Source organism: Hemiscyllium ocellatum, chromosome 9 (genome assembly GCF_020745735.1).
Source record: "Hemiscyllium ocellatum isolate sHemOce1 chromosome 9, sHemOce1.pat.X.cur, whole genome shotgun sequence".
Taxonomy (NCBI): Eukaryota; Metazoa; Chordata; class Chondrichthyes; order Orectolobiformes; family Hemiscylliidae; genus Hemiscyllium; species Hemiscyllium ocellatum.
This window is the reverse complement of record NC_083409.1, coordinates 38,881,607-39,128,830: the sequence shown is the minus strand read 5'-3', so window position 1 is coordinate 39,128,830 and position 247,224 is coordinate 38,881,607. Positions and strand designations below refer to the sequence as shown.

The window sequence follows — 247,224 nt, the reverse complement described above, 5'->3', positions numbered from 1 at the left end:
CATCACATCAGGAGCAACGCTGCAGTGAGTGAGTTGATGGATATGCAAGTAAATCTCTGCAAGATGTGGAATGGTCCTTTTGGGGGTGGGGAGGAAGGGGGAAGGTGTGGGTGCAGGTTTTGCATCTCCTGTGACAGCAGTGAAAGGTGCCAGGTGTAGAGGGGTATTTATGGGGCGTGTTGACCGAACAAGGGAGTCGCAGAGGGAGCAATCAAGGGAGCTCTTTGGAGGGAGTTTTTTGGCCCCTCATGGAGGATGCAAAGGTTGTAGGGATGTAGGTTTTGAATGGGAGAGCAGGAAGGAAAGGGTGTACTATTTTCTAGTGAGGTGTCTTTGGTGAGTAAAAGGACCCCTTCCCCAAAGATTACACACTCTACTGCAGTTATAAAACTTTCAGTTAAAACAGTGCCCACTCCTGCCCATGCCAGCCATTTTATGGAGTGGGTAGTATAATATTGACACTAACAGACCTTTTAAAAAGCTTTTAATTATTTACGGATGGTGGGTGACCTGCCAATTGTAGCACTCACTCACCCTTTTATGGCAGTGACCCTGGAGGTAAGTAGGAAGGTGTGGACTAACATCCCAACCTATTTTACATGCTTCTGCCAAAAACAAATCTCGTGAGGGTATGTAATATCCAGTCCAATGTCAGCTCTAACTAAAACATTTTCCATACAATTTACTTTATAAATTCACTTTCTTAAAAGGAATAAGAAAACAAAGGTGAATTTTTTATTGAGAAAGAAAAGTGTACAAGCATTGATGACATACCTTGCCCAATATCGACAGGAGCAATAACTTCATTTTTTTGCCATATCTGTTAATCTACAAGAAGGAATGCACAGTTCATTTTTAATCACTCATTCTGAACACACAAAAATTGTACAGATCCAAAGCCCTAAATCATAATTGGAATAACAGAACCAAGGACTGATTACAATTACATTGCATTCCCCTATGTACAATGAAGTCCCTAATGTAGAAGTAATAAGGTTCCTGAATAATATGTTACAAATCAAGTTCCCAAAGTGCTCACTGTAAACTCTTTCACAGACCTGGTGTTTTGCCAGACAAACCATAGCCAAAATTTACTTAGGTTGTCTAATCTAAAACATTAGACTTTCAAAGCCAAGTAAATGAATCATTGAATTCTTCTTCCAAGGTAGAATTGTATAAAGCTGCAAAACAGTACTTGGTTTGAAAAGGGTAAAGCTGAGTGCTGAGGATGCTAGCTGAAGAAGCATGTTAACTTTGTGAAACTTATGTTCTAGTTATAAAAATGTCTAGCTAGCTAAAATCTTCAAAAACTCGATTACGAAATGAAGAGCCCCACTTAAATAAACCATGAGTTCCTTTGATGGACCAATCCATCAATGACTAAAACTAGTCAATAACTACCACTTGATGGCTCTAAAATCCATCAACATGAAGTGCTTCAAGAGGTTTGTAATGGCACGTTTTGACTCCAGCCTCCCTGATTGCCTTGATCCACTACAATTTGCCAATCATTACAATAGGTCCACGTCAGACGACATCACCTTGGCCCTACACTCATCCCTAGAACATCTGGATAACATGGATACCTGCATCAGATTCTTATCTATTGAGTATAACTGCTCCCATCACAATTCCACTCTCATATAACTGGATCCTTGACTTCCTGATCCACAGATAGCAATAAGTAAGGATAGGCGACCGCATCTCCATCACAATAATCCTCAACACCAGTGCCCTGCAAGCCTGCGTACTCAGCCCCTTACTATACTCCTGAAACACATACAACTGTGACCAAATTCTGCTCTGTCTCCATTTATAAATTTGTTGATGACACCATCCTAGTGGGTTGGATCTCAAACAACGATGAGACAGACTACAGGGAATAGAGACACTTAATGGCATGATGTAAAGACAACAGTCTCTCCTTCAATGTCAGTAAAATGAAGGAACTGGTAATTGACTTCAGGAAGCGGAGTGGAGGACATGCCCCAGTCTGCATCAGTGCTGCAGAGGTGAAGATGGTTGAGATCTTCACATTCCTAGGAATAAATGTCACCAAACAATCTATCCTGGTCCATCCATGTTGACGTTACAGTCAAGAAAACGCACCAATGCCTCAAAGTCCTCAGAAGGCTAATTTTGCATGTCCACAATGCTTTTCACCAATTTTTATAGACCTATTGTTGAAAGCATCTATCCTGATGTATTGGTATGGTGATTGCACTGCTCAAGACCACAGGAAATAACTGTAGCAGAGCAGGCTGGAACTTTCTTTTTGCATCAAAACATGAGTAACCAAACAATAACTCAATCACACAACTTTAATGATTGCAGACATTTGGGGCATAAGAGGGTTGTCTTTATTTACTATACCTATATTTTTACTCAACCTGTTTAAAGATGTTATTACATATCTCTGGAGCAAGTGGGACTTCAACCTGAGTCTCCTGGCTCAGAGATGGGGACACAGCCATTGTACCACATGAGCCTTAAGTATATTCTTTCTTCAAAAATTTGCCTGTTTTGTGATATTTACTGATCAACTTGTTCAGAGATGTTATGACACATCTTTGAAGCAGGTGGGACTTGAATCAGGTCTTTTGGTTCAGCAGTAAGGACACTACCAATGTGACAGAACATCATCTAAACTCTATATTTTGGGTTACTTTCTAATCAACCTATTTAGAGGTGTTATTAGATACCTCCGGAGTATGTGGGGCCTGAAGCCAAGTCTCATGGCTCAGAGATAGGGACACTACCTCTGTACTACAACAACACTTAAGCTCTAAATATAATCTACTATCTTGAGCTTTCTCCAACTGTCTTTCAATCACTTAGCCAAACTCCAATCCACAAGGACATGGCTCCATGTCCAACTAACTGAGCCATGCAGACAAATTTCCTACAATTTAATTTGCTCAGAGAAGCTCTGCTAATAATGACTAAACTTTCAGCAGCAGCAGGAAATTATCCTTTTTCAGCTACATTATTGCAAGTTTTTAAATGAACATTTAAAAAGTTATCTTCCATGAGACATGCTCTGCACTTTGTATTTCTTTTAGTGTGCTTTATGGCACCTCTGAGTAATGGTAAGAACTCAAAAGTTCTCCTGAATTTCAGTCCACAAAAAGATTTTATCCCTGCATGAAAGATAGTTCATATTTAAAGCAGCAAAATACATGAGATGCGTTTCCTGCTTTACTTGTGCTCGAACTGCTTACAGTGATTTACACCCATTTTATATTCAGACAATAAGATTGCCTTGAAACGTGAGCATAATTGATGTGGGAAAGTGATAGGTTTGACTCCTGAGTCATGCTTGTAGTGAAATTCCAGGCCACAAAACAAAGGAAGACATGAGAATATGCCTATAGGAATGTAAAATATAGGAAGGCCATTCAGATTCCTGAACCAGTCATCAATGAGAATGTAGCTGATCTGTATCTTAACCTCATTCACTGAAATGGTTCCATTATAATTTAAACTCATCTAGCAAAAATCTTACCAATGTCAGTTTTATATTTATTAATTGCACAGCATATATTACTTTTTGTGAAGGGGGTTCCACACATTTACTACTTTTACACGCAGAAGTGTTCCCTGAGTTTGTCCTGAATGGCTGGACTTTGATTTTAAGGCCATTTTCTTTTGCCATAGATAACCCCACCAGTGGAAAAACAATATGCTTTTCCTATCCTATAATTACTTGAAAGTTAAAAGCCTTATCTAAAATATATAGAGAATAGTGCCAAGAAAACCACAGAATCCCTGGCTATCATGCAATTCAACTAGCAGAACAGCAACTTTGGCATAACATTTGTTGCTGCAGGCTCACATTGTGTGAACTCTCGTTCTTGAAGAAGCTCTCATTGCACTGGAGTGTATTCTGGAGATAAAAGTCATCAAGATAAAACAAAGCATCCTTCATTAGTTGTGCCAAAGTGTATGAGCTTGTAATTCGTTAGAAAGCTCACAACTGTAATTGAGGAATAATAATTCATGCAGCCTACAAAGATTCAATTCCTACGTTTTGCTAAGTTTGATCTCAGTGATGATGGCATTAGGGAAAATATAAACCTGGAAACCCATTCCCAAGCCTGTGGCAGAGAGCAAGAAATCAGTCGCTTGGACTGTGGGGCCGAAGTTAGTTTCATCTGAATTTGTTCCATTTCTTCACATTTATCATTTTGATAAACAGGCATAGTGACAAACAGTCACTTTATATTGACATCTCAATCTTCTCAAGACACCCATAACTCCCAGCAATTCCTGAATGCTCCCTTTGTTTAAATGGAGAGAGGCATAAGCCACTTTGGCCTTTAATGCTATAATGAGTATCTAACCTGAACTCTCAAAACAGTTCTTCTTTATTTGCCATTCAGTCATGCCTAGCGCTGTGGCTAGGGTTAATGCATGATGGTGGGTGTAATAGGATCAAATTTTACACACTGATCTCCTTTCATCCTCCTCCCTATAAAGCTGCGATAGAGGAACAACCCTTGTAATTCAAAGGATAAAAAGACAATAGGAGTTTTAAATGATTCCTTCCATGAAGGTAGTATCTGCGCTGTTGTTCAACATCTATTTTAAATGGAGAAGCTTACTTCTGGTAAGAAAAGGGTTAGAGGAGGGAGGTAGATAACTACACATCATGGTTTTGCTAGGACTTCCCAGTTTTGTATCAGATATCCTAACAGATTCCTAGAAATGGTTCAAATGTCCCAGTTTTCACATTTGACCAAAAAGGGAAAATGTAAGGTGGGACAGGATAGGGAGAAAATTTCTGAAATTTCATTCACGTTGAATTGCATTGGACCTTCATAACTCTCCCACCGCCCCCTTGACATCTCCAAAGAAGTTACCATTATCTTCTTGATGTCAACAGCTCCAATGCTGATGATGAATTTTAAGTGATCAATGGAATAAGGTTGCCAACACTGGCTGGACATATTCCAAGAAATGCCATTTGAAGCTAGGTTCACCCTCTCCTAGACTCTTGCCATTGGTCTTCCATCACATTGATCATCACAGAGTGCCACCTTCTCAATGCCTTTCAGGGAGTCCTTCCTTAGCCATTTGAAAATCTAGTCATCCCAACAACAGAGTTGTAGGTCACCAAAATGATACTTTAATTTGGATTAAATCATAAACAAAAACAGAAACTGCTGGAAAGTCTCAGCAGAGCTGACAGCCTCTGTGGAGAGAAAGCAGAATTAATGTTTCAAGTCCAGAGACCCTTCTTCGAAACTCTGAAGGGTCACTGCTATTTAAGAGCTGAGTAGGGAATTGTGCACATACAGACGGAGAGCTGCCAAGTCCCATTATTTGAGTTATTCTGAGCCCCATTCTCCCCCTTTCCTATTAGCAAAAGTCATTTGTGTCAGAAAAAGCTGTCTACTTTACAGAAGTTGCAAAGCAGCCAATTGCTGTTAAAGCCTCGAACTGCTTAGAAAGACGAATGGCAGTAGACAAAATAAAAGAGGGAAAAAAAGTATAATACAGTGTACGTTTACCATAAAATTGTCAAAAAGCTGGCAAGATATAGAGAATTGTTTTCCCTTTTTAATAAAAAACTACAATATCACTGAGCATAATGAAACCTCAAATCCCAGTGAACATCTGCTCCACAGGATTATAATTTTATTTCAATTACCACATGCACTATTCTTAAAATCAAAATAATCAACCCTATTTCCAAGAGTAGTAATTCTAAATAATTAGATGAGAAGCTGAACATTTCTTACTCCTCAGATTGTATTTACATAGTAGCAAAGGCAAAAAAGTCATAAAGCAATACAATTACATAATTGCAATGATTAACACATTGCCTCATTTTAATTTTGCTAAGGAAAATTTATTTGCCATTTTCTGCATGGTAAAAAGTGTATATTAGCTGAAAATGTGTTGCTGGAAAAGCGCAGCAGGTCAGGCAGCATCCAAGGAACAGGAGATTCGACGTTTTGGGCATAAGCCCTTCTTCAGGAATGAGGAAAGTGTGTCCAGCAGGCTAAGATAAAAGGTAGGGAGGAGGGACTTGGGGGAGGGGCGATGGAAATGCGATAGGTGGAAGGAGGTCAAGGTAAGGGTGATAGGCCGGAGTGGGGTGGGGGCGGAGAGGTCAGGAAGAAGATTGCAGATTAGGAAGGCGGTGCTGAGTTCGAGGGATTTGACTGAGACAAGGTGGGGGGAGGGGAAATGAGGAAACTGGAGAAATCGGAGTTCATTCCTTGTGGTTGGAGGGTTCCTAGGCGGAAGATGAGGCGCTCTTCCTCTAACCATCGTGTTGCTATGGTCTGGCGGTGGAAGAGTCCAAGGACCTGCATGTCCTTGGTGGAGTGGGAGGGGGAGTTAAAGTGTTGAGCCACGGGGTGGTTGGGTTGGTTGGTCCGGGTGTCCCAGAGGTGTTCTCTGAAGCGTTCCACAAGTAGGCGGCCTGTCTCCCCAATATAGAGGAGGCCACATCGGGTGCAGTGGATGCAATAGATGATGTGTGTGGAGGTGCAGGTGAATTTGTGGCGGATATGGAAGGATCCCTTGGGGCCTTGGAGATAAGTAAGGGAGGAGGTGTGGGTGCAAGTTTTGCATTTCTTGCAGTTGCAGAGGAAGGTGCCGGGAGTGAAGGTTGGGTTGGTGGGGGGTGTGGACCTGACGAGGGAGTCACGGAGAGAGTGGTCTTTTCGGAACGCTGATAGGGGAGGGGAGGGAAATATATCCCTGGTGGTGGGGTCCGTTTGGAGGTGGCGGAAATGACAGCGGATGATACGCTGTATATGGAGGTTGGTTGGGTGGTAGGTGAGAACTAGTGGGGTTCTGTCCTGGTGGCGGTTGGAGGGGCGGGGCTCAAGGGCACCAGGACAGAACCCCACTGGTTCTCACCTACCACCCCACCAACCTCCATATACAGCGTATCATCCGCTGTCATTTCCGCCACTTCCAAACGGACCCCACCACCAGGGATATATTTCCACCAGGGAGAACACCTCTGGGACACCCGGACCAACTAACCCAACCACCCCGTGGCTCAACACTTCAACTCCCCCTCCCACTCCACCAAGGGCATGCAGGTCCTTGGACTCCTCCACCGCCAGACCATAACAACACGACGGTTGGAGGAAGAGCGCCTCATCTTCTGCCTTGGAACCCTCCAACCACAAGGGATGACTCAGATTTCTCCAGTTTCCTCACTTCCCCTCCCCCCACCTTGTCTCAGTCAAATCCCTCGAACTCAGCACCGCCTTCCTAATCTGCAATCTTCTTCCTGACCTCTCCACCCCCACCCCACTCCGGCCTATCACCCTCACCTTGACCTCCTTCTACCTATCGTATCTCCAATGCCCCTCCCCCAAGTCCCTCCTCCCTACCTTTTATCATAGCTTGCTGGACACACTTTCCTCATTCCTGAAGAAGGGCTTATGCCCAAACCAACGAATCTCCTGTTCCTTGGATGCTGCCTGACCTGCTGCGCTTTTCCAGCAATACATTTTCAGCTCTGACCTCACTTTCTCCAAAAAGTGTATATTAGCCTATCTCATCCCACATCTCAGTCAATTTGACATCTGAAATAAACAGTCATTCAAATGGAAGTATTATCTTTGACATGAGGGATATTGACATTAAGTTGTGTATACATAGGATCATTGAATCATATAGCACTGAAGAATACCATTCATCCCTGCACCACCTCTTTGAAAGAGTGGGCTACCCAGTTGGTGTCTTGCCCCTGCTTTTGACCCATGGTCCTGAAATGTTTACCCTTTCAATTAAAAAGCCAACTGAAATTTGAAAGATGTTAATGATTCTGCTTCCAACACTTTTCTCAATGCATTCAAGATGTATTGATGCTATTACAGCTGCCACTGATTTCTGCATACGTAGAATAATAGTTCAGAGAATAATAGTACACTACAGAAGTGGCTTTTCAAGTCTGTACCACCAAAGATATACTACTAAACTACTCCCACTTTCCCACTCTAGGCTTGTAGCCTTGAAAGTTATAATACTTCAAGTGCTCATTCAAGATCTTTTTAAAAGGTTGTGAGGTTTCTTGCCTTAACTACCTTTCCAGGCAGTGTACTTTAGACTCCCACCATCCTCTGGGTGAAACATTTTTCCTCAAATCTCCTCTAAACCTCCTGCTTTTTGCTTTAAAATTATGTTGCCTTGTTATTGACCCTTCACCTAAGGGAACAGCTGCTTTCTAGTCACCCTGTCCTATTAACTACCCTATTAGCCTGTCCTGCTACCTTCATAGATCTGTGGACAAGACCTCTTGGTTCCTCTGAGCTTCTTCATGTGTTGCCATTCATTAAGTACTCCTTTGTCCTATTCCTCTTCCAATGCGCATTACCCGACACTTCTGCCACTGGTCTGCCCAATTTATTAACATCCTCCTGTAGCCTAATGCATTTCACCTCACTGTCAACCACCCAGTCAATCTTTCTGTCATCTGCAAACTTACTTATCCTTGCCATTCCCACTGCCTCCTCTCCATTCCCACTGTCCCCTGCCACACACCTACATCATCATTTAGGAATATCACAAATAGCTACCCAGCACTGATTCCTACACTGCACACCAGCCTCCAGTTACACAGACAGCCTTCTCCCATCACCCTCTGTCAATTTTGGATCCGACTTGCCAAGTCAACCTGGATCCCATGAGCCTCCAGACAGCCTCACAGACAGCTTCCTTCTTTCAGTTTCGTATTTGGGAGCTTGACAAAGCCCTTGCTCTAACCCATATAAACCATATCAACTGTCCTATCCTAACCAAACACTTTGTCATCTCCTCAAAAAGGACCCACCATATTTGTTAGGCATGATCTTCCTCTGACAAATCTATGCTGATTATCCCTGATTACACCTTCCTCTCAAACTGGACATGAATTTTATCCTTTTCTATTTTTTCCTGTAGTTACCCTACCCCAGATGTTAGACTCACGGGCCTGTAGTTCCATGATTTATTCTTTACCATTCTTCTTGTGAAGTGGAGTTACGTTAGCTGTCCACCAGTACTCTGGCACCTTTCATGGCTAGTCAATTTAAAAATTTGGGTCAGAGCCCCTTTAATTTCCTCCCTTGTCTCCCAGAGCAGACAGGAATAATTCATTCACACCTGGGATGTCCACTTTTAAATCCACCAAAAACTCCCATACCACCTCACTACTTTCATTCATCTGCTCAAAAACTTCACAGTCATAGTCATAGTCATAGAGTTATAGAAATGTACAGATCGGAAATAGACCCTTCAGTCCAACTCGTCCATGCCAACCAGATATCCTAACCTAATCTAGTCCCATGTGCCAGCACTTGGCCCATATCCCCCAAACCCTTCCTATTAATATTCCCATCCAGATGCCTTTTAAATGTTGCAATTGTACTAGCCTACACCATTTCCTCTGGCAACTCATTCCATATAAGCATCACCATCTGCGTGAAAAAAATGCCCCTTAGGTCTCTTTTATATCTTTCCACTCTCACCCTAAAGTTATGCCTTTAGTTCTGAACTCACCCAACGCAGGGAAAAGACCTTGTCTATTACCCTATCAATGCCCCTCATGATTTTATAGACCTCCATGAGGTCACCCCTCAGCCTCCGACTATCCAGGGAAAACATCCCCAGCCTATTCAGCTTCTCCCTATAGCTCAAATTCTTGTAAATCTTTTCTGAACCCTTTCAGGTTTCACAACAGCCAATAGGAAGGAGACCAGAATTGCACGCAATATTCCAAACGTGGCCTAACCAATGTCCTGTACAGCTGCAATATGATCTCCCAACATCTATACTCAACACTCTGACCAATAAAGGAAAGCATACCAAACACCTTCTTCACTATCCTATCTATCTGTGACTCCACTTTCAAGAAGCTATGAACACAGTCTACCTTCTGAAATCCTGTACTTGCATCCTCCTTCTCCCCAATAAAGACAAGGGTGAAGTATTCATCTAACACCCTACCAATGTCCACTTCTTCACGCAGAGATTACCCCCTTGGTCGCTCATTGGCTCTAGTCTTTCCTGAGTTTTCTCCTCCCCCTGAAATACTTGGGATTCTCCCTAATCTTGTCTGCCAATGTCTTCTCATGTCCCTTCCTTACCTTTAATTGCTTTCTTGAGTACACCCTGCAATTCCTATATTCCTCTAAAGCTTTTGTTTTGCTCCTTTGCACCTGTTGCACTTCTCTCTTTTTCTTTCTATCGAGTCCCGAATATTCCTAGATATCCACGATTCTCTGGGTTTATTGTTCCTGCATTTCACCCTAAGAGGTAACATGTTCGGTCTGTTCACCCTGGCAACCTTTTTGAAAGTCTCCCACATATAGATTTACCCTCAAGTAGCTGTTCTCATGCTATTTTGGCTTGATCCTGCCTTATTTTAATCAAATCTGTCTCAGGTCAATCCAAAAACCCTTTGTTTGCAGACCTTCTCTTTTTCTGTAAGGAACTTAAAACAGATGGTGTCATCACTGTCATTAAAATATCCCCCACCTCCCACTGTCATCTTGAACACTTGTCCAGTTTCATTCCCCAGAATTATGTCCAGTGCTGCATTTTCTCTTGTAGGACAATCTATATGTTGACATAAAAAGCTCTTCTGCATATATTTCAAGAAAACTTCCCTCTCCAAACCCTTTATAGTATAACTATCATCAATTAATATTGGGGTAGTTGAAACCCCCCAATATAAGTACTATTTTTTAGCAAACAACTCACCTTAGTGAATTGGCTACATATCTGCTCAATTTGGATGCCTATAACAGTATGACTGCCTCCATATTATTCTTAAGATCTACCCATAATGGCTCATTTGGTTACCCTTCACGGTCCCTCTTTAATATAGTAACTGACTCCCTAATTAATAATGCAATACCACTTTTGCACGCTCCTGTGCCCTACCTTAAGATCCTATACCCTCAATTGTTGTTATCAGTTTTGTCCCTTCCTTAACCATGTCTTTATGATGGTAACAGTTCCCATGTGTCAATCTACATCCTTAACTCACCCTCTTATACATCTGGCATTAGAGACCATCCAGCCTGACCTTACTCCCATGAAACATCACATGGCTGAACTCGCTTTGCTTTGGTTCCTTTTCTAAGTTATCCTGTGTTGCTCAACATCAGCTTTTAAAGTACCATAAATAGAATTGTAGACTCAAGAACTGCACTGCAATTTGCTTCACGTTAATGGAGATTGACCTCCAACTCTGCATTTGTCATGACATTTTGTAATCTTCATTCTATTGAGATAAATATGTATGCCTTCTGGCTGTACAACTCAGAACTAATGAGTGACCTTCTTCTCAGCCTTTGGGAAGAGAGTAGCTTTTCCTCATTCTCATCTATTCACCCAGACTGCTCATGCTTTATAAGTCACAAAAATGTTACAGCCTCAATAATATTATATAATTGACCTTGGGTGAAAGTAGCTGAGCTATCACCTGGAAGCAAAGATACAAATGGCACAGGCATTGAGTTGCAGGTGATTGAAGCAGTAGAGAACAGGGCAGATGAGCTGCATTTGACATTATCGTATTCGACTTCATCATTCTGTACTACTGTGCTACGAGATTTACAGGGGAATAAAAAAAGAGTCCAGATTCTAGCCTTTGCCTTTTTGACAATGAACAGACAGAAAATGGTGTGGAAAATCTTTTTATTTTGGTGACAATAGGACAAGAGAAGCAGGTTAAAAAATAAGACCTCAAAAGATAACAATCTCAGTGTCACGTGCTAGTCAGAATAAAAATATTAGGATATATTGGCTGAACTCAGGGTTTGAGAGATGGTGTACAGCAAAGGATTTCAGATTTTTGAGATGCTGAGACTGGCTTTTGGGGAGGCGGGGCCAAAGCAAGTGGATATGCTGTAGTTGGGATTTTGAAGGCTTGGCAGCGGGGTGACCTGGGATGAGATCTAAATATCCAGGGAATTCCAGAAATACCAAAAGAAACAGTAAATGATCCAAATTCTAATGGTACTGTCAGGGAAGGCATTAAAGAGGAAATCAGAGATGCAAGCAATAAAGCTGCAGCTGTAATTATGGACAATTTTAATCTGCATTTAGATTGGGCAAATGAAATCAATAACAAAGACATGGAGGAGAAATTCCTTTAGTGTGAAAGATGGTTTTCTGTTGAGGAAACCACTAGAGAACAGGCCAGCCAAGATTGGGTATTACATAGTCAGAAAGGAATAATGAGGGCCCCTTGAGGAAGACTGACCATAACACAACAGAATTCTTCATTAAGATGGAGAGTGATGGAATTAATTGAGACTAGGGTCTTGAATATAAATAAAGTAAACTACAATGGTTTAAGATGTGATAATTTGGGGAAAGCCAAAAGACTTGATAGTGGTAGGTTACAGCAAACATGGAGGAACTGCAACAATTGTTCATTCCTGTCTGGCACAGGAATAACCAGGAAAGACAGCTCAACCACGAGTAACACGGAAAATTAGAGATAATATTAGATCCAAGGAAGGGGCATCCAAATTGGCCAAAAGGAAAAAAGACCAGAGGATTGGGAGCAGTTGACAAATCAGCAAAGGAGGACAAAGGAATTGATTAAGAAAAAAAAGTGTAAGCTTTTGGGGAACATACAAACTGATTGTTAAAGCTTCAACAGGTATAAGAAAAGAAAAAGATTAGTGAAGACAAATGTTGGTGCCTCACAGTCAGGAATGTAGGAACTCACACTGGGGAAACAAAGATTGCAGACTGATTAAATATACATTCTTGTTCTGTCTTCACAAAGAAGAAGACACAACATTCCAAAATGTTGGGGAACATAGGGTCTAGTGAGAGGAGAGACTGAAGGAAATCAGCACCAGGAGGGAAAGGGTGTTGGGAAATTGTTGAGATTAAAGGCTAATAAATCCAAAGGTTTGATAATCCACAGAGTACTTAAGAAACTGGCTCTATAATGTAACCCCAATTCTTTTTTTAAAATGAGAGGTAGAGAGAAAACAGGTAATCATAGACCAGTTAGCATGACAGCTGTAGAGGGAAAATAGTACCCAATATAAGAGATTTATTAACAGAGCACTTGGAAAACAGCAGAGTCAGACAGAGTAAGCATTGATTTATGAAAGTGAATATTCAAATAAGCCTAACTCTTTAGGGCTCTGTGTGCAAATCATTTTCATAGGCTGAACAGCAGCGCACAGCTAATTACATGAAAATTATGGGCCTGTGTTTAAAATGCATGTGAATAGTAACAACAACACCTTGCTTTTATTGTAGTAAAGCATCTTAATGTGTTCAACAAAAGCAAAATCTGAGACCAAGCCACACAATATATTAGGGCAAAAGATTAGATATTAGGGCGGGTAACCTAAAGCTTTATAAAGAGGTGAGAAGGGTGAGAAAGGAAGTTTCGGTGTTGGACACTGAAGGCAAGGTCACCAATGTTAGAATAATTACCATTGGAAATGCTCAAGAAGACAGAGTTTTCTGAAGAGACAATTCTATAATGAGGCTAAGGAAGCTATAATTCGAGGAAAATTACATATATATTTGCCTAGACAAAAGATCACTGTCAAGCAGATGTCTTTGGCATTTGGAGTGGAGCTTAAATGCTCCCTCTGCAAATAATGCTGCCAAAGGAGCTGAATGTGCGTTTGTGGCAGTCAGTTGAAATCAACACATCATCTCAGTTAACTTTCAACCTTCATTTTGAAGGGGTTGGGAAGGATCAGCAAAGCTTATTAGCATATTAAATTCTGCTGTTCTTATCTTCAAAAAGATAATCCTCTAAGGGGACTGGGTGGTACCAGTTGCATACACTGCTTTGATCTCTGGCACTTGGGTATGAATCTAGTCTAATCTGACAGGGATAAAACCTCATTCATGTCCTGGCTGTAAGGTCTCTGGTGTAACACTACTCCAGTTGAGTTGTTGAGTTCCCAGTGCAAAACTGACCATAATTGGATCCTAATTGTCAGCTTTATTTCGAGAAGCCGCAAAGTTTCTTGGTGTGGGAACTAGAAATGTTGCAGTGATACAATGGGGAAGAGGGATAACATTCTGATGGTGGATGTTAAAACAGATTTCAGAATCTGCCACTTCAAGCATTTTCTCTCTATAGGAGAATTAATGTAAAGCCTATGAGACACATGTCCAAAATTGTAGAGTACTATTATTATTCCAATCTCTCAGAACCTGAAGAAGATAGGAGAAAGCTGGAAGAGAACCTTTTCAAAAAAAAACCTTTTACATATTTTAGCACTCATCCCTGTAATTCAATCTCATATCCCATCATACAATTTTGAAAAGAACAGTGGATCAACCCATAGTTCAGGCAAATTTTTTTCATGTTGTTAAAGGAAAAAATGAGTAATCAGGGCATGCTATATTACTGATTGTGTATAAGTTGGATTCTGCATTTTCCACATTATGACAGGAACTATATTTCAAAAACCTTACAATGACTAGTAAGCACTTGAGCATTTTCTGCAGTCGTGACATGTGACAGTTTTCTCCCTCTTCTTCAAATTCAAGATGACATGATGAGGAGAGGACAAAGACCCTCACCAACCTTCACCTGCCCCTTCCACTTGCTTGACTCATCCCTTCCCCATCCAGATCAGATATCCCAGCTCCAGGAGATCTCTGCAAGAGTTCCTCTAGGTAGTGGTCCAAGGCCCAATCATCTTGAGCTGACCTTCCCTCTATCATAAGGTCAGAAACGGGGATGTTCACTGATGTTTGCACATTATTCAGCATCATTTATAATAGTCTGATACCATAGCAATCTACATCCACATGCGGTATGGCCTGGACAAGGCTGACAAGTGGCAAACAATATTTGCACAAGTACAAATTATCTCACAAAAGATAATTTAACCATTACCCCTCAGCAATCAATGGCTCTACCAATGCTATCAACATCCTGGGGATTACCATTGATCAGAAACTGAACAGAACCACATAAACAATGGCGCCTAGGAAATCTCTGGTGAATAGTTCACTTTGTGTCTCCCTTGTGCCTGCCCACTATCAATCAGGCACAAGTCAGGAGTGTGGTGGAATACTGCTGAAAATGTGTTGCTGGAAAAGCACAGCGGGTCAGGCAGCATCCAAAGAGCAGGAGAATCGACGTTTCGGGCATGAGCCCTTCTTCAGGAAGGGATACTGCCTGACCCACTGCGCTTTTCCAGCAACACATTTTCAGCTCTGATCTCCAGCATCTGCAGTCCTCACTTTCTCCTGTGGTGGACTACTGTCTGTTTACCTGGATGAATGCAGCTCCAACAACACTGGATACCAGGATAAATTAAGCCATTTGATAGGCACGCAATCCATCATCTTCAACAGTCACTCCTTCCACCACCATCAACAATGGAAGTAATATGTACCATCTATAGGAAACTCTGCAGCCACTCAAGTTCCTTCAGCAACTCCTTATAACCTGTAACCTCCACCCTCTGAAAGGTCAAGATCAACAGATGGAGAACATCACCATCTCCAAGTCTCTCTCCCTGCCACGCCCCACCCTAAATTGAAACTTTAAAAAATTGTTGCTTCAATGTCGCTGGATCAAAGTATTGACTTCCCATTCTAGCAGCAGTGTGGGTGTAGCTCCACACCAAGGACTGTAACATTTTAAGAAAACAGCTCACCATCTCTTTTTGAAGGATAAATAGGGATGTACAATAAATGCTGGCAAACCTGCGACACCCACATCTAATGTAAGAAAAAAAGTCATCCTGTTATACAGGATACAATTTGAATAATGCACCTAAAGGCAATTGAATTTTTAAAAATACAATAAAACTAATTTATTCCAAATCCCCTTGCTTGCACTACTAGAGACTACCTAATTCTACAGAGCTGAAGGTGCCGGTGTTGGACTGGTGTGAACAAAGTTAAAAATCACACTACACTAGGTTATAGTCCACCAGGTTTATTTGGAGGCACTAGCTTTCGAAGCACTGCTCTTTCATCACCTGATGTACCACATGATGATCATAACCACCTGATGAAGGAGCAGTGCTTCGAAAGCTAGTGCCTCAAAATAAACCTGGTGGACTATAACCTAGTGTAGTGTGATTTTTTAAACTTTGTCCACCCCAGTGACACCTTCAAATCTGTGGAATTAGGTAGGTTTGCTCGCTGAGCTGGAAGGTTCAATTCCAGACACTTTGTCACCTACTAGGTAACATCTTCAGTGGGCTCCAGGCGAAGCACTGCTGATGATTTCTACTTTCTATGCATATGCTTGGGTTTCTTTAGGTCAGTGATGTCATTTTCTGTGGTGATGTCATTTCATGTTCTTTTTCCCAGGGGATGGTAGATGGGGTCTAACATGATGTGTTTGTTGATAGAGTTCTGGCTGGAATGCCATGCTTCTAGGAATTCTCGTGCATGTCTCTGTTTGGCTTGTCCTAGGATGGATGTGTTGCCCCATTCGAAGTGGTGTCCTTCCTTATCTGCATGTAAGGATACTAGTGAGAGAAGGTCAGGTCGTTTTGTGGCTAGTTGATGTTCATGTATCCTGGTGGCTAGTTTTCTGCCTGTTTGACCAATGTAGTGTTTGTTACAGTTCTTACATGGTATTTTGTAAATGACATTAGTTTTGCTTGTTGTTCACCACAGGAAATGACATCACTACAGGAAATGACATTACCAACTCAAAGACTCCCAAACATATAAATAGAAAGCAGAAATCGTCAGCAGTGCTTCGTCTGGAAGCTCACTGAAAATGTTACCTAGTATGGCGACGAAACATCTAGAAATGAACCTTCCAGCTCAACGAGCAAACCTACATCTAGAACCTCAACCTGGGCTACAAATCTTCTCAAAACTCATTAGGTAGTCTCTAGTAGTGCTGGCAAGGGGCTATAGGACTAAATTAGTTTTCTTTTAATTTAGTTGCCCTTAGGTACATTATTCAAATTGTAACCTGTATTCTATATAATTGCAAAGAATAACTAGTATGCTTAACTGAATGTTAGCTAACATTCCATACAAGTAATGACATGTTGAAGACCAGATGGAAAGGACCAATTGAGTGCATACAAAAGACTTTTTCTTTAAAGAGTTATTACACTGAGGATAACTACAGGAAAGCTGTTAATCCTTAAACTAATAAAGGCTGTAAACATGTTCAGACACAGCTTTGAAATGGGATATGCATACATGAATGGCAGCGAGTGGTCATTATTGATGATCAAGCAGCAGAGCAGCACCAAATCAAGGTATGATCTTTTGTTTTACATTTTGTAAAGGTGTTATTAGTGTTATGGAAATATGAATCTGGAGGACCCCTGAGTGATAATGACAATGACTGAAGTAATCAAAAAGGGGCAGTAAGACAATTACTGACCATATGATCAGAGAGGGGTTTTATCTAATGTGGCACTGACAAGTTGAGAACTGTATACAGTAAAACAAGGGTTTCTAAGATATTAAACATGCATCATTAAGAGAAGACAAAGAAATTAGTCAATTAAGAAACAAAGCACAGTTAATCAGAGGCTGATGACTGGTCCTCCACTTGGACTCAACTGCGATCCACTATCCTTTAAAAAGCATCATGATATTGGGCTAATTATGCAGAATGGAAAGACTGTCAAGTCATTGAAAGCACCTCCACATCCTTGTGGTTTTGTAGCTAGTCTCAGCTGGAAGTCCCTTTTAGGGACATTCTCCCATGTTTTAGCCTGTAATTGTGACTGACTGGTCTTACAATTGAATTGAAACAAATCAAAGATCTTACCGCCTGGATTGGGAGGCAAGGTGCTGAAGTGATCACTAAATCCCCAAATCTAAAGCAACATGAAACCTAGTCAATTTTATTACCCAGGCCTCAACGTCATGCATTTACTCAGTTGCTAACTTCCAGTGGGCAGAAGTACAATAAATCTGTATTCACGAAATCACAAATTCGCCCACGTGCACCAAACAAAAAAAAATTAAAATCTGCTGACAAAAATTGTACCTGCGATTTTTAATCAGTTCCAAACTTGTAAATTTTATTATTTGCAGGCATGGAATCTTAGGAATGGAATCTTTGTGGATATGAAGGAATGACTGTATAATGGCAGCTGGCAGCAGTTTGCTGGTCTACTCTGAAGGAATATTGGCCAGGCCTTGGAGGGAACCTTTGTAATGTCATGTATGTGGGAAGGTGATTATTTCTAGAGAAGACATGAGCGTTCCTTATGCAGCCCCTTGTTCCTTCTTGCGTCAGAAAGGGAAAAAAAATAACCATCTATGATTAGGTCACTGGAGTCTACAGGTGGCTGTATACAAGTTGAGTGGGTGAGCAAAAATTTAGCAGAGGAAATATCATGTGGGAAAATGTGAGATTATGTACTTTGGCAGGAAGAAGAGCTGAATATTAAATGGAGAAGCACTGCAGGAAGCTGCAGCATTGGAGGGATTTGGGCTCCTCATGCATGAATCACAAAAAGTTAGCATCCAAGTTGAGCAGGTAATAGAAAAGGCAAAGGGACTGTTGGTGTTTATTTCAAAGGGAATTGGATATACAACTAGGGAGGTTTCGTTAAAACTCTACAAACATTAGTCAGTCTACCGTCACGGTATTTGTGAATAATTTTGGTGCACTTATCTAAGGAAAGATATGACTAGAGAAATTGAGGTTTTGGTTAAGAATAAAGAGGAAGCATATGTCAGGTCTAGACAGCAGAGATCAAGTGAGTCCTTAGAAGAGTGTAAAGGCACTGGAAGTATAATTAAGAGGGAAATCAGAAGGGCATAAAGGAGACATGAGATAGCTTTAGCAAATAGGGTTAAAGGATTCTACAAATATATTAAGGACAAAGGGTAACTAGGGAGAGAATAGGGCCCCTTAAAGATCAGCAAGGCCACCTATGTGTGGAACTGTAGGAGATGGGGAGATACTAAATGAGTATTTTGCAATGGTGTTTACAATGGAGAAAGATATGGAAGATAGAGAACACGGGGAAATAAATAGCAAATTGAAAAATATCCATATTATGAAGGAGGTGGTCTTAAAATGCATAAAGGTGGATGAATCCACAAGATCTAATCAGGTGTAGCCTAGAATTCTGTGGGAATTACAAAAGTGACAGCTGGCCCCCTTGCTGAGATATTCATATTATCGAAAGCCACAGATGAAGTTAATGGAAGACTGGAGGTTGGCTAACCGGATGCCATTAAAGAAACGTGGTAAAGAAAAGCCAGGGTACTACAGCCTGGCGTCGGTGGTGGGTTGGTTGTTGGAGGGAATCCTGAACAACAGGATTTGTATGTATTTGGAAAGACAATGATTGGTTAGGGATAGTCAACATGGCTCTGTGCATCGGAAGTTGTGTCTCAAGAACATGATTGAGTTTTTTGAGGTAACAAAGAGGAATGATGAGGGCAGAGCAGCAGACGCGATTTAAATGGACTTCAGTAAGGCGTTCGACAAGGTTCCCCATGAGACACTGGTTAGCAAGGTTAGATCACACGGAATAGAGGGAGAACTAACTACTTGGACACAAAACTGGCTTGAAGGTAGAAGACAGAGGGTGTTGGCAGATGACACAGTAAGAACTGCAGATGCTGGAAGCCAGAGTCAATAGATGTGACGCTGGAAAAGCACAGCAGGTCAGACAGCATCCTAGGGGCAGGAAAGTCAACATTTTGGGCCGAAACTCTTCCTGCTTCTCAAATGCTGTCTGATCTGCTGTGCTTTCTCTTGAATTACATTTCCTTAGGTAAGTGAACCAAAACTGTTCGCAGTATTCCAGCTGTGGACTGACTTGTGCCTTGTATAGTTGCAGCAAAACTTCCCTATTTTTATATTTCATTCTCTTTGAAATGAAAGCCAACAGTCCATTTGCCTTCTCTGTTACCTGCTCAACTTGGATGCTAACTTTTTGTGATTCATGAATGAGGAACCCCAAATCCCTCCAATGCTGCAGCTTCCTGCAGTGTTTCTCCATTTAGTATTCAGCTCTCCTTCCTGCCAAAGTACATAATCTCACATTTTCCCACATAAAATTCCATCTGCTAAATCTTTGCCTGCCCACTTAACCTGTATACAGCCACCTGTAGATTCCAGTTACCTAATCACAATTATGTATTTATCTTAAAATTCACTTTATTTCTACCACAAGAAGGACCAAGAGGTTGCATAAGGAACACTCAGGTCTTCTCTAGAAATAATCACCTTCCCACATACAAGACCATACCAAAAGTTCTCTCCACGTGCTGGCCAATATTCCTTCAGTGTAGACCATCGAACTGCTGCTAATTGCCATTATACAGTCATTCCTTTGTATCCACAAGGATTCCAATCCTGAGAACACCTGGAAATAATGAAATTTGTAAGTGTGGAATTTGTTAAAAATCACAGATAAGATTTTTGGCAGTGAATTTTAATTGTCTTGTTTGGTGCTCATAGGCAAATGCGTGATTTTGTGATTACAGATTTATTGTACTTCTGCTCACTGGAAGTTAGCAACGGAGTAAATATTTGAAGTTGAGGCCTGGGAAATTAAATTGACTAGATTTTGTGGTGGAGGGTTGCTTTTCAGACTGAAGGCCTGTGACCAGCAGTGTGTCACAAGGATCACTGCTGGGTCCATTGATTGTCATCATTTATTTAAATGGTTTGGATGTGAACACAGAAGGTATGGTTAGTAAATTGGCACCAACATTGGAGGTGTAATGGATAGCAAAGAAGGTTACCTCAGAGTACAATGGTATCTTGATCAGAAGGGCCAAAAAGCTGAGAAGTGGCAGATGGAGTTTAATTTAGATAATTGTAAGGTGCTACATTTTGGAAAGGTAAATCAGAGCAGGACAGATACACTTAATGGTACGATCTTGGGGAGTGTTGGTGAACAAAGAGACCTTGGAGTACAGGTTCATAGTTCCTTGAAAGTGGAGTCACAGGTAAATAGGATAGTGAAGTAGGCATTTGGTATGCTTTCCTTTATTGGTAGAGCATTGTGTGTAGGATTTCAGAGTCATGTTGTGGTTGTACTGGACATTGGTTAGTCTATTTTTGGAGTATGGTCCGCAGTTCTGGTCTTCCTCCTATTGAAGGATGTTGTGAAACTTCAAGTGATTCAAAAAAGATTTACATGAATGTTGCCAGGGTTGGAGGTTTGAGCTATCGGGAAAGGCTGAATAGGCTGGGGCTGTTTTCCCTGGAGCGTCAGAGGCTGAGGAGTGGCCTTAGAGAGATTTATAAAATCATGAGGGGCATGGATAGGATAAATAGCCAAGGTCTTTTCCCTGGGGTGTGGAAGTCCAAAACTAGAGGCCTTATGTTTGAGGTTAGAGGGGAAACATTTAAAAGGGCCTAAGGGGCAACCTTTTCACATAGAGTGTGGTGTGTGTATGGAATGAGTTACCAGAGGAAGTCGTGGAGGCTGGTACAGTTACAACACTTAAGAGGAATCTGGATGGGTATATGAATAGGAAGGTTTGAGAGGGATATGGGCCAAATGCTAGCAGGTGGGACTAGATTAGGTTAGGATATCTGGTAGACATGCATGAGTTAGACCGAAGAGTCTGTTTCTGTGCTGTACACCTCTATGACTCTACTTTTGGACATTGGTACAGTTTAGAGAAGGTTCACTTGGCTGATCCTGGGTATGGAGGGATTTTGTTATTAAGAGAAGTTGAGTACATTGGACTTGTACTATTTGGAGTTTAGGATAATGAGAGGAGATCTCATTGAAACAGAAGATTATTAGATGGCTTGACAAGGTAGATGCAAAGATATTGCTTTTCTTTGTGGGAGAATCTAGGAACGAAAAGAGTGTAATCACACAGTAAGAAAGAGGTCGCCCATTTAAACAGATGAAGACAATGCTGTTTTTCTCTCTCAGAGGATAGTGAATCTGTGAAATCTTTACTACAGAGGCTTGTTGAGGTTAGGTCATTAAATATATTGAAGGCTAAGATGGACAGATTTTTAACTCTTAAGGGAATCAAGCATTATGAGGACAAAAAATGAGGTCTGCAGATGCTGGAGATCAGAGCTGAAAATGTGTTGCTGGTTAAAGCACAGCAGGTTAGGCAGCATCCAAGGAATAGGAAATTCGACATTTCAGGCATAAGCCCTTCATCAGGAATGAGGAGAGTGTGCCAAGCAGGCTAAGATAAAAGGTAGGGAGGAGGGACTTGGGGGAGGGGTGATGGAGATGTGATAGGTGGAAGGAGGTCAAGGTGAGGGTGATAGGCCGGAGTGGGGTAGGGGCGGAGAGGTCAGGAAGAAGATTGCAGGTTAGGAGGTCGGTGCTGAGTTGAGGGAACCGACTGAGACAAGGTGGGGGGAGGGGAAATGAGAAAACTGGAGAAATCTGAGTTCATTCCTTGTGGTTGGAGGGTTCCCAGGCGGAAGATGAGGCGCTCCTCCTCCAGCCGTCGTGTTGTTATGTTCTGCCGGTGGAGGAGTCCAAGGACCTGCATGTCCTCGGTGGAGTGGGAGGGAGAGTTAAAGCGTTGAGCCACGGGGTGGTTAGGTTGGTTGGTCCGGGCATCCCAGAGGTGTTCTCTGAAGCGTTCCGCAAGTAAGCGGCCCGTCTCCCCAATATAGAGGAGGCCACATCGGGTGCAGCGGATGCAATAGATGATGTGTGTGGAGGTACAGGTGAACTTGTGGCGGATATGGAAGGATCCCTTGGGGAACTTGTGGTGGATATGGAAGGATCCCTTGGGGATCCCCTTCCTAGACCTTTCCATTTCTATCTCGGGTGACCGACTCAACACAGACATCTAATATAAACTGACTGACTCCCACAGCTACCTGGACTACACCTCCTCCCACCCTGCCCCTATAAAAACTCCATCCCATATTCCCAATTCCTTCGTCTCTGCCGCATCTGCTCCCAGGAGGACCAGTTCCAACACCGCACAGCCCAGATGGCCTCCTTCTTCAAGGACCGCAGACGTGATCGACGATGCCCTCCACCGCATCTCCTCCACTTCTCGCTCCTCCGCCCTTGAGCCCCGCTCCTCCAACCGCCACCAAGACAGAACCCCACTGGTTCTCACCTACCACCTAACCAACCTCCGTAAACTACATATCATCCGCCGTCATTTCCGCCACCTCCAAACGGACCCCACCACCAGGGATATATTTCCCTCCCCTCCACTATCAGCGTTCCGCAAAGACCACTCCCTTCGTGACTCCCTCGTCAGGTCCACACCCCCCCACCAACCCAACCTCCACTCCCGGCACCTTCCCCTGCAACCGTAGGAAATGTAAAACTTGCGCCCACACCTCCTCCCTCACTTCCCTCCAAGGCCCCAAGGGATCCTTCCATATCCGCCACAAGTTCACCTGTACCTCCACACACATCATCTATTGTATCCGCTGCACCCGATGTGGCCTCCTCTATATTGGGGAGACGGACCGCTTACTTGCAGAACGCTTCAGAGAACACCTCTGGGACGCCCGGACCAACCAATCCAACCACCCCGTGGCTCAACACTTTAACTCTCCCTCTCACTCCACCGAGGACATGCAGGTCCTTGGACTCCTCCACCGGCAGAACATAACAACACGATGGCTGGAGGAGGAGCGCCTCATCTTCCACCTGGGAACCCTCCAACCACAAGGAATGAACTCAGATTTCTCCAGTTTTCTCATTTCCCCTCCCCCCACCTTGTCTCAGTCGGTTCCCTCAACTCAGCACCGCCCTCCTAACCTGCAATCTTCTTCCTGACCTCTCCGCCCCCACCCCACTCCGGCCTATCACCCTCACCTTGACCTCCTTCTCCATCTCCATCACATCTCCATCGCCCCTCCCCCAAGTCCCTCCTCCCTACCTTTTATCTTAGCCTGCTTGGCACACTCTCCTCATTCCTGATGAAGGGCTTATGTCCGAAACGTCGAATTTCCTATTCCTTGGATGCTGCCTAACATTATGAGGACAAGGCAGGAAAGTGACTTTGGGGATTATCAGATCAGCAATGAACTCAAATGGCAGGACAGACTTAATAGGTGAGATGTCAAAGAGTGTGGTACTGGAAAAGCACAGCCAGTCAGGCACAATTCAAGGAGAAAGAGAATCAATGGTTTGAGCCTAAGCTCTTCATCAGGAATGAGCAGATGTCCCAATGGAGTTGAGCTATAAATGGGAAATTGGGGGGGTGGGGGGTGGTTGGTAGCTGAGAATGCAATAGGTAGATGAAGTTAGGGGTGAAGGTGATAGGTCAGAGAGGAGGATGGGGTGGATAGATGGCAAGGAAGATGGACAGGTAGGACAGATCAAGAGAGCGGTGCCAAGTTGTAAGGTTGGATCTTGGATAAGATTGGGGAGGGGAATTGAGGAATCTCGTAAAATCCACATCGATCCCATGTGGTTGGAGGGTCCCAAGGCACAAGATGAAGTGTTGGGTGATTACGGTTTGGCAATGGATGCTGCCCAGGATCTGCATGTCCTTGGTGGAGTGCGAGGAGGAGTTAAAGTGTTCGGCCACAGGATGGTGGAGTTGTTTTGTGCGTGTCCCGGAGATATTCTCTGAAATGTTCCACAAGTCGGCACCCTGTCGCCCCCAATGTAGAGGAGACCACATCGAGAGCAACAGATACAGTAGATGACATGTGTGGAAGTGAAGTTGAATCTCTGATGGATGTGGAAGGCTCCTTTGGGACCTTGGATGGAGGTGAGGGGGGAGGTGTGGGCATAGGTTTTGCAATTCCTGCGGTGTCAGGGGAAGGTGCCCGGAGGGGAGTGTGGGTTGGTGGGGGAGTGTGGACCTAACAAGGGAGTCGCAGAGGGAGTGGTCTTTACAGAAAGTGGATAGAGATAGGGAGGGAAATAGATTCCTGGTGGTGGGGTCTGTTTGTAGGTGGCAGAAATGGCAGAGGATAATGTGTTGTATCCAGAGATTGATGGGGTGGAAGGTGAAGACCAGGAGAGTTCTGCCCCAACCCCCTCCCATTTATCTCTCAGGCCCCTTGGGACACCCCCTTATTCCTGATGAAGAGCTTATACTTGAAATGTTGACTCTCCTACTCCTCAGATGCTGCCTGACCAGCTGTGCTTTTGCAGGACCACACTCTTCCATTCTAATCTCCAGCATCTGCAGTCCTCACTTTTCCCCTTGATGGACCAGATGGCTTACTTTGGCTCTTATATCTTAGAATCATAAAATCATTGAATCCCTACAGTGTGGAAACAGGCAATTTGGCACAAATCTAGACCAACACTCCAAACAGTAACCCACCTAGACCTATTCCCCAACCCAATACTCTACTTTTACTCCCGATTAATGCACCTAACCTACACATCCCTGAACACTATAGGCAATTTAGTATGGCCAATTCATTTAACCTGCACACCTAAGACCCACATCTTATGGTCTTGTTGTGAAAGCCACAACAACTTAACTCAGTCCATAACTCACAACAGCATCTAGAACTGATGGAGTCTTCAGTTCCTGACCCGAACATCGAATTAAAAAGCCTGCTGGTTTCAGACAGATGGCCTTGCCTCTATTCAAATTAAAACAAAAGACAATAGCACCACGTTAGGTTGTAGGTAAACTTCCTGAATAAATTTAACTGCCCCCTCATCCACCCATTTGCTCAGTTTCCTCGATCTGCTGGAGTTAAAAGAACATCTATGGTTTCTGTTACAATCTGTTCTCCCAGAAACTTCAATGTAAAATTGTTCAGTTTTAAGGACAGCATTATATGTGAAATAATTCATGATCCTTCAATATTACAACTATCTACACAACAGATTAGGGAAAAATATGCACTTCAGTTCGACAAACAGAGTTTTGTTTCCAAAATACAAGATCACATGAGAATTGAAGTACGGTGTGTTAATTTAAACCACATTGTATTTGCTTTCAGCAGATGTATTCTAGGAGTGGGAGAAGGTCAATTTTATTTTGCATTAATACCAATACCCATACAATTGAAACTTGGAAGCACAACGCTGAGATCATAGTTTCAATTCCTTTCCCATTTGCTGTCATTGTTTTTTCAAAATTTGATTTGGAAAGTTATAGCCATTTAATAGAAAGAAGGCCTCCTGCATGTGTGAACTGACAGTGCTTTTTCATACACTGCATGTTATCAGTAATGGCTAGAATCCCTCAGGCCAAGAAAAATGGGTTTAAATTGCTGTGATTGGTTATAATCAGCACCTCTAATTGAAACAGCCTGTCTTACTGGGGAATTCTGGGATCTCTGGCAGGCTCCCAAGAATGTCCAGAATGTTAGCTTTTTTCTGCACATCTTACATCAGCTTAGTTCATGTGACAGAGAAAGTACGGAATTCTAAGAAACTTCAGACCAAAGACAGATCAGTGTAGTACATTCAGATAGACAATCAAACAAGATATTCTGGACACCCATGTTGAGGAGAGCGGTCTTTGTCTGAAAGGTAAGCTCTCTTTTTAAATCCTTTGTGACAGCTCTGTACTGGATGTCTAATCTTTTTGTCTAAACCGGGAATATCTGACTACATTTTAACAGAAGTGAAGATAAATCATGGCTAATTAAAACCCAACAAGACGAAGAGCAAACACATCTTTTGTAGCTCTCCTTTCAAGAATACATTAGTACTGGAAACTGTGGAAAAAAAAATAAAAAAGTTTTGTGGTCAAACTACAACATTTTTTTTGCTGTCTGCATGGCAGGCATAACCAGATGATCATCGAGAGCACCAGAGCTCCAGTGCTTGATGTGTGTCCAGATGCAGGTTTCACCGATTCTTAACTTTCAAGCATCATGAAGCTTTAGAATTATTGTCCACCACCAGATTATGGACATTGTATGTGCAACCCTCTCAGAGCATTGTTTGCATTTAGAATACTCTGCCTTAAAAAAAGTGGATGCAGAATCTATTTTTTTTAAGAACGGCAGCGATATATAGATTCTCGGATTACCACAGGGATGAAAGTTTATCAAAGGTATGCAGGAATGTAGAGTTGTGATTAAAATCAAATCAGCCGTGATCTTATTGAATGGTGGAGCAGGCTTGAAGGGCCAAGAGCCCTACTCTTGTTTCTTATTTGTATATTCATAACTTTTCCTAATCTATGTCTACTTTTTCTCCAATTGTATTATTGTGTTTACATGAATTGGCTGTATTTTCCTTATGCTTTATTAATACAGCTGTTTAATAAGGATACATAGACTCTGCATAATAGTGTTTCTGCTTCTGTAGAACTAGTTTTACAAGATTTATTTTAATTTCCAAGCACATTGTTGCTGAGTGTCTTTGTAACTTTGGACTGAAAATCTGTATTTGCAGGTCCAGAATTGTTCCAAAGCATAAATCCCCACAATGGTTGGAGTTGGCTCGTGAGGGTCTAGAAAACAACTCAAGCATATGACTTATTTTTCTGGTTAATGACCCCACAGATTCAGGCTGGGATTAGTGTTATATTAGTGTCAAATTAATGCCTTAATTTTTCAACAAATATGGAAGTCAAATGATTTTACCCTTTATCCAAGTCCAAAGTATCTGCATTACTAATCATAGAATCTTTACCTAACAACAAAAGGCCATTCAACCCATAATGTCTGTGTTTGCTTTCATAAGGGATAATTTAAGCACTGCCCCACCTCTGTCCTCTTCCCATATTTCTCGTCTTCAGATATTCAGATAACATTTATTTCCCAGGAGGCTATTCAGCCCCATTGTGTGCACCTACTGAAAAAATGAACACCCCAGCCTAATCCAATTTTTGAGCACTTGGACCCGATCCATAGAGATAATAACACTTGGGACATATACCCAGATACCTTTTAAATGAGTGGAAGGTTTCTGCTTCCACTATCCTTTCAGCCAATTAATAAGACTCCAATCATCAAAGAAAATAATTTTCTTCATTTACTCTGATCTTTTTACCAGTCACTTTTTAGATCTATCCTTCCAGCCATTGAGAACGCTGCTAAGGAATATAGCTTTTTCCATTCTTTTCTGACTCCTTTCAACTTTGTAATAATCAAACGTTTCCTCAGCTTCTTCTGTTTACTCCGATTAAAACAATACTGGAAATACACAACCAATCAGGAAGTGTCTGTGGAAGACAGAACAACTACCTTCTTAGGTTAAAAAATTATCAGTTTTGATTACAGTTTTTAGCTTTTCTATTATCTGCGGTCATGATGCATGAAGTGCAGTGAACTAAATTGGTGTATGAAAGGAAAAAGAAATGATCAAAGCAAGGGAAAAAGTCACTCTAAAGTAGCCAGGAATATGAAGCATATTAAACAAGATTTAGTAAAGACTCAAGGAGGAGAGTAGCTAAAGTAATCTGTGATCCCTTCAGGTAGAGAGAGGACAAATTATCGTGGAGAATGGGGAGATGACAGAATTTTTTTTAAATTTGTCTTCACAGGCAAAGACAAGTTAAATGCTAGAAAAATCAGGGACAAATGAGTGAAGAACTTAAGGTAGTGAGTTAAGTAATTTCAGTAGAATTAGAAAAGCTTAAAGCAATAAAAGCCAATAAAATCCTGGGCCCAATAGTCTATATTATAAGATTCTAAAAAGAGAACAATAGATACAGGGAAATCACAGATTTACAATTTTCCTTCCTAGGGCCTAGCCACTGCCTGTTTAGTTTGTAGTTAAGCAGGCCTTCCCTGGTAGAAACAGCACAAGCCTGTCACCAGCTCAACATAGAGTCAGAAAGATAAACAGACCCTTCGGTCCAACTCGTCCATGCCGACCAGATATCCTAACCTAATCTAGTCCCACTTGCCAGAACCTGGCCCATATCCCTCCAAACCCTTCCTATGCATACACCCATCCAGATGCCTTTTAAATACTGTAATTGTACCAGCCTTCACCACTTCCTCTGACAGCTCCATACACACACCACCCTCTGTGTGAATAATTTGTCCCTTACATCCCTTGTATATCTTTCCCCCCTCACCCTAATCAAATGCCCTCTCGTTCTGGACTCCCCCACCCCAAGGAAAATACCTTGTCTACTTATCCTATCCATGACCTTCACGATTTAATAAACCTCAGTGCCTCAAGACAATCTGGCCATAAACATTCTTTCTCTCCACACATGCTGCCAGGCATGCAGAGCTATTTCAAGAAATTTTTGTTTACGTTTCAGATTTCCAGCATGTGTAGTATTTTATCTCAGTTACAGAACCTCAATGGGCAGTAGAATGGGAAGTGGCCTTAAACCTTCCCATTCAGGTGGTCACTCTGCCCAATTAATTATCCTTCTCATCTCTGAGTTCATCACCTTGCAGAAGATTCTTCCCAACATTTTCATCGTGGTCATTGAGTTGAAATGTTTAATTCTGTTTCTCTATCCATGAACGCTACCTGACTTGTTCAATCTTTCCAGCTTTTGTTATTATTATTTAGCAAGGAGTATCATCTTGCCTACTCCTTAGCGCAAAATAGCAATCTATTCATTCTCTTGTCATGCACTGCTATGAATATTGGGTTTAAATGTTTTCTAATCAACTCATTTAGAGACATTACTACACACTTTGAGGAGTAGTACTTGTAGCTGGAACTCCTAACCCAGAGGAAGGGATGTTACCAATGCCATAGGTGCCCTTGATAAGTATTGCAGTAAAAATATACTCCACCTTCAATTTTTTTTCCAAAGGGGAAATTAATTGATTACATAATGAACCATTGAAATGTTTATATGGCAATAAACTGTAGTACTTTATCCAATAGTTACTCTCATCCCTTGTCAATCCCAGAGGCAAGGAATGATAAAGGACAATTTTATTCTACTCTGCCACTCAGGTAGCTGAGGAGATCAGATGCAATGATGATTGTGGATTAGTGGAGAGTCATATTATGTCATGGAGGTCTACAGCACAGAAAAAACGGCCTTCCAGACCATCAAGTCAGTGCCAGTCAAAACAAGCACCTAACTATTTAAATAGTATTGGTTGGTATGTAAAACTGGGATCCCACAGCCTTCATGCACAGTGATTTAAGTTAGAAGTACCTCATACCGAGTCAGTGACAAGGGAGCAGAATGCATTATGCATGTTTCCCTTCATCACTTGCAATTTTGAAATGGAGAATGTTGTTATCATTCATTGGCTTGATGTTAAACACAGTCTGCCAAGACTGAGTTCAAAGTAAAATAATATGTTTTGAGATTAGCAGTGCTGCAATGAAAGCAAAAACCAGGCTGGATGGAATCAAACAGGAGCTTCAGGAAAGATAAGCTGATAAAAAATATACTAATGGGAACAATGTCCATAGAGTAGGCCACATTGGGCTGAAAAATATGCAACTTGTCCACATTGTAAATAGCAACTATAATAATCTCTTTCCAAACTTTACCTGAGCTGTTACTAATTGTTCCCCTGGAAGAGGCCTACTGTCAGAACAGTTACCTTTCACAATTTTATAGTTTAAATGTGAGAATGTTATTCACTTGAAGATTTAAACCTGAACTTGCCTCTTGTTCATCAATTGCTCAAATAGTTATTTAGCTCTTACTGCATTTGGAAATTCATTCCAGATGTGTTCATTTTGAATTAGTATCGTGATTTGTGAAAAAAGAATTTCAAACTTTCAAATCAAATTATATGGATTAATCTTCACATGAAATCTATTTTTATCACTATTAGGTTTATAATTTCTGTCACTTTCATGACTGTTTGGACAGGATGCTTTTAGTTTACCTTTGTTTTTTAAATGCCATGGTCCAAAGCTATCAATCACAGCAATCAATTAGATTACCACAACTGCTGTACTGGAACAACTGGGATTTCCTGTTCCAGATATGAAGTGATTGTTCTGAGAACTGGCAATGTTTTTCTTGTTAAACCATATAGACAGAGCAACTAGAACAGGAAGTGCTGGTAGGTCCAAAAGTGATTAAATAATCTGATCAGTTTGCATTAACTGTGCTTGATATCATAATAGAAAACAAAGTTGAAAGCATGGTCTGATATTCCATTCAGGCCAATCACATGAATTGGACAGCACTGCCAGCTTGACTTGTTGGCAGCACTTTTGTCACTAAGTTTAAAAAATTGTCAGACTGCCATCTTTGGCTATGCTGTTGGAGATGCTGTGTTGAGACATTAAGCTATTCCAGGTCCAACCTTACAATTCAGCACTGCCCTCATGACCTGTCCTCCCTGCCCATCCTCCTTCCCACCTATCCTCTCCACCCTCCTCTCCAACTATCACCATTACCCTCACCATCTACCTAATTGCACTCTCAGTGACCTCCCTCCCAACCCCACACCCCTCCCATTTATCTCTCCCCTGCCTCAGCTGACAAGTCTCATTCCTGATTAAGGGCTTTTGCCCGAAACGCCGATTCTCCTGCTCCTCGGATGCTGCCTGACCTTTTCCAGCACCTGACTGTCGACTCTGATCTCCAGCAGCTGCTGTCCTCACTTTCTCCACATTAAGCTATCTGCCTTGTCTGGATGTAAAAGATTTGGTACCACTATTCAGAGAAAATGGGATCTCTCCCATAGAGCCAGCCAGTGTTTATCCTGCATACAACATCTAAAAAACAATCTTGCCAGTTATTTAATTACTGTTTGAGGTTTTGCTGTTTACAATTGGTAGCCATGTTGCCATCATTACAACAGTGACCTTGCTTCTAAAATACTGTTTTGGCTGTGAAGCGCTTTGAGATATTGTGGAGGAAATGATAGTTATTGGTTTTTAAATCTCACACCTAGTTAGCTTAAGTCAGCGTCAATTTTTTCCTGATTACTCTCCTGGGAAAGACATTGAGATATTTTAGTTTTGTAAAGGTACCTTATAAATACTAGTTTTGAAGCAGCAATATTCAATCAAGTTAATTTTGTTTTACCAGTGTAGGAATCTTATTTTCTGTCTCACTTGAAAACAGGCTGAAGTGATCTGAGCATAGCAACTTAAGAGTTTTATTTCCTCTTTCCCTTGTATGGAAAGATGCCCACTCCCCACCAAGATGTTCCCCACACTCTCCCATTGATTGGAAACTCAGCAGAATGAGGGATCAGTCTTTGGAACACCACATTAGGCAGTATAAAGCTAAAGTTCTCAATAACATTATAACTAAAAATTAATTTGTAGTTCTGAACATGTTATATTTTGAAGTTATTCTGAAACATTTTAAAGCTTGTTAAGAGACATCATTTCAGTGATTAGCCCAATTCAATTTGAACCACGACTGCCAACATAATTTCATTGCTATGAATTAAAACAGATAACCATTTAATTCATCCTACGAGCATAGTATTTTTTTACTTTATGTATAAAATGGTCAATTCCCAGTTAGAAAGAAACAACTTACATTTATAGAGCAGAGTACTAAAATTAGATCCTTCCAATATACTTCATAGTAAATAAAGTAACATTTGGTCTGCTGCAACTACTATTCAAGTAAAAACAGAATCCAATATGTACAACAAGATCCTGCAACTAGCAAAAGTCAAAGCTTGATATATGTACAAAGGTGATCCAGCCATTCAGCCAGAAAATAGAAGGTAAGAGCATACACTATTATGTAATTTGTAGATTTAAGCAAACAATGGATAATTGTTTTGTTAACAGAGGTTAGAGACATCGAGATGTACAGCATGGAAACAGAGCCTTTGGTCCAACCCGTCAATGCCGACCAGATATCCCAACCCAATCTAGTCCCACCTGCCAGCACCCGGCCCATATCCCTCCAAACCCTTCCTATTCATATACACATTCAAATGCCTCTTAAATGTTGCAGTTGTACCAGCCTCCACCACATCCTCTGGCAGCTCATTCTATACACGAACCACCCTCTGCGTGAAAAAGTTGCCCCTTGGGTCTCTTATATCTTTCCCCTCTCACCCTAAACCTATGCCCTCTAGTTTTGGGCTCCCCAACCCCAGGGAAAAGACTTTGTCTATTCATCCTATCCATGCCCCTCATAATTTTCTAAACCTCTATAAGGTCACCCCTCAGCCTCTGACGCTCCATGGAAAACAGCCCCAGTCTGTTCAGCCTCTCCCTGTAGCTCAGGTCCTCCAACCCTAGCAACATCCTTGTAAATTTTTTCTGAACCCGTTCAAGTTTCACAACATCTTTCCGATAGAAGGGAGACCAGAACTGTGCCCACACAATATTCCAACAGTGGCCTAACCAATGCCCTGTACAGCCGCAACATGACCTCCCAACTCCTGTACGCAATACTCTGACCAATAAAGGAAAGCATACCAAATACCTTCTTCACTATCCTATCCACCTGCGACTCCACTTTCAAGGAGCTGTGAACCTGTACTCCAAGGTCTCTTTGTTCAACAACACTCCCTAGGACCTTACCATTAAACGTATAAGTCCTGCTAAGATATGCTTTCCCGAAATGCAGCACCTTGCATTTATCTGAATTAAACTCCATCTGCCACTTCTCAGCCCATTGACCCATCAGGTCCAGATCCTGTTGTAATCTGAGGTAACCCTCTTCGCTGTCCACTACACCTCCAATTTTGGTGTCAAATGCAAACTTACTAACTGTACCTCTTATGCTTATGGTGAACAATTTGCTTACTTACAGCATAACTTTAGCAACAAAATAATGTTCTCCAGTTAATTGCTTCCTATTCACTGTTTCACTATAAATTCTGAAATTGACAAATAAAACCAAACCATTAGGTACTTACAATATCGCAGCAGCAAATGATATGGTAGTGTTACCTGACGAGCAATCTGGAGAGTTAGGAGATAGCGATCTGTGTCCAAATCCAACCTGGAAGACTGGGAATTTAAATTCAATCTAATCTGGAGATCTAAAAAAAAATCTGCTATCAGTAATGGTGACCAAGAATCTAGTGAGTTGCTGTAAAAAGCCAACTAGTTGAATCAGTAATTTAGGGACATTGTGAAGAGGATATAGGAGATTTAAAAAAAGACAAGGTATAGAGATATCAATAAAGTGAATGTGCAAAGATGAGACAAATGGAGCATTGAGGGGAAAACGTGAAATAATCTGTTTTGGCAGCAAGTATGAAAAGGAAGCATATTGACTAAAATAGTGAAGGCCAAAATACCATTGAGATGCAGAGGGATCTGGGTGACCTTATGAATGAATCCAGAAAAAGTTAGCATGCAGATAAAGCAAGTGATATGGAAAACTAGTAGAATGTTATAATTTATCACAAAGGGAAATGATTACAAAAGTAGGGAGATTATATTTGTGAACACTGGTGAGACCCCATCAAAAGTACTGTGTAAACTACTGGTCACCATATTTAAGAAAGGATGTAAATATGTTGAAGGCAGTTTGGAGGTTTACTAGCCTAGTAACTAGAATGGGCAGATTGTCTAATGAGGGAAGATCAGACAGGCTGGGCTTGTACCTGCCAGAGTTCAGTGTAATTGGCAATTTGATTGAAAAGGTATAAACTCCTGAGAAATCTTGACAGGGCAGTAATGAAGATGTTTCCTCGTAATTAAGTGGAAACATGGATTTGTGGTTACAATCAAATGAACCTAGTTCACCATTCAACAAGATCACAGCTCAAGGGCCTACTCCTGGATTTGCATGTAACTTTGTTGCCCTCACAAATCACAGAGGTGTGACTCTACACCTTCCAAGCTATGCAGCTGCATTGCAACTCCATTTTGGACATGATAGCTCTATGAAGTGGCTGCTCAACAAACTTAGAATCTGTGTACTTGTTACAGGTACAAAAACAAAACCCTTCCAGATCCTTAATAAGTGTTAGTCTCTGAAATGTCTTCTAAAAAGGCTTGGTAAACCAATTCTAGTTAATGACTAATTATAGCCACCTTGAGGCCAATCTGGGATAGGCATTGTTGGCCTCATCAGCAGTAAGACATTGGAAAAGAATTAGGCCGTTTGGCCTATCAAGTCTGCTTCACCATTCAGTCATGGCAGATAGGTTTATCAATTCCATTTTCCTGCCCTCTCTCTGAAACCCATGGTCCCCTTGACAATCTATCTTAAGTACATTCAAATGACTTGACCTCCAAAATCCTCTGCAGAGAGGAGTTCCACAGGTTAACCACCCTCTGACAGAAGAAATTCCTCTCCACCTCAGTTCAAAATAGTCATCCCTTCATTCTGAGGCTCGTCTCTCCTACTAATAGAAACATCTTCTCCATCTCCATTCTATCCAGGTATTCTGTAAGTTTCTATCAGATTCCCTCCTATGCCTCTTGTCTCCCTGTCATCTTTCTAAACTCCATCCTCTGTGCTGGACCCATGATTCTGGATTTCAATTTATCCTGTCTTTTTCAAAAACCTGACAAACCATGAACCAGAAAAGCACCTTCTCCCCTCTGTACCAAATTCACTAGAGCTACATCTCACTCTGGAAATGTTCTCTCTTTCTTGACTGTATGAAACTTACTGATCATGCACTTTCAAAACACTTCCTCTAAAAGAGAGCTCAGGTAATTGAGATGGCTCTGCTAATTAAGCTTCGCTAGCAGTTAACACCCATTAAAGTTCTATTCAGGCTTTAGGAGATAACTGTCTCTCAGTCAGCTACCTTTTTAACTTTTTAAAATTCAGTAGTCTATTTGATACTTTTAAAACAGAGAAAGAAAAGAATATCAGTTCTATTTCCATACAATCTCAGATTCCCTGCCCTTGTGAAGCTTACTGATATCCCTATCCTTTTAATGAACTTTTAAGAATCAACAGCTTCATTTCGAGTTAGGCAATGTTGTGGAACAGTCAGGATTTAAGGAATTTGTTTATTTGCAAAGACTTGGCTCATTCAAAACTAAAGCATGCAATTCATTTAAATTTACACAGGATTGAAGATGTCAAAATCCCAAAGTCCTGTCAAAATGTTGTTTTATTGTTCTGCATTCTTGGATGCCTCATGGGCTCAATTATGTTCGCAACTCATAGACTCTGACAAGATATGTCTGCCAATTTGAATGACAATGTAAAGACACACAATTATCAGCAATGCACAAAGTATTGCCTGTGTCATTGCAATGTAAAAACATAATATAAGAGACATAAAAATTCATCTCAGCTTCATTAATGTGACGCTCCAATCTTCCAACAGCTCATTTGATGAAATGGTATTGTTTAGTTTCCAATCTGTGGTTTTGAGAAGAAGCCAGAAAAAGAGAAAAATAAAATTGTTTCACTCAGTTGCTGGCATGTTTCCTATTGAACTAATTATTTGAAAATTTTATTTAGCATGTAAACTGTCCAGATCTCTTAAAAAACAAACTTTTCTACAGTTATGTTTAGTGTCCGATGAACTACTCATAATTTTGTTATTATGAATATCTTGTCAAAATTGTACTCTTGCTGCAGTGGGTAACTACATACACGATTTTGAAGCTTGCTTATACCATAATATTAAGATGTCCCTTTTCTCCTCCTTATTTTATTCTATTTGACTTGCTTTCATCGTTCCTCTATTCTTCCACTCAAAAAAATGGAGACTGTGCTTCTAATAATTTTCATCATCAATAAAGATGCAGTTGAGTTTTCTCTACTTATGCCTTTCTCACTATCCCTCGCATTTTCATATGTCAAAACTATGCTTCAACCAGCCAAATGAATTAAAAGTGCCCTGTATTTACCTATCATTCCTAACAAGACACTAATTATAAAATTTGCTGTCTGGAGATTGAGTGTGAACCTACATTCTAATAAGGTGTGGTATTGTGTCATACCAAGGGTTGATAACTTAGTGAAGTTTGTATTTACGTTTCTATATAAGGTAGCTCTTCAGATTTTAGATAAAATATTAGTGAGGAGTCAATGCTCTTTGACTGGATTCCTTACAGTGTGGAAACAGGCCTTTCAGCCCGACAAGTCCACATGACCCTCCGAAGAGTAACCCACCCAGACCCATTTCCCTCTAACTAATGCGCCTAGCTCTATTGTCAATTTAGCATGGCCAATTCACCTGACCTGCACATCTTTGGACTGTGGGAGGAAACCGGAGCACCCTGAGGAAACCCACACAGACATGGGAAGAATATGCAAACTTCACACAGACAATTGCCTGAGGCTGGAATCAAACCTGGGTCCCTGGTGCTCTGAGGCAGCAGTGTTAACCACTGAGCCACTGTGCCGCTCAAAACGTATTTTGAATACACCAACATTGATGATGATCTGGTCCATGGCGGTCTTTACTCCATTTGTTCCATGTTGCCTGTAACATAACTGTAATATCCACATTGGAACTGTACTGAACTTGTTTCATGATGGCCCACATTGTAACTGCCCCTGTGATTTTTTAAATGTGATCAGTTGCTGCAACATATGAACTCCTTGGCGAGCAGGAGTTAAAATGTTAACTTTTAATGTGCTATGCAAATATTTGATGAGCTGGTATGAAAGCATATGTTTTAATTATAATATAGACAATGTGCCATGATGCAAGGACCTTGTTTGTAAACATAAAATCTCCACATTTCTGAAATGGAATACTGCTGTACATTTGAATATCTTCACAATGAACTGAATCCGAAGTGCCTTTAGAAAGCAAGTTTATTTGGATATGAAATTTGATAACTCCCAAAAAGGACGTGGAGCATACAATGTGCAATTCAGCTGTGTCTAATGTTTCTGACATAGTCAGCATGGAAATGTGTTTGTTGTGCATTGACTGTAATGTGCACTCAACGTACTGTTGTGTGGCTGCATGCCTCAAAATACAATCATGAGTGGTTCACTTATGCTACTTAAATCTATTCTACTGTTCGTAAAAGGAAGATGTGTTTTGACTGTAGTAGATAGTGGAAGGTGTTCTAAAAATGATTCTTTGTTGGGAATGTCATGACAGTGCCATAGCGTGGCATAGGGTAACCTCAAAGGTCGTCAGTTGCTGCTATAGAACTATTGGGTGGAGGAGCTGGCGAGCAGGACATAGCTGCTGAGGTTGAGGAGACTCTCCTGACAAGCCTAGAGGAGATAACGGACCCAAGTTGATTAATTCCAGGAATCAAGACCCAAATGCCTGGACATAATGCTGCAAGACATTCATTTTTCCCACCTAAGTACTCCAGCCTCCCATCTGACCTATCGCCATCACCCCCTCCACCTACATCTACCTATTGCCTTCCCCCCCCCCCAGCCCCACCCCCCATCCTCCTATTTATCACTCAGCCCCCTTCCCCCCACTCGATGAAAGCATTATGCCTGAATTGCGACTCCACTGCTCCTCGGATGCTGCCTGACTTGTTGTCCTTTTCCAGCGCCACACCTTTCGACTCTGATCTCCAGCATCTGCAGTCTTCACTTTCTCTCTTTCATCCTCACTTGCTTGTTTATTTTCCCCATTATATGTATCTAAAGTATTCCCCTCAACCATTATCTGTCAAAGCAGATTCCATGTACTTTCCACTCTGAAAATTATTTGATTTCTGCATTCTCTCTTGGTGACTATCTTATATTGATGGCTTCTAGTCATACTCTTCCCCACAAGAGAAAACATTTCCTCTGCACATTCTCCCCCGTGTCTCCATGGGTTTCCACCAGGTGCTCCGGTTTCCTCCCACAATCCAAAAATGTGCAGGTTAGGTGAATTGGCCATGCTAAATTTCCCATAGTGTTCAGGGATGTGTAGGTTAGGTGCAATAGTCAGGGCGAAATATAGGGTTGGGGAACAGGTCTGGGTGGGTTACTATTCGGAGAGTCAGTATAGACTTGTTGGGCCAAATGGCCTATTTCCACACTGTAGGGATTCTATGATCACATACCAGTGAGCAAGGTCAGGGAACCCATCTTCAACTATTCGAATAAGAGCACCTCTAGCTTCAGACGCTGCTCAATGTTTACCAGATAAATATACATATGTTGAATTAGGCAGCAAAAGATTGAGATTTAAAAGGATTTGATTGCAAATCTTTAGTTTAGTACAAATACTCGCATCCACCTTTCCTTGTAAGGAAGAACCCAGCTCTTATGCTTTCCTTTTTAATGATCTGAATGAGCATGCTCAGTATGGACTTCTGAACGAAAATTGTTTGATGAATCCATTGGAGCTTTCTGAGGGGGTCATAACCAAAGGGAAGTCGATAGACATTGTGGATATTTTTAATCAACCTGTTCAGAGGTGTTATGACATACCTCTGAGCAGATAGGATTTAAACCTGGTCCTTCTAGCTCCGAGATAGGCATGTGATCAAATGCCAAAAGAATCCTGCTCTTTTTTTTGTAAAACAGACATGCCACATATTTAACAAATTACATACAATGAAGAATGTTTTAAAAAATATCTTTAATCTACTCGTTCAGCAGCTGGGTCTTGAACTCGGGGTTTCTCTCCCTCTTGCAGAAGCACGTCAGCACATAACTGGGAGCAACAACACCTATGGAGTGAGGATAGCCATGAGTGCATGTCCTCGTTCCCATTGTTAGCATTGGAGCAACCACAGCCGAGGCCACATTCAGTATGGGCTTTGAAACTATTGAGGATGATGGTGCATTCATTCCTAACCCACCTCGTCATATCCCATTTCTCTCTTATCCCACAATCTCTTATGATTTACCAACAGCAGACAGTGTAAGAATGCACCTCTTGCTTTCTCGCACCAACCATTCCCTCATTGGTGTTTCCTCTTCGAACTGCAGCCTGGTCAGGCTGTGGTGAAAGAGGAAGAGCAGGAAGACAGTAATGAAGAAGAATTACCATAGTCAATCTCATGCTCTAACTCAGATACTTCACAGGATTGTTCAGACATAGGGTCAGCATATGACTGGACACTGGGCACGAAAGCCCTGCAGTCATGGCAGGCACCAAGCACATCAGGGGACACCTTATCATAGTGGGAACTCACTTGTGGGTTTTGCAGCAGAGAACTCAAATAAGATAATAGGGTGGTACATTGGCTCAGTGATCAGCACTGCTACCCCACCGCTAGGGACCAGGGTTCAATTCCAGCCTCGGCCGACAGTCTGTGTGGAGTTTGCACATTCTCCCCATGTCTTTGTGGGTTTCCTCCAGGTGCTCCAGTTTCCTCCCACAGTCCAAAGATGTGCAGGATAGGTAGATTGGCCGTGGGAAGTGCAGGGTCACAGAGATAGGGTAGGAGGGTGAGTCTGAGTGAGATACTCTTTGGAGAGTCAGTGTGGACTTGTTGGGCTGAATGACCTGTTTCCACACTATAGGGATTCTACAGAAAGGTAAAGTAAGTCATAGGAGAGTGGTGATGATCATGCACAATGGCACATTTGCAATCCATCCAGAAAGTCTCCGGCTATTGCCAATGAATATGAAGATTCCTGGCATCGTGTTGTTATCAGAGTTTTGAAGAGCTTGAAGCCCATTTGGGATTAAACTAGTGGCTGGCTCCATGAGCAGACTTTTCTCCTAACTATGGTGTAGTGTCTGATGGCTGATGTCTCAGCTTCAATCTCAGAAGCAGAAGGACCCCAATATCTAAGTGATGTAATGACATCTTAGACTGAGATCAGTCAAGCTGGGCTTACAGCCACACAAGCTCAGTATGCATGAGGTGCTTTCTTACACTGTTTGCTGTCAGTAAATCATAAGAGATTGTGAGATAAGACATACCAAAACATCTAAATTACAACAAAAGACAACCGGCAAATAACCTGAAAGTAGTCGATCGTGCCTTTAGAAAGATCTGAGCAGAGATCCTTCCTGCAGCTGAACACATGTTCAGCAATATGAGGTCAAGAAAAGGAATTAATTTGGTCATTAGGAATGATCATTGATATCAAACTGGCATTACCGTGAGCATAACAAGTGCGCGTGCATGCTATGAATACAACTTGAGGCCAAGCAGCACTGAATTATAGAGCCTTTGACTTCTATATGTAGAACAGAAAAGGTGGAAGCTGATTACTATAACTGAACAGTCCACTCAGTAGAGCATATACTTCTGCCAGGCTATTTCAATTCAATATTACAGTGCAACTCATCCTTGAAGCTATTCATAGCCTGGCTGAACTACAAAACTGAAACAAAAAATATTTTAAGAGCTTCCATCTCAATGAAGAGGCTTCAGGCTAATCCACACCCAACAACCTGCACTGAAAACTCCACTCCTATTTTGACAACTGTGACAAATTCCACCACAGCGTCCAAATTCTCAACGTTCTTTCTTAAACAAAAATAGTAAATTTGCCTTATCTCTCAATATTAACATATTCTTTAAAGAAAATCTAGCGTCTGCATCTGGATGTGCCCAAAAGTAATCAATGTTTCCCATCTGTGTATCAAGTTTTGTTGAAATTGCTGCACAGTTTTGAAATATATTGTTTACAGACTAACAAACAAGGGTTAAAACATTATCCCCATGATCCTCCATGCTGGAGGTAATAAGTGGACCAATCATTGTTTATGGAACTAATCAAAGATGGAAAAGGATTCAATATCTATTATTCCAAGTCAATTGCATCTGCTTTCATTCCCAAACAACATTTTGTGTCAATCCCATCTGTTAACAATTTTCTTCAGTTGTTAATTAGACTTTCATCATGATATTTATCATTTTAGAAAATTACACAATGTCTTGTTTTTCTTGTAAATTATAAAACAAATAATAGTAAGGACAGAACGCTGAGTTTACTGATGCCAGCATTTGATGGATAATCAGACAGCAGGCGAGGAGCCAAGATAAGATTGGCACAGACAAAGGTCTAAGTAAATATGTACCACAGGAATGTAAAGTTTGGCATAAGGCACATGATAATGGTGAATCACTGCATCATAATCTCATAGTTACACGCTGCCAAAATGAATGAATTTACAGGGTAAATGTATTGCGTTTTGAAGGTCACATAGATGAGGATATGTTTTACATGTTTGCTACTCAAATTATACCATTCCCCTTCTGTTAACAGCATTAAAATTCTTGAAAATTTCACTATGTTAAGCAATAGAAGATTTAGCAGGACAACTCATTATCATACTGGTATTACTGGTGCCAAGGCAGATTCAAGGCACAACTAATAGTCCCAAGATTGGGGGTGGCAGTCAGAGGATGGTGGAGGATAAATATAAGATGTCTACTTTTGTCGAATTATACTTATCAAGAGCTCAGGATAGGAAAGGAAGTTAGAACATAAAGTGAAAGTTCTGTTCTAGAACAAGAGGTGTGAGTAATCTGACAGTCATCTTGGTAGTACAGTACTGTATATGGTAAAAATACTGTAACAGTTTCCTCTTCTTTTGTTCTTAGAATAATCATGCGTATCTTTGACTGAGTATAAAGAGATCAGAATCTAGGTCTTCCTTTTGTCAGTGAATTGCATCTATATGTTACTTTATCAGGGCAACTTCACTTAAAGGATACATTGCCAGAATATTGTCACGTTGTAAGAGTTGAATACTTGAGTACCCCAACACTTGTGCGATCATGTTTTTATTGACCATGAGAGCTTTCTTCTACTAAAATCCTGTCACATTTAAGAGCTTTTGTTCTTAAATACTAAGTCCCATCCTAAACATTTTTGTTACAAGTTGTACAGGTATGTTTATTTATTTCTTTATAAAATATTGAAGCACGTTCTCAGAGTGCCAGCATTAGTTAAGAAGCCAAATATTAAACAAATTAAAGACATTTTGATTTGCTCAATGTAGGAAGTGACTGATTTCTCTACTTCAACAAGCAACAACTGCATTTTCAAGATTTTAGTGGGGTTCTCTTTTTTAGTCAAATGTGAATCTACAGATTCATGCTAAATATAGATTAATAATCTCTGCGTAGACTCTATCAACATTACCTGATTGGCATACCTCAACTTTGTCATCAAAATTATAATATCAAGGCAAACGTAGCCAAAAGTATGCAAATAACATTAAAATCCTGCCAAATCATGGAATGGTAACAGAACAGAAGAGATCCATTCAGTACATGCAGTCCATACACTGGATCTCTGCAAGAGGAATTTAGTTTCTGACAGTAGTCCTGCATTTTTTTTCCCATCAGTTATTTATCCAAATCCCATTTGTAAGCAGAAAGTGAATCTACTTCTACTTCTCTAGGTAGTACATAATCACTTCCTGTGTTTAAAAAAAAGTCCTTTGTTTCTTTTGACAATCACTTTTTAAATCTGATTCTTAACTCTTCTGCCGATGGATATGGTTTCTCTCCAAATATGCCAACCAGACCTTTCATGGTTTCAAGTCTTTTTATTAACTATCCTCCCAACTTTCTCCCCTTTAAGAAGAACAAATCCGATGTTTCCAATCGAATCAAGCTATAGAATCATTCAATCCTGAAACCATTCTCATGAATCTCTTTTTGCACCCTTCTAAAGTGTTCATAATTTTCCTAAAGTGCAGTTTACCAGAAGAGGACACAACAGTCCTGTTCAGGTTGAACCAGGGTTTTATAATAAAAGTAAAATAGAGTTTTATTTTAACTGTATCAGTGACTTGTCTATAGTAAGGCACCAAAGTTCTTTGACTTTGAGACTATGGAAAAGGATGCTTCTGGTTTGAGTGACGGTAGGGAATTTAGATTGAAAACTCTTCTGCTAATCATCTACTCTACCAAAATTGCCCTTTAATTTTCCATAGGAAATCATCTACTGACTATCTTTTCGTGCTTAGGGCTATGATTGCTGGTTGCCAAGTTATGTAGGGAAATACCATCTCAATGATGGATGAAAGCTGACATGAGCTCCCTGATAGCACTGAGGCTCAATTGCTGTATTAGAGGAATATAACCAAACTAGTCCTCTTCTCTTCCTCGGAGCTTAATGGTTTCAATGTAAGCGTAGGAGGTAAAGAAGGAAGATTTTCATTGTGTCTCCAGATTGTATTTCCAAAGTTCAATTTTTTTTGGTCTGGGACAGAAACTACAGATGCATCCTGAAAAGGCACAAAGACAAAGTCTTTTCCCTGGGGTGGGGGAATCCAGAACTAGAGGGCATAGGTTTAGCGTGAGAGGGGAAAGATATAAAAGAGACCTAAGGGGCAACTTTTCCATGCAGAGGATGGTATGTGTATGAAATAAGCTGCCAGAGGAAGTGGTTGAGGCTGGTACAATTGAAACATTTAAAAGGCATCTGGATATTATATGAATAGGAAGAGTTTGGGGGGATATGGGTCGGGTGCTGGCAGGTGAGACTAGATTGGATTGGGATATCTGGTCAGCATGGACAAGTTGAACCAAAGGGTCTGTTTCTGTGCCGCACATCTCTATGACTCTGTGACTCCATAAGCCTGCCTCAGGATAGCAAATCTTACCAATTCTGCAAAACCTACATAGTATGTTGGACAGCTGCGTATTCCCCATTTTCTTTTCTCCTCGCAAGTCATCCACAATGTGTGTGTTTTTTTTTCAACACCATATGCAGCAGATCACTGCCAGAATGATAAATCTTTGATTTCACAGCATGCCACATGATGCAACAGACCAATTAAAACTGATTTTAAAATAGCGTCAGATGTTCCCTTCAACGATGATCAATGGAATCAGAACATCCTGTTACTACATTTGTACAACTCTATCGTACCATTTTGTTTATATTTGTATCAGCTTCAGTTCACCAATATTGGTATAACTTTTACAAGATATATGTGTACTGTTGTTGCATATGATGCACATGTACTTAAGGGGGTGTATTTTAAACTGCTATCAATCATGACCCACCTCTAGGCAGGATGTAGTGCAGTCATCCCATGATTCTTTACTTAGAATACAGGGGCAGAACTCCAAGGCAAGTGTGTCTGTGAAGCTTTCCAGGCAACACTATATCTATCTGTTCTTATCTTCTTATGGAACCCACATTTTTTTTAACATTCCTTGGGTATTTATTGGTAATTTCACCTAAAAAAGAAGAACATAACATCTGTGCTACAGATCTTAGGCTCAATGTCACCATGCCAACTCTACTACTTTTCTAAAGTGAACTTTTCTGAAGTTACTGCCAGTTCCTTCTCGAAAGCTAACCCTGTACAAAGAAACCTCATTCTAATATGATGAATATCAAAAGTTGCCAAAAAATTACTAGGGGAAAGTAAGCAAGGAAGAGAAAAGTTCATTTAAAAATTATCCATTTTATATTCAGCACTACATCAATAAAAGAAGTGAATAATTCATCTTGGCAACAAGCAAGGTTGGTGTCCTTAGTATTTCCATTTGTTTTGATCTCTACCACAGGTAGCTAAAATAGTCAGACCCAAACTGGTATTGCTCCTTGTAATGAATGTTCTCGACCATGTCTGTGACCTGCACCCTCCCTCCTAAAAGTTTATTTTCACTTTAACACACTGCCCATCAAACCTACAAGTACTCATCAGGGAACATGTTTCTCAGTGAGTCATTTCTTACAGGACTTAGACAGTCAATGTGCGCTGTGTAAGAGCATTATTTAAAAAAGTCATGTATAGCTTACTCTTTTATGTGGAGTTCATGATGCACAAAATCATTTGCTATTAAAATTGCACAATCTTTTGCCATTTTGACTTACTTCAAGAAAAAAAATCTACAATTCTTCATAAAATAGGAATTTAAGTCCCAATGAAAACTAAAACCGTTCAATAATAGATATCTTTTTTGCAAATGTGTAAAACAGTTTCATTAGAGTACTGCAGGAGATGAGCTGAAAATGTGTTGCTGGAAAAGCGCAGCAGGTCAGGCAGCATCCAAGGAACAGGAGATTTGATGTTTCGGGCATAAGCCCTTCTTCAGGAATGAGGAAAGTGGGTCCAGCAGGCTAAGATAAAAGGTAGGGAGGAGGGACTTGGGGGAGGAGCGTTGGAGATGCGATAGGTGGAAGGAGGTCAAGGTGAGGGTGATAGGCCGGAGTGGGGTGGGGGCGGAGAGGTCAGGAAGAAGATTGCAGGTTAGGAAGGCGGTGCTGAGTTCGAGAGATTTGACTGAACCAGTTCCAATACCGTACAACCCAGATGGCCTCCTTCTTCAAAGACTGCAATTTCCCCCCAGACATGATCGACGATGCTCTCCACCGCATCTCCTCCACTTCCCGCTCCTCCGCCCTTGAGCCCTGCCCCTCCAACCACCACCAGGACAGAACCCCACTGGTTCTCACCTACCACCCCACCAACCTCCATATACAGCGTATCATCCGCCGTTATTTCTGCCACCTCCAAACAGACCCCACCACCAGGGATATATTTCCCTCCCCTCCCCTATCAGCATTCCGAAAAGACCACTCCCTCCGTGACTCCCCCGTCAGGTCCACACCCCCCACCAACCCAACCTCCACTCCTGGCACCTTTCCCTGCAACCGCAAGAAATGCAAAACTTGCGCCCACACCTCCTCCCTTACTTCTCTCCAAGGCCCCCAAGGGATTCTTCCATATCTGCCACAAATTCACCTGCACCTCGACACACACCATGTATTGCATCCGCTGTACCCGATGTGGCCTCCTCTATATTGGGGAGACAGGCCACCTACTTGCGAAACATTTCAGAGAACACCTCTGGGACACCCCGTGGCTCAACACTTCAACTCCCCCTCCCACTCCACCAAGGACATGCAGGTCCTTGGACTCCTCCACCACCAGACCATAACAACATGACGGTTGGAGGAACAGCACCTCATCTTCCGCCTAGGAACCCTCCAACCTCAAGGGATGAACTCAAATTTCACCAGTTTCCTCATTTCCCCTCCCCCCACCTTGTCTCAGTCAAATCCCTCGAACTCAGCACCACCTTCCTAACCTGCAATCTTCTTCCTGACCTCTCCACCCCCACCCACTCCGGCCTATCATCCTCACCTTGACCTCCTTCCACCTATCGCATCTTCAACACCCCTCCCCCAAGTCCCTCCTCCCTGCCTTTTATCTTAACCTGTTGGACACTTTCCTCATTCCTGAAGAAAGGCTTATGCCCAAAACGTCGAATCTCCTGTTCCTTGGATGCTGCCTGACCTGCTGCTCTTTTCCAGCAACACATTTTCACCTCTGATCTCCAGCATCTGCAGTCCTCACTTTCTCCTACTGCAGGAGATGAGCCTAGCCAATCAGCACGAGGAGACCAAGATGTGACTTGATTGATGCATCATAACCTGGCCATCAGTTTCTCCTTTGATCATATTTGAGTGCTCAGCCTGTACAAGCCATGGCTTTCTTGTATTTGAATTGAAAAGGAAATCAATTGACTGCTGTTCCTTGTTAAATTAATCAATAAATTAAAATCTAATTTGTTCTAATTAATTAGAACAAACAAGGCATGTCTCGTGACTGAACACTTTGACATGTTTTCACTTAATTACTTTCTTGTATAAATTGCCGTATTAGGTTGGTGAGGGGTTTCCTTGGGATGAGCAGCACAAGGAATGATTTAATAAGTATTGAAGCTCAGCTCAGTTCATGTCATCTGCCATTGAATGTGTATGAAAAGGGCCTGTTTGAGGTGAAGAAGATATGCTCACAAGAGGTTAATTGTTGCAGGTTGTTGGAAATTTTGTGTTGGTCTGCTATTACCCTCGCAAAAATAAGGGCCTCGAGTTCTACAGTCAGCAGTGAGGCAAAAGCATTTGCTACTGACCTTTGAAGAAAGGTGCTGCTTATGGTCTAGCAATTTCTGTGGTGCAGATTTCCCCCTTTTTGACGGCAAATCTGACACCCAAGGCAAATAGAACTGCAGGCATGAAGCAACAGTGATGTCGGAAATAGGATAAGCAGCCAATTATATTGAATCATTTTCACAGGCAATCTGGAAGTTAGAGCATTGAATCCTTTTGCTCTTAATTTATGTCTATGCTTGAAGCCTTAAATTCTGTCTGGAATAAGATGGAAGCTATGATGAAGGCCAGCGAAGTTCAAGAGAAATGAAAATGTGGATTTATCAGAATTATAAAAAAAAATACATTTACCAGGATGTTGCCAGGGTTGGAGGGTTTGAGCAATTGGGAGAGGCTGAATAGGCTGGGGCTGTTTTCCCTGGAGCATAGAAAGCTGAGGGGCGACCTAATAAAGGTTTATAAATTCATGAGGGGCATGGATAAATAGATAAGGTTTTTTCCCTGGGGTGGGGTAGTCCAGAACTAGAGGGTATGGAGGGGAAAGATATAAAAGGGGCCTAAGGGTCAACAATTTCACACAGAGACTGGTGCATGTATGGAATGAGCTGTCAGGAGAAGTGATAGAGGCTAATACAATCACAGCATTTAAAAGGCATCTGAATTGGTATATGAATAGGAAGGGCTTAGACGGACATGGCCAAGTGCTGGCAAATGGGACAAGACTAGGTTAGGATATATGATCGGCCTGGATGAGTTGGATTGAAGGGTCTGTTTCGGTGCTGTACATGTCTATGACTCTATGAATCCATGATATTGCACAAATGTAAAATTAGCATTTGCCCCTCAATGTTTCATTGCACCAGCTCCATAGTTCTGTGGTCAACCAGTGTGAAGGGGAATTGGCAGGACAAAGGACCTCATTGTCAGCCTGATGATGGGAATAGCCAAAGTGGACATATCAAGTCCAACCACTGGAGAGTTGAGGAGGCCAGTCAGATAGGCCATAGTTCCATAGGAGAAAGCGAGGACAGCAAGTGCTGGAGATCAAAGTCAGGAGCGTGGTGCTGGAAAGCACAGCAGGTCAGGCAGCATCCAAGGAACAGGAGAATCGACATTTCGGGCAAGAGCCCTTCATCAGGAATGAGGCTTGTGAGCCAAGGGGGTAGACAGATCTCTACCCCCTTGGCTCTCGAGCATCGTTACTGATGAAGGGCTCTTGCCTGAAACGTCGACTCTCCTGCTCCTCGGATGCTGCCTGACCTGCTGTGCTTTTCCAACACCAAACTCTTGCCTCTTTTCCATAGTCAAGTCCACACTTGGGTGTCCATGGAGAAGGAACATGTGGTGTCCACCAATACATTTCAGGCCTTCTGTGACCAATGTGTACTGCAAGGCCTGGCATGCATCCTCTTCCTTCCAAATGGTACTTAAGTTAAATTTTAGTTTTTCTTAAAGTTTTGGTTTTAGTTACATTCTTCCTTGAGGGCCTGTCAACTAGTGCATTACTACTTTCAGTTGATTTTAATTAAAAAAATTAAAGAAGTAGTATTTCAGAAAAGGGTATTTAACAGTAATTATGTAAAAATGCTATTTAAAGCAAAATTACTCCTTGGTTAATAAGGATTTCTAAGGTTTTTTGCAGGAAGACTAGTGACATAAAAAAAGAGTAAGCTCTGGTCTATTCACAGATTTCCCATTGATTGCAGTCTGATGGAACCTCAGCAGGGAAATGAATAATCACGGTTAATAACCACTCGTGAGCATCTCTTAACCACAAATTGCTGACCTTTTTTTTTATTCACAATCAGCAGCAGATGCCATGAACTGAGCACTATTTTATTCAAATAAACACTTAAAGAACTGCAGATGCTGTAAAATGGAAACAAAAACAGAAGTTGCTGGAAAAGTTCAGCAGGTCTGATAGCACCCGTGGAGAGAAATCAGAGTTAATGTTTCTGGCCTGGTGAAACGGACCTGAAACATTAACTCTGATTTCTCTTCACTGATGCTGCCAGACCTGCTGAGCTTTTCTAGCAACTTCTGTTTTTGTTACTATTTCATTTAATACTTTTTCACCCAATTCTTTGTGTTGTTAATTCCAAAGAAATGAATGGGAAATTGTTCAATAAGCTAATACTGGAGTGATTGTATTATTCTGTAAATATGTGGACTCCAAAAAATGCTATCAATTTCAGTCAAGCAATGAAGTCAAATTCTGATCATTTCAATGTTACTATCATTTAAAAATCTATGTTAAGCTTATCTTTAACTTATCTGAGCTTCAACAAATTGCTATAATTTTCTTGTAAGTACAAATAGACAATAGACAATAGGTGCAGGAGTAGGCCATTCAGCCCTTTGAGCCTGCACCGCCATTCAATATGATCATGGCTGATCATTCCTAATCAGTATCCGCTCCCTGCCTTATCTCCATAACCCTTGATTCCACTATCTTTGAGAGCTCTATCCAACTCTTTCATGAATGAATCCAGAGACTGGGCCTCCACTGCCCTCTGGGGCAGAGCATTCCACACAGCCACCACTCTCTGGGTGAAGAAGTTTCTCCTCATCTCTGTCCTAAATGGTCTACCTTGTATTTTTAAGCTGTGTCCTCTGGTTCGGCACTCACCCATCAGCGGAAACATGTTTCCTGCTGCCAAAGTATCCAGTCCTTTCATAATCTTATATGTCTCAATCAGATCCCCCTCTCAGTCTTCTCAACTCAAGGGTATACAAGCCCAGTCGCTTCAGTCTTTCAGTGCCAGGTAATCCCGCCATTCCAGGAATTGACCTCGTGAACCTACGCTGCACTCCCTCAATAGCCAGAGTGTCTTTCCTCAAATTTGCAGACCAGAACTGCACACATTACTCCAGGTGTGGTCTCACCAGGGCCCTGTAAAGCTGCAGAAGCACATCTTTGCTTCTATACTCAATCCCTCTTGTTATGAAGGCCAGCATGCTATTAGTCTTTTTCACTACCTGCTGTACCTGCATGCTTGCCTTCATTGACTGGTGTATAAGAACACCCAGATCTCTCTGTACTGCCCCTTTACCTAAATTAATTCCATTGAGGTAGTAATCTGCCTTCCTGTTCTTGCCACCAAAGTGGATAACCATACATTTATCCACATTAAACTGCATCTGCCCACTCACCTAACTTGTCCAGGTCACCCTGTAATCTCCTAATATCCTCATCACATTTCACCCTGCCACCCAGCTTTGTATCATCAGCAAATTTGCTAATGTTATTGCTGATACCATCTTCTATATCATTAACATATATTGTAAAAAGCTGCGGTCCCAGCACAGATCCCTGCGGTACCCCACTGGTCACTGCCTGCCATTCCGAAATGGAGCCGTTTATCGCTACCCTTTGTTTCCACAGATAACCAAATGGTTTGTCATGTTCTAAGGACCATATTAAAGACATGATCTATAGTCATGATAATAAACTTAACTTCTCTTGGTCAGAAAGGTAGCAATTCATACTGCACAACTTTATTCCTGCAGATAAGACCTTGTTCTATAACCATTATAAATTACACGTTTATAAACTTTTTCTTTCTGCTTTTTCTATCTTTGAAATCAAATCTTTCTCCTCAAGACTGTAATTCTCTTTTGCTACAATATGTTAGTCTGATTCATTCTGATGTTTACTCTATTTCCTTCTCTATCCTTAGATTCACCGGTCAAGGGGACAGGTCATAACCATCATTCTTTAAGTTGTTCCTTAAAATTTACTTTGCTTGTCTGTCCTGAAACTCCCATTTGCATCTAGTTATTTTTGCCTGATTTTGTTTCTTTAGTCATTGGAATATGCTAATTGTGCTTGCTTAAATTAAAAACAAGTTGCTGTTGAGTGCTTCATTATCAGATGGTCAGATGACATGCAAAACCAGGACCCCAAGAGTAAGAATGCTCTGGCAATTGTGTAGTAACACTAGGCCCTACCCCTCAGATTTGATGATCATTTAATTCACTGCAATTTGTGGGAATTTGATGCAAATTGGCTACTGTGTTTTCATGCATTGGAGGTGACTTTGCTTCAAAATTGGTTCCAGTTCATTGCAGCAGAAAGAACTGTGAAGCCAATATAAAACTTAAGGCCTTCAACAAAGGTGGTTTATCTGATGAGGTAATGTTTATTTTATCTCCCATAACATAAGAAACTGGCCATGGATATTTTGATTTTGAAGAATCCAGTAGACATTTATTGCATCTAACTACTGTAAAGTGTCTGGACTGTATTGAACTAGTTATAACAGAGGAGCATGCTTCCAATAGAGTGTCATGCTTCAGGTGATCTAGGTGAGATAGAACATAGAACATAGAACAATACAGCACAGAACAGGCCCTTCGGCCCACGATGTTGTGCCGAACATCTATCCTAGATTAAGCACCCATCCATGTGCCTATCCAATTGCCGCTTAAAGGTCGCCAATGATTCTGACTCTACCACTCCCACGGGCAGCGCATTCCATGCCCCCACCACTCTCTGGGTAAAGAACCCACCCCTGACATCTCCCCTGTACCTTCCACCCTTCACCTTAAATTTATGTCCCCTTGTAACACTCTGTTGTACCCAGGGAAAAAGTTTCTGACTGTCTACTCTATCTATTCCTCTGATCATCTTATAAACCTCTATCAAGTCACCCCTCATCCTTCGCCGTTCCAACGAGAAAAGGCCGAGAACTCTCAACCTATCCTCATACGACCTATTCTCCATTCCAGGCAACATCCTGGTAAATCTTCTCTGCACCCTCTCCAAAGCTTCCACATCTTTCCTAAAGTGAGGCGACCAGAACTGCACACAGTACTCCAAATGTGGCCTAACCAAAGTTCTGTACAGCTGCAACATCACTTCACGATTCTTGAATTCAATCCCTCTGCTAATGAACGCTAATACACCATAGGCCTTCTTACAAGCTCTATCCACCTGAGTGGCAACTTTCAAAGATCTATGTACATAGACCCCAAAATCCCTCTGTTCCTCCACCTGACTAAGAACCCTACCGTTAACCCTGTATTCCGCATTCTTATTTGTTCTTCCAAAATGGACAACCTCACACTTGGCAGGGTTGAACTCCATCTGCCACTCCTCAGCCCAGCTCTGCATCATATCTAAGTCCCTTTGCAGCCAACAACAGCCCTCCTCACTGTCCACAACTCCACCAATCTTCGTATCATCTGCAAATTTACTGACCCACCCTTCGACTCCCTCATCCAAGTCATTAATAAAAATTACAAACAGCAGAGGACCCAGAACTGATCCCTGCGGAACTCCACTTGTAACTGGGCTCCAGGCTGAATATTTACCATCTATCACCACTCTCTGACTTCGACCGGTTAGCCAGTTTTCTATCCAATTGGCCAAATTTCCCTCTATCCCATGCCTCCTGACTTTCCGCATAAGCCTACCATGGGGTACCTTATCAAATGCCTTACTAAAATCCATGTACACTACATCCACTGCTCTACCCTCATCCACAGGCTTGGTCACCTCCTCAAAGAATTCAATAAGACTTGTAAGGCAAGACCTACCCTTCACAAATCCGTGCTGGCTGTCCCTAATCAAGCTGTGTCTTTCCAGATACTCATAAATCCTATCCCTCAGTACCCTTTCCATTACTTTGCCTACCACAGAAGTATGACTAACTGGCCTGTAATTCCCGGGGTTATCCCTATTCCCTTTTTTGAACAGGGGCACAACATTCGCTACTCTCCAGTCCCCTGGTACCACCCCCATTGACAGTGAAGACGAAAAGATCATTGCCAACGGTACTGCAATTTCCTCTCTTGCTTCCCACATAATCCTAGGATATATCCCGTCAGGCCCAGGGAACTTGTCTATCCTCAAGTTGTTCAAAATGTCCAACACATCTTCCTTCCTAACAAGTATCTCTTCTAGCTTACCAGTCCATTTCACACTCTCCTCTTCAACAATACGGTCCCTCTCGTTCGTAAATACTGAAGAAAAGTACTCATTCAAGACCTCTCCTATCTCTTCCGACTCAATACACAATCTCCCACTACTGTCCTTGATCGGACCTACCCTCGTTCTCGTCATTCTCATGTTTCTCACATACGCATAAAATGCCTTGGGGTTATCCTTGATCCTATCCGCCAAGGATTTTTCATGCCCTCTCTTAGCTCTCCTAATCCCTTTCTTCAGGTCCGTTCTGGCTATCCTGTATCCCTCCACTGCTCTGTCTGAACCCTGTTTCCTCAACCTTATGTAAGCCTCCTTCTTCCTCTTTACTAGACATTCAACCTCCCTCGTCAACCAAGGCTCCCTCACACGACCATTTCTTTCCTGCCTGATAGGTACATACATATCAAGGACACGTCGTATCTGCTCCTTGAAAATGTTCCACATTTCCACCACATCCTTCCCTGACAGCCTATGCTCCCAACTTATGCTCCTCAAATCCTGTCTTATAGCATCGTAATTTCCCTTCCCCCAATTGTAAAATCTACCCTGTTGTGCGCACCTATCTCTCTCCATAACCAAGGTGAAAGTCACAGAATTGTGGTCACCATCACCAAAATGTTCACCCACTAACAAGCCCATCACTTGTCCCGGTTCATTACCGAGTACCAAATCCAATATGGCCTCCCCTCTGATTAGATTAGATTAGATTAGACTTACAGTGTGGAAACAGGCCCTTCGGCCCAACAAGTCCACACCGACCCGGCGAAGAGCAACCCACCCATACCCCTACATTTACCCCTTACCTAACACAATGGGCAATTTAGCTTGGCCAATTCACCTGACCCGCACATCTTTGTGACTGTGGGAGGAAACCGGAGCACCCGGAGGAAACCCACGCAGACACGGGGAGAACGTGCAAACTCCACACAGTCAGTCACCTGAGTCGGGAATTGAACCCGGGTCTACAGGCGCTGTGAGGCAGCAGTGCTAACCACTGTGCCACCGTGCCGCCCTCTGGTTGGACAATCTACATACTGAGTTAGAAAAGCTTCCTGGACACACTGCACAAACACCGCCCCATCCAATCTACTTGATCTAAAGAGCTTCCAATCAATATTTGGGAAGTTGAAGTCTCCCATGACTACGACCCTGTGGCTTCTGCACCTTTCCAAAATCTGTTTCCCAATCTGTTTCTCCACATCTCTGCTGCTGTTGGGGGGCCTATAGTAAACACCCAACAAGGTGACTGCACCTTTCCTATTTCTGACTTCAGCCCATACTACCTCCAAAGGCAGATCCCCCTCAAACTTCCTTTCTGCAGCCGTTATACCATTTCTAATTAGCAATGCCACCCCCCCTCCTTTTTTACCACCCTCCCTAATCTTACTGAAACATCTGTAACCAGGAACCTCCAACAACCATTCCTGTCCCTCATCTATCCACGTTTTCGTGATGGCCACAACATCGTAGTCCCAGGTACCGATCCACGCCTTAAGTTCACCCACCTTATTTCTGATACTCCTTGCGTTGAAGTATACGCACTTGAGCCCATCTCTGTGTCCGCAAGTATTCCCTGTCAGCGCTACCTTCTCCACAGCCTCCCTACATTCTTGGACATCCTGACAAACAGCTAGCTTACTTGCTGGACTACAAGTCTGGATCCCATCCCCCTGCCAAATTAGTTTAAACCCCCCTGAAGAGTGCTAGCAAACCTACCCCCCAGGATATTGGTGCCCTTCTGGTTCAGGTGCAACCCGTCCTGTTTGTACAGGTCCCACCTTCCCCAGAATGCAGTTCAATAGTCCAAATACCTGAAGCCCTCCCTCCTACACCATCCTTGCAGCCACGTGTTCAACTGCACTCTCTCCATATTCCTTGCCTCACTGTCAAGATGGAGAGTGGGACCTTTAAACTCTTGGTTCCATGCTGTGATGATATCAGGAGAAATAACACCGTAAAACTGCCATGTCAAAGTCATACTGCTCAATAATAACAGTATGTACCATCTGCTATGATATATGAAGCACTGCATAACAAAGCTTCATTGACCACATCTCCCAAAACATAACTTCTACCACCTGGAAGGACAATGACAGCAGGTATGAGGAATAGCACCACCTCCAAGTTGCTCTCCAAGTTTCTCATTATCTAGACTTTTAAGTGTATTATCAGTACTGGTTGAAGTCCTGATACTTACTCCCTAACAGAATTGTGGGTGTGCCTGATCAAGAAGGCAGCTTCTTGATCAAGAACATATTCTGAAGGTCCATTTGGGATGGGCAATAAATATTGAGTTTGCCAGTCACTATCACATCTAATGAAAGATTACAAAAAAAAGTTAAATTTTGTTTGTTGTTTTTACACTTTAAACCTGATGTTTCTTTAACATAACTGAGACTGTCCATGTACACCTTTTTTATAGTTTGGCTTCTCTCCCTGGTCTCCACTACAGCCCCATCCAGAATGCTGCTCCAAGCAATCAATTACAATGTTCACTCACCTCAAGTCCATTACTGAAACAGAATTAGAGTGGGTCTATATAAGTTCTGCTGATGCTGTGATGGCTGGAAGCTCTTAGTGAGACGTTGACTGGTAAATTTCAGCCAGAGTTCAGCACCCAGGGAAAGACAGCACAACAGGGCTCCAATGTTGGATGCTTTATGGGAAACCGCAAAGGGGAAGAAAGTCCAAAATAAACGGAAGGATTCAGATGCGTGCAAAACAAGGCCTTTGCAAAGATTGTGTCAACAAGTCTGGTTTCTGTTCAGTGAAGTACCATCGGCTTCCTTTAAAGCTTCTTAAAAGCACATTTTGAAATAACTTGGCTCCTTGTCCATTACACACTAATTTCCATCGGATCAGCTGTGTTGTGGATCATGAAGTTACGTGATTCACTTCTGTTCCCAGAACAGTTGACCTCCCCTGTTATATTACACATTATAAATTTGAACAATATCTTTTTGATCCGTATCTTTTTGATCCATTCTCCAAATGCAGTATGTGAGGTTAAAAGTATAAATACAATGATAATTTAAATCTTTTTTGGTGAAATCAGACATGGACTGAGACACAAGACTGTGATTTTGCATACTTGATAGTCAGAAAACTTAACATCGTTGAGGGTGTTTAATGGCTGAATGATGTAAAACTGACAATATGGTATTCTTACCCATTTTCAACTAGTCAAAATTTTCCCACTGTCTCCATGAAACTACTCACCTGTCTTGTAGTCCATTAATGCTTAAGGTAATCTAATAATGTTGCAGCTCACTAACCCGTCTGTAATTCAAAACTGCATTCTCTACTTCTCAATATCCTGGTTTTTGCATCACATTCTGTGAAGTGGCCATTGCCGTATCTTGTGGGACAAGCTTGACAAGTTTTTGTGGAAAGTAAATTATGGGCTGGCTGTTTTTGAAATCATGAGAAACTTCTCACATTGATCTAAATATATTCTCGGGTTATTTAGCAATATCGCTTCTTTGAACACTCGAATAAAATGTTGTATTTTCCTCTAAAATTCCTACATAAACAACTTCAGTCTCCACTTTCACTCCTTTTAAGACTCTACTGAATAAAAACGCTTATTTGATCAAGCTCCTAATCCTCCTAACATCTTGGCTCAGATCTGATTTCTGTGTAACCATCCTTCTCTGAAGAGCCTTGAGATGTTTTTCTGCATTAAAGATGCCATATCAAAGCAACTTGTTATTCTCATAATAAGTACGCAGGAGCTAATTTTGTACTTTAAATGACGAAGGCAAACTGCCAATGTTTACTGACTCCCTAATATATGGTTAATCATCTATGTGAAGCAATTTAGAGAATTGCACATGTTGATGTAATAATGATATTTCAATCTTATGTAGAACCCTTGAAGCAGCTTTTATTAAAAAGAAGTCACATAATAATTTGCCAACAATTTCTGTTGGCTCTAACAGTCCATTTGTTTAACAATCTAGTCTGGGTAAAGATTTAAAGAAATCAAGTGGGGTCAAAACACAAATTCATCTTTGGGCAGTCTCAAAATGTTTTGTTACAAACAGATGAGGGAAGGTGGATTGACTCTCCTCTTTACAATAAAGCTTTTATTTCTTCTCACACTCCATATCATGCTGCAAATTAAAATATTGTGCATGAGTTCAAAACTAAGTATCTAATTGTAATACTACCTTGATTTTCTTTATTATTTACTTGCCCTGAAAAAAAGACTTGACGTTAATCACATGCATACAAACACAAGTATAAAGTTTAAAAAGGAGAGAGAATTTGGTAAAAAAGGGAAGGTAAAAGAATCTGAAGTTTACAAGTTTTTAAGAGTCCTTGAGGTTATAGCTTTTAACCTGAGACTATGGTTTAAATGAAGTCTTGTATGCCTAGCAATTGCAAAATTTATCAATACTTGAGTTTTTGGTGATTGGAAATTTCTCCAATTTGCTTTATCAGCTGACATTGTCTTTTAAAGGGAGAGAGAGAGATTTCCAGTTCTGCTGTTTCTCTCTGTTTAAAATATTGCTTCACGGATTTTCCCAAGCTGGGTAATTTGTAAGTGAGCCTTTTATCCCCCTTATGCATAAAGGTGTAAATCAAATGGAAGATAAAGATTTCAATGCCTTTAGATAAAGATGAATTTTGGCTTCAACTGGTTCTTGTTTATTGATGGGTACATGGGCAGGCTCAAACTCTGGTGAACAGATTTCTGCAACCATTTTAAGTCATTTTTTTTAACTTTTCAAAAACCAGTTTTAGTCCATGAGGATCCCAGTTTTTGATGAATATCGATAGTTCATATTTTACCACTGATAACAATATTGAAAGCTGTTTCATTCTCGAGATGTATTCACCATTTCCTCACGGAGTTTTGCCACAATTATAAATTGGTTATGGAAGAAAATTGGGGGTAAGTTGTTGGCAGTGGTACACCAGAATTATAACATCAAGGACTCACCAAAATTCATATTCAAGCCTTTTCATCATAAGTCAGATGAGCTACATGACGAAGGCCCTGTACACCTCCATCCCCCATCACGAAGGACTCAAAGCCCTCCGCTTCTTCCTTTCCCACCGTACCAACCAGTACCCTTCCACTGACACCCTCCTTTGACTGACTGAACTGGTCCTCACCATGAACAACTTCTCTTTCCAATCCTCCCACTTCCTCCAAACCAAAGGAGTTGCCATGGGCAGCCGCATGGGCCCCAGCTATGCCTGCCTCTTCATAGGATATGTGGAACAGTCCATCTTCCGCAGCTACACTGGCACCACCCCTCACCTTTTCCTCCGCTACATCAATGACTGTATCGGCGCTGCCTCGTGCTCCCACGAGGAGGTTGAGCAGTTCATCCACTTTACCAACACCTTCCACCGCGACCTCAAATTTACCTAGACCGTCCTCAGACTCCTCCCTCCCCTTCCTAGACCTTTCCATTTCTATCTGGGGCAACCGAATCAACACGGACATTTACTATAAACTGACCGACTTCCACAGCTACCTAGACTACACCTCCTACCACCCTGCTCCCTGTTAAGATCGCCATCCCATATTCCCAATTCCTTCGTCTCCATCGCATCTGCTCCCAGGAGGACCAGTTCCAATACCGAACAACCCAGATGGCCTTTTTCTTCAAAAACCGCAATTTCCCCCCAGATATGATCAACGATGCCCTCCACCGCATCTCCTCCACTTCCCGCTTCTCCGCCCTTGAGCCCCACCCTTCCAATCGCCACCAGTACAGAATCCCAATGGTCCTCACCTACCTGGACCAACCAACCCAACCACCCCGTGACTCAACACTTCAACTCCCCCTCCCATTCCACCAAGGACATGCAGGTCCTTGGACTCCTCCATCGTCAAACCATAGCAACACAATGGCTGGAGGAAAAGCACCTCATCTTCCGCCTAAGAACCCTCCAACCACAAGGGATGAACTTAGATTTCTCCAGTTTCCTCATTTCCCCTCCCCACCTTGTCTCAGTCAAATTCCTCGAACTCAGCACCGCCTTCCTAACCTGCAATCTTCTTCCTGAGCTCTCCGCCCCCACCCCCACTCCGGTCTATCACCCTCGCCTTGACCTCCTTCCACCTATCGCATTTCCAACGCCCCTCCGCCAAGTCCCTCCTCCCTACCTTTTATCTTAGCCTGCTGGACACACTTTCCTCATTCCTGAAGAAGGGCTCATGCCTGAAACGTCGATTCTCCTGCTCCTTGGATGCTGCCTGACCTGCTGCGCTTTTCCAGCAACACATTTTCATCTCTACATTGGAGCTTAACCAATTTCAACCTTGGCAAACCTTTGGTCTCACCAAGGTCCTGTACATTTGTAGCAAGGCATCCCTGCTCCTGAACTTGAATATTCTCACCAAAATACCATTTACCCTCTTCACCATCTGCTGCACCTAGATGCTTACTTTCATGTAAGCACAAAAGAGAAGATGATCAATGAAGTAGTTTGACAGGCTGTTGGTCAGAGCCTGCAGTTGGTCTGTGAGACCAAAAGGATCTTCTCTTCTGTTTCGACCCTCATTTTCTGAGATGCCTTCTTTTGTTGGGACACTGGTTTTGTAGCTCAAGATCTGGGAATATTGATCAGGGTTTGTATTTCCACTTAGAGTCATAGAGATGTACAGCATGGAAGCAGACCCTTCAGTCCAACCCATCCATGCCGACCATATATCCCAACCCAATCTAGTCCCATCTGCCAGCATCCGGCCCATATCCCTCCAAACCCTTCCTACTCACATACCCATCCAAATGCCTTTTATATGTTGCAATTGTACCAGCCTCCACCACTTCCTCTGGTAGCTCATTCCATACACGTACTACCCTCTGCATGAAAAAGTTGCCCCTTAGGTCCCTTTTATATCCTTCCCCTCTCACCCTAAACCTATGCCCTCTAGTTCTGGACTCCCCGACCTGAGGGAAAAGACTTTGTCTATTTATCTTATCCATGCCCCTCATAATTTTGTAAACCTCTATAAGGTCACCCCTCAGCCTCCAACAGTCTGGGGAAAGCAGCCCCAACCTGTTCAGCCTCTCCCCATAGCTCAAATCCTCCAACCCTGGCAACAACCTTGTAAATCTTTTCTGAGCCCTTTCAAGTTTCACAACATCTTTCTGATAGGAAGGAGACCATAATTGCACGCAATATTCCAACAGTGGCCTAACCAATGTCCTGTACAGCTGCAACATGATGTCCCAACTCCTGTACTCAATACTTTGACCAATAAAAGAAAACATACCAAACGCTTTCTTCACTATCCTATCTATCTGTAGTATAAATAAATTCAGGAATCTAGTCCAAAGAATCCTTAGAAATAAGAATTCAGGCAGCCTGCTGGGGCAGCTAAAAAATGACCATGAATAATGTCTCAGTAGCCTGAATACCTATGTGGATTGGGCACTGGCTTATGTGCACTGTTTAACACAGCAGATGCAGTATAATGTGAATAAACGTGAGACTAACAACTTACCGGGAGCAAAAACAGGAAAGTGCATTATTATTAAATTACTATAAATTGAGAGAGCAGACTGTGTACTGAGACCTGGGTGTTCTCAATCACCAGTTGCTGAAAGTAAGCATGTAGTTGCAGCAGATGGTGAAGAGGGTAAATGGTACATGGGTGAAAGGATTCAAGTACAGAAGCACGGGTGCCTTGCTACAAATGTACAGGACCTTGATAAGACCACACTTGGAACATTGTGGGCAATTTTGATCTACTTATCTAAGGAAGGATGCTCTTGTTGTAGAGGGAGCACAGTGAAGGTTTATCAAAGTATTCCTGCTATGGGAGAAAGGACACATGAGGAGAGGTTGGATCAGTCAGGATTATGTTCAGAGACTGAGGGGGGGGGGGGGGAAGTCTCATGGAGATTTACCCTGTATAGCCCCATTAAAATTTTATAGATGCAGGAAGAATGTTGGGGAGTCCAGATCTAGGGGTCACAGTCTAAGGTTATGGGGTAAACCATTTAGGACTGAAGTGAGGACAAATTTCTTCACCCAGAGAGTGGTGACCCTGTGGAATTTGTTACCAGTGAAGGATTCAGAACACTTTCAAGAATGAATTGGATATAGTACCTGGAGCTAAAAGGATCAATGGCCATGGAGGAAAAGAGGGAACAGTGTATTGAGTTGGTGATCAATCAGTCATGATCACCTTAAATGTGAGAGCAGACTTGAATGGCTGAATGGCCTACTCATGCTATTTTCTATGGTTTTTTAAAAAATCATTCACTGGATGTGGGTGTCACTGGCCAGGCCAATATTTATTTCTCATTCCTAACGCCCAAAGGGCAGCTGAGCATAAACCCCATTGCTGTGGTTCTGGAGTCACATGTAGGCCAGACCAGGTAATTATAACAGATTTCCTTTCCTAAAAGACATGAATGAACCAGATGATTTTTCAAACAATGGGCAATAGTTTCATGGTCACCATGGAACTCTTATTCCCAGAATTTATTTTTGTCTTGAATTTATCTGCCATGGTGGGATTTGAACCCAGGTCATCAGAACCTTATGGGTGTCTGGATTAATAATAATAATACCATTAGGCCATCATCTCCCCTCCATATTTCTATGGCTCTTATTTGTCCTTGTTTTAAGTCACAACATGATGCTCAGAATTAACCTCAGTTCTTTTGAGAGGAGCTGTGCAGATAATATGACAAATGGTAACTTTTTCCCTCAAACACATAAGTAAGTTGCTGCTTTTCTTTTTTTCTTCTTTACTGCTGAACTCCATGAAAAACATTTTATTTTGATCAGAATTAAGAGACTGGGATTCCTATGAGAGGTCCTATGTTTCTGCAATTTCAAAGTCAATTAATCAAATTTTAGATGTTTTTTAGCTTGTGCCTGTAGAAAGGATACTATTATTTGTAAAGTCTACATAAACTATCATTTGATAACTTCTCTTCCCTTGCTAGTGCTGTATTTACTAACCAATGAATTTCTCAATGTGATTTGGCATTTTTGGCTGGTTAAGGATTGAGTATGAATAATCGACAGATTTTTCTAAAAGAAAAATATGAATATATATCATAGAGATGTACAGCATGGAAACAGACCCTTCGTTCCAACCTATCAACAAATAATATAACTTTTTTAAAGTAATGCTTATGATTACCAGTGAGTACATTAAGCCTTAATAGGGTTTATTGGTACTGATAAGGTTTCTATATGAGCAAGATTTAATAATATTTATTAATATTTGTGTTTTTTAAATTGGTTAAGATTTGATAGTAAGATATATTAACAGTTGAGAGGTCATTAACTAATAGATGGATGAAGGATAGTGCTGCTCTGGCCTTAAGGCATGTCTTGTGCAACGTAGAAACTCCAGATAATTTCCTATGTCCTGGATTATCATTTGTGCAGGAAATAACATCAGTTGTAACAGTTTGGCTCTTGAACATTAAATGGCATCTTTGCATTGCATCTAGGCTGAGGCTTTATGTAGAGCATATTTATATATGCATTGACCACACAGCTTAAGAGTCTGTAAGGGTGGACCAATGGATGACCAGCAAGCAGTCCAAAAGACATGGTAAATGTAAATTTTCACCGTAGTGCTACTGGACCATAAGGGTGCTCTCTGTTGGTGGTTTAAGCTGAAAATCACCAGGCCTCAGGCAAGGGGAGAGGTTGAGAAGGAATGTCCTTTAGGGTCACCTCAGCCTTTTGGAGGAATTGAATCCACACCGTTGGCAAAACTTGGCCTCGCAAACTAGGCCTCCAGCCAACTGAAGCAACTGTCCACCTAAAAGAAATGGACAGGTTTTATAGGAGTCTCTTTAGGTATGCAAGATGTAAAGATTAGTCAGGACAAATATGGACCCATTACTGATGAAGACAGGAGAATCTACAGTGCTGAATAGGAAAATAGCAAAGAAACTAACCATTATTTTAGGACTGTCTTCTTGGAAGAAGATACAGAAAATCTCCCTGAAATACTAGGTGGTCAAAGGACTTGTGAAGCTGAGGAACGAAAATAACTTAGTATCAGTACAGCAGGAGTACTTGAAAAGTTATTTAAATTGAAGATTGGTAATTCTCCTGGACCAGACAATCCTCAGCCCAGTGCGTTGAGGAGGTGAAGAGTTTGGAGATACCATTTAAATAGCATCTTTGTAACCCAGGAAACGTTAATGGATTAAGAACCTGTTCTAACTCCTGGGTTTGTATTAAACTTAACTCCTGATTCACTTATGATTCCCCCCAACTATAACCTTTTTGTCAATCTTTGATGTCCCAAGCATACTCCAAAGCCCCCGTCCACCCCACCAGCCACCCCCAGCTCACCCTGGCCCATTCCATTCGGACAATAATCTCTCACATATTTTACCCACCTACCTTTGATCAGTCACTGTTGAGGAGATTTTGGGACTTTTAACTTGTGAAATACAACAACAAGTGTTAGAAAGAAGGGTGTGTCTTGGCCTGCAACATTAATCCTGAACTGAGTGGACATCTTCAAGGTGGCTGAAGAGCTTCAGAGCCGAGGAGATGAGCTGGGGGGGGGGGGGGAAGGTGCAGTGAGAGAGAGAGAGAGAGAGACTCACTGAGTTCCTTGTAGAGGGGGGAGCAGAACTTCTTCAAGGTTGAGAGAGACTCACTCACTGAGATGGACCTCTCCCTGGTTTCCTTGGATTTGGGGAAGCCAGAATCAGAAATGTTGGATAGAAAATCCCTAATTGCTATGTTGGTAATTTTAAAGAAGATCAGCCTCAGTTAATTCCTTTCCTAAAGGATTTTTCAATTAATGTTGTCAATGGGAAAGATTATTAACAGTGAAGCAAACTTCTAAGAGCAGCTTTAATCTTGTGATGATTGACACACAATGATGTGCGCAATGCCTGAACACAACGTGCACTTCAATGTTATTAACTGAGACCCAGACTTCTATTCTCATAATTTAAATGAACCAGCACACTTACAATTATAGAAACAAAAAATGGTTACAACACAGCAAAAGGCTATTCAGTCCATTGTATCTGTGGCTGGCCTTCTTCAGCAATTCACCTAGTGTTACTCTTCCGTCTTTTCTCTGACCTCCAACAACCACAACCATCTTCTTATCATATCAAAAAACACGCAAGACTCCAACTACAGCCCTTTCTTAACATAGCATAGCTAACTGATGTTAATCTGCAATAGGGATGCCTCACCTATTCTATTCACAGGAATCAACAACTATATACTAAGCTGGGTGGCAGGGTGAAATGTGATGAGGATGTTAGGAGATTACAGGGTGACCTGGACAAGTTAGGTGAGTGGTCAGATGCATGGCAGATGCAGTTTAATCTGGATAAATGTATGGTTATCCACTTTGTGGCAAGAACAGGAAGGCAGATTACTACCTAAATGGAATCAATTTAGGTAAAGGGGCAGTACAGAGAGATCTGGGTGTTCTTGTACACCAGTCTATGAAGGTAAGCATGCAGGTGTAGCAGGTAGTGAAGAAGGCTAATAGCATGCTGGCCTTCATAACAAGAGGGATTGAGTATAGAAGCAAAGACGTTATTCTGCAGCTGTGCAGTGCCCTGGTGAGACCACGCCTGGAGTACTGCGTGCAGTTCTGGTCTCCAAATTTGAGGAAAGACATTCTAGCTATTGAGGGAGTGCAGCGGCGGTTCACGAGGTCAATTCCTGGAATGGCGGGATCACCTTACGCTGAAAGACTGGAGCGACTGGGCTTGTATACGCTTGAGTTGAGAAGAGTGAGAGGGGATCTGATTGAGTCATCTCAGATTATTAAAGGATTGCACACTCTGGAGGCAGGAAACATGTTTCCGCTGATGGGTGAGTGCCGAGCTAGAGGACGCAGCTTAAAAATACGGGGTAGACCATTTAGGACAGAGATGAGGAGGAACTTCTTCACCCAGAGAGTGGTGGCTGTGTGGAATGCTCTGCCCCAGAGGGCAGTGGAGGCCCAGTCTCTGGGTTCATTTAAGAAAGAGCTGGATAGAGCTCTCAAAGATAGTGGAATCAAGGGTTATGGAGATAAGGCAGGACCAGGATACTGATTAAGGATGATCAGCCATGATCATATTGAATGGTGGTGCAGGCTCGAAGGGCAGAATGGCCTACTCCTGCACCTATTGTCTATACAGATCAGTTAACTCAGCCACATTAGGGAGATTTAAACAATCCTTAGATAAGCATCCTTAGATGGATGATTTTGGGATTGTGTAGGGGGACGAGCTGAGAACAGTTCACAGGTCAGCGCAACATTGAGGGCTGAAGGGCCTGTTCTGCACTGTATTGTTCTATGTTCTATGTAGTTGTTGGTTGATTTATTTTAGTTTTTGTTTCAATTCTCTATATCCTTGTGTTTTGCCAATTTGTTTCATGTTGGATATGTCTACATGGAGTTGTTTGGCAGACAAAGTAATATATTTTGCTGAATTTAATGTTCTGCTCAAAGCAGTCACTCCCTGATGTGGTGCAGTAGTTTGCCTTCTCCCTAGAACACAGTACAACTTGGAAGAAACAGGAAAGCCCATCCCGAAGTTGAAAAACACTGGAGAAGCAGAGTACATGGTTAGCAATGTAAAGAAAGCTATTGCAGAGTCAAAAGCACTTACGGAGATAGCAAAAAACCAACATTCAAAAAAAATTTGATTAGATTAGATTTATACAGTGTGGAAACAGGCCCTTCAGCCCAACAAGTCCACACCGACCCGCCGAAGCGCACCCACCCAGACCCATTCCCCTACGTTTACCCCTTCACCTAACACTACGGGCAATTTAGCATGGCCAATTCACCTAACCTGCACATTTTTGGATTGTGGGAGGAAACCAGAGCACCCGGAGGAAACCCACGCAGACACGGGGAGAATGTGCAAACTCCACACAGTCAGTCGCCTGAGGCGGGAATTGAACCCGGGTCTCTGGCGTTGTGCGGCAGCAGTGCTAACCACTGTGCACCAATAAACAGGGAATTGTTTAAGCCATAAAGGACCTTCATTTGAGGGAAGATTCAATCCAACTAGTTTTAGAGAGTCACAGTTGCTGAGAGATACACTAGGACAAAGCTGCAGTGACAGCAGAGAAAATGAAACATAAATGACAGCAGCCTGCAAGTGTCCCAGCAAACCCTTTTCCTGGAGGGCTTGACAGGCATAAGGCAAAAATTTGGGTTTGTTGATCTGGAAGGTTTTTTTTCATAATTTCATTCAGAAGATGTGGATTTTACTGATGAGCTTGCATGCAGCACGCATAGAATGTCTAAGCAGCCTCACAACTTAGAACTGTTCTCTCAGTGTACCAAGTGAATTTGGAATCCTGTGCCTCAGAAGGGGCAATGTTATTGAATATTTTTAATGCAGAGGTGGTTAGATTTTTCTTAGGCAAAGCCATTGAAGGTAATGAGGAATAGATAGCGATGTGGATTTCACAACCATCACCTTATTGAATCTTAGAGTAGATTCAAGGGGACCGAATGGCTGGTTTTTGCTGCTGAATCATACGCCCATAAAAACCAATGTTAAATTGGCTACCAAAGCAAATGTATTAATTATTTCAGTTGCATAGGCAAGGGTGAGGCCAGGAACCCTCCATTCCATCCTTCAATAAACTTTATGGACTTAGGAAGTACAAGAATTTAGAGTAGGAGACCATATATACATGTGGCAATGGAAATGGGATTATGGAAATCTAGGTTTCAATTCCTAATCATTATCATTTTTATTTAGCACATCTGTTTGTCTACTTTTATATATTCTTCAGTCAATAGACATCAAAAACATCCTAATCCTAGCATTGCAGTAAATGGGGCAGATCCTTTCTTTCTCTTAAATGGTGCAAAACTAAGGCTGTTCCCAGCCACCTGGCAGTGGTTTACTTGTTCAGAATATAGTTAAAGAGAAGGCAACCAATAGACAAATTCTTCATTTACTCCAATCAAATGTAGCTTTTGAAGCGAATCAGTCTACTCTTGGGAAAGATAAGGAGGAAGTAACCTTGTCTATTTATTGCACAAAAGCTAACCAGGTATGCAGCATCAGCAACTGCAGTCATGGTTAGATCAAGAATTTCCTCCCTATATATATATATGTCCTGATGACTACTGGGAAGCAGAAAGGTAACTTTATATTATTACAATCACTAATGAAGCCAAGATATGTTTTTTAAAAAAAGTCTACACCTAGTAAAGTAACTATAAAATCTGAGATATCAAGAATTATGGAGATGGAAAGAGATCTTCAGTCATCAAGGGAGATGTCTCAGAGCTTCAAAATATTCAAGGTGAATGGTGACACACCTACATGGGCAGAAGCAAAGACTATGTAACAAATCCTTGTAATCCTATACACAGAACACTTTTGTAAGCTTCACATTTCAAAAAAAAAACTTCTTCCAGTGAAGATTCACCAAGAAGTCCCACCACTTCAGATAGATAACATGCAGTTAGCTTGGGAAAATAAAATCCTCAAGTCTAAAGTTAATATTCAACATGTAGAACTAATTGGTGCGTAAGAGAAGCTCAGGTCATGAAAATATTGAATAGATTTTCTCAGCCTAAGCTTAGATCGGATTATTGAGCTCATAGACACATGGAGTGTGCTTGAAGAGCTCAGAACTCGATCATAATTGGCATTGTCTATCTATCTTAGTGAGGCAACTGAACTAAACGTCCAGGTGTTAGCAACCCAGTAGTTTAATCAAGTCTTGGAGACTGAAAATAAGAAGCTTGTAAAAGCTTTGCAAAAATTTTACACTTAAACAAGTATTCTCACCCAAGAGACACAACGGAAACATATTTTAAGAAACAAGAAAGCCTCTTTGTTCCAGAAATATTCAGAACTCCAGGATCAAGGTAAATGAGTACCTGAGGAAAATTCTGTGACTGTTAAAGACCCTAGTCTTTCAAGATGAAACACAGGACACTGAGAGATCAAGAGTCTTTTAATTCCTTCTTAATGGCAGAGATTGCTGCAGAAAGCAGCTTGTCTTTCAAGTAGCACTGCATGTCAAAGTATCACACGAGTTTTCTGTTGGTCCGAGTTTGGCAGTTTATTCTGTTGTCTGGTATGTCACAGACTTAGTGTCTGAGATGTGCTTGCTTCAAATTCAACAGCCTCACCGTGTTCGGTGATAATCATTTAACATTGAAGTGATACCACAAAAAGGAATTGAGGATCAGAAGACAAGTCACTTAGAAAGGAAAGGCTTATTCAACCTGGAGCACTTTTGCAAATCAGATTTTTTTCAATTAGTCTGCACTTGCTGCCATATTCAAGTGGAAGCATATCTGTGCATACAGTTTGAGGTACTCTTTTTACAGTAAGGGACGAAAGTGATAATGTAGTCACAGCTCATGGGAGAGATGCTTTGAACTGAATGCAGTAGAGTCATAGCGATGTACAGCATGGAAACAGACCCTTTGGTCCAACCCGTCCATGCCAACCAGATATCCCAACCCAATCTAGTCCCACCTGCCAGCACCTGGCCCATATCCCTCCAAACCCTTCCCATTCATATACTCATCCAAATGCCTCTTAAATGTTGCAATTGTATCAGCCTCCACCACATCCTCTGGCAGCTCATTCCATACACGTACCTCCCTCTGTGTGAAAAAGTTGTCGCTGAGGTCTCTTTAATATCCTTCCCCTCTCACCCTAAACCACCTCTCACCCTAAACCAATGCCCTCTAGTTTTGGATTCTCCAATACCAGGGAAAAGACTTTGTCTATCCTATCCATGTCCCTCATAATTTTGTAAACCTCTTTAAGGTCACCCCTCAGCCTCTGACGCTCCAGGGAAAACAGCCCCAGCCTGTTCAGCCTCTCCCTGTAACACAAATCCTCCAACCCTGGTAACATCCTTGTAAATCCTTTCTGAACCCTTTCAAGTTTCACAACATCTTTCCAATAGGAAGGAGACCAGAATTGCACGCAATATTCCAACAGTGGTCTATCAGTGGTACAGCCACAACATGACCTCCCAACTCCTATACTCAATACTCTGACCCATAAAGGAAAGCATACCAAATGCTGCCTTCACTATCCTATCTACCTGCAACTCCACCTTCAAGAAGCTATGAACCTGCAATCCAAGGTCTCTTTGTTCAGCAACATTCCCTAGGACCTTACCATTAAGCGTATAAGTCCTGTTAAGATTTGCTTTCCCAAAATGCAGCACCTCACATTTATCTGAATTAAACTCCATCTGCTACTTCTCAGCCCATTGGCCCATCTGATCAAGATCCTGTTGTAATCTGAGGTAACTCTCTTTGCTGTCCACTACACCTTCAATTTTGGTGTCATCTGCAAACTTACTAACTGTACCTCTTATGCTCACATTCAAATCATTTATGTAAATGACATAAAGTAGAGGGCCCAGCAACGATCCTTGTGGCACTCCACTGGTCACAGGCCTCCAGTCTGAAAAACAACGCTCCACCACCAGTAGGGAAACACCATCATAAATGCTGTTACCTAACAAATATAGTTACAGGGCAACAGTGATGTAATTTACAATGGTACAAGGTAGATCTATTCTGATAAAAGAGAAATTTAATACCCTTCATCAACCCCTCCCTGCCCAATTCCCATGCCTACCACCCTCACCCTTCCCTGTACAAGTGAAAGGAGGTTTGGGGAATTCTAAGCTCCAAATATTCAAAGATTCAATTTCCAACATATCCACTTTCACTTTTAATACAGGAGTTTGGGTGGCACCACCCAAAGACTGGGGTCTTTAACATTCACAGATAATTTTCCTCAGCTACTCATTCACCTTGATCCTGGAGTTCTGAATATTTTTGGAACAAAGGGGCTTTCTTATTCCTCAAAATACCTTTCCATTATGTCACCTGGGTGAGAATACTTGTTGTTTAAGGGGAAAACTTTTGTAATTCTTTTACAAGCTTCTTATTTTCAGGCAGCAGACTTGCTCCTTGAGAATCAGGTTAAATGTTAATAGGACCATATGTCTTAAATTCTATCTGGGGATAACCTCTAATCTCAGTCCTGACACCTGACCTCTCCATTGATCTATAGTCCCTCCTCATTCTTTCATCTGCTCTGCACTGCCAAACTCTAGCCTGCCTGCATCCAGCTCAATCCAGCTACTAGATCATTAGCAAGTGGAGGAAGGTGCCTAAAATATGGGCAAAGAACTGGAAATCCACTGCAAGCTCTGCCTCTAAAGAGATTTCACAAAGTCGTGGAATTGTTATGGTGCAGAAAGAAGCTCTTCAGCTCATTGTGAGTGCATCGTTTCTATTAGTTAGTGCCATTCTGCTGCCTTTCCCCCATTTCCCTGAACACCTCAGATCATCCACTACTTCATGAGAATCATTGGGAATGGTCTGTCCACTAAGGCATAATCAATTACAATAAAAAATAAAGGAAAAGCACCATATTCACACAATTAACTAAAGCTATTGCAATCTTTTTCACTTCCAGTGTTGGACATGAAATCTGACCCTCGTATCTTTAGAAAATAAAAATACCAATTGTTCTCACTGGGGATGTTTCAAATTGTCAACAGAAAGGATTTCTGGGAAAGGCAGCACGTGAATGAATCCTCTTGCAGGACAATCGTGCTGTCATTGAAGACTGTTCCCTTTTTGTCTTTGAAATGAGTATCTTGTCTGAATTCTGTTTAGAATTGTCAACTAACTTAGCACAATTCTGAACTTTTCATGAAAAATACATTGGAAAAATGATCCCTATTCTAGTCTCTTTCAAGTGAAGTTCCTCTGAAGATTAGGTTTAGCTTCATGCTGCACAGGTCAATGTCAGCTGCTCACAACAACTATTAGCTTTGTTTACTATCTGTGTGTTTAGAAACTCTTGGTTAATAAAAGTAATTTGCTATTAGATATATCCACAAATGCTTAGGGTCAGAGTGCAATCCTTGCCAGATAGTTTAGAGTTTATTTTCTGTTGTACATCCTGTATCTGAATTTTTTTTTAGACTTTTTCTTATGCTTTTTCACCCAAAAAAAATTGAATGTTTAAAATAAATGCGCACAGATTTACTGCAATACACCTTTGCAACATTTTTCACTCCATAGGTCCATGGAGTCATCAATATTAACTCCAGTTCCCATGAAATTGCATTGCTTTAAATCAAACATAGGCAAGGAAACCCTTCCGCTGATTGCCACCATTACGCTCCATCAGCAGATGTATTGGTCCTCCCCCATGTTAAACACCACCTTGAAGCATTGAAGGTGGCCAAGGGCACAGAGTGTACTCTGGATGCAGGGTTGCCAACTGCAGAGGATTATCCAAGAAGTCTTCAGCAACTGAAGAGGAAAACCATCAGACGTTGAAATAAATGGATGTATTTGAAATATCTTTTTCGAACTTTTCCTTGTTACAAATATATTGGAGAAGGAGTTTAAGGCTGTCAAAAAGACTAGAGATGAGATGCCCTGTGATAAAGCCACTAGAGTTGGTGTATCTGGGTGGAGATGGTGTCAATGCCCATCATTGAGGTACTCAGTAGCACCACTACCAACATAACTAACTGAGCCCTGGACTTGGCCTACAGCATGTGGTGAAAGAACTGACAAGACGGAAGAGCCCACTAGTAGGGGTGACAACAACACAGTCATTCTGAAGGTGTGGTTTCATCTTCACACTAGGGCAATACTCCATTGCATTGTGTTTTATAATTACTCGTCTGAATGAGATAATTTATGATTCAATCTAGCAACTTAAAACTGGGCATCCATGAAGTACTCTGGGCTATCTGCAGCAGCAGGACATAGTTTAGTGAACACATAGCTTGCCTGTTAGAATTTTCTCTTGGAGGTTGGTGTGGTAGTTGGGTTCATGGACACAGTTACTTTTTAAAGGTAATCGACCATTCATAAAGAATTTTCAAATAGTGTATTAGGTTTGTTAAGAAGCAACAGTTAAGATACAAAACATGAGCTAATAAGGCAGAAAGGTATATAACCATCATAGATTGAAATAGTGAAGGCAGTGTCCTTTCCTCAAGCTAAGGACTATTTGGGTTTTTTCCTCCTCTCCTGACTTATTTTCCATCTGAAGGAAGCAACTCTTTGACAAGGATTGTACTCTGACCCTAAGCATCTGTGGATATATCTTATAGTAAATCACGTGTCTGAATCCTTTTATTAGCCAAGGGTACAGGGCAACTACTCTTAACATCAGAATAATGATAGCTCCCTTTGCCCTAAGTTAATTTTTCATTTTTCTTAAGAACAAAATTTTCATTTTCCTAAACATTGCAGTGTTAATAGGGTTCATATGATACCAGTGATCTGGTGATCATGGTAATCCTTTTGACCATTATAATACCTTCCTTCTGTACCTCTTTATTAGTTGTGGTCATGTTGGTAAAGGGGAGTAATTGCTACAACAGTCGTTTCTGAGACCTAGTGCTGCACAGGTAACACTAGCCAAAACTCACTTTAAAGGGACTCCAATTTGCAACATGATTTCTCCCTCATTCTACCATTACCATCAAAAAAACACAAGCCAATGAGGAATGTAGGCCTGCATGTCAAGAGCAGCACATGTGCAAATGAGATACTAAACTGTTGAAGGTACAACATACAAATTAAACAGGCACAAGCAGAATATTAGATGAAGCCAAGGGATCCCACAACAAATGGATCAAATCAAACTTCCTTTGTCTTGGCAAATCCAAAGGAAATGTTATCAATTAAGCAACTAGAATCTCCATAAACATTCTCATTCTCAATTATGACAGAGCATACAAGTGAGTGCAAATTTAAAGGCTGAAGCACTTGCAATTATCTTCATTGATGATCCTTCTGAGGTCCCCTCTGTTAAATTTGCAATCTTCACCCAACCAAGTTCACTCCACATGAACACAAGAAAGGCAACATGATCTTAGTTTATCATAACTGTAGTGCCAAAGACACATGCTCTCAAACTAGCTTTGCACTTAGAAAAAAATTAAACATGAAAATGAGCATATAAGATACTCCTTTAATATGTGTGATACTGCCTTATTGTTCACTGCAGTCTCGTCGTCTTCATCTGCCTTTTGCTCTATAGCAAATATCTGCAGCCTTTTCATATAACATAACCACAACTGTAGTCTGGTTAGATGTTGAGTTACTGTCAGAGAATGATGGATTTTTCTTTTAATATAGAATGCTCTTTATCCAAATAAAAACTTATCTTCTTTTATTGCATCTTAGTCACTGTTCATTATCATGTAGTAACCTGTCAAGATATAGTTGCATTCCAAGTACAATTCTGTGCATTCAAAATTCTACCCTTTAAGCCTCATTATACTGGATAACTATCCTGAGTTACATTGACACAAGGCATACCGCAGGAGGTAAATTTTCTGTGAATGTTTTGGGGCATATTCAAGTTTATGAAAGGGCTTATAAATATTCTTTCTTCTTTTCTTTACGAGACCACAATTTGTCTTGAAATTCATGTGCATTGCTCCTCTGCTTCCCCAGTTTTAAAAAAATTGGCAAAATTCCTTCTTGGAGTGCACCTTTTGATAACAAAAGTTCTTCAAGCTCCAGGAACCATTGAATAGGATGTTTGGCATGGTTGCCTTCATTGGTCAGTGCACTGAGTATAAGAGTTGGACTATCATGTTGTGGCTGTACAGAACATTGATGAGGCCACTTTTAGAACATTGTATTCAATTTTGGTTTCCCTCCTATAGGAAAGATATTGTGAAACTTGAAAAAGTTCAAAAAAGCTTTACGAAGATGTTGCTGGGATTGTAGGTTTGAGCTATAGCGAGAGAGGCTGAATATGCTGGGACTATTTTCTATCGAGCGCTGGAGGCTGAGGGGTGACCTTACAGAGATTTATAAAATCATGGGGGACATGGATAAGATGAATAGCAAAGGTCTTTTTTCCATGGTAGAGGAGTCCAAGACTAGAGGCCCTAGTTTTAAGATGAGAGGAGAGAGGTTTAAAAGGGGGTGGTGCATGTATAAGCAAGCTGCCAGAGGAAATGGTGGAGGCAGGTACAATTACATTTAGAAAGAATCTGAAAGGGCATCCATAGGAAGGATTTAGATGGATATAGGCCAAATACTGGCAAATGGGACTAGATCAATTTAGGATATCTGGTCAGCATGGACAAGTTGGACTAAGGGGTCTGTTTCCAAGCAGTATAACTCCATGACTCTGTGACAAAGGCCTTTGTGTTGACAGGGCAATGTCAGGTCTTGGCAAAGTGCATGTGTATGTAGCGAGAGTGATCCGAAATAATTTCTGGTATATTATGGAGGTTTCCAGACAGCTTTTCAGTGAGTAATGTTCATTAGATAACTAAATATTGTGAAGGATATTTGAGTCTGGATCATTTTTTTTTGTTGAAGAATACTGAAACTAGAAAACACTTTGCACCATACAAATTGTGAACTCTCTTCACAGACTTGTTTTTGGACTGAGGCTGACTTTCAAATCCTGGAGGAGGAAGAGGTTGAAAGACTTTCAGAATCTGGGATAGAATTTGGAAACACAAAACTGTGAGAGCTGCACAACACTAAACCTTACAATATACTACCCCTGTTTAAAAACTGCTATTCCAATTTTTGTTTCTGACAATGCCCATATTATTAGCTGGGGAGTTGCATGGGAGAGGGGTTCAGATTGAAATGGACTGTGTGTATTTGTTTAAAAAAATTATGATGAACCTTACAGGGAGCCCCTGCTGGCCAACTGCCTTCATCTGAAATTGCCAATTTGGTTCCTGCTTTCCAAAGTTAAACTTTGGCAAGATGTGACCTCTGGATCTTGTCAGACTTTTCCATTTTCCTTTCCTTGGCGATGATCTCCTGTGATATTTTCAAGAATTTATGTAGGCCAACCAAAAATAAAGAGTATCACAAGGCGGCCATTTTCAGAACATTGTACAGACTTTACAAAGTATTTTCAATGTCAGATAAGTATTAGTTCCATGTAAGCAGGTCATATGAAGGTTGCAATGAGATACATTTTTATTTTATAAAAATAAAAACAACTTCACAATTGCATTACAGTTTAAAAACAGGCATATGTTTAAATTGTTAATGCAAGTTAATCTACAGTCAAGAGATTAAAAATTTGTGGATTTACCAAATATTTTTTCAGTAGAGGAATAATTTTGTGAGGCCTCCTGAGAAGAGGGATGGTGTTATAACTCAATGTATTCTCCAAGCATTGCTGGGCACTGGCAACGCTGCAAGGCTTTCTGTCATTAAACAGGTTAGATTAGATTACTTACAATGTGGAAACAGGCCTTTCGGCCCAACAAGTCCACACCACCCTGCCTAAGCGCAACCCACCCATTCCCCTACATTTACCCCTTCACCTAACACCACGGGCAATTTAGCATGGCCAATTCACCTAACCTGCACATTTTTGGACTGTGGGAGGAAAACGGAGTACCCGAAGGAAACCCACGCAGACACAGGGAGAAAGTGCAAACTCCACACAGATCATTATCTGAGGCGGGAATTGAACCCAGGTCTCTGACGCTGTGAGGCAACAGTGCTAACTACTGAGCCACCGTGCTGCCCATCTAATTCATGTTTCCCATCCAGAAAGTGTCTCCCACCTTCCAGTTCCACTTCGCAGCCCTGAGTGATTGGCAGCACCCCAGTCACTCAATATCAATAGCAGATAAGGTCACATTCCTCCCAAAATCAATACTAACAATATCATTGCTCAAAAATAATTTTTTAGAGTGGGTGTAGAATTCATATTGGTCAACACCAATATTTGGAAGTAGGTTACTATTGGTGAACAAATGACTTTAAAGTGACAACCTACAATGTGTTTTTGATTCAATCTAACATAGAGCTAACGAAGAGGAAAAGTGTCCATCAGCACCCACACAAAGAAACAAATCAGTTGGGCTTTTATTCAGGATGCATCGGAACATTTTATCCTCATATTTTCACTTCATGATGTGATTATAATAGAAAATGGTGGTGAATTTGACGTTGACTCTCTGGAAGAGTTTCACTTAACTTGGCCAGACTCTTATCCATCACAAAGCAGCATAGGAAACATCCATGAATGTTTATCATCCAAAACGTTGCGATGTTTGCAGTCAGCCTGGTGACCGAATTGGATCACTGAAATTTTCTTCAGAACACAATCCACTTCCTTACAGCATGTCACGTTGGGGGCAACTTTCCCCCAACCTGTAGCAGGGGCATTGTATGAAAAGATAGATTTTATATAGGCCTCACTGGAATGAATATAGATAAGTAGTGAAAATGCCACTTGAGGTGTGAGTATGGCAGAGCTACGCCTCCGAGCTACCCTGGGCAAACAACAACTTGCCAATTAGCAATTAAGGCCTATGAGCAGCTATTTTTGGAGGTTGATGGGGATGTTCCAAGTGGTAGTTTGGGGTGGAGGGGAGTGCAACTGAAACAATATATTGAACAAATCTAGATTGCTGTTACGTCCTTCACCTTTTAGAATGGGTTGCATGTTTCGGTTCATTAATATGTAAATCCCAGAACTTCTTTCAAGTCACATTCTCAAGATAACCTAAGGTTTCATGTAAAAAAAGTGACTTCTCAGCTCAGACAATGCATTAAAGGTGCAAGGTTAGAGTTTGTTGGTATCCCAATCTTGATTCAGACTGGTTCTATTTCCAAAGTTTATAAAATGTTCCATGGATTGACTGCCTGCAAATAGTATGCTTGAAATCATTTCAACAGGTGCTCCACGTACAGACATTGCATAGCTATTTACTTTAAAAGCAAATACAAAAAGCAAAAAAGCACCAATTTTCAGTTCCTTCGATTTTTAAGTTCCATATTGCCAAAGTATCTCCTTTCCGAAATTAGCTTCACAAAGATAAATAAACACAGAAAGATCACAAGCATTTTTCAACCTCGCCAAACAATGTATCCAGCAAATGTGTTCTTCAATATTATGATCCCTCCAATGTAATCACATTAGAAGTAGATGTGAAATAACTGCACAGAGGCCAGTAAGGGTGGCACCATGGCTCAGTGGTTAGCACTGTAGCCTTACAGCACCAGGGACCCAGGTTCAATTCCAGTCTCAGGTGACTGTCTGTGTGGAGTTTGCACTTTCACCCTCTGGGTTTCCTCTCGGTGCTCAGGCTTCCTCCCACTATCCAAAGATGTGCACGTTAGGTAAACTGGCCATGCTAAATTGCCCATAGTGTTCAGGGATGTGTAGGTTGGGGGTAAATATAGAGGAATGGGTTTGGGTGGGATACTCTTCAGAGGGTCAGTATGGACTTGTAGGGCCAAAGAGCCTATTTACACGCTGTAGGGATTCTATGATCCTGTCACCAAGTCACCCTTTATTTACATTTGTAAAGTACATGGATTCTGACTAGGCAGTTCAAAGATAGTCCTGAGACTGAGGAGACCTGCTGAATCACCTGTTTATATCAGTTAGCCATTAGCAATTCCAAAGATCTCATAATTAATGAGATCCACTTGGTTGTGGTTCCAATCATTCCATGATCAATCCCAAATAGGCCTCAGATCCTGTCTATCATGGGATGAGAAGCCAGTTGTGTTTGTTTCCCAAGTCATGATGACAACTGAAACAAAACTATCAACATAGAAAGGGAAACATTCTCACTCTCATTTGCATCAGATAAACATTCCACACTTGAGTATTCAGCAAACAATTCATTGTTCATTCCAACCAGGAAGTTAACACATTAATATATTGAGTCATAGATTCATACAGGACGGAAACAGACCCTTCAGTCCAACTTGTCCATACCAACCAGAAATCTTAAACTGAATTAGTCCCATTTGCCTGCATTTGGCCTATATTCCTCTAAACCTTTCCTATTCATGCATCTGTCCAAATGCCTTTTAAATGTAATTGTACCCACCTCTACCAGTTCCACTGGCAGCTCATTCCATACACGCATCACCCTCTGTGTGAAAACATTGCTCCTCAGGTCCCTTCTGAGCTGTGGGTAAAGGCTACAACTAATATTTTCCATGTGCAAGAACATGATTGAATTCTGGTGACTCATCTTCTCCCCAAATTTGCTTTGGTGAGGCAAATCAAAGGTATCATTAGTGCAACAATTGCTCAATAATTGACTGCTGGTATCCTTGGTGTTCCTCAACAAACTGCATTTGATAACAGTCTGCAGCACATGCGTGCATCTTTCTAATCTCACTCCCTTCAATGTAATGGTTTTGCAGAATGCACTGTCCATATGGTAAAGTTCAAGAGCATTAAATGCCAAGATTTTCAGAAAACCATGTCAAACCAACATGCTCGTCCTCAATGGAAAGATTCATCCCTCATGTTTGTGAGATCCATAATGTTCTTCCATCATACATTTCACCACTGAAGCAAAACAAATGTGATTCATTATTGGAAAGAAGGGTATTTAGCCAGGGTGGCATGGTGGCACAGTGGTTAGCACTGCTGTTTCACAGTGCCAGGGACCCAGGTTCAATTCCTGCCTCGGGTAACTGTGTGGAGTTTGCACATTCTCCCCGTGTCTGCGTGGGTTTCCTCCGGGTGCTCTCGTTTCCTCCCACAGTCCAAAGATGTGCAGGTTAGGTCAATTGTTCATGCTAAATTGCCCGTAGTGTTAGGTACACTAGTCAAAGGGGAATTGGTCTGGGTGGGTTGCTCTTCAGAGGGTTGGGGTGGACTTGTTGGGCCGAAGGGCCTGTTTCCACACTGTAGGGAATCTAATCTAAATCCGTTTCCTCTCGTTGTTAATGGAAGTGCCTGTGGAAACAATTAACATTTTGGTGGGTTGCACTTAGAAATTAGGGATGTGGGTTTTTCTGCTAAACCCTTGCCATTGGGAGGAAAGTTTGGATTTGTGGTGCAGCTTAAATATGAATTATTCTCTCCCCACAATAACCAGCTCTCCCAAAGTGGTTACTGGTTCTGTGAGATAACCAAATCTCTCTCTCATTTTTGACAAGCCCAAGCAAAGAAGTTTGAGTGTAATTACAAAATTAGCAGAGGTTCGCAGACTGGCTGCTCCCTGCTGCCTTGCATTGTAACGGCGCAGGTGGGAAGAGCCAAAACCAAAGATATCAAAAAAAAGAGAAATTATTTTTTCTCCCCCATTAAAAAGGAATTTTATACATCCACAATCCCTTGCTGTTTTGTTGCAAGTCTCAATGTGTCTTTTATTCGTCGGCAGTCATCTTGTAAATAACTGCCATTTCAACCACCATGGGGTATGTCGTGCAGAGATGACTAAACATTATTAACAACATCTGGATTTGCTGGCAGCTCTCTGTTACTGAGGGCGGAAAGCCGACTTTCTCTTGGACTGCGCTCCTCGTGGACGAATGCCTCAGACACACTGAATCTGAGAAGAGATGGGCTAAAGGCAAAAAAAAACTAGTAGCAAGGGAAAGCAAACGTAAACAAGCCCAGCAGGATATGATAATTCAGAGTCTTGTCACTCGGATGACTCAAAGCCTCGACACTGTGTATGTAGTGGACATCGTGTCAGGCATGCTTTCGTTTATGTAGTACGAGCTTAAAAAGCTTGTTTACTGAAAACTTTTGGACACTCGTTGTCAGCAAGTCCTCCGTTTAAGCCCGACAATCCTGAAACGCAGACTTCATTTACTGAGAGCCAGGAGAACTGCTCCAGCTTTCATGCCCGGAGGGATGACCTGATTGCATGATCATCTGGCCGCCCTTCCCTCCCTCAGTTTCATTGGATGAGTGGGGCAGATGGATGTATGAATTATGTTAATATGGCGTTTCGTACAAAGACGAAGGTATTACCTGCCTTTTCCCAGAGCTGGACTCTCTGCTTTTATGAGCGGTTGACCAGGGCTAGGAGCTGGGCTCTGAATGCCATGTGAAACAGCGTGTGCTGGAAAGTTGTGACTGATTTGGATTTGCAAGTGTTTGAAAGCTTTGCGGAGGAGTTAGGATCCTGAGAAGATTCTTTGTGTGATCAGCTCAGGTAGGTGCATCATTAAGTTTGGTTTTCATTGCTGATTTACGGCTCCGACTCTTAATGCTGTCCTATCTCTTTTTGCTGTCCTACGTTCAGTTTTCATAAGGCCAATTACAGTGGATCATGTAAACCTATGTTCCAACGCTATTATTGTTTTGTGAGCAGTGTGTTTCAGGTTGTCTCTCATGACCTGCAAAACTTTAATATTTACAAATACTAGCTGAGGAGGTCTGACTGAAAGCAGATCTAAGGCGTGGGGTCCAGAGAAGTATTTTTTCTGTTGCAAAAATTTCTCGTGTATTTTCCGGGTACTTGACATCGCCGTTGAAGTGAAATTTGTTTGCTCTCCCTTCCCGAGTCCAGAGTCTCATATCCCAGTACTATTCCATCTAGACCCAGCAGGTATGGCGACATCCGTGGAGGGAGAAACAATTGATTAAGCAGAATTCCTGCACTCAGGGAAATACCCCGCCTCTTGGAACAGACTGGGGTGCAGATCAGCTCTCCACTGGGGCTCTTGCGGCGCAGTGGTAGTGTCCTTATCTCTGAGCCAGGAGCCAGATGTGTGTCATGACGCCCGTAAGCAGATTGCTCCTCGGATGCTGCCTGACCGGCTTTTCCAGCACCACTCTAATCTGGTGCTCTGGTTTCCAGCACCTGCAGTCCTTGTTTTTTTTAAAAAAACATCCCACACACCATTGAAACGGGCAGTCAATTTACCATAACCAGTGTCAATCCTCTACCCTCGCTGACATTTGTCTGGTGCGTGAGAACTACCCCCATTCCACCACATACATGTTGCATGTAGAGGTTGCTCGCTCATAAGAGAGTTTCTCTGTCTCACTCCAGGAAACCCTTGCAGTTGGAGGCTCCCTCTCCCAGTGCCTGTCGCTCCCTGGGGAGCTCTGCCATTCCTGAAAACATTTGTTATGCTAATACTTCCAGGCGTGCCATCAGGTTGAAGTACTCCTGAGGTTTCCTACCTCCCTCCGCATTGCCCACCCTACCCAGTGTTGCCAGCCCTCTGATTGACCCAACTGCATCGAGTGCTCACCCTCTCTATTTTTAACAGGACTGTAAGAGCAGAAGCAGCCATTAAGGAGGCTGTCTCCAGTGACCTTGTTGATCCCCTCCCACTGTTAGAAAATGTCTGCTCCAGATATGTATTTTTGTTTCAGACACTGGGGCGCTGAAGACTGGGGAAATGCCCAATATTTCAGGTTGATGACTCATCATCAGGAATCCATCTGAAATGTTGACTCCCACGTCTTTCTCCGTAGATGCTGCCCAAGCTTCCTGAGTAATTCCAAAAATGACTTCCAACTTAGTCCTAGCTGCAAATGTGTTGCTGGTCAAAGCACAGCAGGTTAGGCAGCATCTCAGGAATAGGGAATTCGACGTTTCGAGCATAAGCCCTCCAACTTAGTCCTACCCTTGCACCTTCCAACTCAGCATTGGCAGTGAGGGGGTTAAGACAACTCTCTCATATTCACTTGAGCATCGACTTTGTTAGAATAAATGAGTGAGTCTGTAACCACTTAGTGTCCAATGCCTTCTCAAACGGACATTTCGCTTCTGCTGAAATACTTGCTTTAGGATGCCAATGATTTGTTTTATAGCATTTTGTTAGGCAATTTGGCTCTTACTTGCATGTGTGTCTGTGTGGGTGACCCCCTTTGTTTTGCCACAGTATGCATGTCCATCTCAAAGCTCAGAACTTTCAAATATTATTTGTTGCTGAGGCTTAGGAAGGAGAATTGCTCTTTAAAAACATTGGAGGAAATGGCATGATACCAAGACCCTTTAACCCCCCCTCTTCCCTCTTCCAGTGGCTTCTCCTGCTCTGTATAATCTCACATTATTTTCCCAGTCATTGATTCCAACAGGAAGGCCTAATCCTGTACCCATGTGAATCCTATGTAAAAGTCTTTATTCCCCAAGGAGGACTGAAACCTTAAACTATGGAGAATTATAGAACCAGCCAGAAGTCAAGCAGAAACCAATCTCTGAGCAGTCGATCAAACTTTCAAAAGGCACTGGTGGGGACACTCCTGCTGCTTTAGTACATGCTAGTCTGTACCAGGGTAAGAGAGGTAAAGGTTATAGTATGGAGATCCAAAGTGGCAGTGCCCATCAAATACTGAACAACTTCATGAGTAGCCCGCTCAATCTGTTTCCAGTGATGTTATGTGTACATTTGCTAACACAATTTATGATATAACTTTCGAGTACTTTACATTGCAAGTGTGCAACATCAATTTGGAACCTTAAGGAACCTCAGAACACCCCAAAAAATGATTTCCATTGGGTCCAGTTTTGCCGCCTGTGTCTTAAAGAAAAACAATTTTACCTGACTGCAAGTTATTCCTTGGAGTCTGAAGACTTGCTCCTTGACTTTTTAGGGTGGCATGGTGGCTCAGTGGTTAGCACTGCTGTCTTACAGCACCAGGGTTTGATTCGACCCTCAGGAGACTCTGTGGAGTTTGTACATTCTCCCCGTGTCTGCATGGGTTTCTTCCTGGTGTTCCGGTTTCCTCCCACAGTCCAAAGGTATGTACATTAGGCGGATTGGCCATGTTAAATCTCCCATAGTGTCCAGGAATGTACAGGCTAGGCGGGTTAGCTAGGGGAAATGCAGGGTTATAGACATAGGGTAGAATGGTGGGCCTGAATAGGCTGCTCTTTGGAGAGTCGGTGTGGACTCAATGGACTGAATGGCCTGCTTCTGCACTGTAGGGAATCTATGATTCCATTATTGTAGATTTTTCTTAATTTACAGTTGACTATAATAATATGGGGCCGATAAGAGAGGTTTTTGTGATGTGTAAAGAATTAATCACCTTGGTGGTTCAAATGCCAGCTTAAAGGCTTTATCTTGAAGGTAGTGAAAGACTACATTGTAAGGATATAATACCACAGGGTTTCTCATGGATTATTCTTCGGAATGGTTGGATGCCAATTTTATATGAACCATACCCCTGTTTTCAAGGGAAAGATGCAGAACAGTTATTTGGCATTTTAATGCCAGAAGAGAAGGAAAACGTGGCACTGCCCACATACCCAACATTGGCCAGGTCACACATACCATTGGCAGAACCCTGGCAGAAGGAATTCTGCTTTTGCTGTCAGTTTGTCAATGGGGTCTGGCATGATATGATTCAAGACCAAAAACTTCATCACTGCTAACACTGCCAGGGGATTTAAATCATATTAAATCACAGTCTTTCTACCAAGATTTAATATGTATTATTCTTCATGGTATTCTTTGTATGTCTGTCCCTTTTTTAAATTTCCTGTAGCGGTCTATGTATAAAGGCAGCTGTTGTTTGTGCAACATGAGGGGACCTGTGCCAAGCCAAAACAGTGTATAAAACCTTCTTAAAGGGACATTTCCATTTTGTAAAAATACTTGCTGTTTTTATAGCAGTAACATCCCACGAGTTTTCACATCTCGCATACTTCAATCGGGTTTTCAGACAAATGACTTTGTTTCACAAAGACAGTAGCCTTTAATAATCAGGGCCAGAAGTGTAAGCTCAGACAGACACAGTGAGTTGCTTGAAAAACAACCAGCAAACAATTAAGATTGAGTCAATTTGCGAGACTTTGAAAGATTCCTCATTACAAGAATTTGAAAAAGCTTGTTATCTTGGAGTCTTTCATAGGCTTCCCATTGTACCATCTGTGGACTGGAAGACTAGAATTGCTTCTCACCACATTAAGAGAAATTGTCCCTATTGGAATCAGAATGAAATCTAACTGAAGTTGACTAGGAATAAACTCTTTGTGTCTCATATAAGCGTCACAAAATTCTTAGTTTAAAGTTATTACTTACGAATATTTGTGCTGAAATCTTCCAAATTTTAATACTTGGTAACAATTAAAACAATTCTTCAAGTTTGTTGAATTATAATCGAACTTCATTCATCAACTATACGTAGGGCAGCATGGTAACACTGCTGCCTCGCAGTACCAGGGACCCAGGTTCAATTCCACCCTTGGCTGACCATAAGTGTGGAAAGTTAAAAATCACACAACACCAGGTTATAGTCCAACACTTGATGAAGGAGCGTCGCTCCGAAAGCTAGTGTGCTTCCATTTAAACCTGTTGGACTATGACCTGGTGTTGTGTGATTTTTAACTTTGTACACCCCAGTCCAACACAGGCATCTCCAAATCATGACATCTGTGTGAAGGTCGCATGTTCTCACTGTGTCTGTGTGGGTTTCGTCTGGGTGCTCTGATATCCTCGCACAGCCCAAAGATGTGCAGGTTAGGTGAATTGGTCATGCTAAATTGCCCATAGTATCCAGGGATGAATAGGCTGGGTGGATTAGCCATGGTAAATGCAGAAGTATGGGGTTAGAGTGGATGCGCTTTGGAGGCTCAATGGGCCAAATGGCCTCTTTCTGCACTGTAGGGATTCTGTGTTGTATTTTTAAGAGTTCAGAAATTCAGGATAGTGGTTTCAAACACATTTGTGTTTTGCCTACCCTTGATCGTAGACCCCATCTATCTCTGAATTTGTAACTAATCTATTTAAGCAGTCACTACAGTCTTAGCAGATCATAAGGCTGGTCTCACATTACAGACCGACAACTAGTTCTAGTTTAACCAGAGGATCATGACTCCTCTGGTGCAGAGAGAGGTTGAGAAGGAGGAGGTAACCTCAGCAAGTAGCAGGGATTGAACTCACACTGTTAGTTTCATTATACATTCAACTAGCCATGCAGCAAACTGAGCTAAACTGACTGTATTGCAGAAAGAATATGAAATGTTGAGAGATTTCCCATTTTATGTAGAATGAGCACTCGATTCCATTACAGTAACAGCAATTTGAATTTATCTAGTGTCTTTAACGAAGTAAAGTTTCAAGAAAATGCACAGAATGTACAAAAATTTGCAAAACTCATAGCAGATGATATTCAAACAGATATGTTTTTCCAAAGATGTAGATTTAAAGGTGCCTATTAAAGGAAAAGGATTCGGTAGAGAGATGGAGAGTTGAGAGTGTGGTGCCAGAAAAGCACAGCAGGTCAGGCAGCATCCAAGGAGCAGGAGATTCCAGCATCTGTAGTCCTCACTTTCCCCTAGAGAGATGGAGAGGTTTATAGGTAGTATTCCAGAGCATGGAGTCAAGAAGCCTGGAGACTTGGCCATCAACAGTGAAACAAGGCAAGTGGAGAACACAGTTGATGGGTTGCATACGAGAGGAAGATAGAGTAGGGTGGGACAAAGCAATGGAGGGATTTGAGTACAAGACTAGGAATATTAAAACTGTGGCATTGCTGAATGTAGAATAGCGAGCAGATGGGTGATGGGTGAATGAGTGAAGTGTGAGTTGGAATGTGGCAACATGATTTTGATCAGCTCAAGTTTACAAAGGATGAAAGATGGCAAATTGATTAGCGCTGAACTGGAATAAGTGTGTTTTGAGGTAAGAAAATCATATCCCATTTTATAAAGGTCACAATGGGTTCTCATAATATAGTTTGAGGAAGTATGAAAGGCAGAACCAAATTTAAAATTGAATTTGTCACAATCAAACCACTTGAATGTCGTTATTTAATTTTTTTCTGAAAGTTGTTGTTGAATTTTTTTCACAGTACACTTTTAGCTTTTTCATATGGTTCATTGTTGGTACTGAGTTATTCACATCCAAACTCCTAATGTATATTCACTATGAGATATTTGCCCACTCTGACGCAGACCCTAGCACTGCCCTCCACTGAAAGAGGGAGTGGAGTTTTTCATTTGTGAGAGGCGTGGTCAATAAAAGATCATGCTGTTTTTGTTTCTTCTACAGAAAATCAGCCAGAACATCACAGTTTGTTACAACGTGCCTAAATCCTGCTTAGCGAGCACTGACATGTGTGACAAGTCAAGCAAGGGGCAATCCTCGTAGTTAGCATCAAAGTTCTACAAATATTAGAGGTGTTTAAGAGCATAGCATTTGTTTTGGGCTTTCCTAATAGCAATATTGCAAAGGCTAAAAGGAGATTTAAACAATTTCCACAATGTGCTCGTAATCACATATAGAATATCATCCTCTGCATGTCACTTGCGAAAAGGCACAGTCTTCAATACTTGAGCATTTCTGAATAAAGACATATATTGCCAAAGCTTTTCATCTTGTGCTTATAAGAACAATTCTCAAGAATATCAAATGAAGGAAGCCAACCTTTATACTGCCTGAGAGGAGAGTTCTGATTTGTTGGCAAATGGAAATGATTATTCTTTTGGCAAGTGGACACTGTTTTTTAAAAATAATTTTTGGAATATGGATGTTGCTGGCCGGGTCAGCATTTGTTACCCTTCCCCAGTTGCCTTATTAAATTACAAACTAGCTGTCCAATATTAGATGTAATTCTATGTTTGGACAACATTTGCTGGATAATCCTGAGTGCGCAAAATTTTACACTACCAATTTAGGCTTAGCATCAGGCTTGCAGTGCAGTACACTTACCTGTATTGGAAGTTACATTTTATTTATACATAGGGCCCTGTTCTTTACAGACAGAATTGTCATGTACATGCACTGCTCCTGGTTCAACTCAACAAAGTACATGACATCCATTCACTGGTTCATTCCTCAGGAGTCAACTTAACTAGTTTAAAATTTAAACAATGTTTGGCAATTAACTATCAGTCATCTTTCACTGATGCATTCTTTGTAGCAAAACCTCTACCAATCAAAGTCTATTTGCCAACACCCAACAGTAATCAACACTCTGCTGTCACATTGTACTAATGTTAGTTTTCCTTTCCATTGTTATTTCTTGCAAATTGTCCTGATAAGTGCAAGACACAAAGCTTCAACAAAAGATGTCCCCATTTTCAGTAATATCCACATTCTGACAACTTTACACTGCTGTTTTTTTTACGAGGTCCTGTGTGTTTCTTTTGTTCAGTTAACTCTGCAAAAGTACTTTTACCAATGCTTCTTAAAAAGACAGTTTCAGAGTGTAAGCTGTCAATTTGTTTGGATGAATGCTACAAACTGGTCTAGTCCATGTGGATCAGAGCAGAGGTTGGGAGGTATTTTCACTACCTATGCCCTGCATATGTATACTGGGGTGAGAATTCCGGGCAGGAATCTCTCAAGGGCTGCAAAAACTGAGAATTCTTGAAATTAAAATTCAAACACCTGCATGTTTTGTCACAAATCGGGGAATGTAGATGTGCGTCTGAAAATGATTCGTCACTGGCATCACCAAATAACTATTTGAAGTATTTCATAGAGGTTTAATTGAGAGAAGCATTATGCAGACATTTATCAGTGTGCATTCAAGCAACTGATCATACCTTAACACTTACCCCAAAATTATTTAATTATTCATGTGGAAATTTCCTCTTCCGCTCTTTCTAGAAAAAATGTGCTTCGGTATAAAACACTGGCCTATATGGCCTGCCAATACCCCTATGTGTTGATGTGACTTGTCTCAGCCACCAAAGGCAGATCTCCAAATAGCTTCATTACCCCCAGGTCAAAATCATAGGTTCTGGAGGTAGAAAAAGTAGCAGTGGGCAATTCCAGCTTTTAATTGTTGTGGCAGACCTCTGCCAGAGAGCATAACTGTGAATAAGAAAGAACCTTGCATTTTTAAAGCATCTCTGGTGATCCAGGATGCCACAAAGCTGTTCACAGCCCATGAATACCTTTTGAAGTATACCCAGATTAAAAAATAAATATTAGCCAGGACATTGAGAAATGATGATGATTTCTTGCAAAACAAAACCATGGTGCACTTTGCCATTAACCTGAGAGAGCAGCCTTGGCTTGACATCTGTCTTAAAGATAGGTGCATCACAAAATACATGTCAGCCTGGATTCTGTGCTCAAGCCTTGTGCAATGGGAATTGAACTGATTAATCTTCTAGACTCGTGCAACAGGAGCGCTACCACTAAATTACCACTGACGAGAGAATTGAGTACGGCTATGATTCCCCTGGGATAAACACCTCTGATGTTGAACACATCGATCTCTACAGCCACCTATTTGTGAAGATATTGGAGACGTACGATTACATACGAAACCAGAAGCTCTGTGCGCACTGTCTTCATGAGGTAAAGCATAACAGCAAAGAAGAAATATAGTGGAGCAAATGTTAGGATGATTTGTTGGCAGACAAATGTGGTCATCAGGCTAAAAAGGGAGCATTTCTTTGGAGTACAGGAGCCTTTCTGCGTATTCCATCTGCAAAGGATGCAGTATGCAAGAGCATCAAAACTAATTCATGTTAGCTTGAGGTTTATATTCAAATGATGGAATGATAAATTATTCTACATTGCTTTTTAGACACGATTGTATTTATTTTAACTTACTGAAAATGCAGTGGTAACATGATCAAACTGTTTCTGACATCCAGTTAGTCATTTTGAAATACTTTCCACATTCCCCTAATGCCACAATGCATGCTGGATCCACGAGACCTCGCTGATGTGTCACTTAGCTGTGCCATTCAGTCTCAGTCTAATGCTTTGAAACTTTCTGCTTCAGGCTGCTCTGTTTCCACTGAAATCTGCTTTTCATTACTGCTTGGAGGATGTGCGTAAGGCCTGAATTTAAGTCCAGGCCTTAAATATTTCTGCTGCAGGATCTATATTTTGATTTTCGATGTGCTTTGAAAATTAAATGATTTACTCAGTACTTTTTCTCTGGGGACCTTTCATTAACGTATGAGGAATTTAAAGGCTTCAGCTTTCTATTCTTGTTCACTTCAAAGATTGTTCAGTTTAATGAAATTCTAGAAGCTTTCTGTGATGTGCCTGTTTGGCACATGGAGGAGACCTGCTAAGTGAAAGGCAGTTTGATTCCTTTCAAATTCTCAAAGTATACACAGAGGCATGTGAGTAGTGTAGGCGGATTGATTGAGGTCAAGAGTGTGATGTTGGAAAAGCACAACAGGTCAGGCAGCATCCGAGGAGCAGGAGAATCGATGTTTCAGGTATAAGTCCTTCATCAGGAATGAGGCTCGGGAGCCTTGTGGGTGGAGAGATAAATGGGAGGGGGTTGGTGGGGCTGGGGGGAAGGTAGGGGGCTGCGAGTGTGATAGTTGAATGGAGCTAGGGATAAAGGTGATAGGTCGGAGGGGAGGGTAGAGTGGGTAGGCGGGAAGGAAGGTGGGCAGGTGGGATGGGTCATGAGGGTGGTGCTGAGCTAGAAGGTTGGAACTGGGGTAAGGTGGACGGAGGGAAAATGAGGAAACTGGTGAAATCCACATTGATGCCATGGGGTTGCAAGGTCCCAAGGCAGAAGATGAGGCGTTCTTCCTCCAGGCGCTGGGTGGTGAGGGAGTGACAATGGAGGAGGCCCAGGACCAACTGTCCTCGGTGGAATGGGAGGGGGAAGTTGAAATGTACAACAACGAGGCGGTGGGTTTGGTTGGTGTGGGTTTCCCGGAGATGTTCTCTGAAGTGCTCTGCGAGTAGGCGTCCAGTCTCCCCAATGTAGAGGAGACTGCATCGGGAGCAATGGATACAATAAATGATATTGGTGGATGTGCAGGTGAAACTTTGATGGACGTGGAAGGCTCCTTTGGGGCCTTGGATGGAGGTGAGGGGGGGGGGGGTGTGGGCATAGGTTTTGCAATTCCTGCAGAGGCAGGGGTGGGTGCCGGGAGGGGAGGGTGGATTATTGGGGGGTGTGGACCTGACAAGGTAGTCACAGAGGGAGCGGTCTTTATGGAAAGCAAATAGGGATGGGGAGGGAAATATATCTGTGGTGGTGAGGCCCACTTTTAAGTGGTGGAAATGGTGGAGGATGATGCAATGTATCCAGAGGTTGGCAGTGTGGAAGGTGAGGACCGGGGGGTTCTTTCCTTATTGTGGTTGGAGGGGTGGGGTTCAAGGGCAGAGGTGCAGGAAGTGGATGAGATGTGCTGGAGGGTATCATCAACCAACTGATGATGATGAAAGGCTTTTGCCCGAAACATCGATTTTCCTGCACCTCGGATGCTGCCTGTTCTGCTTTTCCAGCACTACACTCTCAACTCTAATCTCCAGTATCTGCAGTCCTCACTTTCACCTAACTGGATTGATTGAGTGTTCACCAGTTGAAAAGGTTAATCTTGCTGGATTAGGTTATTTATGTACCACAAAATGCATCAGTTGAGCATTGGGAATGGTTAGGACAGGGTTTTTGCACAGTGTTTGTATAACATTCAGAAATTCTAAAGGAAAAGAATAATCATGATTATTGTTACACCTTTAGGTTACCATCCTTTTATTTAGTCATGGAATTGATTGGCCTTCAGGATATGGGTGATCCTGCCATGTTGATTCACCACCCCTAGTCATTTTCTGCTTGGGAACACTGCTGCCTTCAGGATTCAATACAGAGTTCAGTAATTTTAGAATCGGAACACTTTATTCTGTTTCTTTCACACAGCCCCATACCCCTGGTCCTGTCATGAGTCATAGAGTCTTACAGAGTCATAGAAGTGTACAGCATAGAAGCAGACCCTTTGGTCCAACTTGTCCATACTGACCAGATATCCCAATCTAGTCGAGTCCCATTTTCCAGCACTTGGCCCATATCCCTCTAAACCCTTCCTCTTCATATACCCATCCAGATACATTTTAAATGTTATAATTGTACCAACATCCACAACTTCTTCTGGCAGCTAGTTCCATACACACACCACCCTCTGAATGAAAATGTTGCCCCTTAGGTCCCTTTTAAATTTTATCTTCTTTCACCCTAAACCTATGCCCTCTAGTTTTGGACTCGGCCATGTCAGGGAAAAGACCTTGTCTATTTATCCTATCCATGCCTCTCATAATTTCAATAAACTTCAATAAGGTCACTCCTCAACCTCCGACACTGCGGGGAAAACAGCCCCAACCTATTCAGCACATGGGCTTCTTTCAACACAGCCAACCCATTTTCACTTACTCATGGATCCCATTATCAGCTTTAGTTTCTTCCTAGTTTACCTTGGCTAATCATCCCTTTTAACTGCCTGACTAAGCTCTGTCTCCAACTATTTGCTCACTCATTCCCCATCCCTTATATCCTGCACATTTTCCTAGCTACTAATAGTTCTGATGAAGGGTCTATGGACCAAAAATGTTAACTCTGTTTTCTCTCCACAGAGGATGCCAGACCCCCTGACTTTCTCTGCTGAAAATGTGTTGTTGGAAAAGCGCAGCAGGTCAGGCAGCATCCAAGGAGCAGGAGAATCGACGTTTCGGGCACGAGCCCTTCTTCAGGAATCCTGAAGAAGGGCTCATGCCCGAAACATCGATTCTCCTGCTCCTTGGATGCTGCCTGACCTGCTGCGCTTTTCCAGCAACACGTTTTCAGCTCTGATCTCCAGCTTCTGCAGTCCTCACTTACCCCTGACTTTCTCTAGCAATTTCTGTTTTTTGTTTCAGATTTCCAGAATCTGCAGTTCTTTGTTTTATGTTATTGCATTGAGACTGTGTTGATGGACCACCGGGAACTGCAGCAGTTTTTTTTCTTTTATTCACCACCAGATGTTAGCATGGCTGGCAATGCCTGCATTTATTGCTAATCCCTAAGAAGGTGATAATGAACATGTAGTCTGCATGGTGTATCTACTCCTCTGTCGATGACAGCTGGGAAGGTCTAGGATTTTGAGCCACTGATGAAGGAAAGATGATATATTTTCAAGTCAGGAGAGTCAGTGGCTTGGAGGGGCACTTGCAGGTGGTGATGTTCCCCTGTAGCTGATGGGCCATCGAGGCAGTAGAGGCCTAACCTTGTAGTGCAACCTAGCACTAATACACACTGCTGTCAGTGTATGATCTCTAGAAGGTATTCCCATCTCTTGCATGCTGCCCAAGGGCAAGCTCAATTCTCACCCACAAGTTTTCTGAGAGATTTGCTAAGAAGGAGACAACTGAAAGTTCCATCTTTGAAAAGATCCTTGGGCTGCAGCAGGGATCCCCAGGTATCCTTTATAATGAGGGGCTCCACACAGATACTACCACTAAAGATAAATCCAGTTTCCTGAACCAATGCTCTTCTCCCAAATTGCTGTAACTGTCTGGAAATTGGTCTGAGTCCAGCCGTTTGGCACCTGAGATATGAATACTGACACAAAGTCTGTGACTGCTATGTCCCTGGTGAAGGAATACAAGTTCGCGTTGGATTCCTCTGTATCTTGGAGGTGATGGTGACCACTTCAAAATGTCTGATATAACTAATGAATTGTTATGAATATGGTTCTTCTCATATGTGGATTCAACAAAGAGTTAAAGGAATGAAACTCAAGTAGAATTCGTCTGCTATGTCATTAAGGTTGCTCCTATCTTACTTCTCTTTGGAGTTTGGGTACACATTACACATCAAATGTGGTCAAAAAGAAAGCAAACACACCGCCTCTCTTCCCACATAAAATTATTGATGTTACTAATAGTGCTGAGTGAGTGTAACTGAAGTGAGACAGGAAAAGTGAATAGGACATGTGAGCAAGTAAGTTTAAGATGGATACCTACATTTAGTGAAACTACAACAGTTTATAGGAGAATAGTGCAGCTGTGGTTCCTTTAGTGGCTTCCTCATTTCCTGATGCAGAAGGTTATGGGTGCATGTTGTTGTCTTGAACTTGTGCATGACAGCTAGGCAGATAATTCAGTGCTTTAGAGAGGGAGTGCTGCATTAGCTTTCAAATGAGTTGTTTAACTAGTCAGGTAAATATAAATGACCCTGGGGCATGATTTTGAAGAAGAGAGGATGCGTTCCTGTTGCTGAGGCCAACATTCATATCTCAAACCAGTTTATCTCTTATTGCCATGTTGCTGCTTGTAGAATGTTTCAGTTATTCAGCTTTGCATTATTTTCATTGTACGAATGAGCTCACTGTGTATCAGAGGATTTTACTAACAATAGTTTCTAAATTAAATAATTTAGCAACGTGAAAAGAAATTTACCTCATTCACCTCATCAAGAAATTAAAAATTTTTGTTTAGAATCTGGTCTGGTCATTTTTCACAGCTTTCCTCCCTAGACCCAAACTAGCACAGTATTAACAAAAATTGAAAGAACTGTGGATGCTGGAAATCAGGAACAAACACAGAAATTGCTGGAAAAGTTCAGCAGGTCTGGCAGCATCTGTGTAAAGAAAACACAGTAACTTCATTGAGCTTGTTTGAAGAAGCAACAAAGAGGATTGATGTGGGTAGAGCAGTGGATGTGATCTATATGGACTGCAGTAGGGTCTTCAGCAAGGTTCCTTATGGTAGCAAGGTTAGATCAGATGGAATACAGGGTGGACCAGCTATTTGGATACAGAACTGGCTCGAAGGTAAAAGATAGAGGGTGGAGGGTTGCTTTTCAGATTGGAGGCCTGACCAGTGGTATGCCTCAAGGATCAGTGCTGGGTCCACTGCTTTTTGTCATTTATATAAATGATTTGGATGTGAACATAGGAGGTATGGTTAATAAGTTTGCAGATGACACAAAAATTGGAGGTGTAGTGGACAGTGAAGGTTACCTCAGAGTAAAACAGGAGCTTGATCCGATGGGCCAATGGGCTAAGGAGTGGCAGATGGAGTTTAATTTAGATAAATGTGAGGTGCTGCATTTTGGAAAGGCAAATCAGGGCAGGACTTATACACTTAATGGTGAGGTCCGAAGGAGTGTTGCTAAACAAAGAGAGTGCAGGTTCATAGTTCCTTGAAAATGGATCGCAAGTAAATAGGATGGTGAAGAAGGTATTTGGTATGCTTGCCTTTGTTGATCAGTGCATTGAGTATAGGAATTGGGAGCTCATGTTGTGACTGTACAGAATATTGGTTCAGTCACTTTTGGAATTTTGCTTGCAGTTCTGATCTCCCTGCCATAGGAAGGATGTTGTGAAACCTGAAAGGGTTCAGAAAGGATTTACGAGGATGTTGCCAAGATTGGAGTTTTTGACCTACAGGGAGAGACTGAGTAAGCTGGGGCTATTTTCCCTGGAGCGCAGAGGCTGAGGGGGTGACCTTATAGAGGTTTATAAAATCATGAGGGGCAAGGATAATGTAAATAGGCAAGGTCTTTTCTCCAGGGTGGGTAGTCCAAAATTAGAGGGCTTATGTTTAAGGTGAGAGGGGCAAGATATAAAAGGGACCCAACGGGCAACTTTTTCACACAGACAGTGGTGCATATATTGAATGAACTGCAAGAGGAAGTGCTGAAAGCTGATACGATTACAACATTTAAAAGGCATTTGGATGATATATGAATCAAAAAGATTTAGAGGGATATAGGCTAAATGTTGGCAAATGGGACAAGATTAAATAGGTTATCTGGCCAACATGGACAAGTTGGACCGAAGGGTCTGTTACCATGCTGTATATCTCTGTGACCCTTTTACTCTACGTGAGTTAATGTTTCAGATCCAGTGACCCTTCTTCAGAACAGTGTTAATAAACACTGGTACTTCTACAGTTTTGAGATGTTTTGCATTGGTTTAGACAAGCAGAAATTCACTTAGTGTGAGCAATTTGTTTTGGGCAATTATAGTTAGTTTCCGAATATGAACCAGAAATTCTAGACCTGTGAGGCTGACACTGGGCTTGCACAACCTGTTAGTACATAAAATGAGGGAACAATTAGAGAAACTTGATCGAGAACAGAAAGCACAGATCTGTAAAAGCCAAAGGTAATTGCAGTATTTTTGAGTGACCAATTGGATGGATAAAAGTAAGTCATCTGATCGATGCAAAGTACATGAATTTCAGGTTGTTCCACGAGGAAATGTGGCAGTGTGGATAGAAAGTTTGATAAATATTACAGTTTAAATGTATACCGCTCAGATTGGAGAAGGGTAAGAGAGGATGTTGTTGGATAATTTTGTTCTGAGTATATCACTAATTTTCATTTGGGCATTGGTAGCATCATCTCCAAATTTTCAGGAATCACAAAAATACTACGTTTTACAAATAGGCAGTAGGAAGATAAGGAGACGTTAGCAAAATGGCAGATGATTAGAAAATGCATTTTATATTAATAGGTTTTGCAATAATACAGTTTGGGATGATGGTTAAGGAATGTAAATAGTGATGAGACACAGACTGGTGTAGGTGAATAGAGACCAAATGACCCAAACATGCAATTCAATGAGTGTGCAATTACAAGGAACTAAAGCCAAGGAGCGTTTTGGGTTTTCAAATGAGCCGAGTGCAAGACTGAAGAAATAATGAGTTTGTACAAAGTAATAGTTAGATAATATATTGTCAAAAGCAGTTTGGGTGTTTACAGAGTTTACAGTATAGACTGTTTACACCATAGATTTCCACTGCAGTAGTAAATGTAAAGAAAAGCTTTAACACCCATTTTGACAGTGTATGAAGGAAAAAGAGGAGTCTTTGGAACAAGGGTCAATAATTTGGTCACCCAACAGAATAAAAAGAGAGCATCAATGGAATTCCTTCCACAACGGATAGTGGAACAGTCGCTGGGCAGGACTCAGTTACAGATTATGGAAAGAGGATGATGGAGAGCACTGAGCTTCGTTTTGTTTCTCTTAAATGAAGAACTAGCACAGACATAAACATTCAAAACACCTCTATCTGTAGTGTAAACTGCTGTGGTTCTTAAACACCACACACCTAAGAGAAAGCTGTAGACAAAGTAGCTTAAATTGAACATGACAAATTGGCAAAATGAGTAAGTAAATGAAAGAATCATTGAACCTTACATGAAAAGAGGAGGCCATGTGACCCAGCATGTCTGTACAGCTATTTAAACAGCTGATCAAATTCATCTCATTACCCCAGTAAAATGTCTTCTATTTCTTTGTAAATTGGATTGAAAAAGGATCCAAGAAGTGGTACAATGGGAGTTCTCTGGGTAGGGAATGGTGAGAATCCAGTTCAGACAATAAACTTGTTCGTAGTCGTGTTGATTCCAGTGGTGTAAATTCAATAGTGTTTGGCAACTGTGGCCTCATCCTCCAGGCAGGTCTCCTCTTTCTAGTCTGACTTACTCTTCCTCTGTTTCTTCTTAAATCCTGTCCCTTTGCAATATCTTTCGGTTCTGAAGAATAGTTTGTGACTGACAGTTCCAGAACATCACAACATGTGACATTCCACTCTAAAGGTACCCATCTCAACAGCAGTCTCTCTATGTAATGGAATCAGTGTAGTCTGTCAGAGATGTGTGTTATGTGTGTGAGAGAGTGAGAGTAAGCACAAAACTTTGTAAGTAGTTGGTGTTGTAAATAAACTTCAGATATCTAACTCAAGGAGAAACAAACTGTCAGTGGTATGCATTACGTGGGCTAATACAGAGTAGTAAACCAAAATACATCATGGTGATTGTTAAGGTCCAGGCCAGACCCCCCTCAAAACATTTTAAGAAGGTAGCCCAGTACCTAACTTTTATTTTTTGTAAAGGCAGATGTAAGGTGGATATTCCAGAAGTGATACAGCTGGTCAAACCACTCAGATTTAGGCAAAACAGAATTTATTTAAAACATTTTGGATGAAACACGAAGAAAAGGAAACAGAATTTAAAATAACAACTTATTTGATAACACAACCAACACAATATCATAACAAAGCTGTTCCAATTCCTGCAACATCCCATTAACACACCCCTTGGCAAAAGGTAAACTCAAACACAGGTTCTTACAGGCAGGAGAGGTTTCAGAAGGATAGATCAGGCAAGAAATATCTGTTGAAGCATAAATCTTATATTTACTGTCAGCTGTTTCTCCAGGTCCCCAGAAGTTTTTGACTCCTTATTAAAACTAAACCAAACTAGAAAATACCTGAACTGGTTTTAAAAAGTCCTAAAGGCCTCCTCTGGCTGATAACTTGGTGGTTTCTGTCAGCCATTTGTCACCACTGCTTTTACAACCCCACTTGAAAAAAACTAAGGGCAACATAACCTTGTTAAAGGTATCATCACAGTGACAGTACATGGGCAGTAGAAGATGATGACACCAAGTATGTGTTGAACGCTAATGTTTTCATCTAGTTAGTGGCAATGCATGGACATTGCAGTTTTATGAAGTGACAGCAGAGGAGCAAACCTACCCTACTGTCATTTTGTTAGGTTAAAGGAGCTACATCAATGCAATTTGTTATTGCTGTCTTTGAACAGAGCTCCACAGCACAAAATCATTTTCAGACAGTGATATGTATATTTTACAGTTCACCGTAACTCTCATGTCTGAGTGGTGTTGAGAAAGAGTCAGAACATAAGAACTAGAAGCGGGAGTAGGCTGTCCGGCCCTTCGAGCCTGCTCTGCAACTCAATAAGATCATGGCTAAACTTTTCGTGCACTCAGCTCCACTTACCTGCGTTTTCACCATATCCCTTAATTCCTTTTTTTTCAAACAAGTATCTACCTTAGCATTAAAAGCAATTACTAAAGTAGCGTCGACTACTTCGCTGGGCAAGGAATTCCATAGATTAATAATCTTTGGGTGAAGAAGTTCCGTTTCAGTTCAGTTCTAAACCTGCTTCCTCTAATCGTGAGACCATGCCCTCTTGTCCTAGTTTCACCTACCATTGGAAACACCCTCACTACTTCTATCTTATCGATTCCCTTCATAGTTTTATATGTTTCTATAAGATACACCCCCACATTCTTATGAATTCTAATGAATATAATCCCAGTCTACTCAGCCTCTCCTCATAAGCCAACCCCCTCAACTCCAGAATCAACCTAGTGAACCTCCTCTGCACCCCCTCCAGTACCAGCACATCCTTTCTTAGTAAAGAGACCAAATCTGCACATCCCAGGTGTGGTCTTACCAGCACCTTGTACAGCTGTAACATTACCTCTTTGCTTTCAAACTCAAACCCTTCAGCAATGAAAGATAAAATTCCATTTGCCTTCCTAATTACTTGTTGTATCTGCAGACCAACCTTCTGTGATTCATGCACAAGGTCACCCAGGTTCCTCTGCAAATCAGCATGCTGCCATCTTTTACTATTCAAGCAATAATCTATTTTGCTCTTACTCCTACCAAAATGTACGACTTCACATTTGCTAACATTACTGCCAGACCTTTGCCCAATCACTCAATGTATCCGTGTTCTTCTGCAAAGTTTCCCAGTCCTCTGCACACTTTGCTCTGCCACTCATCTTCGTGTCATCGACAAATTTTGACACTGTACACATGGACCCCAACTCCAAATCATCTATATAAATTGTAAATAATTATGGACCCACCTGATCCCTGAGGCACACCATTAGTCACTGATTGCCAGCCAGAATAGCACTCATTTATCCTCACTGTTGGCTTCCGGTCAGTCAACTAATCCTCTGTCCACGCTAATACTCTGCCCCTAACACCATGCATCCTTATCTTATGCAGCAGCCTCATATGTAGCACCTTGTCAAAGGCCTTTTGGAAATCTAGGTATACCACATCGACTAGGTGCCCGTTGTCCACCTTGCTTGTCATGTCTTCATAGAATTCCAAAAGATTTGTGAAGCATGACTGCCCTTCATGAACCTGTACAATGGGACAATTTCTTTCAAGATGCCTTGCTATTTCTTCCTTGATAATAGACTCCAGCATCTTCCCCACTTCAGAGGTTAAGCTCACTGGTCTATAATTCCCCATCTTTTGTCTATTTCCGTTTTTAAATAGTGGCATCACATTTGCTATTTCCCAATCTGCTGGGACTGCCCCAGAGTCCAGCGAATTTTTGAAAATTACTGCCAGTCTACCTGCTATTTCTCCCACCATCTCTGTTAGTACACTGGGATGCATTTCATCAGGGTCAGAAGACTTATCTATCCTTAGCTCCATTAGATTACCCAACACTAGCTCTTTTGTAATAATAATTGTTTCCAGATCCTCACCTACCTTCGTCTCTTCGTCATGTCCTGGCATGTTTTTAGTGTCCTCCGCTGTAAAGATTGATGCAAAGTAACTTTTCAATGCCTCAGCCATTTCATCATCTCCCAGAACTAACTGTCCCTTCTCATCCTCTAAAGGATCAATATTTGCTTTAGCCACTGTTTTTGTTTTTTATATATTTATAGAAACTTTTGCTATCTGTCTTTATATTCTGTGCTAGTTTTTTCTCATGCTCCATCTTACTTTTCTTTATAGCTCTTTTTGTGACTTTCTGTTGACCTTTAAAGTTTTCCCAACCTTCTGGATTCCTGCTGTTTTTGGCCACTTTGTATGCCTTCTCTTTCACTTTGATAGCCTGCCTTATTTCCTTGGATACCCATGACAGATTACCCCTCCTCTTACAGTCCTTCCTTCTCACCAGAATATACTTTTGCTGAGCACTTTGAAAACTTTCTTTGAATGTCCTCCACTGCTCGTCAACTGTCGCACCATAAAGTCTCTGTTTCCAGTCTACTTTAGCCAGGTCCTCCCTCATTCTATCATAGTCCCCTTTATTCAAGCACAAGGGGTCAGGTCTTGGATTTTATCTTCACACTCTCCAGCTGTATTTTAAATTCATCCATACTGTGATCGCTCCTTCCAAGAGAATCCCTCACTGTGAGGTCATTAATTATTCCTGTCTCATTACACAGGACCAGATCTCGGATAGCTTGCTCCCCCTCATCAGTCCATTACATACTGTTCAAGAAAACTATCACGGATACACTCAACGAACTCCTCCTCAAGGCTACCCTGACTCAGCTGGTTTGACCGATTTACATGCAGATTAAAATCCCCCATGAAAGTAGCCGTACCACTTTTGCAGGTATTCGTTATTGCGCAATTAACGTTGAACCAAGCTGTGCAAATGTTCATTTTCATGTCCCTACAAGCATCAGTTTTTTAAAAGAGCTTCAGTTAGAGCTGTATGGACGTTCAAAACTAACTAACTTTTCAAACATTCAACCAAAGTGGACGAATCTCGTTACATCAAGTATCAACTCCTACATTTCAGTCTATCAGTTCCCATCAAACTACTGACAAACTGTTGTTTGTACTGCATATAAATGATTAGATTAGATTACCTACAGTGTGGAAACATCTGGAGGAAAATGTGGGTGGTCTGATTAGTAAGTTTGCAGATGACATGAAGATTGGTGGAGTTGCTAATAGTGTTGACGATTGTGAAAGGATACAATAGTTTATAGCTAAATTGGCGACTTGGCACAGAAATGGCAGATGGAGTTTAATTCAGACAAATGCAAGGTGATGCATTTTGGAAGACCAAATTTAGGTGTGAATCATATTGTAAATGGCAGAACTCTTCAGAACATTAACATACAGGCAGATTTGGGTGTGTGGGTCCCTATTCCCTAAAAGTGGCAACACAGGTAACGGAGGTGACTAAGAAGGCATGTGGCATGCTTGCCATCATCAGCCAAAGCAGGTAGTACAAGAGTTGGCAAACCATGTTGCAGCTATACAATACCCTTGTTAGGCCACATTTGGAGGATTATGTGCAGTTTTGGGTCACCATACAATCAGAAGGACGTGGAAGCTTTGGGAAGTGTACAGAGAAGGTTCACAAGGATGTTGCCTGGTCTTGAGAGCACTGGCTATGAGAAAGGTTAAAAAGAGTAAGATTGTTTTCACTGGAAAGTTGATGGCTGAGAGGACACCTGATAGAGGTCTACAAAACTATGAAAGACATAGATCAGAGGCTTTTGTCCAGGGTTGAGGTTTCAATTATAAGGGGGCACAGGTTCAAGGTGAGAGGGGGAATGTTTAAGGGAGATGTGTGAGGAAAGATTTTCATACAGAGAGTGGCAAGAGCCTGGAACGCACTGCCAGAAGAGGTGATGGAAGCAGCCCATTGGTAACACTTAAGAGGCATCTGGCTGGTTACATGAATAGGGAGGGAATACAGGGATACGGGCAGAAGTTTTTTTTTAGTGTAGTTAAGGCATGATAATCGGCATAGTAGGAGGGCCTTCATGGTTGGAGGCTGTGAAAAGCTGTATACAATATAAGATATTTATTTAATCAATGAGTGCATGCAAATTGCAAAGAACGACTTAATGGCAAATGTGTAGAAAATAAAAATTAACCGTTTAGTCTTTGGATTGAATCCTAAGATATTATTTGTGAGTTCCCAAAAGGAGCCTCCAGCACTAAAGCTGACTATCTCTGCCACTGTCAGTGATTGCAATAGACTGATTAACTCTGCAGATCTTCATAGGCCAGCCCCATGCACAAGCCTGTGCTGTATTCGTGGACTGCTGCTCTGCTACACCTATTCAAGTATCACTTTTATACTAGATCCCTTGTCCACGTTTGTGTATTATTGGCTCCCTGAATCACAAGAAATCCTCACCGTTTCTTCATTTATCCCACCCCTTCCATCTTCCTCCTTGTCTTTATCTCCACCCAACTTCCATCCTTTACCTTTAGTAACCATTGTCATCATAGTTTTTGTCCAAGTGAGCATCTCTGTAGTCTTCAAATCTCACACATTGTAGGTTCCCTGAACTCACCATAACATTTAAAGTAACTTCCAAAGACACAAGTGTGTGAATCTCACTAGACCAAAAGATACATAGATTCATTGATTTATACAGTGCAGAAAAGGCCCTACAGCCCATCGAGTTTGCACCAACGTAACTACTACTAAAAGTGCACTAATCCCAATTTCCTGCACTTGTCCCATATCCTTGAATGTTATGATATTTGAAGGGCTCATCCAAATATTTTTAAAGGTTGTAAGTTTTCAACCTCCACTACCTTCCCAGGCAGTGGATTCCAGATTCCCACCAGCCATTAAGTGGTTTTCCCAAATCCCCTCAATCTCCTGTCTCCTACCCTGAAATTATGCCCTCTTGTGATTGACTCCTCAACCAAGGGGAATAGCTGCTTGCTATGCAGCCTGTTCATACCCCTCATAATCTTATTTACCTCAATCAGGTGCCCCTCAGTCTTTCCATCTCTAAAGAAAACAATCCATGCCTATCTAGTTTCTCCTTATTTGTTTTTTAATTTTGTTTTTTAATTTCTCCATTCCAGACAACATCTTCTTGATCCTCTTCTGTATCCCTTCTAGTGCTATCACATTCCTTCCTGTAAAGAGGTGACCAGAACTGTACACAGTACTCCAGCTGTAGCCTGACCAAAGCTCTGTACAGCTACAACATTACATCCTTGCTCTTATACTCTGTGCCATGACTGACAAAAGCATGTGTCCTATATGCCTTCTTAGATGGGGTAGGAAGACAAGTGTCCACTCACACTTTGCTGTCCCCGTAGTCCCAACTCCCAAGCTTCTTTATTGGCCTGACAAATGCATGTACGGCCAGAAAAGCTGAGGATGAATACAATTTTGCTTTCTTTCTTTCTCCTATGGAATACGCACAAATTGCAAAGAATTTTGAAACTCGTTAGCAACAATCTCAATGGTGTGCTTTTATTTCTCTCATTTTGTAACAGATTGTCAGGGTCACACTAGAGATGGTCAGGTCTTCTGTGAGTGCTTTCTATTGACATTACAACTCATTTCTGCTCTGGCATCCAATCAACAAACTGACATAAAATACGTCCAAAACAGCCTCAAATGCTCTCAGCATTCGTTTACTTTTGTGCAGACCTCCCAAGAGAAGATTGTGGAGACAGCATCCCATAAGTACAAAGCATCCTTCTGTGATGTTGTTATCAAATCCGTTGTGTGTGAAAGGTGGACGATATTGGAAGGCTATAAAGTAAAGGGAAATACATTTCTCTGTTCACCCATCTGTAAAAACAATTTGATTCACAGAGCACTGCAGCCACCAACAGACGGAAATTAATAACAGAGAATGCTTGGAAACGCTCAGATTGTTGGTTATTTCTGAAAATGAGTCCAAATTTTAATAATTAATTGGTTCCCTCTTTTACCAGTTGTTGACTGACTCATTACCCACTGCCATTGATTGTTTTTTGGTTCAGAGTTTCAACGTCTGCAGTTTGTTTTTGTACATTATTTCAGGAATATATATAGATTGATACCAGAGAAGTCTTATGGTACTGAAGAAGGCCATTTGGTCCATTGTGTTGACTGGCTTTCCAAATGGGCATCATGACTTAGTGCCACCCTTCTATTTTGTCCCCATTTCCTTGCACATTTGTTAAATAGAAACAATCGACCTCTTCCTTCTTGAATGCTTTACCAGTTGAATGACAGTGAACCTGCCTCTACCACATTTCCAGGCAGCACATTCCAAACCCAAACCACTTGTTTTGGAAAAACTTTCTTTCCAACATCACATTTGTTTCTTTTGCAAATCACTTTGAACCTGTGTCCATTTGTTCCTTGATCCTTCAGTGATTGGAAACAATTTCTCTCTTTCTACTTTATCTTGTTCCTTCAGGATTTTGAAAACTTCTATCAGGCCTTCTCTTAACCTTCCTCTCTGCAACGAGACCAGTCCCAACTTCTCCAAGTTATCCTCAAAATCAAAGCTTCTCATTCTTCGAATTGTTCTTGTAAATTTCTTCTGCAGTCTTTCCACTACATTCAGATCCGTCCTATAGTGTGATGCCCACAATAACCCAGCTGAGGTCTGAGAAGGGCCTTATACAACTTCAGCATGACCTCCTTGCTCAAAGCCCCAGTTAGTAAAGTCCATGATACTGTACGTTTTACAAGTTGCTCTGTTAACTTCTGCTGCTACCTTCATTGATTTGTGCACACTGGCTGTCAGCCCCTGCACTCCCTTTAAAATTGTACCTCTTATATTATATGTCCATGATCTTCTCACCAAATGCATCACCTCATGCTTCTCTATTGAACTTTATCTGCCCACTCCACAAATCTATCTGGGGTGTGTACCTTCTGCAAGTATGTGTGCGTGTGTGAGGGTGTTGATCTTCTGTACATATATTTGTCCAAGAGAAGATTCTGTAACTGTGTGAGTGCCTCTCCACACTCATTTATAAGAGAGATCCTGTGCATGTCTGTGTATTAGTACTACAAGTGTGATTATATGTGCAGGAAGTAGACCAGAAGCATTTAAATGACACCCGGGAATTATAATAGTCAAAAATTGTATCTAGGACCAGCAATGCTTTTTGTTCTGGCTCTGCCCCCCACACACATTCAAAATCTATTCCATATGTTTCATGGTTCATTTACCCAATGAACCTCTGGGCACTCCACTGATTGTTCTTAGCTTCCGGCTCCAGAGATGAAGCAGTGGATTATCACATCAGAGCTGGATTTGTCATTCTTTCAGATTTCTTTTGTTGATCATATATCACCAGGTATTGCCTCTTCTCCAATAATGACGGTCTATATTTTGTCCATATAATACGCAATAGTGCATAATTAGAATGACAGCTCAAAGGAGCAGTTTTATCAACTTGAATCATCCCGCACGTTCTGAGCCTTGAATGCACTCTTTGCCAAATCTACATCTTCTGCAAAAATAAATTCTGATTATCTCTCAGAATTTTCCCAGATTTCCCAATTTTTGCTTAAGTTCTCAAAACTTCTAAGAAAGAGACAAAGACGGTTGTTCTTCAAAGCAAGACAATATTTAGTCATTTTTCTTTCTAAAAAGTATGTCAAGTTACATGGCAAGTATTCCATGAAAGTTTTGTAAAACATTGATCAATACTTCCTACTTCTCTCTTGCAAGAATGTGAATTTGGGCACTTAACATGAAAAAAAAGGAGGCCTCGGGAGTTGAAATCATGCACTTGCGTAATTTATAGCTTGAATCTAGTTTAACATGTTGAGATTGAACTTTCCTCTCTCCCAGGTGAAATCAGTTTGACAGCCCAGTTTCAAGTTTAGAGCTAATTCTGCAGTGAATAGCATAACATTTGCAGCATCACTCAGAGGACTAAACCATATATCTTTTGTAGAAAATTAAACCATATCCCACTCGGGAAATTCTTCAAGAATTTGGGCCAGAAAATGCGAGTTTTAGTTGAGAGAATCTTTGGTTTACCACAATTAACCTGAGTTTCTGACAGACATTAAATGTAAAAATATTTCTTTGTTCAACACCAACCTCTTTCATGAAATGTTGGACTTAAAGACTCCAAGAGCAGGTAATTTATTTTAGATAATTAGATCCTTTAATTTAGCAGTTAATCCAAAATTTGAATTTGTTTATAGAATGATTTATATTTTAACAATAGCTGCAGTTCAAAATCAGAACCATTTTAATCAAGCATTGTACGTGTAGCTCTTTTGCTTGGCTAATATTTCTCAGACAATACAAACTAGATTAGTGTTTTGCATGTTTCTCATCCAAATCTATTACAGTTATAGAGCAACTGATGAAATTTCCAGTTATCAAGCCAAGAGAAAAAAAGAAATGGTTGCTATGTGAACTGAAGTGTTTTGGGAAAACAACATTTTTTTTGCCCATATGTTGTTCTCGTGACTAGTATAACTTTGACACTATATGACTGGCAAACAACACTGCATTTGTTTCACTTCAGCCTGCATTTGAAATAACTTTAAACTATTATTCTGAGTGAAGACTTGTTGGAATTTTGTTTATTCAGTCAAAGGAGAGAAAGGAATAATGCTGTCTCTGCTTATCGATCAAAAATATTTATTGGATTTAAGCTTATTAAACAAATGTGTTTATTCAAATAAAAACTGAAAACAGTGGAATTGTTAAGTTAGCCAGGCACCATCTGTCATGAATGCGGTAGAGATGATGGTTCATGATGATGGTCTGCTGTCAGACCTGGAGTATTGTCAAGGGTCAAAGCTGTCCATCGCTGGTCTTCCAGTTCAGAGAAATGCCAATTGCCTTAGAGCATTATCAATGTTTCTTTCACTCTAGATACTGTCTGTTCTGCTGAATACTTACCAACATTTTCTGTTTTTGATTCAGATTACAAGCATTTTCACTATTCAGTCCAGTTTATTACCCAGATTTGTCTTAATTTTATGATGTTAATGGGGAGAGCAATTTGAAGCAAAGCATGAAGCACCACAAAGATTTTATGACTCCTCGCAGTAAAGATCTTTTAACAGAGGAAGTAATGATGTATTGTTTGGCATGGGACCATAACTATGCACAGCAGTCGGCAAAATAACAAGACAGAATGACCCCAGTTTATATTGTCAGCAATAATGAAGATAATGTTTGTTTTACGATTAAAAATAAATACAGCTGTTAAATAAACAAGATGATATTCAGTAAAATATTAGGCTGAATAAGACAGTACACAGGCGCCAGTTGCACCCAAAGGGCTGGAGCTATTTTCTGCATTTTGCACATCTGAACAGATGCATGAGCTATTAATCATCTTGATGGAAGATGCCATGTTGAACGAACAGTGCAAGAGTACATCCAACGTACTGCAGCAACTCACCAAAGCTCCTTCAGTAGCACATTGCAAACTTGAGACCTCTGCCATCTGCAATTTCCCCTCCAAGCCATACACCGTGGTGTCTTGGATCCGTATCATCATTCCTTCACTGTCACTGGATCAAAATTCCCGAAACTCCCTCCTTAACAGCATTGTGAGTGTACCTACACCACACAGACTGTAATAGTTCAAGAAGGTGTCTCACTGCCACCTTCTGAAGGATAATTATGGATGGGTTCTGAGGAAGGGTCGCTTGACCTGAAATGTTAACTCTGAATTCTCGCCCCACATGCTGCCAAACCTGCTGACCTTTTCTAGCAATTTCTGTTTTTGTTTCTGATTTCCAGCATCTGTAGTTCTTTGGGTTTTTATAATTATGAATGGGTTTCTTGCCAATGATAAACATCTCACATCCTGCAAAGAATATAAAAGACCAAAGTGGGAATTTCTTGCCAATTATCAGATGGCAATTGACTTCTCATGTGCCTTTCTTCACATTGTTTGGATATTAAACTGTCAGCTTCTAACCTCTAATAGGATTGTACAAAGCCTTCACGGGTGGGGTGTAGAGTTTCCTCTGACCTTCATTTTTGCTCCTGGATCAGGAGCACAGATTCTGGCTCCATAACCTGACCTGGAAAGAAGTGTTGTAGATGGTAGCATTTTTGTTCTAGGGTAGGGGGTAGGGCTTTGGGAGCCATGGTACATGAACCAAACGACTATGTGGAGGCTGATTGTGGAAGACAGGTTGCTGAAATGGGCTCTGTGAACCAGATCTTTAATAAAAACACTACAACAACAAACAGCCCTTTCAGCCACCACCCCTTTGTCTCCCCTCAACAACACCACACACACTCCCCATCAATGGCAACTCATGCCACCTCATAGCCGTTGCTAACACCTCATTGCCACACATAGCTCCATGACAGCTTATGCCTCCTCACCCAACCACTATAGCTCTTGTACCCTCATGGCTGGCACATACTACCCTTTAGCCTTGCATCTACCAGACCAATTCACCTGACATCCATCATGGGCAAATATCTGGAACCACGCTAAAATAACATAAAATTACATTCTCAAGTATCTATTAAAGGATTCATTATTTCCAAAATGCTGCCATGAATTAAGAATCCATTCATTCCATTGAACTTTCTTCAATCCCATACAAAAACGAGCAGTGAAATTCATAGACCTGTTTCAAAGAGTCTGTAACAGTGTGGAACTCTCAGCCAAATCGTGAAATGGCAGGCACCCCAGTATGATAATTAGATTAGATTACTTACAGTGTGGAAACAGGCCCTTCGGCCCAACAAGTCCACACCGACCCACCGAAGCGAGAACCCACCCATACCCCTTACCTAACACTACGGGCAATTTAGCATGGCCAATTCACCTGACCCGCACATCTTTGGACTGTGGGAGGAAACCGGAGCACCCGGAGAAAACCCACGCAGACACGGGGAGAACGTGCAAACTCCACACAGTCAGTCGCCTGAGGCGGGAATTGAACCCAGGTCCCTGGCGCTGTGCGGCAGCAGTGCTAACCACTGTGCCACCGTGCCGCCTTACAATGCTTCTGAAATAAGTCAATCAGCACCATTCCAGTAATTATCATGCTGATGATTATGTGAACAGATTGAAATAGCAAAAAAAAATTCCACTCAGCATGTTTTTCAACTATTTCAAGGGTAGGAGTTTTAAATGCTTAAGCCAGTTGCTGTTGACTGTTCCAATGAGGTTTAAAGTTTGACTTAGTTTATTTGCTTTTTACATTAATTCACCTCTACTTTTAATGATTTCACAGGACACCTTTCCTCTCCCAAAAGTCACCTAACGTCCCTAAAGGTATCCCAAAACTATATCCAAAGAAGTATCTGACCTCTCCAAAAGTGTACCCAATCTCTCCAAGCAAGCTGTTCTTAAAAAGTCTAATCTGCACAGCACATTGTCCCACTCCTGGCAGACAAAAATCAGAGAGGACTGCTGGATTGGCAGTGGCTATATTAGCAGCTGCCTCCCTAAGACAGAAGTACAATTTGATAGTTGTTGCCATCTCTCCACTTACAAAAGTAGCATTTACTACATTCGGAGCCAATCTGTCTCTGGAAAATAATGCTGTAACAATGGAGAGATTTTCCTTCAAAGCAAAAATTCCAGCCTGTCTCTCTGTCTTTCTTTCTCTAAGAAGGACCTGGCATTATAATGTGCGCATTCTTGACAGTCCAAACCCAGTCACTCACATTCATGAGTGAATTGAGTGAAGCACAGATTGATTTAAAAATTAAGATTATTTTGGAATTTGAATTCTTGCATAGTTATCATAAATGGTTATTGTTGTTAGGGGAGAGATGATTGTAAAGAAGACCTGTCATTGACCATGATTGGTAAAAAGCAGACATCAGTGCCACACATATAGAAATGTAATGCTAGTTGAAAGCATGAGGGATGGCTTCAACATTGTTTAAACAGTGCCAAGAAGACATTTTAGTCAGACGTAGATTCCTTGATGTCTGATTATGGACTAATAGCAAATTATTCTTTGACTGTCATTAAATAGAAAATCCAGCTGAAGAAATATCTGCATGATGCCAGTCATTTCATCAATTCAGCCTCCAGTGATCATACCACACCCATCAATAACCAAGTGGACATGTGCCTGGACAGATAAAAGAAACAGGAAGAGTGATTGAACAGGTTGGAGGGATCAACTAGATAATGTAAACGATTAGTAAGATTAACTTTCAGAGGTTAGGGTAATTCTTTTGAATTCCGCGAAGTGATCAAGCAAGCCCCCAAAGGTCATGTTTATGCATGAAGTAATACCAGTTTAAGCTCAACTTGTCCAAAACACTTTAATACTGTGATCCCTTCTTAGCTATTTAATATACAAATATTAATTTTCATGAAGAATGCAACATTGATTTTCCATTTAGTGTGTGAAGGTCGTGGAAGTTACTGTTACATTAAAAGTTATACCTGATTTTCATTGGGTTTGTGTCTCTGGTTTTCTGTGAAATTTGTTGGAATTTTCATTGCATTTCCTTAGAAGTAGACTGTTTGAGAATCAAGCCAGTTCCTTTGTCCTGGATAGTGTCAAGCTTCTTGAGTATTGTTGGAGTTGTACTCATTCAGGCAAGCGGGGAGTAGTCCAACACATTCCTGACTTATGCCTTGTAGATGGTGGACTAAAGTCAAAAGATGAATTAGTCACTGCAAGATTCTTAGCCGCTAACCTTTCTTGTAGTCACAATATTTATATGGATATCCAGTTCAGTTTCTGGATAACAATAACCACAGGATGTTAATTGTGGGAAATTCAGTAACTCACCATTGATTGTCAAGAGACAATCTCTTGGAGGTGGTAATTGCCTGGAACATGTGTGGTACTAATATCACATGCCACTTAACAGTCCAAACTTGGATATTGTCCAGAGCTTGCTGCTTTTGAACATTTACTGCTTCAGTGGCAAATGGTGTTGTACATTATCTAATCAGCAATGAACATCTCCATTTTTGATCTTATGATGCAGAGAAGGTCATTGACAAAGCAGCTGAAAATGGTTGGGCCAAGGACACTCCTTGAGGGACTGTCCTGCAGAGATGTCCTGGAGCTGAAATGACTGACCTCCAACAATCACAATTATCTTCCTTTTGTGCCAGATATGATTTCAACAACCTGATTCCCATTGATTCCAGTTTTGCTAGGTCCTCTTGATGCCACACTGTCAAATGTGGCCTTGATATCACTCTCACCTGCTCTCTGGATTTCAGCTCTTTGGGCTACATTTGAACCAACATTTGGAATGAGTGGCTCTGGTGGAAACTGAACTGATTTAGGCATAAAATTAAACCATAGTTCCATTATTATAACAAGAATAGGGGTAGATTCAAGAGGAAGCTACCAGGAAGGGAAGAATAAAATGTTTAAGAGTGATGTGAGATATCAAAGGATGACCTGATTCAGGTATTCAAGATGCTGAAGCTCATAATAAAGTATGTTGCGATAAATCATTTCTAATCATTGGTGGAACTCTGACAGGACGTATCAAATTTAAAATGCTCACAAGGAGAATTGAAGGCAAAGTTTTGAAAATGTCTTTACATACAAAGTACTTAGACTTTGGCATTCTCTGTCACAAGCCACTGTCAAAAAAATGCTTTTCCTTTTAAAAAGAAAGTTGCTTAGATAAAGCAATGCTCGAGAGTACAGGAAACCATTCTCAGAATTGGATTACATTAGATGACTCATAAAGAATAACACTGGTACATTTTAAGACTGGCAATGTTGTGTAATGTTTTGTGTTTTCAATGGGCTCTCTTTGCGGTTAGATTAATTTATTCCTTAAATTTGATTGTATTTTAAATAAATTCATCATTGCTTTATTTTGATTGTCTTTCTTCCTTTTCATTAACTTAGTGTCTCAGCTCTTAATTTCAGTAAATTCCTTTCACCCTGTTTGATGCGTCTGTATATTGAAGTATTGTGTGTTCCAACTTTGAATGAATGATTATTATCATCCCTGTGGTTTTTGATTTGCGCTGTTGTTTTTGTTTAAATTGTATCATCAAAAAGTCAGAAAAGAATCAATTAATGTTTTCCAATGGGCATGTCATTCCATGGTTCGCCTGCCCAGTAGATTACACTCTGATAAGCAGGAATATGCTCTGTCTCCAGAACTAAAGTCATTGTCTAACCTGAGATGTCACCTCTTATACATTGATAAAACCTTTAATTATCTAGGGACAAAGCCTTGAAAGCGATCTAGATTTTGCATTTTAATCAGCAGTCTACTTCCTAACTGATTAAAGGATTCAACAAGGGCAACTAGTTTTAAAGTTGTTAACTTTTTGCTTATAAATACTGTGTCATATACCTCTGTATCATACCATGTCTGAGGAAGGAACTGAGCTCCAAAAGCTTGCAATTCTGAAAAAGCTATTGGACTAAAACCTGGTGTTGTTTGATTTTTGACCTTGTCCACCCCAGTCCAACTCTAGCATCTCCACATCAGCCTGCCTAATATGTGGGATATACCAGAGAGGCAGTTAGCAAAGGGAAATGGACTACTAAGCATCTTAGAGGAATGATCTCTGTTTGTATCAGCAAATGTGTCTAACAAATGGTCCTGTAAGTTTACAGCACTTTCCATGATGTCAAGGCTTCAAGCACCGTTGACAGCTCTCTGTCCATCTTCACAAAGTTGGAGCTAGAAAGTTTGGATTCTGAAGGTCGGATACTGAGATGGAACGTGACAGATTCCCAATGCCTCCTTTCTACCTGAAACTATTGTCAAACTAATAACCAAGAAACAAAACAATGACAATTCATCCAACTCCGATCTTCTACTTTGGAGGACACCATCATAAGATATAGGGGAGCTATGGAGGGTTAGGGAGAACTAGTAGTGGAGCTTCACATAAGGCTACAAATGACCACAGATTTAGAAGCTGCGATGATCTTTCCTTAGTAGATCCCTTTGGAAATATCCAATTAGATATTTCATTTGTACAAACAAGGGGTGGGGGAAGGGAGGTGAAGGTATGCACAAAATGTAAGATAGTGAGAAATATAGAGGAACAAAGAAAATATTCATAGACAGATAGTTAAAGGTGGTTAAGAAGAGATACAGGATACACTTTATTAGCTGAGCCACAGAAAAACAGGAAAGTTATGGGGAGTTATGTAGAATGCTACTTAGGCCACAGTTAAAGTACTGCAAACAGTTCTCATTACCACATCACAGGAAGTATATGATCACACTAGAAGATTTAAGAACTCTTCCAGGAATGGTGAGTTTTAGCTATGGCGAAAATAATAAAGGTTGGGCTAGTTTTCTTTTGAATAGAGAGGGCTTGGGGGATTTATTTGAGGATAGGAAGAACCTATTCCTTTTCGCAATAACTTGGGGGCACAGATATAAACTAATTAGCAGAGGATTAAATAAAAGTGAAGAAGTAAGTCTCATACGGTACTCAGTGCCTGAAAGGTTAGTAGAGGCAAAAAATAACACTCCTAACATTTAAAAAAGCATTTTCACTTTAAATGTTGTAACCTAAATACACTATGGACAAGAGCTGGTAAGTGTTACTAAACTGGCTCCTCTTTTTCAATTTCCACAGACATAAAGATCTGAATGGCCTCCCTCTCAACTTCAAACTTGTTTGTAGTTTAAATAGGCTTTGTGCAAGCTGAACAAATACTGTAAAAAAAATGTAGGCACCAATTGTAAAAGGAGGAGGACTGCAATAAAATGTGATTTTGTTGCTGTAACATGGGAGGCATTCATGTTGTACTAAATGTGGCAGTGGATAAAGCTCCCATTATTCTGAATTGTCTGCGTTACACTGCCATTAAAAAAAAGTCTCCATGTCTTGTCATTATCAAATGCCATGACTAAATCAAAAGATACTATTACTGTAATCGTCCAGACTGTCTACTGTGAGATTTTTTGGTTTTCTTCTCAGCATTTTTCTTTTACTGCTTTTAAAACAAAAACAGTTGGACCTCTGATATTTTTGTTTTCGATGCATGCTCTCTGGGCATTTCAAACCTTTTTTTTTCCTTAATCTTTGGTTTGCATTGGTCCCATTTCCAGGAATGTCGGCAGCAGCAGGAGTGGTCCCCTTCTCGGGGGTCGGCAGCAGCAGGAGTGATCCCCTTCCCAGAGTATCGGTAGTAGCGGGTTTCTTTGTTGAAGTGGCAGTCCAAGGAGCCGGCAGTGGCAGCAACATAAGCCAGAATGAGGCATAGGGGCACAGCGTTGAGCTTGAGCCCAGTTTGGAAGCCAGCAGCTGCATGGTCAAGATCGGCCCAGCACAGACTCATGGTGGCAACAATGTTGGCAGAGGCAATATGGCATCGAAGAGTGGTGACACAGGGGTTCCAGTGATGGTGGTGCGGTACCAGGGCATGGCTAGGCCCAGGTATCTGATGGCAGAGTTGGTGACATTCCCGCTGCGGTGTCATGCAGAGGATTTGGGGAACTTGAGTGATCTCAGACTGAGGGATGGGCTTACTGGAGGCGAGGACTCATGGTGAATGAGGGGGAGTGATCTTGTTGTTTCCTTTTTTTGTATTTCTGATTCTGTTTTTAATCCTGTCTTTTGTATACTACATCGATGCCAGAAAGTGGCAATTTTGCGCACTTTTCAATGTACTCCTGTATTTGTGTACTTGATTACACATGACAATAAATCTAAATCCAAATCAAACTCAAATGCATTTGAGAGCAGGATGGAATTGAAAGCTCTTCCCTAAACTCTGTTACAGTATCTGCTCAAACTCTTTCTCACTAATGTTTCAGACATTGAATAGCAGTGACAAGTATGAGAATGGCAATGAGGAATTTTGTTAATACCGTGCAATGCCTTGTGACAAACCAAGGAGGTTCCTTGCTTGGTACAGTAGCAACAATGTGACTGGAATATATTGCTCAATGGGTCTGCTTTGCATTAGAGAAACTGGACGGATTCAGAATAATATTTTCTGCTTTACTCACCCTCACAACAACAGAGTCATTTTGATTTTGCATGTGACTGCTTTAAGCAGGATAGCAGGCAGACATTTGAAATACTAGGGGTTAGAACAGTGGCACCAATTGTGGTTTGGGAACTCCTGAGATCTGTGTGACTTTTGTAGTGGCTGTAAAACTGGGCCACGAAATAGCATAGAAATTGAAACTAGGCATTTGGTAAGCCACTCGGCCCTTCATAGCAATTAATGATCTATTTGCATATGACAAATACTTAGGTGACTTGTGAAATGCTTGTTTTTTTTCTGTAATGTTCAGACATAGGGAGTTGCAAAAAACCTCAAGAAAATTAAACTCTTCATCATTGTGATGTAATTTTGTCCCAACCATAGTACTAACACAAAACTGCTCAAAACAATGTCAACCTATTTGTCTGGTTTTCAGCTGTGGCCCAGTGATAGCATTATCGCTTCTGAGTCAGAAAGCTGTGGGTTCAAGTTCCATTTCAGAGATGTAAGCACCAAATTGAAGCTATGCCCTGATGCAGTACTGAGGGTGTGCTGCACTGCCAGAGGTGTTTTAATGTGAATGAGACATTTAGAGGGAGGCCCTGCCTGCATGTAAGCCATTGAGCATAAAATACTTCATAACAGGAGTGTTTTCCTGATGTAATGGCCAATATTAATCCTTAATACTAAAACAGATTGGTAGCTGTATTCCCCTGCATTTCAAAATGCTTTGAGATGTTGTGAAAGGAATTATATAAATGCAGGTTCTGCCTTTCAATGCCTGTTGCTCAATTGTTTTCAAAAAACTGCAAAAATGCAAAATTTCACCTAAACTTTAGAAGGAACAAACAGCAAATTTTATCATGTGATAATTTTTCAAAAGGAATTCTTCACTAACAGCAGATACTTTTAAGTAATTGAGATATATTCCACGTTCAAGTTATGAGCATTATATTGCGTTTATTGTTTAGCGGAAGTTGCAGCAATGACATGATTAGCCATAGCTTTGAAGCACAATGTAAACACATGGATTGTAATGTGGGTGAGGTTTTACAGTTCCACTTGGCAGCAGAAAAGTACATAGCTGTAAGACTAATGTAATTGCAGGTCTGCTAAAGAAATAAGGCAAATTCAAACAGCTAGAATATAGCTTAGAAAAGGTGATACTATTATTAAAAGTTCAGCACTTACTCTGGTTCTCTTTTCAGACCTGAAAATCTGCTTACCTAAGATGGTCGCGACTTCATTTCCCATTATACATCTGCTATTAATGCTGCTACACCATCTAGATCTTACAAGTGCTCAGGTGAATCCAGGTAAGGTGTCAACTAGCAATATGATTGATGTAATGTTTCTGAAAATAACATCATAGAATTAGGTACGTGTACATGGTTTCACAATTTGTTAATTTGAAAATAACTTTACAAACAAACAAACCGTCTTTTTCTCTCCCCAAATATTTTAACTCCCCAAAATCTGATATGCTACATTATACATGGAATACTTAAAATGTATCTTTTAGTCATAGAATCATACAGCATGGAAACAGACCCTTCAGTTCGACTCATCCATGCTGATCAGGTGTCCCAAACTAAACTAGCCCCATTTGCCTACATTTGGCTATGTCCCTTTGAACCCTCATCTAAATCACTAATATATATTGTACATAGCTCAGAACCAAGCACTGATCCCTGCAGTACTGCGGTAGTCATCTCTTGATACTCAGAAAAAAGATCAGTTTATTCCTAATTTTTGTTTCCAGTCTGCCAACCAATTTTCTATCCATGTTTTTACACTACCACCAAACCTATTTGCTTTAATTTTAAATGCTAATTTCTTATGAGCGACCTAATTGAAAGCCTTCTGACTGTCCAAGTAAACCACATTCACTTGCACCCCCTTATTCACTTTATTAGTTGCATCCTCAAAACATTCCAGTAGATTTGTCATAGTGATTTCCCTTTCATAAAGCTGTGCTGACTGATCCTGTCCGATCCTGTCACTATTTTCCAAGTGCTCTACTACTGAATCCTTTATCACAGACTCTAGCATTTTCCCACTATTGATGTCAGGCTAACCAGTATATAATTCCCTGTTTTATCTTGACCTCCTTTTTTAAATAATGGGGTTACATTTGCTATCTACCAATCAATAGGAAGTATTCCACTGTCTAGCGATTATGAAAGATGACCACCAACTCATCCAATATTTCTAGGGCTACTTTATTAAATGCTTCAGGATGTCAATTTATTGACCTTTAATCCCACTTATCTCCATTACATTATATCCCTACTAATACTGACTTCCTTCAGTTCATCCCTCTCATTAGACCATGTCCCCAATATCTTAGGACATTGTTTGTGTCCTCCGTTGCGAAAACAGATGCAAGTGTGTATTTAATTGAACATTTCATCCTCTCAATCAATCCTTTTGTTGTTTGTTGAAATCTGAACTGCTCCCAATCCTCAGGCCTGCTGCTTTTTTTTTGATCAGTTTGTATGACCCTTCCTTGGATCTATTGCTATCACTAAATTCCCTTGTTGGCCAGGGTTGGGTCACCTTTTCTATTTTATTTTTGTATCAGACAGGAATGACCAATTCTTGCAATTCATCCACATGATTGTTAAATGTTTGCAATTATGTTTCCACTGTCAGCCTTTTAAGTAATATTCCAGTTTGTTATATCCAGGCACTTGATAACCAGCTCCCATTGTAGCTTCTTTTACTTAGATTCAAGATCCTCATCTCAGAATCAACTACATCACATTCTATCTTGAATTGGATGCCCTCTTCTCCATGTATTTCCTTGATTTATTGATCCACAAAAGCATCCATTAAACACTCAAGGAATTCATTCCGTGTGGTATTGTTTCTAATTTGATTTGCCCAATCTATACAGAGATTAAAGTCGTCAATAATTACAACTGCACTTTCATTGCTTGTATCTCTAACTTTCTGTTTAATGCCTTCCCCAACGTTAACAGTACAGTTTGGGGTTCAAATGTATAACCCCCACTATCGTTTAAAAGGTAAAATCTTTAATTAACATTATAGCTTCCTTTTATTTCATGCTACTCGAGCAGAATTAGTTCCTTTGTGACCTGGTTCTACACCATGGACAAGTCAGATTTACAACTACTCCACCCTGTTGAATCTCCACGGATGCTATTAAAATTATACCTTTTTTGATTTCCCAGGATGAAGCAGTATCACAGGAAGAATCGCCACTGAAATTCTGATTGATTAGTGCCCCATTTTTACTTAGTACAGAGGAACCTCGATTATCCGAATATCAGTTATCCAAATTTTAGATTATCCGAAAGGGATCTCAAGGTCCTGATAGAAACGTTGTGTCAAAGAGCTGCTTCAACCCTGATCACATCTTTTGTTTGCAAGTGCAATGATTAAAAGGGAACTCGGCCCACTGAAATGCTGCCAAGAACAGTCCTGGACAGTCCAGGAACCGTCTCCAAATGACCGACATCTCATCCTCTCTCTCGTCCCACACACTTTCCTTGGAGTTCTACATTGGGGTGAATCCCAAACTCCCCCTTCCCCAGATAATCTCTCCAACATTGTCCTGTACAGGGCAAAGGTGGAATCTATCAGAAGGTTGCAGTAAAAGGTTGTGCGTGCGCTATTTGGAGACTTACTCCACAAAGGCAGCAGCAGTCTTACTGTTGGTGTACAATCTGGTTGCCAGGGGTGGTCGGCCGGGGGGGAGGGGGGGGCGGGGGCACAGACGGGGGTGCGGGTTTGTGGAGCTGGCAGGGGGGCGGGGACGGCATTGGGGTGACGGACGATGTTGGGGCAGGGTGGGGGTGGAAAGTGTTGGGGCGCTGGTGAGGGTGGATGGGGTTGGGGTGGGCAGGGAGTGGGGGCAGAGTTGGGGGTGGGTGGACAGGTTTGAGGGGTGGGGTTGGGGGCAGGGGTGGCGCAGATGGGGTTGGGGTGGGCAGGGGGTGGGATGGAGTTGTGTGTTTGGGTGTTGGGAGATGGGGTTTGGGGATGGGCAGGGGGCAAGGGCTCACGTGCAGTGTGCTGCTGCCTAGTCTCCCGGATGGGGAGCAGACTTATCAGAAAACTCTGAGTCCCAGAGGAAATCAATTAACCGAATAACCAATTATCTGAACAAAATAGTGCTGGCCCACCTCTTTCGGATAATCTTTTTTAGATTGTTGCACATAGTCAAGATTTACTCCAGTTGACAGAAATTGATTGTTATTGTTATGGACCAGACTAGACCCCCTCAAAATATTTTTAAGAAGGTAGCCTAGACCCTAACCTTTCTTTGTTTTAAAGACAAATGTAAAGTGCTGTGTTCCAGATACAAATAAATTAGGTCAAACTACTCGACATTAAGCAAAACACAACTTATTCAAACATGATAGTTAAAATACAACAAAAGGAAGAAGAACTTAGAATGACTTAACTCTTCAGGAAAAAATAACAGAATAATAGATACAGTAACTATTACTAACTTTTCCAATATAATAACATCTCATAAACAAACCCCTTGGCAAAAAGGCAACTTCAGAAACAGATGGTCTCATGTGTAATCCAACAGCAAAGAGAGAGAAAGTATATCAAGCAAAAACTCAGAGAGAGTAGTAGCTTCCAATCCCATTAAGACTCAAATAATAAATGATGCTGAATCTCAAGGCTTAAACTAGAAATCCTGGTCTGTGAGAGCTGGCCACACCTAGCCATTCTGCTTCTATTTTTCCAATTTAAAAAAACCAAGGCCTCCCAAGTTGTTTACTTTATGGCCTTTTACTAGCCAGCTCTGTATCTCTGCCGTAAAACCTCTCTTTAAAGAAACCAGGACAAAATAAACTACTTAAAACCAAAGCATCATTACATATCCCCTCCTTGGGAAAAAAAAATGAACCTTCAATACATACAAAGGTAGCTTAATTTTTAAAAACATTGATGGTACACTACAATGCATAGACATTACATTGACTCTAAGCATGCAAACCTACACTACTACAGGCTATTTCAGTCAGGTTTTTTTTCTGTTACCGAATGCCTCCATCTTTCTTCATCAAAATCTTGACCACACCTCAGCAATTATGTTCTCTCATCCTGCCATGTGTATATCTTCAAATTGAATGGCTGCAATAATAAGCTCCATCTAAACAATCTGGAAATTTTTACCTTAAATTTCTCCAAAAATTTTAAAGGGATTATGATCACTATACACAATTGTCTCAGACACATTACTGGCAATGTAAATGGTGGAATGTTGTAATGCCAACACCAAGTTCAAGGTTTCCTTCTCAATCATGGAATATTTCTATTGATGATCATTCAATTTTCTGGAAAAATACCCAATAGGTCTTTCTGTCTTCACAGCCCAAAACTGTGTAAGAATACAGCATCAAGACCCACATCACTCTCATCGATAGCCACCTTGAATGGCATTGTCTGATTAGAAGTGGCTAACACTGGAGCAGTGGTTAACACAGTTTTTGGGCTGTCAAATGCCTTGTCCACTAAAACTTTCTGCACTTTTTCAATAAGTCAGCCAGTCGAGCAATCTCATTGTGAAAATTCAGTATGAACTTCTGATGAAAACCACTCAAGCCCAGGAATCGTGGTACTGCTCTTTCCATTGATGGTGTGGAAAACTCCTCCAATAACCTTGTTTATCAAATCACGTAGGGCAATTTGTCCATGTCCAATGACATGGCCCAGGAATATGACTTGGGCTTTTGCAAATTCACTCGTAGCCAGGTTTATCACCAAGTCACCTCCAAAAGTCGATTGAACAATTCCAACAAATGTTCCTTCCAAGTGTGACTAAAAATCGCCAGATTGTTCATGTATACCACACAACTGAGTAATCCAGGGATGACTTTATTGGTTAGTCTTTGAAATGTGCCTGGTGCATTTGTCATACCAAACAGCATGATGTTAATTTGATACAGTCCATTCAGTGTCATGAAAGCCAAAGTCTTTGCTGTTTCAGATGAAGGACCTGCCAGTACTGTCTGAGTAAATCCAACTTAGAAATATAAGTTGCTGTCCCACATTTTCAATACAGTCTTCCAAATGCAGAATAGAAAATGAACCAGACTTTGTAACTGAATTGACTTTGTGATAGTCCACACATAATCATTGAGTGCCATTTGGTTTTAGCATTATTACCATATGGGTGAATTCCAGTAGCTACAACTTACTTTAATTATGTTGTCTTTGAGTGTGCATTCAATCTCTTTTTTTAAACTGTGCTAACTCTAGAGGATTAAACATTTAAGGATGTTGCTTAACTGGAACAGCATTTCCTATATCTATATCTTGCATAATAAGATTAGTACAGGTAGACAACCCTTTATCTGAAATCCCAAAATCTGAAAAGCTCCAAAATCCAAAGTTTTTTTGTGAAGTTTTTTTTCTCAATTACAAGGTTGTTTGGCGTCCAAACAGTCAACCCAACTCCACACGCACTCGATGCGTGTCACTCAGATGCGATGTGGGGAGATATGGCCCAGCACTGGCAGGCCTCAATTCTGTTTCAGGGCCCGTTTACTCACATTGAGTCTGCTCTTTGGTAAGATATTTAAAAATTTCACATCAAACTGTCACTAATCCTGATATTCAAAAAATTCTGAATTCCGAAAACCAGCTGGTCCCAAGCATTTCAGATAAAGGATTATGCACCTGTACTTCCCAGCTTATTCCCATATATTTCCCCATGTGATTGTAATAACTCTTTCAGGCCAGTTTGATTTTCTTTTAAAAGGTAATTCAAATATCTATCCTTTTTTTTAGAACTGCCTCATTGTCCAATTTAGTTTGAGGAATGTCCATATCAGAATCATCTGAACTTGGTTCTTCACTCTGTGTTGTAACCAGTAATGCATTCCCTTCTGCTTTCCTTCCTTATCAAAATAACCTTTGAACATATTCTCAAGACACACACTGTGAGACTTCTTTCTATCTGGCATTCCCTTCAAATACTTCACCTCACTTTCCTTTCAATTTGTTATGGCCCACTAAACCTTGCTGGTAAAGGTCCACCTACCTTTGGAAGTAACAGTGACACTTTATCTCCACTAGCAAAATTCAAAATTTTTGATTTCTTGTCTGCTTCCTGTTTCATTATATGCTGAACTACTTTTAATTGCTGTCTAGCCAACTCAGCTTTCCCTAACATTTCACGCATAGTCCAAATGTTTGATCTCTGAACTCTGACTCACCAATTTCTCCTTAATTAATTTCTGTGGGTCCTCTCACCTCATGCCCAAAAACTAATTCAAATGGACTGAATTTGGTAGATTCATTTGGTGCATCCCTAATTGCAAAGTGTATAAATGAAATTCCTTTATCCCAATCTTCTGGATAGTCTTGACTGACGGTCCTCAACATGGTCTTTAAAGTTTGATGCCACCATTTTAATGCAACTTGTGATTCTGGAAGGTATGCAGTGGATTTGAATTGTTTTATTCCTAAACAAGCCATAATTTTTAAAAATAATTTTAATGTAAAATTTGACCCTTGATATGATTTTATCTCTCTGGGTAGTCCGTACCTAGTAAAGAAAATTGAGTGACTCTTCTACAGTCCTTTTAGCTGTGATACTGTGTAATGGCATGGCCTCTGGAAATTTCCTCATAGCATCCCTTCAGTGTGGAAACAGGTCCTCTGGCCCAACAAGTCCACACTGACCCTCTGAGGAATAACCCACCCAGACCCATTCCCCTACATTTACCCTGACTAATACATCTATCCTACACATGGGCAATTCAGCATAGCCATACCTTTGGATTGTGGGAGGAAACCAGAGCACCTGGAGGAAACCCTCACAGGGAGAATGTGCAAACTCCTCATTTGCAATCGCCCAAGATTGGAATTGACCTAGGTCCCTGGCACTGTGCAAACCACTGAGCCACTGTGCCACCAATATTCTAGACACATCCATTATGGTCAGCAAATATGATTCCCACTTTTAGTCCTATGCAATCAATTGTAAAAGATCTCACAAATGCAGAACTGGATATTTTGGGTGCTGGTTTTATCGCTGCCTAAGGTTTCTCAAATACCTGAGGAGTCTGGAAGACGAGTTACACGAAACATTGATTTCTCCACCTCCTGAAGCAGCCTGGCTTACTGTGTTCTTCCAGCGTCCTGTTTCTCTACCTTGGAATCCAGTATCTGCAGTTTTTTTTGTCTCTAACGTATAATATGTTCAGCAAAACTCAACCACATCCTTATGCAGTCTAGGCCAATGAAAATGGTTTAGTAATTTGGCTAAATTATCCTTATTCCAAATGACCACCTACCCAATAATTCATGTGCTATCCACAACACCTCCTTTCTATAACCTATGGGTAATACAATTTCATGAACTTCTGCCCATTTTGCATATGTTTGAATATGCAATGGTCTCTATTTCCTTCTCAAGACCTTGTTTTAAGGTCTGGAAGGTTTTCACCTTCTGGATACACTCAGATTCTCTTCTGTGTATGCTTTTTGATACAACTGCTTCAGTTTTTTTCATCTTTCTGTTGTAATTCAGTTCATTTCTCTGAACTAAAAATATTCACTTTGTCTTCCACCTGTTCTTGTTTTTGCTCAACCATTTGATCAAACATAGTCTCTCATAACTGAACCTCAATTTTCCTATCTTTATTCTTTTGTTTCTCCTCCTGCTTCAACCTGTGGCTTTGTGACCTTGTTACCACACAGTCAGGAAAAATATCAGGATAAATTTCTTATAATACTTCAGTTGCCTGATTTTCCACTGGCTTTTCAACCACAGCAGGCATCACTCCCACCTGCGATCCAGTTATATCATTACCAAAGACAAATTGTATTGCTGGAACCAAGAGTTTGACCAGTGTTGCAACAATCACTTCTCCACTTTTCACTGGACACTCCAACCTAACCTTACATAATGGAGCATTTCTCGTCTCACCATGAATTCCACATATTACCACTTTTTCTGGCAACAGTCCTTCTAAATTACATATTTCTTCATCTCTCACCATCGAAGATTGACATGCTGTCATATCTCTTAAAATTTTAATTTCATGTATGAAATTTAATGGCACGTAGGTGTGAACCTTACCCTCTTTAATGAGATCTGGCACTTTCCTCTGAACCAACCCCGATCAGGTTCTGTGTTCAATTGCAGCTTTTTAACATCTACTGTGTTTTCCTTTACCATTTCAACAAAACTCGCTTATCATTTTTTCCCATATCCGTCTTCTCAGTGCTTTTTACTAAACCACCAACACCATGACTTCATGTGGCCTACTTCATTGCAGTGAAAACACCTGACCTTTTTTACTTCTGTTACACACTCATAGGTATCCATTTTATTTTGTGGTAAACTATATTTACTATCTTCAATGAGGTTTCATTTTCCCCTTGCCACCTGAGGATTTCTCTTTACCCCAATTTCTATCTCTCACAATTTAAAATTGATGTCAAAACCCAACTTCTGATTATTGAACCAACTCATAACCATCAGCCCCTTCTGCTGTTAATCTTGCAGCTTAACTTTCTGCTCTTCCACATGAGTTCTCATTACCTCAGGAGATGAATTTTGAAATCTTCCAAAATAATTGTTGAAGATCCCTAAAGTCTCATAAACAGCCTGATGAATCTTCAACTCGCCAGCTTGCCATTTCTGCCTTAAAACCTCTCTTAAAAGAAACCTGGATTAAATACACCTCTTAGAGCCACACAATCATCGTGTTATGGTGATAATTGTCTTTACATATGTACCATTCAAAGACTAAGGTGGTTCAGTAGGTGTGAAAGACAGTCTAGTGGCAATCCACACCACAGACTAATGATACTGATGTGCAGGCTGATAGTCTGGAACATGGTTTCAAATTCCACTGGTGAAATATAAGTTCAATGAATCAATCTGAAATTGAAAGCTAGTTTCAGCAATTGGTGACCATAACTGTCCTCCATAATCAGGAAAACCTATCTGGTTCACTAAGACTTTAGATTAGATATGTTTATCAACATTTATTTACCCATTCAAACTTACATATGATTCCAGCCCCAGACCAGTTTGATTGGCTCTTAACTGCCCTTAAAAGCCTAGCAAGCAAGCCTCACAGTTCGAGGGCTTTGACAGCAGCATCCATGTCCCATCCACATTTAAAATTGGCTAAATTTAACTAGACAAACAAAATATAAAGGAAAGGGATGTAACAGCAACAATGGTTTGTTTTTTTTCTCTTTTTGGGTACAAGCACATGCATTCATTTTCAACATTTACTGTTTATTAGATTACTTAGTGTGGAAACAGGCCCTTCGGCCCAACAAGTCCACACCGACCCACCGAAGCGTATACCACCCAGACCCATACTCCTACATTTACCCCTTCACCAAACACTACAGGCAATTTAGCATGGCCAATTCACCTAACCTGCACATTTTTGGATTGTGGGAGGAAACCCACGCAGACACGGGGAGAATGTGCAAACTCCACACAGAGTCGCCTGAGTCGGGAATTGAACCTGGGTCTCTGGCACTGTGATGCAGCAGTGCTAACCACTGTGCCACTGTGCCGCCGTTTATGTTTAGAATCATATATAAGCTATTTCATAAAAACATAATTTAATTTTTCACAGATTTAATATATTTTCCTCTTAATCAAAGGTAAGAAATATATAGGATATGTAACTAGAATAAATATGAACTGCACACCCCACCCTCTTCAAGATGTTCCTTGAAAGAAGGGTATGTGGGTCCAACTTCACTCAATGCGAGGCAAATTTGGGATTAATTTAGGATGTGCTTTGTTGCAAAAATAATGATCAGCATATTAACAGAGACCAAAATTGGAGCTTTTAATAAGTTGAATGCAATGCTTGAGGAAACTAAAGGGCTCTTCCAGACCAATGCCACAAGAGGGATATGAATAATCCAACTCTCCATAATTACCTTGAATGAAATCTGCAGGAAATTCCTTAAGAATAGGCCAATGGGCTGGTTCAGCATTAAAATCTTCTGTTTAATCAGTTGCTGCATTTTTATATTTAGAATGTTTAATGTATTTATAACATGAGCAGTTTTCCATTTAACTTAGTAGAGCAAGATTAATTGTGAATGCTTATGGTATCACTTTGTCATCATAATGTTAAGCAGTGACAATGTGGTTCCTTCTTCCATTGGTATTTCTCCATGTAGATGCGAGATACTGAGCTTCAAAGTATATGAAACAGAAACATATCCAACAGCTAAAATTCTGCTCCACTTGCCAAATTTTGGCCCTTCTGATTACCTGCTATTTTCATCACTCCATAGCAGTGGAATTTTTCACAGTGGTGTTTTGATACTTGAGATTCTTGTTAAACCGCAGTCTGGGCAACTCAGACCAGACACATACCTTCCGAGCATGTATCTCTGATACTGCAAACATTCCGAGTCATAATCTTATGCAGAGGCAGTTGAATCAAAACCGATCACCAAAACAGCAAGTGCATATCATTGCCATTAGTGATGATCGAGTGCTCAAGAATTGATCCTGTTTGAAACAAATTACTCACTTTTGATAGCTTCTCTTAGTCACACTCTCTTTATATGTGAAGTTGAACAATAAATATCAGTGGACTACTTAATCTACTGAGAGGAGACATTAAACTACTCTTAGTGGCACATCCCAGTCTCTCTCAATGAACTTTCAAGGAACCACTCTATTGTCACACCCTAAAAATGTGAGAACAAATGGTCTGGTGGTTATTGCTCGTATATAATTATTGTTGGCATGTCAGTTATCACCTGGAGATGTCGAGGAATGAAGCCTGCATCAATTAACAATCTGACTCTCCCTTCCTCCATATAAAAAGGTAGAACTCACCCCCATTTGTTAAACAGTTTAATTAAGATTAAATACTATGAGCAGACAAAACATTCTGGAGGCAAACATGTGCCCTGTACTTGTGGCCCAGTATCTGGGTACACCATTGCATTAACCTGTAAAGTTACAATTTCTGAAATTAAATCAACCTATTTCTGAAGACAGGTTGGGGAGGCACTGATTTTAATAATAACATAGGTCCAAAATAGGATAGTTTTATGCTAATTCCAATACAAAATCAAAATGCTGGAAATCTGAATACAGAAAATTAATGAAATACTTAGCAGGTTAGGCAGCATCTGTGAGGAAAGAGAGAGAGAGAGAGATGGAGTTAATGAGTTAAATTTCATCATTGCCCCAGGAAAATCTGATGCTGGAACCAAAAATGGGAGCCAACCCCTGCCAGTGGGCACTCGGATGCTGGAATGGCATTTTGCTACCACAGACAATTGAGGACAGTGTCCCACATCCCAGAGATGACAGCCCAATCAGAGAGCAGCTGGTTAATGAAGTTGGTGCCTGATCAATGGAGACCGCCATATTGATCCAGGTGGGCTCATCCAGTGGCTTCCAAGGTGGAGAGCCCTACCACCTTGTTAGCCAGACATTACCTTATGGTCTGTCCATTTGATGGAAGCTCCTCTCAATGCTGGTACAATGCCCATTGCAGCAGGAGGTGGTCCCTCATTGCACCACGTCCATTTTGCTAATGGTAACATGCCTTTGCAGTGAAAAGTGTTGGTCTCCCCTGCCAAATTACCAGCCCTCCCATTTCCGAGCCCACATCTAGAGAGTTTCAAATGAATGACCTTCCAACAGAACTGGAAAATGTTAGAGATGTGACAGTCAAAAACAGTGGAGGCTGAGGAAAAAGAGTGGGTACATGAATGAGTTTGTGATAGGCTATAAGGGAGAAGAGCAACTTTGATAATGATTCTGCTGCAACTCACACCATCTCTTGACACACCTTTTCTTCCTTTTCTTGTGCCATTATGGTTTGCTTTGCACTATCATGCCTTTTGTCAGCTAACCTTTCCCCCTTCCAGCATTGTCACCTTTTGCTCATTACTCCACTTCCTTCTTTCCCTGTCTACATACATGCTATAGCCATGTTACAACTTAGGCTTGTTCCAATCCTGGTGAAAGGGCAGAAAGCTGAAATCTTCATTTTGTTTCTCTTTCCACAAATGATCATATGAGTATTTCCAGCATTTTTAATTTCGATGTTTAATAATTCTACTTAACCTCATAATTCAAATCAAAAATTAATGGCTTGCTACCAAATCCAGGGAACATTCAACTTTGATAATTGCAGGTTTCTAAGAATTCAACTGTTCTGACATACATTTCCCATGGCAACACCTCAACCAATCAGAATGGACTTTTTTTTTCTCTTTAATTTAAGTTAAAACACAAAGTTTTCTCTGGTGCATTCTCCATGCTAATGTCTTATTCAATTAGAGCCTACCAATCAACATCCTTCTCTCACATAGTACAAATTGTTGTTCTCTTTGAGAATTGGTGATCTTGCATCTATCCTGAAAAGTGTAAGACAAAAGCTTCGACAGCAAGTCTCGTTTTTAAGCACTACGACCTTTCTGGGCCCCTAATTCTGATGCAAAAACAGAATTCTCATTTTTCTGTGTGAACTGAAGTAATTCAAATGAAAAATTATTGTTACCTGAATAATTAATGGCTTGCTACCAAATCCAGGGAACATTCAACTTTAGGGTGGCACGGTGGCACAGTGGTTAGCACTGCTGCCTCACAGCATCAGTTCCTGCCTCAGGCGACTCTCTGTGTGGAGTTTGCACATTCTCCCTGTGTCTGTGTGGGTTTCCTCCAGATGCTCCAGTTTCCTCCCACCATCCAAAAATGTGCAGGTTAGGTGAATTGGCCATGCTAAATTGCCCGTAGTGTTATGTGTAGGGGAATGGGTCTGGGTGGGTTGCGGGTCAGTGTGGACTTGTTGGGCTGAAGGGCCTGTTTCCACACTGTAAGTAATCTAATCTAAATTGATTTCTGAAGCTTCCACAGCAAACAGATTAATCTCATATGTCATGGGTGACTCAAAGCTATCCAGTTTCTGGTGTAAATAAATTGAGTCAGGCTTTCTAGTCTTTACTTACTTTTCTTTTTGTCCTTCACAATATATGAGCTTTCACTTATATTTAGAAAGGTAGTTGTGCATAAGTATAATATCTGAATGTTGCTGAAATTGCACCTTGTACTCATCATGACATTTCACAGGTAAACGAATTTAAAGGGGAAACCATCTTTTATAAAAGAAGAGAACTAAATAGTTGGCAGATGGACTCTCACTAGCAGAGGCATTGAAATGGAGGATGCATCTATTAATTTTGATTGACGGTTAATTACCATGCTTTGTTTTAATAGGACTGCAAAGTGTGCTTTTTTTTTAGCAATACTTGAATTCTGTACTACCAAATGACAAAAAAATAAAATTCTGTATTTTATTGGGTCAGAGTGCCATCCATCAAATATTTTGTATAAAATGAAAATCTCAGTACAGTTGAAGCTAATGAACAAGTAACTGAACAGCAATGTTCAGTTATACCAATCCTTCTTTACATCCACCTAATATGTCAGTCACCATATCCATCCAAAGAGGATGAGCAGGGCATCATTAGATATCTTTCAACACATTTCCAGTTCCATAGACAGGATCATCTCTGAGTTTCAGAGCCTGAATGTCAGAATTGATTGTAGGTCTGTCACCCACAATTGTCAGGTGACACACTTGGGGAGCTCTTTCCACACAAAATGTGAGGAGGAGTCCCAGTGCAGCCAGTCAAATCAGAGGCTTTGCAGCTCAAGAGCCTTAGCAGCCCTCCTGGAGAATTAGGCATGTGGAGGCCCGAAAATGGAGGTGCCTTGAAACCAAGAAAATAAGTATCTCAGAGGTGCCAAGCTGATAGGCATGGTGACTTTTGAGACTAGTGTCACTTTTGCTGTCTGCAGCATAGTCTTTGACTCCAATGACCTTGGAAATACTGCACTATTAAGTTATCAGCCTCTGCATATGGTAGGTCATCTACTCCACTACTGGGCCATGTTTTTGCCCATTCACTAAGCCAATCCAAATTCTCCTGAAGTCACTTTACAGCTTCCACACAACAGACATGCCCACTTGGCTTTATATAATACATACATTTGGAAATATTACATTTGGTCCCCACCTCCAAATCTTTGATAAGTTTATTGTGAGCATCTGGGGCTCAAGTACTCATCCTTGCAGTGCCCCCTGGTCATATTCTGTCAATGCAAGAATTACCCATTTACACTTACATTCTGCTTACTGTCTATTAGTCAATATTGAACCATATCAGTAGAAGCCCTTTTATGCAAAGTGTTTTAATTTTTTTTACCTAAACTCCTGTGGGAAACTTTCTCAAGAATTCTCTGAAACTGTAACTATATACCACATTCATTGGCTCACTTTAATCAATTTTGCTAGTAATATCGTCAAAAACTCAACAAAATTTGTCAAACACAATTTCTCATTCACAAATCCAAGCTGAATATGTCCATCAGATCATTATTATCTGAATGTCCATTTATCCCATCTTTCATAATAGCTTCTGGCATTTTCCCTACTACTCACTTAAGGTCTGTTGTTCCCCATGATCTGTTTCACTCCTTTCTTAAATAATGTGGGAACATTTGCTACTTCCCAATCTGTGGAAATCCTTCCAAAATCAATAGAATGTTGGAAGATAATCACCATTGAATTGTCTAACTCTATAACTATCTGCTTTGACATATTGGGATGTAGACCATCAGGTTCTGACAATTTATCAACTTTTGGCCCCACTGATTTCTCCAGTACAATTTTCTTACTAATGTTAATTTCCTTCAACTCCTCATTCTCCCTAACCATTAGGATCCCTAATTCTGGGCGATTTGTTGTATCTCCCTGAGTGAAAATGGACACAAATCAATCATTTAACTTCTCTGCCAGTTCTCTATTCCCCAATATAAATTCTCCTGACTCTGCCTGTATGGACCCACTCTTAGTCAAAATGGTTCCTTTTTATGAGCCCTAAGAAGCTTCTAATGTCTGTTTTTACATATTTTGCTAGATTACATGCATATTCTTTTACCCATTTCCTTATCAGTTTCTTGTTCCTCCTTTGTTATATTCCAGAAATACTCCCAAACCTCAGCTTTACTGCTACTTCTGGTAACTTTATAGCTCTTTTCTTTTAATTTTATACAACCCTGAACTTCCTTTGTTCACCATGGTTGACCAACTTTGTAAAAATGTACACAATGTTTTTTAACCATGGAGATTCAAAAGCAAGAAAACAGCATGAATGTCCTTGACAATTCAGTCCCAAAAGCTTTACAGCCAATAAGTACTTCCTGAAGGCCAGCCACAATTGTAATGCAGAAAACATTACAGTTAATTGATGTACAAACTCCCACAAACAGCAACATAATAATAACCAGATCATCTTTCTTCTAGCAATATTAGTTGAGAGATAGGTTCTTTCAGGTTCCCTGCCAAAACCTGTCTTCTTCATATTGTGTCATGCAATCTGTTACATCTACCTTGGGCTGCACGGTGGCTCAGTGGTTAGATTCTGGTCTCGGGCGACTGTCTGTGTGGAGTTTGCACATTCTCCCCGTGTCTGCATGGGTTTCCTCCGGGTGCTCCGGTTTCCTCCCACAATCCAAAGATGTGCAGATTAGGTGAATTGGCCATGCTAAATTGCCCATAGTGTTGGGTGCATTAGTCTGGAATAAATGTGGATTTGGGGAATGGGTCTGGGTGTGTTACTCTTCAGAGGGTCGGTGTGGACTTATAGGGCTGAAGAGCCTGTTCCCATACTGTAGCTAATCTAATCTACCTAGGAAGGTAGAATGTAGAAACAGGAGTACATTATTTATCACGTAGTGCCATTCAATGAGATGATGGACATTTTGTAACCCAACTCTGTACCCAACTTTTCCCCAAATCCTTTTGTTCCTTTAGCAAATAAAGATCAATCAATGTCAATTTTAAAATTAACAATTGATCTTACATCAATTGCCTTTTGCAGATAAGATTTCCAAACTTGTCACCCTTTGTAAAAGTGAACCCAAATTTTATTCCTGAAAGGTTGGCTCCATTTTTTACGCTATGTCCTCTCATCCTACACCCTTAAACTAATACAAATAGCTTATCTTAATCTGTCTCCTTAATAGCTTGAAGCTTTTGATCAAGTCACCCCATAACTTTCTAAATTCCAGAGAATAACTGGTGTAATGTTGTCTTGTAACCCATCCTTGAAATCCGAGTACCATTTTACTAAGTTTACACTGAATATTTCCAAGGCCAATATATCCTGGTCTCCAGAGCTGCTGTATTGTTGGTGTTGTCAGTCCAGTTTATGGCTATATAGCTGAAGCACAATTCCTAGCCACTTGTATTCTATTAAGTCTCTGTATAAAGGACAGCATTGCATTAGTCTTCTTGATTATTTTCTGTACTTGTTCATGACTTCCTGAATGGCATCTGACCCATGGGTCTATTTGGAACTTTGGGTTTCCGACATTCCACCATTAGAAATTGCAATTGCTCTACCAATTATACATCAGGAATGAAATCCATTTGCCATAATTATCTCCTTTAGTTGATCTATTGCTATCTGTTTGTACTGTAATTTTATACTTGCATGTATGTCAAACATATGCAACCTGAGTGTCTTCAGCAAAAATTGGATAAATGCCTTTCTATCCTGTCACATATATAGTTAGTAAATAAATGAATAATTCAGGCACCAACAGCTTCTTAGGGGAGAACACTGGTCATATTCTGTCAATTAAAGCACCTTCCATTTATCCTGACCCTGTCTCCTGCCACTCAGCTCATTTCCTAATCATGTCAAGACTTTGAGATTCAGCATTGGGTAACAGTCCAACCAGGATTTTATCTGGAATTTAAAAACTGCAAATAACAAGCATAGACATTTTTCTGTGCATTATCTTCGTGCCTGAAGGGAAGATAAATCACCTATTTAACATATCATGCATAAACAACACTTCCGGTAGTTAAAAACTCCATCCATACTGGGCTTGGAGTTTCTGCCCAGATTCTGTGCTCAAGTGTCAGAAGTGGGACTTGAACCCACAACGTTCTTTTGCAGTTTGAGCTATTCAAGTTTGAGCCAGATACCAAGCTGGTTGTGGAGCTCCGCAGAAGATGGTAACACCCTCCTTTTGGCAGCGTATTCTGTAATGCTGCTCGGAGGCTGTTGGGTGTCTCGAAAAATGTTAAATGTGTTAGATTCCATCAAAGTAGGAAGTTAGCAGATTCATTTGCTGATTAAAAAAAAATTGCTTAAGCTTTAAACACCTCCAAGCATTGGTGTTTATTAAGAAAATCGTTGTATCAGCTGAAGAAAAAGCAATTATTTGTTTAATCAGAAAGATATTTAATTTCCTCGAACATTAATACCATTTTTGTCATTACTTGCTCTGTTTTGCATATTGAAAAGTCCAGCTGTAATATTTGACATGAACTGACTTTCTGCTCAAATTATATGATACACATGACCAAAGTCTAATGATAATGTATGTATGTTGGAGCCAGTGGTAAGACGGTAAATATTGGGAAACAATTAGACCATTCATCTTGTTTTTTTTCCCATATTGCTGCCAAGGTCTACAGTGCTGGTTTAGGACTGTACCAAACTGCTGTAAAATCAGGGTGGAATCAAGTCTAGTACTTTTCCATTCTTTGTGTTCAAAGCTGACAGTCTTTTTTCCTCATACTGTATCCTCTATGCATGCTTGCAGTCTGTGGGTCTGCAGCTGAGACCCAGGAACTGAGAATAGTACTTAATATTGGCATTGCAGGAAAGGCCAGAGGTGACAATTTGGAGTGGACTCCAGCTGCAACTCAAGAGTTCGACAACTTAAAGAAAATAAACCCAATACACTTTGCAAGCATCGTGATTGTGTAATGTCTGTGTAGATTTGACTCAGCTTGCTTTGGCCGACACCAAGCCAAGGAGACTATTTTCATAATATTTCATGAAACAGTACTCTCTGCCCCCACACCCACTCCCATCCTACTGCGCTACCTCATCAGTGCGGAAATTGAATATTGACACGTCCTTGAACTTCTAACCATTTTCTGTGGATCACTGCCTCTTACTTCACACAAAATAAAACTTTATGAACATTCAAGGAAACGGACTTCTTTTGTTTGGAAACATTGTCAAACAGTATCTCCTGCGGGTTACCATTCTGTGGAAGGTACTTTCGTACACTGTGCTTTTAAAGTTTGTCTTTTCAGTAATGTGCAGCCAGTCCTGAAACTATTTATTATCCTCGTTTGTTTTTTAAAAAAATTAGTCATGCATTTGACAAATCTGACTTGTTCAAGTAAAAGTGGAGTTCACTACAGCAACTAATGCTGCTTCAAGAAATCCATTGAACTTTGAATTAAAGCTGCACTGAGCACAAAATGATGAGTTGGCACTGGGAGTAGTATTTAAAAATAAATGCCTATGTAGAGTTGGGTATATGCAGTAATGAGTACCAAATGTCCTGGATGAGTATCTTCATCCTATGTTAGTGCAGTAAACTTTACTGCTGAGGGCAAAGTGGGAGTGCTGTTGAAAACTGTCACTGTCCGTGTTGCAGATGGCAAGTTTCTCCCCACCCCTGTTCCTATGAATCACAATTGACGTTATTCCACAATCACCGTCTACCTCCATAATTCCTTTGCTATCATTTAAATGACTTACAGATAAACAAAAACCAGGTATAGATATTTTCAAGTAACTCTCAGTCAGAAGTATGACATTGTAGCACATTTGATTGCAATGTGCTTTGTTACCTTGATTGAATTAAAAGCATACAACAACCAAAAATCAATTTTTTTTCTATTTTTATGAAACTTAACAAGACCCAATCTGCAGAAGCTATGATCCTGGTGGGGTCCAATAAAGCTTAAAGAAGAACTCTGAACAATCAAACATTTAACTGACTGAGCAATGCCAAAAAATTTACATTTTTTAAAAAAATTGTATAAGTAAAAATAAATTGAACAAAGTTAGTGCCATTAATTTAACACTATCCTATAAGGACTTATGTTATAAATTCAGTTCTGCTTTTCCTTGTACTGCTTAAGAGATTCTTTATCTAATGGAATGTTGAAGATTTTGCTGGAACCAATCCGAAAGGTATGCCACAGCTCTCCACAATTTAACTTCATTCATATTAACATTCGAGCTATTCCTTGAGGTATCAATTATATGGGCTCCTTCCATTTAGTTGAACAATTCTCCATTTTCTTTCAAGAACTCATGACTCTGAATTCTTCAGCTACTTACTCTATCTTTGAATGTATACAAGCTGTTTGTTTTTCCTAGATTTCTCTGATAGCCTCTGTATAACTCACTTTAATGATTGCTTTCTGTCAAAAGACTTTCTGAGGTTCACTATTGATTTCTAACATTAGCTACTAACCAGACTATATTTTTGAGCTGCTTTTCCCTGGTGAAAACTAAGCTAAACTGAAATGATTTGGAGGTGACAGTGTTTGACTGATGTGTACAAAGTTAAAAATCACACAACACCAGGTTATACTCCAACAGGTTTACTTGGGAGTACTAGCTTTCAGAGCACTGCTCCTTCATCAGGTTGTCTACCTGATGAAAGGACAATGCTGTGAAAGCTAGTGCTTCCAAATAAACCTGTTGGACTATTTAGATTAGATTACTTACAGTGTGGAAACAGGCCCAACAAGTCCACACCGACCCTCCAAAGAGCAACCCACCCAGACCCATTCCCCTATATTTACCCCTTCACCTAACACTTTGGCAATTTAGCATGACAATTCACCTAACCTGCACATCTTTGGACTGTAGGAGGAAACCGGAGCACCCAGAGGAAACCCACGCAGACAGGGGAAGAATGTGCAAACTCCACACAGACAGTTGCCTGAGACGGGAATTGATCCCTGGTGCTGTAAGGCAGCAGTACTAACCACTGTGCCACCGTGCCACTAAATGTACTTTAACCTGGTGTTGTGTGATTTTTACCTTTAAACTGAAATGAACTGCCTGATTCTGTAGCAAACACACAGATAGGTCAAACAAAGGAAATTTCTACCCCGACATTCCACCTCCATGAACTTAAAATATCTTTGGGTACTCTCAAACAGAAATGTAAAGAAATCACTTTACTTCCCGTTGTGGTTCTGTTCACCGAGCTGGAAGTTTTTGTTGCAAACGTTTCGTCCCCTGGCTAGGTGACATCATCAGTGCTTTGGAGCCTCCTGCGAAGCGCTTCTTTGATGTTTCTTCCGGTATTTATAGTGGTCTGTCCTTGCCGCTTCCGGGTGTCAGTTTCAGCTGTCCGCTGTGGTGGTTGGTATATTGGGCCCAGGTCGATGTGTCTGTTGATGGAGTTTGTGGATGAATGCCATGCCTCTAGGAATTCCCTGGCTGTTCTCTGTCTGGCTTGCCCTATGATAGTAGTGTTGTCCCAGTCGAATTCATGTTGCTTGTTGTCTCCGTGTGTGGCTACTAGGGATAGCTGGTCGTGTCGTTCCGTGTCTAGTTGATGTTCATGTATGCAGATTGTTAGCTGTCTTCCTGTTTGTTCTATATAGTGTTTTGTGCAGTCCTTGCATGGTATTTTGTATACTACATTAGTTTTGCTCATGTTGGGTATCTGGTCCTTCGTTCTAGTAAGTTGTTGTCTGAGCGTGGCTGTTGGTTTGTGTGCCGTTATGAGTCCTAAGGATCGCAGTAGTCTGGCTGTCAGTTCTGAAACGCTCCTGATGTATGGTAGTGTGGCTAGTCCTTTTGGTTGTGGCATGTCCTCGTTCCGTGGTCTTTCTCTTAGGCATCTGTTGATGAAGTTGCACGGGTATCCGTTTTTGGCGAATACCTTGTATAGGTGTTCCTCTTCTTCTTTTTGCAGTTGTGGTGTACTGCAGTGTGTTGTGGCCCTTTTGAATAGTGTCCTGATGCAGCTTCGTTTGTGTGTGTTGGGGTGGTTACTTTCATAGTTTCGGACTTGGTCTGTGTGTGTTGCTTTCCTATATACCCTTGTGCAGTGAACTTCTGACTGAAAATGAAGGGCTGAGTTTTGTATCAACAAAAAAGCAAAAGAACTCAAAGAAAGCCTTGCTCAAAAGTTGAGTGATAGCTCTGGTGAGAATGATAGCTCAGTCTCTACGTTGTGTTTTGTAATGTTCTTTATGTGGTTTCCCATTGTGGGCCTACTGCAATGTCATTGAGCTGGCTAAGCTACCAATTACATTAAAGAATTATTTGAGCCAGCCAGCCATGAAACTAAAAGCACTAATCATCAAATCACTTTTCCAGAGAATGAGATAAAGATTGGGGCAAATAGACAATGTAGAAGCTGACATATCATGAACAAACATTTTTATGACTAATCACTTTTTAAACTGAAGGCATTTGGTATGCTGACCTTTATTGGTCAGAGTATTGAGTACAGGAGTTGGGAGGTCATGTTGCAGCTGTACAGGACATTGGTTGGAATATTGCGTGCAATTCTGCTCTCCTTCCTATCTGAAAGATATTGTGAAACTTGAAAGGGTTCAGAAAAGATTTACAAGGATGTTGCCAGGGTTGGAGGATCTGAGCTACATGGAGAGGCTGAACAGGCTGGGGCTGTTTTCCCTGGAGCGTCGGAGACTGAGGGGTGATCTTATAGAGGTTTACAAAATTATGAGGGGCATGGATAGGATGAATAGACAAAGTCTTTTCCCTGTGTTCGGGGAGTCCAGAACTAGAGGGCGTAGGTTTAGGGTGAGAGGGGAAAGATATAAAAGAGACCTAAGGGGTAACTTTTTCACACGGAGGATGGTATGTGTATGGAATGAGCTGCCAGAGGAAGTGATGGAGGCTGGTACAATTGCAACATTTAAGAGACATTTGGATGCGTATATGAATAGGAAGGGTTTGGAGGGATATGGGCCGGGTGCTGGCAGGTGGGACTAGATTGGGTTGGGATATCTGGTCGGCGTGGACAGGTTGGACCGAAGGGTCACTTTCCATCTGTACATCTCTATGACTCTATAACTCTAAACTAGATTTAACTAAAAGTATATTTTTTTAAATCTTGTTCAAAATAGTGATCAGTCATAATAGAGACTTGCAGCAACATGCCACAATTTTAAAATTATTTACTCAAATAAAAGCAAAATACAGCTAATGCTGAAAACCTTAAATAAAAACACAATGTACTGGAGAAACTCAGCAGGTCTGACAGCATCTATGGAGAGAAAGCACAGTTAACATTTCAAGTCTGACATGGACCCTCCTTTAGAAGAAGTCATGTTGGACACAAAATGATATCTCTGTTTCTCCCTGTCCAGATGCTGCCAGATCCCTTGAACTTCTCAAGTAGTCTCTATGTTTATATTATCCATTTTCCTTTCAGCAACAGATTGATTGCTCAGAAATAGTCATTACTCGATTGTAATGATAATGAAAGCTGACCGTTTTCTGTCAAAACGGTACATATTTTAGGCCATAAGCGTTACTTTACAAGGTAACCTTTTATCCCTGCACAACAACTATCCGTAACTGTTGAGCAAACTGCTGTCAGTCTAAAGCAACCTACTGTCACAGTTACTGAATTGTCCTGTTACATGAGGTGAAATAAAGGGGTATGCATTTCTTTTGTTCCTATGCAAACATTTATTTCAGCAAGTAACTGGCTCTTCATCTACTGTACCACTGCACAATTCCATACTGACATTTTAAACGTTTGCCAACTTTGTGAAAAATAAAGTTACCTCACTATTTTATTTTAAATGCTGGAATGTTCCCCAATCATTGACCACAGGATTTGAATTATATTCCCCAATCATTGACCACAGCTATCTTTAAATCCAAAAGCTCGCTTTCCATTTTTGCAAGTTGAATTCAAAAGGCTCAATGACAATATGGCTTGAAAATGGCCAGCTGTCTAATTTACGGCCTCCATCAAAACTGGAACGAGGTAGGCTTTGATCAGGTGAGGGTTGCAAACTTGATTTTCACGATTTCAAGCCTCCACTGACCTGGTTCAGCATTTTTCTGAAGTTCCCCTGTCTATGTGGAATGCATCTTAAATGCAGCAAAGCTGCAAGATATCAATAAGGCATGTTAATATTTACCCTAAACAATTTAATAAATTTGTAAATGGGATTTATAAGCAGAACATTTATAAATTTACTCAAGTTAACACATCAGTGGAAAAAACAGTAATCAACCTTTTGTAGGCATCGTTTACACAAAGTTTCTGAATATCATTTCCAGAAAGAACTGGGGCAGATTTAATCTAATGGAATTAATTGATGCATTAACCCAATACATCAGAATGATGAGAAAGAAAGAAAGAGACAATGTGTATGTGTGTGAGAGAGAGGAGCACTACTAAACACATGCAATGTTAAAGACCTGAACTCTTCATCTTCTACAGCTTTGTGTCGCTATCCACTTGGGATGTCGGGTCAGAAAATCCCTGATGAAGACATCACTGCTTCCAGCCAGTGGTATGATTCCACTGCAGCCAAACATGGAAGGTGAGTGGACATTCTGTCTGCAGTTTCTAGTCATTAATAGGTGGAATGTGATATTTACAGTGACCATACAATAGGGTACCAGCTGTGACAATGTCAGGATATGTTTTTGATGTCTAAGGATTTATCCATGTTACAAGACAGGAATATCGGAGGGGAAATTCAAGGCCGATCGATGCTTGAACAGAACACATCAGATCTTTCAGCAGACATAAAAAGAACTGACAGATTGGTGTGTGCAACTTCAAGACTGAAAACTCGCAAAAACAGAAATAACTGAAAACACCAGGGTCATGGAAACTAATTTGAATAGCACTTTCAAGATCTGGAGCTGAAACCAAAGTCTCCAAATTATCCCATAATTTACTAAATATTGGGAAGATCCAAGCCTTCAGTCTTCGACCCATCCACTAGTCACTAATGCCATTCCTCTCCATGGCACTTGTCTGAAGCTAAACAAGTCTCTTTGCAATCTTAGTGCCCTACTTGAGATGAAATCTAACTCTGTATCTACTCTACCATCAAGGCTATTTGCTTCCAGCACTGTAACATGATCCAATTCTGTCCCCACCTAAGTTCATCTGTTGCTGAACTCTCCTCCAAGCTTTCAATATTGCCAAATGCCCATTGTCCATGTGCATAAAGTTTGAAGTTGAGACTAACTCTCCAGGTGTAACAGTCAAATCCTAAATCTTGGCTTACATTGGTTAGGGTACAAAACTGGTGCATATTCCTGAAAAATATTCCTGATTTCATTGTCAGTTGTAAATATCCATGGGTAAATACTAGAGCACATACCTGGTTGTACCCTGGGAGTTTCTTGATAGGAATGCCTTGTTGTAAATGTATAGGGTTATATATGCAGTTATGAATACTAATAAAAAACCCGAGAATTTCAGGGGTTATCTGGCATATTTCAGCTTTCAATACTTAGGTGTGAAATGCACTCCGGTGACTTACATCCCTGCGTAGGTCAAGAGTAAATAGGTATGAATTTTATAGAATCATAATGCAAAGAAAGAAGCCGTGTGTCCCAAAGAGTCTATATTGGTTTTCTGTAGAGCAGTGTAGTCAGTCCTATTTTCGTGATCCAATCCCAAAGCCCTTCAAGTTTATTTTCTGTATCCCTGTCCACAGATGCTCCCGGACCTGCTAAATTTCTCGAGCGTTCTCTTTGTTTCAGATTTCCAGAATCCGCAATATTTTGCTTTAATTCGTGCAGATTCTACCCTGGCTTTCAAAGGAAATTAGATAATTGTCTGAAGAGAAATAAAGTGTAAGGATGCATGGATAGGGCAGGGTACAAGGTGCTTTTGTGGAAAGCACAAGGCATTAGATTCCATCTGTATTGTAACTATTCTATGAGTCCATCCTTCCCACTTGCGCCTTGCAGTTTACTTCACGGGCCTGATGTCAATACTATTTAAAACTTTTCAATTTGAACGCTATTGTATTTTGCTACCCATGAGCTGAGCACTGATAATGCTCTCTTGCCAACTCATAGGCTGGATTTTGAAGAAGGGGATGGAGCCTGGTGTCCAGATGGTCCTGTAGATCCTGAGGACATGGAATTCCTTCAGGTTGACCTGCGAACTCTGCACTTTATTACCCTGGTGGGCACTCAGGGGCGCCACGCTGGAGGTCATGGCAATGAGTTTGCTCAGATGTATCGGCTTGACTACAGTAGAGATGGAAACCGATGGAATTCATGGAAAAATCGACATGGGAAACAGGTAAATTCAGCATCAAAGGCATGCCCATATTTTACCACAGCTGGCAATGGGAGCAGTTGAAACCATTGCTCAGTAACATCCAATTCGTATGGTGAGAGTACAAATGGTGAGTAAAGGGTGTTATGGTAATATATAACTCTTTCAAGGTCATGTATTTATCTTTCAAGTAAGAACATCTGAAATAAGTTAGACTGAATAAATGTATCGTATTAGAAGTAATTTTTACTTTGGGTAAATTAAGAGAAATGTATCAGTGGCTGAATCACCTAAAGTAAAATAACTCAAATGCATTTGCGTTAATCTCTCAGTCATATTTCCTGTAGAAAGAAAGCACCATTTGTATCTTTTATTAGGACATCTCCTTCCCCACCTCAGGCTTTATTTCCTACAAGCCAATTCTAGGTCCTGTCCATTTTGAGGCAGAGATTTGAGGTAGGTAGTTTGCTCCCATGCTTTGGCCAATGCTACTCTATTGCAAAAGCAGAAGGACCTGTGCTTTCTTATATTTGTAAAATGTAGAGTATAGCACTGAGAGTGGTGGTCCATGCTACCCCACCTACCATTCTCCTCCCCTCCACCCTAGCTCCTGGCATTAAAATTAGAGCCAAAGACTCTCATAACGAACTCTCACAAGCACCCATTTCAGAGGCAAGTGTGCTACTACTGAGCCAATTCTAAGACAAGTCTTTAATCAAAACATTGAAGTGAATTGCTGGACATCCTGCTGTGGATAGAGGCTTTTTTCATTTTGGCTGTTTTTTTTTTGTCTTCAGGTAATTGAAGGAAATGCAAACCCATATGATGCTGTACTGAGGGATCTGGAGCCACCAATGATAGCTAGATTCGTCAGGTTCATACCAATTACTGATCATTCCATGAGTGTGTGTATGAGAGTGGAGCTCTATGGATGTGAATGGCTAGGTAAGTGCATGCACGGTCTCAGAAGATAAGACAAATACGTACAAGGCTGATTTTGATCAAGAGATTTGGAGAGTCATTCGTATTTCCATTTCCTCTGAGCAACCATTATTGAATCATTACACCCACTATCCATGGTAATATGCTTAAGATACCTGTCCTTATATGAGTGTCTTTATGTATGCATGTCTATGTTTGCAGTTTCAATGAACATTTATAAAGCACATTTAATGTCACAAGACCCTTCACAGGAATATGAAATGTGACAGCAAACACCTAAAGTGATTTAAGGGCAGAATGCCCAAGGCTGGGCAAAATATGTCATTTTAAAGAGTGTCTTAAAGGAGGAAGGGGAGGTTGAGAGACAGAGAGATTAAAGGAGAGAATTAAGTCCTAGATTTGAAGGCCAAAATGCCAATGGTGGAGCAATTAAAACTAAGAGTAAAAAATGAGGTCTGCAGATGCTGGAGATCACGGCTGCAAATGTGTTGCTGGTCAAAGCACAGCAGGCCAGGCAGCATCTCAGGAATAGAGAATTCGACGTTTCGAGCATAAGCCCTTCATCAGGAATAAGAGAGAGAGAGCCAAGCAGGCTAAGATAAAAGGTAGAGAGGAGGGACTAGGGGGAGGGGCGATGGAGGTGGGATAGGTGGAAGGAGGTCAAGGTGAGGGTGATAGGCCGGAGTGGGGTGGGGGCGGAGAGGTCAGGAAGAGGATTGCAGGTTAGGAGGGCGGTGCTGAGTTGAGGGAACCGACTGAGACAAGGTGGGGGGAGGGGAAATGAGGAAACTGGAGAAATCTGAATTCATACCTTGTGGTTGGAGGGTTCCCAGGCGGAAGATGAGGCGCTCCTCCTCCAGCCGTCGTGTAGTTGTGTTCTGCCGGTGGAGGAGTCCAAGGACCTGCATGTCCTCGGTGGAGTGGGAGGGAGAGTTAAAGTGTTGAGCCACGGGGTGATTGGGTTGGTTGGTTCGGGCAGCCCGGAGGTGTTCTCTGAAGCGTTCTGCAAGTAAGCGGCCTGTCTCACCAATCCGGCCTATCACCCTCACCTTGACCTCCTTCCACCTATCCCACCTCCATTGCCCCTCCCCCTAGTCCCTCCTCCCTACCTTTTATCTTAGCCTGCTTGGCTCTCTCTCTCTTATTCCTGATGAAGGGCTTATGCTCAAAACGTCGAATTCTCTATTCCTGAGATGCTGCCTGGCCTGCTGTGCTTTGACCAGCAACATATTTGCAGCAATTAAAACTAAGGTTGCTCATAAGGCCAGTTTTTAAGGAGCACAAGTAACTTCAAGGTTGTATAGAAATTGTGTTGTCATGTAAGTTGAGAACCCTTGGTCTGTACTCAGTGGAGTTCAGAAGGATGGGGAGGTATCTGATTGAATCTTAAAGAATACTGACAGATCTGGATAGATTGGACATGGAGAAGATGTTTCCACTTGAGGAGAGATTAGGACCCAAAGGTACAAATTCAGAACGAAGGCATGACACTTTAGAACTGAAATAAAGAAGATTTTCTTCAGCCAAAGGATGGTTCATCTTTGGAGCTCCTTGTCACAGAGGGCTATGGAGGCCAATCGTTGAGTGTATTTAAGACAGAGGTAGATAGGATCTTGTTTAATAAGGGTGTCAAAGGTTACAAGGAGAAGGCAGGAAGATTATTGAGAAATATATTAGCCATGATCAAATAGCAGAGCAGACTCAGTGGGCCCAATGACCTCATTCTGCTACTTTATTTTATGGTCCCATGGGGCATGGATGAATTTGAAAACAAGAATTCTAAAATGAGTGTGTATGTATGTAGTTTTATGATTAAGTCTAAATGTGTGATTCAGTGTGTGTGTACAATAACGTCACTTTGTCAAGGGATCTACCAAGGAAAAAGGATGCAACCATCAGATTCTTCCAAGATGAACTATTTTGAGATTGGCTCAAAATGAGCTTTACCCAGTTGTTGGTTGGTAAATCCAAAGCAATTCTGCCAACAATTTGTTGCTTTCCCAGTGTTTCACCATTGGAATGGTGATGCCTTGGAGTGCTTTACAGAATACACGAAAAACAAATGGACACAGATAATAGGGAAAAAGAAATTTATAGAATATTATATTTGTGTTGGAGAGAAAAGCATATCGGAAGAGAAAGGTTTGAAAGGAGCTTCTGAAAACATAGAGGAAGGATTTTAAAAAGGGAGGGACTCATGGATTTGAGAGCTTTCCAGCATAAATAAAGATTATGCTCCAACCATCCATGAATTCCTCGCAGGTGAAAAGTTAAAGTGCGTCTTTGTGAAAAAGGCGTTTGGGAAAGATTTATAATATATTAATGTCAATGTGTTGATTGGTTGAATGTCAGTTATTATAATATTCTTAAGTTATGGATTATGTTACATTTGTGACAAAAATGATAAAAATTCTTCTGGTTTTACATACAAAGAAACAAAAATTGTTGAATAACATTTCATCAAGCTGCTGTGTCTTTAATTGAGATACACACCCACAGTTCTATTTGGGAGGGAATTCCAGAACTTTAACTAACAATGACATCACACTTTCAAGTCCAGTTAGAGTGAGACACAGAAAGGAACTTGAAGGTGGTGCTGTTCCTCAAGAACCAACAGAAATTTGGTTTTGCCAAACTGCAAAATTTAGTCTCAAATTGACTGCACTCAATAATTTCTCTATTAGAGTCATAGAGATGTACAGCATGGAAACTGACCCTTCGGTCCAACCCGTCCATGCTGACCAGATATTCCAACCCAATCTAGTCCCACCCGCCAGCGCTCGGCCCATATCCCTCCAAACCCTTCTTATTCATATACCCATCCAAATGCTTCTTAAATGTTGCAATTGTATCAGCCTCCACCACATCCTCTGGCAGCTCTTTTCATACATGTACTACCCTCTGCGTGAAAAGGTTGCCCCTTAGGTCTCTTTTATATCTTTCCCCTCTCACCCTAAACCTACTCCCTCTAGTTCTGGACTCCCCGACCCCAGGGAAAAGACTTTGTCTATTTATCCTATCCATGCCCCTCATAATTTTGTAAACCTCTATAAGGTCACCCCTCAGCCTCCGACGCTCCAGGGAAAACAGTCCCAGCCTGTTCAGCCTCTCCCTGTAGCTCAGATCCTCCACCCCAGCAACATTCTTGTAAATTTTTCAAGTTTCACAACATCTTTCCGATAGGAAGGAGAGCAGAATTGCATGCAATATTCCAACAGTGGTCTAACCAATGTCTGTACAGCCACAACATGACCTCCCAACTCCTGTACTCAGTACTCTGACCAATAAAGGAAAGCATACCAAACGCCTTTCTCACTATCCTAGGACCTTACCATTAAGTGTATAAGTCCTGCTAAGATTTGCTTTCCCGAATGCAGCACCTCGCATTTGTCTAAATTAAACTCCATCTGCCACTTCTCAGCCCATTGGCCCATCAGGTCCACCTCCTCTTGTAATCTGAGGTAACCCTCTTCGCTGCCCACTACACCTCCAATTTTGGTGTCATCTGCAAACTTACTAATTGTACCTCTTATGCTCACATCCAAATCATTTATGTAAATGACAAAAGGTAGAGGACCCAGCACCGATCCTTGTGCACTCCACTGGTCACAGGCCTCCAGTCTGAAAAACAACCCTCCACCATCACCCTCTGTCTTCTACCTTTGAGCCAGTTCTGTATCCAAATGGCTAGTTCTCCCTGTATTCTATGAGATCTAACCTTGCTAATCAATCTCCCATGGGGAACCTCGTCAAACACCTTACTGAAGTCCATATAGAAAACATCTACCACTCTGCCCTTATCAATCCTCTTTGTTACTTCTTCAAAAAAACTCAATCAAGCTTGTGAGACATGATTTCCCACGCACAAAGCCGTGTTGACTATCCCGAATCAGTCCTTGCCTTTCCAAATACATGTACATCCTGTCCCTCAGGATTCCCTCCAACAACTTGCCCACCACTGAGGTCAGGTTCACCGGTCTATAGTTCCCTGGCTTGTCTTTACCGCCCTTCTTAAACAGTGGCACCACGTTTGCCAACCTTTGGTCTTCCAGCACCTCACCTGTGACTATCGATGATACAAATATCTCAGCAAGAGGCCCAGCAATCACTTCTCTAGCTTCACACAGAGTTCTCGGGTACACCTGATCAGGTCCTGCGGATTTATCCACCTTTATGCATTTCAAGACATCCAGCACTTCCTCCTCTGTAATCTGTAATCTGAGATTGCACCACATTTTGGGTGTTCTTCTAGGTACAAGCCTCAAAACTTTGCTAATGTTGCCGATTGGCAGTATAATGGGTGACATTGAGCTCCTGGTCTTAAGACAATCAATCTGTTTTATTTAACACAGGAGGTGTTAGTGCATATATTGTAATGTTGGGAATAATTCACGTGGCACCTTTTCACATTGTCAGGGCACTCCAGAGTGACAATGACAAAGGCTTACTCCTGGCCTTACACAGGACAGTACTAGAGCTGGGAAGATATAATTATCAGGAAGGTGACAGCAGACTGGGACGCTCAACTGGAGAGAAGAGTCCACTGAGGCTTGACCTACTAAAAATATTGAAGGGGTTAGATGTAGAAAGCCATTTATCTTAATGGAGGATTTCAAACCATATTTGTTACGCTTAAGAAAGACACTAAAAATTCAGTAGGGATTCGAGAAAAAAAGGTTCTTCACAGAGAGAGTGGGTAGAATATATAATTTCTTACAACATGGAGTAATTATGGTGAATAACACAAATATCTTTAAGGGCACACCAAATTGAGTCATAGAGATATACAACACAGAAACAGACCCTTCAATCCAATTCATCCATGCCTACCAGATATCCTAAATTAGTCTAGTCCCATTTGCCAGCATTTGGTCCAAATCCCTCTCTCAACCCTTCCTATTCATATACCCATCCTGGTGCCTTTTAAATATTGTAATGGCACCAGCCTTCACCCCTTCCTCTGACAGATCATTCCATTCACACAACCCCTCTCTCAGTGGAAAAAGTTGCCCCTTCGATCCCTTTTAAGTCTTTCCCCTCTCATCTTAAACCCATGCCCTCATGTTTTAGACTCCCTACCTCAGGAAAAAGGGAGTCTGTTTACCCTATCTATACCCCTCAAGTTTTATAAACCACTATAAGGTCACTAAAGTGGTGCCACTGTTTAAGAAGGGTGGTAAGGACAAGCCAGGGAACTATAGACCAGCGAGCCTGATGTTGGTGGTGGGCATGTTGTTGGAGGGAATCCTGAGGGACAGGATGTACATATATTTGGAAAGGCAAGGACTGATTAGGAATAGTCAACACGGCTTTGTGCATGGAAAATCATGTCTCACAAACTTGATTGAGTTATTTGAAGAAGTAACAAAGAGGATTAATGAGGGCAGAGCAGTAGATGTGACCCATATGGACTTCAGTAAGGCATTCAACAAGGTTCCCCATGGGAGACCGGTTATCAAGGTTAGATCTCATGGAATACAGGGAGAACTAGCCATTTGGATACAGAACTGGCTCAAAGGTAGAGACAGAGGGTGGTGGTGGAGGGTTATTTTTCAGACTGGAGGCCTGTGACCAGTGGAGTGCCACAAGGATCGGTGTTGGGTCCTCTACATTTTGTCATTTACATAAATGATTTGGATGCGAGCATAAGAGGTACAGTTAGTAAGTTTGCAGATGACAACAAAATTGGAGGTGTAGTGGGCAGCGAAGAAGGTTACCTCAGATTACAACAGGATCTGGACCCAATGGGCTAAGAAGTGGCAGATGGTGTTTAATTTAGATAAATGCGAGATGCTGCATTTGGGAAAGCAAATCTTAGCAGGACTTATACACTTATTGGTAAGGTCCTAGGGAGTGTTGCTGAACAAGGAGACCTTGGAGTGAGGGTTCAGAGCTCCTTGAAAGTGGAGTCATAGGTAGATAGGATAGTGAAGAAGGCATTTGGAATGCTTTATATTATTGGTCAGAGTACTGACTACAGGAGTTGGGAGGTCATGTTGCGGATGTACAGGACATTGGTTAGGCCACTGTTGGAATATTGCATGCAATTCTGGTCTCCTTCCTATCGGAAAGATGTTGCCAAACTTGAAAGGGTTCAGAAAAGATTTACAAGGATGTTGCCAGGGTTGGAGGATTTGAGCTATAGGGAGAGGCTGAACAAGCTGAGACTGTTGTCCCTGGGGCATCGGAGGCTGAGGGGTGACCTTATAGAAGTTTACCAAATTATGAGTGGCACGGATAGGATAAATAGACAAATTTTCCCTGGGGTCGGGGAGTCCAGAACTAGAGGGTTTAGGTTTAGGGTGAGAGGGGAAAGGTATAAAAGGGACCTAAGGGGCAACTTTTTCATGCAGAGGGAGTTACGCGTATGGAATGAGCTGCCAGAGGATGTGGTGGAGGCAGGTACAATTGCAACATTTAAGAAGCATTTGGATGGGTATATGATTAGGAAGAGTTTGGAGGGATATGGGCTGGGTGCTGGCAGGTGGGACGAGATGGGGTTGGGATATCTGGTCAGCATGGATGGGTTGGACCAAAGGATCTGTTTCCATGCTGTAAATCTCTATGACTCTATGATCCCTCAGCCTCCAATGCTCTAGGGAAAATACCCCCAGCCTATTCAGCCTCTCCCTATAGCTCAAACCCTCCAACCTTGGCAATTATCCTCATGAGTCATTTCTGAACCTTTACAAGTTTCACAAGTAAGCAAGCAAGAGAGAAAGGAACAGGAATTGTGGTCACATTAGGTAAAATAAGGTTCAAGGAGACTCATAAGGAGCATGAACAAAGGCACAAACTCATTCGGCCAATTGGCTTTATTCTAAAATAAATTTGATATTATCCTATGAACTGCTCTCATTACTATTATAGAAACATGATAACCAATTTGCAAAAAGGTGAGCTCCCACATGCATTCAGTTGAATGTTGATGGTGATTGAGGAAAGGGGGTTTTCAGGGGATTGGAAGTGGATGTGAATAAAATTTCTCCTATTCATAATGATGTGGTAAAGTTAACACAAATATAAAATGGAGTATTTCCCTACAATACTATTTTTAAAGTTACTTTAGACTAAAGGAATTCTATTGGCATTGCCTCGTTAAGCTAACGGTACAATTGAATAGGATGTGTTTTAACTCCTGAGCCTGGCTGAGTACCTGTACAAACACACCAGGATGTACATCTGTAATGTCCAGTCTGCTTTAATACTGGAATCTCATTGCAATACCAGCCCCTTACCAAATGGGGTTGCTTGCTGCAATTGAACCTGTGCAACATTGGGAGGCCTACCAGTTTCCTCTTGGTAGGAAGACAGTAGAAGATTTATGAACACAGATTTGGAGGAAGCATCGGCATTAATTGTCCAAACTATTTATTATGGTGTCCAGGGGTCACCGTCTGCTCTTCCTGGCCCCTCAAAGACCATTTTGGTTTCTATTTACTAAAGAAGGGCCTGTTCTTCTGCCTAACTGCTTCTAGTCAGCAGCATTTCTATAGCAGATAGCCATGCAAATAGTTTTGGGATCTTACTGATGTGATAAACAACTATTCCTGAGATTTAAGGAGGCCTTCCATTGGAATTAAATTTGTAAGCAAGCCACTTTGATTTTAATTATCATACTGTTCAGTTTGCTATGAGTGACAGGAGCAAAATTGCAAACCATATTGTGCAGCATAGTTAAAGGCTAGTGAACATTTATTGTATCTTTGATTTCCTCTGGTTATGTCTTTGTACAGATGGTCTGGTGAGTTACAGTAGTCCAGTTGGTCACCAAATTTTCTCACCCAGGAGCCCCACAGTTTATTTGAATGATTCAGTCTATGATGGTGCAATCAGTTCAAGGTAAGATGACCTACATTTTAACAAGTTTCCCCTATCTCTACTCTCCAAGCATGTTGCTTTTTAACAGGATTTTCAGCGGTGACTATCAGGATTGGTCTCACTGAAGTTGGGGTGATGTACAACACCATGAGTTGGAAGAGTTTGTGGAGGCGCCAAAGACAGAACTCATGCTTAAAATATATCTGTCTTAAAGAAATTTGCTTGTTAGCCAGTTTTATTTTTCTCAAATTCCCAGCAAAATTTCAGATCCATATTAAATCAAATACTCAGTATCCCAAACAATGGTACATTTTGACCTGGAGGTGGTGCTCACCACAATCCATAGTCGAAATCACTTGAGAATTTTGATCCTATTTTGAAACAGTTCTATTTGCCTGACAACAGGATGTGGTGTAGAATAAAGAAACTGTTTCTGAGGATTGGAACCTCACCAAAAAACTTTTCGCAAGAAGCACAAATGTCATAAAATAATGTAGTTGTCTGTATTTCACAGCTGTTGTTGAATAGTCTGTCCTAATTCTTCAGTCATTCTATTTTACTGAATTGTCATGATAACTCCTCCCCACCTCTGTAATCTATTCTTACCCGACTAACTTTTGAAAACTATGACTTTTTATTCATCTCCATGTTACCACAAGACAGAGGAGCAGAATCAGGCCATTTGGCCCATCAAGTCTGCTCTACCATTCAATCATGGCTCATATGTTTCTCAACCCTGTTCCTCCTGCCTTCAACCTATAACCCTTGATCCCCTCACTAGTCAAGAATCTATTTATCTCTGTCTTAAATATACACAATGACGAGGCCTCTACAGCACACTGCTGCAATGAGTTCCACTGGCTGAGGAAATTCCTCCATCTCAGTTTGAAAGGGTCATCCACTCACTCAGAGGCTGTGCCCTTGGCTCTTAGTCTCTCCTTCCAACGAAAACATCTTCTCCACCTCCACTCTATCCAGGCCTCTCAGTATTTTGTAAATTTCAATCAGATTACACCCCCCCCCGCCACCCCACCCCCCTTCCCCACCCTTCTAGCCTCCATCAAGTACATACCCATAATCCTCAATTGCTCCTTGAGTGACAAGCTGTTCATCTCTGGGATCATTCTAGTAAAACTAATTTGGAATCCCTCCAATGCCAGCATATCCTTTGTTAGATACAGGGCCCCAAACTGCTCACATTATTCCAAATGTGGTTTGAGCCTTATACAGCCTCAGCAGTACATCTCTGCTCATGTATTCCAGCCCTCTCAAAATAAATACAAACATTGCATTTGCCTTCCTAACTGCCAACTGAACCTGAATGTTAATCTGAAAAGAATTCTAACTTACAGCTCCCAAGGCCCTTTGTGCTTCAGATTTCCAAAGCCTTTCCCCATTTAGAAAATACTCTATCACTATTCTTCCAGCCAAAATGCATAACCTCACACTTGCCCACTTTGTATTCTATCTGCCACTTCTTAGCCCAATTTTCTCATATGTACATATGTTTCTCCCTGCTTCCTTAAGACTGCCTGCCCCTCCACCTATCTTTGTGTCATCTCCGAACCGAGCGACAGTACCTTCAGTTCCTTCATCCAGATCAAAGTTACAAATCACACAACACCAGGTTATAGTTGAACAGGTTTATTTGGAGGCACTAGCTTTTGAGGCGCTGTCTCTTCATCAAGTGGTTCTGCAACAGGACCATAAGACATAGAATTTAAAGCAAAATGGTTACATGTCATGGAGCTGTCATGATATATTAAACAAATTTAGATTAAGTTATTAAGTTTTTCATCTTTTAGGATGGGATATGCTAGTTTCAGTTCCTTAATATGTAAATCCCAGAACTCTTTTTAAGTTACATTCTCAAAAAAGCTTCAGCTTTTCTAACAATAGGTGCCATCTCAGCTCAGACCATGCATTAAAGGTGTGAGGTTAAAGTTTGTCTGTGTCCCAATGTTGCATCAGACTGGTTCTAAAGTGGGACTTACAGAATCTTACATGGATTTATGCAGTTTTTGAGCAAAATAAAATGTAGTTCTGCAAATACAAATTCACCCCATCAACTTACATGTGTGTGCATGCAGGAGAGACAGAGTGAGTGAATGCATGTGAGCATGTGAGTGCATGTGACTGTGTGTGTATGTAAGTTTGGTCAAGTATGTGTGAGAATGTGATGGGGTAGAAGCCTGTGAGAGGGTGCGTGCAAGGGGTGCATTTATGTGCGTATGATAAAGAACTTGTGTATGAGAGAGGGTCTATGTGAGTGTGAGTATGTGGGAGTGTGTGTTTGTTTGCGTGAGAGAGTGTATAGTGGGGTCACCTGTAGTGTGACGTGAACCCAAGGTCCCCATGGGTACCCAATTTGGCTATCAGTTTCTATTCGGCACTTTGTGTTATTGCTTATCTGAAAGTCCAGCCTTGGTGGATGGTCACGCTGAATGAACTGGACTGCTGTGTTTCCTGACTGAGGGGAAACACTCCTGCCTGGTGATCATTGCGCAGTGTCCATTCATCCGTTGTCATAGTGTCTGATCAGTCTTGCCAATATACCATTCCTCAGGGCATCCTTGCCTGCAGTGTATGAGATAGACAATGTTGGCCGAGTCACATGAGTACCTGCCGTACATGGTGGGAGGTAACCCCACATGTAATGGTGGTATCCATATTGACTCTCTGACACGTCTTGCAGCTGCTTTCATGACAGGCTTGTAGGGTGTCATGGTCGATGTTGTCCTGATGGCCGGGCAGTTTGCTGAGAACACTGATCTGTTTGAGGTTTGGTGGTTGTTTAAAGGTGAGAAGTGGAGGCGTGGGGAAGGCCTTGGTGAAGTGCTCATCCTCATCGATAATGTGTTGCAGGCCACGAAGAACATGACGTAGTTTTGGTTCCAGGGGAGTGCTGGAAAACGAGGGTACCCAATCGGTTGCAGCCCGGGTCTGTCTCTTGAGAAGGTCATTACTTGCAGTTGATGAAACCTTAATAACCTCCTCAGGAGACAGACACGGACTGTAACTGATAGGGTAAACTTTGTTGTCCAGCACTTCCTGGGATCCAAAACTATGCCATGTTCTTCATGGCCTGCAACACATTATCGATGAGGATGAGACCTTCCCCACGCCTCCACTTCTCACCTTTAAACAACCACCAAACCTCAAACAGATCATTTTTCTCAGCAAACTGCCCAGCCTTCAGGAAGACATCGACCAGGACACCGTACAACCCTGTCACGACATTTGCTGCAAAATGTGTAAGAGTATCGACATGGATACCAACACTATATGAGGGGACACCCCCCACCATGTATGCGGTAGGTACTCGTGTGACTCGGCAAACATTGTCTATCACATATGCTGCGGGCAAGGATGTCCTGAGGCATGGTACATTGGCGAGAACGAGCAGACACTATGACAATGGATGACTAGACACCATGCAACGATCACCAGGCAAGAGTGTTCCCTCCCAGTTGGGGAACGCAGCAGTCTGGGACATTCGGCCTCAGACCTTCGGGTGACCACCTTCAAGGTGGACTTCGGGACAAGCAACAACGCAAAGTGCTGAGCAGAGGCTGATCGCCAAGTTTCGTACCCCTGGGGATGGCTTTAACCAGGATCTTGGGTTCATGTCACACTACAGGTGACTCCACTGCACTATACATACTCTCATACACACACTCCTACATACTCACAAACTCACACAGTTTCTCTCTCATATACAAGCTCTTTATCATACGTACACACATGCAGCCCCCGCACTCACACCCTCGCACGCACCCTGTCACAGGCTTATACCCCATTAAACTCTCACACATACTTGATCAAGCTTACACACACACATACACAATCTCTGTCACATGCACTCACACTCACATGCTCTCACTCTGTCTTTCCTGCATGCTCACACATATAAGTTGATGGGGTGAATTTGTATTTGCAGAATTGTATTTTATTTTGCTCAAAAACTGCATAAATCCATGTAAGATTCTGTAAGTCGCACTTTAGAAATAGAATGAGTCTGATGCAACATTGGGACACAGACAAACTTTAACCTCACACCTTTAATGCATGGTCTGAGCTGAGATGGCACCTATTGTTAGAAAATCTGAAACTATTTTGAGAATGTAACTTAAAAGAAGGAGTTCTGGGATTTACATTTTAGAGAACCGAAACTAGCATATCCCATTCTAAAAGATGAAAGCTTTAATATATCATTATAACTCCATGACACGTTACTGTTTTGCTATAAATTCTGTGTCTTATGGCCTGTGCCACTGATAAAGAGGTAGCACCTCAAATGCTAGTTGGACTATAACCTGGTGTTGTGTGATTTTTAACTTTGTCCACCCCAATCCAACACGGGCACCTCCAAATCATTCAACCAGAGCGTTATTGTCGAATGTGAATAGTTGTGGTCCCACATGGATCCTTGCAGAACTCCATTAGTCACTGGCTGCCATCCTGAAAAAGACAACTTGATCCCTACTCTCTGCAGCCAATCCTTTATCCATACTAGTACTTTGCCCCTAACACCATGGGCTATTATCTTATTTAGCAGCTTCCTGACCAGCACCTTGTCAAAGGCCGCCTTGGAATCCAAAAAGATCATGTCCACTGGCTCTTCTTTGTCTAGTTTGCTCATTACATCCTCAAAGAATTCAAACAGATTTGTCAGGAATGACCTTCCCTTGACAAAGTCGTGCTGGCTATTGATCATTGTCTCTTAAAGGTATTAGAAAATGGGATGCAAATTTGTCTACGAATTAAATTCATGAAGCAAAGAATGGTTATAGCACAGAATCAGGTCATTTGATCCACCAAATCTGTGCCAGCCCTCTGCAAAAGCAATTTAGTTCGCTTCACACACTTGCCCTTTCCCCTGGGCCCTGCAATGATCTTCCCTTCAGGTGTTTGTCCAATTCCCTTCTGAAAGCCAGAATTGCATATGTTTCTATCACTCTGTCAGGCAGTGCATTCCTGACCCTAAATGTTATCTAAAATGCTTTCTCTCATTCCGTCCTTTCATTTGTTTGCTAATGCCCTCAAAACTTTTCATTATTTAAGGAAGTTTTGGACCCATTCTTTAATCCCTAAAATTGAAGTCAGTCATATTGGCATTAGTAGTATAGTTTTAGCATCAGTGCTGCACACAGAGTAACAACAGCTCTGCATGATACAACAATGGTATGAGACCAACTACACAAAGGATAATTATGATATAATGATTGGGATATTATGATGCATTCAAGCAGCAGCGAATCTAACTCTTATTAATGGCAAGTTACAACACTGCCATGCTGTGGCAACACAGCCAGTTTCTTGAAATATTTAGCACAGTACTAACTTAAAAACGATTAAACACTGGAGTACTTTATTGCAGTTCTTCCTTCAAGGTTTTTTTGAAACAGCAATTGCCCGAATAAAGAATTGCAAATAGACCACAAACACCATTAACCCTTAATGCTTCGGTTTCTTTTTGAGGAATGTTTATAATGACATATTATTTATATTATTTATAAAAATAATTTTGTGGATGATTATGGCATAAAAGTGGAAAATACAGAAAATTCTCAGCACGTCAGGCAATATCTGTAAAGTGATCAACAGAGCTTCTATTTCAGGTCAAGAGCTTTTTGTTAGATCAACACAACTGCTGCATTTGTAACTGTTCTGTATACTTATTTTCTTAATCATCTGCCTCTTGGTAAAATAAACAAATGCCACTGATAGATGCAACTAAATTTAGTATCTTCACATTGAGTCCCATAAGTGACATAATGATTCTTACAGGCTTTTAACCCCAAGTATATTCTATTCTTCTGTTTTTGAATAAGCCTCATCATTGCCTCTTTGTTCCTAGGATGATTTCAGAAGGACTTGGTCAGATGACAGATGGTGTCTGGGGTTTGGATGATTTCACACAGAGTCATGTGTACAACGTGTGGCCAGGGTATGACTATGTGGGATGGAGGAATGACAGCTTTGAAAACGGCTATGTACAAATTCTCTTCGAGTTTGATCGGATCAGAAATTTCACAGCAATGAAGGTACAACCTGCTCTCTTATTCCTTTGTAAATGTCATTCTTTCAACAAATGTTCGATGATTAGAAGCATTCATGAGATTTGTTTGGACCAACAATAACTTTCTTTAGAGTGTTAACATAATGCATTACCAGAGGTTATAAAACAAAATTTGATATTGAGCCAAGTAAGGAGATATTAGATCAGATGTGCAAAGGTTTTGGTAAAGAGGTAAGTCTAATTAAAGGAGGGAGAGTAAGGTAGAGAGCTCAAGAGGTTCAGGAATTCCACAATTTCAAGCCTAAGCATCAAAAGGCAGAGTCACTGATGGCAAAGCATTGATATATGATTGGTACACAAGTGGCCAAACCTGGAGAAATACAGAGATTTTGTAGAGTTGTAGGGCTGAAGAAGGTTATAGGTTAGGCCAGTGTGAGACCATGGTGGGATTTGAAAACAAGGATGATTTTATTTTAAGTCAAACTGTTGCCAGTCTGGGAGACCAAGAATCCGGAGAAAAGGATTGCCTTTGTCATAGCCCACCATCTTTAAAGATCAAGGACTCCACATTTCCTGCTGACTTCCAATGGACCTCAGCTGTAATGCTAGCAGTGGCCTGATAGACCTCACCTGAAAATGGCGTGGACCTCCTGCTCAGCTTTATAAGAATTGACCTCCACCTTCCCTTTACAAGTAGCAATACTGTTGAGGGCAGATGTCAAAGCCAGTCATGGATCCTTTCACTGCTTGCATGAACGCAACAGATCCCAATAGGAAGAGATGGAAAAGAAAACAGTAGTAAATGAAAATAATTAAAACTACCAGTGTTCTTCTCCCCTGTCTCCATGCTAACTCAGTGAATTTACCCAGTGAACTTAAATACATACCAAGCTCCATTCCCAGTCTGTGCTCATTCACCTTATTTTATCAATGTGGCAGAAGGTTCTCTCCCTATGCCTTGCTATGACAAGAAAGACCAGCCTGGATTCCTATTCTTTATGGTTATTCAGTATTCACTATCCCGCAGGTATTAACTAATGAGGACCTCAGGAACATACACCACTTTAGTTGAATAGTATCTTTGTAGACAGCCATCTTTGATAAGATACAGCACAGCAAACATTCACTCTGCAAGTTGTTAGTTGTGGGTCACTTCTCAAGTCAAAAGGTTCCAGGTTCCCATCCCATTCAAGAGATTTGAGCACAAAATCTGCCCTACTGTGGAACACAGTCTTTTAGATGAGGTACTATTTTGAGATGATCTTTTGGTGGGAAGGATCTGAAATGATTCTATGGAACTGTTGAAAAAGGGACAGGACAGATATCTGGGAAAACACCTATTCCCTTAGCCAACATTGAAAATAGCTTCATCTTGTCATTCATTTGATTCCTGTTTGTGGGATCTTGCTGTGCACAGTTGTGAGTGTGGTGCTGGAAATGCATTGCAGGTCAGGCAGCATCTGAAGAGCAGGAGAATCGATGTTTCGGGCATAAGCCCTTCACACTGGTTTCCACACTTTGTTACACTACAACAGTGATTGCACTTTTAAAAAGTACGTTATTGTCTGCAAAATATTTTAGGACATTCTAGGTTGTAAAAGGTGCTGTATAAATATTCCTTTCTTGTGCAGTTGTAATTCTCATATGGTGTCCTGCTTTCAGAAGAGGGAAGGATTGACAGAAATTGACAAGTAAAATTATTTTAAAATAAATTCCACCATCTCCTAGTAATTACTTTAAACAATACACAGATGGCAAAACTTCTTGCTTCTAAATGTATTTCATGCTCTTTTTTTCACTTTTTCCTTTAAGTATGTTTTAACATTTATTGAGAAAGTTATAAATTATTGTTTTGCACTTCTGTAGAATTTGTAAACCCAGTGCCCATATAACTATCGTTCTTTATGGGACCTCACTGTGTCATGATTCATATCTTACAATGGCTGCCAGGATTCATAAGTTAACAAAAGGATACTAGTACAAAACAGACGCAAAGCTTGCGTGCACTATGATCTGAAAGCAAGGAAATTCTTCATGAGAGATTTTAAGAGCAGAGACTGCCTGAAACATGAATCTCCTAATTCTGAGAAACAGACTTCTTTCCTTGCCCCGCAGCAGAATTTGCAAGTTACAAAGTTTAGCTGGTCCCACTTTGCCTCCTGTTAGTTAACCACTCCTGGATTTGGGATAAATTGGTCCATTTTTTAAAAAATCAGCAAACTGAAAGCTCATAAAAAGATTTACAAGGATGTTGCCAGGATTGGAAGATTTGAGCTACAGGGAGAGGCTGAATAGGCTGGGGCTGTTTTCCATGGAGCGTCAGAGGCTGAGGGATGGTGTTATAGAGGTTTATAAAATCATGAGGGGCATGGATAGGATAAATAGACAAAGTATTTTCCCTGAGGTGAGGGAGTCCTGAACAAGCTGGCATAGGTTTAGGATGAAAGGGGAAAGATATAAAAGAGACCTTAGGGGCAACTTTTTCATGTGTGTATGGAATGAGCTGCCAGAAGAAGGGAGGCTGGTGCAATTGCAACATGTAAAAGGCATCTGGATGAGTACATGAATAGGAAGGATTTGGAGGTATATGGGCCAAGTGCTGGCAAATGGGACTAGATTAGATTGGACTAAACGGTCGGCCTGGTTGAGTTGGACCGAAGGGTCTGTTTCCATGCTGTACACCTCTGTGACTATTTTATTCATTTCTCCTGTCCTCGTTTTGGGAACTACCAATGGCTCCCAATGCCTCAATTTGAAAATCGTCATCCTAATATTGAAATGTCTCCATCGCCTCTCCTCTTCGTTTCTCTGTGCTTTCCTCCTTCCTTATAGCCCTGAGATCTTTGCACTCCATTGATTCTGGTCTCTGGTTCCTCGCGCATCCCTAGTTTTAATCATTCCGGCATTGGTGGGCAAGCCTTCAGACCTCTGGGCCCTCACGTCCAGATGAATCCCCCTACACCTCTCTACATTGCTTTCTTGCTCTATGACATTCCTTAAATCCTACCTCGTAGGCCAAGCTTTGGATCATCAGGCCTTTTTTCAAAACTTTGTTCACTGGATGTGGGTGTTGCTGGTTAGGCTAGCATTTATTGCCCATAGAGAGATTAAGAGTCAACCAGATTGCACTGGGTCTGGAGTCAGACCTAGGGCAGTTTCTCTCCCTAAAGGATATTAGTGAACCAGATGGATTTTTCCCAGCAATCAGGAATGGATTTATGGTGATCATTGGACTCTTAATTCCAAATGTTTATTGAATTCAAATTCCACCATCTACCATGGCAGGATTTGAACCCAGGTTCCCAGGATTTTACCTGGGGCTCCTTGACTGCTAGTCCAGCAACAATAACATGAGGCAATCACCTCTCCAATATCTCCTTCAATGGTACCTTGTCAGATTTTGTTTGGTAGCACCTTGGAGGGTGTTAAAGACACTATACAAATACAATCTGTTCTTGTTGTTGCATCACCATATTTTCAATCCATGGCATATAAACATAAACATGGAATGGTTCATTTGTTCAGTTGATTCTCATTTGAATATATTTTAGAAACTGTACAAAATTGTGAAAGAGTGAATTCTTCAATTAAATGGCAGATTTGCCCAGCAGCATCTCATTAGTACTCAGTGTCACTAAGCCCCAGTCCACACAAATTGAAACATTTGAGAAATGATGTAAAGATAGTATCATCATTGCCAGCATTAACTGCTTAATAGCCTATCAATACAAACGGGTTAGAATTTTGTCGTCGTTTACCGAGTTTCTGCATCACGGACTTTGTTAGAATTAGCCAGGTTTAAGTGAATGAAAGATATCGCTTCCTGTAGTAATTAAGCTCTCCATAGCTCAAGAAAATAGACTCCGCTCATAACTACACGTAAACCAAACAGACTGAAGTGTTGGCCTCAACTAAAATTTATAAGTTGCAACAACAGAGACAGTTTAGCACGTTAGTTTCAAAATTGCCACGAGCAGATTGATACCAATGCATTCAAGCTTTTCCCCATAACTGGAGGTGTTAGTTTTTATTAAACCCACACTGAATGGGCAGAGGAATGGGGAAACAGGAGGAGAACTGAGCTTTAAGTTCTTCTTTTCAAGTCGTGAGAATTTGAATAGCTCATATTCTCCAAGTCATCAGACTCCAAAACAAAAAGGGATTTAAAAAAATTTGTAGTTTCATACCTGAGAGATTATTGTAATAAATGTTGCAGTAATAAGTTAAGTTGACACACACCAGCTCAAAGTTGAATCATTAGATCCAAAACCTAGAAAGGATTTAATGTTGTTGTATTGCATCAATACTGAATTAGTGCACTTAACTACTAATTCAGCATTAAGGAGCCCCAGGAAAATAGGAATCGATGAGAATCAGGAAAAATTCTCTGCTAGTTGGAGGCATACCTGGCATAAAGGAAGATGGTTGTGGTTTTTGGAGATCAATCATATCAGCCTCGAGACATGACTGTGGAGGTTAGTGTCCTAGGCTCAATCACCTTCAATTGCTTCATCAATGACCTACCCTCCATCATAAGGTCATAAATGGAATATTCACTGATAATTGCACAATGGTCAGCACCATTCACCATGCATCAGACACAGAAGCAGTCATATGCCACAAAACCAAGCCAATTTTCATGCTTGTGCTGACAAGTGGCAAGTAACATTCACGCCACACAAAATGCCAGACAATGACCATTTCCAACAAGAGAGAATCTAACCATCACCCATTGGCATTCAATGGCATAGTGGCTACAGAGTGTATCATCCACGGTATGCACTGTAAACTCACCAAGGCACCTTCAACAGCACTTTTCTCTTATGGGAGAATCGAAAACCACGGTGCGGAATTTCAGAATAGGGGGTCTCCCACTTAACAGATGTGATGAGGATTTTCTTCTCTGAGGATTTTTAATAGTTGGAATCTCCAACCAAAGAAAACAGTGGAATTTTGGCATTTGACTATATTCAGGGCTAAATTAGAGTCATACAATCATAAATCATATAGCATGGAAACAAGCACTTCACCCAACCCAACAGACTTTTGTTTGACAAGGAAGTAAACAGTTCTGAAGACAGGGAAAGAAGTGGATATAAGGCCACTTGATTTTATTGAATGGCAGAACAGGTTCAATGAGCTGAATAACATACTTTAGCTACCATTTCTTATGTTCTGATATTCCCTAATTATAATGTTATGATTAGGAAAAGCAATGTGCAACTGAGTGATTTGTGTCTATGCAATTCAAGTGTATTTGAAGATGACTAAGGCAGCTCATGTTGCTTCATGAATAAATGGCAATGGTTGAAGTTCATCTTACATCTTATAATTGAGAATATGATTTGCTTTATATAGCGTGTAAACTAGTTTGGCAGGTTGGTAGTCTGTTAAATGTAATGTACAATACTCACATGTTTTGTCGTGTACAATTCTAACATGTAAACCTTTCATCACCATAGGTCCATTGCAATAACATGTTCACAAAGGCAGTGAAGATATTCAGAGAAGTGCAATGTTTTTTCGGCTCAGAACCAGGAAAATGGGAGCCAAATCCAGTTACATCTGTTCTGGTTCTAGATGATGTCAATCCGAGTGCTCGCTTTGTCACCGTTCCACTACAACACCGTATGGCAAACGCCATCAAGTGCCAATTCTCCTTTGCCGATATATGGATGATGTTCAGTGAAATTTCCTTCCAATCAGGTACTTGCAAACTATATCAATGTTTGAAATGTCCTCATGCTCCATTCACAAAATACCCTTCTCATATTTCTTCCCCATTGAGTGCTATTTGTCTTTATACATTGCACATCCAGAAATTTAGTGATCCCAATTGGTCTTGTAACATGTCTGCCATCATTCATCATAACCTGATGATAAAATAACTTTTGACTTAAGCAGATGGACTTAGAGCTTGGATTAATACAGATAACTATGATGTATTATTACAGAGACTTGGCTGAGAGAGGGATAAACCTGACAGTTTAATGTTCCAGGATCTAGATGCTTCAGGTGAGGTAGAGAGGGATGTAAAAGAGTTGGGGAGTTGCATTATTGATAACGGAGAATATCATAATTTACTGAGGGAAGTCACCCTGGAGGGCTCACCCAATATGAGTAGAACTCAGGAATAGGATAAGTGCAATTACTTTTATGGGTTTGGACTACAGGCCTCTCAGCAGTCAGTGGCTGATAAAGGAACAGATATGTGGACAGATTTGGAAAAATGTAAAAACAACAGAGTGGCTAAGGTGGGTGATTTTAACTTTCCCTATAATGACTGGGGCCAAGGGCCTGGATGTGGGAGATATTTGTTTGGTGTATCCAGGATTTTTTTTAATGTAAATAACCCAACTAGAAAACAACCTCTCAAGATGTTGAGAGGCATAGAGTGTATAGCTAGAGACTTTTTCCCATGCTGCAAATGTCTGTCACGAGGGGACATAATTTTAAGGAAATTGGAGGAAGGTTTAGGGGAGATACCAGAGGTCGATGATTTACACAGAATGGTGGGTGCATGGAATGCACTGCCATCAGTAGAAGTAGAGTCAGATACAGTAGAGACATTTAAGCAGCTCCTGGATAGCACATGGAAGATAGTACAATGAAGGGTATGTAGGTTAGTCTGATCTTAGAGTAGGATAAAAGGCCAGCACAACATCAAGGACTGAAGGGTCTTGTGCTGTACTGTTCTATGTTCTATCTTCTATGTTCCTACTAGACCTAGTATTGGGAAATAAGCCAAACCAGTGATCAAAGTTTCAGTAGGGGAGCATTTGGGAAATTCAGTGACCATAGTTTTTAAGCTACAAATGGATAAGGCTAAGGGTAGTCCTCAGGTGAAAGTGCTAAACTGGGGAAAGCTAACTATCGCAATATTAGGCAGGAACTGGGAAATGTTTATTGGGGCAGCTGTTTGAGGATAAACCCACATCTAGCATGTGGGACTCTTTAAAAGTCCAGTTGAATAGGGTTCAGAACCAGCATGTTCCTGTGAAAATGTCAATTACTGAGGGACATAGGTTTAAGGTAAAAGGGGATACATTTAAACGGGATGTAAGAGGCAAGTTTTTTACAGAGAGGTAGTGTAATTAGCTGGAATGCACTGCTAGAGGAGGTGATGAGGGCAGATACAATAGCAACATTTAAGAGGTATCTTCACAGAAGTGTGAATAGACAAGGAATAGAGGGACATGGATCGCATAGAGGCAAAGCGTTATTCGTTTAGAAAGGCAGCAGGTGTTGGCGCAGTCTTGAAGGGGCTGTTCCTGTCCTTTGTTCTTTTTAGCTCCCATTTCAGTTGGGGTGTCTCGTGCTGTACTTTCAGAGCTTTAATACAGAAGTAAGGAAATTTGTGTTTCAATGACACTTGCTTCTAGTTTAAGAAACTAGCCACCTACTATGGACTCAACAGTTGACTTCTTGAGAAACCAAACATCCCTTTTCACTGTTCCCATCGCAGCTTCTTCATTTCATTCATGTGCATCTCTCTGCAGCTTAGTTTGCAGGAAACAAACTTCCTTCTGCATTTCTTGAAACCTGACAATCATTTGATCAGATCACTAGTTGGTAAAGGAGAGCAAGTAGTGAAATACTGTTTTTTTTTTACTGTAAGTCTGACATTGCATCTGTAGAGAGAATTAAACTTCAATAGCTCAAAGTGGCTTAAAGAGATAACAGATTTTGCAGGGGAATTTTTGTGGGCAACTTTGCATTTAGTTCCTTGTCTGAAAACATACCATTGTACAAGGTTAGTGCTCACTAAGCATAAAATGGTTACACAACTCAAAATATTAACTCTGTTTTCTCCCCACAGATGCTACTAACTCACTGAGTTTCTCCAGCAATTTTTGTTTTTGTTGGAATCTGACCCCGTGGCATCTTATGAATGTCCTATTAGGAATTTAAAGATCATACCACTTTAAAGGAGAAATTACACATGGATTCCTGATGCCCCACTACCACCCTCCCAACCCATTATTTGCTCACAATTTAGATGGTCTGTGAATGAGAAAATTAAGGTTCTGAGTTTGTCTTTGCTATCGGCTAAGGTTTGAGACCTGTTTTTCAAATTTTCTGACAAATCACAGATTAGTGCAGAATACATGGAAGTCATTCAGCCCCTCACCTCCTCTCTGCCTCTTTCAAAGATACCCTATGCTCAGTCCAATTAAATCAGTAGCTTACGATATTGCACCTCCTCAAAACCACCAATGCAACTACTCCACCACTAACTGAGACATTGGTCAACAATTTGTTTGACTGAACTGTACATATAAACATTTCTCTCCACATTAAACTGATACCTAACCAAGAAAGTGTTTCATCAACATCATCCAATCTTGCATTGTCCTCATAATTACAACTGTTGACTGTAGCAGATATTATTTCATGATCATTTCTAAAGCTAATGCAATTTGTTTTGGTCAACTCATTGGCTCAAAAAATGGATACTTATGATGGTACCATTGTTTCTTGTTGCAGACACAGCAATGTACAATACTTCTGGGGTTTATCCAACCGTGAAAGTAGACAGCACCACTCACAGTGAAATAGGTAAGAGGCTATCAATTTACCTCATACTTCAGTAAACATTTGAAGAGGAATGTGAGTTAGTGCTGTCCAGTTAATTTTCCAAAATAAATTTTCCTTCAGAAAAAAATCATTTTTGTTAACATTGTTATGCTGCATCTTTTCCAATGTTATTACTAGACAAGTCAGCTCCCAGACTGAATGAATAGGTCACTTTTTTGTTTGATTTTGTTGTAGTGAGGTTGGCTTTTACTGCACCACGAGTACATAATGCAAAAGGCTTGGTTGTATTTATAAAAGTGAAGTTTATTATACAAAAAGTTGAAGATAAATAGTTTGGTATATTCTATTTTACACACAAGTTTAAAGATTACACAACACATGGTAAGCTAAAATCCCACTAATACCAACAGCACTTTGTTACAGTATTCAAATACAAAAAAGAGATTTCCCTTCTCTATCACATAAACTGTTTGACTTAACCGTGGCTTTAATTTTCTGTCTTGAGAATCTCACCGCTTCTTCCTTGGAATCTCATACAAGTGAGCCTTGACTTTCTCAGCTTCTAATAACCTATTAAGGGTTTTAACTAAACACTTTTAGTCTGGAACTTAAACACTAAGATAGTCTATTTCTAATACTTCTAAATCACCTTGCTTTCACAGAAACAACTACTTTACATATCCAACTTCAGCCATGGCTCCCTAAATCTGCTAAACTAAAACTCAAAAAATGTTTCCAAGCTGTTGGTGTTTTACCTAATGAAAAGAAAATATCAATCTCTAACCTTCTAACTGAGAGTGTAATGCACAACCGTTTACATTGTTTGCATGTAAAAACTCTCCAGTTGTAAACAAATTCCTATCAGCCTCCAAGAGCTCTCTCTCTCTCAGATTGTTTTTAAAAGAAATTACCATGACTACAGAAATAATTACAGTTTAATCATTAATCCCTTTGCACACATAGACCAAACTGCATACCACTAATCTAAACCCTAAAATAAATTATATTGAAATATCAATACTTTACGCCTTAAATCAGAACATGCATTTCAGAATGTGTGTTTGGTACCGCCTAACTCTCTCTTGGATGACTGCTCTTGGATAATTCTTCATTGTTTCTTTCTGATTTCATCAAGTCAAAAATCACACAACACTGGGTTATAGTCCAGCAGGATGTTTGATTTTGTCCATCCTGGTCCAACACCGGCACCACCACATCATGATTTCATTAAATAATAGCAGCACTTTGAGAAATATCCCAATTGTCAGGATCTTCCATAGCTGCAGGAATTAGGTGCTCATGTGTAGTTTATTGTCATGTCAATGTGCTTTGGCTATAGGAGGACTGTTCCCCACTTTACTGCACCGTTGTAACAATAGTTCTTGCACTCTAAGAGGTAAAGCCACAATAGTCTCAAAGGACCATATTCCCTCATTAGGTCACCATGTCTCAGGCCTGGGGCGAGGTTGAGGAGGTAGGACCTCAGTCAGAGTGGGATTTGAACCCGTAGTGTTGCCATCATGCTGCATCACAAACAATGTAACTAACTGAGCTATCAAGCTCTACATTTACATGAAATTGGTGCCTATTGGCATCAGAGGTGCATGCATGTTATTTAGGCATGGTCAAATGTAGTTTGAAAGTTTACATATTCTCATTCCATTTTGTGGAATCGAGCATAACAATTCCTATTTTCCCCATTGTATTCTCAGACATCAACCCAACGCACAAAGTGGATGACAGCAACACGAGAATCCTCATTGGCTGCTTGGTGGCTATTATTTTTATCCTTGTTGCCATCATCGTCATCATCCTTTGGCGGCAGTTTTGGCAGAAGATGCTGGAAAAGGTTTTAATATCTTTCCTGAAGTTTTTTTTCCACCAGCTCTACTTTAGTAGCATCTAATGGTATTTTATTTCCCTTATGCTTGAGATGTTGTGAATGGGAAAACAGGAGTCAATTTGTCAATGAAGTAATGAAAAAACAGGAACAAATGCAGTGGGCAAATGAAAAATTCTGGAAATGAACAGTAGCTCAGTAACCATGTGAGGAAAGTAGGCAAACATTTCTGCTGGAACACTCACCAGCACTTACCATTTTATGGATCCACCTTCCTTACTCACTGATGCACTGTGCACTTCCAGCATTTTCTGGTTTCACCATCCAGTGTCAGATAAAAACTGTGCTCTAGAATTTGTGATGAAAATTGATTCATGAATCAGCTGCAATTCCACATGACAGAAGTTCAAGGAAAAAGTAGCCCTGTTATTGTAATGATAGTCAGTTCTTGTGACTCTGGTTTTGATACTGGGGCCTCTGCACTGCTCAGACAAAGCTCAGACAGAAGCTTGGTCACTAAGTTTCTGCAAGCCGTTTGTCTACTGGAGACATCATGCCTTACCAGTCGTCACTGAACATCCTCTACAAGGCGTTATTCATTATTTAGTGGTAACAAATCCCTAAAGTTAAGCAAAGACCTCCTCATTTGCTGAATTTAAGGTGATATGTCTGCCACTTAGTGTGTAGAGGGTTCATGCCTCAGTAATGTGCAGCATTGTTTGTAAGTGCAAAAAGGGTTTGTACTGAGGCCGCAGTGGTGAACGTTGGCTGCAGAGGAGCCCTGCGTCATTCAAAGCTGTTTAGTAAACCCCACTCTCACAGCAGAAGCCAAGCAGGCAGGGGGGTTTGTCACAAGAAACTTATTAGTGACCTCCCTGTGTTTTCCATTCCTTGATCCAAAGGACAACTGATGGTGGATCTTGCTTATGGAGGGTGCTCCATAGGTTGGAGTGTAGTTTAGATGAACAGCTTATTGTGGAGTGTAAATGAAGTGCAGCACAAATTCTTTCAACCAGTTTTTATCAGCATCAGAAGTCACATGACATCAAGTTATAATCCAACAGGCTTATTTGAAATCACAAGCTTTTGGAGCACTGCTCCTTCTTCAGGTGGAGTGAAAGACTCCACCTGACGAAGGGACAGCGCTCTGAAAGCTTGTGATTTCAAATAAACCTTTCGGACCAAAACCTGGTGTCGTGTGAATTCAGACCTTGTCCACCTCAGTCCAATACCAGCACCTCTACATCACAGTTCTTGTCAGTCAGCAGTCTATCCACTTCCAAGTGACTGAGGAATGAGAACCTTGAATGATATAGCTCTGAGAATTAGGGGTCATGCATTAGCATAAATTGAGGATTGGTTACTATATAGAAGACAAAGAGTCGGAATTAATGGATCTTTTTCATTTTGGAAAGAAAGAACTGATGGAATGTCACAAGGATCCATCTTAGGACCTCCATTACTTACTGTCTATATTAATGACTTGGAGCAGGGGTAATGTATCCAAATTTGCTGTTGATAACAAATGGCAGATTGTGATGAGGACGAAGGAATCTGCAGGGAGATATAGATACGTTGAGTGAGTTGGCAAAACCTTAGGAGATGGAGTTTAATGATGGAAAGTGTGAGGTCATGCATTTTGGTAGGTAACTTCAAAAGGCAGGCTATTATTTAAGTGAAGGGAGACACCAAAAAGGAATCTGGAGGGGTGTCCTTGTGCATTAAACCCAAAAAGTTAGAACTCAGTTCCTCATGTAATTAAGAAGGCAAATGGAAACTTCACCTTTATTGTAAGGGATTTGAGTTTAAAAATAGGGAAGTCTAATCAGAATAGCACAGGGTGTTGGTGAGGCCATACCTGCAGTTTGTATACTGTTGATCCTTTTATTTAAAAAATATATATGTTAGCAATGGACGTTATTCAAAATAGATTCATCAGGCTGATTCTTGGGGTGATGGGGATGATTTATCAAGAACAGCTAAATAGGTTAGGCCTCTATTCGTAGGAGTTCAGAAAAAAGATTCTAGAAAAAAATCCATTTTGAAATGTTCAAGATTCTGAGGGGGCTTAGCAGGAGAAATGTTAAGATATTTCCACTCATGGTGGAATCTCAAACTAGGGGACATAGTTACAGAATAAGGGGGCACTCATTTTAGAGAGAGATGCAAAGGAATTCCTTCTCCCAGAAGGTTGTGAATTTCTGGAATTTTCTACTCTTAAGAGTTGTGGAGGCTGGATCACAAAGAAGTAGATAAATATTTGAAATATCAGGGAGTTACGGGCTATGCTGAGCTGGCAGGGAAGAGGAATTGAGGCAAATGAACATTACCCTAACCCACCATCACCTATCTCAACTCTTCCACAGTTGCCAAATTATCAGATTACATATCTGACATCAGGTGCAAGAGGAGCAAAAAATTCCACAAAGTAACGAGAAGACTGAAGCCAGCAGCTCTGGTCACTGGCTGGAAACTCTGTTCCCTTATTACTGATTATTCTTTCCTGATGCTGAACTCGACTATCCATAATCCCTGCACTATATTTGACTCAGACATGAGTTTTCAACCGCATATTCACTTTGTCAAAATTTTACTCATTTCCAGCTCTGTGACACACCATCTCCTACATTGCCTCGGCTGCTTTCCTGCTGAAACCCTTATTCAGTTCCTGGTTACCTCCAAACCTGACAATTCCAACCCACTCAGTGGCCTCCCTGTTTCTACCCTCTGTAAAATTCCAGTCAGACAAAACTCTGCTTCTCTGCCTTAAATTCCACTCAAATGCATCATACATCACTCTTGGTTCCCAGAAAAAGAACAATTTGATTCTAAAATGCTTATCCACCTTTGACCTTGCCCATCCCATGCTCTGTAATTTCCTTCAACTTCCCACCCACTGAAATATCCGTGTTTTTCGAGGTTGACCTCTTGAACATTCACAATTTTAATCAAGCCATCATTGATCAGCATTCCTTCAGTTGCTGGGAGCCCAAATTCTGAAATATCCTCACTGCACTTCTCTGCCTCCCTATCTCACTATCATGCATATTAAACCTACCTCTTTAACCAAGTTTCTGGTCGTCTGACCTAATATTTCCTCATGTAGGTCGGTGTCTTTTTTTGTTTCATTAAGGTGCTGTAAAGTACTTTGGAATGTTTTATTCTGTGAAAGGAGCTGCATAAATACAAATAGTTATTGTTGGATCCACATTCCTTGAATATTCGTGTCTGACAAAGATCCATCAAGTTTTCAGTTGGCTTATCCCCAACAAGTATCCGCTCCAGTTTCCACTTCATTCTGAGTGAAGGAGTCCCCAGAGCAACCTCACTCTAATATTTAGGTTATGCTCCCTTGTTCTGGACTGGACTATCAGAGGAAATGGTTATCTATCCTATCAACTCCTATAATCATCTTAGGCACTTCATTAGAAAAATCCATCTAGTTACTTAAGTTCAGGGAAACACAGGCATCAGTAACAGCTTCCACACCAATTGACAGACTATATGAACTGTACATATAGCTAGGATGCAGAGTCTGGTGGTATTTGTACAGATTTCATGAAAGACGGCTTCTGTTTCAGGCTTCACGTCGAATTCTGGACGATGAGCTCACAGTGAGCCTCTCACTGCAGAGTGAGACCATTATGATAAACAACAAGTCCTCTCCACCCAGTGAGCAAGAATCCAATTCCACATACGACCGGATATTCCCACTCGGTCCTGATTACCAGGAGCCATCAAAGCTGCTCCGCAAGCTGCCAGAATTTTCCCTGAGTTGGGATGAGCCAGGTGAGAATATTGAAAATGACACAAGCTGCTCAATTTATTGATAGTTTCAGCAAATTGTTTGATATTTAGATAATTGTCTGAGCTTTTTGTTTTGGTGTTTGCCTGTGTGTGTATGTGAGGGTTTCTCTGGATTATTCTGCCATACCATGCGGGATGCCAGATTTCTCCTTAATGTGTTTCCATGTTAGCATGACTGAGATCTAGAACTCACCAAAGGAAAGCTAACATTCTCATTGTTTGAAGGCAGTTTCTGTCAGTATTTCTTCCAGTCACATATGATCTAGACAAGATAAAATTGTCTTCACCATGGAAATAAGAACAGTGCTAGTGATCTGAAATAAAGTGTTGAGACTACACAACAGACCTGAAAAGGAAAAGAGATAAATAGCTGAGTGTGTCATAATATAGTGATTATGTTATTTGATAAGTTGTCAAGAGATAGGACTTAAAATCCCATCACTGGAGTGGCTATTTTCTAATCAACCTGTACAGATATGTTATTACACACCTCTGGGACAGATGAGACTTGAACCCACTCTTCCTGGCTTAGACCTAGGAATACTACCACTGTGACACAACAATTGTAACAGGATATTTAAGTTCAGTTAATTAAATAAACGTGGAATGAAAAGCTGATATCAATGGTGTAACCAATAGGTAGGCATAAAACCTAATTAATTCCCTATTAATGTGCCCTTTTTACTTGGTTCGGCTTACATGATCCTCCAAATCCACAGCAGTGTGATTTTTTTTCTTGACTGTCATCCACTCAGTTGTCAGTACCACCTTGTCAAAAGCAAATATGTATCAGTAATAAATCAGCCTAGGGATTCCCATATCCTGTTAATGAATCAACAAGGAACTTGAGAAAAACACTCTCCATTTCTTCATTGATGAACAATTTTTTCAGCGAAAAGGTTAATTTCGTTTGCAGATCTTTGTGGTGTGCATCAATTTATTCAGAAGGTACACCAGCTTCTGGAGAAAGGTTTAACAATTTTTCTACTTTTTTTAAAGCAAAAATGCTATATGTCATTTTCATGACGACAATGGCACACCCCCAGTGATATCTCAATAAAAACAGGTTATATTAATTTGGCGCTATTAATGTAATTAAACATTTTTTTATAAAACAAGGCTGCTAAAAGTGTCTTAAAGGAGGGAAATGAGGTGGAGAGGAGGAGAGGCTTACAGGGGGAATTTCAGAAGGCATGACCACAAAGGGTATGGTGATTAAAATTGGGGACACTCGAGGCCAGAATTAGAAATGTGCAGATACCTAAGACAGTTGTGGAGAGATTCGAGAATAAGGAAGGGTTGAGGCTATGGAGGGAGTTTAAAGCATGGATAAGTATTTTAAAATCAAGACTGACATTATTCAGGAGCAAATATGTTACCAAGTAATCAGAAAATAGTTTGCGTGCACTTCTACACAGCCAGCTGTCTCTCCAAGGCACCAATTTCAAATAGAGGATTTTTAAAAAAAATTCTCACCTTTAACATTGAACTGAAATCTGTATTGCAGAGGGATTGAGTAAAATGTTTTTTTCCTCTCCTCAGGGTGTAGCAGTGATTATGCAAAACCACTTGGAGCACCGCAGGATAATGTGCCACATTATGCCGAGGCTGATATTGTGAACCTGCAGGGTGTCACTGGGAGTAACACTTATTCTGTACCTGCCGTCACCATGGATTTACTGTCTGGTAAAGATATAGCTGTGGAGGAGTTCCCTCGTAAACTGCTGACGCTTAAAGAGAAACTTGGAGAGGGACAATTTGGGGAGGTTAGTACAATGCTTAAGCTAGTGTTAACCATTGAACTGGAGAATAGAAACATAAAGAAGTAGGACATTCAGCCTCCTGTGTCTGTTCAACTGGATCTGAGTTTATTTGTACTTGGACTCAAATTTCCTACCTGTACCTTTTTTTCCTAATTACCCACTGTCAAATAAATAACCTACCTGTCTTGGTTTCAAGAGTTTCACGATTGCACAAACAATCTGTTTTGTGACAAATACTTCCTGATTTTGTTTATGAATGGCCTCACTCTACTATTAAGATGATGGGTTGAGGTGAGGGATAGTTATAATGATACAAATAGTGTAAGGTATCAACAAGGACATAATGTGTGATACCATCATTTTTGTAGTGTGTTGGTTGGCAGTAATTTGAAGAAGACTGCATGAACCATACCCTCAATGTCAAAATCACCATTGTCTTAGTGTAAAATTATAAGCTTCAAATTCTGATCTGTTTAAGGTTCACCTTTGTGAAGCAGAAGGGATGCAAGAATTCATAGACAAGGAGTTTCCATTTGACATTTGCATCAATCAGCCAGTATTGGTTGCTGTAAAAATGCTACGGTCAGATGCCAACAAGAATGCCAGGTGAGTGCTACTTCACTCCAAAATCTTTTCCAAGAACCTTGCTGGGATTTCACCATCGCCACTACTAAAATTATAAGCACATTGTCCTTTGGTCTCAATTTGTTAACATTTATTAAGGTCAAAGATGAAATTCTTAGCTATGCCTGGGGGCGGCACGGTGGCTCAATGGTTAGCACTGTTGCCTCACAACACCAGGGACCTGGGTTTGATTACTACCTCGGGCGACTCTCTGTGTGCAGTTTGCACGTTCTCCCCATGTCAGTGTGGGTTTACTCCCACAATCCAAAGATGTGCAGGTTATGTGAATTGGCCATGCTAAATTGCCCATAGTGTTCAGGGATGTGTAGGTTAGGTGCATTAGTCTGGAGTAAATGTAGAGTAGTAGGGGAATGGGTCTGGGTGGGTCACTCTTCAGAGGGTCGGTGTGGACTTGTCGGGCCGGAGGGCCTGCTTCCACACTGTAGGGATTCTATGATTCTAAGAATGAGGATCTTTTGGAAAAGCTACAATAAACAAATTGTTTTCCTTAGTTCCATATTTTACTAATCTGCTATCTTTGTATTCGAGAGAGGTTGGTAAATACTGCAGGAATCTTTCCATGCCAGCAAACATTATTTTTTATTTAAAATAGCTGCCCTGTAATACTGCCATATCCTTCTGCTTTGTGCATCCCAGTTGGATTAAATCCATCTGTGCAGCCCTAATGATTTAATTTGACAGGACACTGGTCCTAGCATGGTTTAAGTGAAACCATTTCCACTGGAACGGCTGCCTTCCATCCCTGTACTGGTTAGAGTTCCTCATGAATTAAACCCTTTCCGCCCAAACCAATCTTCCAGCTATGTATTAACCTCCTTCATTTTACTTACACTATGCCAGTGTGTCCATGGCTTAGGTCCACAGATCATTGTGCCAAAGTTTCTACTTTCTAATTTAGATCCTCACTGTTCAAATTCTTTGTAAATTGTAACTTACTTTAAAATAAAACACCAGAATTAATGTAATACTAGACAGGATGAGCTTTTTTGTAAAAGAGAGACCTAAATTCAAATTGACGACCTTACTTATACTTCCAGACTGAAATATTCATCAGTCGTACTCAGCAACCAGCTGTTTTCCCTGTACTGCCATCACATTGTGGTTTGTGATTACCAGTCTCACGCCAGGCCAACCTCTCAATCCACCCTCCTGCTCACCTCTCACACTGGAAACTTTACTTCCTGCAATAAACTTTACTTAGAACAACTCTTACTCGGTCTGCACTGAATTCCTGCTTTCAATCAAATTCTTAGATGTTAATATAGGAGCAGGAATAGGTCATTTGGCCCTTTGAGCCTGCGCCATGATTGATTATGATCATGGCTGACCATCCAACTCAATGGTCTGGTCCTACTTTTCTCCCATATCCTTTGATCACTGTTGCTCCAAGTGTTATGTCCTTCTTGAATTCAAACAATGTTTTGTCCTCGACTGCTTTCTGTGGTAGTGAATTACACAGGCTTACCTCTATCTGGGTGAAGAGATCACTGAACCTTTTTCTCACTCAGGAGAAGTTCCCATTCAAACTGACCAATTGCTTTGCTGAGCTTAGAGTGAAAAACCTCCTTCCTTAAATGGAACTACTCTGAGTCATGTCTTAGCTACAATAATCAGTCTTGCACTTAGACCATAGGATACACCAGATGGCCTCCTTCTTTAGAGACCGCAATTTCCCTTCCCACATGGTTAAAGATGCCCTCCAACGCATCTCGTCCACATCCCGCACCTCCGCCCTCAGACTCCACCCCTCCAACCGTAACAAGGACAGGACGCCCCTGGTGCTCACCTTCCACCCTACAAACCTTCGCATAAACCAAATCATCCACCGACATTTCCGCCACCTCCGAAAAGACCCCACCACCGGGGATATATTTCCCGCCCCACCCCTTTCCGCCTTCCGCAAAGACCGTTCCCTCCGTGACTACCTGGTCAGGTCCACACTCCCCTACAACCCACCCTCCCATCCTGGCACCTTCCCCTGCCACCGCAGGAACTGTAAAACCTGTGCCCACACCTCCTCCCTCACCTCTATCCAAGGCCCTAAAGGAGCCTTCCACATCCATCAAAGTTCTACCTGCACATCCACTAATATCATTTATTGTATCTGTTGCTCCTGATGCGGTCTCCTCTACATTGGGGAGACTGGGCGCCTCCTAGCAGAGCGCTTTAGGGAACATCTCCGGGACACCCGCACCAATCAACCACACCGCCCCGTGGCCCAACATTTCAACTCCCCCTCCCACTCTGCCGAGGACATGGAGGTCCTAGGCCTGCTTCACCGCCGCTCCATCACCACCAGACGCCTGGATGAAGAACGCCTCATCTTCTGACTCGGAACACTTCAACCCCAGGGCATCAATGTGGACTTCAACAGTTTCCTCATTTCCCCTTCCCCCACCCCGCCCTAGTTCCAAACTTCCAGCTCAGCACTGTCCCCATGACTTTTCCACCTATCCAATCCACCCTCTCCTCCCTGACCTATCATCTTCATCTCCTCCCCCACTCACCTATTGTACTCTATGCTACTTTCTCCCCACCCCCACCCTCCCCTAGCTTATCTCTCCATGCCTCAGGCTCACTGCCTTTATTCCTGATGAAGGGCTTTTGCCGGAAACGTCGATTTCGCTGCTCCTTGGATGCCTCCTGAACTGCTGTGCTCTCCAGCACCACTAATCCAGAATCTGGTTTCCAGCATCTGCAGTCATTGTTTTTACCTTGCACTTAGACAGTGGGCTTAGGTGATTGAATGATCAGGCAGGCCTCTTTCAAATAGGCTATTTTACCTTAGCTAAGGTAAATCCAAATCTGACTTTGAAAAGATAGATCAATTGAATACCCAGTTTGAACTAAATTTCCAATATACTCATTTGGCCTTTGTCTCATTCAGATGAAGTCTCCATTCACATGGACAGTACACCCTCACTGGATGCTGCCATTAAGCCAAAAGACATTCACCCTACCATTTTTAGATCAGATTCCACCACTGGATAAGAGTTGGTAAATAATTCCAAGTGTGCTAAGACTTACGTCAACAAACAATTTACATTGTCAGTCAGACTTACTGTTTGTTGTACTTGTACCTACTCATATGTTAATATACAGGGCCCTGATCTTTAAATACAGAAAATACATGTACATGTGCTTTGTCTGATTTAAATGAATAAAATAGATTACAACCATTACTTGGTTCATTCATCAGGCATCAAAGCCTTGACCAAAGTTAACCTGCTTGGTTTATACATAAATAAAGCTTGACATTTAATTGTCCAACTGGTGCACTCTCCATTCCAATTCCTTCATCAATCACAGTCCACATGCCAAATAATGTCTTCAACAATATTAGATTACTGACAATGTGGAAACAGGCTATTAAACAATGAGTGTTGTTCCTGTATAATATAAAATGCTATTCTACTTTACATTGGAATTCTTACAAATGTGCAGTCAAGTGCAAGATGAAAAGTGTAACCTTTTACAACAGTATTCAGATTCTGTACTATGAAACAACTAAGTAATAGGGAATACCTTCTCATCAATTGTACATCATTAATGAGGAGAAAATCTCTGAGGCACTTCACAGACACGATGGCAAATAGGGGAAAAAGATTGTGAGGCAAGACCAGACATTTAATAGAAGCGATGGGTTTTAAGAATCACCTAAAGGAGAGTGTGATGGTGTGAGAGGAGTCAGGAGGGAACTCGAAACTGGCAGCTAAAAACAAGTGACCACTAGTGATTGGAAAGAAAAGTGGAGCATGGATGTGAAGCAGACTCTTGAGAAACTAGGAGCTTTGAATTGAGTGGGAGTTGACATAGATTGCAAAGACTAAATGAGATTAATTAAAGGAGAAATCATGAAGTAACATTATCAGTAACTAAAACATTTCAGTTTTCTAAGTTCATTTGATCACTTCTTAAAGTAAAAAGGGAATAATCTGTATTTTCCCTTAGAAAAATCAAATTATTGAGAATGTTTTCTAATTTTAATTTACTGCCTGTAAAAATTAACTTAAATGAAACATTCCTTCTGCAAACATGAAATTCAATTAATCATTTCTTTTTGTTGATGTTAACTATGATTTTTCCATTCCAATATTAAAATAACTTTGAGGTTTTATTATGGTGCAGTTTTTTCCAAGCCCTGCATTCAAGGCCTTAGCAATAATTTTCAATCTCTGGTAAGGTGTCAGAGCTGATCACTCACCCAGGCTAAAATTCAATGGTATGTTAATTAGTTTTGTCCTGGAAAAGGTGAGTGAACAGATTATCCACAAAATTATCATCCAGGCAATAAAAACAGACGACAACTCTCAGTGAAGCCCTCCACTACATCACTAGCAACAACCTTTAACTAGTAGAGTGTCCCAGGCAAATCGCAACAACTTTATTTAAATAAATGTGATACTAAACAGTACAAGGAGATATTAGAACTGGTGACAAAAATGTTCAGTTCAGATTGTGGATTTTAGGAAGCATTTAAAGGAAAATGAGAGAGAGGCATACAATTTTATGGAGGGAATTCCACACCTTAGAAGTACCTCAAATTACTACTATTTCCTGACAGCCTGAACAATAAGCTGTCAACATGTTGTACAACAATGGAAGCATCACAGGCAAGGCTATACGATACAATAGATCACAGGAACAGGCCCTTCCGCCCAACAATCCAGCACCGATTTCTAGTCCTTACTTAGACTTGCTGCATATTGCCAAACGCAGTATCTATCCCTCCGTTCATCTCACATTCATATGCCTATCAAGGTACTCCTTAAATGCTGCTAATATGCCTGTTTCCACCACTTCCACCACAGGGCTTTTCAGGCAATTACCGCCCTCTATGTGAACTTTTCCCTGCACTTCTCCCCTAAGCTTTCCCCCTCTAACCTTGAGCTTGTGCCATCTTGTAGTTGATGTTTCCACCCTGGGAAAATGTCTCTGCTGTCCACTACATCTACAGTTTTGTAGACCTCTCCCAGGTGACCCCTGAGCCTCCATTTTTCCAAGGAAAACAATCTGAGTTTATCCAACCACTCCTCATAGCTGAAACTTTCCAGAACAGGCAACATCCTGGTAAGCCTTCTAAAACTTCTTTGCACCCTCTCCAACGCATCTATGTCCTTCTGCTAATGTGGCGACCAGAACTACGCACAATATTCCACATGTAGCGTAACTAAAGTTTTGTACAGTAGTAAAATAACTTAAGAACTTTTATATTTGAGGCCTCAGCTGATTAAGACAACCGTGTTGTGAAATAACTCCCAAGGGGCTGGTATCCCATCACCAAGTCAACCTTTATTGACACGTGGAGAGCCCTTCACACTGACCTAGCTTCCTCAGAACCAGCTGTCAGAGTGAACAGAACCTCTGACACTCCTTTTATATGTATGAGGTTCAGCTGGCTGACCTTGCTACAATCACTACACACTGTATGCCGCCTTCTTCTGCAGTTGTTATCACATGTGCACCTTTCAGGAATTGTTGGGTCTTCCTTCCCCAAACTCTTTCGACACTACAGCCAAATTAACAACCATTGCTGCTGCCCTGATCAGGATCAGCTAATTCAGCATACATCAGGTTTTGAATTTTCCTATTCTGTATAACCGAGAGGAGACAACTCATTCAGAGGCCAATAAATGCTTCTCTGCATCTCCAGCATAAAGTATGTTTTATTAAATTTCCAATCGTATTTAACCTTCTATAGAAATGACTTCCTGAAAGAAATCAAGATCATGTCACGGCTGAAAGATCCAAACATTATCCGGTTGTTGGCGGTCTGTATCAGAGATGACCCCCTCTGTATGATCACAGAATATATGGAAAATGGGGATCTAAACCAGTTCTTAACTCGCCATGAACCAGAAAGTGTGGAGCCTATGGCAAGCAATGCACCCATTGTAAGGTGAGGCACCTATAAGCAGTTATTAAATGTCACTTTCATGCTAGGTATGAGATGTTGTAGCATTACAGTGTGACTAATGTATCTGAACAGCACAGGTAGATCTTAAGGTAAAAACTGTGCTCATTCAATGTGAGCAGTTGGAGTAACAGAAACCTTTTCTAAATAAGCTCATGTCGAGATTTTTGGTTTTCTTATTAATATCAAAGTGTATCCTCAAAGCTCAATCATTGAGCTAAAAAAGGGGGCTAATAATATGAACAAATTAAAGTTGATCCTCGATCAGTGGGGGACTATTCATGAAAGCCATTATATGACATGTTTACCAGTATATTCAATAGCTGGTATCATTTTGTTTTTCTTTTGTCAAACTTACTGAGTAGCAGTAACTAATTTCCTATGGCTCTGAAATCATGTTCTGCAGGCTTCTTTTTACATTTTTCTACCTACTTTGTTCTGAAAATTTAATTTAGCAAGTAGTTTATCAGCCTTGTCTCAGTTGGTAGCTGTCTTGCCTCTGAGACACAAAAGTGGGTGCAAATCTAAGTCCAGAAGTTTGAGTACAAAATTGAAGGTTGATACTCCAGCGCAGTGCTGAGGGAGTGAGCCATCTTTCAGATGAGATGCTAAACTAAAATCCTGTACACTCTGTCAGGTAAACATAAAAGTTTCCGTTGTATTAAACAAACAAGAACAGGGTTGTTCTCTCCAGTGCCCTGGTCAACATATCACGCAACTAACGTCATAAAGACAAATATTATATTCATTATCACCTTGCTGTTTGTAGGAACTTGCTGTGTGCAAATTGCATATTGCGTTTCCTACATTAAAACAATGACCACACTTCAAAAGTACTCCATTGGCTGTGAAGCGCTTTGGAACATCCGGTGGTCGTGAAAGGCGTTATATAAATGCAAGTCTTCCTTTTCTATTTTAACATCTGCTTTTCATATCTGTTCGACACATGAAATTTTCTTGAAAACAAAATCTCTTTTCACTTTCCTCTTTTTTTCTAAATCTTAGCTATGCCAACCTCATATTGATGGCCACGCAGATAGCTTCTGGCATGAAATACCTTTCCTCCCTCAACTTTGTTCACCGTGATCTTGCCACTCGGAACTGCCTAGTGGGTAAGAATTACACAATCAAGATTGCAGACTTTGGTATGAGCCGGAACCTATACAGTGGAGATTACTATCGAATCCAAGGGCGAGCTGTACTTCCGATTCGTTGGATGTCCTGGGAGAGCATTCTATTGGTGAGCACCTCAGCCCAATAACAGGCAGAAGAATGAAGTCATTTGTTGTGCACTTATGTCCAGTTCAGTAGTGTGCCAGTGTCCTGTACTAGTACTACCTGAATCTGTTTCATTATGTAGAATACACACCATTTACATAACCCAGAGAAGGTTTACCAGACTAAAATGTAGAATGACCAGATTGCTTTATCAGGAAAGGCTAGAGGCTAGACCTGTATCCTCTACAGTTTTAGAATCAGAGGTGACTTAATTGAAACATATAAGATTCTGAGAGGACTTGATAGGCTGGATGTTGAAAGCATGTTTTGTGAGAGAATCTTGAAGCAGGGGACATAGTTTAAAAATAAGAGGGTTGCCCATTCAAGGTAGAGATGAGAAAGCAATTTTTTCTTCTCACAGGGTTGTAAATCTTTGCAATTCCCTTCCACAAAAAGACGTGGATGCAGAATTTCTGAGAATTTTAAAGGCAAAGAAAGATAGATTCTTGATTACCAAGGGGATGAAAGATTATCACGGATATGCAGAAATGTGGAGTTGAGGTTAAAATAGATTTTACTGAATGGCAGATCAGGCTCGAAGGGCCCAGTAGCTGAACTTTGTTCCTTATTCGTATGTTCATCCAAATAAGGGATTCGGCCCAACAGGTTCATGCCAATGCTTCTGCTTATCATGAGCCTCCTACATTATCTCAGAGAAATGTGGTAAAATTGAAAAAAAAATAAAAGGCATAAAGTAGACAGCAAGTGGGTGAGGAAAGGGAAAATGAAAAGGTAACAAAAGAAGCTTTAACAAGTTAGGAAATCAATGCAAAACTACAATATTGAAAAAATTTAGGAATGTAGGAAAATGTATTCTATGGATGCATAAATAACAAAAAAAAAACCCAAGATAGGATAGGGTCAATACAGAGTGCACATAATTAACTCAAATATTGTGAAATGGCCGAAATAGCAAATAATTACTTTGCCCTTGTATTTACCAGGAGACTAACGAGGGTCTGATTTTTTTTTTACTTGTTCATGGGATGTGAGTGTTCCTGGTAAGGCCAGAATTTATTGTTTATCCTCAATTATACTTGAGAAGGTGGTGTTGAACTGCTTTCTTGAACCAATGTAATATATGCCACGTATGTACGCTCTTGATGCTGTTAGAAAAGGTGTCCCAGGATTTTGATCCAGTGACTATAAAGGACTGGCAATATCATTTCAAAATATGTGAAGCAGGACAGACAAGAAAGATTTTTTAAAATTTATGAAAGAAAGTAGGGGGCAAATAGATAAGTTAGTGTAATTTAGAGAGAATAAAAGCCCCTGGCAAAGAATGAATGGCTTGTGATTGAAATGCAACTTGCAATAGACAGAAACATGGTCAATAACATCAGATGGAATATTTGGTCATCGATCTGATTATTGCAACTAACAACTAACTACATCTCAGATCTTTTAATTTGTCCTCTGTCACCATTTTTTTAGCATCTTCATTGTTGCTGATATCTTATTTTGCCTGTTTCTCATTTAGGGCAAGTTTACTACAGCAAGCGATGTATGGGCTTTTGGAGTGACCTTATGGGAGTCTTTGACCTTCTGCCGAGAACAGCCCTACTCCCAACTGTCAGATGAGCAAGTCATTGAAAATACTGGCGAGTTTTTCAGAGATCATGGCAGACAAGTAAGCTTGGGAAGAATCTTTCAAAACCAATCATGTTCAAATACATTTTATTTCTTCTTATTTAGTATATCTGAATATTTTGTGACTTTGTTTTGAGGAGAATCATGCCAAATTACTGGAACTGAAGATTTCAACTTTATAGTCAGTCCTTTACATTCCGATCCAACATTGTACCCCACAAAGATACTAACTTGAAACTAAAGCTTCATCTGAAATATGAAATGTCCAATGGTGCAGTTGTCTAGCGAATTATGGTTGCGTAGTCAGTTTGATTTATGTATTAATGTTCTGGAGTGAGACTTGTAATTATCATATGGTTACAGTAAAAAGAAGACCATTTGGCACAACATATCCATGCTGACTGTCAGCAAGAGCTAAAGTAATGCTAGCAGCTGAGCTTAGTAGACACCCAAACAGAACAACATGGGAGGTGTGATTACAAACCCATTTAAATTAATAAAACTCTTTCTTTCTGTAATAGGTGATATACTTCTAAGTAAGTATGTTGTTAAATCAAAATGAATGAGGTGCATGCTTCCACCAGTCACACACTTACTTTCTCACTCTCTCACACACACACACACACTCACTTTCTCTCTCTCTCGCTCTCTCTGACTTATACACACACGCAGTCTCACTCACTTTCACTCACACACACACAATATCAGTACTGTTAAAATTAAAGACTTTTGGAACACATGAAAAGCAATTGGAATTTTTTAAAGCACATAATTCAAAAGACAAGGTTGTAGCTCCATCTCCGTGATAAACCTCTAGAATGCAGGATGCCAAAGACCATTGCAATTTCAAACAAACACTGAAGTGGCAGTCTTCTGCTATCCCATAAACTTTATCCTGAAAAACAGACCTACAAAAGCCACACCAAATTATGGTGTGGAGGTGCTGGTGTTGGGTTAAAAATCACACAACAGGTTACAATCCAACAAGTTTATTTGAAAATATTTGAAAGCAGCGCTCCGAAAGCTTGTACTATCAAATAAACCTGTTGGACTATACACTGGTGTTGTGTAACTTTTAACTTTGCACATCAAATTAGGTGATGAAAAGTCGATTGAAAACACCTGATCTGAAAGAACAAGTTATGACTACAAGAAAGTACTGAACAGTTTGAAAAATAAAGGGCCTTTCAACATTTTATTAAATCTTCCAAGGAGAACAGATTTTGGGGAATTGTCAAATTTATTTCCTGTAACGTCTTTCTTATCCAAGTTTATTAATATATTTACTATTAAGAAATATTTTTCTAACTCTAAACTCGAATTCTGATCTGCAAAATTGTCATTTCATCAGTAGGTAACCTACTGCCATGTTTTTGCCTCTTATTATCAAGTCACCATGAAGTACAGAGAAAGAGCAAAACTTGATCTTTTCTTGGGTAATAAGGGGGGGGCAAATGTCTGAAGGGATGATAGGGGAATACTTTAGATCAAGTGATAATAATTCTACTAGTTGCCACTTTTGGAGAGTTTGAGCTATGGGGATGGCTGAATAGGCTGGGGCTGGCAAATGAGGCTATATTAATTTAGTGTATCCAGTCAGCATGGACGAGTTGGACTGAAGGGTCTGTTTCCATGCTGTATATGTCTATGACTTTATAAAGGATTGCTGGAAATTGATTCCGTATCAGTCAGAATCAGAAAGAGAGTCTGTTTCAATGTAACAATCTGGTTTCTAGTTGTCAAAGGCCTCTTGTGTACTTTCAGCGTTTTCTGGATTAAATTTTCATTATGTATTATTTGAGTAATTAATAATTGGTAGCAGTCCCACTTCTTAGTTAGAAGTTTATGGATTCAAGGCCCACTTTAACAACTCGAACGCAAAATCTGTGCAGACATTCCAGTTCATTACTGAGGGTATTCCACATTGTTGGTGGTGTTGTATTTCTGGGAAGATGTTAAACCAAAGACAGTATTTGCTGATACCAAGGAGCCCGCCCTATCTGTTCTAGAGAGACGATTGTGCATGTGCCAGTGAATGAGGCCCATTGAAGTGATTGGGTTGGCAAGATCAGGACAGGGCAGGGAATTTTGGGGGGAATGTGGATTGATCCAGAAAAAGGGGAGATATGGGGACTGGGGGAATGCCCACACATCCCAAATGATCCTGAAGGTCTTTGCTGCTGTTGAGCCCCAATTCAGTGCTGTGCTTGTGTGAGATGCAACATTGTAGAATGTCTGAAACTGTGCATACATGTTTCTGAATAAGCACACAGGCACCTAAATCATTGGCTCATTTGCCTTAAGGTGAATGTAAAAGATCCCATCACAATACTTTGTAGAAGTCCAACAGAGTTCTCCCTAACACCTTGGTCAATATTTATCCCTGCATCAATAAGATTATCTGATCATTATCACAGTGCTACATCTGAGAGCTTGCTCAACACAAATTGGTTCCACCTTATTCCTGAAACACTCACTAATTTCAAAGAATACTACATTGGATGTAACACATCTTGTGACATTCACAGCTATGAAAGGCATAATGGAAATGCAAGTTTGTGGATCTTTTGTGACATTACCTTTTCTTTTGTAACTAATCAATGCCATTGGATTTGTTATATTGGTTATCTGTCTCTGTTTTGTTGTATGTAGGTTTTTCTCTCTCAGCCAGCAATCTGTCCAGATGGTGTGTATAAACTGATGCTCAGCTGTTGGCGACGTGAACCCAAAACCCGTCCCACATTCCAGGATATTCATCGCATTTTGCAGGAATCTGCCATTGCATCTGGGTTGGAGGAATGAGCACAGGGTGAGGGGATGTCAGAACAGTCGTGACTTTAAATACACCTTTTCATGTCTGATTACTATTACGCATTTTGGCGTGTTTAAACTGTGGAGGGTGTGGAATGAAAGCCACAGCTTCCGGTGCTGCCTGGTGAAAGCATGTTTGAAAGAGGAAGAAATGAGGAGAATAAATGCGAGGGGAAAAGTCTTATCTTCACCATAAAAAGTGGAAATTAGAACTTAATGATACGGCGCTGGACAAACATCCTTATATTCTTGTTCATTTGGACTTCCCATAATTGGGTGAACAAGATAGCGAAAGCAGAGCCATATCAGAGTTGAAGGTTTCTTGGTAAGGTGCAAGGACATGTAGAAAATGAAAGAATAAAAGCAATACCTGTACAGTATTATATATGCAGTAGAAGTTACTTCCTATGGACATCTTTATTCTAAATCTTCTATTCCCATTTTTTAGTTAATACTTCAGAAGAATTTGTAAATGCTGTTCAGAATAAGAGGGACCAAAATGTTTGGTAAAATATTCGGTCGATGAATTTTTAGTATATGGTTCACAGCAAAGAATATCATGTAGAAACATGGAAAAACTATTTTTAGATTTGTTTTAAAAAGAAGCACTTTTGCTACTAATGTCTAGAAAAAGGCACAATTGTGAGTCCTTTCAAAGTGCAATTTATATCCAAGAATAAGATTGCTTTGGCTTAATGACAGATATTACAGCATCAAATTAAGTCTACTAATGCATGTTGTTCTTTGAGTTATGACCAAGCAATAAAGGTGCTGGTTTAATTTAGATATCAAAATGTCTATTGGCAGACTTGTGTCATTACTTTATTATTTGATTTTGGATATCTGTATATTGTCTAGATGTTTTCATTTTGAGTGCAGTTATCCAACTGTATTTAGATATTTATGCAAATTTTATTAAATATACCTGCAAATAACAATCTTCTCAGTACCATATGTAAGGCTTTTCTTAGTCCTAACTAAGAAAAGGAATATGTCCCAGATTTTAGAGTTCTGACCCAAGAATTCAAGAATGAAATCACACTCAAAAGATTTAGTTAACCAAACAAGATTATTATTCTTTTTCAAAATATAAAGCGTTCAGTACATTAGTCAACAAACAAAAGGGTGCATTGAAATATCAAGTTTGTTTCTACAAATCATTCATAACTTGCCCATTCACCATTGGTTATAGAACATAGAACAGTACAGCACAGAACACGATGTGCCGACCACTGATCCTCATGAATGCACCTTCAAATTTCTGTGACCATATGCATGTCCAGCAGTCTCTTAAATGTCCCCAATGACCTTGCTTCCACAACTGCTGCTGGCAACACATTCCGTGCTCTCACAACTCTCTGTGTAAAGAGAGTTATATTCGACAGTGATTGACCAAATCGCCTCTCTATGTTGACTGCAATCCAGAGTGATTTATATAGTTGAAGTTCCATAAGCACATGATTTGCTGTTGGTCAATCTTTAACTTCTGATATTTTTTAGCTAAAGGTTGATAAGATTAGATTAGATTAGATTATTTACAGCGTGGAAACAGGCCCTTCGGCCCAACAAGTCCACACCGACCCGCCGAAGCGTAACCCACCCATATCCCTACATTTACCCCTTTACCTAACACTACGGGCAATTTAGCATGGCCAATTCACCTGACCCGCACATCTTTGGAGTGTGGGAGGAAACCGGAGCACCCGGAGGAAACCCACGCAGACACGGGGAGAACGTGCAAACTCCACACAGTCAGTCGCCTGAGTCGGGAACTGAACCCGGGTCTCAGGCGCTGTGAGGCAGCAGTGCTAACCACTGTGCCACCGTGCCGCCCACGACCACTTGATAAGCTTGACCACTTTTCAGATATGAAGCCTGACTGCTTTGTTTTTTCGCTAGTAATTAGTTATGCTTATCAAGTTCCTGAACACTGACAAAAGTTCAGTGTTAACAACCTTCAAGGAGTACTTCTAGCCTCTTTCCTTTTTTGTTGTCTTCTGATAACAAAGTGTGACTCCCCAGTGAAATATATACTTCAACATTGTACAGTCCAACAAGTTTAGGCAAAACAAATTGGATTGCCGTGCAAGTCTCAACCATAAGCTATGGCTCTTTCTACAAATTCCATATCCTACACTTGCTTCAGCAGAACGATGTCATATTCACATAGTTCCATACATACATAAGTACTCAGATGCATTTTTGTTGCAGGTGGACACGTGCTTGCACATGTAAGTATACAATTGAACATACACATGCAAAATACATTTTAATGCAGATGAAAAAGATGGGTTCACACAACTTACTGGAGATTTTTTTCTGTCATCTGATGCCTGGTGAGGAGCAGAAGCCTACAAGGGTGAAAATGGATAGGCGTCTAAGGCTTGAAGACTAAGGAGTGGGTAGTTAGATGCTGGTGGCTCTGAGAAGTGAAACATACCGGCAAAACATTTTCATTTTTTTTAATTGGGCCAGTAGAAAAATGCATTTTTATTTTCTAAATTCATCAAACATTCTAAAATAATCCATTATTTATATCAAGGACACCAAATTAATCAGCATGCAAACCTTTATACAACCATGGCAATGTTTGCATGAGAGTGTGCTTCTCCCTCAAGCAAGGCTTCCATATTTTAATTCAATCTCCTTTTGAAAGATCTCAGGGATTATCAAGGTCACAGTCTAATATACATCGCTGAAAGAAGAAATGTTTGATAAACACCACCATGAATGAAATGAGAGGATGTTAGCAAGAGACGACAATGTGGAATTCTTTCCAAATTGTAATATATACAATTTTTCCACATCTGGTTTTCCTAGAAACTATTCAGCAATGCTTTTTATTTAAGCAAAATTCCAACTAGGCCAGCATATCCATTGCAGAGTTTGATTCTGTGAATAACATCTCTGTTTGCTCAGATGCATAAACGTTTGGCCTGCAAGCTAGAAATTCCTGACAAATGTAAAATTTCACCCATCAGAGACAAATGGATGACTTATTTCCAAATTAAAACCTAGCAAAAAAAAATTGCTGTTGAGCTATCCATAACACAAAGAGAGCTGGGTAGACCTCTTGGCTGTCGAGTCTACGCCAGCATTCAATAAGATTATGGTTGATCCTCTATTTCAATTACACCTTGCCTCACTAGCTGTGCATCCTTTGATTCCTTAAGTGTACATAAGTCAGTTGATCTCTGTTTTGAATATACTTACTTTGCAATAACATTCCTCTGGGGTAGAGACATCCAAACATTCTCAACCGCTGAAGTGACAAGCTGTTTGCTCATTTCACTCTTAAATGAGTCAATCATTTATCCTGACACTGGTGTAGTATTTTAAATTCCCCAGCCCAGAGAAACATCCAGTCTCTACCTTGTCAAATCCCATAAGAATTTTGTGTTTCAATTAGATGACCACTCATTCTTCTAAACTATCAGGAATATAAGTTAAAAGTCCATTTTTAACAATATTTTGTATGAAGTGTTCTACCAATTTCAAGTTCATGATTTTCAAAGGTTCTATGAAGTATAATTGATGTTGATGTGGTCAGTATCAGATAAAGTTACCTGTCCTCATTTCATGGATTGTATTATTTATTAATTCTGTATCAATTCTGCTCACAAATGATTTTGTTACACAGTTCAGTGGTCTCAGTTACCTGAAATAAGATACTTTGGAGTAAATGTAGAGTTGAAAAGTGTGGTGCTGGAAAAACACAGCAGGCCAGGCAGCATCTGAGGAGCAGGAGAATCGACATTTTGGGCATAAGCCCTTCTTCAGGAATGAGGCTGGTGTGCCAAGCAGGCTGAGATAAAAAGTAGGGGGGAGGGAATTTGGGGGAGGGGTACTGGGAATACAATAGGTGGAAGGAGCTGAGGGTGAAGGTGATAGACCGGAGAGGGGGTGGGGGCGGAGAGGTCGGGAAGAAGATTGCCGGTCAAGAGGGCAGTGTTGAATCTGGGGGTTGGGATTGAGATAAGGTGGGGGAAGGGGAAATGAGGAAGCTGGAGAAATCTACATTCATCCCGTGTGGTTGGAGGGTTCCTAGGTGGAAGATGAGGCGCTCTTCCTCCAGGCGGGGTGTGGCTAGGGTCTGGCGATGGAGGAGGCCAAGGACCTGCAATGTCCTTGGTGGAGTGGGAGGGGGAGTTCCCAATGGATCCTTCCATATCCATCGCAAATTCACCTGCACCTCCACACACGTCATTTACTGTATGTGCTGCACCCAGATGCTGCCTGGCCTGCTGTGTTTTTCCAGCACCACACTTTTCAACTCTGGTCTCCAGCACCTGCAGTCCTCACTTTCTCCTTTGGAGTAAATGTAGCAAATTGCAGCACACAACACCAGAATCTTGCTTGATACGCTTGGCTGATCTGTCCATTCAATCCTCTGACTAAGGCTCTATATCTTGCCTGTCAAACTTTGCTGCTCTTAGGTTTGTGAATGGAGTTCTCAGATGCATTTGTTAGGCCACACAAGCAATTAATACACTAGATCCATGGTGTTGCAGGGCATTTTCAAGCAAGCAGACTTTAACTTATGCAGTGCCTCTCAGATCAGTGCTGGCACCTCAGCTAATTATAATCTATACTGATGACTTATAGAGACAGAAAATAATGTATTAAATCGTGACAATGCAAATTTAGGTGAGAATTTGGCAGTGAGGAGTACAAAAAGCACTGCATTCAGATATAGATAGGTTAAGAGAGTGGTCAGCAAAATGGTAACAGAGAATTATGAAGGGGCAGATGATATTCTTCATGTTGGTAATACAAAAAGGTTAATGTTCATTGGGATTTCAATGTATTTGTGTGAAGGGACACATATATTAGCATGCAGATTAGAACAAGCTTTGAGAAAGATAAAATGGCATGTTAGTCTTTCTTGTAAGGGGAGAGAAGTGCGGAAGTAAAGTGGTTTTGTTGCAATTGTACAAGGTTTTATGCCTGTACCTAGAATATAATGAGCAGTATTGTCTCAATTTAATGAATGCACCAAAGGGTTACAAGATTGAGAGGTTCTCCTATGATGAGAGGCTGAGTAAATTAAGACTATATTCTCCAGAGTTTGGAAGAATCAGAGTTGATCTCATTGAAATATACAAGATTCTGAATGGGGTTAATAGAGTGACCACTAAGAAGTTGTTTCACCTGGCTGGGAAATCTAAAATGTGTGGACTGAATTTCAGGATAAGGGGCAGATCATTTAAGTCAGAGATGAGAAATATTTCTTCACACAAAGGGTGATAAACCATTGAAACTTTCTACTGTGGCAAGTGAGGGGAGACTGTTGATGTATCATCACTGAATATAATTAAAACATAAATACAATTTTTTTTGTCTCTTTATGGAATTGGAGTTATGGGATCAGACAGGAAAATGGGGTTGAAGCAAAAGATAAGCAAAGACTATTAAATAACAGAAAGGTTTTGACAGGCTGTCTACTGCTCCTTTTTCTTAAATTCCTTTGTTGTCTCACAGTAATCGGGCTCAACTTTAATCGAGCCTGCAGCTGCCACAGAATGTTATCTCCCTTAATGTAAACAGAATATCTTTCTTTGAATTCTGTGCAATAGCCAACAGAAAGCCCTTTTCCTGCAGACTTTTGTTTCAGCCTGCCTCTTCTGGGTCTATGAAGTTTGTGCTGTATCCCTAAAAGAAACGCTCTCTTTTATTTTTCTTCAAAAAAAAATTCCAGTGCAATTTAGGAACAGATCTTGACTTTGTACTTTAAAGCAAAACAAATGATAGCAAGTCACAGTATGCTTTACATCCCTTCAGATTCTTCATTAAAGGGGGATGTCAATGGAACTACAAATGAGGGAAAATATGAAATGAGCTGCAACTCTCTAACATCCATTTCACAGGAACGGCGAAAGTCAAGAGCTGCTACACTATAAAAAGTGTATTTTCAGTTATCCAGCAAGCTAGCAAATTGCTCAACGTTCAACTCTTGGAAAAAACAGCTTTCATTGAGGATGCTATCCTCCTTTCACTTTGCTGTCCACTCTTAAATTTCAAAATACAGTTTTATTTGGGGAAAAACAGCATTAGAAGTAATTCAATGATTCCAGTTGATAAAAATTTCAAAGTAAATGCAACAGGGAGAGAAGGAAAAAAGTAGATTGAGCCAGATAACAAGAATTGTATTCCTTACTTTTAAATATTATTTTTTAATTTGTCATTTTGAAGAAGTCATATCAGACTCTAAACATTAACTGTTTCTCCCTTCACAGATGCTGCCAGAAATGTTGTGTTTCTCTAGCATTTTATGTTTTATTCCAAATTTCCAACATTCTTTTATTCAAAAAGCAATTGCCTGGCCCAGAAATCCAGGTATGCAGCAAGAAAGAAAATACTTGATTCAAAAAGCAGTTACCTTCCAGGATGAACAATCCTGAGATTAATGCTCATCTAGATGATGTGAAGGGACAATTAACTGGGTGAGTGGGGAAGCATTTACCTGTAAAGGAAATTTAGGAGATTGATGGTCCTCCAGATTAATTAATGGACCAACTACCAGGTTCAGCATGACATCCTCCTTTAAATATATCCAGGAGATTAATGATTCTTCCGTACTGAAATGGTTTACAGAAAATTAGAATCGAGGTCCAGAATCCTCATGCCAAACTTTTCCAAGTTAGAAAGGATTGTATTCTAGAAGACTAGTGCAAACTCCAGACTGCCTATATCTCTGAAAACAGAGGTTAATGGTCAAAGCAAAGGTAATTATATACACATAAATGTGTGATTATTCACCACAGGGAAAAAGGCCTGTGGGGGAGATATTTAAATAGTTAATGATAAAGCTGGATTTACTTCAACCTGGTGGACACAGACATGACATACCTGATTCTTGCTTGTTGTAATTATGTCTAACTAGTTAATGTTAATTATCCCCATTATTACCATTCAATAAACCGAAACATCTTTTGTAAGACAAGCATTTTTTTTTGGACCCCAAAGTAAAATTTATTCAGACCTATTCTTAGATACAGACTTAGATTCAATTCACTTAGATTGAAAGGCGGAGTTGAGGCAGTGAACAATCCCAATCACAAGGTACCAGTGATGCTGACCAGAAATTATGACAGTAACCATTTCTGTGAAAAACTTTGGAATGATTTAAAATATTAAATGAGTTAGGTAAATGTAAATTGCTGTTGTTGTATTTCTTGTCCTGTGCATTTGAATGTACAAAAGCAATGGGCAAATGGGTAAGTGGTAATAAAGCCTGCTCAGTTCCTTATATGGAAATAATCTTTTGAAACAAGTACTCAGGGTGCAAAAAGGACAAAGACAGAATATACTGTCCATGGAAACAACAACACATTGCAAGTTTCCCTCCAAGTCACATATCATCCTGACTTAGAACTATATCATTGTTCCTTCAGTGTTGTTGGGATAAAATACTTGATCTTCCTTCCTGACAGCAATGCAGGTTTCCCTTCACCCCAAGGACTGCAACAGTTCACGTTGGCAGTTCAACACGACCTACTCAAAGGCAATTAGAGATTGGCAACAAATGCCAACTGAGCAAGTGATGCCCATACCTTATGAAAGAATAGGATAAATAGACAAAGTCTTTTCCCTGGAGTCACGGAGTCCAGAACTAGAGGGCATAGGTTTAGGGTGAGAGGGGAAAGATATAAAAGGAACTTAAGGGGCAACTTTTCACGCAGAGGGTGGTACGTGTATGGAATAAGCTGCCAGAGGATGTAATGGAGGCTGGTACAATTGCAACATTTAGGAGGCATTTGGTTGGGTATATGATTGGGAAGGGTTTGGAGGGATATGGGCCGGGTGCTGGCAGGTGGGACTAGATTGGTTGGGATATCTGGTCGGCATGGACGGGTTGGACCGAAGGGTCTGTTTCCATGCTGTACATTTCTATGACTATAACAAAAAAAAATCAAAAAAAGGTCTCATCAATATATTCCATTTGATTTAGTGATATTCTCAGGAAAGAAGAGTATTGTCAGATCAATACGTTAGAGAAGTCCAGAGGCCATTCTTAACAAGATGTCAGTGAGATGAGAGTGACTGCCCTTGAAATCAAGATTGCATTTGACTGAGTGTAGCATTAAGAAGCCTGAGAAAGATCAGAGTCCATGAGAATCAGGCGAAAAACCTTCTGCTGGTTGGAGTAATACCCAGCACAAAGTAAGATAGTTGTGGTTATTAGAAGTCAGAGTCAAAACATGTGGTGCTGGAAAAGCACAGCCAGCCATGCAGCATCCAAGGCGCAAGAGCCGATGTTTCAAGCATAAGCTCTTCATCAGGACATTCCTGATGAAGAGCTTATGCTGAAATGTCGACTCTCCTGCACCTCAGATGCTGCCTGACTGGTTGTGCTTTTCTAGCAACACATTTTTTGACTCTGATCTCCAGCACCTGCAGTCCTCACTTTCTCCCCATTATTGAAGGTCAGTCATCTCAGATCCAGGGCATCTTTGCAGCTTGGGGTAGTGACCTAAGACTAACTTTTTCTGCTGCTTGATCAATGACTTTTCTGCCACTAAGTTCAAAAGTGAGGATATTCACTGATGATTACACAATGTTCAGTGCCATTCAGGACTCCGAAGATACTGAAGCAGTTCCTTCAAAACTGCAGCAAGACCTGACCAATATCCAGGTTTGGGCTGTCAAGTGACAAATAAACATTTGTGCCACACATGTGCCAGGCAATGACCATCTCCAAACAGGAGAGAGAATCTAACCATCTAACCTTGACTTACAAACACTTACAAATACTCACTATCAACATCTAGTGGGTTACCATTAACAAGAAACTGACTAGCCACATAAATAGTATGATTACAAGAGCAGGTCAGAGGTGAGGAATCTTACACTGAGTAATACATCTTCTGACTCCCCAAACCGTGTCCATATTCTACAAGGCACAAGTTTTAAGTGTGATGGAGTACTCCCCAGTTGCCTGGATGAGTGCAGTTTCAACAAAAGAAAAAAGGAGTGGCTCCGTGGCTAACACTGCTACCTCACAGCATGAAGGACCTGGGTTCAATTCCAGCCTCAGGTGACTGCATGGAGTTTGCATATTCTCCCCGCGTCTGTGTGGGGTTCTGCTCGGTGCTCCGGTTTCTTCCCACATCCAAACTTGTGCAGGTTAGGTGGATTGGCCTTGCTAAAATTGCCCATAGTGTCCAGGGATATGTAGGTTGCGTGCATGACCCATAGAAATTATAGGGTAGGAGGTGAGTCTGGGTGGGATGTTCTCTAGAGAGTAAGTATAGATTTGTTGGGTCAGATGGCCTGTTTTCACATTTTAGGGATTCTATTCTATTTTAACACTCAAGAAGCTTGACACCATCCAGAACAAAGTAGCCTGCTTGATTGGCACCTCATCCAGTTCCCCCACCACCAATGCTCAGGAGCAGCAATGTGTACCATTTCCAAGATACTCTGCAGAAAATCACCAAGATGCCTTAGAGAGCAACTTCCAAATCCATGATCATCAATATCTTGAAGAACAAGGGTAGCAGATGCTGGGGAATACCATCACCTGCAAGTGCTTCTCCAAGCCACAAACCATCCAAATTTGGATCATATCACCATTCCTTCACTATTGCTTGGTCAAAATCATTGAAATCTCTCTCCAGTGGCATTGTAGGTCTCCTTACACAGAATAAACAGCAGCAGTTCAAAAAGAAAGTTCATCACCACCTTCCCAAGGGCAACTAGGTACAAGCAATACCCACATCAGATGAATGAATAAAATAAAATATCCATTGGCTCTACAGAGTCATTGGACTGATCAGTAAATAACTTTCTGGAATGTTCCAGTAAAATTGGATAAACATAAAAAGTAGAACCAGCAGAGTGCAAATAAGAATGTTCTTTGGAATGTGAATCCTTCCGGGTCAAATCTATAATGATTTCTACAAGTTAGGATAGTAAAATCAGGATTATGCTTAATGGCTGAATTTTATGCTTTTTCCTCATGAACATGAGTCAAGACAACTCAGAGACTCGTGCTGAGACACACTAGCCTTGGCGGAAGGAAGCCCAGAACACCATGACTCAGACATGCTTCTCTGCTTATGCCCGAAATGTCGAATTTCCTGTTCCTTGGATGCTGCCTGACCTGCTGCGCTTTAACCAGCAACACATTTTCAGCCATGCTTCTCTGCTGCACAGCAGATCCTCCAGTGGAAGACACCAGATTAATCTCTCAGTTTGTAGATAGTAGCCCCTCTCAGGAGAACAACAAATCCACTTCTTATTGGATTTGACCTTAGTGACGAAGCAAGACTTCTGTGAACTTATAAGGCCACATCATGCTGAAAGACATCTGGCACAGGCAGCTCCCAGAGAAAATGTCACTAATCTCCCATCCGACAAATGCCATGTTTTTAACACAGCCAGTCACTCACATTAAACTGCATGGATTTAACAATGACTTTATGATCTACACCTAGGTAAAACCCAATGTGATGCAACCATTCTCTGCCTCTTGCGATAGCTCCAAAACCTGAATTTAACACATATAGTACAGCATCTGATTAGCTGCACATTCACTCATGCATCATCACTATGATCATTCAGAATACAGCACAGGCTGAGTCCGTTGGATGCTGCAATTGACTCTCCATGAGGTTGGCCTGTCGTTCAGTGAAGGAACTCATGTTTTCAGATGCATGATTACAGAGCTCATCTTGTCAACTGATCTTCCATTTTCATTACAAGGGTCTGTACTCCTTTAGGATTCCTGACATTTCCTGTTGCTGCTCCTGTGACACTCCCTTTGTCAACAAACACCAAGGCTCATCGCATCTAGCTGGACAGGTATGTCTGGAGCTATCCTCCATCTCTGATGGGGTGTATCCATATTGAATTCTGCCCCCATTTCCTACTCACATGATACTCCCCTGTGTCTACCATTCTAAGGTTGCCTGGGGTCAGTGACATACTATCCAGGCTGGTGAAGGGTACAATTGGCTCTTGCACTAAGAAACTACAGAAACTTATGAAACAGTCCAGTCCATCACGCAAGCCAACCTTTCATCCATTGACTCCATCTACAATTCTCGTTGCCATGGAAAGACAGCCAAGATCATCATAGATTCCTCCCACCCCTCTCCCAACCTCTTCTGTCAGGCAAAAGATACAAAAGCTAAAACATATGCACCAGCAGGTTCAAGAACAGATTCTTTCCTGCTGTTATTATACTGCTGAATGGACCTTTCAAATTTCAAATCTAATGTTGATCTTGCTTTTGTTCACCTCCTGTGCAGCTGTAACTTTGTACGCCTCACTCTGTTCAAATCATTCTATGATCTGTATGCCCTTGTATGTTATGACCTGTTTGTACTGAATGCAAAACAAAACTGTTCACTGTACATAAGTACATGTGACAACAAAAAATCAAACCAAATCAAATCATGCATGATTCCTCATGGAGCAAATCACCCCCTCTTAGGTAACTGCAGTCTTCACATTCAGCTGCTGTTCCTCCAAAATCGGCTCCGATGTCTGAGAGAAACTGTAGTTATCCAACATCATTCATCTCAACCGACCCTTCACTATGAAGAGAGTACAATCGGAAATGGCTTCACAGCATTGGAAATTCCTCTAAAGTCGTATTCAGCCATCAGAGGTTTAAACCATCCTGTAAAAATAGTGAAGATCAGACCATTACCAATCACAAAGAACAATATTCTAGACTGTATTTCCCATTTTTAAAACATACAAAAAAAAACCATGAGATGATAACATGAATTGATTTCACTGTACATGCATTACATCATTACATCCATTATTTTTAATGGTAGTTTAAGCTGCAGTTCTTGGAAGTGGGAATTTTTCTGTGGCACACCCATTCTATCACTTAACTTGAACAATGAGTATATGCGATACCCAACCATCAGCATCAGGCTATGAATTTGCTGTTATGTTTTCTGAACCATGCTAGGCTACCAATATTAAAATCCTCCCCATGAACTACAGTTGAGTATCATGCGTCAGAAAATAAATTAGTTACAATTCCTTAAGTATCAAAATAAGCAATATGGTTTCCACTGTCACTTTAGCTGCCGTATTAAATTGAAGAACGGGGTCATGACTGGCTTGGATTCCATGTTATTCAAGAAGCAGCTTACAAGTGGAAGCTTGTGGCTTCTTGTGACGCAGTGGTAGTGTCCCTTTCAAAAGTTAAAATCCTACCTGTTCCAGGGGTGTATCATGTCATAACAGATTGAGTTAAAATAGGATGCAAGTGAAAATTTAAGGCTGTTGACTTTTGTAAAGAACTGCACCCATAGAATCATTGTGATGCTTGAAGATGCATGAAGTCTGATCACTTTCTGATGCATATCTAATCAGAATTTGCTTTTCTCTGCTACAATATCTCAAAGCATCTTAAAACTATGAATTATTTGAAGTATGGAATAGTATTCGACACAAACATAGAAGTCTTTAACTCTCATCTCTTTTGTTTACGTAAACTATGTAATAGGTGATGGCTTTTTGTGTTTAAAAAATATTTTATTTTCCAGAAAGCATATTTGTTACTCTCTTACGCTTACTGTCCTGTCAATTTAAATAATGGGGGTGCCTGAACTGCTGTGTTTTTCCAGCACCACTCTAATCTAGACTCTGGTTACCAGCATCTGCAGTCATTGTTTTTACCTAGTTGATTTTAACCCTCCTGCGAATCCTCTTGCAAAGATGCCTGCCTTGAAGAAGTTTTCCTCCTCTCTCTACAAGAATCTCAGGGAGTCCCTCTCCCACTGCAACTCCCAGGTCATTTCCTCTGCCCTGAAGCTCTTACTTCAACAGTTTCCTCATTTCCCCTTCCCCCACCTCACCCTAGTTCCAAACTTCCAGCTAGCACTGTCCCCATGACTTGTCCTACCTGCCTATCTTCTTTTCCACCTATCCACTCCACCCTCCCTCCTGACCTATCACCTTCATCCCCTCCCCCACTCACCTATTGTACTCTATGCTACTTTCTCCCCACCCACACCCTCCTCTCACTTATCTCTCCAACCTCCAGCCTCTCTGCCTGTATTCCTGATGAAAGGCTTTTGCCCAAAAACATTGATTTTATTGCTCCTCGGATGCTGCCTGAACTGTTGTGTTTTTCCAGCACCACTCTAATGTAGGTTTCCAGCATCTGCATTTAGCATTAAATAATGCTAAACCCCCAAAAATTAATGTATTCCTTGTGTATGTTTGCTTTAAATTTAATGCAGCAATGATGATTATTGTGGGAGATTCTTCTAATTGATGAATTGGAGGAATTCTGTTGAGTCCAAATTGTCCATTAATCAACACAGATACAAAGATATTAAGTGACTGCATCACCTCATGGAAAAGTGAGTGAAAATGAAAAAAGGGCCCCCAAATGTCAAAAAGAAGCCCTCAAGAAACCTCAAGGACAGCTTTAAAAAAGCTATTTTGAGCCGTGCTGCAGGCAGTAGTTGACACAAACTTCCAATTGGTTCTGCAAACCAGGGATTGATATCCACATTGTACACTTGGTTTAATGAAGGATTGGATTTATACACTTGGAATTGCATAAGCACCTTTCAGTATCTCAGGATGTTCCAAAACTCTTTGCTACCATTGAAATACTTCACCATCCTACAGACCAAAGTACTGGAAATATATCTCTGACTTATAGGACTCCACAATGTTTGATCGAGAGAGTGAATTAATCTCTAAAGGCTCCAAGGGGCAGGGGACTGGCCATGTTTTACTCCCATACAATCTGCAAATTTGCAGCATTTAAATGGTCCACATGCTTTTCCGCACCTCCCTGAACTTCTCAAGTCAGTGGTCCGAATCTCAAGTGGCACATGCCTCTTACTCATGTGGGGCCATTTTCATGGTTCTTGCAGCAAGCTTAGTCTCCTGTATTAAACAGTCTCTTTCACTTGGCAGAGTCTTAGAGTCCCTGATGCTGTTTCACCCTCCATTCCAGCTCCGGGAACATCAGACTTCAACCCATTAGCAAGTCTGCCGGTGCTATTCCTGTAACTGCTTGTGAAGTGGTCCTATAATCAAACTAGAAACATGACAACTTGGTGTCTAATGAGGCTAAAAGCTGTTTCTTCAGTCCAGCTTCAAGGTTGGACCACTCTTTCTGCCAGACAATTAGATGATGGGTGCTATGGACCTGTCCTCATACATTGAATCCCATTCGACTTTAAGAAGTCATAGAAGTTCCAGCCAGTAAATGATGGCCTCTTATCTGTGATCAACACCTACAGGACTCCATATGTCATGAAAGATCTATGCACATTCAACCATTTTGAGTGGGCATCTACAATGACTAAAAACATTGAACCTATGAAAGGACCTACCCTTAATCTGCAATGGTTCCTTGGTATAGGTTCACAGCCTAGCTTAGGTCTTGTGCAAATTTAAGGGCTGATGACCGTGCATAATTTTTTAAAAATTGGATCTGTGATCACTGATAGGGCTGCATCGATATCGAACTCTATTTGAGCCACATGATCATTAAACCAGATGTTCATCTTGATTGGTTTTGATTTGGATGTTGCTAAGCAATTTGACAGTTCAAAATAAGATGCAGGTCAAGTTTCCAGAATTGAACTCTCCTGGATACCCTCCTAGATACTGGCCAATGAATTAATTTACTCCATTTAGCTGTAGTATGGCTCTGTTTCTGTCCCAAATCCACATATCGACAATTACAATGTCTTAGCGGGCAGGGTTCTGAGAAAAAACTGTAACTGTTTGGCTGAGACTTTGAATAGTTTTGGAGTTTTACTGTGGATCATCTGAGAGTTAGTTTTATCAGATATTTTCTGAGTGAGGCTATGCAAGCTCAAGTTCACCTGTTCCACTTGCCAGTTGCAGTGCCTGTTTGAAGTCCAGTTGACCTTCAGCCAGTAGCATGTTTGCATAGTCACATCATTAATCCCATATACTGGACTGGTTCAAAGTATTTCGTTAAGGGTGAAACCAAATTCACAGTCTTCTGCCAGTCATCTTATCCTAGTGAAAAACTTCAATGCGAATTCCCCTGGTTCTCAACTTGCCAAGTAAAACTGATGACATCTCTGATGACATCGCAGAGATTTGGGGGTCATAATATTTCTTAACTATGTCAATCAATTTTTGAAAGGTTTCAGTATCTGGTGCCTCAGGAAATGTTAGGCTTCCGATGACAATAAAAGCTGCAGCTCCACAGACTGTCAGATAATTACTCATTGTTTTTTCATCCGTTACAATGCTGTTTGCTGAGAAAAAAAAATGCATTCTTTCCACATACTGGGCCCAGTCCTCAATGGCAGGGTCAAACAAGTCAAGCTTCCCAAACAGAGACATGATGTAAGAAAATGCTTACCCCAACGTTAAAACAACTGCTGCGAGTGCATTACTCTTGTCGGCACTGAAATAACTCTTCAGAGGCCAGCATCTCATAACCAATCACCCTTTATTTAAAAATGCATAGCCTTTGACAATAGCACTGTCTCTCAGTAAGTCAGACATTCAGGGGGCCAAATATCCCTGACATTTATGCGTTTATGTCAACCAGGTCTTGCTGACTGGACAAGATTAACAGCCCCAATCAGGGAACTTGTATCCCATGATATCCAGTTGGCTGACGTTACAATCACATCAGAAGTCACTGAATGTAATCACTATGACTAACAATGCAGTTTTAACAAAGATATGAAGGTTTGCAGCATATTGTCGATGGAAGAAGACTATATGTTGGTGCTTCATTTGGAATCCAGCCGATCTACACTTGCTTCCGCCCATACTGATTTTATGACTGACAACTCAGGCCACTTGGAATGAGGATTACATGCTCACTAGTAGCATCTGCCTACCAGTGCCTCAAAATCAACCTGAATTCCGTGCCATGGTGTTTAAGGTCATTCCCATGGGTGTAGGGGCGATAACAGTGGCGCCTTTCTTACTAATGTGCAGAATGTGTATGATCCCGCTTTGCCCTTAATCTGGAAGGCCACCAAAATAGATCCTGGCCACGTCCTTAATTCACACCACGCCAGGGTGTATTTGGTACATTTATTCCTGCATGTTTCTGCTTTTTGGAGTTGGAATAACAACTCTCATTCCCCATATTAAGCACTGTTCCATATGGACAACTCCCACTTGTTGGAGAGGTATGGGCATAATCCTGAGCAGTCTTCAAGACCGGTCCTTCCTCTCAAGACTAAGTCCACCACTCGACTCAAAATCAGGTTGATTTTGACTCAACTGATTTGCTGATACCAGCACCTTGTCCTCTTGGGAAAAGTGCATCATTCACAAGGTAAACAAATGGTAAATCTGAACAGGAACACTTTATTGACGAAGCTCAAACTACCACAGCTGGTTCTAGACTGGACCACAAGCTCCAGCTCTCTTAAAGGGTAGCACATCCAGCTTCATTCGTAACAGAAATGCTCAGTAAAATTCCAAAGCTTACAAATCCCAAGTTTCAAGGCTGGGTTAAGTTTTTTCACACAGTTCCTCTTGACATTTCTCACTGATGGCACTTTACTATTGTCTGTAAAGTGAACTCCATTCTTCACTGATGGTTGATCTGGTGCATCATGGAATGTCTTCTCTGCAAGTTTCTCTTGTTGCACCAGAGTCCTAAGAATTGTGGAAGTCTAGCTCCTGATGGTACTTAAGAAAACCACTACCAGGATGTCCTCAGCCACTGTGTGTGCCTTCAAAAATAAATTAAAGTGCTCCATCTTTGAAGTCCGATTTTCTAACTCTTCATCAAATGTTCCCATACCCCAATTAATGGGAATTTTTCCCACCTCTTGAGTCTGGAAACCATTCGCAGCCTGAGATTCCTCGGATGAACACTCATGCATTGGCTAGGAGAAAGTGAGGTCTGCAGATGCAGGTCAGGCAGCATCAAAGGAACAGGAGAATCAACGTTTCGGGCATAAGCCCTTCTTCAGGCATTTTTAAACTCATGCATTGGCCACTCACTCACAGATGGTGCTTTCATTCCATGCCTCCATGGCGTCACACACAGGCCAAGTTTCCTCACAACCACTTTCCATGATGACTTCAGTAGCTCCCGGGTACATACTCTTTTCCTCAGCTACTAACCTCCAGTCCACTCATGACTTCCATGCTTGGCCCTCTCCCCGATGGGTGAGTTCTTGCTTGGCGTTGAACACAACCCAAGTCACCCCAACCTCCCTCAACATTACCTCTTTAATCCCGCACGCCCAAGCTTAGCCCCTCCAAAATACTTTATTGACAATGATTACGTTGCCACAGCCAATTCTAGACTGGACCACAAGCTCTGCCCTTCCAGGTCACCTGACCAGCAATCCTAAAACGGCAGCACACCTAATTACAGACATAACAGAAAAAATAAGTAAAATTCCAATGATTAAAAGTTCAGATTTCAAGGATGGGTTAAGTTGTCTCATACAGTCCCTCTTGAGCTTTAACACTGAAGGCATGCTGCTGTCTGTAAAGCAAGGGCTATTCCTCATCATAGTTGATCTGGTGAACCAAGGTCTTTCCTTGTTAGAATTCTTCCATTTAAGCTTTCTTGGGTTTTCTGTCTCTTTCTCCATATGGAGAGGTTTTCAGGTTGCAGGCTCTGGGTGCCTCTGACTGTCCTTGCACTTACAGCTTTGGGAGAAGTCAGACGACACCAGTTGATAGTCCAGTTAAAGTGCTCCATCTTTGAAGTCCGATTTTCTAACTCTTCATCAAATGTTCCCATACCCCAAATAATGGGAATTTTTCCCACCTCTTGAGTCTGGAAACCATTCGCAGCCTGAGATTCCTCGGATGAACACTCATGCATTAGCTAGGAGAAAGTGAGGACTGCAGATGCAGGTCAGGCAGCATCAAAGGAACAGAAGAATCAACGTTTCGGGCATAAACCCATCTTCAGGCATTTTTAAACTCATGCATTGGCCACTCACTCACAGATGGTGCTTTCTGAGTGATGCCCCTTCATTAAACTTCACCTGACGATTTTAAGTAAATGTGTTGAACAAAAGCCTGGTGTCGTCTGACTTCTGGTTTTGTCCAACCCAGTCCAAAGCGTGTACTGCCACATCATTACAGCTTTGTAGCAAACTACATTTCAACAATCTGAGGGCTGTGATCAGTCAGAATTTCCTTAACCTAAAGACTCTTGGTGTAATTTTGTCTCAAGATATCCCCCGCACTGCTTGCAAAAACAAAATTATTTTTCACAGCTATAAATGTGCACACTTGATTTTACATGTTGCATATAACTCCTGGTATTTCAACTGTTCCAAAATCATTTCAGGTTATAGACCCAAAAGGAAAAAGAAAAGTTCTTTACACTATCTCTACTTAAAAGCTTCTTCCTCAGCTCGCACAGTTGTAGTCAGTTTCTTTCTAGCAAATTTATTTGCATTACTTATTTTCTTCAATTCACGTCTCTCCCTATGACCCTTTAAACAAACTGCCTAATATAGATCTCTATTGCTTAACATGGGTTCCTAAACATGTCTTCAACAGCCTTGTACAATGTCTTCCTTCATGAGACCCTCACAGCTTTCTACTTTCACACATATAAAGATAGCTATGGGCATTGTATTGGGCAATCACATTAAAGTATTTTCCTGGGGAGGTGGCATGGTATTATGGTAGATTGCCTGCTGACTGATCAGTGATACTTTTAGTGTCCTACTGAAATCTCTGCACTATTCATGTCTTACTTATCTCATAGCCAGAGATATGCCCTTGCAGGGACCTGCTTAATACCATCTGGTGTCCTAGGCATGCCTTCGGGAGCTCTTCATCATGGGGATTCTTTCACCAAGGAATTCCCTCTCCATGTCAGGTTGTGTCAAGAGCAACATACATTACCAGTAAGAATATACTGACTGGAGCATTCTGAAGAACTCCTCATGATCTGTTCAGGCATCTAACACTCTCAAAGCTATACATCATTCAAAATAGCATCACTGTGCAATAGTTGTCATTGTACCTTCAATCAGCTTCAATCCTAGATACCTGACAGATGTCTGAGCCATTTACTCAGTTCACTGGCAGCCATCCTCCCAAAGCGTCAGGTCCAATAAAAATCCATAGACCATAAGACCATAAGTCAAAAAGTGTGGTGCTGGAAAAACACAGCAGGTCAAGCAGCATCCAAGGAACAGGAGAATCAACGTTTTGGGCATAAGCCCTTCATAAGGAATGTTGTGTGGGGGGAAGGGGCTGAGAAATAAATAGGAAAGGGGAGCTGGGCTGGGGATAAGGTAGTTTAGAAGGTATTAGGTAGAAGCAGGTGGGGGTTGATGGTGATAGATCAGAGCGGAAGGTGAAGTAGATAGGTGGGAAGGAAGATGGACAGGTAGGAAAGTTCAAGAGGGCAGTGTCGTGTTGGAGAGTTGGATCTGGGATGAGGTGGGGGGAGGGGAGATGAGGAAACTAATGAAATTAACATTGATGCCGTGTGGTTGGAGAGTCCCAAGGCAGAAGATGAGGCATTCTTCCTCCAGGCATTGGGTGGCTAGAATTTGGTGGCGAAGGAGGCCCAGGACTTGCACGCCTTGGCGGAGTGGGAGGGGGAGTCGAAGTGGTCGGCCACAGGGTGGTGGGGTTGTTTTGTGCGTGTGTCCCAGAGATATTCTCTGAAATGTTCCATGAGTTGATATCCTGTCTACCCAATATAGAGGAGACCACATCGACAGCAATGGATAGAGTAGATTATGTGTTTGGATGTGCTGGAAAATCTCTGCTGGATGTGGAAGAATCCTTTAGGGCCATGGATGGAGGTGACCAAAAGATATAGGAACAGAATTCTCTTATCAAGATTGTTTCACCATTCAATCATGCCCTGATATGTTTCTCAAACCTAATCTCCTTCCTTTTCCCTGTAATACTTGATCTCCTTACCTATCAAAAACCTATCTACCCGTGACTTAAATACACTCAATGAATTGACCTCCACAGCCCTCGAAGGCAATGGGTTCCATAGATTAACCACTCTCTCGCTGAAGAAATGCCACTTCATTTCAGTTCTAAAGGGTTCAGTTCACTCTAAGGCTGTGTCTTCAAGTTTTCGTCTCTCCTACTAGTAGATGCATCTTCTCTATGTCCATTTAATCCAGTTCTCTCAATTTTTTGTAATTTTTATTCGGATCACTCCATAACCTCCAAAACTCCATCAAGTATAGATGCAGAGTCCTCAATGACTCCACATATGAGAAGTTCTTCATCCCCAGGATCATTCTTGCAAATCTCTTGTGGACCCCCTCCAAAGTTCAGCACATCCTTCCTAAGATTTGGAGCTCAAAACTGCTCATAATATTCAAAATGCAGCCTGACCAGAGCTGTAAACAGCCTCAGCAGTACATCTCTGCTCTTGTATTCTAGTCCTCTTGAAATAAATGCTGACATTCCATTTGGCTTCCTAGCTGCCATCTGAACCTGTAGCTCACTCTCTTAGCAGAGCAGGGAAGGGCTGTTTGGCAGTGGCTGTTTGAAGGATCGGTGACGTTTGTTTAACAGTTTAAATTTGAATTTTTTTTTAAAAAAGCGCGGAGCGGACCCGGAAGCTGATGTAGCGCAAGCTTACCTGGGTAAGTTGTTTTCCTATAAAGGCGAGCAGGAGAGGAACCCGAGGCACTACGGAGGTAGAGCCTCCTACCCGCCCTCCTCCTCTCACCTAATAATAAGACCCGTTGTGGTAAGAAGGTAAGTGCTGCATTTTGCTTATTCTCGTGTTAAGACCTAGCTTTTTTTAAAGGTTACTTTTAGAGGGATGGCAGTGAAGGCAGTGCAATGTTCCTCTTGCAACATGTATGAGGTGAGGGATGCCATATTCGTCCCTGCTGATTACACTTGCAGGAAGTGTACCCATCTCCAACTCCTCCAAGACCGTGTTAGGGAACAGGAGCTGGAGTTGGATGAACTTAGGATCATTCGGGAGGCAGAGGGGGTCATAGATCGGAGCTTTAGGGAAGTAGTAACTCCAAAACTTGTAGACAGATGGGTGACAGTGAGGGGGACTGGGAGGAAGCAGCCAGTGCAGGGACCCCTGCGGCTGTTCCCCTCAAGAACAAGTATACCATTTTGGATACTTGTGGGGGGGCCGACTTACCAGGGGTAAGCAATGGGGTTCAGGCCTCTGGCATGGAGCCTATCCCCATTGCTCAGCAGGGAAGGGTGGAGAAGAGCAGAGCAATAGTTATTGGAGACTCGATAGTTTGGGACACAGATAGGCAGTTTTGTGGGGGCAAGAGAGACTCACGTTTGGTATGTTGCCTCCCAGGTGCAAGGGTACGTGATGTCTCTGATTGTGTTTTCTGGGTCCTTAAGGGGGAGGGGGAGCAGCCCGAAGTCGTGGCCCACATTGGCACCAACGACATAGGTAGGAAGAGGGATGAGGATATTAAGCATGCTTTCAGGGAGCTAGGTTGGAAGCTCAGAGTTAGAACAAACAGAGTTGTTGTCTCTGGTTTGTTACCCATGCCACGTGATAGAGAGTCGAGGAATAGGGAGAGAGAGCAGTTAAATGCGTGGCTACAGGGATGGTGCAGGAGGGAGGGATTCCAGTTTCTGGATAACTGGGGTTCTTTCTGGGGAAGGTGGGACCTCTATAAACAGGATGGTCTACACCTGAACCTGAGGGGCACCAGTATCCTTGCGGGGAGGTTTGCTAGTGCTCTTTCGGGGGGGTTAAACTAACTCTGCAGGGGCATGGGAACCTAGACTGTAGTTTTAGGGTGCAGGATCTGGAGTGTAGCGAGGTTAGGAACCAGGCATCAATCTCGAAGGAGGGTGCCTGTAAACAGGAAGGTGGCTTGAAGTGTGTATACTTCAATGCGAGAAGTATACGAAATAAGGTAGGTGAACTTGCACATGGGTTGGTACTTGGGAGTTCGATGTTGTGGCTATTACAGAGACATGGGTAGAACAGGGACAAGATTGGTTGTTGCAGGTTCCAGGATTTAAATGTTTTAATAGGGTCAGAGGTGGGGGTAAAAGAGGGGGAGGTGTGGCATTGCTTGTCAAAGATAGTATTACAGCAGTGGAAAGGACGGTGGATGAAGACTCGCCATCTGAGGTAGTTTGGGCTGAGGTTAGAAATAGGAAAGGTGAGGTCACCCTGTTAGGAGTTTTCTACAGGCCTCCTAATAGCCCTAGAAACGTAGAAGAAAGGATTGCGAGGATGATTCAGGAGAAGAGTGAAAGAAATAGGGTGGTTGTTATGGGGGACTTTAACTTTCCAGATATTGACTGGGAAAGCTATAGCTCGAGTACGTTAGATGGGTCGGTGTTTGTCCAATGTGTGCAGGAGGGTTTCCTGACACAATATGTAGACAGGCCAACAAGAGGTGAGGCCATACTGGATTTGGTTCTGGGTAACGAACCAGGCCAGGTGTTAGAATTGGAGGTAGGTGAGCATTTTGGGGACAGTGACCACAATTCGGTGACTTTTGCTTTAGTGATGGAGAGGGATAAGTGTGCACTACAGGGCAAGAGTTATAGTTGGGGGCAGGGAAATTATGATGCAGTGAGGCATGACTTAGGATGCGTGGCTTGGAAAAGTAGGCTTCAAGGGAAGGGCGCAATCGATATGTGGAGCTTGTTCAAGGAACAACTACTGAGTGTCCTTGATAAGTATGTACCTGTCAGGCAGGGAGGAAAGAGTCGTGTGAGGGAGCCGTGGTTTAACAAGGAATTGGAATCCCTTGTTAAAGGGAAGAGGGCGGCCTATGTAAAGATAAGGCGTGAACGTTCAATTGGGACGATTGAGAGTTATAAGGTAGCCAGGAAGAATCTTAAGAGAGAGCTAAGAGCAGCAAGGAGGGGACATGAAAAGTCCTTGGTTGATAGGATTAGGGAAAACCCAAAGGCCTTCTATAGGTATGTCAAGAATAAAAGGATGACTAGGGTAGGAATATGTCCCGTCAAGGATAGTAGTGGGAAGTTGCGCGTGGAGGCTGAAGAAATTGGGGAGACACTGAATGAATACTTTTCGTCAGTATTCACTCAGGAACAGGACATTGTTGCTGATGTGAATATTGAGTCACAATTAATTAGAATGGATGGCTTTGAGATATGTAGGGAAGAGGTGTTGGAAATTCTGGAAAGGGTGAAAATAGATAAGTCCCCTGGGCCTGATGGCATTTATCCTGGGATTCTCTGGGAAGCAAGGGAGGAAATTGCAGAGCCATTGGCCTTGATTTTTATGTCCTCATTGTCTACAGGAATAGTGCCAGAAGACTGGAGGATAGCAAATGTGGTTCCCTTGTTCAAGAAGGGGAGTAGGAATAATCCTAGTAACTATAGGCCGGTGAGTCTTACCTCTGTTGTGGGCAAAGTCTTAGAGAGAATTGTAAGGGATAGGATTTATGAATATCTGGATAGAAATAATGTGATCAAGGATAGTCAGCATGGTTTTGTGAAGGGCAGGTCGTGCCTCACAAACCTTATTGAATTCTTTGAGAAGGTGACTAAGGAGGTGGACGAGGGTAAAGCGATAGATGTGGTGTATATGGATTTTAGTAAGGCGTTTGATAAGGTTCCCCATGGTAGGCTACTGCAAAAAATACGGAGGTACGGCATTGAGGGGGAGTTGGAGGTTTGGATTAGGAATTGGCTGGCTGGAAGAAGACAGAGGGTAGTAGTTGATGGTAAAGGTTCATCTTCGAGTGCAGTTACCAGCGGTATTCCGCAAGGATCTGTTTTGGGACCATTGCTGTTTGTCATTTTTATAAATGACCTGGAGGAGGGGCTGGAAGATTGGGTGAGCAAGTTTGTGGATGATACAAAAATTGGTGGAGTTGTTGACAGTGAGGAAGGATGTGGCAGGTTACAGCAGGATATAGATTAGCTGCAGAGCTGGGCAGATAGGTGGCAAATGGAGTTCAATGTCGCTAAGTGTGAAGTGATTCACTTTGGTAAGAGTAACAAGAAGATGGAGTACTGGGCTAATGGTCGGATACTTGGTAGTGTGGATGAGCAGAGGGATCTTGGTGCCCATGTACACAGATCTCTGAAAGTTGCCACCCAGGTAAATAGTGCTGTGAAGAAGGCATATGGCGTACTGGCTTTTATTGGTAGAGGAATTGAGTTCCGGAGTCCTGAGGTCATGTTGCAGTTGTATAAGACTCTGGTGCGGCCGCATCTGGAGTATTGTGTGCAGTTTTGGTCGCCATACTATAGGAAGGATGTGGAGGCACTGGAACGGGTGCAGAGGAGGTTTACCAGGATGTTGCCTGGTATGCTAGGAAGATCGTATGAGGAAAGGCTGAGCCACCTGGGGCTGTTTTCATTGGAGAAAAGAAGGTTTAGGGGTGACTTGATAGAGGTGTACAAGATGATTAGAGGTTTAGATAGGGTTGACCATGAGAACCTTTTTCTATGTATTGAGTCAGATATTACAAGGGGGCATAGCTTTAAATTAAGGGGTGGTAGGTATAGGACAGATGTTAGGGGTAGATTCTTTACTCAGCGAGTCGTGAGTTCATGGAATGCCCTGCCAGTAACAGTGGTAGACTCTCCCTCTTTATGGGCATTTAAATGGGCATTGGATAGGCATATGGAGGAAAGTGAGCTAGTGTAGGTTAGGTGGGCTTGGATCGGCACAACATCGAGGGTCAAAGGGCCTGTACTGCGCTGTATTTTTCTATGTTCTATGTTCTATGTCATCCTGAATAGAATCCTCAACTCAGACTCCCAAGTTCCTTTGAAATTCAGATTTCCAAAGTTTTTCCACATTTAGAAAATAGACTATGCCTCTATTCTTTCTACCAAAGCGCATAACCTCACACTTTCCCACATTCCATCTGCCACGTTTTTGCCAACTCTTCATCGTCCAAGTCCTTCTGCAGCCTCCACATTTTCTCAACACTAGCCACCTCTCCATCTATCTATGTTAAAACAGGAGTAATGTTCCATCAGTGACCTTCTGAAATTAGAAGTTAATACCACAAGCACCATGATGACAATGGTCACCATACATACAACTTTGTGAGCATGTGAAGTTTAGAGGAAATGTTGCCTAGCACACTGTACACTCATTGCCTGTTGTTTCATATTAACTGTATATTTATAAACTGAAAACACTTGCTGTTCAACTCTACTGTCCCATCTGCTGTGCTTTTCCAGCACCACTCTGATCTAAACTCTGGTTTCCAGCATCTGCAGTCCTCACTTTTGCCTGATTCCTTCACTTGCCAAGTTAAAAATCACATAACACCAGGTTATAGTCCAACAGGTTTATTTGGAAGCACTAGCTTTCAGAGTGCTGCTCCTTCATCAGGTGGTCGTGGAATATAAGATTGTAAGACACGGAATTTACAGCAAAAGTTTACAGTGTGATGTAACTGAAATTATATATTGAAAAAGACCTGGATTGTTTGTTAAGTCTCTCATCTTTTAGAGCGACCATGTTGCTTTCAGTTCTTTCATGTGTAAATCGCAAAACTTTTTCAAAAGTTACATTCTCAAGTGAACTTTAACAATTGGTGTCATGTCGGCCCAGATAATACATTGAAGGTGTAAGGTGCCCTGCGTAAGACTGTGTGTGCCACAATGATCAGACTGATTCTAATCTACAAAATGGATTTGCAGAATCTTATTCTACAGAATGAATTTACAGAATCTTCACTTGCAGTCTTCTGAATTCTGCTTCCACTTTTGCCCGTAAGGTAAATGACACTGGATGGGCCTTGCGGAATCACGGAGCTACTTCCCAGTTCTTCTGATAGTCCCTGGATCTTCCTGGAAAGCTTCTGGGTGTTGAATTAAGATTTCACTCAAGCAGCCATTTTCTAATCAAAAAATGTTGAATCAACAAAGATGAATCTCTCACAATCAATTTCACCCTGTCAAGCTTGGCCCAGAGCCTCCTACTATAACCACTGGTAGCTGAACCAGCTGCCTTTCATTAGAAACCGGAACAGAGGTTGTACTCTTAATCTGCAAAAGTTCCCTGGTACAGGTTTTCAGCCGAGCTGAAGTCTTGTGCAAATTTAAGAGCTGGAGTCCAGAGTGTTTTTTATGAAAAACTGGTTCTACAATCACTGACACAGCCTTGTCAGTATCGAACACCATTTGAACCGAATTGCCATTTAACCAGTCCTTTATCTTGATTGGTTCTGATTTGGATGTTGCTAAGCAACTTAATTGTTCCAAACCAGATGCAGGTGGAGTTTCCCAGGTATGAACTCTCCTGAACACCTTACTGAATGACAACTTACTCCATTTAATTCTAGTAGTGCTCTGTTGCTGTTTCGGATCCGTATATTGACAACAATTACAATGTATTACCAAGCAGGATCCTGAAGAAAATTGTAAGACTTGGCTTGGTTTTCGGGTTTTGCTATCGGCTGACCTAATGTTACTCTTTGCAGGATATTTCCTGATATTTGACTTATTTACAGTCCTTGTTACAAAAATACAGAGAAAAGTATTGTATAGTGTCACCACACTCCTGCACTGTCTTAAAATATGGAAAATAAACCAAACTATACAATAGCAAAGCAGAAAAATGAAGAAATAAAGAAAAAAATGCCCAACTTTACAATCCTTCTTGTTAATTACTCCACCATGGCTCATGGGCCTTCTGGCGAGGTATGAGTCTCCTTCGCTATGTCATTGCTGCTGGAATGAAAGTTGCCACTCTTTGGCACCATCTCGCCTGCACTGATGCCCTCACCATTATAGGTCCTAGCTGGACAATGCAGACAACACGGATGCTGCTGGGCAATGCACCTATCCCAAACTCAACTCCACCACTGCCAAGAATCTGCTTCAGGCCCACCTCACCAACACAGTCATATACGAGACAGTCTGTAAGCATTCAGTTAAAGGTTAACCAAACTCACAGGCTTCTACCAGTTATCTTAACCTAGTCAAAAAGCTCAATATGGATTCCAGTGGTTCTCAAATTACTGAGTAAAAGCGATAATATCTCAGAAGTCAAGATTCCCAAACAGGGGCATGATGTAAGAAAATGCTTACCCCACAACTTCAAAGTTACTGCTACAACTGCATTGGTTCAGGATCGTGCTTTACACCCGTTGCTACTGAAATAACTCTTCAAAAACTGGCATTGTATCAACAATCACCCTTTATTTACAAATGCATAGCCTTTGACATAGCACAGCCCCTCACTGAGACAGGCATTCAGGAGCCCAATATCCTCAACCAGGTTGCCCTGATTGATCCAGATTTACATATTCTATGCAGTCCAGCTAGCTGACCTTATTACAATCACTACATCCATCCACCTCCAAGTCTATGGTCACAGGGTAGTCGCATTACTTTCACAACCTCCTGGGATGCTTTAACACCAGGTCAGGTTCTTTCACCCAGAATACAACACAAGAGGTGTGACAAGAAAAGGAGCTCACCTCTTGCACCTGAAGTGCCTCAGTAGATTTGCACTTCCTTCTTCTGGAGGCAGAAGTGTTCAGGCAGCTACTTCCATCATATCCATCTCTGATTCAGAGGACTCAACAATGCTGGATGAAGAGGGTGAATCAACAGGTTCCTGAAGTCTGTCTGAAGGCTCCGAGGAGCAGGGATGGTTTTGCTCCTTCACAATCTGCAAATTTGCAGCTTTCAAATGGTCCATATACTTATTCAGGACAGTCACACCCACCTGAACTTTATAAGTCACTGGTCCTGATCTCACATCAATCATGCTTCTTACCCAAGTAGGCTATTTCCACATTTCTTGCACCAAACTTTGTCCCCTGTATCAAACTGTCTTTCTAGCTTGGCAGAGTCTTGCATTCAGCATTAGAGTTCCTGATGCCATTTCACCCTCCCCATCCAGGTCTGAGAAGGTGAGACTTAGCTTGGTGCAGAATTTTTAATCCATTAGCAACTCTGCCAATGCCATCTCAGTAGTTGCACATGGGGTGGTCCTAAAATCAAACAAGACAACTTGGTATCTAGTGAGCCTATAGACGGTTTCTTCAGTCCAGGTTCAAAGTTTGGATTGCTCTTTCTGCCAGGCCTTTAGTTGATGGGTGGAATGGAACTGTCCTAATATGTTGAATAAATAACTAAAATCCTTGCTGGTAAATGAGGACTCGCTATGTGTGCCCAATACCACCAGGATTCCGTGTATTGCAAGAGACATCTGCAATATTTCCATCTTCATTCCAGCGTTCATGGATGATTCTATGCATGTCCAACCACTTGAGTGGGTGTCTACAATGACTAAAAGCATTGAACTGATGAAAGTACCTGAGTAGTTGACATGCAACCAAGTCCAAGGTTTACGTAGCAATTCCCACAGATGTAAGGAAGCTGTTGGCAGTAATTTGTGTCCTTGTCTATTGTCCCACTAACACAGTAATGTGTGAGCCCAAGCCTGGCCACCAGACATAACTCCTCATCAACATCTTCATTTTGGAGAGCCCTGGTTTTGGAGCCCACATTTGATAGCGATCTTTATTTGGGACAATCCCCATAACAATATATAATATTCTTACGCAGGGAGTGGTTCGTGTACGGAATGAACTTCCAGGGAAAGTGGTGGGTGTGTGTACAGTTATAACATTTCAAAGACATTTAGTTAAGGAAGTGAATAAGAAATATTTGGTGGGATATGAGCCAAACACAGGCAGGTGGGACGAGTTTAGTTTGGGATTGTGTTCAGCATGGACTGATTGGACCAAAAAGTCTGTTTCCGTGTTGTATGTCTCCATGCCGTCCTCTAGTATAAGCTGGTTTCTCTGGGTCCAAAAAGGTTTTAATTCTAGCTATGACAGCCCTTTGGCTTCCCTAATTGATACTAATTGTTTCAGTTCAGGAAGGACTGGATTTTTCTATGTCCAAAATCTGATATTGTTAGTTATGTTCAGAAAATTCAATGTCGTTACCGATTCTTCCAAAGGGGCTACCATGTGTGATAATCTGCGAACGGAAGGTGGCTTAATGCATCCATATTCACTACTCAGTGTCCAGGACAATGTTCTAATAAGTACTTAAAATTAGACCCCAAAGCTAAATGATGCTATGGGCAGCATTGCTTTTACCTTTTGAAGCAGACAAATTGGGGTATTGTGATCCATGATTATCACAAATTTTCGTCCATAAAGTTATTGGTGGAACTTTCTGACTCTAAGTATGACCACAATACCTTCATATTCTACTTAGGCATACTTATGCACTGCATTAGCCAAAGTCCTGGATGCTATTGGGATTTCCTGTTCAGGGCCACGAATGAGCCAATACCACCTTGATGCCTTACGGGGAGGCATGTCAATATCAGATCTTTCCAGGAATCAAAGTGTGCCAACTCATTAGAGGATGATACTTCATCAAAAGCTTGGACCTTTCTATGAGACCAATTCCAAGGCTGACCCTTCTGTAGGAGTTGTTGCAATGATACCAAGATAGATTCCAGGTTGTGCTTCTGTAATAATTTACCAGACCCAGAAATTACCAAAGCTCCTGGACAGACATGGGGACTGGGACACCTTTGATTGCCCTCATTTTATTTTCCAATGGATGTACCCCAGTCTTATTGACCCTGTAGCCTAAGTATGACTCTTTGAGTGCCTGGAACATATGCTGTTCCCTTCTTAGGCATACATTTGCCTAGGAAAAATGCCTTAGGACTATACCCAAGTTCTTTAAGAGCTCTGCATTAGTTTTGTCTGCTATCAGGATGTCATCTAGATAAATAGCAACCTGAGATAGACCTTGCAAAATGTTCTCCATCTGACCTTGTTACAAACACTACAGTGATAACTGTGTGATAAAGAAAATTGTTGAGACTGACTGAAAGGACGTTAAAAAAAAGGAGAGCTGATTCCCTCTTCTCGGCTGGCCATAGACCATTACAGCTAGATGGCCTATTTTGTTCTCTAAGTTCCTTGTAACACAATTCCATCCTATAGTAATGGTACTACAAGAGCTGGTTATGCTAACTGACATATTAACACCCTGTTTGGTAGGTGATCACATAATAAATTAGCTGGTACTGCAGATGGCATGTATAAAGACCTGGAAGGAGCTAAATAGAAATGCTGAGGACAACAGAGAACCTGACTGTTACTGGCAGTCCTGTCCTGCACTGGAGAGAAGTTACAGGCCTCCCCAGTGCAGTAGCATCGCTCTGTAACTGACTGATTCAATACTTGCAGAAGCAATTGTCTTCAGTGTTTGCTATGCCAAGTAGTGAATATTCAGATATGTTTCCTAACTAAAATCAACAAGCACCATATCAGCCATGATTTCGTTAAATGTTTTCAGCTGTTGAATCACATGTTTCCATCTTCACGTTTCCATGATCTACCTGGTGTACTTTCATTCCTATATTATTTCAGTTATGAAATATGGTACTCAAAACAAACCCCAAGCATTTATTTTGAAAATGGGTCTAGTCATGGAATTCAGTAACTTGCATAGCCCATTAATGCTAGGCATCTGAATAACTATGCGTATCATCTTTTCTTCCAATGCGTTTCAAATTCTTCCAATTCAGTTTAAGTTTTGTAATTATTCCAATTAGCTCTTTTAATTTGACAGAAACATTCTCAAAATATTTCAATATGAAAATAATTTGGAAAGCAATGAAATCAGAAAGTGAAATTAAACATTTTAAAGTTATTTTTAAAATCACAATTTAAATGTGCGAGAAAAATAAAAACTTAAATATTACACAAAAATACTGCCCTATTTTACATGTATCTTGTTTTTTTCAAATTCACTTATATGACGTTTGTAATTTGTCTAATGGTTTACATATTGTGAGATCGTTTGATCACTACTCAAGATAGGTAAATGGACCACCCAACATGATTCCAATCCAGACACAGGGGAGATCTCATAGAGGGTTATATTTCCCCACATCTCAATTAGATTCCCACACATGTTGTGAAAGATTTATCAGGTCATCCTGTCTGGCCAGCATGAAGGTAACACATCACTCACTGGGACACATTCCCTTAGGATGGCTTGTAGGATCATTGTTTCTCAAACTTCGCTCATAGTCCAACAGCTACAAATATGGCCCACAGTCTTTGAATATCATTCAAAATCTCTTGAGTGATTGAAAGATAATTTTTCATGACGCACACTTCAATTAGAGGGGAAATTGTGCATTGGGCATAAAATTATAATGCGTTAAATTCATTCATCTAAGCTAGAGGGAAAACTCTATTTTGCTGGTAATTTTCTTTGTGTGTGGCAAGAAAAGTTGGAGGTGCAGTATTTAGTTTTCGGAAGGAAACTGGGCTTCAGTAACATGAAAATGCACTTGAATGTGTTTCACATCAATCGCTATGTTTATGAGTGAACAGAGATAGTACAGACCTGTTAAAAGCACTATCTACATGGACTCTTGTGACATTGTTGTAGTGTCACTGCCTTCTGGGCCAGGACTACCTGGTTCAGATCCCACTTGACCTGGATGTGTGTCATAATATACCTGAATAGGTAAATGCTTCTGTAAGGTAAGTATTATGGTGTTCAGCAGGTAAGGTATTAACTAGAGTGGAATTAGGATGCATGGTGGTAAGTGGTTAGGATGGGCTAAAAACGTCAAGAACTTGTTATTATCAGTATAACAGCCACCCATGTTAAACCAGTAATTAAGGTTTTAGTTATCACATTTAGATTTGAAGTCCCATTGATGGCATGATGCTATTGTACAATTCTACCATAATGACAGATCTTTGGCTGCCTGGCATACAGATTACTGCTTCTCCTATGACATTATTACTAACCCTTTTCTTGTAATTAGCCTCAAGTGTTGCTTCTCAACCTCAGTACTTATAAGTAACTGTGTTGGTATTTGGTGAGAAGAAGAATCTGCAGTAAGTTATTGTCTTGTTCTGGACCAATTCTATTCTGACAGACTGCTCTTCCGGACTTATAATGACAAAAAAAGGGACAACTGTCAGAAGTGTTGCCAAAAACAGCTTTCAGATTCCCATCTATTTGGGTGTTCAAAAAGTTGAGAAGTGCAATTCTGAGATAAAATAGCAATCTACGTTATTGAGTTAAACCTATGCAACAGCTTGTACATATTCTCTATTTCAATTATAGGTAATTGCCATTCATTATGAAGCATGTTTATTTTTCCCTCCTTTGAATGTGAGACCCAGATTTGATAAGGAATTCTGTCATAAGCAATGTTTAGCTTTGGTGGCATTCCTTTTCCTCCATTTCTGAAGCACTTAACAATTTTATGAGACAGGCTCGGACGTACCGAACATTAAATTCCTCTGAACTTAATCTCAGAATTTTCAAATAATTCTTCATTCATTGATAGTGTTCTTGAGTGTGGTTTAAATTCATGATTTTCTCACTTTGTGGAAGGAGTAATGGTGAATATAATCATTCAATATATGGGAACCGCTGATAGACTCATTATGTTCTCATCCTGCATCTCTAATATCAATAAAGTACATTATAAATATAATAAGAGCTTGAAGTGAATAGCACTGACACCTACTGACCAGATCTTAGTATTGCTCGTTCTTCTGTTAAAAACATGCAGATGCTGGACATCTGAAACTGAAATGAATTCATATACAGGGAAAACTTGATTATCCGGCAATCAATTATCTGGATATCGGATTATCCAACAAGATCACAAGGTCCCAATGCTTGCTAAACTACGTTATCCAAAATTCAATGAACCGAACAAATTACTCCCTGCCCAAGTTCTTCGGATAATTGAAGTTCCTCTGTACAGCAGTTCCACAGCATTTTAAAGAGTGAAGTCTGGACAACACAAACTGTACCTAAAAGAAACCTAAAATTTGAAGGCTAGATGGTTAGGGGGAGTGGGGAGGAGGCACAAGCAACCAACTGAATACTTCAAATAAAGGTACCATACTGAAGGGGGAGATGATAGCATTATTACTGGACTATTAATCCAGAAATCCAGATCGTGTTCGGGGAACGTGGGTTCAATACCCGCCACAGCAAAAGGTCACATTTGAATTCAATAAGTATCTGGAATTAAGAATCTAAAGATGACCATAGCTTCATTGATGAGGGAAAACCATCTGGTTCACGGATGTCCTTTAGGGAATTGTGAGAAATAGAATCCATTCACTTCAATAATTTCAGTCCAAGACAAGGTCTGAAGCAGCAGTATCATTTATTATATGCTTGCAAGCGTGGTGTCTATAAGGTAGGGACACCAAGTTTTACAAGTACACAACTTTTTGTACAATTCATTCCTCTTTCCCTCCTCCCATTGTTCCTCCCCTGTTTACATCTCCCACTATTCTAAACCTGGCTGTTTATCTCTTGCCTCATCCGGCCTTGTGCATAACAAAGTACAAGTTTTACATGGCCATTTCACTACATCCCGCTATGGTCCATTGTTATATATCCTCCTCCAACGCCATCTAATGCTCTTGCTTACTAAAGCAATATTCCCTTCCATTCTTTGCCCATACTGAGCCTTATGACCTCTTGATTGTGGTCTTTTTTGTTTTTACAGAAGTGGGAAACAGATGCTTGTAACTGTTTGTACAGCATATCTAGCTTAACCTACAACCCTCCCCTCACAGCACCTTATCCATTTGTCTGTAACATCTACTATTGTTTGCAGGCACATTTCATTCTTGTATGCACATTTTAGCTAATACAAAAGCAATTATATATTTCCTTCACATAGTTTTCATTCTTGTTAACTCAGCTCTTGGCTGAAACAATTATACACTGGTGTGAGTTCATTTAGCTTACATAAGCAATTATGATTGCAGAAGTAATACTGCTTTACCAATATCTCACAATTTCCCCCTTTTTCTTTAATTATCACTTGTTATCTTCTGCATTTTTCTTATATGTCACTCCCAAATTGACAAGCATCTTTCCCAAAATTTCATTTATTTTGGAAATCTCCCCGAGGTCACTTATTCCTTCGTTGTTTAACAGGTAGAGCTCTTCTCTCCGATTGCTCTTTGGGACGTTTGTTTCATTAAGGCTGTCTCAATCAATCTTTGGGTGAGCCCTCGTATACAGGGTATGATGCAACAGCCAATGGCTACCAATACCCCGGCTACTACTATCACGGAAGTAAAGATAGAAACCACCACCCCCTTTTTCCGCTAAAATCATATCAAGGGCCATTCTGTTTTCCCATGCCATCCTACTTGTCACATCAAGCTGTTCTGATACTCCTTTAACTGCATCTCTTGTATAATTTATAAATCGCTGTTGATTATAGAAAATGTAATTTATCCAATCTACACTTTTATTAATTGTTACCCACCAAAAGAGAGCTGACTCAAAGCCTACTGCAATCTGGTTGTGAGCCTTGAACTCATCAGGTACCCCCCTAGGGACTCCGATAGAATCGAGATAAATCCTGTCATTGAAAGAAGTGTCTAACAGTGATCTCTTACTCCTTCCCTTTTACCCTACTATCTTTTCCATCTCAAATGCCAGGGTAAATTGAATTTACAATTGTACAATTGCACATATCCCTCCAATCTGGAGGTAGGGTGGGTCTCAATATTTTGCCTCCACAGTACCACCACAGATTCGCTCGGGGAACCTTTAGTGCTGAGTAGTTCCCTCCCTTGTCCGTTTCGGTGACATTCTTAATTTCTGTACATAATTTCAGCTCCCCCAAATCTCTAGACTGATTTGTACCTCGTCTACGTACACATGACATGTGATTTCCGACTGTGGCTGAAAACGTAGGGGGGGAGCTTTTAAGTCTTTCTTCTCCAAGGGAGGGAACATCAGAGATAGGGAGGTACAGTTCCTATCATTCCATGCAGTCTTATCCTGATACAGGGCTATCTTACATTTCATGCCCTTCCTGTCTCGCTTCTACCCGAGGGGCACTTGCCTACCGGAGGCACATGCATAGCAATTGCTCTTATTCAGACTTTTTACAGTATACTTTACCCATTCAACCCAGGCGTTTGTATCCCCATATCCTATTTCTATTTCAATGGTCTGTTTCAAGTCCTTCACCTCTATAATTTTTATCACTTTAGGGTCATCGGTGGGGGTGAAAGGTTGAATCTTATTATCCAGTAGTTCTACCTGTTTTCCCTTTCCTACGCTAATTCAAAAACAACAGCCTGAGAAATCATTCCCGTTTGTTTTCATTTCTAATCAAAATGATTCATTTAATTATACCTGAAAGGTGCCCCCCCCTAACCCCAAGAATTGCTTTGTGCCATGTGGTTTTCTTTATTGTTAGGTATATTGGATTACATTCTTTATTGGGACAATCGAAAGCTGGTCGGAAGGGGGCCCGGTGTACTGTGACGAGACCATTATACCAAGTACCATCCCCAAGGCCATCCCCGTAGGACTTAAGATGTATCTCTGAGCTGCGGTACTGTCTCTGATTATCTACATCCCCACAATTTACTAAGGTGCCTGCATCAGCGTCTACTACTTACGGATTATCAGGCTCAGGGACCGTTAATAACACATATGAAAATGATGTTTGACAAAATCCCAATACTAAGAGAGCTAGTATCATAACTCTAAGCATCCCCAGCATTTTAAAAGTCATGCTGAAGCACCAAAAGACTTAATATACAATTCTACAGAAATAATCCTGCACTCGTGTAGCCACTGTATAATCAGTTACTCAAAGTCTCTTTAGCCTGAGTTTCAGCGGTTCTTGCATTAATTCGACTGTCCAGACTTCTTCCCCAACTGGAGAATCCACTTGCCCTTTGATCTGAGTGTAGTGAGTCCAGCCTTTTTCTGCCATTCTTGTCGCTGTTTTGGTGGTCAAGAGAGCCTGGTACGGCCCTTCCCAGTCCGGTTGCAACTTAGTCTCTGTCCATGATTTTACCCAATCTCCCGGTCGAATCGGATGAACAGCGAATTCAAGTCTGTGCCAACAAACCCTGTTTCCTGAGGAAAGACAAAGAGGAGGACAAGTCCAGTATATACTTCTTTAAGAACAAATCTTTAGTTTCTGGGCTTGGCAGTGGCCAGATGATATGCCTCCACCCATCAGGATAAATGATCAACTGTTACCAACATATACCTCAGTCTTCCCACTCGGGATAATTCAGTATAATCTACTTGTATACTCTGCAAGAGTCTCAATCCTGGGTTTCTTCCTCCTGGGACTTGTTTCCTTAACACCTTCTTGTTTACTTTTTTTTACATGTTATGTATTCCTCACATATCTATTTGGCTATCGTATATATCCCTTTGCATCCATATTTCCTTAAGACTAAATCACACATTACTTGCACTCCCCAGTGGCTCCCCTGATGTAAGTTTCCAACTCTCCTCTACCAATAAGGCTGTTGCTGCCACTGCCTGCACACACTCTGGCCAGTAATGTAGCTTTAATTAACAATGAATTAATGCAGTCATGTTTTAAATTAACTATGAATCAATATGACAGATCACTGAGAATGTGTGAAGGAATCCTGCCAAGTAATATTGATTCAAGCTAACACAATCGATTTATTATAAATATTAATTAATAATTATATATATATATTACATAAGTAAAATAATCATTATCTGCAATTCATGGTGGAAATGCAACAAATGACCAAAACATTTTTAAAACTGTAATTGCGCAGTTCTGTTTGTTTACCAGTCCCTTGTGACTTCTCATTGTGTTTCTGTAATTGTTTTGCTCGAGCACATTCATTTTTAAAAACCTCAACAGATTTCATAGCATCACTTGCAGTTAATTCAATCCCCAATTTGGTGGCAGTATCTTGTCATGAGTGTAAAACTGATTCTTTGTGCCTCTCATCACAAAACTGTCGCCATAATCCAATTAACACTTTCATTCCTATTGCCTTGGGCTTAAAATTTAAGGATGACCTTGCTGTCCTTGTATCGACTAGGAAAACTACATCCTCTATGTAAGGTTCCACCTTTAAACTTAGTTCATTTATTCAGTATTTATTACTTAAAATGTAAAATGCATACAGTTCCCAACTTTGAAATCCACTATAATTACCCAGTTTTAGCCCCTTAATTTAAATCCAAAATTAGTTTTCTTAAGTATTTCTGACCAGTCATTGCTCAATTACAATGCTATAGGTCATGAAATAACTGGACCTGTCTTAAAAGGATTTGTCTATTCAAGTTAAAATAAACTTCTAATGTACGAATAATGGTTGAATCCAAGGTCACATATATTAAACATAGGTTTTTTTTTATTACAGTCTAATGTTGAACTGAAACTTCAATTGTCCTCCATAAATCGCTTTTATGCAAGGATAAAAGAGATTAGTTAGAAACTGATATAAAGGCAGTCATGGCTTGTAAAAAGAACAGGAGTTAACATTTTATTTCAAAATCACTGTAAAATCCTTAACCTTAAAAGAAATCATGGTAAATTTCCATAACAGAAATCAGATTCAAAACAGTCCCGGATCTCAAGCTATAGGGAACAAAGCACAAACACTCAATGTAGGAGATTGACCACCTGCCCCCTGTAAAAACGCCATCCCATATTCCCAATTCCTTCGTCTCCGCTGCATCTGCTCCCAGGAGGACCAGTTCCAACACCGTACAACCCAGATGGCCTCCTTCTTCAAAGACCACAATTTCCCCCCAGACATGATCGACGATGCCCTCCACCACATCTCCTCCACTTCCCGCTCCTCTGCCCTTGAGCCCCACCCCTTCAATCGCCACCAGGACAGAACCCCACTGGTCCTCACCTACCCCCCACCAACCTCCATTTACATCGTATCATCCGTCGTCATTTCCGCCACCACCAAACGGACCTCACCACCAGAGATATATTTCCCTCCCCTCCCCATCCGCATTCCGAAAAGACCACTCCCTCCTTGACTCCCTCATCAGGTCCACACCCCCCATCAACCCAACCTCCCCTCCCGGCACCTTCCCCTGCAATCGCAAGAAATGCAAAACTTGCGCCCACACCTCCCCCTTTACTTCCCTCCAAGGGATCCTTCCATATCTGCCACAAATTCACCTGCACCTCCACGCACATCATCTATTGCATCCACTGCACCCGATGTGGCCTCCTCTATATTGGGGAGACAGGTCGCCTACTTGCGGAACATTTCAGAGAACACCTCTGGGACACCCAGACCAACCAACCCAACCACCCCATCGCTCAACACTTCAACTCCTCCTCCCACTCCACCACGGACAAGCTGGTCCTTGGACTCCTCCATCGCCAGACCATAGCAACACGACGGCTGGAGGAAGAGCGCCTCATCTTCCGCTTAGGAACCCTCCAACCACAAGAGATGAACTCAGATTTCTCCAGTTTCATTTCCCCTCCCCCCACCATGTCTCAGTCTAATCCCTCAAACTCAGCACCGCCTTCCTAACCTGCAATCTTCTTCCTGACCTCTCCACCCCCACCTCCACTCCAGCCTATCACCCTCACCTTGACCTCCTTCCACCTATCGCATTTCCAACACCCCTCCCCAAGTCCCTCCTCCCTACCTTTTATTTTAGCCTGCTGGACACACTTTCCTCATTCCTGAAGAAGGGCTCATGCCCGAAACATCGACTCTCCTGCTTCTTGGATGCTGCCTGACATGCTGCGCTTTTCCAGCGACACATTTTCAGCCACAAACATTCAATCACCAACAAACAAATGTGCATTCAAACCAAATCACAGAGGGTTAAATTTTCTACCAGCTGTTTAGCTCTTTTCTCTCTCTCTCTCTCACACACACACACACACACACACACACACACACACACACACACAATCTCCCCTATCTTTTGTATATTTTTCTGGATGTCTGGCCATGATTTAGTTCCAAAGTGTACTCTCAGTAGCTCTTCAGCTACTATCCCTTCCGACGCGAAGCATAATCTGATCCCTCCTGACTGTAAGGCTGTTTTCCATTTACATATAAATTCAAATATTTACAAACCCAGTCTTCGTCAGAGCAGTACTTTGGCCAGAAGATGGCGGGATGAAGAATGGATTCCTTAGTCCATACAAAGCAACAATATTTAATCATCTTTTTCCAATATTTTCTCCTTGTACAAGTATTATTTTTCCAATTTTTCAACATCCGTCCCAAGGGACTTTCTGGAGAGATGTCTTCTGTGACTTCTTTACCCTTTATTTCAGGCACCTCATTTTTGCTTCCTTTGTCCATAGTAGTCAACCTGCCAATCCCTTAATTTGACAGGTTTCACACTCAGTCACCAAGGCAATTCTGACTCAAACCCCAATCAAACCCAGGGGAACATCCCTCCCAAAGGACTTTCTGGAGGTATGTTGTCAGGGACCCAGAGGCTTTTTCTTTACCCTCGGCGCAGCCCATATTGAGTTTCTTCGTCACTTCAATCATTTCAGTCCGAGACAAGATCTGAAGCAGCAGTATTGCTTATTATATGCTTGCAAGCATGGGGTCTATAAGATCGGTACACTGAGTTTAACAAGTACATAACGTTTTATACAATTCATTCCTCTTTCCCTCCTCCCATTGCTCCTCCCCTGTTTACATCTCCCACTACTCTAAACCTGGCTGTTTATCTCTTGCTACATCCCACAGGAATGAAACTGACATCCTCAACTGGTCTGACCTACATGTGACTCCAGACCCACAGTAATGTGGTTGCATGACTCGAGGACTTTTAGCTGCCCTCAGGTAATTAGGGATGGGCAATAAATGAACGAACAAAGGAAAAAAACATCCTGAAGCTGCTGCTAGAGAAGAAAAGCAAGAGGTCGATAGCTTTGTAGTGTAGATGCAGGTGTTGGACTGGGGTGGACAAAGTTAAAAATCACACCACACCAGGTTACAATCCAACAGGTTTATTTGGAAGTACAAGCTTTCGGAGCACTGTTTCTTCCTCAGGTAACTAGGAGTAGGATCTTAGAACACAGAATTTACAGCAAAAGATCATGGTGTCATACACTGAGGCAAAGTATTAAACAAATCTAGATTAATGTTAGGTCTTTCATCTTTTTGAATGGGTTGCAGGTTTCAATTCATTAATATGTAAATCCCAGAACTTCTTTCAAGTCACATTCCTGAGATAACTTAAGGTTTTATATTTTAAAAAAGTGACATCCCAGCTCATTACGTGCATTAAAGATGTGAGGTTAGAGTCTGTATCCCAATCTCGACTCAGCCTGGTTCTATTTCCAAAGCAGAAACTTACAAAATGTCACATGGAATATAAAAAAATATTGACTGCGGACAGATTGTGTGCTTTTTGAACAAAATAGAATGTATCTGCAAATACAACTCTTCAAATGCAATTTTCTAGTGGCTGATAGGTCGAACGGTTTCGAAATCCGCGCAACGAGGCGGCGCGCTTTCTAATTTATGGTGGGCGGCGCCCACCGTCCGTGACTGGCTGGTTCGCCGCTGCGAGGGCTCGGCTCCGACCTCAGGCGGCGGTGACGCGATGTGGTGCGAGGAGGCGGAGTCACTGACACGCACAAACACTCACACACACTCTCACACACAGGGAGGAGAAAGGAGTTAGAGTCGTGAGCAGACACGGAGCGGCCAATTTAACCGGCCGCCGACTAACCTTGAGACGGTGAAGGAAGAGCCGAGCCGCGGGCGAGTCTGGTCCCCGAGCAATGGCCAGGCGCAGGGTTGTCCTGGTAACGGGAGCCAACAGGTAACCATGGAGACGGGAGCTAGTGGCCCCCTAGCGGCAGGGTTGGGAGGAGGCGAAAGACATCTGTATCTTTGGAGAGGCTCCAGCATCAGCGTGAGGGGATGCTCTTGTGGTGGGGCTGTACAGTGATGGTAGCGACCCTGCCCCTGGGCCAGGAGACCCCCGAGTTCAGGTGCCACTTGCCACCAGTGTCGTGGCATAATGTTTCTGAACAAGCTTGTTAGGCGACTATCTGAACTGTGAAATGAGGACTCTACACTGGTTTTGTCCCTAGAGGTGATGGGATTTGAACCTGGCCCTCCACCCCAACTGAACAGATTGATGTGGAAAATCAGGACCATAAAGCACGCAAAATCAGGAAGGCTTGGATGCAGGAGGAGCTAAGAGGGTGCTTGTAGCCCACACCCTTGGACAATTATTCCAGTGTTGACTGCTGCTATGAAAGTATGCCTTGAATACAGGCCACATTTTGGCAGCATTGTCGATATGATCCTTCTTCGTAATTGAAAATGAGTTCTTGGGCAGGCTGCCTAAGCACTGTTTGATTATACCTGGGCTTACCATTGCCTTGACACAGAAAGGGAACTAAGAAGGAGGGACTGGAAGGAAAATGCATTATTTGCTGGCAGCCTATATGTATTAGGAGTTGGAAGTGCAGCCATCAGTATATACGTGAGAGTGCCTGTAAGCAAATGTTAGTGAATGACTGAAAACTTTTCATTCATCGCTGACCATGAAATATGAGCCACATTTAAATATTTATTCCTTCACTGGTGGTGATACTTTATGTGCATAGTGGTTGCTAAATTTTTCTATATTATAATCATGTCTTCACTTATTGGCTATAGTACGAATGGCATTGCATGTTTGATTTGACCCCATGAAGTCTCATGACATCGGGTTGAACATGGGCAAGGGAAACTCCTGTTGTTAAAACTGGCTCGAGTGCTGACTTAGTATTTGTCCATGTCAAATGCCATTTTGAGAAAATGTTGAGGGTGAGAAGAGTGCAGAATGTATTCTGGGTAGGAGTTTCAATGTTCATCACTTGGATTGGCTCAGTAGCACCACTATTGACTGATCTTTTGTTTTTTGTTTGCTTATTTTTTTCCCCAGCACCCATGTTGTGTGTGTGCGGGTGTGAGACACAGTGAAAGACACAAGGTGCACAAATCTTTATTCAAATTTGCACCACCAGGAAGAAAGGAAACACCCAAGTGGCCAGTGACAAGCAGTGCCCTTCACATCAAAGGGCAATGCTGTGTGATCAAACACTGAAGGGGAAGGCAGGGATTAAATTAAACTAGAGTTGGAGGGGGAAATAATGCACTCCACTCCCTGTGGTGCCCACCTGTCCCTGAACAACTCCAGGGTGTTGGTGGACACTGCATGCTCCTTTTCCAGAGACACCCGGGCTCTAATGTAACTGCGGAAGAGGGGCAGGCAGTTGGCCCTAATGATCCCTTCCACGGCCCGCTGCCTGGACCTGTTTATGGCCAGAATGGTCAGGCCCGGGAGCAGACCCACGAGGCGGTCTTAAGACCTGCCCTCCCCCTTTTGTACCGGGTGTCCGAAGATCAGAAGCGTGAGACTGAAGTGCAACCAAAAGCAGAGGAGGTTTTTGAGAAAGTCAAAAAGGGAGTGCAAATGCCCACACCCAACATAGACATGATCTATGGATTCCATCACACCACAGAATAAGCAGTTGGGATGGGAGTCCGTGAACCACCGCAATCTGCAGTTGCAGGGGACCGCTGCGTGCAGCACCCTCCACTCCAGATCCCCGAGAGAAAGAGGGAGGACCCCCGTGTAAAGAGCCCTTCACTGGGGAACCACTACTGACTGAACTAGCTGAAGTACAGTAATTAGCTGGTAGATTGGGTTTGCAGTAAGTGATGAAGGAACCACCAAGAGGAAAAACCTACTAGACCTCACAGTTACCAATCTGCCTGTCATAGATGCATTGTCTTTGACATTATTGATCCTTTTGGAGACAGTCATGTCTTTGCACTGATGATTCCATTAACTGTGTTGTGGCCATGCTAAATGGGATCCATTCACAACAGATCTGGCAGCTCAAAACTGGGCATTCATCATCAGTAGTAGAATTGTATTCAACTACAGTCAGTTTCCTTGTGACTTGGCATATCCCTCTATCTATCATTACCATTGAGTCACGAGGCCAACTCTGAGGGCATTCTAGAAACAACGCCAAGTGTACTACAAAATGAATGTCAGCTACATACAGGTCTACATATTAAACTGCAGAAGCTAAGTGGTGCCTCAACCAATGTGTCAAATCTGCAATAGATTAGATTAGATTACTTACAGTGTGGAAACAGGCCCTTCGGCCCAACAAGTCCACACCGACCAGCCGAAGCGCAACCCACCCATACCCCTACATTTACCCCTTACCTAACACTACGGGCAATTTAGCACGGCCAATTCACCTGACCCGCACATCTTTGGACTGTGGGAGGAAACAGGAGCACCCGGAGGAAACCCACGCAGACACGGGGAGAATGTGCAAACTCCACACAGTCAGTCGCCTGAGTCGGAAATTGAACCGGTCTCAGGTGCTGTGAGGCAGCAGTGCTAACTACTGTACCGGCGTGCCGCCCACATACTTCATATCAAGTTGTGAACAATGGCCGACAGTTAAACAACCAACAAGAGAAGGAGGGTCTACAGGTATCCCATCTTCAGTGAATGCAGAACTTAGCACATATATCCAAAATGCAAGGTTGAAGCATTTGCCATCATCTTCAGCCAGACTACAGAGTTGATGATCCATCTTGTCTTCCCCGTGAAGTCTGCAATATCACACATACCAGTCTTAAGCCAGTTTGATTCACCATTTTAGAATTAATGTAAAATATTTCCATTTCATTCATTGAGTTTTCAGATCTACTTTAATTAATCATAATTAAACAATTAATTAAACAAAATTAATCATACCATAAAAGATTTGTATTTGTAGATAGTTATATACTCTGCAAATAATAGTTACGATAACGTTATTTTGGACAAAGTACGGTCAGTGCAAGGACAAGGTCAGCATTCTACTTGCAGCTTTGATAAAATGGAGCCAAATCAGCAAATAGTACTAGGCATATCTGTTACAAGTTTGTTGGGTGAGCAAACATTTGTATGCCTTGAAAACTGAATTTTGTACTTCAGGGATAAATTGCTTTGTTTCTAAAGTACTTCCATAGAATCCCTACTGTGTGGAAACAGGCCATTTGGTCCAACAAGTCCACATCAACTCTCCAAAGAACAATCCATCCAGACTCACCTGCTATCCCCCTGCTCCATCCCTATAATCCCCACAGCTAATCCGCCTAACCTACATATCTCCAGACTTTGTGGGCAATTTATCCTTGGATGATACCTGACTGGCTATGCTTTTCCAGCACCACACTTTTCAATTCTAATCTTCAGCATCTGCAGTCCTCACATTTTCTCCCTGGGCAATTTATCATGACCAATTCACCTAACCTGCACATCTTTGGACAATGGGCAGAAATCGAAGCACCCAGAGGAAACCCATGCAGACACTGGGAGATTGTGCAAATTTCACACAGACAATCCTCCGAGCCTGGAGGGCAGTCCCAGACTTAAATGAAAGATTGTTGACATAAGACAAATCATTTCCCCTAGCAAACCTGCTTTATCTGTGTTAAATAGATCATCTTGTTCGAGATCCTTTTGTTCTCTGTTCTGTTGTAATTACTTTCTGTCTCAGGCAGAATGTAGATTCTTCTCTTCTCCATCGGTATCACCACACCCTTAATGATAATTGACGTTTTATCCTTTGAAGTTTTGATAGTGAAGATTATGCAGTGTATAAATGTGGTGTAAACGATGTAAAACAATGAACAACTTTAGAGAAGTTCTTAAGGTTGCAATAAAGCACTGACAAAAATGTCTATATTATTTATTTCATTTCTCTCAACATTTTCCATGTGCCTGCTTCCAGTTGCTTTATGTTCTGTCACATTTCAAGGGGGCCTGGCTTTAAACTTTTTTGGTTGAATTCAATCTTGCTTAATATCCTTTTGAAGGGAATACCTAAGCATTATATTTTTATCACTGAACTGTATGAATCTTGTCATTAATTGTGTTGTCTTTGCAATTGATTATTGCTTTATTCCCTTCCCAGTGGCATAGGTTTGGCACTTTGTGAACGCATACTATCTGAAGATAACCAGATACATCTGTGTATGGCATGTCGCAACATGCAAAAAGCTGAAGCTGCTAAGTCTGAACTTCTTCTGACACATCCTGGAGCTGATATTAGCCTTTTGAAAGTAGATGTTGGGAATGTTAAATCTGTTATCAAAGCGGCAGAAGAAATAAAGCAAAGGTACTATAGTGTCATTATTACGAATATTGTTAACATGTCACAAATTTAATTGTTTGATATTTGCAAGTTGAATTTCAATGATTATTCCAGCAGATCAATATGAAACAAGTTTCTTGCTGACCCCCACATTTTGTAACTGGAATGAAATACATTTGCTATAGGTTTGAAGAAATCTTTCAAGTTTATGTAAACTCGTTTTCATTCTTTAAGTTTATATTTTGTGACTATACTTACTGCCTGGTGGTGAATCTCTGCTCAGCCTTCAATGTTTGAATGTGTCATTAGTATCTCCAAGATCCAGTATTCAGTTTGTGGTTTGACAGGGTACTGCACAGTTTGATCACTACATCCTCTGAATTTAATTCTTCTGCTCAATTTGTAGGTCAATATTGTATTGGTTTTATTAATTGTTGCTATGTTATTGTTTCAACATTTCCAGCATGAGACTGGGCTCTTTTCAACTTTATCTTTAACTATTTCAATGCTATTCTTGAAGAAGTTATGCTTAGTTAGCCTTCCTGTCTACACTAACTGATACTACTTCACTTTTTTCTTGTCAATTTGCATATTTTGTGTGACCGATTCTGTAATTTCTGAACTGTCTCGTCTGATTCTACTAGCTCAGCATTTAATAGAAATTATCATGTTTGCATTGGGTTTCTTAATCAGCCCTTTGCTGTAAGTTAAAAACTGGAGGAGAAGACCTTGGCTTTGTACCATTGACTTCAATGGAATTTAAACTTAGTGTGAAATGAGCTTGAGACTATCACCATCTACCTCTACTGCATAAATCCAAGATCTGCCCCATAATACTTTGTATCTCGTCCCACTTTTAGCAAGCAGTTGCTGTTTTCTACCATTCAGTCACAGCACAAAGTGATGTATTCTAATGTTATAGCAGCATCAGCATTAGCCACATGTTAGCTAGCAGAGCATTGTTTTACTTCCTGAAATTCAGAAAATACTGGTAATATTTAGCAAGCCAATTAGTACATGGTTTCTCTCTCCATATGTAACATTTCATGTCAATCAATGAACTTTGGTCATAATTTGAACTACAGACTGATTGATATTGAGTTCTGATAGTCCGACAACCACATGTGATAATCAACTTAGATTGCATACAACAAAGCAATTAAAGAGAAAGTGGGTTGCAGTAGCGAGTCTGCTTCAGGGCATGGCTGAAGAGCTTCAGGGCAGAGGATGCAGTGATAGAGATCCTTGTGGAGAGAAGAGAACTTCAAGATGGGCATCCTTGGAAGAAGTTAAAAATATTCGAGTAAAAAGTGAGGTCTGCAGATGCTGGAGATCAGAGCTGAAAATGTGTTGCTGGTTAAAGCGCAGCAGGTCAGGCAGCATCCAAGGAACAGGAAATTCAACGTTCCGGGCAAAAGCCCTTCATCAGGAATCGCTAGCTTTTGAAGCACTGCTTCTTCATCCACCTGATGAAGAAGCAGCTCTTCGAAAGCTAGAGCTTCCAAATAAACCTGTTGGACTATAACCTGGTGTTGTGATTTTTAATTTGGTCCACCTCAGTCCAACGCTGGGACCTCCAATCATTGGAAAAGGCTTCGCAGTAAGGCACTGGTGTCTAGGAGAGTGTCATGTTTTTTTTTGCACTTTTTAAACTCATCAGGTGAATAGTCTTTATGCAAATGATTGGAACATTTTCTGTTTATGGAATTCAAGTTTAGCACCAGACACTCCTAAGATATACAGTATAGCCCAAATAGCTGCAAAGAATAGAATTCTCTGGTCCACCCTAAAACTGAAGATAAGGAAGATAACTACAATGCTTTGAAATGTAAAATCAATAAGAATATTTTGAATATTGTGTATAGAGAGATATGTTGCTGAATCTTTTTGTCTTACACTCAGGACAAATGCAAGAATACCAAATTTCACACAATCGAAATAATTTATACTGTAAGTGACAATGGTGCAAATTAATTGGCTAAGGTATTGCCATAGAGAAAGCAATGCAAAACTAGAAGCTTCTGAAGCTCCCTGGTAGTTCAGAAATGTGGCGGGCTTGAAAATTTTCTTTCTATTTTCAGAGAATGTGTCTCTGTATTTTTCTTTAGATTCGAGGCCAGGCTCATGAGACCAATTAATAGGATCTTATGCAATTATATATTCTGCTGGGAATCAATGCCTGGATGTCTGACTGTGAATTAATAAATGGAAGACCATGTGTTATCTATAGTGATCAGGATAAACTTTTCTTCTAGAAAACATAAATAAGCCACATGCAGAGCTGAACTTATTTAAATTAACTGTTAGTTTTGACAGTAACACAGTCAGGAAGTATCATCCAATGGGCTTGTGTAAACATGGGCTGAAAACGTATTGTCTGTACCTTTCCAATCACAACAACTGAAGGAATATGCTGGTTTATTTGATCAGCTACTTATTAGGACACAGGGTTTATGTAACATTACTAACATTCATATATGATACTATTCAAATGTGTGGGACAGAGCTTCTTTCTAGACTGAGAGCAACATCCTTACAGTGGAAATACCTCTTGCATAGTCACTGTATATTGTTACGACATGGGTTAAACACTTCTGTTTAATTTAAAACCAGCAACACAAAAGATTTATCCCATGCAGTAATCTGTAAAAGTTCGAGTGGCCAAGAACTATGTAAAGTAAAAATTAACAACTTTATTTCTTAAAGTATAACAGAGAATAATTAACCAACCACTATAATTACAATTGCTTTCTCTAACCTATCTTTTTCCTTTCCTTCTATAATAATCGTCTGACAAAACTCCATTAAAATTTACATAACAACACTTCTTATCTCAAAACCAGGTGGCTGTAGGTTCTTGTCTTCAGATCTTCCTGTGTCTTCTTTTCTCCTTGTTAGGAATTTCTGTGTTACAGGTTGCTGATTGAAAAAGTACTTTTAAGAGAGATACTTTTTGAAACAGTATGTTGTATGCTGGGACTTGGCAGTTCTCTTCTAAACTGTTCAATTTCCCCCGGCCTCATACCCTAGAGCATCGGATTGTGTCATTGGCTTTTAAGATTGTCAATATACTCAATTCAAACTTGATTGGAAATTTATTTTTCGGGGCATAATTTAAACTGATTGGCTAAATTCGAATTTATTTTTGTCTCCAGGCATCGAGCTAATCAAGTTGTTCGACCAAGTGTTACATACATTATTGCTTTTATTGAGAACACTTGGTGCTATGTTCAGTAGTTCTGCTGCTTTTAACTCTCTTAAAGTACACCCACCTCTTCATAACAATATTAACAGCTTGAAGTGGATACCTTTTTCACCTGTTGTTCAAAGGTTTGATGTACTGACTTTCCAGAATAATTTGAGGTGGTGGCCTTTGGCCCAGTTGCAAGGGAAGAGTTTTGAGAGTTTGAGATTTAGGAGCAATTTTAATTTTGTGTCCTGGTCTGACATAATAAATAACCAACCTATGGAAACTTCTACTTGTTCCATTCAATCGAACAGTGTTTGTAAACCTAAATGCTGTATTCCTGATGAAGGGCTTTTGCCCGAAACGTCAAGTTTACTGCTCCTCGGATGCTGCCTGAACTGCTGTGCTCTTCCAGCACCACTAATCCAGAATCTGGTTTCCAGCATCTGCAGTCATTGTTTTTACCTAAAAGCCTAATCAACCAATTGCCATCTCACATTTAATTAATTGTTAACAGGAAAAAAAATTGCATTGTATGGTGATTGTATAAAAGCCTGTTTTCATTAATGTGTAAATACTTTGTTTTGATGCAGGTATCAGCATGTAGATTATCTCTACCTGAATGCTGGAATTATGCCAAATCCTCATTTCAGTTTGAAAGCCTTTCTAAGTAACCTGTTGTCCAGGTATTGTGCCAAGAGAAATAACCAATTGCTTAAATTGCTGATTTATAGTGAACAAGAGTAAAAAAATTAAAGTGACTAAAATGTCTGTTTCTTATTTTTCTAATCCATTGTTTGGGCTATTATGTAAATACAGGTAATAGTTCTACTTTACTTGTGTAACCTCATGCCGTAGAAAAATCACACTTTGCCAACACTTCAAGCTCTGTTTTTAATGCATTACAGCCAACACACATTTTAAAAGTTTGCGCTTTAGACCATATTAACAAACGCGTTATTACAGAATAACCTGTAACTGTATAATCATAGCTCTGATCTTAATCAAACCCAACAGTGGAAACAGGGTGGATTGGCTCAGGTGCCTATTTTACACGTATCTTATGTTGCTCTCCATTGGAGCCTGGAATATTAAAGTTATATTAAATTGATATTTGTGCTTTGTTTACCTTTGCAATCTCCCGATTTGTACCTCTTTGATGCAACCACATGTTCACCTAAAATCTGATCTGTGATGTCCTGCACCCTGTCATTGCTGCTACTTTCTTTTGCTTGCTCATCCCTCATCTTTCCCAAATGAAGATTTAATTGACGCTCATTAATGTTTGTAAAACATATTTTCAGCATTTTAAAAAGAACATTTTAAATATAAGCACATTACAGAAACTTTTTAATTGAGCCTTAATTAAAATCAATTAAATTGGCCAAAAAGTGTTAATATTTTCAATGGCACACAGCCATAACAAGATAGTGAGACAAAGGACGTTTGGCGAAAATAATGTTTTTACTACAGTAGGTAGAGTTGGTTGGTCAGCCAGTCAAGAGACATGTTTGAAGATCCATCAAAAGATTGGTGGTGTGAGGTGGACCCTGGCTTGCAGGACATCTGAGTAATCAGTAGTATTTTGAGTTTGTACTGGTATTTAATAATCGCTGAAGGTATACTACATATACTGGAACAGTGTCAAAATTGTTGTGCTAATCATAACTAGTCAAGAATCTTTAGGCCAAATAATGAGATCTTACACAGTTGTATATTCTACTGGGAATCGAGACCTGGATGTCTTAATGTGAACTAATGAATGGAAGAGCAGGTGATATCTGTTGTGTTCAGGATAAATTAAAGCTAATACTCACGTTATCTTGTGATGGTGTTTTCATTTTAAAGAAAAGTTTTCGTCATGTTTCAAACTGGGCAGGGATTGCTCACTCAAGAAGATTGGCTTACTGATGATGGACTACAGCAAGTCTTTATGACCAATGTCTTTGGTCACTTCTTACTGGTAAGAATGTATGTCTACTCATTGCAAGTAAATGTGCTGTCATATAAAGATCACTTATTGTCTACTGCCAGGGAGTTTGTACTAACTAAAGCCTTGCAAAAGATTCTTGATCGGCGTATTCAGTGGAGTAGTTGCAGGAGTTTCGCATTGCATTCCTCATGTTTCTTATTTTCCCAGTATTTTATCATGGATGGGCTGCAAAGCTTAAAAAAAATCACTTACCCTTTGCTGGAGTAAACCCAACCAGCAATAGGAACCCACGCTAGACACAAATCTAGTATTCAGAACTGAGAAACAGATGAGAAAAATAAATTGGCTTTCTCCAGGCTTGAGGTTTTTTTACTGCAGAGAAAGAACAGTTCCTTCTTTTCCAGAGGTCTGACGCTTTCTGCCCAAACGTTCACATTCACATTCACAAGCTGTTCAACTATCTGGGAGCCAATCACATAGTTGTTGTTAGACAGAAGACCTTTGTCATTAACAACTGGCCACCATTTCACAGACCAATCAGCTTCTTTTTTGCTGTCTCTCTTCTGTACACACCTATTGTGTACAAAGGCTCCGGCTCATCTGTAATTAGAATCCCCCCCGCCAGTTGCCTGAACAAGCAGCAGTGTAACCAACACTTGCAATGACAGTTAGATAACTTTTTTTTTTACAAAGTGCAGTATTCCTTTCCACAATATGTGATTTTTAAAAAATAGTTCTTTCCCCATTCAGTCCACAATCAAAAATACAGAAAAATAAAAAGATGCAGTCCTTCTTAAAAAAAGTGAAAACCATAAGTATAGTTGAAGAACATTGTTAACACCAAAGTCCTAGCTGTTTGATTAAGAATTTCAATTCTGAATTATGTTTCTTATTTTAATAATTATTACATTTTTAGAATAAAATATTTAAATATAAATCCATTTCTTTTCCCTATCAAGTCTTGTGAAGAGAAAAGTCCATATTAGCATTGTCTTTCCCAGCTACAGGCCCTTTTTCAACCTCCCGTTCCAGTTCAAAGTTCTTGAACATGCTGTCAGCTTCCAAATTCATGCAAATTATTTGTACTCCAGTTTCTATTCACTATCACAGAAGTGGAACTACTCTTACTAACATCACACATTACATTAAAAAATAAAATAAAATAAAGAACTGCAGATGCTGGAATTCCGAAACAAAATGACATGCTTTATGACTCTGACTATGTTAGGTCTTTGATCTCCTTGACCTTGGTCCAAATCTTGATGCAACTCAAAACACTAACTTCCTTCAGCATAATTCTGCAGTTGCTATTTTCAGTAATGATGACCATAACATTCCTGGATTAGTACGAAATCCAACATAGCTGATGAGACTGCACTGAATGAATCTTGCATACCTTTAAGTGGAACTCCAGGTCAGACCATCATTTCCAAGTTTTACTTGGTTTCTTTTTACTCATCACAGTTCACTAATTTCCTTTAGGGAAAGAAACTTGCTGTCCTTGTTCATTCAAACTCCTGTCGCATTAAAGAGGTATATCTGAATGGCACGGTGGCTCAATGGTTAGCACTGCAGCCTCACAGCAGCAGGGTCCCAGGTTCAATTCCAGCCTTGGGTGACTGTGCAAACTCCACACAGACCTTCTCCCCGTGTCTGCGTGGGTTTCCTCCCACAGTCCAAAGGTGTGCAGGTCAGGTGAATTGGCCATGCTAAATTGCCCGTAGTGTTAGGTGCATTGGTTAGAATGAAATGGGTCTGGGTGGGTTACTCTTCGGAGGGTTGGTGTGGATTGGTTGGGCCAAAGGGCCTGTTTCCACACTGTAGGGAATCTAATCTAAAAACTGCTTCTGAAATATCCTAACATACAACTCAGTTATATCAAAACCAATATAGTGGTTGGCATCCATTTAAGTAAGCATCTTCATCATGCTCTAATCACTTAGGATGTACAATACATGCTTGCCTTGCCAGCAATGTTCACCCTCAAAAAGTAGGAAAAAAGCATATAATTTCACGACTAATTCTATTACAAGACGTGTATTTTTAATACAATGGCTGGTTCGGCCACTTTTTTTTTGTAAGTGGGCAGACACTTACGGAGCTCTTGTGAGTTCATGAACATTACATGTCGAGTAGGGAAGAGGGCTTTTGTTAAAAACACAAACAGCCAACTAACCTTGTCCCTGAACACCACAAGCCGATTTCACGATAATGAAGAAAACACAATAGGCAGCCAGAGTGTAATTCAGTGTACGGGCAATTCAGTGTACAAAACAACCTTGATTATCTAAACAAGACCGACGGCGGGTATTTTGTTCAGATAATTGATCATTCCAATAATTGGTCTGATCATAAACAAGTGGTAGTTTGAGTGCCTCGGTTATCTGGCTGTGCACACCATAATGCCCTTTAACTGAATGCTGAGTTGCTGACTGCCATTTTTATGGGACCTTGAGATCTTATTTGGATAATCTGAAATTTGGATAATCGAGGTTGTTCTGTATATCTGTAAGTATCAGTCTGAGGGCTGTAGAATATTTTCAAGCAACTGGAGTCGATATCAGTAGGGAACTTGTAGGAATAAAAGTAGCAACAAAGAAACACTGCTCATGTTGTTTTCTCCTTCATTCAACAAGTAAGAACAACAATGCGGGGGTGGGGGGGATGCGAATGGGAACAAGGCTGTCTGGATCATATGGATAAGACTCACATCCTTCACATTTCTGCTGTTGTCTAACTCTGGAATTGCCCTCACATGATTCCAATCAAGATAGGAACTGTCAATTCCATTATAATCCAGATTTATCTGGCTTCTCTTTCTGATTCATATGATTATCACCAAGTCCCCAAGAATCTCTACTTGGCCGCCCTCCTCTTCCTCATCTGCATGCTGTCCATTGACAATATCATCCACAGACAATGGGGCCTGCTTTCACATACAGTATACACTGACAACACCTAACTGCTCCATTTCCACTGTGTTGTCAGTATTACTTATTCAATATTTTGTCTTGGGTGAGCCACAAGTGTTTCCAGTTGAATTATTGAGGAAATCAAGCTCATTTTAGTAACGCTCTTTGCCTCACCTTCTTCCCATCTCTTAAACTTTGTTTCCTGTTCCCATTTCCTCACTCCCCACTCCTAACTATTGTCAAGCGAAAACAGAATGTGCACAGTTTCTGTTTCCAAGTGGACCTAAGCAGAACTTTCAAACCTATTATATGCCATCAGAAAACCAATCAACTTCTCTACAGCATTACCTCTGGCACTTAATGATTGGTATATTAAAAGTTAAAATCATATAAATTGTAATTTCAAAATGAATTTTCACTTTTAAATGCATTAATTTATATTTAAAGTGCATCCACATAATTTCCTTTATTTCCTCTGCCTAATGTTATAAATTACAGTACAATTTTGGTTTCAATTTTGTTTCTCCAAAGAAAATAAATTAAACTGTACAAAGAGGTTAATCAGAAAATTAAAAATACATTATCTTAAAGTTGGTGGAGATTTATACATTTTCAAGGAAGCATCTCATGTGACTAGAAAGTGTGAATTTAATATCTTGGTCTTTTACAAGGCACTATGAGAAAGTGAAAACTATCATAAAGAAAATATTGAAGAGATGGAAACAATGCAAATTATGGTGTACAACCAAACTGTTAATTTTTAATATTAAGAATGTCTATTCCTAGATTCGCAACCTGGAGCCTGTACTCTGTCAAGCTGATTGTGTGTCACATGTAGTTTGGACATCTTCTAGCAATGCAGGGAAATCTGCCTTCAGTCTGACAGACTACCAGCATAGTCAAGGCCAGGAATCATACAGTTCTTCTAAATATGCAACTGATCTACTTAGTGTAGGTTTGAACAAGCACTACAATAACAAGGTAAATTTGGTATCAATTGTTGCAACGTGCTAAGATGAAAATTTATAAAGACTGTGATGAGACTTTATTAATGAATTTGAGCAACCTGTTTATGAAAAGTAACATTGATTCATGTACAAACTTTAGCAACTTACAAACAATTTTGAAAGTAATTTCCTGAATGGACATCTTTATTAGCCTGTTTTAAGAAGCTAAAGAAGTGTTTAGAAATTAATTGGGATGTCTTAAGATTTTTTTTCTATCCGCTAACAACTATGGCAATTTAAGCCAAGGAACACCGTGTATTGTGTTTCCCTCCTCAACTTTTCCTGTCAGTAAGATTGATCTGTGTATATATGTGTGCTGCATGGTAGCTCAGTGGTCAGCACTGCTGCCTCACAGTGCTAGGGAACTGGGTTCGATTCCACTATCGACTGTCTGTCTGTGTGGAGTTTGCACATGCTCCCCATGTCTGCATGGTTTTCCTCCGGGTGCACTGGTTTCCTCCCACAGTCCAACCTTGTGCAGGTTAGGTAGACTGGGCAATTTAGCATGGCCATAGTGTGCATGCTAGGTGAATCAGCTATGGGAAGTGCATGGTTACGGGGATAAGATAGGGTCTTGGCCTGGGTGGGATGCTGTTCAGAGGGTGTGATGGGCTGAATGCCCTGTATGGAATTCTATGAACAAGTTGTGAATTTTTTTCACCTGTTTTTGTTTCCAGATTGCATAGTGTTATGGTGTCTTATGAAATTCAGTCTCTGAAAAGAGCAAAGCATGGGATTAAGGAGGGAAGAAGTGTATTTACAACATGCACTTCCATTGTTTAGTACAAGAGGAAGAAAAGTGGCATGTTTAATGCAGTTCTGTAGTTTGCTGCCATTACTTTTCATATGAAAATAAGGTAGAGGCAAGTTTGCCTTCATTGTCAAAAGACTTGAAGAGAAATCATTCCTGGTTAACTTACAAATTCACAAATCGTTTAATGTTCAAAGCTATTTTTGACTGGAGCTATAGTTTGGGTGACATGCCTATCGTGGGAGGAATTTTTCCTTGTACTTGGCTTCATTGCCAAAGAACATCTTATCAATTAATGTTTGTGGTCACGGTATACTGCTGTCTTCCAACGTGAGAAAAGATTTTTGAATTGTTCACATGCAAATTTAAGTTAGTCTTTCCATCTACTCTTACTTTCAGGGTCTGTTTTCTAGTGTGGTCTGTCCAGGTCTTGTTTTGACTAATTTGACCTATGGTATCTTTCCTTCTTTCTTCTGGACATTAATTACACCCATTATGTGGCTGGTGAGTAAAATATCTTTGACATTTCCAAATCCGAGCAGCGGTTTTGATCAATTTGCACTTTTAACAACATTCATTATTTGTTCTGTCCTTCAGATTCGTGTATTCATAAATTCGTTTACACTGAGCCCTTACAATGGAACAGAAGCATTGGTATGTAGCCTGAGTCTTGATCATTGGAAAAATTTCAATCCTTTATTGTCATCAATAACTCACACAGTGGTTCAGTAGCTAGCAATGTTACCTCACAGTGCCAGGGACCCAGGTTCGATTCCAGCCTTGGCTGGCTGACTGTGTGGAGTTTGCACATTCTCCCCATGTCTACATGGGTTTCCTCCGGGTGCTCCAGTTTCCTCCCATAGTCCAAGTTAGGTAAGTTGGCCAAGCTAAATTTGCTCACTGTTCAGGAATGTGTAGATTAGGTGCATTAGTCATGAGAAATAGAGGGTTGTAGGGTAGGGGAATGAGTCAGGGTGGGATACTCTTTGGAGGGTTGGTGTGGACTTGTTGGGCCAAATGGCTGTTTCCACGCTGTAGGGATTCTATGAACTCACAACATGTGTAACACTAAAGTTTTAAAATCTTTACTGGCCAAATTTAATTCCCAAATGAAAATCATTAGATGTCTTCATCTGGTTAATTACACATACAGGCAAGTCAGGTAAATTCGAATGAGTACATATGCATCAGGTGAACACCATACAAATTTAAAGCATAAAATTCTGTGCTGGTTAAGACACTTATTCAATAATGCTATCCACAAGAGGCTTTTGTCAAACACTTTATGCTTTGGAAAAATAGGTAACTATGAGCTTCCCTTTATATGTCTGAGCCAACTATTTCATTTGAGATGAAATTGTTCCTAATTTCTGAAAATAGCCCAAGACTCAAAAGATTCCACACATTCCGAGTCACTGAGCTTTACAACATGGAAACCAGCCCCACGATCCAACTCATTTATGCCAACCAGATATCTTAAATATATCACAGTGGCTCAGTGGTTAGCACCAGGAACCCAGATTCAATTCCAGCCTTGGGCAACTGTCTGGGTGGAGTTTGCACGTTCTCCCTATGTCTGCGTGGGTTTCCTCTGGGTGCTCCGGTTTCCTCCCACAATCCAAAGATATGCTGGTTGGGTGAATTAGTCATACTAAATTGCCCATAATGTTCAGGGATTGTGGGTTAGGTACATTTAGTCAGGGGTAAATGTGGAGTGATGGGGTGGGGGAATGGGTCTGGGTGGGTTGGTGTGGACTTGTTGGGCTGAATGGCCTGTTTCTGCACTGTAGGGATTCTTCTTCTAAATCTAGTCTCATCTGCCAGCATTTGGCCCAAATACCCTCAACCTGTCCTATTCATTTACCCATCAAGGTACCTTTTAAATGTTGTAATTATATTAGCCTCCATCCCTTCCACTGCAGCTCATTCTATACACGCACCACCTTCTGTGTGGAAAAGGTTGCCCTTTAGTCCCTTTTTTTAAAACCTTTCTCTTCTCACCTTTAACCTATACCCTCTAGTTCTGGACTCCCTCACCCCATTTTTTACCCTATCCATGTCCCTCATGATTTTATAAACGTCTATATGGTCACCCTTCAGTCATTTGATGCCTAAGGGAAAATGGTCCCAGCCTATTCAACCTCTCTTATTATTCAAACTCTCCAACCCTGGCAACATCTTCTCTGAACCCTTTTAAATTTAACAACATGTTCCCTATAGCAGGGAGACCAGAATTGCACACAGTGTTCCAAAAGTGGCCTGCCCAATAAAGACAAGCATCCCAAACACTTCCTTCACTATCCACTTTCAAGGAAACTATGAACCTGCAATCCAAGATCTCTTTGTTCAATTACTTTACCAATAGGTGTATGAATCCTGCCCTGATTTACCTTTCCAAAATGCAACATCTCACATTTATCTAATTTAAACTCCATCTACCACTCCTTTGGCCCATTGGCCCACCTGATCAAGATCCCATTGTACTCTGAAATAATCATCTTCACTGTCCACTACACCTCCACTTTTGTTGTCATTGCAAATTTACTAACCATACCTTCTATGTTCATATCCAAACAATTTATATAAATGACAAAAAACAGTGGACACAAAACCAATCCTTGTGACACACCACTGGTCACGGGCCTCCAATCTGAAAAGCAACCCAACACTACTACACTCTGTCTTCTACCTTTGACCCAGTTCTGTATCCAAATGGCTAGTTCTCCCTGTGATCTAACCTCGCAAACCAGTCTACTATGAGGTACCTTGTCAAATGCCTTACTGAAGTCCACATAGATCACGTCCACTGCTTTGCCCTGATCAGTCCTCTGTGTTACTTCTTCAGAAAACTCAATCAAGTTCATGAGACATGATTTCCCATGCACAAAGCCATGCTGACTATCCCTAACCAGTCCTTGCCTTTCCAAATACATGTAAATCCTGTCCCTCAGAATTTCCTCCAACAACTTGCAATGTAAGGCTCACCAGTCTATTGTTCTTCGTCTTTTTCTTACCAACTTTCTTAAATAGTGGCGTTATGTTAACCAACCTCCAGTCTTCCGGCACCTCACCTGTGACTACTGATGGTACAAATATCTCAGCAAGGGGCCCAGCAATGACTTCCTTCGCTTCTCACAGAATTCTAGGGTACACCTGATCGGGTCCTGGGGATTTATCCACCTTTATGCATTTTAAGCCGTGCAGCACCACCACCTCTGTAATATTGACATGTTTCAAGATGCCACTACTTATTTCCCCATGTTCTCTACCTCCCATATCCTGCTCCACGGATACAAAATACTTACTTACTCACTCACTCTATTCGTTTATTTAGGCACTTTCTTCCAAAGTAGTTCAGACCTATTGTACTCTTGACTTTTCCAACTTCATCTCTCACTTCATGGTTAAAATCTCCAGCAAGCATTTTAATAGCAAAAAGATTATTTTAGCCATTATGACTAGGAAAAAATGAATATGTATTTGGTGTGTTAGTACAAGTCGCAACTTCAAATCCTATTCATTACAAATAGAAAAACAAAAGTTTGTTTCACTTGACTTATACAATTTATGGGAACAGTTTTGCTACAGAAAAGCGAGCACAGGCCAATAACCTGCAATTTTGTGTGCACGGCTTTGTTGATAGTGGGGAGGGGATAATTTAGCTTAACTGACTGGTTTGCAATCAACAGAGGCCCTGACAGCATAGATTCAGTTCCCACACTGGCTGAGGTTACCATGAAGGGCTTTCCTTCTTCATCTCTCTCCTTGCTTGAGGCAGGGTGACCCTCTGGTTAAGCCACCACCAGTCTCCTCTCTATAATGAGAGAGCAGTCCATTGGTCTGACAGCACTATGGTGACTTTACCCAGTGCGGAGTTCAGTAATGGTAGTGCCATTGAGTGACAAGGAGCGATGATGAGATTCAGTCTCATTGGTGATGACACTTGCATTTGTGTTGCAAATATTATTTACCACTTGTCAGCCCAAGGTTGGTCTTGCTACACTTGAACATGGACTACCTTAGTACCTAAAAGGATCATGAATGACGCTGAACACTGTGCAGTTATCGGCAAAATCCCTATTACTGGCTTCACTATAGAGGGAAGGTCATTCATGAAGCAACAAAAGGTGATTGGGCTCCAAAAACTACACTGAGGTGTTCTTGAACAGCTTTTGTGGTGGAGTGGTCTTGCCCTGACCTCTAAAACAGAAGGCCCAGGTTAAAACCCCACCTGCTCCAGAGGTATGTAATGACATCTCTGAACAAGTTTACTAGAGAATATCTAGCCTGAGGAATTCCTGCAGCTCAGATGACTGACCTCCAACAACCCCAACATCTTTCTGTGTGCCAGGTATGAGTGCAATTTGCAGAGACTTTGCTGAGATCCCTTGATGCAATAGTTAGTAAATGGCAAGAGAAATGCCAAGTTTTGTTCAAGTTATCCTTCCAATTTTTTTTGTGTTTTTAAAAGGAAAAATAACTTTGGTGCAGAGATTCCCACTCAGCTTCTTCCATTTCTGTCGTCTTTCAATTTTCTAGATCTGGTTGTTCTCACAGAAGCCGGAATCGCTGGACCCAATGAAGAAATATCTCAGCTGTACATCTGGATTTGGGAACAATTACGTAACCCTGTGCAAGGTCAGGTGCTTATAAATATAGTACAATAAAATGCAGTGCATGTTACCACTAGTATTATAACTCATTCTAATAAATATTTACAACAAAAAATAATACATATATTGGATCTTACAATAGTTGTAATATCGGTTGTAAATTGAATACTTGATGAAATAAACATTTTCTATGTTTCCGTATTACTATCACAATTAATTCAAATAGATCACGACTCTTGCTACCTGAGAAATTGTCCCCACAAACCAACAACAGGCAACATTGCTACTCAGAAGACTGCCATAGATTTTATTTTTGTAAATTAGTGGAAATAATTGTGCTGCCTTGTCTATTACCGCTTGCGTTAAGATAACAGGCCATTTTTGTTCTTACTAGATGGACATCAATGTTATAACAGCTGAAATATTTTATCAAGAGTTGTTAAAGCTTCAAGTCCAGATGGAAGAAAAGAATAAAGTTGGTGACTATCGTTAAATACTGTAATATTCTTAACATTGCACACAACATTTCCTAATGGGAGCAAATAAAACTTGGTTTATTAAAGTTGATTTGGAAAGATAGTATTCATAATACTTGAATTAACTCTTTAATCACGGAATTATTTTGTGCTTGATTCAAAACAACTTCAGTATTTCAACAGAACTTCAGGTTTACTATTATCAAATTTACCTTTGAAATGCCGACTGGCATTATGGAAAGAATTTTAACTGCTAAGGGGAAATGGATTCTGGTCCAAGGTTAAATCACTAAAAAATATGCTAACATGTTGGAAAACCAATGTGATTCTATTGCCTTGCTAAGGCTTTTGTCAAAGGGTAACCTCAATGAAGCTACTGGGTCAGTATTTAAATGTGTAACTATCCAATTATTTATGCCTTTAATGTAAAATTATAATTTTTAAAGTCCATATCCTACCTATGTGAAAGACTTGTGCTCACTGGACTTGTTGCATTAGCTTCTCAAACTTTACAAAGTACACTTTTTTTTCAGCAGAAAGAATAGTTGTTTTAACTTATTGTACTAGGATCTCACAAATACAAGGTAGATGGGGCACATTCCTACAATCAGCATCCAAGTGTAACCCCTTATGCAGCTGACGAGCCTTCATCTTCTGCTTTCTATAACTCCAAAGGAATACAATCCCTTCTGGCTTCAGCAGAGCAGAGATGGAGGCAAGTTACTCACTCTATTAGCTGAGATGTTTATGTTAGATGTCTGCTCGATTTTAAGAAGCCATGACAATCCCATTAAAGATCACCGCACCAGTGCCAAGGAAATCTCTGCTATTGTGGCAGGAAACAATGTGGCAGTCTCTGGGGCATGGTGATTGGAACAAGGAATGAGAAGTGGGAGCTCCTTCAGAAGAGACCTTACTTTGATTTGTCCTTTCCCTGTCTTCCCTCTCATGGCTATCCTGCACTTTCCTGTTTGCTAAGAGTTAAAGACTACATTGACTACTTAAGCCTCAGTGGAATGCAACAATGTGAGACTTTCCTTCATGCTGTTTAAAGTGTCAGTCTCATTCTGCATATTTTCAGTTATCTATTGTATCTGATGCTGTGTAAAGGTGACCACTTTCCATGGATAAGAATATCACTACAAATACATGAAGTATATGACACTCGTGGTAGAATTAGACTCCTCTAATCTCTCTCAAAGTGCACAATGCCCTCCGAAGTGTAGTGACAGCCTCATACATTTTCTGCTGCTGCTCGCATTCGTGTTATCTACTCTTCCTCATCTCTAATCAAACTACCTCAGTTGGATATCCCACTGCAATGTCTGTTTCTGCCCCAGTGCAAGGTGTGCTTGAATCATGTGACAGTGCTCCCTCAGAGTGCGCACCTTCCTTGAAGGTGTCTTCAGCCTTCTCCACAACCCTTGAACGACCTGTGGGGGAGATGAAAGAAACAAATTAGAACTGAAAATGGGAAAGGATTTGTAGTCCAAATTGTAATTTCAAGATCTGCACAATTAGTAGTCAGTAAATTGTGACTACAATTCAAAAGGAGTGACTACATGTGCAAGTGGTATTGTAATATCTGATATAGTCACCAAGTTTTCTGAGATTAGGCTCTACCTTCCACAATGCCTTCTGCTACTCAGAGGTTTCCTCCTTTGCATCAGTTAAAGGGTTCTTTGGAGGTGTGCCAGCAGAGTGAAAACAACAGTAACATGTTTGAGAAATGGGATGGTAACTAAATAATGGCTGTGAGACACTGAGGTATAGGTGTGTTTCAGTGTTGGTTATTTTGATGAGTATGCAAGAGTATCTCAAGAGAATGTATCTTGCTGCTTCATTCATTCCAATGTTAAGCTACTTAGCAGGAAAAGTTATCTTAAAGTCCTTGCTCTGGGATCCACACTTTTGCAAGCCATGCCTAAGGGTACCGGCCATGCCCATTGGTTTGCAAGGATGACCTCTTCCTCCACTACGCAGGAATGACAATGTCTGCAGGTCCTCAGTGCCTGCAACATCATCTGTTGTGATGAGGATGCGACACAATGTCCTGTTTCAATTTTTCTCTGCAGAACCATTCAAGTAGACTGTTAACCCTTCCAACACTGTGATGTTGCCAGACCTGCTGTGTTTCTCCAGCACTTCCATCCTTTTACTTTCCCAGGGTTCAGGCCAGCTCCTGACAAGAGAACTTAGGTAGCCTTTAAATGCTCTTAATTGGTGGCTAGCAGTCTCTCATGGGAAGTCTCCCCATCCCTGTACCCCACTAGAAAAATGGCTTGTAAGTGGGATGGTGCAGTCACACAGTTTAGTGGTGCGAATACCTTGCCCAGCTACCTTCATGTTCACCTGCATAATTCATGCAGTAGTTTTAAATAAGAACAGTTAAATGCAACTAATTTCTAACTGATCACAATCTTCCAGCATCATGCATTTGATTTAATTATGTCCATTTTTGTTGGTAGTAAGCTGATGAATAATATTAACAATGACTTAGAAGTTCATCCTTCATGCTTTAGTGCCTAGATAGTGATAGGAGATTTGAAGAAAGACAAGGGACTATAACGCCTTACTTTCCAAAGAAAAAGCTTGCATTTACCTTATTCAGGAAATCCAGAGGTGCTTAAAAATGAATTATTTTTCAATGCACTGTGGTTACTATTGTTAAATAATCAAATGTAACAACCAAATTTCAAAAAGTAAGATTCTGCAAACAGCAAATTAAACAAATGATCACTTTTCTGCTGGTAGTAGTGGTTGAAAAATAAATATTGGCTCTGGGAAACATTACAAGAAAAACTCCTCTGTGCTTCTGAATGCAATGGAATCTTCCCCATCACAGCTTCTCTATAACATCTTTTGCAAAACAAAGAGTCCCTGATAACGAAGACCTCAATCAATACTGCACTGCAGTGTCAGCCTAGCTGAAGGTCTCAAATTTGTCACAAGCCTTGAGGTCACAAAGGTCTCATTGTGGTAATAAATGCTACCATCTGAAACTTCATCCATGCTATCGGTCCCAATAAATATTTTACACTGTTTAGTCTCCGTTTTAAGTTGTTCTGGTTGCCAGAAATAAATTGGGTATAAACCTACATGTAAATAATTGAGCTGAGCACTGTGTGGTGTTCAGTTCGTTATTACATAATCTACATTATTATTTTAGATTTTCTCATAACCTAGGTTGGAGAGTTTAACAACAACAAATAGTCCTGGAACTTAACTTTCATGGCAGACAAACTAACTCGGTGATGAGGTGAGTTATAGGATTTCCTATAAACTGCTGCAGCATTTCCCTCAAATGCTTTCTATTTTGTTGTATGAAAGTCAGTTGATGTACTAAAGAGGACTCTTTAAAAGCTCAACTGACTCCATAATCTGAAACGCAAACCTCAACCTCCCATGAGTGTAACCATTCATTGGACAAAAATTAAAGAATGGGGAAATAGTTCACTGATGATTGAATCACTTGACTGATTCTCTGCCCTGTGGATTCTTGACTCCCTATGAGTATAGCCAATTCATATAATTGATATTATTATCTGACAATAATAGCCAATGTATTTTCTTGGTTAATTGTTCATTCAGTTTAAATTTACAGAGGTTAAATTCAGCTGTGCAGCAACCAATTTTTAGGAGCTATGCAGCCTCTTGTGACTTCAAACTGACCATTTATATATACAAATAGGGGCTATCTGGGTACCTACTGCAATGTTGGCTTGCTTTTTCAGAGACAACCAATCCCATGAAAAAAAAATTGGTACTTTGGCAACAGGTATCCTGAACTCTACCACTGCTGGGCCCAGTTTCTCAATCTCCCACCTATAAGCCTTGACCCCCAATCTATACACTCGCTTCCTACGTCAAACATCCAGCTGTGTTACTGCTGTGGAGTGTAGGGCAATCATCCTTCTCCCTTTGTCTCCCCTTTATCTCCTGTGTACACGGACATAGTACAGCAGCCACCTGAATGTAGTTAAAAACTGTTGTTTGACTATACATTTAGATACAGTTTAAAATTGTATTTTTGCTTCTATTAAATAATTATGTCAACCAAAACACACAGTCCAGATTTTGATTCCGAGCTTTTCTAAACAGCTTTCAGCATGATTGTTTCGAGGAAGAGCAGCTGAGTCCTCCCCAGTGTCCTGGCCAATATTTATTCTTCAACCAACATAACAAAAAAAAGTTATCTGGTCATAATCCAGTTTATATTTGTCAGAGTTAGCTGAGGAGGAAATTGGCTACCACATTTCTGACATTACAACAGTGACTAGGTTTCAAAAAAGCACATCATTGTTTGTTATGGAATCTTCTGCTTGGCACTGAGACATCCAGTGAATCTGAAAAATACTTTATAAATGCAGCTTTTCCTTTTTACTTTGATTAATAGGAAGCATATAATTTCTGTGAAAAGTCATCTTTATCTCTTAAATGTTATTTGTTTCCTTATCACAAGATGATTTATTAACTTCATTAGTTGTGTTTAATGTTTGCAACTAAATAAAATATTGCTGTATACATTCATTCTGGTAACGTGAAATTTTTAATAACACAAAACATAGAAGGTTTGAACTTGGGAGCAGGATTATGTCATCCTGCCCTTCAAGCCTGCACCACCATGCAATAAGTGATCTGGATATGGTTTCCTGT

General features: G+C 41.0%; 2 protein-coding genes across 5 annotated transcripts; both read left to right on the top strand.

The window, feature by feature from the left end:
• The first annotated feature begins 17,152 nt into the window (after window positions 1-17,152).
• Window positions 17,153-183,678, top strand: ddr2a (discoidin domain receptor tyrosine kinase 2a). Of its 3 annotated transcripts, none has more exons than XM_060830162.1 (17): window positions 17,153-17,201; window positions 114,990-115,097; window positions 138,074-138,176; window positions 139,678-139,906; window positions 140,680-140,827; window positions 148,561-148,666; window positions 154,506-154,692; window positions 160,130-160,373; window positions 163,155-163,226; window positions 164,918-165,054; window positions 168,627-168,834; window positions 170,395-170,618; window positions 171,094-171,221; window positions 176,962-177,159; window positions 178,180-178,414; window positions 179,933-180,082; window positions 182,695-183,678. In XM_060830162.1, the coding sequence occupies exons 2-17, from the start codon at window positions 115,013-115,015 to the stop codon at window positions 182,842-182,844; spliced, it is 2,604 nt and encodes an 867-aa protein (XP_060686145.1). In that variant the 5' UTR covers window positions 17,153-17,201; window positions 114,990-115,012; the 3' UTR covers window positions 182,845-183,678. The 3 variants fall into 3 exon arrangements, with proteins under 3 accessions (XP_060686145.1, XP_060686143.1, XP_060686144.1); XM_060830160.1 differs by lacking the exon at window positions 17,153-17,201 and adding an exon at window positions 26,151-26,336; XM_060830161.1 differs by lacking the exon at window positions 17,153-17,201 and adding an exon at window positions 79,440-80,125.
• Window positions 183,679-223,097: 39,419 nt separating this feature from the next.
• On the top strand, window positions 223,098-242,625 carry hsd17b7 (hydroxysteroid (17-beta) dehydrogenase 7). Of its 2 annotated transcripts, XM_060829697.1 has the most exons (9): window positions 223,098-223,347; window positions 227,510-227,713; window positions 231,470-231,562; window positions 232,725-232,839; window positions 236,508-236,702; window positions 237,879-237,983; window positions 238,077-238,133; window positions 242,019-242,117; window positions 242,487-242,625. In XM_060829697.1, the coding sequence occupies exons 1-9, from the start codon at window positions 223,307-223,309 to the stop codon at window positions 242,583-242,585; spliced, it is 1,008 nt and encodes a 335-aa protein (XP_060685680.1). In that variant the 5' UTR covers window positions 223,098-223,306; the 3' UTR covers window positions 242,586-242,625. The 2 variants fall into 2 exon arrangements, with proteins under 2 accessions (XP_060685680.1, XP_060685681.1); XM_060829698.1 differs by lacking the exons at window positions 237,879-237,983; window positions 238,077-238,133 and having other exon boundaries at window positions 242,037-242,117.
• Window positions 242,626-247,224: the final 4,599 nt, after the last annotated feature.

What these genes read in the sequence shown, in the direction of transcription:
- ddr2a (XM_060830162.1), top strand. Translation starts at nt 115,013, where the DNA reads ATGGTCGCGACTTCATTTCCCATTATACATCTGCTATTAATGCTGCTA. An exon ending in GGCAGAAGATGCTGGAAAAG is followed by an intron (nt 165,055 to 168,626) that starts GTTTTAATATCT and finishes CTTCTGTTTCAG; the next exon opens with GCTTCACGTCGAATTCTGGA. An exon ending in GAGAGGGACAATTTGGGGAG is followed by an intron (nt 170,619 to 171,093) that starts GTTAGTACAATG and finishes GATCTGTTTAAG; the next exon opens with GTTCACCTTTGTGAAGCAGA.
- hsd17b7 (XM_060829697.1), top strand. Translation starts at nt 223,307, where the DNA reads ATGGCCAGGCGCAGGGTTGTCCTGGTAACGGGAGCCAACAG. An exon ending in GCAGAAGAAATAAAGCAAAG is followed by an intron (nt 227,714 to 231,469) that starts GTACTATAGTGT and finishes GTTTTGATGCAG; the next exon opens with GTATCAGCATGTAGATTATC. An exon ending in TCTTTGGTCACTTCTTACTG is followed by an intron (nt 232,840 to 236,507) that starts GTAAGAATGTAT and finishes GTCTATTCCTAG; the next exon opens with ATTCGCAACCTGGAGCCTGT.